Raw genomic sequence first — 283179 nt, 5'->3', positions numbered from 1 at the left:
TACGTATGTGTGGACACAGCACTCTGTATTTAGGAATGCGTGGGATTGGAGAGAGCAGGGAAGGTCACTGTTAAAATGTAAATGAGTTGAATGAATCAGCCGATCCAAATGTAGGCTGTGCGTTAAGTTATATAAAGGCCATGCTCCAACAAAAGAGGATATACCACAGTGTGGATCTCTTTGCTTTAGAGGTGACTGAGGTAGCTCATTGAGTTGTCAGGAGCTAATAAAATGGCCAGTAATAATTTTTCAAACACAAAAATACCACCTTTTCTTGTTTTACTGATCAATGCTTGATGAGCTGACAAGATCAATTTCCCTACAATAGACAGTAAAAGCTATATGTAAGAATAGCATAGATTTTGTCAATTAGTACTTACTGTGCATATTATTTTTGTTGTTTTTACAAGCATTAATACTGTATTCTTAACAGTGCCTCGCTGTAAAAGCTATGTAATGTACATTACTGTAGCTCTGCAATAGCTCGGAAATTTTGATAAAATACACAGATGTATTAAGAGAGCTGGATATGGTGCTGCCATTCAGCCTTGCTGCCAATTTGTCTCAGCAGAGACAGCAATGAAAGAAATCCCTTGTGGCCCAAAATGATTTTCCCCAAAGACCACCATTGTAAAAGAGATGTCTGTAATACTTTAGACGTCTGTCAAATGTTTTACAGGACACTTCAAAGTGTAAACAAGGTCAATTATTACTTTGTATTATACATTATTAATCCATGAAAGTTATATTTGTAAAACTTTCCCAGAGTCTAGAATAGCAGCAGGCAGTGCCAGCAGGAGAAACGGAACAACCAAAAGCTTGAAAACTGGCTTATGCCAGTGGTTCTCAAACTAGGGGTCAGGCCTCCCTGGAGGGTCATGGAGGCACAGCAAGGTGGAATAAACAGAGTTTGCTGATGGGATTATGCTTTCCTGAATCATTTCTTTTATTTTAATCGAATTCAACTTGGCTCCCTTTTTATGTGCTGCTTTCCCAATATTGTTAATGACTGATAAGAATTCAATCAGTTTACGTGTGGTGGGGGGGCATGAACTTTTTTCGGCTTCTGAATGACAGAAAATGTTTGAGAACTACTGGCTTATGCGCTCAGTTAGCAATTTTTATTCAATAAATGGGCACCATCTTGGAGTTCAGTATCCATTTCTCATATGTTCATAGTTAAATATTACAGTATGGTAAATTTGCAGTACTTCTTTGTAGCAGACCTAAAATTTATAGTTATGCATTTTAATAAATTTATGAGAATTGATACCCAATTATGAATTTTTAAGATTCATAAAATCAATGTTCCTCGTTAAGGGAACCACTGGAGTTGTTATAATCCTAGAGTCTCCGGACCTCTAGGTAGTTTTAATAATTATACAATGCAACACACACAGCTCTTGATTATATTACAGTGAATTTATTCTCTAACTAAGGTGATAAAAAGATGGTTGGATACAGGGAACATAAACATTTGCTGAACAATGAGCCTGGAGGTTCGATTGTGGGAAGCATTTGACTAATACGGCATAGAAGAGCTAATGAAAGTAAACTAATGCTATAATTTAGGAGTTAAAATGGACATCTGATCACAGAACATGTGTTGAGTCTTACTGCTTGTCGACAGCCTGCTTTTGGCCTGTTGCACGGGTCCCACGCTAGCTGCCCGATCCTGGCTTTTTGCTAGGGATTCTCCGGGGTTTTCCGTGTCTGATTGAAAACGCCTCCTCCGTCTGGCAATTCGGCTGTTTTCAGGTTTCCTTCGTTGTAGCTGGGGAGACCACGTGGCTTGGTCTGACCTGGGTGAAGTTGGCGCGACGAAAAAGGCTTAAAATGGAACTTGGTCATTCCTGAATTAGTCCAGTGTAACTTAACAGACTGATAACTTTAACAAACAAAAGAAATAAAGAAAATAAAAACAAACTGAGGGGCAGATCGATGTCGCGGCACTTCACATGTGTAGCTTCAAGCGAAACAAAAGGGCCTGTTTCGCTGGCCGACTGAGGGCGTTGCCTGGCACGGCACGCCGACGCGTGCCAAAGAGTCCAGGGAGCCGAGCAGAGAGGAAGAGAGCCAACAGCGAAGAGAAGAGAGCGAAGCGAGGTCGCGTGTCGCTCTTTTGTTGCCTGGGGCGTGGTTCCCCAGGGGGCGTCTCAGGTTTCCCAAGGGACTGCCTTTCTAAACTTAATGTCTAAAAAGAAATCTATTTGCACGTCTTATAATCAGATATTTTCCACAATCGAACCTCAATGGTTGAACGGTTGTACTGTTCTTGGCATTTGGTAACAGGAAACAATTGTCACATTATTGGTCAGGATATTTATACATTTAACGGCATTTCCGACGAGGGCATGTAATACTTATTTCGCCCACTTGGGGGAGCTCAGGTTACATGAGGAAAGCTTGGATTACATTAGATGAAGGAGTGTCTTGCTGAAAATAAAAACACTGCACAAGTAACTTTCTTTTCAGCACTAATATCAACAACGGATAGCAACAACCGTTAACATAACTACTCAAATAGAGGCAAACATAATCAGGTAACTAAAGATTTAATTAAACTTAATTAAATGCTTTGAGTCTTTTGAGACTGCAGTCCTTAGCCATTCAAAGTTCGGCTGTCCTGGATTGTGTCACACCTAGGTGAGACAAGGAGTATCCCTTTGATGTGGTAATAAAACAAAGAATAAGGTCAGTTGCCACGGAAACATGTGTGGGGGCCAGTTTTGATAGGCTGTTCAGGGAGATGCCAATGGCTGGTTCGTGTCCCTTTGTCAGTTTAACAGTCAGGCCCCGCGTTATCAGCTTCGGAATCAAAAAGGTGCCAGTTTTATGGTCGGGCTAGCACTTAGAGAAAGCAACTTTGACCCCTCCCCTTCTTCTCTGGGGAGGAGAAAGGAATTTAGAGTAGCTCCAAATTTATTCAATATAAAATGCACAAATCCACACCGTTGTTCACTACATCTTATAACAGTAATACTAATTTAAATTAGTTGAACTGAGATAATTTTACAGGAACACCTATCCTAAGTTCAAGTAGAAAGAAATGTTTAAAAGGCTCATTAATGTTAGGTGTGTTAAATTGTTGACGCTACAATTAGAAGGACTTCAGCTTGTTTTGTCTGTTTTTTCACATGGCTATCACAATTATTGCTCCCCTGCTATGTTTAAAATCAAATAACTTCATATTTTTGATTTTATCCCCCTCTTCAGTGAAGAAAGACATGTTCCTCTATGAATTGAAACTTATATGTTCTTGTGCTCATAAAAAAATGTTTTAAAGCCTTTAGATAATTGTGTTGCTACAGACAGTAAAATGCTAAATGTAAGAAAAATATTAATGTTGACATACAGTATATACTGTATAGTATACTACTGCTATATATAGTATTGAGGTTTTGTTGTTGGTTGTCTAAGAGGGCATAGTAACATGATTTGTATTGAGTAATGATGCTGTGAGTGTGTTTGTCTTTTTGTGTCTGTGTGTGTTTGTGATCAATGTGTTTGTGTATTATGAGTAGGGGAGCACATGAATGAGATCAGGCCTGAAGAATGGTCTTGATATGTGCCCTTACACCTATTAATTCTAATATAGGACAAATTGACTAGCATGAGGAGGTTATGATGAGCACAGGTTATTAATCACCAACACAGTCTCACTCCCTACTCGTCAAATGTCTGACGCATGGTCAAGGCCCTTTGTTGTCGCTTTTTAAAGACTTGGGTAGCCCTTTTGCATCAATTATTGACGTTTAGGGATCCACAGTCAAGTTAGCAACGCTTAGCAACAATAAATATGCAATATCCGGTTACACTTTCAAGATAAAACGTAACGTTTCGATACATTGCCATGTTGAAACGTGCATAATTAAAGTCGTGAAACGTTGCAGTTTCGTTAGGTTTAGGCACAGAAAGTACTTGGTTGGGTTTAGGCAACAAAACTACTTGGTTAAGGTTAGGAAAAGATCATGGTTTGGGTTAAAATAGCTATGTATGTCAATTAAGACTTAAGTTAACTAACGTTAATGTCAATTTACCTCACTCGCCTAAATAAAAACATTTAATGTTTTGTTTCGCACGGGACACAAACCCTGTTCTCCTGCTTCAAGGTCCGGGTTCTGGCCCTCTATCCACCCCAATCACCTCCTTACTTCGTCTTTTCTCTTAAATATCATACTTGCCTTTACCATCAAAAACTGACACAACAGGGCTTCCCTCAATACGTCGAACTATGACGTAAAAGGGATCCCTAGTGCGTCACAAACTGACGATTATGGCTCTTGACCAAGCGTCCATATGTGACGACTTGGGAGTGAGAACGGGTTGTAATCACAGGTTCCTGGTAAACATAAAGGTCACACAACATTGTGATGGACACAGATATGGAAATGTGTGTGTTTCATGTTTTTTCCCAGTAGGGACTTTAACCTGAATGCACACTAAATTGAGGTCCCCACAGGTAAAGACTGCTTTTTCATGGTTAAGCTGTGATTTTAAGTTTCAGGTGACAAATTAGTTAAGTAGTTGTGATGGTTAAGGTTAGGGTAAGGGGACTAGGGAATGCATTAATGAGATGTCCCCACGGTTGTGTTTTTTTGTGTGAGCTAAAAGCATGTTTGTTTTACTAGTGGCTCACTACCCCTCCCTACCGACATGAGCTACCACCATTGTATATACACCTGAACAGGCACATTTTCTCATTACAACTCATATATTAACCATGCATCTGAGAAAACAAGGACTTCTGCAGAAATAAAAGGAATGAAAAAAGTTATATTTTAAATCATAACTGTATCATACACTCCAAACAATGAATCATACAGTGAACAGATTGTAGATGACTTCGAAGGTCTTGCATGGTGTTCTAAAGCAGTTCATTCATTTATATTTAATTGTGCTCTCAACACAAAGTACATAAGATTGTTTCCAAAAGAATTGATTCAGAAAAGTATCAAATGATCATGACGATAAAGATTACGATATTTAAATTAAGGCTCACGCATTAATTAACGCCAACTTATTTTAGCACACGTTAAAGCAGTATTGAAGTTCACTGGTTCTGAATACACATACAGTCAAACCATGGGTCACAGGAGGGGTGGGATGTTGATCAGCCAGCAAATCACCCACCCAGACAAGCAGCGGAGGGAGGCTTCGGCAGACTATGCTGGATGCAGCGTGTGGGAGAAGTAGATAAACAACAGCAAGACAAGCGATCAAATGCCATAGCGAAGTGGATAGCTACACACTGCGTGCTGATTAGTAATGGGGAAGATATCGGACTTAGAAACGATCTTAAAATCACAACGTAGTCGCCTTGCCCTGCGGGGTCGCTCTGTGCTCCGGTGATCAGACAGGAGACAAGCGCTCTGCAAGTAAACGCTAGGCGCTCTATGGACAGTAAATGCTTCTGTGCGCTAAACAGCTGTAGCCTATTTAACTTAAGTTAAAATTATAGGCTACATAACCTTACCTGATTGGCCTACATCTAGTTTTGCTGGGATGCTCTGCCTTTCGAATTCCCTCCTGTTGATGTCCTATTTAGTGAACAGTAATAGATTCTGGAAACTCACAAACAGCGAGGATCTGTCTCCCTTCCAATGATCTGTGCTGTGCGTCGTGTATAAAAAGTTCAAGACAATTCAACTTTGGCAGCGAGCGAGCGTGTGCGCTAGGCGACTACTTCACCTCACTCTGACAGGGACACTTGTTACTGAACATAGACTGTTTATGCTGCTCCCTGAAAAAAGACAAATATTTCTGCTGGTACCTGTTCAGAAAAAAAAACAAGGAAACAGATTTATATATGTTAACCTGTTGCTCAGAAGGTGCCCGTTATGATGTTATGATCGTGGCTCTGGACTCTACCTTATTTTAACAATCTATAAAAGGTAATGCCCTAGCAAATAGCTTTGGTTTTATATTTGATTTGATTACATTAATGTTTAAGTTGAGATTTACAAGAAATATTTTATTGTTACTGTGTAAAGGGAATACTTGTCACATTCTGCCTGACGGCTATATTTAAGTTTAGCACTCTGTGAGTTTTTGGTCAGTTAAGTATCTGTTATATAGTCTGTTGGGTTTTGGTTTTCAATCCTGCCTGTCTGTGGTCTTGTATCCAGTCTTCTTGATGTGTTTGCGTTTAGATTTGGTCCTGTTGTTGTCTTATGTATTAGTTTCTGTACTATACTACTGTTCTGTCTGTTTGCTAGATGTCAATTTCTTTAATTAATCTCATTTTGATCATTCTGATTTAGTCTCTGTGTAGCCTTGTTTATTTTTTTATTCATCCGCATGTTTAAGTTTACTTAGTATCTGTCTTGTCTCTTATCTTAGTTCCTAGTCCTGTGCCTTAGTTCATGTCTTAGTGTTCACTTCTGGTCTGTGTACTTCTGTGTTGTTTTGCCCATGTCTGCTCTGAGGACTGTTTTAATCCCAGCTTCGGTCTGTTTTCCCTGTTGGTTGTAGTTATTGGTGATCTGTCTGCTTGTGTCTGTATTAGTTTGTTAATTTATATATGTTTAGTGTGCAGTAATTTGTGTTGTCTGTTCCCACCCAGTAATCTGCCTGCCTGCCAGTCTCTCTGTTTTCCCCTGCTGTCTCTCTGCCTGCCTGCCTGCCTGTTTCGTTAGTCCTGATCCCTGTCACCTGTGTTGCTCCTGCCATGCTCGTTAGTCCCTGTGTATAAATGTTTGGTGTTTCTGTTGATTCCCTGCCTGGTCATTGTAGCTGGTTTGTTGCTCTGTCTGTGTTGTGCCCTGCCTGTCCTGGATCTGTACCCTGTTGGATTACTGTGTTTAATTTGGACTCTTTGTTACGGCCGCCGCTGGCTGCCTTAGAGTAGTTGTGTTTTGGAGTTCTCTGAGCTGTATGCAAATCCCCACGGCAAGCACCTGTCGAGGATTGGTTCCCCTGGACCTGGAACCACCCACTTCCTGGTTGCTGTTTGCTGGCGTCTGATTGGTGTGGCCGAGGATCCTACCGAACCTGCCAACCAGAACTCACCAATCAACACCAGCTGGCCTACAAATAGTTTGTGTTCCTGCAGTTCGAGGCGACTGTGAGCCAGTGATCAGTTCGCCTTGTTGTTGGTTGTGTACCCCTGTGAATGTCTTGAGTGTTTAAATCTGATCTGTTTGTTGGTTGCCGGCTTAAGTGACTCTTGTCAGTAAAAACCTTTGTAAACTAGATTGTGAGTGGCACCCTTTAAGGGGGAAAATTGTTTGTTTGGTTACACTACATTCCTGTACAGCATGTAGGTACTGACCTCCTTTTGTTAAGTGTTTTTTTTTGTCAGTACCTACATAGCCTCCTTTTGTTGTGTGTTTTTTTTTTTTTTTGGAGACAACTCATTTAATTAAACTTCGACTCAACCTGATTTCAGTTGTCCTTACCACCTTAATTTAACCCAAATACCTTGTTACTGCCCTACCCTAACGAGCTGGGTTGTAACAAAAGTGGGGGCTCGTCCGGGATTTGAATAAAAATTGTGTATTTGGTAATTGTCGCTGGATACTGGAATCTGGACTGTCAAAGCTTAATTGATTGAGAGTTTGTTGAAGCTCCCTTTTTTGACTAGTAGGTAAGTGACTGTCTGCCTCGGGGAGTCCTGCTGGTTACTGAGCACGATGGCAGAAAAATTTGTAACACATCCTACTCTTGAACAAATACACAGATGTAGAAAGGATGATTTGGTAGAGATAGCGACTCACTTCAACATCCCCGTTATCAGGTCCATGCTTAAAAAAGAAATTAGGGAACGGGTGATTGGTGGATTGGAGGAACAAGGTGTGATTAGTATAGCAGAGCAGTTGGAGTCTGTGTCTCTCCCCAGTTCCTCAGCAGAAGCCGGGGGTGGCCCGAGTACTGAGACGCCCTCAGGCTCTGGGAAAGTCTACAAGGCAGGGGAGCGAGCTAAGACCCCGTTTACGCTGCCTAAGTATGACCCTTCCCCATCGAGCAGTACTGGCCATACTGAGGCCAGGTTAAAGGTCCGCCTGGCTCGGCTGCAGTTGGAAGCTCATGAGCGGGAGGCGCAAGCCCAGCTCCAGCTCCAGTTGGAAATGAGGAAGATTGAACTGCAAGCTGAGACTGAGAGGGCAGTGAGACTGAGACAGCTCGAGCTTGAGACTTCTGACACAGGACGGAGTGCTCCTAGAGGCTCAGGTATGTCACCACCTTCCACCACTTCCACCAGCTTCCCCAACGTAGCGTTTGATATCAGTAAGCATTTGGCTATGGTACCTGTATTTCGGGATAATGAAGTTGACTCCTATTTCAATGTATTTGAAAGGATTGCGGCTGCCTTACAATGGCCACGTGAAGTATGGACACTTCTGCTTCAGTGTAAAATGCATGGTAAAGCGCAGGATGCCATGGCCGCACTCCCCGTTAAAGATAGCTTAGATTACGAAATTGTTAAGACAGCTATCTTACATGCCTATGAACTTGTGCCTGAAGCGTACCGGCAGAAGTTTCGAGGTCACAAGAAAACCTCTACTCAGACCTATGTTGAGTTTGCCCGTGAGAAGGGAACTCTACTTGATAAATGGTGCACAACATGTAAGGTAAATGACGTCAATGCCTTGAGAGAACTGATCCTGCTAGAGGATTTCAAGAACTGTTTATCCGAGCGTATTGTTGTATACTTGAATGAACAGAAAGTGAGCACACTTTCTGCTGCTGCTGTCCTGGCAGATGAGTATGTGTTAACTCATAAGTCTGTTTTTCCTCCAGTCTCTGCTGTTTCGCATCTCCCTTCTCCTCCTAGACCATCAAAACCACGTGGGCTTAAAGAGGAACGGGAGTGCTATTACTGTCACCAAGTTGGCCATGTCATTGCAAATTGCTTGACACTAAAACGCAGAGAGCAGTCCTCACGCTCTGTTCAACCAAAAGGGGTAGGACTGATTAAAGCAGATCGTGGGGTGAACACTTACTTGTCTGACCAGAAAATTGATGACTGTTTTAAGCCATTCATGTTTGATGCCTTTGTGTCACTGACTGGAGAGTCAGCTGATAAACACCCAATATGTGCTTTGAGAGATACTGCATGTTCGCAATCTGTAATCCTTTCTTCAGTTTTGCCTTTCTCTGATAGCTCTGCCTGTCACTACAGTTCTGTCCTTAGGGGAGTTGAGATGGGTTACGTGCCACGACCAGTGCACCGCGTCCATATTCAGTCCTCCCTGGCTACTGGTTTCTTCCCAGTAGCGGTTTGTACTGAACTGCCAATCCCCGGTATCATGCTCCTGATGGGGAACGATATCGCGGGAGGTAAGGTAACTCCCACATTAGAAGTTCTGGATCGCCCTCAGTGTGATGGGATCCAGACCTCAGATCAGACCCCCCCGAATGTGTTTCCTGCATGCGCCGTAACTCGCGCACGCTCCCATGACATTAGCCCCGATGACTATGAAGCATCATTGCGTGACAGTTTGTTCCTGTCACTTTTTTCAGGTGACACAGAAAGCGAGAAAGAGGTTGAGAGCTCCGTATTACCAACCCAGGACGAGTCTGCTAATCAAAGGCCCCCGGCTGGCCCGGAACTGCCGTCCGCTGGAGAAGCGGCATTTCCAGTCAACCGAGCGCGCTTGAGCCAGATGCAGAAAGCAGACCCGACCCTAAAAGGGTGCTTTTCCAAGGTGGTGAGTAATGACAAAGCAAGGGGTGAGAAAGTAGCATATGTTATGGATGGTGAGATGCTGTTACGTAAATGGTCTTCCTTCGTAACTGGTGATTCTGACTGTGACTCTGTTTATCAGATAGTTGTTCCTGCCGGATGCCGCCAACAGGTGTTGTCAGTGGCACATGAGAGTAAGTGGGCAGGACATTTGGGCATAACCAAAACATACCAAGCCATCCTCCGTCATTTCTATTGGCCAGGTCTAAAGTCTGATGTTTCTAAACACTGCCGTGCGTGCCATGTGTGTCAGGTTGTCGGGAAACCTAATCAGACTGTCCCCCCCGCACCTTTAAATCCCATTCCTGTGATAGCAGAGCCCTTTGAGCGGGTGATTATTGACTGTGTTGGCCCTCTACCTCGAACTAAAAGTGGTAATCAGTACTTATTGACTATTATGTGCGCCGCCACTCGTTACCCAGAGGCTATTCCGCTCCGGTCGATAACCGCTACTGCCATAGTAAAAGTTTTACTGAAGTTCTTCTCTACATTTGGATTGCCGCGGGTGATCCAGACCGACCAGGGCTCTAATTTTAAGTCTGGTCTCTTCAGACAAGTACTCAAGAGTTTGAGTGTGCATCACATTGTGTCCTCGGCGTATCACCCCCAGTCGCAAGGAGCTTTAGAACGCTGGCATCAGACATTAAAGTCGATGCTCAGAAAATACTGTGTGGAGACAGAGAAACAGTGGGACGAGGGAGTTCCCTTTGTCCTATTTGCGGCTCGTGATGCTGTGCAGGAGTCTATTGGCTTTAGTCCTGCACAGCTTGTTTTGGCCATACACCCCGTGGGCCGCTTAAGTCGCTGCATGACCAGTTCCTGTCATGTGAGTCTTTGCCCAAAAAGCATGTGTTAGACTACGTTACCCAGTTCCAGGAGCGTCTGCAACGAGTCAACGCCCTCGCTAGAGCCACCCTCCGTGAGTCTCAATCAGCTATGAAGCGCTATTATGATCGTGCTGCCACATCCCGCAGGTTTGAGGTGGGAGATAAAGTTTTGGTGCTACTGCCCACCACCAGCTCAGTCTTCACAGCTAAATTCTCCGGTCCGTATGTCATTAAGGAGCGTCTTAGTGACACTGATTATGTGCTTTGTACCCCGGACAGAAGGCGCAAAACTAGAGTCTGTCACATAAACCTGTTAAAAGGCTACCAGTCCTGCGAGGACAAGGTTAGCCCTGATGGGCCCTCGGCAGCAAACCCATCAGAAGCTAAAGCCGCTGCCATCATTGTGACAGAGCCTGTGGGAACTCTCCACGGAGATGATCCACAAATGCGCGTCTCTTTACATCCGCCTGTCCGCCTCCCAAATTCAGAAATGCTTGCACACCTGCCATGTCATTTGCAGCATTTAACTACTGAACAGCAACATGATCTTGAAGGCCTCATCGGCCGGTACCATTGTCTATTTGGTGATATTCCAACCTGCACGTCTGTTTTACAACATGACATAGAGGTAAAAGATGCGCGCCCTATAAAACAACATGCTTACCGTGCCAATCAAACTAAACGTCACTTGATGAAACAGGAGGTAGAGTACCTCTTGCAAAATGGGCTAGCTTCCACTAGTTCCAGTCCGTGGAGTTCTCCGTGCTTACTAGAAGCTAAATCCGATGGCTCCCCTCGGTTCATCACAGATTTCCGCAAAGTAAATGCGGTTACTGTCAAAGACTCATACCCTCTCCCGCGCATGGAGGATTGTATTGATAACCTGGGCACCGCAAAATTCGTTAGCAAGTTAGACTTGCTGAAAGGTTATTGGCAGGTACCTTTAACGGACCGTGCCAGAGAAATCTCCGCATTCGTCACTCCCGACCATTTCTGTCAATACAACGTGATGGCGTTTGGAATGTGTAACGCGCCTGCAACATTCCAGAGGTTAGTTAACATTGTATTATCTGGTTTGCCAAACTGCAATGCGTACCTTGATGACTTAATCGTTTATGCAGACACCTGGGAGAAGCACATGTGCGTATTAGAGCAGGTTTTTGACCACCTGGCCTGCGCTAACCTGACTCTAAATTTGGCCAAATGCGAATTTGGAAAAGCCACGTCACCTATCTTGGACAGCAGGTTGGGCAGGGACAAGTGCGCCCTGTTGAGGCCAAGGTTGTTGCCATCAGGGACTGCCCTGTTCCCACGACCCGGAAGGCCCTGCGCCAGTTTCTGGGGATGGCTGGATACTACAGGAGGTACTGCCGCAACTTCTCCAGTATCGCCTCCCCACTCACAAGTTTACTCAGCACCAAGGTGGATTACGTTTGGACCCCAGAATGCCAGGTAGCATTTGATAGTGTAAAGACCTTGTTATGTCACACTCCTGTGCTCGCTGCCCCTGACTTTACTGCTCCCTTCAAGCTTGAGGTAGACGCCAGTGCAGTGGGCGCTGGTGCTGTCCTGTTACAGGAAGGGGAGGATGGTATTGACCATCCTGTTGCTTACTTTTCCCGCAAGTTCAACCGACACCAGATAAATTATTCCACCATTGAAAAGGAAGCCCTTGCTCTGTTGTTAGCACTACAGCACTTTGAGGTCTATGTTGGGTCTACTCCTCTGCCTGTTGTTGTGTTCACTGATCATAATCCCCTTGTTTTTCTGTCTCGCATGTTTAACCACAACCAGCGACTCATGCGATGGGCACTGGTGGTTCAGGACTTCAACCTCGACATCCGACATAAGAAGGGGTCTGAAAATGTGCTAGCTGATGCTTTGTCGAGACTGTAGAGATTAGTTAAGTTAGTAGATTTATTGCCAAGCCACGGGGGCTTGTAATTTAAGGGGGGGAGTGTTACGGCCGCCGCTGGCTGCCTTAGAGTAGTTGTGTTTTGGAGTTCTCTGAGCTGTATGCAAATCCCCACGGCAAGCACCTGTCGAGGATTGGTTCCCCTGGACCTGGAACCACCCACTTCCTGGTTGCTGTTTGCTGGCGTCTGATTGGTGTGGCCGAGGATCCTACCGAACCTGCCAACCAGAACTCACCAATCAACACCAGCTGGCCTACAAATAGTTTGTGTTCCTGCAGTTCGAGGCGACTGTGAGCCAGTGATCAGTTCGCCTTGTTGTTGGTTGTGTACCCCTGTGAATGTCTTGAGTGTTTAAATCTGATCTGTTTGTTGGTTGCCGGCTTAAGTGACTCTTGTCAGTAAAAACCTTTGTAAACTAGATTGTGAGTGGCACCCTTTAAGGGGGAAAATTGTTTGGTTACACTACATTCCTGTACAGCATGTAGGTACTGACCTCCTTTTGTTAAGTGTTTTTTTTTGTCAGTACCTACATAGCCTCCTTTTGTTGTGTTTTTTTTTTTTTGGAGACAACTCATTTAATTAAACTTCGACTCAACCTGATTTCAGTTGTCCTTACCACCTTAATTTAACCCAAATACCTTGTTACTGCCCTACCCTAACGAGCTGGGTTGTAACACTCTTTTATTTTTGGTTTACATCGTACTCAACCACTCTGCCAGTAAGTGTGCTCGCCTTTTGTTGCTTGAATAAACCCTTTTGAACTGTATCTGCTCCACTCTGTGTCCTGTATTTTGGTCCACCAACCCCTTCAACCACCACATCGTGACAATACTGCTGGTAAAAAACACCTAATTTGTTTAAAGTGTTTGCAAACCACATGTTATTGCACTTTTGTGCCAATATCAGTATATTTAAATTAAAAGTACACAATACACTACTTTAGAATTCATTATTCAATTCTGCAACAATGCGATTAATTGCAATTAAAAAATGTTATCGTTGTGCAGCACTAATTTTAATGAAACAAAAGGGGATTTATAAATGACATCAAATGATCTATGAATAGAACAATAAATACTGCATTAAATATATTTCAAAAAATTCTAAATCAATATGTCAATACACTTTACAAGATAAAAACATTTTGTTTAAGTTTGTTAATTTACCATTTAGTCAGCATATTTCTTTTTTGATTTACCAACTCCAGCTATTATTTACCACTCTCACTGACTAGAGCACTAAAATGCTCATAAAATCACTTCTCCTTAGCTTTTGTTCTATCAAACCTCTTCCCCCCCAGAACATTTTAGTCTCTCTTCTTCTCTGTGTTGGTCTTCATCTTTGTGTTTGACTTCTTGAAGCTGCACTAATCAATAAACATTTGAGGGCACAGTGATTCATGCTTAACTATTTATTTCTCTTTTAAATCCATCTGACTTCTTTTAAATTAAAGGCAGAATAGGACGCAATGAGAAATTACGATGAATGGCAAAAATGACACTGGTGCCTATATTACTGACTCCACTTGAAGCCGCATAAAAGATGTTTACTCTCATGTCTTTGTGATTCTCTACATTTCTGTTGATTTGTTGATCTCCTGCTGTGCCAGTAAGCAGAAGGCCTTCAGTGCCTCTGTAGAACAAATAACAATGTCTCTACAGGTGGCCAAACACAGCATGATTTAGTTTAATGACTGACTCAACTGTACTGCATTATATGCATTCACATGAACATGATTACGTACTTAGGCACACATACATGCAGTTGTATTGATCACCCGCCATTTCTTGTAGGCGTCTCAGGTTGGGAAAATCTCCACAATTACAATCATACAGTACTGGTAAACCCAACCCCTCCTTGTGCCTCAGCTGGAAGTAATGATGACTGTGAATTGTTTTTATCTTATTTTACCAATAAGGTGGTGTCAATCAGAGCCTCTATTACCCCCGTGGACTCTTACTCAGAGGTCCCTCACCAGCAACAACAGAGTTTTAACCAGTTTTATCCCATCGACTTGTCTGAGCTTTTAAAAACAGTATCACAAATGAGAGTGTCCTCCGGCCCACTTGATATAATACCTACAAAATTTTTACTGAAAGTAATAGATTCTGTTGGGCCCCATTTGATCTCTGTTTTCAACAGCTCCCTATCTACTGGTTGTGTCCCTGATTATTTTAAAACGGCTTGCGTGAACCCACTTTTAAAGAAACCTGGTTTAGATCCCTCCCTCCCACATAATTTTAGACCAATTTCAAAACTGCCTTTTATTGCAAAGATTCTAGAAAGAATTGTGTCCAAACAGCTGCTCACTGTACTGGAAAATAACAAATTATTTGAAAAGTTTCAGTCTGGTTTTAGGAAGTACCACAGCACTGAGACTGCCCTGCTTAAAGTCACCAATGACCTTTTAATGTCTGCTGATGAAGGCATGTGCTCAGTCCTGGTACTCCTGGACCTTAGCGCTGCTTTTGACACCATTGATCACAACATCATGTTAGACAGACTGAGGCACTGGGTGGGGATCTCTGGTACTGCTCTAGAATGGTTTTCATCCTACCTGTCAAATAGGAAGTTTTGCGTGTCTGTAAACAACTATGTCTCTTCATTCTGTCCAGTTAAATATGGTGTGCCTCAGGGGTCGGTCTTAGGACCCATTTTGTTTTCCTTGTATCTGCTTCCCCTTGGACATATTATCCATAAACATGGCATTTCTTTTCATATTTATGCTGATGACACACAAATATACTTGCCCGTCAGATCCACAGACCCTGGAATGCTGAGTTCACTTAACAACTGCCTTTGTGAAGTTAAAAAATGGATGTCAAATAATTTCCTCCAGCTGAACTCAGACAACAGAAATCCTGGTCATCGGGTCTCAGCAGATGGCAAATCAAATACTGCCATCTGCTGGTTCCCTAGTAAATCACATTAAGCCTGTGGCAAAGAACCTTGGTGTTTGGTTTGATAGTAATTTAAATTTCGAGCAGCACACCACAAAGCTTGTTCAATCGTGTTTTTATCAACTTAGAAATATAGCAAAAATTCGATCTATGTTAACTTTTAAGGACACCGAGACCATTTTACACGCCTTCATCTCATCACGCCTGGATTATTGCAACAGCCTTTTCACCTGTTTAACCCAAAAATCTATTGATCGACTCCAGACTGTCCAGAACTCAGCTGCCAGGCTTTTAACCAGAACAAAGAAATATGACCACATTACTCCTATTTTAGCTTAATTACACTGGCTCCCAGTATGTTTTAGAATTGACTTTAAAATTCTATTGATCACTTTTAAAGCTCTTCATGGCCTCTCGCCTTGTTATATTTCTGACCTTTTAGTCCCATACACACCAGCACGCACCTTGAGATCCTCGGGCAAAGGTCTGTTGTCTGTTCCAGAGTCTCGACTGAAAACTAAAGGGGACAGAGCGTTTTCTGTCAGGGCCCCGAGGCTCTGGAACAGCCTGCCCGAGGAAATCAGGTCGGCTGAGTCGGTGAACTCTTTTAAGTCCCTTCTTAAAACATACTTTTATAGGAGAGCTTTTCCCGATCTTATTTGACTTTATTTTATCCCTTTTATTTTATTGTATTTTACTAATTTTATATTAAATTTTCATGCTCTTATCTTTTTTGTATTATTCTTTAAACTTGTTAAAGCACTTTGTAACTTGTTTTTGAAAAGTGCTCTACAAATAAGGATTATTATTATTATTATTATTATTATTACTCTGTGAGCATATCCTGCCTAAGAAACACCATATGCAGATAGTGTGTGAATAATATTACCAGTAAACAACATTTAGTCTTACAAGTTATTACATCAGCCACGCACACACAGTACCAGATATGAGATTAGATGTCAGCTGTTTCCCTGTGAACATTCAGTACAGATTCTTAAGATCTTAAGAACAATACTACACATGCATAAATGCTAAATGTTTTTGTTGGTATTTTGTAACCTGGAAGAAAGGCACACATCATATACAGATGACACAAAAGAAGGAGTTGTTGCTATGAATGTACATATGTTCCCCACCTCACATAATTTTGATCCCCACACCCTTATCTCTATGCAATGCTCTTATTCTCTCAAATGTTCATCGCCCTCCCTGTTCTGAGTAAAATAACTTCAACAGCACAGGGTTTATTTTGTCCCTTGGTATTCTTGTGTTTATCCGTTTCTGGCTCCCCTCCTTTCCTCTCTCACTCTTCAAAGACTCTACTCTTGCATCGTACTCCACTTACACACATGCACACGCACAGATACCCTGCAATAGGTCTAGCCCCAGGGGGTCAGAACAAAGCAGACGCTGTTAATCTAACCTGTGGCGAGAAGTGAGGGGGAGTAGTGGTCATGCAGGGGTTTAGGGGTTTTGGGATGGATATCATTCAACTGGTTAAGATATGCTGCTGCTTCTGGGTCAACAGGACAACATGTAACAAAGTGGAGAATGAGCTTTTATGGTACCAAGGGGAATAATGCGACTGGAGCACACTGATGGATTTGAAGCCCTTTGAAGGAGACCTATTATACTGCATTTCCAGTCCTATATTGTTGTTCTGTGACTCCTGTATGGCAGCTTTGCATGATTCAAACTTAAAATAAATAATTTTCTATCTTATACTGGCTCTTCATTTAAGCCTTCCTTTCAGCCTCTGTCTGAAACAAGTTGAATATGCTCCTCTTTAAGGTCTCCCCTCTCAAAGCCCACTGTCTTCTGATTGACCAAGACCTGAAGCACGTGTACCAGGCTGTTGTTGCCGCTGAGCTGTACAGACAGACTGAGCGTTGCTGTGCGGACCATATGTGGAATACCATCTCCGTTTTGCTCCGTGTGTCGTAGAACGGAGTTGTTGGTAGAAAAAGCTGTTCAAAACAGAGTGTTCAGAACAGGAGGAAATCTGAGGTTTTGTCTCACAGGGATTTCTTTTAAATACTTGAACTTTATTATTTGAAGCTTTGGCCATGTTTAACATGAACATCCAACATTGTAACACTTTAGATAAGTCATAAAATATAGAAAAGCATAATAGTTCTCATTTAATTGTGCAAGCAGATCAATGTTTTGACACCACTGTGGCTTCATCAGACTCAAAATGGACAAATACATAAAGCAGACACATATATAGTCAACCTAGAATAGATAATTGTGATTGGATCATTTATGGATCATGAATTAAAAGCTATGACTTCATCTGTTTCATGAAACCACTGAATGCATTTATGAGAGGTTGAATGTTTAAAATAGTCAAGCTTTTGTTCTGAGATAAAGGGTCAAATATATTCGACTGCGTACACGTGAAGTGATAAACAGGTTATCAGACTCAATGTGCAATTGAATGCACATTTTAGTTCAGAGAAGACAACACCAGTTGTTTAATTGTTACTTTCCCCTAGGGATTCGCACCGGAAGTAATAAATAATGCAATCACTGATTCCTTTTGAATCTTTACTTTGGATTGTTAATATGCCTTAATCTAATCTTCTTGTGAAGATAGGGTAGACTCTCCATGAATACTCAGCACTCCTGAATATAATATTCACAGGCATCTCATTTAAACACTGTTTGATAAATGTTTAATTAAACCTCATATATGTGTGTGCTCTCCTGCCTGCTTTTCTCCCTCTACACCATTGACTGCACCTCAGGAGACCCATCTGTCAAACTCCTAAAGACGGGAGGTTGATCAGCTGGCTCTCTGGTGCGGTCAGAACAACCTTGAGCTTAACACGGTCAAAACTGTGGAGATGATCGTGAACTCCACTCTTCCCCCCATCACCATACTCAACAGCCCTGTGTCTGCTGTGGAATCCTTCAGGTTTCTGGGATCCACTATATCCCTGGACCTAAAGTGGGAGTCCAACACTGACACTGATCAAGAAGGCCCAGCAAAAGATGTACTTCCTGCGCCAGCTCAGGAAGCTCAACCTGCCGAAGGAGCTGCTGATCAACTTTTACACAGCCATCATTCAGTCTGTCCTCTGCTCATCCATCACTGTCTGGTTTGGATCTGCCACCAAAAAGGACAGGAGCAGACTACAACAGACAATCAGGTCTGCAGAAAAGATCATCAGTGCCAACCTGCCCTCCATTCAGGACTTAAACATTTCCAGAGTCAGTAAACAGCACTGCAGATCCATTTCACCCCAGACACAACCTGTTCCAACTTCTCCCCTCTGGTAGGCGCTACAGAGCCAAAACCAACAGACTCAGGAACAGATTTTAACCGTCTTTTTAACTTTTTAAAGCAGTGTGGAAAGTCTGTTTTTATCTCTGGTCCCATTCCCACAGTTGGTCGCGGTGCTGGCCGCTTCAGTAGACTCCTTGGCCTCCACGACTGGCTCCAGTCCGCCTGCAGGGCTCATCGTGTGTGTTATGTGGATAATTTTAATATATTCTGGCAAAGAATGTCTCTTTTTAAGATAGACGGACTTCACCCAAACAAACGGGGCTCAGAAATGTTAGCTGCGCACATACAGCATGTGGTGCGGTCCACACATGATTTATGTGAATGACTAATCATTCATGCAGCACACCTGGACACACCACCGCTCACTGAACAGATCTCTGGCTCACTGCCACTAACAACTGTCTCCACCTGCTGGCATGTAAAGCCGTCTGCTCCCAGCGTTGTTTCAAAGACTTCTATTCCTGTCATCATCACGCATAGACCAGTAAACCGAAATGTGCACATCCCACACAGAAATAATAGTAATCTCTTAAGGATTAGGACAACTGCACCAACTCCAGCACCCAGAACAAACTCATTTAAAATGGCTCTCTTCAATGTGAGATCACTTTCAAGTAAGACTTTTATCTTAAATGATTTTATCTTGTCTGCAAATCTAGATTTTATGTTTTTAACTGAATCCTGGTTGCAAATGAATGGCTATAGCCAGCTAGCTGAACTGTGTCCGCCTCTATATGAATGTTTTAGTCAACCGAGGGTTTCACTAACCAGTGGTCGTGGTGGTGGGCTAGTGAGCGTGTATAGGAAAAATTTAAAATGTCATCAAGTACTCTGTGATGAATTTAACTCCTTTGAAGTTCTCACTCTTAAAGTTGGAGGGCTGCAACCTATCATATTTGTTATAATTTATCGCCCCCCAAAACCGCCTGGAGGATTTTTATCAGAACTTCCTGAATTTTTATCTACTCTGGTTTTAAATTATGACAGAATTGTTCTTTGTGGCGATGTTAATATTCATGTTGATGACCCCACCAATGTTAATGCAACTAACTTTTTAAATAAACACTTCTTTTAACTTCAAACAACATGTCAAAGGGCAAACACATAACCGTGGTCATACACTGGACTTGGTTTTTACCCTGGGTGTCAGCATTTCCTCTGTGGAATTAGTGGACATGACCATATCTGACCACAGATGTATTGTTTTTAGCTGTGATTCGCCTGTTACTCATGCCGCCTCACCAAGCTCCGTGTGTTCTCGCATCTTTAATGAACAAAGTGTTTCAAAGTTTTGCGCATTCTTTCAGAGCCAAAGCCAACACCTGTCTGATTCCAACACCAACAATCTGGTCGATCACTTCAATCATATCTGCTTGTCGTCACTAAATATTACTGCTCCTCTAAAGGTTAGGCCTACGTCTAAAGCTAGTAAGCAACCCTGGATAAATGACAGCATTCGCAGCCTAAAAAGGGAATGCAGGAAAGCAGAGCGCAGATGGAAAAAATCCAGTCTCCAAGTCCATTACCTCAGTCTGAAGGATTTATTAATTAACTACAATAACATGGTTAAGGATGCGAGAACACACTATTTTTCTGAACTCATTACTACACATAAACACAATCCCAGGTTTCTATTTAAGACTGTGGATCAGCTGGTAAACCCAACCCCTCCTTGTGCCTCAGCTGGAAGTAATGATGACTGTGAATTGTTTTTATCTTATTTTACCAATAAGGTGGTGTCAATCAGAGCCTCTATTACCCCCACCCCCGTGGCCTCTTACTCAGAGGTTCCTCACCAGCAACAAGATAGTTTTAACCAGTTTTATCCCATCGACTTGTCTGAGCTTTTAAAAACAGTATCACAAATGAGAGTGTCCTCCAGCCCACTTGATGTAATACCTACAAAATTTTTACTGAAAGTAATAGATACTGTTGGGCCCCATTTGAACTCACATTTTCAACAGCTCCCTATCTACTGATTATTTTAAAACGGCTTGCGTGAACCCACTTTTAAAGAAACCTGGTTTAGATCCCTCCCTCCCACATAATTTTAGACCAATTTCAAAACTGCCTTTTATTGCAAAGATTCTAGAAAGAATTGTGTCCAAACAGCTGCTCACTGTGCTGGAAAATAACAAATTATTTGAAAAGTTTCAGTCTGGTTTTAGGAAGTACCACAGCACTGAGACTGCCCTGCTTAAAGTCACCAATGACCTTTTAATGTCTGCTGATGAAGGCATGTGCTCAGTCCTGGTACTCCTGGACCTTAGCGCTGCTTTTGACACCATTGATCACAACATCATGTTAGACAGACTGAGGCACTGGGTGGGGATCTCTGGTACTGCCCTAGAATGGTTTTCATCCTACCTGTCAAATAGGAAGTTTTGTGTGTCTGTAAATAACTATGCCTCCTCATTCTGTCCAGTTAAATATGGTGTGCCTCAGGGGTCGGTCTTAGGACCCATTTTGTTTTCCTTGTATCTGCTTCCCCTTGGACATATTATCCATAAACATGGCATTTCTTTTCATATTTATGCTGATGACACACAAATATACTTGCCCGTCACATCCACAGACCCTGGAATGCTGAGTTCACTTGACAACTGCCTTTGTGAAGTTAAAAAATGGATGTCAAATAATTTCCTCCAGCTGAACTCAGACAACAGAAATCCTGGTCATCGGGTCTCAGCAGATGGCAAATCAAATACTGCCATCTGCTGGTTCCCTAGTAAATCACATTAAGCCTGTGGCAAAGAACCTTGGTGTTTGGTTTGATAGTAATTTAAATTTCGAGCAGCACACCACAAAGCTTGTTCAATCATGTTTTTATCAACTTAGAAATATAGCAAAAATTTGATCTATGTTAACTTTTAAGGACACCGAGACCATTTTACACGCCTTCATCTCATCACGCCTGGATTATTGCAACAGCCTTTTCACCTGTTTAACCCAAAAATCTATTGATCGACTCCAGACTGTCCAGAACTCAGCTGCCAGGCTTTTAACCAGAACAAAGAAATATGACCACATTACTCCTATTTTAGCTTCATTACACTGGCTCCCAGTATGTTTTATGTTATTGATCACTTTTAAAGCTCTTCATGGCCTCTCGCCTTGTTATATTTCTGACCTTTTAGTCCCATACACACCAGCACGTACCTTGAGATCCTCGGGCAGAGGTCTGTTGTCTGTTCCAGAGTCTCGACTGAAAACTAAAGGGGACAGAGCGTTTGCTGTCAGGGCCCAGAGGCTCTGGAACAGCCTGTCTGAGGAAATCAGGTCGGCTGAGTCATTGAACTCTTTTAAGTCCCTTCTTAAAACATACTTTTATAGGAGAGCCTTTCCCGATCTTATTTGACTTTATTTTATCCCTTTTATTTTAGTGTATTTTACTAATTTTATATTAATTTTTCATGCTCTTATCTTGTTTGTTTTTTTGTATTATTCTTTACACTTGTTGAAGCACTTTGTAACTTGTTTTTGAAAAGTGCTCTACAAATAAAGATTATTATTATTCTCACAAGTCATCACTCAAGTCATGAACAGCTGACTTCTGCCTCACAGTGTCAGGAACAATTCCTGTGCAATAACCTGGTAACTCTGTCACTACTCAGCCACCTGTTTACTGATTACCACTTATTATTTATTCATCATTCTCTATTTCAGTTCTGTTGATACTGTTCATATTGTCATTTTGTATATTGTATATACTGTATACCAAATCTACCTACCTCAAGTACATAGCACCTGCACATAATACTTATTTATTCCAGCATCCTTTGCACTATGCTCTATCACACTGTGTCTATGTATGCATGTATGTGTACCTGTATATTTCATCCACCTCCGACTTGTACGTAATAAGGATAATAATTTTACTTTTGCACTCTGCTCATTGCACTATTGTCTCAATCTGTCTATATATATTGTTTTTGTTTATAGTGTGTATATATATGTTCTATAATGTAGCCTGTGTATGAGTTTATTATTGCATTATTGTTTTGTTCTTGTATAAGTAAGCAGAACGTGACCATTGTACAATCCTGACTCAAATAACACGTATGTGTACACATACCGGGAAAATAAAGCTGATTCTGATTCTATATGCAAGTTAAACCTGTAGTGTGTTGACAGAGTGTAAGTTTATGTTTGGTGTGGTTAAATATAAATGGATGATTTAAGTAAAAGCTTTGATATTGCTATCATTGCTGACTGGCTGCTGCAGATGAATAATTTCAAATTTTCAATAATTGTTGCAAGTGTACACACCATGCAACAAAGGTTACAAAATAACAACAGAATTTAAACATACTTTCGTTGAAATAATAACTTCTCTGTTCTGGGGTGTCAGTCTGTGTTTGTTTGTGAGAGTGTTGATAGTCAATGGGCGTCATGTTGCTCAGGGATCAATAGAAAAGGTTGAACGGTTCAGATGATCTTTTCCTACTACTGCATTAAGCAGGCCTCTCAACCGCTTTCATCTGAAAACACAAACAATGGCATTATCACCTATTATGGCTGTGATTAGTGTATAAACCTTATTTGAGTGAAGGAAAATAGGACATACAAGAAAACAGTGTGGCTAAGAAAACAAATGGCAGAGCAAGAGATAGAGAATTATAAAGAGCAGTGTATTGATGGCAACGCTGCCTGTATTATATTCTCCATAGAAATGCTTCACATCTTGATCCTGGTAGATATCACGATGATTCATCATCACTGGCTAGCCAGATTTGATATTATCCCATTACCACAAATGAAAAATGTATTGCATAACCCTGCACAAACAGATGGTGCATTTCAATAACCTACTGTACCTCAGATAAAACATACCTGCTATTTAAGTCTAGATAATGACACTCATCTTTAGTCAAGTGTTAATATTAAAAGCAGCATAGTGTTTTTTTCTGTCAAGTCCTGCTTTAAATTCCTCTAATGTATTAGGTCTTAGTAATGAATGCAGCATACTTCATATATTGTAACTGCTGAATGTTGTTTGTGTACTGTATATCTATTTGAGAGTGTAGGGAAAGTAACTGGGATTTGGTACAAAGCAGAGTGTATTTTATGTAACAGTGCGGAGTAGATCAGAGAGCAGAGCATGACCTATTTTTAGGGCTCTGTGGAGACAATGTTTCTATTCCATGCACTGGAAACCATGACTCCTGCTCTTCATAACCACTTTACAAGGCTTATGGTGCATTAGAAGGTTCAGCTGTGGAGAACTGACAAGTCACCACTCTTGTGGATAGTCAGTGGAGCTGCTATTAGATTGAATCCTATATGTGTAGTCAACCTGCCAGCACATACAGCATTCTGTATGACACTGTTATCATATAGGATGGTTTTCTGCAACGGTCTTCAGAAGTTCAAAATCACTTATGTGCAGTCTGTGAAGGTTCTTAGTCATCCAGGTCATAGTTATCCAATGAAGGTTGAGGTCAAGGACAACTGGACTTTGTAGAAGAAAAACTAGAAGACATTTCGTCACTTATCCAAGAGACTTCTTCAGTTCTGACTGACTGGTAGGGACACTCAGCTATTTAACCTCTGTGGAATCGTTAGCTAGGATCGTCAATACCACTGGTTCGTTAGTGCTCCTGGCTGTGGTAACGACAGTTGTCATGGTCATTAGAGCCACCCGTGGCCAAGTCTGATCAACCATCGTTGGCATCTGGTGCGTTCCATTTACCTCAGAAGTCGGAGGTCGCAGCTGGGAATGAAGTCGCACCCAAATTGATGGCGTTCCAGTTAACAAGTCGGAAAACCTCGCTCAGCCAGCCGTTGTTTAAAACTAGCCAGGTTAGATATTGATACGCCGGTTGATTAAAAAAACGCATTGTGCAGTCTTTACTCACACTGTAACAACACGACCACATACAGCTGTTGGACAGCACTTTGTGTACAAACATTTCTATGAGACACAAGTATACAGAAGTGTTAAGTCTAGTATAAACTAGAGCTTTGACTAACTGTTACCCCGACAGCCATCTTGGATCACAAAGTCGGGGTAGTGTGATTCTTCCGACTTCCAAAAGCGGGATTCCAACTTAAGGGGGCATTCCCTTTGAAATTTTGACCTTTGAACTCGGAAATTCCGTCTTCCCATGTCAAATGGAACGTACCAATCTTCACCTGAGGCCAAGAGGAAATGCTTGTTAAGTTTCCTGGGAAGTGATGAAAGGACAGCATTGTAAGTGGGGGATAAGTGGTGGCATAGACCCCCTCCTCTGTTCAGCGACGGCTTCTCAACCCGGGTGTAAATGGCTTCCTTGACACCTCTTTCAAACCATCAATCTTCTCTGTCTACATGGAAGAAGTGGAGGAAAAAGCCCTTGACTCCTTCAGAGGAACACTGGTACAGGTATGTGGATGACACTTGGGTCAAAATAAAAACCCAGGAAGTGCAAGCCTTCAAAGAACATATCAACTCGTGGAAAGTAACATCATGTTCACACAAGAAGATGTCCACAACAACAGTTTGAACACTTTTATGAGCATTTTTCATGAAGTTAGAAAAGGTCATGACTTATGATGCTGATAAAAACATTAACTTTGTTTGCCTCTTGTGGTCACTGTTACACTCTTTTAAGCCTTTTATTAAAAATAAACAGATAAATAATTTCCTCTGTTTGCACATGCAAAACCAGTGATGATATGATGAATATTCACATTGTACGATACTATGATTGTCATATCTTGTGCACTTTGTGTCTGTCAAGCTTAATAATTAAAAGCCTTGTTTACGGCCCTCAGTACACACATTTTGCCTGCATCTGAGTGCAGTTTTATAAATCACTTACAATTTCTTGCTGACAACAAGTAAAGCTATCTGTCCATCAGGAAACTCCTCTGCAAACTCACAGAGTAAATCACAGAGTTAAAGCAGAGCAGGTGAAGGATATCAGAGGAATAGCCAGAAAATATTAACCTTTCCTTCATAACCATAACAGCTCTTTCTACTGAACAACCTCCAGCTCTAGCTCAGCGATGGAATGACTGCTTGGTGTTGTGGTGTAAAAACAGGCTGAACAGCGGGGGCATGGCTGAGGGCATATTCAGTGTATTCAGTACATGTTCAAAGGACCATCTACTGCGCTGAAGGGCTGGACGAGGTCCTATACTATACAGATTGCTCCATGACATCATGAAGGGAGCCAAATTTAAAGGCTGTGTTTGCACACACATTTAATGAAAGACTGAGCAGGAGAAAAAGAGATAGGATGTTTTCTTTCTCTTAGTTTGGGGATCTTTAGACACACCGGGGGCACATATTTATATTTGAAAGACAAGAAAAAGTGCATTTTGCTGCACATTACAGAAAAGAAGGTCCACACGTGAAGAGTGATTGGGGTCCCCTGTTAGCTGCAACACAATGAAAAATGTTCCCTCTGAGATAACATGGAGTGGCATTCATACTCAAGCAAGAGGTAAGGACAGAAAAATAAAAGAAACATAACATAATTTGGTAGCACTTTATAATAACTACACACTAGAAAGCATTAGTTAAGCATTAGTAAATAAGGAATTCATCATTTATGAAGCATTATTCATACTTTAATACACATTAGTAAGTAATTCATAAACACAGTTATAAATGTTTTATTCTTTATTATCTACCCACTATGAAGCAGTTGTTCAGTATTAGAACATTTTTAATTCATCATTTATTAACCATTGTTCTTATGTTAATACACATTAGTAAGTCATTTATAAACATAATTATACATGTTGTATTCTTTATTAATAAGCTCATCTATAATATGCTTAATAATTGTATTTTCTTACGTCATATATGATTGGTTCACTATGAATGAAGTATTATTTTAATGACAAACCATTTATGTATGAGTTATTAATGGTTCATAAGATCATTTGGAAAGTTTAAGAAAATTATTACATAACTGCCTGTTTTTGATACTTTCCCGAGAAAGAATATAAACAATCTCAGCATAACTTGTAAATCTACCAGTGGCAAAGCCCAAAGGATGCTACTGAGACTACCAGAAAGATGCCCCAGCGAACTTTACTGGGTAAAAGCCTCACCATTACAGGCCTGGTACTGTTTCTCTGAACTCCTCATCAAAACTCCAAGATCTACGCTTCCAGAGATCTGCTGGGATGGGACCAGCAAAGGGTTGCTTGGATGGTCCGTTTAAAGACACCAATCTTACTCCCCCCCCAGTGCTTTGATATTGCTATCATTGCTATTTATTACAAAATGCCTTTCACCCATTCATTCACAAAAAAACACAACAACACGAGAGACTATTGCTGCATTAACTGTACAACTGTTGATATAAAATGAACCATCTACAACCCAACCCGTTCTCACTCCCAAGTCGTCACATATGGATCAATGGTCAAGACCCCTTGTTGTCACTTTATAACACACTTGGGAGCCCCTTAGCATCATAGTTCAACGTACTGGGGAAAGCCCTGTGGCACAGTTTTTGAATGCTAAAGACAGGTCTAGAATATTTAACACTACAGGTGCTGCATCAAAAAGTTGATTTATTTCAGTAATTCCAATCAAAAAGTGAAACTTGTATAATGTATACATTCATTCCACACAGACTGGTATATTTCAAGTGTTCATTCATTTTAATTTTGGTGATTATAACTGACAACTAATGAAAACCCCAAATTCAGTACCTCAGAAAATTAGAATATTGTGAAAAGGTTCAATATTGAAGACACCTGGTGCCACACTCTAATCAGCTAATTAACTCAAAACACCTGCAAAGGCCTTTAAATGGTCTCTCAGTCTAGTTCTGTAGGCTACACTATCATGGGGAATACTGCTGACTTGACAGCTGTCCAAAAGATGACCATTGACACCTTGCACAAGGAGGGCAAGACACAAAAGTTCATTGCTAAAGAGGCTGGCTGTTCACAGAGCTCTGTGTCCAAGCACATTAATAGAGAGGCGAAGGGAAGGAAAAGATGTGGTAGAAAAAGTGTACAAACAATAGGGATAACCGCACCCTGGAGAGGATTGTGAAACAAACCCCATTCAAAAATGTGGGGGAGATTCACAAAGAGTGGACTGCAGCTGGAGTCACTGCTTCAAGAACCACCACGCACAGACGTATGCAAGACATGGGTTTCAGCTGTCGCATTCCTTGTGTCAAGCCACTCTTGAACAAGACACAGCGTCAGAAGCGTCTCGTCTGGGCTAAAGACAAAAAGGACTGGACTGCTGCTAAGTGGTCCAAAGTTATGTTCTCTGATGAAAGTAAATTTTGCATTTCCTTTGGAGAAAAAAAAGTCTGGAGGAAGAGAGGAGAGGCACAGAATCCACGTTGCTGGAAGCCCAGTGTAAAGTTTCCACAGTCATTGATGGTTTGGGGTGCCATGTCATCTGCTGGTGTTGGTCCACTGTGTTTTCTGAGGTCCAAGGTCAACGCAGCCGTCTACCAGGAAGTTTTAGAGCACTTCATGCTTCCTGCTGCTGACCAACTTTATGGAGATGCAGATTTCATTTTCCAACAGGACTTGGCACCTGCACACAGTGCCAAAGCTACCAGTACCCGGTTTAAGAACCATGGTATCCCTGTTCTTAATTGGCCAGCAAACTGGCCTGACCTTAACCCTATAGAAAATCTATAGGGTATTGTGAAGAGGAAGATGCGATACGGCAGACCCAACAATGCAGAAGAGCTGAAGGCCACTATCAGAGCAACCTGGGCTCTCATAACACCTGAGCAGTGCCACAGACTGATCGACTCCATGCCACGCCGCATTGCTGCAGTAATTCAGGCAAAAGGGGCCCCAACTAAATATTGAGTGCTGTATAATGCTCATAGTTTTCAGTTGGCCAACATTTCTAAAAATCCCTATTTTGTATTGGTCTTGAGTAATATTCTAATTTTCGGAGATACTGAATTTGGGATTTTCATTAGTTGTCAGTTTTAATCATCACAATTAAATGAAATAAACATTTGAAATATATCAGTCTGTGTGTAATGAATGAATATAAAATCCAAGTTTCACTTTCTGAATGGAATTACTGCAATAAATCAACTTTTTGATGATATTCTAATTATATGACCAGCACCTGTAGTGTAGAACTTGAGCTAACTTACCAACCTAGGTTCTGAGAAGTAGTGTTGGGGTAAGAAATAGACTGAAACAATCCCCAGAATAAGAAGAGCTCTTTCATAAAAAAAATATAATTCTAAAAAGTGTCCAGTGTCTTTCAGTTATTTGTATCTCTACCTGGGCAGGATAATGAACGTGTGGTGGATCTTTCTTATCTGCCAGTGTCCTGTAATCTGATGTGTCAGTCCTGTTGAATGGGATCTGAAGCAGCTGGGTGCATCATCTCTGGGACTCGCTCGCCATCTGCATCTGGCGAAGAGTTGACCTCTAAGCTACAATCCAGGGTCTCAAAAACCAGTGTGCACGAACAGTGCAGAATAAATCAGATTAATCATCACAGTCAGTGTTCTTCAAATAAGATCTCATCCCGTTTGTCAAAACTCAATATCATCACCCTGTTGTCTCGGGACTCTTCTTAAGTTTTACATTGTTATAATGTTACCAAAGATTTATAACTTTACCAGGTAGCATTTAAGCAAGACATCACTACTATGAATTAATTAAATTTCTCCATCTCTTAACATTACATTACATTAAATTACAACCAAAAAAATACTGAACAGAGTTTACCCATTTTAGTCAAGGAAATGATCTTTAACACGTAATATCATAAATACTGTAAATAAAAATACCTCTGACGGTACTACATGTGCTTACACATCCAAAAGTATCTCCAGAGATTACTTTGAAACCACGACACAACAAAATACTCTTGAACAGTTCACGACATTGTGTTCACAACATCCTCCGACTCCTTTAACTTACAGTAATATCGTTTTAACCCACCCATTTAAGCTAGCATCACGCTGCACTTTTAACTCTCTACTGAAGGTTACAAACTTTACTCACCGGAGTTTCCAGGGGGGAAAAAACTCCTTCGGCAAATGACGGCATTCAAAAATCCAGAGTGATGGTGTCTTTACACTTAAGACCCGCTTCTGGGCCCGTGTGATCTCGTTTTTATTAGCCCACTTCTCTCTGTTCTTCCTTGGTGCGGGTGCTAAAGTGAGCGCACACGGCAGAGACTACTGGATGCGCCAAGGGTCAGAATAGCGCTGCTTTAAGGCCCGTATTTTTTATGTGGGCTACAGTCTATGGTAAGGAGGAGACATGGTTGAGAAGGGCGGCTTGACCAGAAACCATACTTTCACTTTTTTCCTGTGTTAAACACAAAGTCAATATTGAGTCTTTTTCTTCGGTTGCGTATGGAACGCAAGTAACGTTCTGTTTCAAAATGTTAGTCACTAGTTTTTTCACTAATTTTGAAAGCGTAACCGGACGTTGCATATTTATTGTTGCTAACTTGACAGCCGAGACGTCCAAAAAAGGTGTTAACCTTTTTATATACAACTTCTTAACCCAGGCCCTAATAAAGCTGAGACTTATGAAGCCTAACTGAGACTTTTACAATCTCATTTGTAATGTTTTGTATGGACAAGATAGTCCTTACTTTAGAGAGAAAATACTTAAATTATTTTATTAATTAAATAATTTCCTTAAATGTTCTATATGATCGTATGAACCATAGGCGCATATATATGGTTTTTCATTGGAATAACACTTTTTATCAAATACAATCATTAAGCACATCATTGATGATTTCTTTCAGAGAAACGGTACCAGGCCTGTAACGGTGAGGCTTTTACCCAGTAAAGTTAGCTGGGGCATCTTTCGGGTAGTCTCAGTAGCATCTTTTGGGCTTTGCCACTGGTAGATTTACGAGTTATGCTGAGATTCTTTATATATTTTCTCGGGAAAGTATCAAAAAACAGGCAGTTAACCTACGTCATAATTTTCCCAATGATCTTATGAACCATTAACAACTCATATATAAATGGTTTGTCATTAAAATAATACTTCATTTATAAATAGTGAACTGAGTATGAAAATACAATTATTAAGCACATTATAGATGAGCTTATTAATAAAGAATACAACATGTATTACTATGTTTATAAATGACTTACTAATGTGTATTAATGTAAGAACAATGGTTTATAAATGATGAATTAAAAATGTACTGATACTTAACAACTGCTTCATAGTGTGTAGATAATAAAGAATAAAAAATTTATAACTGTGTTTATGAATGACTTACTAATGTGTATTAAAGTATGAACAATGCTTTATAAATGATGAATTCCTTATTTACTAATGCTTAACTAATGCTTTATAGTGTGTAGTTATTATAAAGTGCTACCCATAATTTTACTATCATTATAATTGTGTTTAAAAATGTGCACTCTTAAAAAAGAACACAGCAAGTGTTGTCTAACCAAAACTAAAAACAAAATCGGACTTAACAAGAAAATCCTGACTTCCCGCTGTTGAGACATCATTTTCATTACCTGGAACACGCTGAATGTTGTGAATGTGTGAAGCTTAAATCTAGCATCACTAGCAACTAAAACCTGCTGTAGTGTTTTCATATTTTATATAGGCATCAACAGAGTTGCCACTGTTGCTTTAAACACACAGTATGTCATTTTCTGCTGATATGTGGTTTCTCACATCAAAACAATTACAAAACATAGTCTGATGACGTGAGTAGCATGGGATCATAAAAGTTGTTTTCTTCACCACCATTGCCTTCACTGCAGTCTGCTTCTCACAGTTAGGATTCCTTCAGTATTCATCATTCAGGAGGTTTGCAGCGAGAGATGAATTATCCGCAGAGATCTCCTTCTTTCCAAAACAAATGAACCAGAAGAATAAAAACGGCAGAAAGACTGAATAAAGCAGTAAAAAAATCAATGTTTCTCTGACGGTCGTTCGACGGACAAAGGACATCCCAGAGGGGCTGCAAGCTGAGCTTGCTGCTGACATTTGCTCTCAGTCACCAGGTCATAGTTATCCAGTGAGGGTTAAGTCAACGGCAACTGGACTTGGTTGAAGATACTTTCGCCTCTCATCCATTAGGCGAAACATCTTCAAGTATATTCAGTTGCCCTTGACTTAACCCTCCTCGGATAACTATGACCTTGTTGCCTGAAGATTAAAGATACTTGAAGACGTTTTGCCTCTCACCACATCTTCAAGTTCACGTCAGAACTGACAAGAAGCCTCTTGGATGAGAGGCGAAAGGTCTTCAAGTATCTTTAATCAAGTTCAGCTGCCCTTGATTTAACCCTCTTTGCTCTGATTCCGACATTCAGGAGGTTTTTACTGGGAGCCGAATTCTTCGCAGAGGTCTTCTCTTCAAATTTTATGACAGCTTCTGGCAGACATCCATATTGCTGACACATACTGTGTAAGTCTGGAATGATAGTTGGTAATGTAGGAATGTATGTGTGTTGTCTGAGTGAGTTTTCCTAAATACTGTACTGTCTGTCTCTAAGTGACCAGACATGTTACTTCATACACATGCTCAGCTCATCATGACAGAACATGTACTGCTTGTGTGTGTTTGGGGAGTTGATGTACAATATACTGTGGGTACCTCAGACCCATGTGTAACATGATAGAAATTTTTTTCATCTGATTTGTCAATGTTGTTCTTTTAATGGATGAGGCTTAATAATCCAATGAAGTTTGAGGTCAAGGGCAACTGGACTTGGTTGAAGATACTAGAAGACGTTTCGTCCCTCATCCAAGAGACTGGATGTGGATGTGGTGGGGCGTGTTACCAACCAAAGGGGCTAAGATGGTAGATATGTGTTTGGCAATGTTGTAGGTGACCGAGTTGATGCTGCTGATAATTGGCCTGAGTGGGGCTCCTTCTTTGTGTATTTTGGGTAGTCCATATATGCATGGAATTGCTTCTCCAGGATACAAACGGTAATACTGTTCCTAGGTGATGGAGTTTTCTTTCTGAAGTTGTTGTAGACATTTTATGGCCTTCTTCTTGTACCCGCTGGTTGGGTCCTGCTTCAGTGTCTCATATGTGTTTGTGTCCATTAGTAGTGTGTTGACTTTGTCCTGGTATTCCACTGCATTATGGACTACCGTGCATCTTCCTTTGTCCGCAGGTAAGATGGTGATGTTTTGATCCTTGCTTAGTGATGTCACAGCTCTCCTTTCTTGGTCTAGACTCAGCAGTTTATTTACATCTGAAGGATAAAGGACACTCGTTTGAGGATCACCAGGTGCACATTTTAGACAGAGAAGATGGATGGTTTTTAAAAAAGAGCTGTCAGGGAAGCCATTTACACCCGGGTTCAGAAGCTGTCGTTGAACAGAGGAGGGGGTCTACGCTACCACATATCCCCCACTTACAATGCTGTCCTTTCATCACTTCCCAGGAAAGTGAACAAGCATTTCCTCTTGGCCTCAGGTGAAGATGCCAACGATGGTCGTTAAGACATGGCCACGACCGTGATGACTGTCGTTGCCACAGCCAGGAGCACTAACGAGCCAGCGGTATCGACGATCCTAGCTAACAATCCCACAGAGGATAAATAGCTGAGTTTCCCTACCAGTCGGTCAGAACTTAAGAAGGTTCTTGGATGAGGGATGAAACTTCCTCTAGTATGTCCAACCAAGTCCAGTTGCCCTTGACCTCAACCTTCGTTGGATAACTATGACCTGGATGACTGAGAACCTTCACAGACATAAGGCTTAAAATATTCTACATTTTAATATTGTTAAATAATCTTGGATATAGCTTTTTCATCCGTGTAATAGACCTTCAAAAACGAAAATAGAAAATAGTCAACAAAAAAATAGTTTCAAACAGTTACTCCTGTTTGAGAAAAAAATTCCAAAAACTATAGCAACCAGCTGTTTTAGGAAATTACTCAGCCTTTAAAAAAAATTTAACTATATTTTTGTGAGCCATTTTTAAAGATTTACAGATTTACCAGAAATGATTGTGCTGAGAGAGACAAACAGGGAGAGAGAGAGAAACAAACTAATGCATTATTGGTTTTGGTCTGTTCATGGGATTTTGTTGACAGTGAGAAAAATATACAATAATGCCAGCATTATCTTTTAAATATTTTTTTTTTACAAAGGCACGTTAATGACATGTTTTCATTATACTATTTTGAGTTAAAGAGTTGAGAAAAATGAGCATGCATCTTATTCATTGTTTCTTTATATACTTTTGACGCTTTTTTATGTGACTCTATATTTTCTCTTCCTACCTCTCTCTTTTACCACCTCTCTATCTCTCTGCCTCTCTTCTTCTCCATCAATGGTTACATAAAACGGTGTGAAGCCTTGGCTGTGTAGGCTGCAGGGTGGAGGAGGGACTTGCCACTTTCTGAACTTTCATTCACTAAGGAGCTTCCAAGTTCAGCTGGCTTGCAAACCTCCTTAGCCAGCTCAATGTGTCAGAGTATAAGACTATTTATGAACCCACCTCCATCGCTCGGCACATTAACGTCCCAACACCCTCTGTTTCTTAAATATTATGGTCCCTCCGGAACTATAACATGCACATTTTGAAGTAATGGATACTCTGCAGTTTTGTTTAGTTTCAGCAAACTGAATTTGATGTCAGTTATGCAAGTGATAATACTTGACAAATTGGATGTTCCATGATTCTTATGGGTGACACAAAGGTCATCCATTACAATTATACATGTACATCTTGGACAGTATTATCTGGCTTGAACCATGGCCACTTGCCAACAAAATACCACATATAAAATGTTCATTTTATCATATAGGCTAACTAAATTTAATCACTTTTAAATGTTATATAATATTGTTCTTGAGCCTCAGAATTCCTGCCGCTTGCATTGCTAGGCAGCATCTAGCGAAACAGGCAGGAGTTTTACATTTTGTACAGAATAGTTACGCATCTTGCTACACAGTGTTATTAAAACAAACTTTCTAGTGAAGATAATGTTACCTAGCTCTCTCTCTCTCTCTCTCTCTCAAACACAAAGGCTTCTGCTCTCTGCCCTCCTTTAGCTATCTGTCACAGACACACAAGCATCTATTGCTTTCTCACTCTAAAATTGCCTACACATGCCTATTTTCTGTTCAGTTTTTGGTTGTATGACTTCTCTGGTCTTCTGTCCTTCTCTCTGCCGCTGTCACTCAGACTTTGCTTGGTTCTCAAATAACAATAGCTCTAAACTCTTTAGCTAGGCCTCACTGTTGCTGTCTTCACCCAAAATGCAATACTGGCACATTCATTTAGAACTGCAAACAAACACTTGTGAAAACATGTTTTTCTCAATAGTTACATATTCTCCCTTTAAAGCCTTGTGTTATGTATATGTATCTGCATGCTTAAAAAAACAAACAATGTTTTGTCAACAGACGCCACGCAGACATGAATAACTGATGGTTGAATGAGGGCAGCAGGTTCTGGTTTTAATTTACGTCAGTGTTGATCTTGGAGATGCTGTGCAGGCCATATGAAGACAGAGTGTCACTTCATAACATCGATAGATGGGATTAGTATCAGCACTTAACAAATGAAGAACATCCTTCATACTAATCTTTTGGCTGTCAGACATGAGCAAGCCAGGGGAGTCTCTTGCTCCCTCACTCCAGATCAGCTTACTACTAATGACACACCCACTCTCAAGCCTTCCATCCCTCCCTAATGAACACAACAATAACAGCATGACTAGCCAGACGTGTCTATTAAGGGCACATTTGTTGTAACTGTGAATAGAAGACCTTTCTTTGTGAGGTAGGAAAACACAAAGGAAGACCGAGTGACAAACAACTACATACGACTTTTTTAAGAAAGTCATTCACATGGTTAATTTTATGTTTTCACTTTCAGTAACTAATTACAAGCTTTTAGCTGCAGAGCAAATCAATCACAGCGTATCATGAGTCATCACACAAATTCATGCAAAATCATTCACAGCAAAATGATGAAGTGGCAAGCATCTAACACTCCTCTTTTTGTCACTCTAGGCTAATAGTGCTGCCCTTCTGTTCTTCTCTCTCTCTCCGTCTGTCTTATGACCTTCTATAACTTGCTGCCTTCTACTAGTACACCAGGTTATTTATTTGCATTTCTCCTTTGTGTGTGTTGTTATGGTCGGCTGATTGGCACTTTGTTCTCGCCTCTCCACCATGTGGATGTTCTCATTCCCTTTCCATGACTCAGCCGCTATCTGTGTCTTTGTTGTATTTGCCTGCTTATACTGAAGAAAGCCTGTTTTCATAAGAACTGATTAGATTCAGAGCTGCTTTTGTGTTGATGATGAGGATAAAGGTATGTTAGATAAATGCTGTAATTTAGTGCTCCTAAAAAACAAATTCTGTGCAATAAACAGTAATAGTGGTGCAGTGAAGAGGTTTCTCACTGTGAGTGTCAATGGGCACCAACCAGAGGACCCTGATTGTGTTTTGTCTGGCTCAACTGACTTTTTATTTTAACGGTCACGCACACATTGGGTGACAAAAACCTGGATGTTTGTATCACATGGGCAACATTTATCATTCCAAACAAACAGGGAAATGGCTGCAACACATGAAATGTGTCAGGATTATATAGCTGCTGAACAGTGACAAAGTGTCATTGAATGCTCTCCACTGTAATTACTGAAATTGTGGCTGACGGACAATGCGTCTTGGCTTGTCCCTTTCACCCATTAGCTCAAAATGAACCAGAAACCTTGATACAGGAGTTGTCACAGTGTCAGTAGATGTTCTAACAGCTGTCTTCATATACACTCCCAATAACACAGGGAAACTGCAGCTACAGATGTCTCCACAGTCAAGATTTTTTTGTCCTTTATTTCTAAATCTCAATATTGGCTTTCTAGAGTAGCTGAAAGGTTAGGCTTGAATGAATTTGATCAAGTTCTGTCTGACTTTAGCAATACTGGAAAAATGTCAGCCACTTTTGTTTGACGGGGACCACTTTATTGACACAGAAGTGGTGCCAGTGTAACTGGCTGCCCCTGAGAACGTACTGCACGGTCCTGACTCAAACCGGCGACCTCGCTTACGGGAGGCAGACACGCTGACGAGTAGGCTAAAACCCAGCGTCAGTCGGCAGTGCGTCTCTTAAGGTGTTGAGGAGTGAGGTTTACTCACTGCACAGCTTCGCTGGCTTCCGTCACACCAACACAGAAACCTCATCAAAAAACACACACAGTCATCCATCATAAACGTTTAAACTTAGCTCAACTTCAGCTTTCAGCTTTCATGCAAGGTTACATCATCTTGTAAGGTGCTTCATTAGCCAATCAAATGCATACACAACCCTGAAAGATTACCTCATAATATTATAAACCTGTGCAGCCTGTTTTGGGATATACTAAGCCTTCTGTCTCATGGAACTGTCACTCAAACTGGATTTCCTGAATGGTATTTCATTGCCTTACGGGAACCTGAAGCAACATGCCCTCACCAATGCAGACCCTTTTTATTGCATATATTGAATGTATACATTAATGTCATCAAGTAACCAAATAGAAAGTGAGTTGTGGTGGAGTAGGACACTTTATCTAGGGGTGGAAATTGTTAGAACTGAACAGCATAGAGTTGCACTATAAAGACATTAGATCCTAAATAAATATCAGCATTACCAATGATTACATTCAATATTAGAGTTATCAGACCTTGAGAGGTTAAAGCGGTCAAATATACCCCAGGATTTTACATAACAACAAACTGATTTTATGTCATGAACTCACTGTTAACTGTTAAGTATAGAGTGGGCCGATTTGACAGTCCATCCGAGAGCTGTGTGGGTCCTGCTGCTTTGTCACTGAGTTCTTAATGTTTTTCTGCTGTTCTCTGCTGTTACAGCAACCCTTCCCTTCCAGTAGGAGTATGTGTGACAAGTTTGTCCAAAACCCATTGTGAGACAACAAAGCTTGCCGGTCTGTCTGTCTTCTCTTCACAGCTGGAGGGACACAAATACAGACTTCACCTGCCTAAAAAGAACCACTCAAGCACAAGTAGACATTTTATTATTCAGCTTTTTTATCTCCTTGTACAAAAACTTATACTATAACAACTAACCATGGCAAAAGTAGGAATGATAGAGGTCTGAGATTTTATGTGAGGAAAAGGGTTTGCTCTCTGTGTGATTTCCATCTTCTTGCTAAATTATTCACAGTCTTCATGTTTATCCTTCTTGCAGTATGCAAAGTTTCACATTGGATTAAATTAGTAATAACATCAATGTATTTCGCCAGGCAAGTGAGAGCCCTTAAGACCAAAAGCTAAATGAATGAAAACATATTGTATAAAAATCTCAAGTTACATTATACATTATTATGTCCTTACATCAGCATCAACTGCTCATGCTACAGCATCAAAAAACACAGCCATGACAAAGGCAGAGAAAGAGGGAAAGATACACAAAGAGTAAAAGAGCGACTGTAGCACTCCTGCCTACGCCTCTGTTAGACAATTTAAGTGCAGATCTAGCCCGCCTCTACCACCTGTGGTAGGGCCTCTGATACAATGGAGCTTAAAACAATGAATAAATCATCTCTCCTGTACTTAAAAGCACCCCTTTTGTCCTTCAAACCATTGAAACATTTGCTGTTATTACTGTTTAATGTGACGGAGAGCAGTAGCGGGGGAGAGACCCAGTAGAAGGAAAAAGGCAGTAAGGATGTAGCTTTAGTCTTTTTTTCCCCCATTCGGACCAAATTGGGCTTGAAATGACAGGTAATTGAGCATATATGAGTAGCATATCAGAAGCCAGACCTTGTTCTGACTAGGGCAAAGGGTCATGGTTTTCGTGTTGCTTTGAGCCTGCAGCAGGTGAGCTAGGACATTTCTACACCATTAGATGGGACATTTCTCTCTCATGAATGATGGAATTGTTGTATGAAAACTGAAGACAGACAGATTCAGACATTTAGAAGCACACAATATGAGACAGCCTTTGTGTCTCTCAAAAGACAGGGTGTGAGACAGTTGGAGCAAAGTCCACTTTCAACCCTCTATGCCGTATGTAATAGTCTGTAATTGTTTTACACGCTGAGTGCCGACGTCCTGCAGGTTTCTCCGGGAATGAGATGGATTTTATTTCCATTTTCAGTTCTATGTGGATGAGTCCTGGCCTGCACTACTAATAAGCATATCCGCCACACTTTAAGAACTGGCTTAATTACTGATTCTTGGCTGACCTTGCTGTCTGAACTTTGCTTTAGAGCATCAATTGTGGCTCATCAATTTCTATGTTAATGAACACTAGAGGCGATAGGGAGGGACAGGGAGGAGACAATTGTTTTCAGACAAAGTTGATGTTCCAAGGAGGAGTTTCGTGATTAAAAGAATGTTGAGTAACCTTGTGTTAAAAGTGAGAGAGTTTAAAGACATGAGATAGCAAATGACTCCAAATGCTTTACTTTTATTACTGTATTTTTTGCATGCTGTTAGTCCTGCATGTATTGTGATAACTGTGTTAAAGTACTGTAAACCTCTACTCAAATAGAGGACAATTAAACACCAGCAAAGTTGAACTCTCGCCTGAGACTTACATCTTTAGTCCAAACAATAACTTACTGATCATTGACGTCCTCACTTATTTTCCATATTTCATCAGTTTTACCCTTGTACATTTTTATTTCTACTTTTCCTCTTTCAAACTACTTTGTGCAAGTAGACTAACTCTTGTGTTCACTTTTTCATTTTACTTTTTAAAAAATGGTAAAATTTGAACATTTGATACCTTTCTGCTCAAACAGAGTTGTAGCTTTTCACCAGCGAAAAGACTGTACTTAGGGAAGTGGATGCATCAGTAATAATATATGGTGTAAGATTCGAAGAAATTATTTATTGAGACTTATTGAGCTTTTCTACAGATGTCAAGTGTATCCATGCTGACCAAATATAAGCAGAGCACAGAATATTTTAAGTAAGCCATACATTTCCTTAAGCTGTGAGGAGCATAGCATGAGAAGTCCTCTCCTCTGAAGCTTTGGAACTCATTCTGATGTTTCAATGTACGCTCTCGGTAGAGCACTTGCAAGCAGCACTAAATGCGTCTCCTGAAACATATTTCAGCCTGCTCAAGTCAGACTCTGAGTTTTAATTCCGAGTCAGAGATATGCTTGGTGGAAAGAGCCTTTGATTAAAAGGATAGACCTCAACTGGGAATCATCAGGAATGCTCCCATGACAGCTCTGGATGCAAGCTCTTGATTGGCTGTTTGATGTATAATTCAGGTTAGATGGGAGACCTTAATGAGACTGACTAATGATGTTGACAAGTGTCTCAGCGTTGATGAAAAAGAGTAGCGCCTGCACACTCACTCCATACCTCAAGATCATTTAAATAGACGAAGTTTCCTTACAAATCGTATCATCGTCTAGTTCAAAATGATTAAAAATCTTTACCACACTCATATAACACTCATATACCAGCATATAAAATAAAATAAAAATTGCAAATGTATTTATGGTGTAGCTGCTTGTTGATAGTTTCCCATAGTCTTGACCATTTGTATAACATGTATTTATTTCAAAGCAACCATAGATATTATCATTAATCATTATTTTTATAATAATGTATAAAATGACAATTTGAAAACAGTGTGACAGTGTGAAAGGGGTTGCTTGTGGAGATGAACCTAAAGAGAATTATCACCCAAGTTTATAAATTTCTTCGGCCTTACACTGCTTTATAGCCTGTTGCAGCCGACTGTTTAGCTGTCAGTCTGTTTTGGTTCACTCTTACCGTTCTCAAGTGTTTTCAGCCACAGCAGGTAGCTGTTTTTAGCAATAAAGCTTTAACCCCTAATGTGCACTACTTCATGTAGCAAGTGCTCTACCTGTAGCTACTCTACAGCCCAGCAGGTAGGGCATTTAGCAGTTTTTGGGCCTGATATTTCGCTTAGGAGTTATTAGAGAGAAAATAGAGCTAAAAGGAGAGTGACTATTGTACTCACATTCATCAGGTGGCATTTGGAGTCATCTGTTATGTGTGTTGCTCCCTAACTGCTGGATGTGTATTGTTGGGCCTCACAGTCTGGTAGAACCAAGAATGGGCCTTGTGACATCCTACAGGCCTGACCCCGGCCTGTTGAATTCCCCAAAGCCTGGCCATGCGGCTTGTCTACACAAAGTGGATCAGAGAACAATGAAATGCCCAGATGGCCCCTAGTCAGTTAATTCACACCTACCTGTGAACTCTAACTTTAAAACTAAACCAAAGGTTTGTATTGGTTGAAGCTTTCAGGGGGCGGAGTAATCCCAGGAAGTACAGCCATTTTGTGACGTATACGCATGTTGTTTGTGTCCGGTACCACCCGCTGGACCATGACCGCTTTGTTCCTATTACTGTGTCAAGCCAAGGAACACGGTTGCTGAATGCAAGTTCACTACTGTCCCTCTCATTGATAAAGTTGTAGCTGAGTGTTTGCAACAGTAATTAGGATTTTTGGTGTTGGCTTCTGTTGTCTGAGAACAGATACAAGTTCACATTCTATCTAATCCAAAGCCAGCAACCGCTGCTGAATGAACGTTCACCGCTGGTGGCTGTAGGATAGACTGTGGTATATTGTATATAGCTTTCCTCTGTGCCTTTCTCTCCTCCTTCTGCTTACTAACCCCACATGCACACACCATGTGATCTCTGAAGCTAACGAGAGTGATTTTCCGCCATCTTGATCTTGAAAACGCATGGTTTGAACCGCCATCTTGATTCCAAAATCAGCTGGCCTCGAGCCCATTCTGAACCAGATCTGCGACCACCCATGTGGTCGGATCCACCGCCCTCTCTTAGTCTCTCCCCCTCCTTTGTCTCTCACTCACACACACACACACACACACACACACACACACACACACACACAGACATGCTTGCTGGTTTGTTGTATGATTTGTTTATTGGCTTTATTTCATTTTGCTTGGAATAGTTAATAGTGATTTACTTGCTAAAGGTGTTGATCATTGATCTATGCTTGAGTTGAATAAATCCTATTATAATTTTAAGAAGTCGTTGCCTGTGATTATTTGTGTATAATGTTGTAGTAAGTGTTGGTTGCCACGGCCAGTGTACGGACTCATCCTTCTCTGTTTGCCAGCTACAGGTGGACAAACCCTTTTTTAGACTGATGATACTACTTATATTTAGTTATTGGTCCCTGATTCCGTATTTATTAATTACACATAATAATTTTGAATATTACTGTAATAGTTTTATATATATTTCTAGAATATCTTTGATATTCAGCTAAGAACCAAACCTGACCATATGCTGAAAATCCCCAACAGTATATAAGCAACTGTTTGCTAACAAGATATATCAATGTTGTAAGGCTGACAACTTTTCAATTTAGTTTAGAGTGAGGTTGGTGCATTTTATGAGTTTGCCTTCTGTGACATTAACCACGGCCAGTTAAACTTTTTAAACATTAAACTTTTGAACTCTTAACGCATGTGGAGATGAAAAGCCATCTCAATTATGACTAAGTATGGTCAGCAAACTTGCATACTTTTCTTTGCATCACTTTATGGTGGAAATGTATTTTATGTAAAGGGGAACAAAATTTAGGAGGCAGTATAATAGCTTATATTGCAGTAAGGCTTTCAGGCATTCTGTATTGCTTTCAGATATGTTTTCTCCTCTAGATCAGATTTTCTCATTTAATACATCCCTGCTGAGTCAGCTCACATACAGGCATGATTTGGTTTTCCCTCCTTTTTTTGTGTCTTTTGTGTGGGGAAGTAACCTCTTTAAATGTGCATTTGACACCTCTTCACATCAGTGGTAAATTAATTCATTTTAATTCAGTTATAAATTCCTGGACTTTAATAGCTCCTCTGTTTCAGCAAGTGGCCACAAAAATCCATCATTGCAGGTTCAGTGTAAACTAAGAATATGATGGATATGTGCAATTTTATTTTACTATTGGAATTATTATTTACTTTGAGATGTTTATCACCTAGGGCATGTTTAAGTGCACCTATCAGCACACTGCCTGAGCTTTTTTAAACAATTTATTTTCTTTTTTCTTTTTTAAATTAACTTTTGGTTTGAAGTCAGGCTGTTTCACCTATGCCGTTTTCCACTGCACTTGCACCTATGCGTGTACCATTATGCTCCTCCTAAGTGTCTCAGCATTCCTACCACAGGCACTCACAAAAGCATCTTCATAGCAGAGTTTTCAGAGTTCTACTCACTGAGCTCTTTTCTCCTCTCCTCCTCGCTGTTTTGAAGAGATTTGGCTTTCACAGTGTTTTAGTTCTTGTGATAATTTTGTGGGTTGGAGTATGTTTGTTGGTGAACTGCAGAGGGAGAAAATCTAGTTCCCTGATGAAATATTTAGCAGTAGTCAGCATGTGGAAAGAAGCTAAGCTGTACAATGCCATGAATGTTACTCTACCTTCTCACAAACTCTCAGCGTAAAGAAAAAATACAACAAGGCAGTGAAAAAGTGCAGACTAATACAGTGATTATTCCTGCAAAGTCCTTTTACAAAACAAACATTTTTAGACATGAGAAGAAAAGGGAAGCGAGTTACTGACGTCAAAGAGGAAAATGTCATTTTATGCTCAAGTGTGTTGAACACCTGAAGCAGAAGGAAACACTACAAATGTTACATTAAAATATCAAGCATGTAGGCTGTGTTCCAAGACTTTCTGTGTCATAACTAAATCTCACCACAATGCCACAATAACTGTTACATGATAGGTGTTTTTAGATTGTGAACTTCCAGCTGTGGGTGGGACATTCATTCACATACAAGGAATTTGCTTTGGTAATTTGATGCAAAACAGAAAATATAATAGGTAAAAAAAAATTGAGAGATAAAGCACATACTGCAGGTACTGCATGTCATTAATGTCATTTGACACTACAACATCAGACAGCTGTACTGGATTGTCCAACTGTCCAGCGAAGGTCATGCCACTCTGATCAGGAAAGCTGTTTGCCAGTTGCCAATGAAAATGATCACAACATCAAGGGGATGAAAAGGCCAAAACGATAAAATAATCAAGAACAAGAAAATGTCTTCAACTATCCCAGAACCAATGAATTCCTTGTGTGGGTTAGTATTTCATGTTTTCATGGTCGCAGATGTAGTTGGCAATATCAGTATCAATTATTGATAGAGCAAATCAGGCATAAAGGTAAGGTTTTGAAAAAATAATTAACATTTTGGAAAGTAAACCTCTGAGGGACCCATAACAATAATCTGACTCTCATTCTGATGTATTGGTTTTATTTCTATTGTGTGCTCTGGCTGTCAGTGGTTTTGTGCTGGCACAGATGTGCATACCAGATGAGCAGGGGAAATGGCATCATCTCTACAATTACAGGAAGGTCAAGACCTGCTGTCACAGCAACCGCTTGGCATCCGTTTGGAAACTGCTTGGCACCCGGAACCTGCAGATTTTATAAACCTGCAATTAGGCAATGGGCATGTATCAGTCAGCACACTCTGTGAAACATCTGCTTGTCTGTGTGCCTGTGTGTGTGTGTTTGTCCATGCGTGTGTGTGCATGTATCACAGTAAGAGAGATTATAGGGAAGACAGACAAATGACGGATGAGGGACAGGGAATCATTTTGTTATCCTGAGATGCAAAATGGTTAGCTATGTCCTATTTGAAAATAATTAGTGCAAAAAAGTCATTCATAACTGATTTTGGTTGTGATTATTTTGCACCTCTTCTTGCCTATTCAAGATGTCCAGTTCCATTGTAGCCTATACTTTATAACTTTATAAGGTGATAATATGTCAGTATTGTTTTACAGTCTGCTACGCTGCCCTCAAGTGGGCAAAAAAGCAGTTAATACATGTTTAATGTCTGAAAAAAGGTTATTAAGTTATTAATAGATAAACTATAATGCCTTAGTATGAGCACCCACATAATGCATTTACCTACTTTTCATTGGGATCCAGTAGTGGATTTGAATGTATTGAATCGTACCACTTGTGGTGTGAAAAATGTCTTTATCCAGTTATAAAATGTTCAGGAAAACAAGGAATAGGCGGAGGGCTTTAATGTTAGAATCAATTTGACTACATCTAGCTACATCTGTGTCCCAATGACAATTCACATTATTTTTCTTATTTTCAATTTGGATCAAGGAATAGATTGTTTCTTTATCTGATTGCACTCTAATGCAAAGTCTATTTCTGCCTGCGCAACGTGGAAAGTGGGACATGATGCTAAAGCAAGATATTGCTCTTTAAAGCAAAGTTGGTAACTTTGTGGAATTATTGAGAGCTTTTTTATGGAGCTTTTAGTGTACTGTCAAAGAAGCTGCTGAGAGGAACCATTTAATAGAAGGAGACTGGACAATGCAGCACCAGAAAAAAAGAAGTGTGGGAGTAAGATGTGATGAGGTCCTGTGATCTCTCAGCAGTTTCTATGGCATCACTCGTGCACCGCACCATTTATCTACTGAATATTCAGCAGGCAGCAATATGTGAGTGAGAGTGTGAGTGAGTGAGTGAACAAGTGAGTGGGTGAGTGAGTGAGTGAGTGAGTGAGTGAGATTTTTTTAAAGGAGAATGAAGAGGAGGATTTATGTCATATCAGTCAGGCTCTATATTTTCTGCATGACGGATAACGGTCAGGTACCTACTCATACTGAAGAAAAAACTGTGGAGGCAGATACGTCTGTGACGAGTTTCCTGAGCTCTGGGCAAGTGTTGTTATACAAGACAGCCCTCTTCTTTCCAATCTAGTTTATAGACACCACAGATGCTGATGGGACTTGATAAAGAGGTGTTTTGTCCTCATTTTGACACACAAACACACAGGTGCGTCTGGCGTTCACTCATGCTATATGTCCTGGAGCTGTTTTATTTTTCTAGCCGTCTTTGTGGAACGTCATTACCATTGCTGTTATCTGAGAGTAATTTACTTATGGCTTAATGTGTTCTTAAATGATTGACATCCCAAATAGATATTCTGTGTCAGCTTCTGTTTTCATTTTATTTTAGTTTACTGGATTGACTCTGTTAAAACTGCTTTACAGCAGCTTTACTGCATTGCAGCATAACAACAGATCACGGTAAGACAACAAAATGCTATTAGAGAGTCAAGGAAAGCAAAAAAAAATCCTCAAAAGTCAAACTCAAAATGCCACACAGGGACATGTGGTTGGAGTGGCTGTTTTAGATGAATGAGTTATGATCAGCTGTTTCAGCTCTGTTCTTCCAATAAAAACTTTTATTCAATATACTATTTTTGTTATGTCTTATAAATATATATGTATTGTGTTTTTTATCCTTACAATTTCTTCTTCTATACTCCTTATGTTAGTCTGTTCATATTTACGAGGGTTTAGGTCAGAGCTGTGAGATTGTTTTGGTGTTTTTCTTTCATGCCGTTTTTCTCTTCTGCTTAAATGTGCATTCAAGGGCGGGAGAGGATCTCTGTTCTCCAAAACATAGAAACCTAGACTGTGTAAATGATTATGCATACCTTTAGTTGGGGCCAGACATTAGTGAATGTCCTGGGAGACAGAACCTCTGGCCCAGCTGATTAACGTTGTAGTACTTCTCTGTCATTCTCTTTTTATTAATAAATTCTTCAGAGACAATAGTTGGTTTTTATTCAATTATGTGCTTAATCCTTCACCCAAAAAATCCAACAGTAAGAGGTGTTTGCTTCCCAGAATCATTGTTGCTCTAGATCTGCACAACATGCTGTAGACAAGCAAATAGCAGACGTGAAAGGAGAGTTTGTTAGAGTTGTTTACACTTCTATTCGTTTACATTTCCTGTGATGGATAGGTAAGTCTGTGGCATCAAGTCATGTAGAGAGTGGAGGTTAGAAGAGGGGGAAATGATTTGGTTCAACATATAGAAGACGGCTGTCTCATTTACACACTGAGGTGAAAAATTACCTCCTGGAGTGAAAAGATGCTAGATGGTTTATCAAGAAAAATAATAATAATTTACTGTGTGAAATGCATTGCAAAAGTCTATAAATTTGGCTCCTGTAACATGGCCTTTGAATCTTGTAACTGTAATTGATTTGGAGTGGTGAATTTCAATTACGGAAATTTTTGAAACTGACTACCCTATGAACACTGTACAAATGCATACTTTGCTTAGTTTATGCTGGGTTGGGTCTTGTCCTGATTTTGGTACAATCCCTCAAATTTTCTATTATTGTTGGGCACTTTTATATCTTTATATCTTAACAACATGTTAAATCAGCCTCAAACAGACGATACACACACACAAAATAGAGAGAGAGAGAGAGAGAGAGAGAGAGAGAGAGAGAGAGGGTAGTACAGTGCTTATGTATTACTCAAGTGAATATGAAATCACTCTAGTTTTCACTATTTATTTCTCGTGTATGTGTGTGTGTTTGTGTGAGAGAGAGACATTTTTTTCAGGCAGCAATTACATAAATTAGTAGGATGTACGTGCCAACAATGGCTGTATCTCACCACTGATACTAAACCACCACTGGGGATGAATACAAGAACTGAATCATTCACTATTGTTTTTTGTACCTGCACACCTACACAGGTGTTCTATTATATCTGCCAGATTAAACATTTGCTCAGGTTGAATGCGGCCGAGCTATGCTGAGAATTATGTGAAGTCACTGGACTCAATGTACTGAAAAAAAAAGATAAAGGTGTAATTGGTCCAGCCCTAACAGGTGCTACGAAACTAATAGCAAGAACTAATTCAAGCACATACGCTCCCACACAGTTCTGAGAAGAGGTCTAATCAGCCAAAATATTTAAATCACCATGGGTGTGCAAGGCCTTTAAAGTCATCTCTTTAGTGTCAACATTTTAAATGTGTTGTTTATGATTTTATACTCTTAAAAGGAAGAAAAATGGAAATATCACAAATACAAATTTTTGTCAAAGCCAACTGGAGGGGCGTGCTTGTGTCAGTGTTTGATTGGCAGCAGCTGGCAGGCTGAGCCCTGGTACAGGTGTTGTGTCGAATTCTGTTCCCCTGTCACCGAGTACATGCCAATTCCCTTATTTGATCATCCGTCGCTTCTCGCTTAATCGTTTCCGGTCCGCTATCATGAAGGCTGTTCCAGTGCTTTGATTTCTGCTCTCAGGAGCAAGGTGGGATCTCTGAGGAGACATGAGCAAGGTTACAGGAGCCCAACCTTCATGGAAGTATTTTACTGTTCCAACACACCCCTTTATTGGAAATCTGTAAGTGATTGGACTGATCTGATGCTACATCACATCATCATTTCAGTTTTATACCAAAGCAGACAGACAAATTACAGAACCAAGAACCAAGTATAAATCTCAAATACTAAAGTTAAAATGTTCAGATTCACCTAGTTGAGAATAATTGATATGTTGTGTCTGTGGATTAATTCATTAGAAAGATTCTTCTCTTCCTGAAGTCCGCTGTAGTTCAACTTATCTGTACTCAGTCTAGATGCAGAGTAATTCAGGCTTTTAATAATTGTACAAATGTTTGTCGGTTTTTGTCAGCATCTCTAGTGTGCAAATAGGAAAAAAGAAATAAATGTATTAATCTTCCAGGGATGTGATTACTTTCCATGTTGACTGCAAGTGTATTTTAGTTTTTTACATACATATAATAGTACCACTAATACCACTCTGAGTCTGAATCTAATAGGGTCCTATGACTAGGAGCCCATTCTGCATAAACAGCACCATCTCTCTTAATTGCTTCAGGTCCTGTGATGGACTTCTAGCAGAATTACAGTCCCACCACTACTGCATTAAAATTGCCCCAAATATAAGCTGTTTTCCCTGTGTGTTCTTATAATTTTGCTGGGGAAGTCTATTGAGTGCACTTTGATAAACACCACAAACAACACTTTTACCAGGATCCTTTCATCAGTTGCTAACTGCATGATTCAAAGATTCAACAAACCTGATTTCCATATTGCTGTTGATGTCAATCGCCTCTGTGTTTTGCTTTATGCCACAAGACAAACTCATGAATCTCAAAGGAGGATGCCATTTAATAGGACCCCATCTGGATTTGCACTGAATCATTTGATTTGCACAGTCATTTAACATTAATGTGATTGTGAATTCAGACTTTATTACAAGCTCTCCTCTCATGAGCTGGGACATCAATGGTATGAGGGACTAATTAGGCCTATATTGAGGGTTCAATTTTAAGTCTATGTCCTCTGTCTTTTGCTCTCTCTCCCTTTTTTACTTCAAACCTTTCTTTCTTTTTGCTCTAGCTTTCTCACCCATATCCCCTTCTCTCTCTTCCAACAAAGGACCCTTTTTTGCACATCATGTTCTCTTCAGCGTGGAAGCTTTGAGTTGAGTTATAGGTGTGTGCTGGAATTTCTTTTCCCCTCATCCATTTTACTGCTCTATCGATGGAAATGACAAAGTGCAGGTGCAGCCGCGGCGTGTCTTAGAGCCAGCAAGGGACGGTCTGTGGTGCACTAGGACCGGGGAGAGATCCTCCTCGTCGTGTGCATTGCAACTACAGAGCGGAGCAGTGGAGGAAACCCCCATCGGATCTGGCCATTTATATACATACATTTCTTTTTCCCATCTCCACCGCGCCGCTGCTGAGTGGGGATCGCACCAACTAGTGAGTCTGAGATGGTGAAGAACCCAGGAGAGGATTAGTAATTGGGCACGATTTGCGTAAAAGTCAGCTGTTAGATTTTGGGAGGGGGAGACCATTTACCAGCTTCGCCCCCAATCGTTTTGATATACATTTTTTTATTGGTTGTAGTAGTGTTTTTTATTTTATTTCTACCCATCACACGCTTTATTTCAAGCGCGCAAAGTCACATCTGCGTAGGAGAGCGCTTGGCGCACTTCTCCCCCAAATGACAGAGACAAGATCTCCATTATTCTGTTTGGATTTAAACTGGACGACTGGCTGAATGGGTGACCTCGCCGAAACACAGACTACCACTGGCTTCTACCCATTTTATGGAAACGTGTTTTCTCTATTGACCTGGAGTTGTGATCTCCAAAGCCTTCCCCACTGACTGACAAACGGCGTCGTACCATTTTGGAATCGAGTTGAAGGTAGGCCAATTTTCCTCTTGGCTTGCCTGTACCAACCTTAACACGGCTTTTCTAAGCATTTGATAAAGTTCGCAGACCTCAATTTAACTGGTTCTTCTATTATTGCGCCAATGAATTGATCGCCTATGACTCTGAGCATCTGCCTGACAGTTGCAGCAGTTATTCCAGAAAAAACACGGTGGTGGAGATGGGATATTGGTCAGTTTTAAAAAGGTTCTGGGCCAGTCAAGCGCTTTACGGAGGAGAAGTTCAGCACCTGCCAGGGCTGCAGCAATGAGATGAAGTCGAATATAAATTATTATAGACTACAACATTCAGGAAAGCAATAGATAAATATTCAAACTAATGGCATGTGTCGCAATGTGAGAGGAAATCTCAGAGTCTCTCATTTAGTGGACTCAGTGCCCCTATTTTGTATATTTGGCTCACGATGTGTTTGCTCATGAGCTCAATAATGGAGATGCCGGAGAAGCCCTCTGCAGTGCAGTCTCACACACCGGCCCGCGGGCTCACTGGAGCTCACTAAGGAGAGGATTTAGATAAAGGTGTAAACGAAGCGGCAGCTTTCCCTGAAGATAGCCCACCAGTAAGCCTTATTATATGCACAACCCTGTCTTTATATGGAGGCTGCGGTGTGTACTATAGCATACAATTTTACAATAAAATAGACCCAAGTTTTTTAATGGTTGCGCCAAAAAAAACAACTCTTCCTGCTCTCTCTCTCTATCTCTACTCTCACTGTATGTGTGTGTTTGTGTGTCTAACGTGCCCGCACACACTCCCCCCCACACACTCCCAGTGATTGAGTTTGAAATGATTCTTTGTGCGTCACTGTAGTTGCAGAGTCTAAATTCGAGACACAGACTACATGAGATGCCAAAGCTCGCGCACACGCTGTAATTTTTTTTGTTGCCCAGACAAAACTTATCCATATTATTACGCTCATTTAAATGTATTGGAATGACAGCTCGATGCTTCATCGGCGTGCTTTCTAACATTCTTCGTTTTCTTGCCATTTCGACCTGGTGTATGAGTTTCCCATGAGGACAACAGCGCGGTCCCTTGGGTGGAACCGTGCGAATACCGACGCATTACAGAGGAATCTGAGCGATGATTGATGATGATCCTATTTCTGGAAGTGCACCTGAATCAGAAATGCCGGACCATTTTGAGCCTTAGTGGCAACCCTCATGAATTGTAAACCTTACTTAATATTATTTTTTTTTATGTTATGTTTGCTCGACCCTGCTGCAAGTCGTTTTGAAGAGAGATTGTTGGTGGTCTGTTGGTCAGTGGCTGTTGGGCTCATCTTGAACATGTGCTGTAAGTGAGCGCATGCTTGTGTCAAGGTAGGCTCTCTCTCCCCTCTCTGTCTCCCTATTTATCTCTCTATACACACACACGAGAGACAATTTAGGTTCTTGAAACACAATTAAATTCAACCAGTGCTGTCTCGCTGATTGCTTACTGGACTGCATTTTGAGAAAACACCAAGCCCGGCCCTATATACCGCAGACAGGGTTTCTTAGTTTGTCAGGCGACCTATATCTTACTTGTGCTGGCAGAGACGACATGCCAGAGGCCACTTGGAGGTGAGCCACATCTCCAATTCAAGTTGTTAAACAATAGGAACTCATGAAAGAATATGTCTGTGTGTCACTCTGGATTTCCGGGGTATTTTTATGAGCACAGGGCCTTGCATTAATGAATTCGTAAAGTCACTTCTGTCTGATGTTACAAAGTGCAGCAGATAAAACTGGCAGGCTGTCGTTGCTGCAAGCAGCGCCTCATCATAGAGAAGATGACAGGAACTGTCCGTGGTGCTGAAGCAGACAGCTCCTTTCTCAACTCTGGGCTGATTTTGTAAATTGAAATGTTCAGTGGCTGCAGTAACTGTCTTTGGCTTCCGTTACATTTCATGTTTAAATATTTGAGCAGCTACCGAGTCACATGCTTGTATGACACTCTGTGTTTGTCACAACATATAGCTTTAGAGTGCCTCATAAGAAAGCAGTCTTTGAAATGAGCTCTAACCGTTTTTACATTTGGAGAGGACTTTGAGAATACAAGCCACCTGTGTGACATTATGCTTCATACATATGACATCTTACCTATTTTAATGGACACATCAAGTAATTTTGCTTCACTGCTCATGGTATATTATATGACCTGTGCCTTGTGTTTTCTTTCAGTGTTGACCCTGCATTGCAGTGTTTGCTTTAAATGGCATCATCATGTGTACCGAGAGGCACTGAAATCCATTAACTGTTCATCATGAAGTGGTGCTTGGCTTGGCCATGTGAGAATTTTTTTTTGTACAAATGACATATATATACTATAGAAAAGCACTCCAACAACATTACAAACAGGAATTACTTGAGGGTCAGTTCTGTCTGCCAATGCTGCTTATACAATCTTTAGTCTGAAGGAAAGTATATCTTCTCATTCTTTAATGCTAGGAATAAATAGAAAATGCAATCACAGAATACTTTTTCTTTTCTTGTTTTGTGTAAAATGTACAAAACATGTGTTAAAATATACTTAAGTAATACACAGAACAGTGAAATGGCCATTTATATACTCGCAGTGGCATTTTATAAATGTTAGAGTAAAGTAAAACTGAGACTCAAAATTTGAATCCTGATGATTATGCATACTAAAAGCATTTCTTCTGCTACAGTTTCTATTTGGATTCCACTGGGTTAAACACCCATTTGGGCCTGCTGTAATGCACAGGGCGCACACCATGCCTGCTATAAACACAGTTGGGGAACCGATATACAGCCCAAGAGAAAATAAAATAACCCTAGGGGGAGTCATGATGTCTACTGTGCACCTAATAATTGACTGCATTGCTTTTCTGTGATCACCTTTGCTCAATATCTATTTATGTGCATCATGTGCGCGTATTTAGTGTATTTTAAAATATCTTTACATGATAACAGTGCATGATAACCCCGATCAGGTTCACTAATCTGCTCATTTCCCACATCAAGGCAATTTGTTTGTGTGTTAATGGTCATCTAGTAATAATGAAGAGCTGGTAGAGTGTATTCCTGGACTAGTCCTGTGCTGGTGATGAATGATGTGTGTGTTTCCCCCTAACGGTGATTGAATTAGGCCACCCCGCAGACCCATTGCTTTCCCAAGGAGCACACGAAGGCGATCCTGCAGGGAAGTGTATCAATAAGCGGGTGGATGGAGTGTAAGTGGTGGTGTTGCAGTGGGCAGACAGCCGGTGATGAGGAGGGGGAACACGCTTAGGGAGAGTATCACTGATCACACAGCAGATTGGGAGCCCTTGGTGCTAGCGTCTGTCGGTCCTTGCCATGGAGGAAGAGAGGGGTGGAGCCACACAGAGCTGACCCAGGACCACACACTGGCCCGGCTTCAGTTCCTCACAGAATCCAGCTCAGCTCAGCTGTGATTTCCTTTTTATTTTCTGGAATGTTTAACATCAACCTGGGTATGTGTACCACGAGCCGTTGCTATTCAGTTATTTGGTCATTTTAGTGGAGCTGTGATCAGGTGTTGAACGTGGTTGTCTCAGAACTAAGCATCCAGCAAGCGCTGTGCAGCGTTTTGATGGCTTTGTTTTGATGGCTGGTTGCTTTGACGTGGACCCCCATGAGGCCACTGGCAGCTGAGCTCCCACTGTGACAGATTGATATTTGTAATTTAAGAGAAGCTGTCACACAGCATCCTCCAGATGGAGGGTGCCGTGGAGGCATGCAGTCGATTAAACACGGTTTGTTTAGAAATAATCATTTTGATGTGGGAGCCGAGGATTCATTTGAGACATATTGACTCATGGGTTCAAAATGTTCAATTATTCACAGACGCATACAGTCACAAAATAATAATGCATAGATGTAGAATACAGTTTTGTCAGGGAATAGAAGCTTTTAGTCTGTCGTCTGATGAAAAAACTCAGATCACAGCAGAAGGGACAGGTCAGTGATTTGTGTCCCTGTTGCAGGAAAGGTTGACGATAGGTTGTGGTTGAGACCTTATTCATTAATTCAACCACACACACACACACACACACACACACACACACACACACACACACACACACACACACACACACTCACATAGTTTTCATCACTGAACTATTGGAATTGATATTTGGGGGAGGTCACGTTTTAAAAGACCATCTCCTCCTTGTCACATTGATTGACAATAAAGGAACAATAAACAGCGCAAAGAGAATACTGCTTGATTAACTGCACTTCAGAATAGCCAAACATGTGCAATAAATCAGGTTTCCATCTCACAAATTAGGACGATGGCATTTATATGCTGGTTTGAAGACCCTGAAGCTTGATCTCTTTAAGCATTTGTGCTTATGGGTCTAAATGATAGTCAAGCCCTGTGATGATACGAAGGTTAAGAGCACTAATATAATTTAGAGTTTCTTCTACTGTCAATACTGTAAACAGTGTTTGGAATGAGCAGGGTTATTAGGGGTGTAGATTAAGATGATCTAAACAATGTAATATTCCAGTGGTTGTCGTACAGCCGTCAGGTGTTACCTGTTAACCCAGGATGTTTTTTGCTTGTTAATTTTCCATGTATATCAGAAGCTATAAATTAAATGTAGTATAGGGCAGGGGTCCCCAACCATTTTTCGCATTATGTTCTTGCAGACTGGCCACTTGGGGATTTGAACACCTTAGGTTTTTTATATCCCCTACATTCTTGATTCCGCACAAGCTGATCAAGTACTAATGAACCTCTTTAGTTCAAAATGTATATCCAATTGTTTGAGTGACAGGGAGGGGCGAGGAAATATGCAGCTCAGACAGACCAATTTCAACTGCCTAAATAGCCCATAAAGTTATTTAAGTATTATTCTGTTTTTCCTTTTTTTGGCAAATCATAATATTTTCTTTAGTGTGGAAGCAAATGTTCTGTGGCACTGTACCAGTCCACAGCCTGGTGTTTGGGAACCACTTGTGTAGAGCACCGGGGTGATCCGCAAGATCCAGTTGAACATAAGTGAGTTGTGATACATTTCCTCCATTTTTTAATTTCCTACCTTATTTTTATTGCACGTAAGCCACTTGGAAACAGACACCTATTTCCAGGAAAAACACCTAAAATAAAATACCCAAAATTAACCATTAGGCCTAGATACATAATTCTACAAAAGATCTCCTTTGAATGGTCAGAAGCTAAGGAATGTGAATCATCTGTAAGTGAACCTATTTATTTTTCTATTAAAGAGTAAATGGAGATGCAATAAAGGAAAATATGTTCACTTTTATTGGGAGTTTTCTTCAAATCATTGTTTCTGTCCATACTACCACGTTCCAAATAACATAAGGCTTCCAATACATTGAAATATTGATAAAAACAGTGATTGTTGATCAAATTTCTATGAACTTGTCTTGAGCAGATAAATCGTTTGGTGTATTGGATGTCTGTGTAGTTACTACGAGTCGGCCACTAGACGACGATAAAGGCCATCTGTTCCAAAGCAGCACTTCTTCTCTCCTTCATTTTGACAAGAGAAACTAAACTTAACAGCTCAGGTATTGCACAATACCAAGATGGTGGCCCAGGCAATATTTTCACGCACAGAAAACAGCTCTTTTTGGACTGAAAACAGCGAAACTGGCAGAAGTCAGTCAGCGGTTATAACTGTATAGGTCTATTGGTGGGTTTATTGTTATTATTATCCGGCTAATAACTGTGGGACTGCGGTGTAGGAAGAGATGAGCGATATCTGGATGGCAGTAACTGCAGCCATGTACAGTGATTACAGATATAAGTTCATTTAGATGGTTGGTGTTTGATGTGTGTTTGGTGTGGATGTGACGTTCTAGCTGAGCCTCCTAGCTTCACAGAGGTGTGTAGCATGGATAGGGTGATGCAATAGTAGTTTCAGACATGATTTTCTCATTTGCATTTTGCGTGAAAATCATGTGCTGCCCCCGGTACTGGGGGCGTTGGTGATCAAGAGTGATGGTTTTTATACATTTGTCAGTATTGGTTGTGTTGGGACTATGGGTGCAAATTAGCGGTTTAGCTAAAACCTGCATATTTGCAATGATGTTGACCTGAAATATCATCTATATTAGTTTTTACAGACAAATCAGAGGGCAAAATTATGTGTGGACTTAACAGGTGAAGACATACTTGACAATGGATGCTTGTACTCACCGCCACTGATTTCTCTTTACTGATAACCTCACTGACGCTGACACTTTCTCAGGACATAGCAGAGATCCAACTCCACTGATACCTTTCTTATTCTTCTTTCATAGTCTATAGTCTGTCTCTCTGTCCGAATTTCCTACCCAGAGCACTTTCTCAGTAAACTTTACTGTACACTATACTTTTGCAGCTGTCGGTGTGGTCAACAAAATCAGGCCTGTCAAAGTCACTTTCAAGAGAATGTCCTTTTAATTCAGTCATTTGAAAGACTAAACTGTCAGCAGTTACAGTACTTAGACTAAAGTGGTGTTTAGCTGGGTCACTTTACCCACGGCTGAAACTCACCTTTATGTGTACACATTTATGCAGAGCTTTCATGCAAAAATGGCCAGTGAGGGTAGAGGTTGGAAGAGGAATATAAAAAGAGAGGAAAGTGGATAGTGACTAAAGAGAGGTGAAAAAAGTAAATTGAAAGAAGGTACTCAAGCTTGCTTTCATTTGCTCTATAGCGAGACATACTGAGCTCTTACTTGCTCCACTGGCTTTGAATCACTCTTTCCCAAATAACACAGAGAGTGAGACTTTGAAGGATGATAACACAAAGAAATTGGACTCCAAAACTGAAAATTGATTGAATGTATGTATATATGCATGCAAGTACTTCACTTTTATAACACTGGATGCTGCATTTTATCAATGCAATTTTTAATCCCAAATCATTGCATCCAAACAAGACTGTGCTCCCAACAAATTTGAGGTGTTTCAGCAAATGGCCAAAAACGACAATATGACAAACACTTGCCGAACAGTGGATCACTTAAAATATCTGAGGTAGAACATTCAAAACGATCAAATCTTGCATGAGTAAAATTAAGTAAAATCTTTTTTCAGTCCCTCAGTTATCCTAATAGAAAAATTAAGTGCTGATTCATTTTGATTCAAATTAATTGAATCAGACACTTACTGAACATTTATTGAATGTTTGTTAAATTATTATTGAGGAAAAATACAGGTGAAACTCGAAAAATTAGCATATCGTGCAAAAGTTCATTTATTTCAGTAATTCAACTTAAAAGGTGAAACTAAATATTATATAGACTCATTACATGCAAAGTGAGATATTTCAAGCCTTTATTTTTTATAATTTGATTATTATTGCGTGCAGCTTATGAAAACCCCAAATTCAAAATCTCAGAAAATTAGAATATTACATGAAATCAATAAAAAAAAAAAAAGCATTTTAAATACAGAAATGTCAGCCCTCTGAAAAGTATAATCATGCTTATGTACTTAGTACTTGGTTTGGGCCCCTTTTGCATGAATTACTGCCTCTGTGCAGCATGGCATGGATGCCATCAGCCTGTGGCACTGCTGAGGTGTTATGGAAGACCAAGATGCTTCAATAGCAGCCTTCAGCTCTTCTGCATTGTTTGGTCTCGTGTCTTTCATCTTTCTCTTGGCAATGCCCCATAGATTCTGTATGGGGTTCAGGTCAGGTGAGTTTGCTGGCCAATCAAGCACAGTAATCCCATGGTCATTGAACCAGGTTTTGGTACTTTTGGCAGTGTGGGGAGGTGCCAAGTCCTGCTGGAAAATGAAGTCAGCATCTCCATAAAGCTCGTCTGCTGAAGGAGGCATCAAGTGCTCTAAAATGTCCTGGTAGACGGCTACGCTTACTCTGGACTTAATAAAGCACAGTGGACCAACACCAGCAGATGACATGGCTCCCCAAACCAACACAGACTGTGGAAACGTCACACTGGACATCAAGCATCTTGGATTGTGTGCCTCTCCAGACTCTGGGACCTTGGTTTCCAAATGAGATGCAAAATTTGCTCTCATCAGAAAAGAGGACTTTGGACCACTGAGAAACAGACCAGTTCTTTTTATCTTTAGCCCAGGTAAGATGCTTCTGACGTTTGTTGTTCAGGAGCGGCTTGACAAGAGGAATACGACATTTGAAGCCCATGTCCAGGACCCGTCTGTGTGTCGTGGCTCTTGATGCAGTAACTCCAGCCTCAGTCCACTCCTTGTGAAGCTCCCCCACACATTTGAATGGCCTTTACCTGACAATCCTCTCCAGTCATCCCTGCTGCTTGTGCACCTTTTCTTCCACACTTTTCCCTTCCACTTAACTTTCTATTAATGTGCCTTGATTCAGCACTTTGAGAACATCCAACTTCTTTTGCAGTTACCTTTTGAGGCTTTCCCTCCTTGTGGAGGGTGTCAGTGATGGTTTTCAGGTCAGCAGTCTTCCCCATGATTGTCAATTCCACTGAACCAGACTGAGAGACCAATTAAAGGCTCAGGAACCCTTTGCAGGTGTTTTGGATTAATTAGCTGATTAGAGTGTGACACTTTGAGCCTACAATACTGAACCTTTTCACAATATTCTAATTTTCTGAGGGGTTTTCATAAGCTGTACGCCATAATCATTGAAATTATATCAAATAAAGGCTTGAAATATCTCACTTTGCATGTAATGAGTCTATATAATATTAGTTTCACCTTTTAAGTTGAATTACTGAAATAAATGAATTTTTGCACGATATGCTAATTTTTCGAGTGATAATCGTGATAATTATCATTATTGTTTTATGCTCAGCATTATAATGCAGTCCAAGTTGCAAGACTGTCTTCACCAGAAACATGGCATTAGTGGTCATTTGTTCAGACAGCCCAGAAACCTCAGTTACTTATTTCTTACAAAATATTTCTTTATTTGTGTTTTTTTAACCAAGTTCTACTCACTGGTTTGAGTGCGAAATCTCTTAGGGAGAAGGCTCTGGTAGGGTGGACATTGCTGCTCCTTCCAACAGACAATGTTGTTTTCTTTTAAACCTTTTGAACCATTTCCCTAACCTAACCTAAACTAACCATGGCTGTGCTCTTCCCTTAATCTTAACCAAATAGTTTTAGTTGCCTAAACCTAACCAAACTGACTCACAGTGTCAGGAACAATTGTTCCTGACTCACAGTGTAAGGAACAATTACTGTGAAATAACCCAGTAACTCTGCCTCTAATCAGCCACCTGTTTACTGGTTTCCACTTATTATTTACTTATTCACCATTCTCTGTTTCAGTGCTGTCATATTGTATATACTGTATACCAATACACCTACCTCAGGTCATAAGGTCATAGGTCTTATTTATATTTTCCAGCATCCTTTGCACTATGCTCCATCACACTGTGTACATGTGTACATGTATGCATGAATGTGTATGTGTACCTGTATATCATATCCACCTTCAACATGTACATAATGAGAATAATCGTTTACTCTTTAATCACTGCACTACTTGTCAATATGTCTATATTGTTTTGTTCATAGTGTGTATATTAGTGTTGTCTATACTGTAGTTTGTGTCTGATTTTATTTTATTATTATTTTATTATTGTGTTATGGTATTTTTGTATGAGTAAGCACATAATGAGCAATGTACAATCCTGAGTCAAATTCCTCGTATGTGTACACATACCTGTCAATAAAGCTGATTCTGATTCTGATTCAGAAACCTTCATCATAACAATGACTTTTTATGTTGTTGTGCTGTTATGGACACAGCATTCATGGGTCGTTTCAAAAGGCAATAACAAATAACTTGTTTTGTCTTTAAGTTTGGTTGGTAGGTGTTGGTTTTCAGGCCCATGGATTGGACAATGCTGATTATTTCTAACATGATTACTTTATTCATTTTATTCTTATTAGGTTTCTCTCCGTCCTCATGTTGCCATCAGCTTTGTCATAACACAGGGAAGGTAGACCACACCAGCCATAATGGAATCACTCTTCCAGCTGTCACTTTGAATTGGTTCTGGGAAAATCTTGCCAGTGTCCCATGGGCGAACGTGTAAGAGATAAGATATGAGCAGCTCCAACACATGTTCACATACAGTACACAGAAATGAAAAGAGTGCAGGAAAAGAGAGAAACCATAGCCTCTTTCTCCTTCGTCTTTCTCCATGACACATACACTTACACACACAAGATTAGTCTTGGCAGATTGACTTGTCTTACAGGATGAAATTGCATTTAAAGGTGTAATTTAATAATGTCTTTTTTTTTGTAGAATCCGTGCGGAAAGCGACTCACCTTTGTAGCGTACCTTGGAGATGTGGATGTTGAAAGACCTGGCAGTTACTTATAAGAAAGTTGTCAGAATTTTCAAGATTATATTTGCTTACAACGGCGAAATTGCAGTGATCTCTCGGTGGACTGGACCACAAAAAAAGAGAGAGAGAGAGAGAGAGGAAGACTTCATCTCAATTCTCTGTTCCTTGGCTTGTCAACTTGTCTCTGAAATCCACTCAGATGGCCCCGGCTCTGAGCTATAAAGAAGGAAAGACAAAAACTGAGACGAGGTCATGCGAGAATTGGCAAGGGAGAGAGAGAGACAGAGAAGCAGTAAGAGGCAAAGAGAGAACGAGAGATGTTTCTACTGTTTCCTAAAGCTAGAACACTCTGCCCTGTTATTTTGTCAGCTGCAGTGGTCTGTGTTATGGTGCAATGAGTCCCCAGGGAGTAGGAACTGCCATAAATATTGCACTGTTTTGAAAAGCCCACTCTGATGTGGGCTCGCATTGTGTACAGGATGCTGGCTATTAGTGCTATTGGTCAGTAATGAGTGGGTGCCGAGTCCCAGCCAACTGTTTAAAGCCTTTAAACACTCGCCCAGTCAAGTTCACAAAGAAGCACACGCATGGAAAGTACTTAGGAACAGCAGACGTTCTCCTCGTTAGTGGATAGTGGGACTACATACTTGTCCCAATACAAATAAATATTAAATAAATGAGAAAATCTCAATTCTTGGCTATAGAGTGCTCATAATACACAAGCACAAAGATAGAAGACTGCTTTTTAAGTACGTATTAGGGTGGATCTTCCCAAGAGTGTTAGAGCTGTGACATTGCTGTGTGTTTATCGAAGGTCAGTGACATCTATGTGTCTGTTCATCTGGCATATGCTTTTGTGTGTGTTTGCCTGTGCACACTGATCTGACACAGGCCCAGTCAGTCCTGTTCTTGGCTCCAACAGTGATCTGGCACTTCTCCTAGGCTTGCAGCCCCTGCCATGCCTCCCCCTCTACCGCTCCTGCTGCACCCCCCCCCCCTCCTCTTTTCTCCCTCCATCCACACACCAGTGCGATCAGCCTGTTCGGGCCTTGCAGGGTGTCAGAAAATTAGAGAATGAGAATTGACTTTCACCCAGGCTCTCCCAATATGACTCCTTATTCCTGGCTCTCTTTGCGCTGCTTTGCTATCATATGACAGTAATATGGCAGTATTATGTACCTAATTGTAATATGCCTCACAAAAGATGCTGAACACTGGCCCGTGAAGAGCTGTGGCTATTCACGGGCCAGGATAGCAATTGACAAAACCCTCTCCAAAGTCCTTTGACAAAACCTTGGATAACCTCACAGCTGGGATACACACACACACACACAAATACACAAACACACAGATTCACTGTCTTACAGATATTTTTCTGTTCACATAAATCCTGTGATAAGGTTCCATCTGAGATAACTGGACTGCTCCCTGCAGGGCCCTGTCTCCTCTCTGAGACCCACAGCAGCTGCACTGTAGAATGGATACAGCTATGGTTGGAGAACAATCAATGATACTGAGGGTGTGTGAGGTGCATGTGTGTATCCAGAATTTTTGAATCATCACCCAGTGGATACTAGGTATTAAATTTTAACAGCCACCCTATATTTACAAAAGCCAAGATAATTGCATTGAAATAAGCCAGAGTGTTTTGATCACAGCCTTATCAACATATAGCATTTATGTGTAAAACTAAAGAAACATATTTGCAGCACTAGAAATGTAATTTCACTTGTGTCAGTAAGTCTACGTGCTATTTAAACAGACACAATAAGTAAGATTCTTCTGCTTACATACATGTTTTCATTTCACACTTGCTTTGGCAATGTGTATATCTGTTTCCCATGCTAGTAAAGCCCAATTTGAATTGAATTGAATTGAACAAAGAAATTTTCTGTCTGACTTTGTTACATTATTGTAATAATCTTGCATTGATGTTGCATGCACATTAACAGCTTACCAATTAGAATGAATAATAACATAACAGTTTTTTACTTTCTACTATACCACTACTACTATACTACACTACTGCTGCTATATTCTTATGCTAAAGCTCAATAAATGCAAACATGATTGTGTGGATCAGTGTTTGAAATTAACACTATGCATAATTATACATTAAAAAACAAACACATCACATCCTCTGCCATTAGGCTAAATGTGCCTTTACATCATTTGTGCAAAGAAAGAAGGAATCTGTGGTTGTGTATTGTCTATTGCAATTGAGCTTTATATTGCACTGTGTCCTCAGTGGAACCTTCTTTGGAGATCAAGTTGGAATCCCATTATTTCACACTATGGAGTGTACACAAGGGTTAGGTTGAGACAAACAGGTGAGCGTGTCAAAGACACAGGAAACAGTTGAAGGTCACTGAGATGTGTTCACACACGGGAGAGCTGAAGTAAGAAGCAGTGGATGGGTGGTGTAAAAAGAGCAACAGATAAGGAAGCGAACACATGTTGAATAAAACATTCTGATTTCCCATCCATCCCCCCATCCCATTCCGCTCGTCCCCAGTGAGTGTGTGATACCATCCGCTCAATAAGACCTCATCAGTTTAATAGGGCTTTCATACACTTTCTGTTGCTCTCTTTGTGTGTGTGGGTTTGGGACTTTCGGGTTGGCTGTTGCTTTTGTTCGGCAACACCCACATGTTTCTCTCATTGGTCCAGTTGCTGGTGAAGCATATATATCTTTCTCTGCCAAAACTGATAGCATCTTGGACTCTCTGTTGGCAATGAATTAGACGAGCAGACTTTTCCAAATCACTGCAAGTCTGTGACAGGTTTACCCTCACTTTGGTAAGTTGCTGTGTGTTTTTGGTGTGCCTTTTAGTTTCTTTTTCTGGCATGAACAGGGTGAGTTATTGTTATTTGTTGGTCATGGATATGTTTCATCAGAATGATCATAAATTTTTGGTACATAAAGTTCCAGTCAGTTTCATGTTGATGTGCACATTTGAGGACATTATGAAAGCTCAGATAGGACAAGAGGCTGCGTCCAACCTCTGCTTCCTAATTCCTTGACTTTAAGTTTGTTTTTTCTCCTAAATTATACCTTCAATATTTAACATTCTCCTCATATCTGATTGGCAACTGTGTAGAATTTTGGAAAAATGTGAAATTCACTGTGCGGGTAGTACAATAATGTAATGTACAATATCTCCAGAGGTTATTCTGTTTGTGGATGTATATTTACCCTATATTAACTTGTACTTATTAAGGATTCATGAGGACTTCCATAATTAAGAGTGTTTCATTTAAATATTCACTCTTAAAAACAGGACAACAAAAATTTATAAATGTATTAGCCCATATGACATCAAATATCACTAAAGAAACACAGGTCACACAGTCAAGGCATGCAGGAAATGAGCAAATAAAGCATGATTTGCTTTTCCCTTGTGGTATCTTTCTTATCTTTTGTAACCTTTCTTTACCAACCCCCACCCCCTTCTTCTTTCCGCCACTTTCCTCTCCATTTCTTACAGTTCTCTCTTTTCCGGGTCCCTAGTCAAGCAAAGAATCGATTTTTAAACAGGCAAGACTCTGGGGACCGAGCAGGGAACTATTATTGGCTTCATTTAGGCTCCATTGCCACCAAGATGGCTCCTCTAGACAATAGGATAGACTCTGGTCATGGATACCAAAGCATAAATACACATTCCATCTGAAAACCCCTGTGGGCGTGAGAGGATGGACCGCAGTGCCTCTCCATACACCACTAATATAGGCACATCCAGCACATTTCAGAGCCGCAGGCTAGATAGGAGGGGAATATAGCAAATGTACGGGCTTTTCTCCATTATATTTACTGCATGCCACCTTTCACTTTTTCATAACCACCAGAGGTTTTTGTGCAGTCTGCAACATTTGGCAATGTATGGGATTGTGCTCCTCTATAGCAGCTATATGTCTGTCAGGCAGCTCAAGTATGCAAAGCCAATAACAGTCCTCTTTCTCATTCTAAGACTGAAAGGTTTCAGGAAAGCTTCTGCAATTCCAGCTATGGTTGATCCTAGGTAGGGACACATTATGTTGTGACCAAACTAAACTGATAAAGGTGAAAGATCTACTTCTGGATTGCGTTACACGGTCCCCAGAACCATGTTTCCCCCAAGGCTTACAGTTTGTTTCTTAATATGTATTCATGAAGAAAACATAATTCAAATTTAGAAATGTCTGTTACGTTGACATTATCCTTAAACAAATCTCGGAGTCTGGTAGCTAGCAAGTGTGTGGCATGAGAGGGAAAGCAATGTAATGCATATGCAGTAGGAGCACTGAGGTGCGGGAAGGATACAAGCATCCATAGTTTTAACCAAAACAACGTTTTGGACACAAATAGAAATGTTTCCTTATTAAGACCTTATTAAGTCTGAGTAGGATGTATTTGATTTCACAAAATAGCTTGGAGTTGAATCAAGACTGAGTTTGTTTCTGAGAGTGAACATATTTGACATGTAGACATGGATACATGTTGCCTACAACGTGCGCACAAGAAACAAAACACATTTAGAAAACTGTGTTGGCATTGCACTAAACACTTGGATGCCCTCTAACAGCAGCTGTCAATATCAGACTGCAATTTGGCAAATGAAGGGCATTATGTTCTGCACCTGATAAAATAAGAATTTATATAAACTAATCAATAACCATTTGGAGGTATTTTTATTTACTTAAGTTGATGAGTGGATACAGTTTAGCAAATCTACAACAGCATCCTGGCTCCGTTGCTGCTGCTGCAGCAAGCTGCTGCTTGGCTACATGATTCATTACAAAAGGACAGCTTGTTTTATGGTAAAAACTGACTTTAGTCATCCCACATATGTGTAGTGGGAGTGTGTTTTAGGCCAGTTAAAGACTAAAAAAGAGGTGGGGAGAGAGATAGGAATACATACATTGTATTGTCATCGAAGACGTGATTGCATGTGGTGTATACTATTACTGATAATAGTAATATTATTAGGGATGAAAATGAGAAAGCTTATTTGCATAGCATCTATCTTACATGGCACAAAATTTACCATGCTTTATCTAGTGACCGTTTAACCATATTCCAAGTTCCAAGGCCACTTACTCCACTGGGTATGTCTTGGCTTTTTTCTAAATTATCTGACTTTCTTGTGACTTAAACCAGTATTCTTACAAATGCAGAAGAGAGGGAAAACGTTAATACGGGGTTTATTTGAAGACTGGCTGGTTACATGCACAGCAGGTGATTCTAATCCAAACCAAAGCTACATCGCAGACTGGTCCATTACCGACTTTATGTGTGGATGTATGTATGTATGTATTTTGTATTCCACGCCACATTATTAGACATTTTATTGTACTTTTACGGTAACACTGTTGCAACATGGTTGCCAGAAAGTTTCCGCAATTACCCTTTTACAGTAATTATGTATAATTACATTATAACTATTGTACTTTAATTTTGAATCTAGCACACATGGAAAGAATAATACCGAATATATTATTACCTTAGCAGACTAAACTTATAATTCACTATTCAAATCATACATAATACTATTTTATGAACTTCAGCAATATTGAAACATAAATAATGTGTAATATAAACATAAACAAATATGCTTAATTGCCTCTTAAACTATAAGGATAAGGGTAACACTGACTTGAAGAACTCATCTGAATGCAGGAAAGAATGAAAATAAGATAATGTAAAAACCTTTTTACAAAGATTTATGTTTAGATAAATATTGTAAGAATAAATCAAATATTAATCTAAAAGATTGAAGTTTTGCACAACATACTGTACAAGTATGTGAAAGCTGTGCACACTTGAATGTGTTTATCAGCCTGGTTGTGCGCTTGTGTTTGACAGTGTTTTTGTGTGTCAGTGGTGGTCCGGCTGCCCCCAGTGGGGTTTGTACACTAAGTGGGTGAGGAGAGTGTTGGCCCCTGCTCTCTATCACAGGCAGTATTGACTGGAAGCATGAGAGCGTCTTCTGCAGCCAGTCATCCTTGGACAGCTGACAATGGGCCTGGGCACAGGGGAAATAGCTGAAAGCAATCAACAACCACAGGAGAAAAATGCTTCACTGCTGGTGGAATGTGTCTGAACTCAGACCTTACTCGCAAAACGCCCCTGTGCTTTTGACCGATCATGTGCAAATGGCTTTAGTTTGCCTCGAAGCTCCTGTAATTATGTACATGTTGTCACATTTTATGTGCTCAAATGTGCTCTTTAAGTGTATGTACAGTATGTGTGTGTGTCTATGTCGGGGAATAGGAGAACAGCAGGGTTTCGGATTGGCTCAGAATCGTGTGGTAATTAATCTCACTCAATGAAGATGTGCATGTTGGGACTGGGGCAGGGCATAGCTCACCGCACCTTGGTCGTTGACTATAACCACCTATGGCCAGCCTCTGGTGATTAACGGGGGCTGTCCATGGTCAAAAGCGGTCAAATGTGTTTTAATGAATGCTCACTCAGTCTACCAACCAAGTTTACTTTTTTTTCTGAGGCAGTGATTCACATTACTGCTGTAGAATAATACTCATGGGACCTGACTCACACTGTGACACATCTGGCAAACAGCAGAGCAAACACACGTGCGCACACAAACATGCCACATGGCACAGACGCAGGAACAGGTAGACATTCAGTCAGTATAGTTGCAGTGTGTTGTGCCATTTTCTAGCAATCCAAGCATGAATCCCTTTGACACAGTAACACACAGGGACACCTATGACACACTCACTTGTTGTGTGTGTCTGTATATGTGTGTGTGTGTGTGTGTGTGTGTGTGTGTGTGTGCAAATACTACCCTTCTTTGTCTGTCACTCTGGCTGCTCTGCATGTTGGTGCCGTATGTGATGTTGGCATAGCTAAAACTACATATATAGAAAGAATAGCCGTGAATGTGAGAGGCCTGCATGTGCACTCAAATTTACTTTCACATTTGAATTATTCTGACTTTCCCCTTTAATTGCTGTTTGACTCTAGCATTGAACTGGCACCACATTATCAGTCAGTTTATGCATCTCTCACAGCACAGCTTCAAAGATTATACTGTACAGTCAGTCACTGCTCAAGCATATAAATAATGTAAAAGAATCGAGGATGGTGTAGAGTACATATACCTTATACATATTCTCATCTCATGACACCAGGCAATGATGCAAATGCAGGAGAAGAGTATTTTTTTCACCTGCCCAATTCTCATTTAATATTCAGCAGTTATAACTCATGCAATATTGATCAACAACCACCACTACTGGTCTTGTAATGTGCATGTGAGAGAAAGGTTCACTCCTTCTCACTGTGTACATACAGCGGTACACTCTTCACCTCATTCTGTGACCTTGCTACAACTCAGCAGAGATGGCTGAAACACAACCCTCATGAACCTCATACTGAATAAACAGATCAGATCTTTATTTGTCCATAAAAGCACACAACTGTATAATCTATTTAGATAGTGAATGGGTAAGTCAGGTTTTTTTACATGCAGTACTAAATTAACTTGAACCAATTCATGCATCACGGTAAAAACACTAGATGGCATAGTGTATATTTTTAAGCCACGTGAAATAAACAAGCATCACAACTCCAAGGAAACAGTGAGATGTTTCAGGTGAATTTGTTTCGCATGCATATTTTTACTGTCTGCCTTTCAAGTCCTGTCAGGGCACAGTAGGAGTACTACTCTGTAGGACTAGTAACTATTATGAAGATGTAGTTTACCTAAGACCACAGCGCAGGCTGCCTTCAAATTGGATTAAATCCCTAAATCACATGATCAATCATCCACAGCTTGCTGTGCCAAGATGGCAGAGGTTTCCTTCTCTCTCTTAAGATGGCACAACTGCATACTGCAACAGCAACAGAGCTGGAAATGTGGTGGTGGTTTTAGGTTTTGCTTGTAATTTGCGAATCTGTGTGTCCTGTTCAGTCTCGAGAGATAAAGAATTAGAATATGAGAGTAACGCACACAGATCCACAGTTCACAGACATACACCACATGCACACAGGGAGTGTGCTTGCAACAAATAGTGTGAGGTGATAATTGAATTTGGGAAACATTAAGGGAAGATGGTAGAAGATACAGCTCTCCTGGGAGATACAGTCCCATAACAATGGCAACAGACAGTCAATTCGTCTGCTCCTTTGTCAGGGCAAGTCAGCAGGCAGTGCAGGGCTATGCCCCTCATTTTCTGGTAAAAAGCAGCAGGCAAACGGCATGTGTGCTACTGTGTGCATGCTTCATGCATCGCTGAAGCGTGGATATCACGCCATGCCTCTGTGTGCGCCTCCTCAAACACACCTGCTCCTGACGCCTCAGAGAAAAAAACTTGGCTGTGGTTAACCATACGAGCAATGCCAGAATGCTGCATTACAATAAGAAGATATATCTGTACTACTTCTTACTTCTGTACAGTACTTGTCTTATCCTCACCAACGTGTTTTTTATCAGTCAGGCAAGTGTGTGAGTTTTTGGGGAGATAGTTTCAAGGAGCAATGGCAGTTCAGCATCATGGTGTTATACAATAACACCATGATGCTGACAAGTGTCAGATGAGTCAATTGAATTTTGTCTTGTATAGTTGAAATAAACACTCACTAAACTTCTGGTTTCCAAAGCTACTTGGCTTTGAGGGGGAAATTAACTTCCGAGGTGACTAATATATTATTTAACCTCAGTGTATGCTCCCTCTGAGCATGACAAAATGATGAGAGAACCTTCAAGAGTGGAATGATGCAGGTTTAACTTCATGCTCCACTTACTGCAAAGATCTTAACAGTTATATTTTACAGGAATTATACTGAGACAGTTGAAAATGCTGCTTTACTAAGTCACTAGACTGATGTTTAATGGTTGTTACTTAATACTTTCTCCCAACTGTCCTTCATGAACCAGTTTCTTCTGGAGAGTACACTGAGAAGTCAGTCTGACCTGTGAGCCATTCTGGTTTTAACTCCTAGAGTTGCTGTTTTTAATGTTTTGTTTGTGGAGAGAATGCAGGGAATGACGGGGGAGTGGAGAGGAAGGAGAGGAGCGGAGATGAGGTGTGTTGGGTGTTTGTGGGGGTCTTGAGAGGCGCACAATGTCCCTCTCTGTGTGAGGATGGTTGGTTACTGATGTCATGGCTGGCAGGACCCAAAGTCCACTGAGCTTGTGAAGGTGTTGCATGATTGGGATTGGGACACAGAGAAGGGTCGCAACCATTGTTCTCCTGAATTAGGTTGTGACAGGGGCAGCTCTCTATCCTAGAGAGACAGAAACACAACCTGCCAATCATTCAGTTGTGTTAAGTAAATCAACATGTATCAGCAGCTTGAAATTATGAATTTGGCATTTTGCCTTCATTGGACAGCTTGGAGTGTAGATATAGACAGGAAATACAGTTAGGGACACTTGCAAAAATAGTATCCTGCCACCCAATTGAACCTGGGATGTTGTGGTTATACAGAATGGTGTGCATCTTAACCCTTAGGCCACTCCATGCCCCCAAATGAGGTGACCTTGATTCAAGTGGTGTGATTATCATTTAATATTGTCGTTTTTCAGAAGAAAACCCCCCTGACTAAACGACACAGAACTCAAATTTTCTGTCCCCACTGGCAGATTACTATCACATGCTTTAAGCAGAAAAATGCTTTAACACTGAATACTTTGTTAAGTGACATGTTATCATTAACAGTTTTGACATGCAAGCAATCGTTATCTTGAAGAGAGTGAAAGACAGCAAACTAGCTGAATATGAAGCATACGTTAGACATGTACAGTAACAGGTACAGTATGAGGGCTGGACTGTAGGGTTAAAGAATTTTACAAAGAACAGGAAATAAGCTTGTCCACCAGTGTTTTACAGTAAGTAGCAAATAAATGCGGCCACATTGGGGATTTTCTGTTTTTCTTTTTCTCTCTTCTGCTTGTGTGTGCATGATTACAGTTGCAATGAAATTCCCTTATGTTTCTTGACTTTTCAATTTTTTACTCTTGTCATGGTGTATTTGGTAGCTGCAAGTCCCTCCTTATGCTTCTCTTGTTAAATTTCTGAGAAAGTATTGCAGCAATGGCCGCAGGATGGGGGATACAATTACTATGATTGAAGACTCTGAAAATCTGAGCTAACCTCTAAAGAATTTGGACCTTTGAGAGTGTTTCTATTTGTGGATTTGCGTGTGCACATATCAATGAACTGACCATGGGGTTACAGCTGCAGCTAAAACACACAATTAGAACTGACCAGCTTATCAGCAAGTGTTTTTAAAGGCCTTTTAGCTGAACAAAGCCAATCCTTTAGCTGTGGCATTTGCCAGAATGTTATTGGCAGAGCGGTGTTTATCGACTGAACGTTGTTTCCTAGTAGAATGTGATCGAGTAAGAGAGAAAGGCTTCTTTTCACAGTGGGCCTTGCGAGTATCATGTAAACACAGAGAGAGGCTCCTTTCATTAGCTATGCTAATCTCAGCGCACGTGACGTGTCGCAGACTCCAGAGCCCCTCCTGGCTCTGGCTCTCTGCGTCGTTAGTTTCTGTCTCCAAAGGCCAGGATTCTCGTCTTCTCCTTTCCGGTCCACTGGGTTAATTTGCTGTGTGTTGTGTTCTCCTTTTCTTACACTTAGACTGACAGAAACTTGGATCTGGCTATTGGTGAATCTGCTCTCCTCCTCCAATCACCTTATTCTGTTTGGTTGTCTGGTCCTGCTGACGCAAACAACAGCTTTAGTAGAGTGAGAGTTTGCCGGTGCCACCTTTTGCCCCTCTGTTGCCGTGTGTGCTTTAAAATGATACAAGGCAATGGGTCTCTACCCAACTTTAAGAGGAATTTGACATTTTGTGAGGTATGCTTATTATATTACGACGAGCTAGGTGAGATGATTGGTACCACGTCACATATCAGTATTGTAAAGATGAACCTACTGACAATGGCCAACTAACTAAATACTGGAAACAGGGGGAAACAACTTGCCTGGCTTTGTACAAAGGAAACAAAATCAGCATACCAGCACCTCTAAAACACACAAATTAACATGTTATATAGTAAGTGTATTTCCCATAATGTTGAAGTTTTCAGTTATCATGGATTTTAAACTTTTATTAATTTCACTTTCTAATGTCTTTGTTTGTTTCCTGTTTTGTCTGCAAATCTTCTGTTACAGTTAGAGGATGGTTGAGTTTGAAGGGTATTGCCATTGGCCAGCACTGCAGGCTAATAAACTAATTTTTTCATGAGTGTGTTTTTTTTAATTTAACATCAAATTTATACAGCAGCACCAGATCTATTTCAGGAGCTGGCTATAAGAAGGTAATTACTTCATGTTAGATTATGTCATTTACTCAGAGAAGATGAGGAGAGAATGAGTCACCTCCATCAATTAATATGATATATGAGTTGATAAGGGATATGGGTGGGATATTTGCCACATCTATGAGAGTCACAAGGTGATAATTTGAAATTCCCTTCAAGGTCTCCCCTGTTTTTTAATGAAGTTGGCTATTAAAGTGGTATTTCATACACATGTAATTATTTCTTTATTGATTCGTCAGCATCTTAGGGAATGGTTTCTCATGACGTATATCCCTGCTATGATAACCCGTCTCAATTGCAATCATGAGACATAATCATTACGAGAAAGACCCCCCTGGGAAATGTGCAAAATGGGTTGACGTGAGTGTCCAAGTGTGTATCTGTGTGTAAATGTTTGTACAAAAGTGTGTGCACTTACTTGTTGTAGTATTTGGGCAGTTACACAACGTCCCTCCACACTAACACTTAAGTCTTATCTAGTAGCAACAAGGAGGTACTTGATCTCATGTGCAAGCAGTGACTGATAAATTTCTTTCTTTCTCTCTCTTGCCATTCCTCCTTCCCCCTGCTCATGTCTCTTCTGCTTCAGGCTGTGAGGACGGGGGGGAAGATGAGACCTCCCAGCCCTCTGCTGATCCTGCTGTACGTCACGCTGTCCAAGAGTGTAAAGGTGGTCTCTAAGAGAGGCTCAGGTATTTAACACCCTGTCCACCGCCTGTGCTTGCAGCCCCTGTATGTTAAGACTCTTTTTATGTATGTGTGTGAGTGTGCTCCAAGTGTTGTGTCTGTCTTTATGGTGGCCACCAACCATTGTCATCATGATTTGGAGGCTTTTTGTCATTTCATTTAAATGAGTAATTTTTGTGCTGTTGTTTTATGAACTTCTGTCTACAATAAATATAAATAGTCCGGACCTTAAAAGACAATAATTGACACTGTTGGATTGTGTTTAGCTGGTGAATAATCAGCAATATTTAATTATTTGTTATTGCTGACATTATGCCTAATAGTGTTTTCCCCATGATACTGCAGGCTTCAGGTGCTCCTAGAAAACACTACTGTCTCACTGGTGTGTGTGTCACATGCTTTAAAAATATTTTTCAAAAAGATGATAGGCAGGTAATTGCGAGGGATGACTCCCTTCCCACTTCTGTGAGAATGACTCCGACAGGAAAATGGGAACACTGTTGAGCAATTTAGATGTAAGTGCAGCTTTTATGCCTGCGTCTTAGGTGAAGAGCATGTGAATTAATGAAAAGGTATACATTGTACTTTTTAGAATTAGCTAGACCTTCCTCAATCTAGAGAGAGTGACAGCAACCAAATGATCCAATTGCTCAGTGACTGGGTCATGGAGGGTTACTGTGAAACTCATTTCAGCTCTAAATGCCAGCAAATTGAGCATCAATTGTGAACAAATCCAAAGGTCAAAAGAGAAAATGGAGAGTAAAAAGATTGAAGGTAGAAACTTTTCATGACAGGAATACATATAGGGATTCAGACAGTCAGTTAACACTCTGTGAAGACTAGCTGCCATTACTGAGAAAAAGTAAGTCACTCATCTAAGATAATATGTATTTTTTGTTTCCATAAAATCCATTGTTTGTATACAGGAATGTGTCTGGCTGTGTTTATACTGCAGACATGAGTGGGCATGTCTGAAGATTTAAGGACTGACCTTTAGCTTAAGGTTTTATATTGAAGGAAGCATGCTCACAGACACAAAGAGCAGAAGGGCAGCTTATCAATGAATAATGTGCTTCAATCAGCGAAGAAGATGGTCAGTGACACAGAATACAGACACACTTACTTGTACACCTACTGAACTGGAAAAAAAACACACCCTCAGGAAACAAACTAAAAAAAATAGAATATACTATCCTCATTATTGTGGCTGACTGTCCATGCAACGGTTTCAAGAAGTTAAACAGCTTAAGGCCTGGTCACACCAGGAAGTGGCACAGCAAAATTCATTCTTCATGAAAGTTGTTATTCTAGAAGCTTGGATAACGCATTTGCAGGGCTAGCTGGTTAAGTACTGCAGCTGTCCTGTAGCTTGAGTACGGTGTCAGGATTGTATGTCATTACACTCAATAAAGACATACTGAAGCGGGGAAAAAGCTCCAAACTAGCATGTACAATAGTTTTCACAGTTTATTCAAAAGACATATTTGAGTCTTGTTTCATAACTGTCTGCAAACCACTCTTTAGTGGAACTGCCCTGACAGAGGAGGTTAAATAAAACTGAATGGACGCTTTAGCTTCCTGACACGATAGCTTCCTTATTCCTTTTGGATATATAATATAATATATAATATGGCTGGCTGCCAATCAGACAAATTAGCATGTCAAAGTTCACCAAAGAAAAATTTGAATGGATATACTTCACCTCCGCAATTGAATCCACTGATGGTGCCAATTCCATTGGAAATAAGCGATTTTGCCATTTTTAATGCTACTGTGAGCAGGCCTCAATACTCTACTACTTGCTATATGTTATGTGTTTGACTTAATATATTACAAACCTTGGACTGCTAAGGTTAGACGCGAGCACTTGTATGTTGTAAGTCTATGTTGTTAAATCTCCCAAGTCTCTGGACATGAACAATATTTAAAGTTATTCTCCTTAAAATACTATACATATATATATATATATATATATATATATATATATATATATATTATATAATTTTATGGACATACACATCTGATGTTGCACTATAATTAGTTGTTTAAGACAATAATCATACCTGTAATTAGTTCAAATAAAAGGTTAGACACAAAGCCAAGCTCATGTCAGTGAAACCAGCCTATTAGCCTGATCAGGCCCTTAAGACTTGCAAGACTCGCCTTGCAAAGATCAATCAAGTATAATTGATCCAGCAATTTTGCAGTCTGAAAATTATTTTCCAACTAAATATATGAGGGCTTTGGTCATATAACTGTCATAACAAGGTTCCTGTCTTATGGTTATAGAATACAGTAACACAAAAAGAGACACGTTTCATGGAATTTAACTGGATTTCTGTTCAACTATTGAGATGTCCCTAATAGGTAATTGACTGCATTTGTGTGTCTCATTAGGTATTTGTATTGTAGAGTTGTGTCATTAGGGTTTATGTAGGAGTTTGAATCCATGTATGTATGGACATACCAAGGTATGTGGTTGCTTGTGTGTGATTGTGTGTTAAAATTGTCTGTGAAATTGTCTTAATTTATGTGCCTACACATGCACACAAACATGTAAGGTTGTACATTTTGATCCGTGGAGGATTTCTGTATAGATCAGAGACAGGGCATTTCAGATCAATCAAGTGGGTCCTCTGTGTCCTTTGGTCAAATATCGATATCAGTAAAGTCAATATTAAACTCTAACTGAAAGGTCAAAGGTTATGGAGTGTCACAGGGCAGCTTGGCTATTTAATCGCACTTTGAAAGGCTTCTGTGTCTGCCTCAGATTATAAATAGAGGCAGGTGGAAATCAGACATGCTCACAGTAAACATGTTATCTGGTAAATTGACACAGTCACTCGTTCTCTCTCTGAATTGTTTGTTTAAATCTTTGTTTGGAAAAAAAGTGTTAATTTCACTTGAGTTGTTTGCATGAAATCCTTTTGTCAATGTAGGCATTGCAGGTGTTGTGATTTCAGTATCTTATTTTGGATATTATTAAACTGTGTCGTTCTAAAACATGTCAAATTATTTTTTCTGCCTTACTCTATCCTTCTCGCCAGAACTAGTCTCTGAAAAAGTGAACAGGATGAAGGTTCAGTGTCTGTGTTAAAGACGAAATGTGGTGGTTAAGGAGATTAATTGGCTGATAAAGTCCCTGGTGAGTGATTGTTTTCTGGTTCAAAGGTTTGGGATATTTGTCTTCATGTGCTGGGGATGAAAGAGATGGAGCAGCTGGACTCTCATGACTGCTATTAAATTAATTTCAAATGACCACCTCTGGCTTCATACATGCACCTAGGTCAAAGTCATTTATAGGTAGTTGTTACTATTGTTGAGTCCAAACCAGACATTTTAATACAACTCAGAGAGAGGAAAAGAAAGTTTGAGACAAAGAAATAGACCTTTGTATGGATTACTGTTATAATGAATTGTTTGTGGGGCATTCCGCATCAGATGGGAATACTATTGTTTGTGTAGGGTTGCAGGAAGAGTAGGGAATTTGACTTGACAATCTTGAATCATTATGTGTGAGAGATTGGCTATGAGGCCTTGGTAAGCCCTCAAGAGAGACTGGATAAAGCAGCTTTTCAATAGATTTTCCCTACCAATGTCCAAGCGGCATTCCCAGAGTTTGTAGCACTCCAAAATCCTATAATGATTCAATGTGGAGTCTTCTTGGCCCTGTCTTACCTGCACTAATGAGTTTCCCAAAGGTGTGGAGGCTGTATGTGTTTCTTATTCCGCACCATGCTTGGCATTGCCCATTGTTTTAATGACCAGTCAGGCTCTGCAGAATTGGATATCAGTTGGGGTACATTTCTGTTGTTGGTTTGTGATTTTCTGTTGTGTGTGCACACACGTCTATAGGTGCATGTATGAGCAGTTCACACACAGGTCATGTTTGATCCACATCTTCTGCTCTGCTGCTGCAAATTAGTATTTTTTTTTCACCAAGCACTCTGCTCACTATGTCCTCTCACCTCGGTGTGATTGTGCAAGTGGGCTGGCCGTGGCCATGCTGACACTGCATGAGATTCACTCCCAGGGACTTTGCACAGGTCTCTGACAGGGACAAGTTGTCAGGGTGCATCCATCAGACTCCAATTGTCCTCGTTTTGGTCCGACCCAGCTCAGTCAGACCTGAGCAAGCCCATTCCAGTCTCTCTGCTGGAGATCAGCCCATAAAGACCCAGACTTTAATCAGTCAAGACAGGAGTCTTTAACCGGGGTCTCAGTCTGCCCGCAAACCCAATTACCAGTTTGCGGCAGGCTGTAAGTAGCACTGAAGAATGTTACATATGGGTAAGAACTTTCAGACAAAACCCAAAACCTAGATGTCTGCACACCTCAACACAATGCAGAGTCTAACATTGTTAAGAGCAAGACAGTGAGGGATCAAGAATAATACATAGAGTAAAAGGTGTTTATAAGTATTGCTGAAGGGATAAATTGATTAAATGAACAGAAAATGAACTGATGACATTCATGATGACACAGTCAGTCTTTCATTAAGTAAAATTGTTAATCATACTTGACAGTAAATTCTTTTTTGAGTCAATTGAATGATTTCTACTTAAATGGCTGCTCCAAGACAAAATACAACATTTAAAGACATCATTTTGGACTGTGGTAACTTCATATAAGCATCTCTCATTTATTAGCCAAGTAATTGACTGATTGAAAAACAAACAATGAACCTATCTATAATGAAAATACTGTAATAGCTTAACATTGTTTGCAGGTATACATATATAAAAAAGTGGTTGATGAAGGGAAATTAATTCTACACAGCACGATGGGAAACAGGACAATGGCCTGTCCCAACGAGTTGATGCTCATCAACCCACAATGACACATAGAAAACAATTGGATTTTGCCATTTAAATGATCCCAAAGGGGACGCAAAGCAAACTTTTACAGTGAGATCATTTCATCACCAGTTGTCTGTCCTGGTTAAAATCAGCTTCCAGCTCTGTGTCCTGTGTATGAATCTGGAGCAGGTCTAGAGTCACATTGAAAAGCTGAATTAGACATATGTGGATCCTGTCAAACACTTGTTGGTACTGCTCCACTGGTTTCAAAGTTTCAGCAGAGATCAAGAGAAATGATCACTGTGGAAAAGTGGGGATGAAGATATAGCTGGTCAGCCCAATATACCATGGCACCTCTTTAGATTTTGGCCTTGGTCAGACAACATTCCCTTCAGTCATTTCAAACACACATCATAAACTGGATCCCCTGCCTTGCACACTTTTTGTGTTGAGCGCTGACTGTCTTAAGGACAGAGGCCAGCCACAGCATTGCACATTGTGCCCAGTTATAAGTCAAAATGACATTATTCAAATGTACACCATTTGGAAAATAGAGACTCAGGACTTGGTCCAGGCTCTGAAAAGTGGCCACATGGATCTGACAAACCTGAAAGAAAGTATATATTGGACTGAGCTTTGGACATTCCACTGACAAGGTGAGTTATCCGAGCCCGTTCTCATCTCAGGTCGTCATATACTGAGGATTTGAGAAAGAGTGACAAAGCATAGGTATTTAGGGGTACCTTTAGCGTCTGTGTGAGACGAACCGGGTGCGTCTCCATGAGATGCTTCCAGAAGCGTCTCTATGAGACGCTCTGGGGCGTCCCGTACAGACCGGAAGTGCTAGCTAGCTAGCAACATTCGCGATAAAGGTGTTGACAGCCCCCCGAAGCCCCTACCCTTACCACAACCATCAGAAATGTTAGTACCTAAACCTGTCACTGAATGTATGCATGTTAGCCTCCCTTGTGTTGCTGCAATGTAGGAAATGGGGGCGTTTCATACGGACGCTGAAGGGTACATTTAGTGTAAAATCCTTACGCTTTGTCACGCTGTCTGAAAGCGTCAAGTTATGACGCATTGAGATGAGAATGTGTTGGTTATCCAGTGTTAAATCTAGTGGAATTAAACAAAAGCATAGCCTGATTAATTCAGATGGTGATCCACCTGAGGCATCAAATTATGACACTTTCAGTAGCCGCTTTCACACAGAGATCCCGCAATAAACGCGGAAAGAATGTCCGCCAATATGCCACATTCGCTCATTCATACTGAACAAAATAGTGCTGCATAATCCCGCCACCTTGTGTGCTTTCACAAAGCGACCCGGCTTTCCGGGCTACCTCCACTGAGTCTGCCTACTACAGTGGACATACGCTGCCTGAGCTTATCAGGTCAATTTTCTGAATGAATTATCCTGTGCAGACTCCCGTTCGTAAAACAACTGTAAACACTGTTAAAACAGACGAAAATATATAATTATAATCTTTATTTGTAGAGCACTTTTCAAAAACAAGTTACAAAGTGCTTCAACAAGTGCAAAGACAACAATACAAGCAAGAAAACATTGAAAAGACCAAAATATACATTTAAGATAAATATAAAATAAGTACAATAGAATAAAATAAAAGGGATAAAATAAAGTCAAATAAGATCAGGAAAGGCTCACCTATAAAAGTATGTTTTAAGAAGGGACTTAAAAGAGTTCACTGACTCAGCCGACCTGATTTCCTCGGGCAGGCTGTTCCAGAGCCTCGGGGCCCTGACAACAAACACTCTGTCCCCTTTAGTTTTCAGTCGAGACTCTGGAACAGACAACAGACCTCTGCCCGAGGATCTCAAGGTACGTGCTGATGCGTATGGGACTAAAAGGTCAGAAATATAACAAGGCGAGAGGCCATGAAGAGCTTTAAAAGTGATCAATAAAATTTTAAAGTCAATTCTAAAACACACTGGGAGCCAGTGTAATGAAGCTAAAATAGGAGTAATGAGGTCATATTTCTTTGTTCTGGTTAAAAGCCTGGCAGCTGAGTTCTGGACAGTCTGGAGTCGATCAATAGATTTTTGGGTTAAACAAGTGAAAAGGCTGTTGCAATAATCCAGGCGTGATGAGATGAAGGCGTGTAAAATGGTCTCGGTGTCCTTAAAAGTTAACATAGATCAAATTTTTGCTATATTTCTAAGTTGATAAAAACATGATTGAACAAGCTTTGTGGTGTGCTGCTCGAAATTTAAATTACTATCAAACCAGACACCAAGGTTCTTTGCAACAGGCTTAATGTGATTTACTAGGGAACCAGCAGATGGCAGTATTTGTTTTGCCATCTGCTGGGACCCGATGACCAGGATTTCTGTTTTGTCTGAGTTCAGCTGGAGGAAATTATTTGACATCCATTTTTAACTTCACAAAGGCAGTTTTTAAGTGAACTCAGCATTCCATGATCTGGGGATGTGACGGGCAAGTACATTTATGTCATCAGCATAAATATGAAAAGAAATACCATGTTTATGGATAATATGTCCAAGGGGAAGCAGATACAAGGAAAACAAAATGGGTCCTAAGACCGACCCCTGAGGCACACCATATTTAACTGGACAGAACGAAGAGACATAGTTGTTTACAGACACGCAAAACTTCCAATTTGACAGGTAGGATGAAAACCATTCTAGGGCAGTACCAGAGATCCCCACCCAGTGCCTCAGTCTGTCTAACATGATGTTGTGATCAATGGTGTCAAAAGCAGCGCTAAGGTCCAGGAGTACCAGGACTGAGCACATGCCTTCGTGAGCAGACATTAAAAGGTCATTGGTGACTTTAAGCAGGGCAGTCTCAGTGCTGTGGTACTTCCTGAAACCAGATTGAAACTTTTCAAATAATTTGTTATTTTCCAGTACAGTGAGCAGTTGTTTGGACACAATTATTTCTAGAATCTTTGCAATAAAAGGCAGTTTTGAAATTGGTCTAAAATTATGTGGGAGGGAGGGATCTAAACCAGGTTTCTTTAAAAGCGGGTTCACGCAAGCCGTTTTAAAATAATCAGGGACACAACCAGTAGATAGGGAGCTGTTAAAAACAGAGATCAAATGGGGCCCAACAGAATCCATTACTTTCAATAAAAACTTTGTAGGTATTACATCAAGTGGGCTGGAGGACACTCTGATTTGTGATACTGTTTTTAAAAGCTCAGACAAGTCGATGGGATAAAACTGCTTAAAACTCTCTTGTTGCTGGTGAGGGACCTCTGAGTAAGAGGCCATGGGGGTAATAGAGGCTCTGATTGACACCACCTTATTGGTAAAATAAGATAAAAACAATTTACAATTTAACAATTTAAAAGAAACTATTTAACTGCATAGCCTACTTAATCATAGTAGAAGCACAAAAAGCAAGCACTGATTAACAAATCAGCAAAATCTAAACATGTCAGCAAACTCAGACGGACAAAATGTTCTGATTCTGAAATGTTCACAGAGACCTGTGAAGAAGCACAAAAATTATACTTCCGGTGGACGATGAAGCCAGGCTGAGGACGTAATAAAACTGTGGCGCAGCCGGGCACAGTGGACTTTCAGAGTTAGACAGTTAAAAAAAGACCATGACTTATAACAATGGCGTTGAAATGTCACACCAGTTCCGGCATGCAGGCTGTGGCTTTTTAGACAGACATCGTTCCGCCTCTGTTACTAACAACATTCCCGGCTCAGAGGAGGATCAAATCGGACCCTTCTTTTCGGCTGGGTACCTTTCATACAGCGCAGCGAGCCAGCATATTGGCATAATAATCCAAGAAAAGTGGGCAGTGTGAAAGCGCCTAGTGTCACATTAGAATGTAGTGTGTCATGCAGTGTGCTTTGTGATACTGATAATATTTCAGTAATAGCCTTTAATTCTGCCTTGATGACTTTGTGGTCAGGGAAGGGAAATGGCTGGTTCAATACATGTACAAAAACTAATTTTAGGATTACCTCACCAACCAAATCCAAACACTTTTTAACAGAGTTATAACATCCACATTTCTGATATCTCACCTTAGAATTGTATAACGTTTGAGCTATGAGACAGTAGTGTGTTTTTTGCAAATCCTAATAATTCATGGGGATAGAAAGCTACATCATTTTGTGACTATGTTAGGCAACAAATGTTTTTACGATGGCTCACTATGCAGAGAGGGTGAGCACTGTGCTGGGACTTTCACTGCCTGCCCATCAATCAGTGTCACCTGGTCAAAGGTTAAGTGTAGTGTATCGTCATGAGATTGGTCCACAGTGTGTTTTTTTTTTCTTTTGCCCCAGACTCACTGCCTGAACATAAAAAGACAATAGCCCTGATCATGAATTGCTCACAGCTGTGACTCTGCGCCATCACAACGTCTGCTGCCTCTGCTGTCCCATATAGAGACCAAAAATAAAACGTTGCATGAACACTTTGTCCATTTATGCACCCCAAATGTCATGAGAGGGCTAGACAATACACATCACTAAACACATCCCGGCCTGCTGACCGGTCTGTTAGCTGGAATAATGGCTCTTAAACACAGCCTGCAGGGATGAGTGAACATGCTGCAGTGGAAAACAACACTCTGCACTCAGCTCAAATACAATGGGAGCCTTGATATTTCTTACACTTACTTTACAGTAAATATGTGGAGAATAGTAAAAGAATAGTCTCTCAGAAAAAAATACACAAAATGAAACACTAAAATAAATCTAACATATTCATGTTTTTTGAAAGGTTTGCTTACATCTGGAATGTTTATAGAAAACCTGCCTATTTACTTAATAATCAGTTGAAAAACCAAATGCTGATTTTTTTAAAATTTGCTCTTAAGCAATGTATGTAAATAAACCTTTTCACATGCTCAAAAAAACTATGGATTGGACCTTTAAAGAGTAACCATTGTTGTATACCTGTTGGTTTCAAAATAATTTTAGAAAGAAAGCGAATTGTAATTGTAAAAACAGATATGGGCTACAGAGAGCGGTACCAGCTGTGACTGCTGGTTTAATGTAGCGTAGCGTCCCAAAAGCCACTGCTGTCAGCTTGCTGTCTACATACTCGGATATGACAGGACATTGCTACCCAATGATCCCAGCAGAAGATGTCAGGAATGTGTGTGTGTGTGGGTGTGTGGGTGTGTGCGGTTGTGTATTCATCTGAAATATTCTCTGTGTGACTTGTGATATCCCAACCTTGGACTCTTGGAGCGGGGATAAAAATGATACAACCAATATTCTAGATGACTCTGCAAAGTCCCGCTCCAAATCCCTGATAAGAGCCTGTCATGGATAACTGTAAATCTGACATGGCCCCAAGGCAGTGTGGGGGATGAAGTCCATGGAGCTGATGCCTGAATAACCTCACGATAAGTGTGAGGACAGGAACACAAAATCCAGTCAGTCAGTCAGTAAGATAATTTATTTGTCAAGGCGCTCTCCTTTCATTTCACAAATCATAGCGGTGCAATTTCTCTGACACTTTAAAACTAAAATGTGCTTGACTATACGTTTTCTCTGTCAAGCAGATGGGCTAAATGACCTACACAAATAAGATGTAGTGAGACCTTGTTTCTACTTGTCATGCCTGTCTCATACCCCGAGGCTTCCTAGATGCTTGTGCAGGAAAGAGTGTAACAGTTTACTGAGAGATCAACTCTAACTTGACATGTCTAAAATGATGTTACCCATCCAAGAGTAGTTTCAGCCTCTGTCTTGTTTCTCTTTTTGCATCACCGTGCTAACCTAATTGCATTTGATGCTCATTAACAATGCTGTGCTCGTCCTGGGTGCCTGCTTTCTTGATGTGAGCCACTAAGCAGGAACATCTAACTAAGGATGTACTGATGATAAGTAGGGAATATGGCCAGCTGTATCAGCCCACAGGACATCAATAAGCAAGCATGTCGACTCTGGTATAAACATGTTTGTTATCCTGCAGTTTTTGCCGCTTTGATACACACACATTCACTTTTCATAAGAATGCATACATGCACACACAGTACATGTACAACAACACAACAGAGAAACAACCACAGGATGTACACTCACCTAAAGGATTATTAGGAACACCATACTAATACTGTGTTTGACCCCCTTTCACCTTCAGAACTGTCTTAATTCTACGTGGCATTGATTCAACAAGGTGCTGAAAGCATTCTTTAGAAATGTTGGCCCATATTGATAGGATAGCATCTTGCAGTTGATGGAGATTTGTTTGGATGCACATCCAGGGCACGAAGCTCCCGTTGCACCACATCCCAAAGATGCTCTATTGGGTTGAGATCTGGTGACTGTGGGGGCCATTTTAGTACAGTGAACTCATTGTCATGTTCAAGAAACCAATTTGAAATGATTCGAGCTTTGTGACATGGTGCATTATCCTGCTGGAAGTAGCCATCAGAGGATGGGTACATGGTGGCCATAAAGGGATGGACATGGTCAGAAACAATGCTCAGGTAGGCCGTGGCATTTAAACGATGCCCAATTGGCACTAAGGGGCCTAAAGTGTGCCAAGAAAACATCCCCCACACCATTACACCACCACCACCAGCCTGCACAGTGGTAACAAGGCATGATGGATCCATGTTCTCATTCTGTTTACTCTACCATCTGAATGTCTCAACAGAAATCGAGACTCATCAGACCAGGCAACATTTTTCCAGTCTTCAACTGTCCAATTTTGGTGAGCTCTTGCAAATCGTAGCCTCTTTTTCCTATTTGTAGTGGAGATGAGTGGTACCCGGTGGGGTCTTCTGCTGTTGTAGCCCATCCGCCTCAAGGTTGTGCGTGTTGTGGCTTCACAAATGCTTTGCTGCATACCTCGGTTGTAACGAGTGGTTATTTCAGTCAAAGTTGCTCTTCTATCAGCTTGAATCAGTCGGCCCATTCTCCTCTGACCTCTAGCATCAACAAGGCATTTTCGCCCACAGGACTGCCGCATACTGGATGTTTTTCCCTTTTCACACCATTCTTTGTAAACCCTAGAAATGGTTGTGCGTGAAAATCCCAGTAACTGAGCAGATTGTGAAATACTCAGACCGGCCTGTCTGGCACCAACAACCATGCCACGCTCAAAATTGCTTAAATCACCTTTCTTTCCCATTCTGACATTCAGTTTGGAGTTCAGGAGATTGTCTTGACCAGGACCACACCCCTAAATGCATTGAAGCAACTGCCATGTGATTGGTTGATTAGATAATTGCATTAATGAGAAACTGAACAGGTGTTCCTAATAATCCTTTAGGTGAGTGTATTGTATACTCTGGAAAATTTTGTTCATTCTTTCTCTTTGGCTCACAACACACACATATGCACTACGGAGAATGTCCTGGCCTGGTCAATACCTCTCTCTCTAAATGATGAGAAATGGCCTGCGCTGCAGTAACACTGTGCTGGGAGATTGATCACATGCAGACTACTGGAGATTAAATGGCTTTCTTGTGGAGAGCCAGACTGGATGGTGCATTGTGTAGATAGGAAGCCAGTTTTCTTTGCTCGTTCACAATGTGCTATAATGCATTGATTTGTATAGGAAGGTTGAGTGTGACTGCATCATTATTTTGCTTACTAGAGTAAAAAAAAAAAAAGAGTGTTGCGTAATATTACTTTTAAGTAAAGCAGAGACACATTAGACACAGCTGCCTCTATGAAAACAATAAAACACAGGCTTGTATAGATTACAGTAGCTACACCATGTTTCAACATATACCTAGTTAACTAGGTCAATGCTTAATAAATTGCCTCCACAATGTAAAGGCTGTCCTCTCTGCCACCATGCCAGCTTCCAGTAGTACACAACCACCTTCCAGAAAGTTGGAAAGAAACAGAAACACCTTTTCTTTTTTTTCTTCTCTGTGGCAACAAAAAGAACAGGAAAACTTTGTTGCCTGTTACCCCCAACACTGGTAAAGAACAAGGAAGTTGTTGATTGTATCATCTGTCAAAGACTGGACTTGTTATCATGTTGGTTTGTGCCTCTGTTGGAAGCCATTTCTGGAAATGTGGAGGGCAAGAGTTCATAAAAAATATATATCTTAGTGATACACACAGTAAGACAGTAAGATGGTAGGTAAATGGTTAAACCACATGACAAGTAAGTAGTTTTTATTATTGAAGACCATCATAGCGTGGGATATTACTCCCTCTGGATAATGTATACTCAGCGAGTACATGTATGTGTGTGAAATGGGGTGTGTATAGTTGTATGTGATTGGTGTGGTGTGTGGAGGATGGAGGCCGTATAGTGAACAGATGATTAGAGAGACGTGCGGTTTGATGTGTGTGTGCTGGTCTTTACTGATAATGAAGCAATTATGCTGGGGAATCATTCATGTTTGTGGCACAAGGAAAAATAATGTAATATTCAGCATATGCACTGGTGCAAGTGAGTGTGTGTGTGTGTGTGTGTGTGTGTGTGTGTGTGTGTGTGTGTGTGTGTGTCTAAGTGGTTTTATAAGTACTACAGAAATAGACTGCCATGTAATTAAATGCTGGTAAATGAGAACGAGTTGCACTAGATGCTTTTATTAACATCAAGGCAATTTGGCCCACATTAAATGGTTGTGATATAGCAGCAAGGTATGTGCTCTGTTTGTGAGTATGTGTTGTAATGTCTAATTTCCCAGAGAAGCCTTGAGTGTCCATTATATGTTGGCTCACGGATTATTATGAACATGTAATTCCTGTGCTGATTGGTGAATTTTTCCTGGTGAGTTTAAAATTCCCCAAGTTCCCAATTAGTGTTTTCTCTATTATTGGACACAACCAATGATGGAACAAGCATTCAGATTATTTGCTTAAGTAAGAGTAGAAATACAACAGTGTAGAATTACTTTGTTGTGAGTCCTGAATTCCAAGTGCTACTTCAGTAAAAACAGACAAGTTTTGTCCTCAAAATGTAATTAAAGTATGAAGTGTAAAACTAGGCATGCATGAAAAAACATCGTTACATTTCTTCTATATTATATATTTGGATTATTATTACTGGGCCATTAACATGTGAACAGCATTGTAACATTGTAGCTGGTCAGGTTGATTTTAATTGTAAAATGTCCCTTTCTTTAATCAATAAAGCATCGTATTTTATAAGCTGTTTGTAAGTAAAATCTGAAACTGCAAAGTAACTCTAAATGTAGTACAGTAAAAAGTACAATGTTGGAGTAGAAGTCTACAAGTTCTTAAAGATTGCACTTAAAGGTTCAGTGTGTAAGATTTAGTGGCATCTAGAGGCGAGGGTTGCGAATTGCAACCATCTGTCCAGTCTACCACTGCCCCCTACCCTTTTATAAAAGCGTAGGACAGCTACAGTGGCTCTCAAAAGCACAAAAGCACAAAGCACAAAAAGCACAAAAGGTGTCTCTTCTGAGAGAGCAGTGAGTGGCCAATCAAGGCTTCCACCAGATTATGATGCTTTGATAGTGGCAAAAAATATAAACAAATAAATTATTTGATAGTGATGCTGAAATAGATCTCAGTCATGACAGCAACAGTTACTCACATAATCACTTCCTCTTTAGTGGTTTTGCCATCAAAATAAAAGCGCGAGAAGCTTGTTTACTGTAATTCTGTATTTGGAGTTGAACTGAGCTTTTACTTTGAAAAATTCTGAATGACATTTACTAACACAGACCACGCCTACGAACATAGAAGATTGTTTGTTGCTTGTAATGGAGCCGAGATATATTGTATATATGAGGTGTGATGGATAAAGGGTTGAGGGGAAGACAGGTGAAGGATGAAGGGGAGGAGTCTGATCCGCGCCCATGGATGCATGAGTGAAGAGCAGACCGGTGTCTGCTGGCGAGAGGATGTGCGGGAACCGGTGGAGTCGAGACTCTGGGTGGGGGAGTGCGGAAAACGTGCGGAAACCCCCAAAAGAACTTCAGATGGAAAGGTGTGTGTGAGGTATACTGGTGAGGACCAGCGGCCAAGGATTTGATTATGTTGTTTGGGATTCCCTGCTTGGAGTCGGTGGAGGCAGCTCTGATGCGGAACAGATGCCCAAAGTAGAATTTGGCGGAGGTGTTGGTGAAACCAGAGGAGTGTGGCTACTTCCCTGTCTCTGTGACGAACAGAGGATCTTGGGGGAAAGAGTGGCTGGCTATTCTCGAGTCTACGTAGAGTCGTATTGGTTCGTACGGACTGAGGTAAGAATTGAGTCGGAAGAGGTAGATGGGTCGTGGTAGACCGGATTGGTTGGTTTCGCTGACATGAAGTGATGTAGTGTGTCTGCGGATTGTATGGGAATGTCGGGCCATATTGACGTGTAGACTCGGATGGTATTGGAGGCTGGAGGTGATGAACTCTGAGAAGCAAGAAGTTGAAAATGCCAGTAGGAACATGGATTCTAGGACTCCGTCCGTGTACAGAGTCAGATAACCTGATCTGAGTGAGAAAGAGAGTCAGCAATAGTGTTTTCGTGGCCTGGGATATGGGAGGCTCGGATGATGAATTGGTGCTGTGCTGAAAACCAAGGTGAGCCTGTGCATGAATTGAGTTATGTCTGGGCAATGGGACCGTCCTCTGTTAATTATGTCTACCATGCACTATGTCTGAGTATATTGTGATAGTTTTGTTGGACTGTTTAGGTCCCCCAAAGAATGACTGCGATAAGACTGGGTTTGTGTCGTAGATGGTAGGGGAAGGAGGGAGGGCTGAAAATTCAGGTGTCCAGTCTGCTGTGAACCAACTACCGCCGTAGTAGCCGCAGACAACAGAAGGGGCAGCGTCTGTGAAGAGCTGGATCACTTCTGGCTTGGTGACATGGTCATCATGGAAGAAGGAGATGCCCTTCCAGGATGAAAGGAAATGTAACCATGTTTAGGCTCCATTTGCATCTAGTTTGATGTGGTCATGGAGAGATAGGACGGAAGCGCCTATGGAAAGGAGATCTGACGGGAAGGACTGACCTTGTGGGATGATCCGGGTGATGTAGTTAAGTGGCCTAGTAGTGGTGGCCAGAAGGAAATTGGAAATTAGCAAGGAAATGCGGTGGATTTTCTTGAGGGCAAGGATGCCTGGAGTGACCCTGAGTCGAAGGTGATGCCCCGGAACTCCAGTGATGTGTTGGGGCCTTCTGTTTTCTCTGGGGAGAGAGGGACTCCGAGTTTGTGTAGTGCGGAAGTCGGGATGTTGAGGCCATTAGATGGTGGCATAGAGGGTGGCAAAAGTTGAGGAAGTCATCTAAGACGTGAATATATGTTCAATATATATTATTCAATATATATTAATTATTAATTAATTTAATTTAATTGTTATGTTTTATTATTGGGCTGTTCTTGCGCTCGAAGGTTAGACGAACTGCGAAGTAGTAGCGTCCTTCCAGAGAACTGCAAAAAGGTGCCAGTAGTCGGGGTGAATGGGAAACACTTGCTGCGCTGGTGATATCTGCCTTGGATGGCCAGGCTCCTAGCCCTGCGGTGCGGATCTCTTTCTTTCGGTGTGTTGCTCATGTGTTTGGCTGCAAGCAAATAATTTTTATTTGGGGAGTGATTGATGGTAGGGGAGCTATGAGAGGCTCTCTGCGGGAAACGGTTGGGTTTGGAAGTGTGGAGCTGGGGCGGGAGGCAGAGAGACTCGGCAATAAGCTTGGGGTCTAGGGTGCCCCAGTGTGTCCCTTGGTTGAACTGCTGCATGCGGCCGGCAGCTTGGGACAAAAAGGTAGATGTGTAGATTTATAGATGTGGAAACCGCTGCCGCCAAACTGCGAGGCCAGGTCTTAGATTGGGGAAAGGGAATCGTCCAGCTCTGACCTGTGGTCGGGGAAGACTGAACTTATGTTGTCAGGGTACGAAGAAAAAGGGGAGCAAAATTCTGCTGGTGTTAGTTCTTTGGATCTGGTAGGAAGTGGTTGCTTGAGTTTGATATGGCTGAGAACGGTTTGTAGTTCGCTTGGAATGAGCAGGTTATGTGAGGATGGATTAATTGGTGAAGCGAGTTTGATGTGGTTACCGGCGAGAATCTTTGCATGAAGAAGGTGACACTGGGGAAGGTCTGGCTGGGCCCGCAGGGCTCACCAGGGGTTTGAATAAGTGACTTATGTCAGGATGGATTAATCTGTGAAGCGGTGACACTGGGGATGGTCTATATGGGGAGGGGGAAGGGAGGGGGAAAAGTATCGACATGAGGAATAGTCTGGTCGATGGCGTTTCGTGGATCTCATGTGTAGGTGCGGTCTGGGCGGCTGCGGTAGCCGTTATCGGGGGTCTCATGTGTAGATGCAGTCTGGGTGGCTGTGGTTGCCGCCGGTATCGGGGAAGGAAGGACCGATGGTGCCAGAGGAGATGGGATAGGGAAAGTAGGAACAAGACCTCGAATTTCGAATTGTCGGAGATCGTAGGCTGAGATTGCCGAGGAATATGAGTAGTTGAAAGCACATGTCACCAAGCCAGAAGTGATCCAGCTCTTCATTTCAGACAAAGTTGTTTGGGAGAAGGCAAAGACTCCTGGATATCTGACGTTAGATACTCGTCGAACATGTTGCTGTCCGAAAGATTGAGAACGAGTTCTGAGTCCGACGTTGGAGGTAAGTGATTTCTTTTGTTTGTCATGCTCATGAGAAAGCTGGGTCAAGGGGAGGTGAACGGAAAAGGTGTGCTGAAGTACTTGGTGTGCGGAAATTGGATGAGTTCGAGGCGTGGCCTTAGTTCCCGAATCTAGTTTCCCGTGATTCCCCTAAATGTCCTCTGCCTGGAGATATTGGAGAATTGCTAAAGCGTCCGTAAGTTGATGGATGCAGATCAAACACCTAAACAAAAACAGTGCTGATCTGAGAAACATTCGCTGCAGAATCCATTTGTTGAAGAGAGAAAAAAAAAAAGGTGTCTTAAGGTGAGATTAAACCCTCAACTCTTGGTTGCGAGTCCTGCATCTTACCAAATGAGCTAACCTAATAACATCTTGATGTAAGTCAATATTATGAGTTATATTCTTGTCCACCATCTAATGGTTGAAAATATTGCTCCGATGCAAAACTTATTTACAGACCCCTGCAGTATATTATTACTACTACTTCCTCTTCTAACTTACATATTCAACATAGTGATGTGTCTGCACTGCCTGAATTCTACCAGAAGTAGAACAAGAAGAACGTAGTGACGAAACGCGCTCTTTAGCGCTGTTTATCTGTTTTCAGCTACTGTAGAAACATGACGATGCAACGTGGCGACGTGCATGGAAGGGGTTGCCCGTGGTTCTGTAGATATAAATGTCTCATTCTAAGGTAATAAAAGCATAACTGATAGTTATAGCTACTATGGCTATGTATTATGCCATTGCTAGACATTATAAAGATAAAAACCATGGTTTGGCTACTTCCCTTAAATTTATTGGCATTGAAAGATTGAGTCGTAATCAAGAGGGGGAAACCTGATTAACCAACTTTTAAGAGGGGAAGCTTTTTGGATTCATGAATTAAACACGATTGAACCTCATGGACTTAATGCGACTAGATTTTAGCTCATTCCTGTGATTATGTAATTCTTGTGACTCATGTATGTGTAATATATATATTTTTTTATGTTTATTGACTGTTTATACTGTTTGGATACTAATCACTTTTTTGCTGTTTGTATTATAATATTTTGCATAAGCTGTTGATTTTATAAATGCACAAGACAAATGACCTACACAGTGTCTATTTAGCACACCTGTGAGAGTTTTTGTAATTTCACTGTGTGAGCCTGAAGAAGCAAGGGGCAAAACGTGTTGCTCACAATAAATGCAGTAAAGTCAGATCAGTGTGCGGTAGCTTGTTTTTGATTTTTCACAACATAAAATATGTTTACTTATTGACTTGACTGAAGGATCCTTTTTGTTGGCACTTTGCAGATGGAGTTGTGTTTGATTGTTCTTTGACAGTGATTACATCAGATAGCTTTGGAAAACCCAGAGGTTACACAGTAGGCAGCACAACTACAAAGACCAGCATTCTAGAAACCCCTTCAGGCCATTAAATCTACAATTACCCACAGTCCCCTGCCATCTCCTTCTGTCAAAGTGATATGCACTCAGTTGCTGTTGCTAGACCTTTAGAAGTACAGAACTACAAGCGCTACATACAGAAATAAACACTCACACACGCATCCCCAGTGTTTGTGTGTATCTCTCTACCATCCCTCATTAAGCAAAAACTTACAAAAAAGTGAGCTCCATGCTGTGAATGTGGGGGAGGAATCTGAGTATGTCTTCAAATGCTAATGAGAGGAGCCTGCTTCAACAGACTGCTTTGTCTTCGTGTGTATTCATCTGAGTGTGTGTGTGTGTGTGTGTGTGTGTGTGTGTGTGTGTGTGTGTGTGTGTGTGTGTTAGCATGGTATTTATTTATTTTTTTTGCAAAGGTAGGGCAAAATCTAAGCACAGTTATTTTTACATATCATTAGTAGCCAGTGCAACCCCATCACCCTGACAACTACATCCCTTCCTTTCCCTTCTGCTTATCACCATAACAACTAATCTACCGTAAATAGTGCTGTCTCCCTGTCTGCCTCTGTCTCTTCCTTTCTCTGTGTATCTCCATCACTCGCTATTCCTTTTCGATCTTTTCTGCATTTCTCGCTTTTCTTTCCACTCCTCTTGTTGCCACAGCACCTTCCCCGTCCTTCACTGCCGCCGATATTCTTCCACTCCTGTTCAGTTGTTCTGTTTAGAGTTTATTTTTCTGTGCCACTGCAGATGTGGGTGGTTCTGGTGACTGCACAATAACCTTTCTACTGCTTCACGTTGTCAAGTGCCTGAGCTCAGATGGCAATCAATAAAAAAGGCAGCTATAACAAGTTATGCAGCAAACTCCCCGATCCTATATTGATTTTTTTTTACTTTTTTGCTTTTAAATAAAAAGAGCTTTAAAATGCATAGGACTTATTTGCACATACATATAGATATATACTTTGACTGTTATTTATATCTAACTTGGTGTAGGTATGTCTTTCGAAGATCAGGTCTTCTCCATGCCTTTGTGTTTGACCTAAATGTGTTATTGACGGTGAGCCTGGCCTGACAACTTGATTGGCCTACTACACTCCAGGATTAACTTGCCAGCCTGGCAAGCTTTTACAATCAAAGGTCAAGTCATTGGTCTGTTTGGTTGAGTAGCTCTGGGATTGACTTAACAGCCTGATGTGCTAATGCAGAGTTATCCCAAGGTTGAGCAGCATAGCAAGGACACCCATGCTGTTTTGTGGTCTACGTAGATCCACAATCTTAATAGAGGCACAGGACATTTATAAAGGTGACAGCAAACACTTTTCTTTGTTGAGAAAGTAGTCCTGAAACAAAAGCGAAACCTCTCTTTCAGTTAATTCATTTTGCATTTTAATTCTTTCCTCTGCCTCTATTGTTCTCCTTTGTCTCCCTCTCTCTCCCTCTCTCTCTCTCTCTCTCTCTTTTAATCACTGTTTGAAATCACTAATTATTCTGGTTTATTCTGTTTCCTTTCCCCACCCCCTCTCCTTTCCCTGACTCAATCTTTTCATCAGCAGTATATGAGAGGTCACCTTTGCTCTTTCCTTTCATTTTCTCTGAAAAGCTCAAGGGAAGCCCTCCTGGATCCCTTCTTACATAACCGCCTCCTCCACACTCTCATGTGTAAAAAGCAACACGAGTATTTGAGGCAGTGGGAATATTAACGTCATCAATGCTCATAAAATATTAGGTTTATCTCTCTAATGGACAGCCACTTCAGAGTGAGGCAAAAAGAAAGCCTGATTAATATCCCTTCAGATTACAGCCAGGGATAATTTCTTCGACATTGACTCATAGCCATTGGAAAAGCATGAGGAAACAAGAGAGAAAGACACATGAATGGTGTTTGGAGCATACCACTTGAAATAAAATTTGAAAGGATATTCTCTCAGGCTTTATTTGAAGGCATCTCCTACCACACATCCTGAATTCCTATAATGTCCCTTCTCTAGCTGGTTCCCATGCACACGCTTCAGTGGCTTGCTGTATGTGATGTTGTAGCCTGTGACGTTGGAACTCTTTTGAAGCTAAAAATGCCTATGCTCTCCTTCTCTCTCTCTCTCTCTCTCTCTCTCTCTCTCTGCCTTCATTAAGAGGTTGTCTTAAGCTACCCAGCTTAACGCTATTTACATTTTCATTATTCTACCGTTACCGGGAAGAAATGGCATGAAATCCAGCAGTGTTCAGGACATTAGACAAGCTTCATTCTCACAGCAAATGGATTTACATAAATAAGGAGGTTGATACATGGAAGCAGAGAGAAGGAGAAAGCAAAGAAAAGAGGAGATGAGGCAACAAAAGATGGGGGAAGAAGTGAAGGAGGAAAGGAGCGAGAACTTTTAAAATGGATCAAGAGGACAAGTTGCAGAGGCAGGAGGGGTGAGAGAGAGAGGGAGAGAGAGATGGGGGGATGCTGTTAGGTTCTCCAGCTGTATAAAGTGGGCTCTGAGGGACTGACAGAGGCCCTCTGATCCACTGCATGTGATCAATATAGCTCTGGGTTCCCTCATTACTGGAACAGACCTCATTGTGTTTACCATACACTGGACTAGTGGGATCAACCTCTGTCCATGTGTGTTTGTGCATAATGAGTTATCTCAGTTTTTTTCCCTTTTCTTTAGGATTTATTTGTCATTTCATGTTTACATCTTCTCTTAAGAATATTCATTGTTTCATGTCATGCAAATTTACTGTATTTACAGTATTGCAGACAACAACGTGCAGTATTAAATGTTTCGTTTGTAAAACATCAGAAAATTATGAAAAATGTATATCTCAGTTCCCCAGAGCTGAAGGTGATGTCTTCAAATATGTTATTTTGACCTTCAAACAGTCTAAATTTAATTCTAAAGACTTAAAGACATTTAATTTACAAAGAAAATCTGCATATCCTCACATTTAAGTTGTTTGAATCATCAATTATTTGGCATATTTGCTTTGACTTAAATTATTAATTAATACTCAAAGTAGTTGCTTTTTTATAAAAATGTTCTCTTGATTGATTAAAAGACTAATCATTGCAGCTCTAGGTTGAATTAAAGTTTGTTTCTTGATGTGTATTGCTTCTGTGGGTTCACCTAGAGTTGAGATGGGGACTTACTCATTCATTTTGTGAGCACTGTTACAGCTGTGTTTATTGACATTTGTATGTGCTTTTTTTGTAAACTAGTCATAAATGTGGCATTCAGGCTAATTTTGGTGTGTTTATGTGTGTTTCTTTCTGTCCAAGTCCCAGTAGTTCCTTCAGAATGCTAATGATAGATTAGCCTTTAGAGGCTTCCTCAAGCCTCACCGATTTTTCTCTGGCAGTCTCAGCCAATCACGGACAGCATTTCTCCCTTTCAACCCGCTCAGAGCACATTCCCAACCACTCTGACCTCAAGACCTTCTCTTCAAACCAGTAATAAAGACTGGACAATAAGAAGAAAGAGCTCAAGTTTCCCCTTTTTCTTCTCTCAGTTTCTTTTCATTTAGATTTTTTTCTAAGGAATTTTCTATTTAAATAAAATCTCTCTCTCACTTGTTGGTGTTGGTGTCACCCATGAGCCCAGAGCCCTCTCAGCAGTCCACAGTGAACTTGGAGCAGCAGTGGGAGGAAAATGTTCAAAAGAAGGAGAGACTCAGCGAGCACATCAGAAACAGCTCATTTCCTCAAAGACTACATATTGCTGTCACCCTGTAACAAGTGCAATATAGTGATGTTAGGAACAACTGTTAATTTAATGGCGAATGTAGAGGAGCATGTTATGTTCTCAGTTACTGATTCTCATTTTCTAGTCTTCTTTTTAAAATACAGTCATTACACAGGTAGCTTTGTGTATCTTTTTGAATAATAATAATAATAATTTTGTTCAAAATCTGGGGAGTGAGGACTAAATTATAATGATAATTGAATATTTCTATGATAACTTGAGGGCTTTCACTGAAAAATACACATCACCTAGTCTAATGAAAGGTAAACAGCATGAACACACAGACAGGAGGCAAACCATTGTGTGCACAAGAGTACACAGGCTCTGCATCCACTCTCCAAACTTTGCTGTTTGAGAACAGGGGTCAAAGTTCTCCCTCTTTATGCACTGGAAGATTGAGATGAGAGTTTGTGTGTTTATGCGAGGTCTGCGTACTGTGTATCTTCTCCAAAGCCAGTTTTAAAATCAGAGATTGCAAGCCTCTGTTTCCTGATTTTGTAACTAATGATGGCTGATAATTCTGTTTCAACCGTGGAATTTGATTTGCCCATCCCTGTTTTAGGTTTGATTTCGCCCCAAAACACACCAATCAAATTAACAGGGCAATTCAGTCCGTATCATAGCTCACTGTGAGAGTTGATCTTGATGTACTATACTATTTCATTAACAGGACATTTGCCTGATGTTGCCATCCATCATACAGCTGAAGGACTACCCCCTCCCCAGAACACACATGCTTTCATCAACCCCATCTAAAGCTCATCATTATAGTGTGTGTGAGAGAGAGAGATAATGGGTGTGAAAGTGGAGTACAATGTTGTAGGTGAAAGGATGAAGGACACCTCCTCTCCACATGTGCATGCCACCCCTCCCATCCCAAAAGAGCCCTCATATCCCTGATCATGTATTCAGTCCACTTCTGTGTCCCTCTCCATCCCCTGCTCTTGTAGGTTCATTCATCAATAATTGAACCCAGAGGTTTCAGCCAAATTAGCCGAATTATTTTGAAGTAGCTGAATGCCTGCTTTACACTAATGGGATGGTGCTTTCATGCAGATGTTTTATTGAAAAGGAGGAGGTTTTAATTCACTTTAAATTTTTGATAAGTAGTGTTATACTTGGATTATAGGCAAACCGATTTTCTTCTTCTAATGGATGGGAGAGCTGTTGGAACAATTTCACAACAAACATAAATTGCTCTGGAGCTTAAGTACATTTGCTCTTTCCCATAGAATGGGAAATTTCTATTTCAGAAAGACTGTAAAAGACAGTAATGACCATAATTGCCTGCCAAGGCTCATCCACATCAACAGCTCAATAAGCTACTGGTTGTATCTGCTTCCCTCTTCTGAATCGTGACATTCTCTTTTTCTTTCTACCTCTTTTCACCTCCGCGAATGAGGACATGTTTTCGGTGCCATTTGTTTGTTTGTTTGTCTCAGCAGGATTACAGGAAAAACTACTGGCCTGTTAATTTTGGAGCAGATCTGAATCACAGTCATAATTGGCATACAAAAAACTTAAAAAAGCCACCTGAAACAACACTATAGAAATAAATGCAGCAGATATGTAAGAAATAAACAGATTCATGCTGATTTTCCAACCAGCATGAAGTACAAACAAATGCACAACTGAGATAATGAGGTTTTAATATTTTTGGGAAATATATCTAGACATATAAAGTGGTTACGCTAACCATATCGCATGGCCTCCTGCCCTCTGATGTCCATTTTTACATCCATCACTGCTCTGTGTCTGTCATCCCTGGTGCATCATTGGCATGACTGAGCAAGGCACAGCTGTTACGGAGCTGGGCAGAGTCGGTATGGGCACTGGTCCAGGCTTGCCAGCAGCTGGATTAGCAGTGCAGCTATTAGCATCTGAACTCCTGTAATGTGACAATATGACAGGGATTATGCCATTTGAGGGTGAGTGGCAGGAGTTGACAAGAAAGAAAGAGGGCCAAGCTGGGAAGTGGGGTAAAATGCACAACTGGGAAACTGGCAGGTGGGAAGCTATGTGTACTGCAGGATTATTGGATGCTGAGTGGAGAAAAGGGGCGCTAAAAGAGTGAATGGCCTGAAGTTGCAGAGTGGACAGAAAAAGGAGAGATTAGGTGGGAGACAATACGGGCTTATGCATAACAGAAGAATCCTGAATTAATAAAAGAAAACAACTGAATTTGTGCACATGTAAGAAGAAAAGGTATTGTTGGGTAATGTTTTCACAAACCCCAGTAGAATCTTTTTTAAATACCTTCTTGGCAAAGGATGTATCGTGTATGTTTTACCAAACACAACCACAAAAAAGGAAGGAGATTTTATTGTATATTTACTAGTCACACTGTCAACTCTGTATTAAGGACAGATTAGGGCTACAAGTAACAATTATTTTCATAATCAAGTAATTTTTGGTGTATCAAACATCAAATGCCTGATCGCAAGTTCCTAGTACAGAAGTGAATGTTCGAACTGGACCATATTCTTCATATCACCACCTTTGCAGTGTCTCACGTCTGGACCTGGTGATGTCTAACCCTTTCTTAGCACAGATGTGCCTGTTCCCTGCAATAGGACTGGTTTTATGCTTTGTTGTTTGTTTTATCCATTCATCTTAGCTTAGCAAGTGCCTAGCAAGTAGTTTTTAAAAGCAGCTTGTTAATGCAGAAAATCATGTCTATCTAGCCTTTGTTATATATGGAAGATTTTATTGGACTTTAATATGTGTAACCCACAGAAAACAATCCACAAATGTGTACTATGATGCGCAAATATTTCATCATCACTCATCTACAAATGTGTATTTTTACATTTGTGTTGTGTAAAATCATATCCACAAAAAAACAGTGCAATTTGCAAATATGTACAGTTTACTCTGTACACACATATTTTAATTTCCCATACAAAGTGTTATTTACACATTTGTGGATCTATTTTTACACACAAAACCGTTTGCACATTTGCGGATAATTTCTTGTCAATTTGCAGGTCAGGTCACATTTGTGACTTCCTTTTTACGCATTTGTGGAATTTTATCCACTCTGTACCACAGACATCTGAAAACAGAGATCTGTAAATGTGAGAGCAGTTTATTACCTACACCAGCAGGTGGCGGTAGCAACCTTGCCTCTCATGAGTTGATCGGCAAATGTGCAAAAACTGTTTTGTGTTACAAATATTAAAGTAATAAAATCTTCCATAGTTATATAGCATCATTCAAACAAGCCTCAACTGCTTCATTTGAAAACTAATTTCAGCAATTACAGGTGAAGACATAAAACAGAAACAATGATTACTTAATGCAAACAATTAAAAGCGTAATACTTTGTAAATCTCAAAAAAACAAAAACAAATGGGGTGATACATATAAAACTCAAATGAAAGTTGTATATCAATATCATGATAACAAAACAAACTAATAAAATATTTAAAATGTTGTTAATCACCAAATAATCTAGTGAAATAAAACAGCACCATGGAAGCTATTTATGATTCACTGTAGAGCAATTTGCTTTCCAATGAAATAAAAAGTACTTTAACTTGATCTGAGTTTTGTAATTATTCAAATGCTAATTAAAAAAGTATTCAGGCAGGCTGTTCCATGTAAGGAGCATACATACTGAACGCTGCTTCTACTAACATCTTACCTTTGGTCCAGGGGTGACTAAAAGGTCAAGTTGTCAATACATATTAGTCATATGTACAATATATGCTATAAATGAGTGATTTCTATGCAGATATTGAATATACTCAAGAAAAAAATCAAGGTCACTATTAATTTTAATGATACCGGGAGAGAAACAGAGAAACTTGGAATCTGAATGAAAAAATTATGAGAGAGCAATTATATTGACTTTAACTACAGTCTATTATATACCTGGACAGAAAGAGGAGAGTCCTGTTTAACAGAGATAGAGAGTGAAGGTTTTGGAGAGGCAGTAATACTCTGGCTGATCCTGAGCCTCCACTGCCTCTTCGACATCATCACCCTTGAAGGGAGCCGATCACCACTTACCTCCCAGACAGAAATGGTCTCTAGTTGCTGTGGTAACCAAATCTGCCGTTGGCCTCCTTGACCTTGGTTAAGTGGCTCAGATGGACTTTGGACTTGAAATGCCCCACAAAGATGCAGCACTTTAAATAGTGTGTGATCAAACACGGACAGTTTTCCAGTAGGAGTTCCTAGCATAACTCAAGCAGAGAGAAGAGCCAAGGGACCCTTTATGCAGTTTTAGCTTACAGTTTCTGTCACCAAACACATCCTAGTATACGTACAGTAGTGCTGTTTCATTTGGTGTCTTTTGGCTGATAAAATAAGAAAATAGTAATTGAGGGGGAACAAATCCCAAACCTAGAGTACCAAACTTCATATTCATTTCATTGTTAAGTATTTTTGTTTCTGGTCAGTCTGAGTCTTTGTCTGTGCCTAATTGACTAAGTGGTTGCTCTGAAGCATTTAAAGAATGATTCACACAGGCCCTTAAGAGTTACCTGTGAGAAAACCATTGCTGATTAAATAAGGATCTGCCATTGGCAGCTAATCAGTTATTTTAGCCCCAGTGTATCTTGGGGCTAGTCATCTGTCCTTTACTGCTAATCCTCTCGAACTCTTCAACTGTAGAACCTGCCATTTTCTGTCTATATTTGAATTTTAAAATCTTTAATCACTGTGCTGGTCAATGTTTAGCTTGAGTGACGCAGGAGTTCTCTTTTTGTACATTATGTCTCATGTCTGAATAAGCACCTGAGTAGCTTTTATGTAAAAGTCACAACAGCAATGTTACTAGGTAAGACTGCAACATTTCAGTAATACTTTTAACAAGTCTGAACTGAATATCATCAGATTAAATATGGCGCTTTAGCAGTTTAGCAGTCCTATACCATTGTCGGACACAGGAGAATGAGAGATATCAACTTTTTTCTGTATGCATTCTTCTTCCTTCTCAAAACCTTGTGCCAACATTACCCACAATGCCACTGGGCCGCCAACAGTTGGTTTGCAGATTTGGGTGGGTTATGCTAGTGGTGGCTAACGTAGCCTCAAGCCATTTGTCTTATGCAGAGATCAGGAGCCATCTACAGAGGTCTGGTAAGCTCACTTATTTGTAACAACACACCCCCAGATTTATTTTCTTTTAAAACTTGTAGTCTTCAGCCCCAACTGATGCTGACTGAAATTATTTCACTTGTACTCCCCAAGAACTGTAAACAGACGTTGATGTGTGAAATCAGTGGATAGAGGAGAGACTCTAGTAATAACCAGATTAGCTTGTTTTTCAACTTTCATTCATGCCAGCTGCATGGTTAAAATTATGAAGATCCAGCAAAAATACAACATATTAGGAAATAGGGATCTTATCATGCTTGATTCTTGTGCAATATCGGATTCGAAATAGGCAGCAGATTTCTCTAATACATGATAAAGGGGATGATAAAAATGATAAGTGGATGTACTGAGAAGCAGGTTGAGTGCCCTCATGCTAACAGTGGAAATCAATTAAGGCTTCAACTACAAGATACGTTTTAAAATCCAACACTGATGCAGCCTGTGAGAGAACTGAGAACGCTCTTCTTTCTTCATGTAAACTAGCCCTTACCTTAACAGCTTGATGAAGCCGGCAATGTTTCATATAATATGTCTAAATGACTTGAGATGATACAAATCACATGTATGCATCTGTGTCAGGCCAAGTCCAAGCCCAAGATAACCACCTGCCCAATCATTCATCCATCTCGCCACTGACTTGCCCCCAGAGCAACCCCAGTAGGAGCTCGCAGCCGTTGGCCTGCTTCCCTGGTTCCCTCCAGGCTGAAGTGCTTGTCACAGGCAGAGCTGCATTTAGATACAATGCTCCATTACATCAATAATAGATAGGAGGATGAAGGAGGAAGGCCAAATACGATGGGACGGCTCACTCAACAGGAGATGACAAGTTGCAATGATGGGGAAAAGTGTGTGTGTTTGTTGCGCACATGTAAAGTGTGCAAGTGTGTGCTCAGGGTTGTACATGTTATACGACATAGATGTGCATGGTAGGACGACAAGCGAGTGAAGGTCTGTGGGATACTGAAGGATATTAGTGGGTTTCTGCTATCATGGCACCATTAAGGATCAGACTGACCCAGTTTCCACAGAGCCCATACATTTTAGATAATCCCTGAGGAAACCGGGTTTGCACAGTCTGCCTCCCCTGCATGATTTTACATTGTAGCATACAGCAGGTAGAGGCAGGGACACAAAATGAAGCACTTAAACGTACATGCTGAATCATGCACGGTTATGTTAAAGAGAGGATATTCATTTCCCTCCCTCTGCTAAACCACCTTCCTTTGCTCTTTCCTCCTCCTCCTCCTCCTCCTCCTCCTCCTTCTTCTCCTCCTCCTCCCTTTCCCTATTGCACCAGTTGAAGTGGTTATGTGGCTTTATGCAGCAGCCATTTAAATCATTACCTTTCCCACATTGATCCAGCCAGAAGGTAATTGGCTCAATCAAGAGAATTAAAAGCCCGGGTAAAATGGAATAATTCAGCTCACACATCAAAAGAGGTTTGGAAGATGAGAGAAAGAAGACAGGGGGAGGGGAATAAGAGGAATGCCGATATTAACACGGTGGATGAGAGTGGAAGTGAACACTGCGAGTAAAAGGGAGGGCAAAAAAGGAATAAAATTAGAATATTAGCACATGAATGTGATGGAAGTGTAGGCTGAGTGAAAGAAAAAATACGTAAAATCATACATACATTGTTTGTACGAGGTAAATACTAAAGCAAAGATGAATGGGAAGACAGCTGTTGTCTAGGCTTCACAAATGTTATGTCAGGACACATTTTCATCTTTGGTAATCACTAAACATCCCCCTGACTGTGTTTAACTTGCTGTCCCTGTCTCTTTTTGATTTAGTTTAGAAATACACTCAGACTCTTTGTTTACCCCAGAGCCATAATATTCTTTTAGTAATGACGTATCGAGCTGCATTTCTGTCTTCCTCTCAGAGTTCTTACTTACCATCTTTTGTCTGTTTGGAAGGCCAGCAGTACTGTATTTCCTGCAAGCTGCATTCTGGAGCTAGCTAGGTCTTGCCTTGGTTAATCCTTCAATTAGAGAACAGACAGTGGTGATTAGGGTGTTGCAGAGGCTTCAGGAGGCGATAATTTCACTGGTCTGGCAAGGAACATGGCATGATTTTGACAGAAATCATGATGAGTGTAGTGTAGAGATTTTATTTCTAAACTTTATTTTTTCAATTTGGTGCTTCTGCAGTTTTGTCCATCATTCTTATCAGTTATGGAAACACTGTACAAAAATAAACTGCCTGGTTTTGAAGTAATCCACAGTCTAGCCACCTTATCTGAGCAATTTTATTAGGGAATACACTCGTATTTATTACATTCATCCACTGTGATGTCAGACTGTGTGTACCTACAATTACAGTAAAGCCACTTTCAGATGAACTTCAGCCCTGAATGAAAAAACACAAACCCCTCATTCATTGGAATTGGGCCTCTTAACCAGTGCTGTGGGGCTGCCAGAGAGCTGTGACTATATAGTTTAGAGAATATTATAGATCCAAGACTAAACTGACAGAAGAGTGGGACTCACTTACAAAAACAGTCAGCTACTTTAGCACCATGGACAGCGTCATGACCAAGCCATGCTTTGGGCCATAGATTCTACTGTAACTTGCAAAAACCTCAGTCAGATAAAGGATCAATGAATCAGGCAGAGGGATCTAACATATTCAACTAAACAACCCCTCTGCCCCTGCACTTTCTCTGCTGCTCATTTGCTAACAAGGGGGATGGCATACCCCCTCAAATTGACTACTGGTTACAGTACATGTGTCTGATATCAGCAATGATGTTGTTCAGTAAAGCGTTACCCAAAACAAAATTTTCCTTTGCTGTTCATTGCTGTGTTGTGAGAGTGATGCTCTAGCATAAGTTTGTCATTCACAACCTTTTGTTACATATATTGAATTGAACATCCGATTTTCTTATTGTGATCAACAGCATTCAGGAGCACCAAACCTTGCAAATATGCAAGCTGCTCCTGTCATATTGTTATGTAAAGCCCTCAAGCCCATGGTAAAGCCTTATCATAACCATCCACCATTACCAGTCTGTGATGCTAATATGGTTGTATGGGTTGGCTGTATGCCTTGTAGACTTTCATACTTGCTTTGTGTGCATTTTTGTGTGTATGTGTACTGTATGTGAGTTGGATTTAAAGTACCAGTAGTTGCCGTATGACACACAGATGAGCAAACCTGACACAGGCATTACCCCCATCCTGATTAGGATGAGGGATGAATGCATATAGAGAAAACAAGAACAGGAGGCATGAAAGGATCACTCCATGACAATTAATGATGTCAATTCTTGTTGTGACATTTTGAAGAAAAAGGACCAGGAGGAGAGTTATGAGAAAATTGCAAAAAATTGCTTCTTTTAAATCGTGAGTATGTGTGTCTTTTAGTGCATGTGCGTGCGTTGGAATTTTTCACTATCAAGAGATAAGAGAGCCGAAATAAACGCTGCCCCTTCTTGATCCTTGCTTTCAAAGCTAAATAATTTAATTTATCGATGTAGCCGGTAAGGAAGATCAATGAAATACAACCGGGATGAAAAATGCTTAAGGATTAAAGACCAGATGTTTATTAGCATGAATGTCAGCATTGCTTTTTAATTACAGATGGAAAGTTAGAAGGGCAATTGTCCTTGTCCTAAGCTTTAGTTTTATACTTGCACTGTTGAGTAAATCTTTGTATTTGATGTCAGGTCATTTCAGTCCATGCGATAAAGCTGTGGTTTTGATGTGAATTTGGAAGTAGATGCAGAAATTGGAGTCCATTTTAACTAGGCAGATGCTTTTGTGTAATTCAGCTCCAGTTCCCCCAAGCATATCTGCAGTAGCCTCGCAGGAGTCTTCCTGTCAACTTAACTGCAGTCCCAGTTGTGTGTGCCAGCCTGTCAGTTTGCTGCCTCTTTCTCACCAGTAGTAGAGTCACATGAGCCCGGTCCCCCCGCTGCGTTCACCCTGGTTGCTGTGCACACTGCTACAGAAAAACTCCAGAGGAGATGTCTGCACCTTGAAAGCACCATCCAGCCGGGTTGAGAGAAGGAACACGGTAGATAGATGAATATCTAGCATGTACAAACAGCTGGTAATCCACACGGACTATGTGAGCCTTAATAAGCGAGTGAGTGTGTGGTATAAGGAGCTGATTGTAGTGTTAAACGTGGCATACACAGGCCTGTTTGTGGATGGGTTTTAATTGATGCTTGTAATTACCTTGTGACTAAATGCATCATCTTCATCAGAATGTTTGTTTTTCATTCAGGCCATTTGTGTAGTGTGTTGTAGTGTGTAAAGTGCACTCCCCTATTCTCTCATGCAAATGCACCCAATCATGTACACACACATATGGTGTCATCTCAATAACACAGCATTTTAATATCATGGAAATACAAAGGCAGGAAGGTTAGGATTTGTTAAGAAGATGACCAGCCAAGTCCAGGGCATTTTATTGGCATCCATGCTAAATATTTCATGCAGCACACACCATGCTCCTTCATCCACTTCTGAAGACACACCTACACTGCGCAAGCGCAAAAAGCATAAATGACAGCTTAGGACTTCTTTTATGCTTTCACCCAGCACTAACTTTACTAAGAAAGCAGATATCAGTATAGAGTTGTGTTCAAGCATGTCACTGGTAATGGCTCCTGAATTATGGACATGGTTCATACATCACCCTCATGTTCGCACTGTAGCATGCACCAATTTGCATATGAGATTAGTGAAAGCTGCTTGACCTCTAACCAAGGGCATGATGGGTGGTGGAAGGATGTGATGTGGGAGATGAAGCTCTAAAATACGAGTCAATTTCCTGTGGGGCTTATCAGAGCTGTTTGACTGGCGGGTGAGCAGCGAGCGGCCGTCAGTTGTCAGGATTTAAACTTAGGGAGGAAATGAGACACTGGGGTGTGCTCTGAATATCCTATAATGATCGGATAAGTGTGGGAGAGAGGGAAGAGAAAACCCACATACCAAAACACTTTATATCACTTTAGAAAGGAATGCATGCGTCAGTGGTATGGTTAGTATTTACAAATCATCTAAATAGAAGTGGAGGGCTAATCTGTAGTTCTTCCCAGCTGGAAGAGTATTAGTGCAAAGCTTTCCCTGGTGTGTTTTGAATAGATCCAGTACTTCAATGGCTGTGGTGGCTGCATCAGACTGTCTGGATGACAGACACATCTTCCTCCCTTCATTAATCTCCATTTAGTTCTGCACTGGAGAGGAGAGGGGAAGGGAGGGAGGGCAGCGAGGGGGCATTGGACAGGGGAAAAGGGGGAAGAGCAAGATTAAAGATATGACTGGCCATGAAATCGAAAAGGAGATGGAAGATGGGGGAAGAGGGAGAAAAGATGGAGAGAAAGAAGATGAGGAGAACCAGAAATTAATATTGAAAGGGAAGGTATAGTTGCCTAGAAGACGAGTGAGGAAAGTGAGAAAAAATAGAGAAAGGTGGGAGCACAGACAAGCTAAGGAATATAGGTATAAATTGAAGAAAAATTGAAGCAGGAGAGAACGTAAGGAGGAGGGGAAAGGGAGCCCGCTGTTTGATCTTTAACAGGATTATTTTTTCCTGCTTTCCTTTTATTTATTAGATTTTTCCTCATATTTATTCATATAAAAATGCTGGCTATGTGCCAGCAGAAAACCATATCGGAGTTCTGCGCTACACTGAGCCCACCCTGTGACTGTGCACCACCGATACACACACAGCCATACTGGGTAATCCTGAAGGGATTTCTGTGGACCTCTGCAGTAGGCTTGGACTCACGCCGGGATGCAGCAGACTAGAGTAGTTATGGACTCACTATGGACTACATATTTTAGTGCTTTGAGTTCTTTTGTTTTCACAGCTCAACCTTTAGGAAATTATGTTTGACTATGTGACCATCTGTTTGTTTGCTCTCTCTCCATATATGGTGAGAGATGCTGGTCCGGCATCCACTCTCTGCACTCTCCATCAGCCCATATTGAAAGACACAAAAAAAAACAATGCCAAGGCCAGCCTGTGCCCTTATGATTATTTTGATTCCCTTATTAAAACCGAGGGTTTGGGATTTGTCTGGTAGTTGGCCCGCGAGGTTGATGGAGCTTTTCAGGCTCCTGTTTGAGTGGGTTAAACCCTCATCTGAGTGGTAGGTGCTGGATCCGATAGTGGATATTGATTTGGCATTTGCTTTAGATCATACAAGTCTGGCTCTGTCGATTGTCAATAAGGCCATGATTGGAGGACAATACTTAATCTCTGTGGCCTGTAGCCCAAACAGGATTTAGTTATCTCTGTGTTTTTTCTGTTTGTTTGTGCTAGTTCTTCAAGCTGATGTTTTAGGATACATAGATCCCTTACTGATGTACTAATGCACAAATCCCATTTTTTATCAGATCATTTTTTTTAGCATGTCTGTGTGTGTCTATGTGTTTGTATGTGCATACGCTTAACCTCAAAACTCTCTCATGTGATATGTAGAAGGCCATTCCAGTCAATAAGCAGAAGCGAAAGGTTGCACCCAGTCCTCTGTAACAACTGTAACTGTATGGTTCAGAGATTCACTATGTTCTTCTTTTTTTGGATATGTAAACAGACCCACATCCATACATATAAATACACATATCTCTATGACCTATAGACCTATATGAGTCTGCTGGTGTACCGATGCAGAACGCAGATGGGTGATGAGTCGAAAACCAGGTGTGTGTGTGTGTGTGTGTGTGTGTGTGTGTGTGTTTGTGTGTGTGTGTGTTTGCGAGTGCATGTGCATGTGCCCTCCAACATGCATTGTCAAGCGTAGCCATTAGAGCAGTTTTGCCGATTGTCTAGTAGGGCGCTTAGGGCCAAAAAATGCAATTAGATTCTAGTATAAAATATTTATTTCCGCAACACCTACTGAGCACCAGAGAGGAGCCCACTGTTTGCTTAAATATGAAAATAGTATATAAAGTGCATGCCCAAGAGAGCAGCAGATACGATTTCTCGGTGTGGGCTTGTGCGCTGGCTCTGTGTATCTGTGGGCACAGATGAGTGCATGCACATAAATGTAAGGGCAGGGCATGCTAATAGATGACTACTGGTTTTATTACTTTCTCATATATTTGAATTGGTTGCTTTACATTGCACTTTAAATGTCTGAGGTCACATTATACAGGGCTACATATTGCAATACATATTTCAATATACTTGAAATTGATTTCACTTCTTCTATGAAATTGATTGTTGTGCACTATTGTAACAAAAGGATAGGTCTAATTATAGTTAACAAACTACACCCACTTACAAATGTGAAAGACATGAAATTATTATTGAATTTATTGATGTGCACTTTTATTTGATAACATTACACTGTATATTCAGTGGTGGACTATAACTAAGTAAGTAATTTTACTTAGTCCCATATTACAAGTATTATGTAGAATTTTCAGGTAAATAGACTTTACTTGAAGTTTTACATTGTATGCTACTTTGTACTCACTATACTTATATGTCACTGTATTTCAAGGGGGTTTTATTGTATTTTTTATTCCACTATGTTTATCTGAGAGCTTCATATTCAGATTTAACATAGTAGACCTATGATCAGTTTATTAGAAATGCTTTGATCCAGATTAAACTACTTGACAGTATATTATATGATTAAAACCAGCTTCAAATCTAGCAGCTGCAACATTTAAATGTTGTTTATATGTTTAGGAATCAATAAAAATAAAAGAGTAATATTATGTATGATGAAACAACACCCCCAAAAGTGTTGTACTGTGTAATACTTTTGATACTTTAACTACACTTTGTTATAACCAACTTTATTATAAAAACATAATCAAATGACAATGTAAAAACAATGTGACAATGTCAATGGGGTCACTTGTTGGGATGAATTAAAGAGAATTATTACCTGATTTTGCTTCTCCCTGTGGCTTTACGGAGCATTATTGTGAGTTCTGGCTCATTGTTTAATTGTCCGGCCCACAACTTTACTGTCTGGTTCTCTCTCACCGCTCTCACAGCATCATGTTCAACTACAGCGGGTAGCTGCTTTCACAGAAAAAGCTATAAAAACTCACCTGATGCTGCCTGCCCCGCTCCAAACAGCAGACAGACAAAGTTAGCATCTAGCTGGTGAACATAGTGGAGCAATTGGCAGCTAAAAAGCCTCAGGAGTTGGACCAAAAAACACAAGCTGAAAGAGAGTGAATATCAACTGCTGGATGTGTAAATGAGCAACTATTAGCTGATCAGCTCGCCATATCAAGTTCAAGAGGATGATATGTCAGTGTTTCGTTCAGAACTTAGTAGTCAAGTAGCCAAAAAATCTTTTATTGCACGTTTAAGTAAAATTTTAAATGCAGGACTTTTACTTGTGTTGAATATATTTTCCATTTTATTTTCCATTCTTGGAGGCCTATTTCTGCTTTTATTTAAGCAAAGGATCTGGATACTTCTTCCGCCACTGATTTTATTATTGTATATATATATATATATATATGTATGTATCTCATGGCCATGCCTACAGTTTAGCTCATCTTCACAAATTGAAGTTGGATCATCTCTGTTCAATTTCATGGCTTCATTGGCATGACAGCGTACAATACAACGTTGCCAAAGCATATTAACACAAACTTTACAATCATAAGGAGCTTTGTCTATGCCCAATTTTCCAGGATTATTACGTCAATATGCCGGTGTGAAAGGTACCGAGCCGAAAAGGGGAGTCCGATTTGATTTGGGGGGACTAACTCTGAAAGTCCACCGACTCCAGTTGCACCACAGTTTTGTTAGGTCCCCAGCCCGGTGTCAACGTCCACTGGAAGTGTCTCAGCATTGACATGTTGTTTATTTGTCATTTTTGTGCTTCTGCTACCTTCTCCACAGCTTTCCACAGGGAGCATTTCAGAATCTGAGAATTTTGCCTGCCTGATTTTTCTGACATGTTTAGATTTTGTTGATTTGGTAATGAGTGCTTGCTTTTGTGCTTCTACTATGATTAAGTAGGCTACGTAAGTAAATGGTTTCTTTTTTGTCTATTTTAACAGTGTTTCTTGTTGTTTCATGAATCTGCATTTTCTTTTGAAAATTGACCGGATGAGCTCGAGCAGCTGCAGTGTAGGTGGACTTAGTGGAGGTAGCCCGGAAAGCCGGAACTCTATGTGAAAGCACACGCGGTTGCAGGAATACGTCGCAATATTTTGTTCAGTATGAATGAACAAATACAGCATATTGGCTGACATTCTTTCCACGTTTATTGCGGGATCTCTGTGTGAAAGCGGCTATTGTAAACAAAATAAACAATTTTCAGTGATAAATATTCTCTTCAATGGACCTTTTTTTTCAGATAGGGTTAATCAGCATTGTGTGAACTCTTGGCAAGGGCTTTATACGTTTGTTTATATGTAAAAGCCCTGCACTCCAGCTTTAACTAATAAAATGCACTGAAGCTATATTTTCAGTGCTGAAATATTTACATTTCGAACGTCAGTACATCCATCTATTGACTCCAGCTTGACCTTTCTATTAACACAAAGGTCAATTTATGTTGGAATACTTGGACTTAAGTTCAGAAACCACATGAGGAATTTAGCATGTCAGCTTGGTGTACTCACTGTGTGTCCCAAGGAGCAGAGATTAATGGATTGTGGCTTTTACTCCTCTGAAGCTACCGTCCTCGTTGCTGTGTACTGAAAAAGGACCATACAGCAGCCTCTTCTCACCTCTGCAGTTTAGGCTGAAGTACTTACCAACGTTAGCGGATCAGCATGTGATCTTTTGTGCAGGACTCAGCGAAGTTCACAAACTGGTGCTAGATTTTGAAATATGTATGTAGTGCAGAGACAGGTGAACCCTGATCGTGGGAAGCTTGGAGGAGATAGAGTCAGCAAGCAGTAAACTCGTTCTACACTCTCACATGTGTCTGTGTTTTTGTGTAGGTGGATGAGTGGGTGGAGGCCAAATGTTAAGGAATGAGCAGTATAGATAGTAGTTGAACAATATGAGGAACCAAACTCTGGATAACATAGTTATATAGTTATTCTAATGATATTCACACAGGCCACAAGAGACGAACTTGGGTTCAGGCCTCTGAATATGATTTTGTGATTGATGTAAAAAAAAATTTAAAAATCCCAAGATAAGTGAGAATTAGCATGTCTCCCACTTATGTGTGTTGAGTCAAGGTGGGTGGTTAGAAAGAAATAGGCAAGCATGTATGTACAATACTTATATGCATGTGTGTATGTACAATATTCATGTATGTATTTCTGGCCTGCACTGGGAGGATTACTGTAGATTTACAAGGCCTGGTAACAATGAGCAGACCCACCCCAGGGACCCATACTCAATCACTATCACAATGAAACGTTGCTAATTCCTATTTAAAGCTGCCGCAAAGGCACTGCCCTCCCTGCTCTCCAGGCCAAGGGAGAGCAGGAATCTCAGAGACAGAGCAAGGAGGAATGTATGCTATGTTATTCAGTTTCATTTCTGTTGTCAAATGCATCTCTTAAGTCTCCATAAATCTCTCTTTTCCCATTGTTTCCTGGATGTTTATGAGGTAACTTCATGAGACTAATGTGTCTGCCACTGGAGAGCACTGCATGTTAGCATATGTGTCATTTGTCTTAGAAGTGCCCACCCAAAGGCCCTAGCCTCTCTAGCGCTGCTCCTTATTGGCCGCTGAATAATTCAGCAGTTTCAGACGTAAAGAGGATTGCTTTAATTCCTTGCTTGCAGGTTAATGTCGGGGATTTTGCTGTTGCATTAAACGCAGGCAGTAATTTATAATGTCAGCACAAGCATAGAAAATAAGTACATGATTGTGTGTTTAGTGTGTTGCATTCATGGATGAAGGTGGTGTTTCTGTACATTTATTTATTTATTCTCACTGTATGTTATTGTTGCATGTACTTATGGTAGATGTGCTCCAGTTTGGTGTTATGAAATACAGACAGTAATAATAATCTTTATTTGTAGAGCACTTTTCAAAAACAAGTTACAAAGTGCTTTAACAAGTGTAAAGACAATAATAGTAAGATTGAGTAGCAGAGTTGCAGTGTTGTGTTGTTGCTTTTGCAGGCTGCTGCTGCTTTCCCTCCTGGCTCCTGCTCAAGCACATTCATTTTGAGATGAGCTTTAATTGGACTCAGAATCAGGGACAGAAATCTCCGGCTACATAAATATTTCAGAAGAACGCATCGTACGAGTCTGCCTATCTGACTGATCTCTTTTGTTTTTCTCTTGCACTCTCCTGTCCCTGCACGTGCATGCAGGTGCACCAAAGCATGCACTTTCAGTGTGCACAGGCCCATGCAAGGTGTGCAGGTTTCTGAGAATTCCTTTGGCCATGAAGTGGGGTGAATTACTTACATCAAATCACTCAAGGAATCAATTTTACTACACTAGACACACTTGCAAGCAAAAGCTGACAAGAAAACACACATGGACATCTACAGTGTCTTTAAACTAGGGCGCTATTGTAATGGGGGTAATGATTTTTGCATTATTAATAAGCCAGGCTTCATACTCATCTTAATTGAAAGTGTTCTTTCATCTTCAGCACTCGTTTATCGGCTCCCTCAATACCAGTTGTGTAATAAATATACTGTATATAGAACATATACGCATATGATACTCACATACATAAATGGCACACATTAAACTCATGTGCACATGTTGTTCAAATCAACCTTTGTTTTTGACTCTCAGGACTTTTTGCTGGTGTTTTACTATCACTTGGTGTTCTCTTGTATCTGCTCTTAAACTAGCAAAGATAATGCCACTTATGTATGCAAATTAGAAAGCGTGGGGTTGAATGAGGGTCGGGGACATAGGGATGAGAGAGGTTGAGATTGAAAGGTGGGATTAAATGAGGCCTGAGTACTAGGGGGATGAACACTGGGATCAAATGAGGATCAATGATGGGTATAAGCCGGAAGATGTCATGGCAAGAAACCAAGGGAGTGAAACGGCGGGGGCATCATACTGTTGTCTGTGATTCCGGTAATGAAAGCGAGGGAGGTGAGGAAGCAGAAAGGGGTGTTTTGAGGGAGGGATGTGAGTAATAAAACTAAGTTATCACATCAATATCATACTGTGTGTTCTTTAACGAATGTTTGCGGATGTGTATGTTGCTAAATTGTGTTGTTGCCTATTAGAGAAGCGTCTGTGTTTTAACCCACTGCTAGCACCTGAAACAACAACAAAAGAGGGGAGGAGTGGAGAAAACTGAGAATTTAAGGAGATTGTGCGAGAAGGAATGGATGGGAAATGAGGGATGAAAGAGCAGAGAGGGGATGAGGTGAAATATGAGAAATCATTTCGGGACATGTACAGGCAGAACATCAGCGACAGTTCAGCAAAGTTAATGATATAAATAATAGTTTTTTATTGGCCTGTTCAACTTTGTGTTATCAGTCAGTAACCTGCATTGGTTGATGAGTGTGGACTGATGGATAGAGCTCACTCTCACATTGTATCAGTCCTTCATGGCAGTTTACTTTCTTTAGAGGGTATGCCGGTAATGACATTTGAATAGAACTCACTTGAGCACTGTGCGTGTGTGTGTGTGTGTGTGTGTGTGTGTGTGTTTATGATCATGGGCATAGTGCCTGGGTCTAAGCCTAGGGCAGTCTTGTCATTATCTTATCTGGCCCCGAGTGTCACTCTCACTGGAGATGTCTCTTCACTGACTGGGTAGATGGATGGGTCATTGCTTCCACCCATCTCCCACCCTCTCCTGCATTGTCAATTCTCCTGCTATCACCTTGATTTAGCATCACATTTATTATTCAACCATGGACATGATTTTATTCTTTTTTGTTGTTTTGTTTTGTTTTTAAGACACAGATGTCCTCTTCTACTGGGCTCTATTTGTTTTAGAGGTCAGAGTAAAGAAAAAAAACAAACCCAGCATGAAAAATATTAAATAATCCCCTTTTAATGTTTATTTTACTTTGCCTCCAATTACTCACCACACTATATGCCATGTTTTAAACATAAAATGACTCAAAAGCACACCAAGACATTGTTCTCTTCTGACAGCAGAGAAAAAAAGAATCAAATGTGGACATATGTATTTAGCTCTTAAGCAAAAGAGCAGAACATACAGAGAACATACAAACAGTATCACTGAGATGCTTAACGTCTCAGATGAATAAATCATCCCAATGCATTATGAAACATGGTAAATAAGGGGAAAAAATGCATATTGATGACCAAAGTATTATACCAGTTTTTCTACAACTAACTAACAGCCAAGTGAGGCCCTTGCATTCAACAATGAATATTGAATACTGTGGTCTGCATCAGAGCCCTGGATAGCTCCATAGACAGAGTCACAGTCGGGTACAAGTCTGTGTGAAGGGCTAATCTGCGGGGATCGGCACAGTTAACTATTAAGGGTGGTAGCCTCTTCTTAAGACCCATTTTCTCGAATGTGTGTCCCTGTCTGCAGTTAGATTGTGTATTTTGGAGTTTCCCTCTTCAGGCTGTAAGTTGTATGCCTGTTAATAGAGGTCATGAGAAATGCTCGTTCACAAACCCTGAGGATACAAAATCCAATGGCCCACTAAACTTTTGAAGAGATGGCTCAGTTTCAGAAGGTTTTCCAGGTTGGGGGGTGGGGCTAGAGTTTTTGCCTAGAGTGGCTGTGTCTGCTTGAATCTTTAACAGAATAGATTTATCAAGCTCAGATATAGATATTGGACAACAAAAACATATTGTGCAACATCCTAACAAAGTCATAGTCATAGTACATCCAGTCACACATAATGTGAGGCTGTCCTTCGAGGAAAAATGAGCGCATCAGTCATCAGTTTGCAATTGAATTTTCGATTACCATTTTTTTTAAAGGTCTGACCTGTCGATTCCGATTTTTGCTTATTTAAATTTTCTTTCTTTCTAAGAACTGTAATTGACAGCATACACAAACGTTTTTGTAACTTTTCTTTATTGGAAAATTCTTTATTAGGATCCCAATTAGCATTGGCTTTTCTGACTGCGGTTCGTTCAACTGTACATTATAAAACACTGACTATTAAATAACGTTAACATTTTCTCTTTACATTTTCTTTTTCCAGGACCTTCTCTCACTCAGACACATCTCAGAATAAAAAGTTCTCCAGGTTAGCTTGCTGGACAGAGCTTTCTGTACAAATAATATCTAACTGCAATATAACAGAGCTCAGTGTACATTACCCTATTTATAGAAGCCTATGTCATTGCTAATGTCACCATTTTGTTTCTACTTTTCTCCACGTTATTTTAGTATTTACTTATAAAATACAGTAATCTGCTCACCTTGCTTTTACCTTCAGACACATACACACATACACTTGTGTCTCTTTCTCTGTCCATCTCTCTCTCCCTTTATCTGTCTGCTCTTACTTTATTTGTCAGCAGTTTTACAAAGACGAGTCGCATTTTGATTCTTTTTTTTTTTCATTTCAACAGCAGCAGGTGAGATGCGTGTGGAGGAGGCTTGTTGTTAATTACCGATAAAGACCACCGTGGTAGCCAACTGAATGACGTCAGTACCAAAATATCCACCGTATCCGTATCCCTCTAATGTAATACAAGACAGCGTCTTTTTCTGTGTATTTCTCTGCAGGAGTCAAGCGTCCATGGTACTTATGATGTTGAGGTGGATCGAAAATATGTCTGACTTTAACATGGGAGACTGTTCGCTTCCTATTTCCAAACGACAGTCAACAACGTTGATTTCTTTAAACCATGGTGACAAAGGTCCCCTGATCTTAACCAAGTAGCCTAGTTATTTTAACCCAAACCAATGTCTTTCCTTTATCCTCACCAAGTTGTTTTTGTGTCTAAAAGAGCAGAAAGAAGTTATATTTTTGAAATAGCAATGTCATCCTGTTGATAGTGCCATGTGAGAAAAAGCTTATAGTCAGTCATTCTGGAGGGCATAGACCAATGACGTATTTTGTCATTAAATTTGTAGGACTTCCCCCACCATTTTCTGTCTAATACTGAATTCCCGCCGTACTGCGGTCCTTGTCACTGCTAACTTTACTGTGAGCCTGAGGGTGTGGAGAGCCATGTGCTTCTCCCAATACACATGTAGCCACCAGGTGCTGCTTTTTAACTGAAAGCCAACAGCTTCACCATGAAGGTTTTCTATCTAGATTTTGTATTTTATAAATGAAAGCAGACCTTAGGGAATTACTGTATTTGAAAGATTTGAAGTTTACAGAGACATCCGAAGCAGAATAGCCTCTGTAAGTTAATGAAAATAACATTAATCCACCCTATTCTAGCCTAGGTGTTTGGATTATCTGATTATTGAAAGCACATTTGCGTGTCTGTGAGTGGAATTTAATGCCCTTGTTTTGTCTCCTTCATTCTCCCTCCTCCTCTTTATTTTTGTGTCTCAGGCCGCAAGAGGGAAGAGGGAGAGGAACATGGGTGATAATGACTTGTCAAATTAGAAGCGATGGAACCTGCAGCGAGTGTAAACACAATTCGGAATGTTCAGATGACATTTTCCAAGCTGTATTTCTACTGGGGGAGATTAGCAGAGTGACAGCTCAGCCTGAATCTCATGGATCACAGCTGCACAATGGAGAGCAGCAGCACAAACACACACACACACACACACGCTCACACACATAAAGACAGAGAGAGGAGAAATTACGGGCATTTTAATGCTACACAGCAGCCTTGACACCTGCATAGGCAAACACAGATTTCCCCACAGAAAAACACACGCATACTCACACTTTGCATTTGGAGATCTTGTGAAATGCTTCACCTCCTTCGGGCCTTTCCTTCAAGTCATGGTCCAAGGGGCTTGGCTCAGCCAGTCAGGCTGTGTATAAATTCATGTCTATGTAGCCTGCCCACACCCCGTCAGCGTGATGGATGGTGTTCACACACAGCCTTGACTTTATAACTTATAGGGACTTTATTTGCATGTGTTCCCATTGCCAGTAAAACTGCACATGATGTAGGGGAGCCATAGACTTTTTAGTTGTTAAGATATTAGGGGCTCCTGTTTCTTAGTGTTCTATTTTACGCATGGCCGTCCTCCCCAGTACAGCAGCAGCCATGAACGGTGCTGCTCATTTCCCAACTTCGCCTATGAAATAAAGAGCCATTTACGAGGAACAATGCCCCGGCCACCACATCTCCCTCTATCCTGCCCCCACTATTGGAGAGATACTATTGAGAGTCCCGAGCGCATCAATTTGGGCCTCAAATGACTTTCCCCAGCTGGCCAAATCCTGACAAGCTTTCTGTTCTCCTTAAAAAGAGCCCTTTATCATCAAGAGAAAGGAAGAAAGGATGAGCAAGGGAAAGAGAAAGAGAGAGAGAGAGAGTAAAGTCAAAAAGCTAATGTCTCACTGACACCCTTTCTCACACAACAGGGGAAATTTCTTTTCTATAACGGGTTCTGGTTAATTTGAAGTCAATTGGAGAGTTATTAAAAGGATCTGAGTGAGCTGTGCTGAACTTGGTCAAGGTCAACAAACTCACCCTGGTTTCTATATGAAACAATAGAAACAGGACTGTCACCTTCAGGCAAACTTGAAAGTTTGGATGATTTGCCTATAAACTACTTTTAATGCTGCGCTGTATATGTACACTTATGGATTCCATCCTATTATACTTTTTGTAGTTATTTTAACCTTACATCCACTTGCCTGCAGTTTCCTTCTGAACACCTGCTTAGATTCTGTGGGGTAAATCTCATTGTTGAGGATTTGCTTGATTTTAGGTATTGTTTTTGGTTTATCTCTCAAAGCTTTATGTTACATTTGAAATTACTCTGCCAATATGTATGCAAATGTCAACATCTCCTGCCCGAAATTAGATTAACTTTATTTTCCTACTGTTCCTGTATCCTTTCTGTGGTCCTCAGGTGCAGGTTCAGTAGCTTAATGTAACCCTGTTGTGCATTACAGCAAAATATATAGTGCATGCATTGCAAATAATGTCAGGAACAAAAATATTAAAGCAGTATGCAGGCAAATGGAAGCTCTGATTTAATTCACATACAGTGGAATACAATGAGTGTGTCATACTGTTGTGGACACATACACACACAGGTAAGGCCATGATGTGTTTTCTAAGTAGAATTTAATGGGAATAATGGCCTCAATTTATAGGGAATGTGTAGGGAGTGATCAGCTATTCATTGTTTTTTTGAGTTATTTTTGCATTTGTGACATAATTACCAAGCACAAAAGAACAACAGCAACAATATAGAACAACAACTTGGAAAATGTAAAATAAAGGAAATAATAGAAAAAGATAGTGTAATGCAGTACAGGCAATGGAGTAAAACAGCTATTACAGCAGACATTAAGGAATTTCATTATCATACATTTACTCATTAGGTAAGGTTCCTAATAGCGGTTGCCATCTTAGTCAATTCTTGTACAGTGTTAGGGAAGGCCTTGTTAAAGCTTGCAGTGAATGACAGACAGTCAATGTTTGCATGTTTCTAAATGTTAAAATGAGAGATAAACCAATATGTGTGTGTGTATATATATATATATATATATATATATATATATATATATAGAGAGAGAGAGAGAGAGAGAGAGAGAGAGAGAGAGAGAGAGAGAGATCCAGAAAGGAAAATTCCAGAAAAGACAATCCTTCTCGATTAAGTGTGAAAGAGTTAACAAACAGTCTTATAATTTTAATTTTAATATAATGGATTTTGTAACGCCTAGTATTATTCCTTGTCTTACTTGTATTTAGGTTTTTTTCGTCCTCTAAGTTAGTGTATCTCAACGGGGGCATTCATACCTTCCCCCAGGGGGCGTTCCGAGGATGATGGTGCACTGGAAGCAATATTTTGGAAAGCGGGGCGCTGAGCTGCTTTTGGGGGGCGTTTGTTAGTTGGAAATTCTATGGTGAGTTTACACCAAAGATTTACAACAATATGAGTTTAAACTTTAACTACTTGCAAAAAAATGTTGGTCCTGGGTTCAATTCCCACTGTGAGACATCCACCATTGTGTCCGTGAGCAAGACACTTAACCCCTAGTTGCTCCAGAGGCGTGCGACCTCTGACATGTATAGCAATTGTAAGTCGCTTTGGATAAAAAGCGTCAGCTAAATGAGTAAATGTAATGGTCTGCAACATTAAAACCTGCCGATTTAGTCCACTGCGACTGGTGTATTTTTTCTCCGCCAGCTACTTGTGGCATAGCTACGTGCTGCCTTCACGGGAACGGTTAAGTGTCTTGCTCAGGGACACATTGGTGTCTCACAGTGGATTCGAACCCAGGTCTTTCACACCAAAGGCATGCGTATCCACTGCCCCATCACCACCCCATCTCATCCAGTTCTGTGTCTGTCAGATGGTCGAGGGGATACTTCCAGTGAATCAGCAACATAATGCAGTATAGGGCATGTTAAATATAATGAATTCTCTCTAAATAGGCTAATGACGTTAGTCTCGTAATATTATGACTTTTATTCTTTACATTCCCCCTTACTTTACTAGCACCCCCTCTCGTCCCTGTCTCTCTCTCTCTTGCTCACCCGTCCCTCTCTCTCTCGCTCTCTCGCTCTCTCTCCCTCATGAACAACACTGCAGAATTTGTCCAACACAACACTTGCAATGTGGGAGACCCAGCTTAAAAAAATTATTAGCCAGCATGTAAGGAGCCTAGCTCATAAGGAGAGCTAAGTTAATTATGGAATACAGCTGGGTTTTCGAGGCTAGCACACTGTATATAGCTGATACAGCTTGTAGTCAATATCGACTGCAAGCATTCCCTTTGGCTTGATGAAGTCTGTACGCTCCTAATTTTATGCATAGTGATAGAGAAAAGCATGATGTCGATATTTTAGAGACCCCCCCAAAATATTACAAATCATGCTTTTAGGGTAGCTCCCCCATAGTTTGCAGCCTGGATTTCCTGGAGAAAATTTTTAAAAGCAATATGTCTGAGAGCTTCACTACATTATATTATATTATATTTATATATTTGGAATTGTCACTTGCCAAATTAATTTTGTGTTTACCTTTATGTAATAAGACATTTCCACCATGAATTGGAACAGGTTTTCACCAGAATGCAGGAAATTAAGTCTTTAATGCTCAAAATCTTCTTGGGGGAGGACCACCATACCCCCCTACTTATTAAGTGCCCCACCCAAAAATACAGTCTCTGGCTTCACATAGTTTCTGGGAGGAACATTCACTTATTAGTTAAATATAAATATTTTTCACATGGCTTTTTTGTTACCTGGGAAAGTAATTAATATGTTGTTTGTCATTCAATTATGTGTTTTTTCCATGTTTTTAATAACAATAGTAACAACAACAATAAAAAAATAATAATGAACAATATTCAGGGCAAATAGCCAACATCTTTTTTGATGGGGGGCGGTAAGGGACCTGGATAATGGATAGGGGGGAGCTGGCCCAAAAAGGGTTAAGAACCACTGCTCTAAGTGTTAACCCTACAGTTCCCATATTTGGTGGCTTTGGGGGGATGTGAACAAGAAGTATAGTGTTGCCATGGAGTCAGTTAGCAACGCTGTGGGTCTGCAACTTGTGCCCCATTTCTTTAGCCTATGTTAGTTAGAAAAAGTAGAAAGTAGAAAACTTAAAAACAAAGTGATTCTCAGACAAGTTATGGAGTTATAAGGAGCAGCTTTTTTCATGATTTCTGCGCATATTTATGGATGTTTATCCACAACAGACATCAAAGGTAATTCTCAGGAAGGATGATTTACACATAATATAATCTAAAACTATGTGTAGCCTATTATGTGATATGACTCCAAGAAGGAGAAGGATTTTGATGCAATTTCAGATACCATAATTGTCTCCATGAGCTGTGTGTCAGAGCCGGTGCTGCAGCTGCTGACTGTGTTGTGAACAGACTAAATCAGTGGGCCAAACTACAATAACTAACCTCCCATTGTTTTTAGCACGTCCATTTCGCCTTACTCAATATCCTTTTATGTGAGTTATGATAAGAGATGCTACATAGAAAAATGAGCTGGAATCGACTAAGTTACAAGCAGGAGTCAAGGCAGTATTCTACAAACAAAATAACATGGCTGAAAAAGAAACAAATACAGGGTAAATTACTCAAAAACGTCTTTGAACAATCAGCAAAAGCAGCCAGATTCGGGCTACAATAGCCACGTTGGCTGTGAGTCTGACAGTGGCCTGTTCAGGTGCGTTTGTGTCAGAGCTGTATGGCAGCAGTCCTGGCAGACATGCTGCTTGTTTGCTTTGCATAATGCAGCCTTCACATCACATCCCATCACATTTTCACTTGTCTCTTACCCTCTCTGTTTTTTTCTCTTTGTCTGCTCTTCCAATCCTGTTTTATAATTATATACAGTATATGTATACTCCACACACTGGGTAAAGTTTAAACTTAGGTGACGCAGAAGCAGTGACAACGTTGATAGCTTGGTGCATTTTTGCAGTAGGGTCTAAAGATGGCCAGTTGTTTGGTCGAGCTGTCCAACATTTTTTCTCAGAGCAAGGTATCTCGTCAACTACTGACTGGATGGCATGAAATCAGCTTCTGAGATCCATGCTTCCCCAAAAGATTTCTCATACTGCTCAAGTTAGATGCTTTGAAAATATTTACAAGCAGCAGTAAGTGTACAGTATCCCCCCATGCAGCCCCAACTAACGATGCACTACAATAACAAGAAAACAAACAGGAATCCTAAGAAAGAATATAATGAATAGGTTCATTGCTGTCAAGGGGTTTTGTAAATTAATTAAAATAAAAGATATTTTGTTTTGACTGATTGTTTCTGTGTGATATTCTTTACAGTAGGAAAACATTCTCAATATCACTGATACAATAAAAGTATGGTAAAATATGCACTCATTAAAATATGTTGACATGTTATTTAAAGTTAAATCTATACTTAAAATACAACAGAGAAAGATAAAACAGAGAAAGAAAGACAGAGAGGAAGGTAGATGAAAGGCAGAGTACTATTCCATGTCTGTTTTTTGGATTGACAGCAAAGGTAGTTCACCACAATCTTTAGAGAGAAATTATCAGTATTGGTCCACATTTGCATATAAATGAACAATGGTGAACTGTCAGTGAGAGCAAATGACTTGAAGACAGAGAAATATGGAGTGACAGAGCACAGAGGGAGAGATTAAGAAGACAGATATCAAGTTACTTAGTGTAGTACAAGGACAAAAGAGGGAGACAGGGAACAAGAGAGTGTTAAATGCAAACATTAATACACAACTATGCTTCAGTGAAACATTTCATGTGTAATGTATACATCATTTATATTCTTAAAATATTGCAAAGATAATGTCAGTTGATGTACGTTCTGCCTTGAAACATTTCTAAATGATATTATTGTTAATATCAACTGAGATACATCACATGCAGAAAAGCTCTGGTATCATTGTAAATTCACATCAGTTCCCATTTAACCAGATCTTGGCCCCACTGGACCAACAGATGACCAACTATTCCCAACAAAGCCAGGCTACATTAACTGGGCTTGTTCTAGTGTTGTGGATCCCAGGGAACAAATATGGAATATACAGAAGCTTATTTTCCTTATCAGGTTGTAGTTTATTGAATATTGCAGCAAAATGGCATTTCCACTTCAAAGGTCTGGGTCTGAAACTGTTTTTACACACAATTCCATTTTTCAAATACTAATTTGTAAGTATTTACATGAATGGATCTGATATGGTGTCCTGTTCATAAGGCTCACTTTTGGCAATAATAACGATTATTTTCATGAGCTATATAACTTGTTTATGTAGCAACAAAAACTACAACTAACAGGACAGGACAAAAATAAATAGCACAATTGCTTTGTGTTAGTTCAGGCAGAGCACTGATTGCATTAACTGTCATCAACTGTTTTATTCATCCTTAAAAGTCATTTTCGTTTCTATCAACTGACTTGTAACACCCAATCACATTCATGCAGGTGTACAGTACAATAATTAACTTTCACTTCTTGCTATGTAGCACAAATAATAAGAAAATAAGAATTAAAGTGCATTTCCATCTGGTATTGTGATGCAAGGAGTTGTGTACATCAAGATTAAGAGTTAGTAGTGCTAAATCTCTAAATGTGTACCACTAAACAATAGCAGACGAGTGTGCACTCGCACACAACGAGATGATGTCATTAAAAAACTCAAACAATGGAAAACAATGTGGAAAACATGATGGAAAAATGGCTTTTTTCACTCAGACAGCACAGACAGGGACACAGAGTTGGACACTGTTAGCTAAAAAGAAAAAAAGACATCTACATCTACAGAGACAGCCACTGCAGGTTGAGACTCAGGTTCTGGTCAATTGTGCTGATCCTTTATTAACTAATCTTTGTATTTTTTGACTAATGCAAGAATGTTTTGTCGCACATAATCTACACTCTGTATATCCAACTATCCCATACTATATTATCTCAGTACAGAGGACTTTACTCAACTGTAATTTGCAGAAAGATCATGGGTGGTGTTTTTTTCTTATCCCCGGGCTTACTAGAGCAGTGAACCATTTACCATAGATTCTGCGTAACTACCTTGAGGGGTCAGCACAGCTCTCAACTCAGTACCCTCACTTGTCGAGCCAGAAAATCATAGGAATCTATAGTACGTAATTTGCCTTTGCCAAGAATACATTTGTTAATTTCCATAGTGGACAATGATGGTCATCTCTTTGCCTATTTAAGATAGTAATCTGTTTCATATGAAAATAAATTCTACAGTATAACAAATAAAGAAGGAATTATTCATTATTGTTCTAAAAATCAGTTAGAAACCATCAAATTGGTAATGGAGGAGGAAAAACATCACCGCCAAGCTAGAGCGAATGAGTCAGCTGAATAGGGAACTAGAGATGAAGTCATGTATGTGCAGTGGGTGTAAACTGAGGAGGAGAGAAAAAGAATGAGAGAGACAGAAAGTTATTAAGAGTCCTTATCCACATATAGATCATTGAATATCTTCCTGGCCTGCGAGAACCCTGCCGCCCACCCAACATCTGATAATCACACTTCATTAGGAGAGCAGGTAGTGATGAGAGAAGAGAGGGTGACTACCGAAGGCGACATGAGAGCGAGTGAGAGACATGTAAGGAGGGTAGCCAGGCACACTAGAGTGATATAATGTTGTGAAAAGATAATGGAAATTTGATTATGGGGGAAAAGAAAAGCAGGAGTTTGACTTAGATGACACTTTGCCCGCTCTGTGCTTGTGTGTGGGCTGGGTTGTTGTGAGTGTGCATTTGCTTGTTTGTGTTGCTCCATGAGTGTTTATGAATGAATGTGGGCAAATTTATTGTGGCTCAGGGGTCTGTATTTATTGCCTTGCCTTCAGTGTCACATGAAGACGGACAGGTCTGCCACAGTTCAGAATGTAATAAGGTTTCTCTGAGACACACACACACACACACACACACACACACACACACACAGAAACGTATCCTGTAGCTTGACATTCCCCCCTTGCTATTTCCTTGCACCTACCATACCTATGCCCTACACATCAAGTGATGTAGCAGTGTTCGGGCATCAGCTGCAGAGTAGCACTAGCCAGTAAAGGAATGCTGTAGCTTACAGTGCTGCAGTGAGATTCAGTGGAGCAAGGGCCAGTTTCCCTCAGCCATGTGGGAATGTGCCCATATGGAAACATCCTTTACACTATGGGCTTGTCTGAGAGTGGCTGAACAGAATCGCTACTAAAGGTGTGATGTCCCAGAGGTACAGGGCAGAGAAGGGAGAGATCCTGTATTTGTGTGTGTAGTTGATGTGTATGTGCTGTCAGCAGAAAGAGAGAGTGAGAGGTTAGGACTGCAGTATTCCTCTAGCAGGAAGCATTGATTTTCCGGCCCAGCGTGGGGATGTGGGAAATGTCAGCCTCTAATTGAGTTGATAAAACCGTTTTGAGTTTCAGACATAAATATGCCCCCCACCCCAAAGGCCACCACATTAGACAGCTCCCATTGGGAGGTCTGTAAGGAATGAAAGGTCTCCTTGTTGTGTGTTTACATGTGCATGCCCTTATGCATTGGGAGTTTTGTTTTTGTTTTCTGGACAGTTAACTTCTGCAAATCTGCATGGTGAAAGAAAATGGCCGGCACGCTGCCACTGACTAAAATGTTTTCTTTCATTGTGAATCTGGATACAAGCTCATTAGAATAAACAGTTCTGTTGTGGTAGGAAGGGCAGAAATGGAGAGTGTGAGAGAGAGGCAGAGGTCATATCCATTAGAGGTGTAGAGGGTGAATAAAGTAAAGGCTGAATGAAAACTCTGCTGTCCCTGCTGATTAGCAGATTTATATGCAGAGATGGCAGAGGACTTACCTGCTGCCTTCAATGGAAATTCACTCTAATGTCATAGTTGTGTGTGGTTTCTATGATATTATAAAGGGTAGGCAATGTTGTAGAACTAGAGACAGTTTTTATTCAGGCCATGGTTCGAATTACGGGATTACGTGGACTGGGGGGGTCTGACCCCCCTAATTAAGGCTTGGACCCCCCCAAAAGAGGCAGAAACAACAGCTCAGGGGGGTCTTTCTTACCTGTCATTGTAAATATTACAATATATTTCCCATACCCATTCCTTATATTCAAAAATCTTGAAGTAGGATTTCTGACACCCCTAAAATGGACCGTACCATTTCCTAATCTTGAAGTCAGTTGAACGTCTGTCTGCTCACATCACTCGCAGCTGCTCCAGTCCAGTCCACCACACGCTGGTGGAGACACTGCAGGTTAATATCAGCAGTTAGCTAACTTGCTTCTTTAATACACTTAACTTTCCTACCTTCAGAGTTTCGTAATTAGCATTTATTTTACTTTAAATGAGATATGTGATGTTAGCTAGCTGATAGCCCACCCTATCATTTCATTACCACTATATAATTTCATATTTTATGTAGATCTAGTTGTTAGCTAACACTGGTGTTTAAACATGATGAGCAGTGAAATAGAGGATTAGTTATTGTAGATACACCTTTTGATCTCAATATAGAGTTTATTATTTCATTTTAAGTATTTTGTGAGTCTTTCTACAATAAGCATGATATTTGTTTTCACTCTGGAATTCAGGAGTTAAAATCCAGGTGTGTTATTTCAAATGTGTTCAGTTTTATTTATATAGCGCCAAATCACAACAAAAGGCATCTCATTGCACTTTATATGTACAGCAGGTCTCTGTTTAATATTAGTTACAGAGACACAAAAATTCCCAATTTCCCAACAGTGTATGACAACTGCTTTATTGAACGCAGATAATTTCATTCACAGTCAACATGAGCAAGAGGAAAGGAGATATTTTCTAAAAAAAAAGTTTAAACTTAAAACTTGAAATGATAAAAAAATAGGAATCAGATATGATAATGCAGACTGTATTTTATGATAGTGTCTTTGGTTCCAGTTCAACATTGTGTGGGTCTGGTTTGAGCGGTCATGTGACCTCTGACTACAAAAGTTGTCATGTGGTATGGGGCACCCATGAACTGTTGTAATGAATTTGATTTATCATCATCTATAGACACACATTAGTTAAATAAGCAAGGATATTGTCAGGTTTGTAAGATTTTAGTTTACTGAAGCCTGCTCCTGCGCTGTTCTGGGTTTTCTTTTTGACCTGAGAAAAGAAAGTTGACCCCCCCTGTTGTCACTGTATAATTCGCACCCTGATTCAGGCCATGCTTATTACAGTCCTGCATTTTTTATTTTATTTTTTGCTTGTTTTTGAGCAATGTTTGAATAATTTAACCACACCAACCAAAGTATATATTGTGTTCTGTACTGAAATTGCCAATTAGTGTTAATGCTAACAGTTGTAAAATCAACTTTAAAGTTGAGTGCATTTGAACACATATGAGAGTGCATGTGTGCCTGTTTGCATCTATAGGGGCCCTGCACTCATTATTAGGAGTGATAATTAGACAGGGTTTCACACATTACGCCTTGCACACATACACAGTTTCTGTTTCTTTCACATTCATATGTGAGCACACACACATTTGTGGCTAAGCCTACTGGTAATTAACAGACATAATTAGGCAGACTACCATTCGTATAGGGAATGCACGCTCATGCAAACACACACGTACATGTACACACTCACACACACAAAGACACACATTACTTCCCTGGTAATTAAGAGTATTAATTACAAGCATAGCTGTCCCTGTGAGGCTTTGTATCACTCACAGACTGGCACGCAGCAGGGTTCTTATTACTTTATCTCACCACACCATCACCTCTCTCTCTCAGTTTCTCTGGTTACACATGCACACACATGTACTCCCTAATATACAGTTTCTAGATAAACAAATGGTAGCTAATTAGTCAGAGACTGATAGCTGGCCATAGGTTAACCTTTGTTACCTTGGGAATTGAGAGAGATCTGCTCACTAGAATTAGAACAGACTAGTGTGCCTGAGGGGCTGTGCCAGTGTCTTTGATTTTTGTCAAATGTACTTTAAGCTGCTGTGCCCTCTGCCTCAGCACTTTGTTATACTGCAGCAGCAGAAATATACATTTCACAAATTAGGCCGGGAGATACAGTTTCCATCTGTTTTGCACATGTTAGCTTGAGGTTTGTATCTCTAAAATGAGCCACTCTACTTTCACTGTAGTTTGCACACTAACCTAGGTTGACATGTAGGCCAAACTCCAGACAGGATAGAGTATCTTTAGAGAGTGGCTTGCAGTACGTAGAGAATGGAGCTAGCTAGCTGAGCTAGCCTGTTAGCTCAAGAGAAAAACTGTGAGACAAAGGGCCTAAGGAAAAATATCTTGTTATTAGACAAGGAACACTTTGTGCTTTTAAGAGCTCGAGGCATATTCCCAGTTAATGAACATGCCTTGCACTCTTTGGCACTGGAGCTGTGGCACACCCTCAGCACTTAGAGGAGCCAGACATCATTTATGGAGACCTTTTACAGTTCATTCCAAAATTTCACAGTGGTTGTGTGTTTGGATATTGCAGGATAGCATCAAAGCTGTCTCAGCAGAGGCCGAGGTGGCACACATGCCGCCAGCAGCATCAACTTAGGAGAGGAGAGGAGATGTGTCTATTGCATTGCACAGTGAAACTGCAATCCTCCAAATGCTCAAACACATTATGTAGCAAAAATACTTTGAAGTACATTAATATCCATGCACCCTCAGATAAAATTATTCTGTACACAGCTAAGTGTATCATTAATAAATAAGTATTGTTGTGGGGTGGTACATGACCTGGTAATCAATATCCTTCTCATTTGTTCTTGTAAAGTGACGTGATGATGATACAACATTGCTATATTGTTTTGCTGTAAATAAAATATTTCTATGTGATGTAATCACACTGCAACCAATTATGTATGTGTACATATTTATGATTTATTAATTAGTTTGCTCTCTCTGTGTCTGTTTCTCTGTAGTGGACGGCTGTACAGATTGGTCAGTGGACTACCTTAAGTACCGAGTGCTGCAGGGTGAGCCGGTGCGGCTGAAGTGCGCACTGTTCTATGGTTACATCCGGGCCAACTACAGCCAGGCACAGAGTGTGGGCCTCAGCCTCATGTGGTATCGCAGCTCTGGCCTGGGCCACAGCGACTTTGAGGAGCCCATCTCTTTCGACGGTATACGTATGAGCAAGGAGGAGGATGCCATCTGGTTCAGACCTGCTGACCTCCAGGATGCGGGACTCTACTCTTGCGTCTTACGGTAGGAGGGGATGGGGATAATCTATATTAAACTCCACTTTAACAAGTTATCTACTGGTCTTTGTGTTGTGCTGTAGTTTTTACTCTCCTGTTTTTCTCTAAAATATTCTCTAAGATATTTTGGGACTTAATTGCTTTCTTGCTGAGAGTCACATGTTCAGTTCAATTCAGTTCAGTTTAATTTATATAGTGCCAAATCACAACAGCTAAGCGATTAGCGTAGCTTAGCATAGAAGACTGGAAGCAGCTGGCCTAGCTCTCTCTAAAATCTTAAATGTTTAAAACACAATTTGTGGATTAAGCTGAAGTTACATGCTGTAACAAGCTGTTAACCCCTGCGTAGCTTAAGCTAAGCTTATTCCCTTTCGGTCTGGCTCTGTACTGTACTTGACTGAAAGACATGAGTAGTCTATAAATCATCTGCAGGATGCACTTTGTAATTGTAATTGATTTCTCTGACTGTATTCGTTCCTGAAACTTGAAACTGGTGTTTACTTTTAAATCAAATTAAATCATCAGATCCCAGGAGCACATTCATCTTTCTTAAACTGTAAGTTAATAATGAAATACTTATGACTAATGAGTAAGTAAGTAAAACTGTCAGTTTTCCATTATTTGAAAAACTCATTGATAAAGCTATCTTTGTGTTTTGTGCATTTGTGTGTTCGTATAGTGTGTGCGCGCGCACGCGTGCCTGTGTGAGAGAAGAGGAGTAAGCAGTGAAGGATAGGTTATGTGAAGTGGCGAGAGGTGAAACAGTGTATAGACAAAGAGAGATAACTGAATGCAAACACAAGCAAAAACACAAACACCCACACATACATACACCGTTACAGAGAGACTGTTTCCTAATAGAAGATGCATTATTATGTGGCAGTAAGTTATTAACCTTTACAGCTGAAGAACATCCCTCAATTAATGGCTCATTGCAGCTCTTCATTTCAGAGAGTTTTTAATAAACCCAGTTGAAGACCTCTTAAAGACCCAGAGAGGCTTGCAGGTTACATTGAGTGTGACAGGGTGGGGTGGGGGGGTGGTGTTTGTGTGCAATGATATTCCAGCCTATACTTAAATTCATTACTGCACTCTGTATTGTCATTGATTATTGACAATTTTGTCTAACAAGGCTTTGTTCCTATTCAAATGTGTTTGAAATTCAGAGCATACTGTAGTTCTGTAGAGCACTACGTTTTAAAAAGTGCCCCTAGCTCTGTGTTTCTCAGTCTACTCATGTTGAGCTGGGGAGATTTCAAACTTCTCAGATACCCTAAGCAAAAGACTGCAAGAGATTTGCCTTTGAGCTGAAATCAATTGTCTTTTTGTTCGGGAGTAAGCTTTTGAGTCACACATTTTAGAACTTATGACCCTGACCTATAAACACTCTCCTTTAAAACTCCCTTCAGGCAAAGAGAGGGAAAATATGCCATCGTCTTCGCCCCACTCAGATTTTATATATTGCAGCAGTAGTGATCTTAATTTATCCAAACCTCAGAGATCTAATTGACACCTAATATTATGACAACCGCAAATGACATTACTGGGGATGGACAAGTATAACACAACCATATGACAGTAGAGTTGAATCAACACCTCTGTTATGTATTATCATCAAAAATGATATATAAAATATCTATACAGTAAGGTTTGTAAAGACCATAATGAATTACTGGGTTGAAGAAGAATTTCATCATTAATACATGCAGTTAAAAACACATTACATGCCAATGGTACTGTATAACATTTTAGAATGAGCACACACAGTATGTATCATATTTCACAAATGTTATTTCAATGTAAATTAGTCCTGAGACCTAATGTAGTGGTTTCAGTTACCTCCACAAAAGTGTGTTTCATTTTGTCCTACATGATTTTCCTTTCTCTAAATCTGTTTACAGATTTTTTTGTTTTAACATTTGAATGGCAAAATGTCAGTCATTCAATTGCAATTATGATGCATTCAAGTGCTTCTCAAATGGTCCCAATACCACATTACAAATTACATGCGAGCAAAGCATTGAAATACAATACATGAATTAATAAAAAACGTTTACTTTCATCTCCCATGTTTCTGCGCAATATTATGTCAGCTCAGCAAGTCACGTACGAAAAATTTCCCTGACTTTCTGAGTTGTTCTTCCGACTCAAGTAAATTTTCCCAGTTGATTATTCCGACACCACAGGAATGCAGGATTAATGAAGTATATTCATTATCACATGTAATGCTTCACACCATACCACCAAGACTCAACAGTAAAATAAAATAACAAGTCCAACACAAGACAACTTGCTGCAGCACTTTAATGTTGATTAATGTAATATTCAAGCTCAAGTCACGTGAAAAATTAAAACATTTACCTGAGTGGTGTCCAGCAGCCTATGTTATCAGCCTTTAGCTGCTCAGACTTGTGGATTTCATGCAAGTCCTTAATATGTGAAATAATTGTTCTTGGATAAGGATTGGATCGGATGTGGATCGGATAATGGCTGTCATCCCGTTATCTTTAATTTTATTTAGAAATTGACCTTCCTTAATAAAGGTTATCCGTGTTTTTACTACATTAAGGAAAATGTGGTTATCTACAGTTTTGTCAAATAACCAGAGGTACTGCAGGAGCGAATGTGCACAGCCTGGAAAATGTAACTACATCCTAGGGCTGTGTGATACAAGATATTTTTGACCACAATGACGATTGGTCAGATAGAATGCTTTTGTTTCCTTGAGCCAGTATCAGAAATATGGCGGTCGTGATGGCACTGAGCTACTTAGAAGTGACGATGGCGCACACGATGCTATAATTATTTTATTTTATCGCAATTCAATCTGATCTTGATGTAAGCACCCTCAAATTAAAGCTGATAGTCAGTACTTTAAAACAATAGTCAATGTTTCATTTCAGATGAAGTGCGCATGAGTATACAACACAAAGCCAACACAACAAAATAATATGTCACTGCCCAAATACCTTCTGACAGCACTGTATATATGGCAGATTAGTTTCTAATAGCTCTAGGCGTGTTGTGTACTGGCCATAAATATAGGTAAATCCCTCTGTCTTGAGTTCAGCTTCTCACAAAAGCCATCCAGATGTTTTTCTCAGAAAGACACCAAAGTGTGTGTCGTTCAGTGCTGCATAATGTGTGCCTTTAGTGTGTGCATGTGTGTGAATAGATATCTTTGTCCTTCTCTGTCTGGAAATTTAAGTCTAATCGCCAGTTTTCATGTGAAAGTGACTTCATTTACATAGCAATCTCTATGTGCTTTCTTTTGCTCTCCCTGCCTTTTTTACTACCCCTCTTCCCTCTGCATGCCATCTCACCTAAGGTCTGTAACATCGATTCAGATCTGTCAATCATTTTCCTCTTTTCCAAGCTCTGTCTCTCTTTCACACACTCACACACAGTCCCTCTATGTTTATCCCTCTATTTTATAATAATTCTAGTTATGAACCTGTGTTCTGGAGTGGGCCAAACCATGTGTATTTCCATTTCCTTCCCATGATTATAATTTCCAACATGTGGGATAATGTGTAAAGAATTACAGCTAATGTGAGTCGCAGATTAATTTCCAAAGCATCTACACTAAAATAGAATGTGACAGACATGAAAGACACCACAGGACTGTGCCTCGACCCCCAGCTGTCCATCAATCAAGCACCACCACTGACACCTTCCCACAATGCCACAGGCTGCCTGCTGTGAATATTTAACATGTAGAGATGTCTCCTATTGGCTCTGACTTTAATGGCTAAGGTGCATGACTTTGAGAGGTATTTTCTGATCATGTGTGTGTGTGTGTGTGTGTGTGTGTGTGTGTGTGTGTGTGTGTGTGTGTGTGTGTTTGCATGGTCGTATTTGTTCTTTAAACAAGTATATTGTCCAAGTGGACCAAGCCTACAGCATCACATCCTCCCACTCTATTCCCTCCAGATAGGAGGCATTCAGTTGATAATGTTAGATTTCAGCAGGGCAACAGGGCATAACAATATCTTGCATGTTACGTTTTCGAGATGCCATTTTAGTCATCTTCTATGTTGCAGAAGTATACAGTATCTTTTTTTTTCATCCCAAGTAACTATTCTCCTTCTGTTCCTCTCATCGCTATCTCTACCCAGTCTTCCATGACTGCACACAGCCACATTTTTCTTTTAAGTGTGTGTGTCTGCATCTGCGTTTTATGGTCCCAGGGGGTCAGAGGTGTTTATACGAGCGAGGTGACTCCCTTATTGCCTCCATAACCTGAGTAGATCATATGAAACCCTGTTATTTACAGTGAATGGAAGCATCTGGCAAGCCGTAAATGTAATGTAATGAAATGAAATGAAAGCCCATATGGCTGTATGTACAACCTCCCATTCAACGGACAGAGTGACTGACTGAGTAAGATCACAGCCTGGCGGTGAAGGATGGAAACACTGACAGACATACATAAAAGTATGTGCAGCTTAGTTTAAATGGCTTGGTCAAGAATGCTTACCACTAATTAAGGAAAAGGTATGAAAAGTGAAGCCAATGCAGGAAGTGCCTTAAACCTACTTTTTTGTCATGGCCAGCAGGTGGCAACTCCACTGGTTGCAAACGTCCTATTGCGTTGGAGTCTTCTCACTTGATTTACTAGCTCAGTAAACACTTTCCTAATGAGTTTATGGTCTCAATCGCTAGTTTCAAGTCTTCATTTTGTAAATTATGTTACCATTTAGAGTAAAATAGGCAATAAAGTAGGTATGCTTTTGTGCGTGGCCACCTTGTAATTGACAACTACTCAAGCTAGGTCCACCCTCTTGTCTAAATATGGTCACCTCTGGTTCCAAAAACCCAAAACCACCAGCATCAACTTCTGCAAAAGCTCATGGTAAAGTGTCCAAAGTTCTTATTAAACCCCAATACTCACAGTATACACTCACTCCTGTCACCACATCACTCCTGTCCTAAAGAACCTCTACTGGCTCCCTGTCCCAGAACAGATTCAGTTGGACCACCTTCTCTTCTCTCCCAAAGCCCTGCATAACCAGGCCTTCTCCTGCCTCGCTCATCCTGCAGCCTCAGTTATTCGAATGCCAACCTCCTGCCCCCACCATTCAGTACCAAGAACTGGAACTGGGGTGACTTTCTCTATAAATCTCTCCCCAAAGACATCCATGATTTCACCTTGTAATATTCAAGAAGTCACCCAAAACTCACCAAACGGCTTTTAATTGTTGATTTAATTTCCTGAGCCTTTAATGTGTTTTATATCTCTAAGGTATTTTATTCAAATTACTTTGAGTATCTTGAAAGGTGCTCTATAAATAAAAATGTATTATTGTAAGGACTTTACTGTCCTGCACAGAGCCCTGGACTCATCGATGAAATTTGGGATAAATTGGAATGTAGACTGACTTATTACCCTACATCCTTTGACCAACCTCACTAATGCTCATGTGGCTGAATGTGAGCAAATCCATGCAGAAAGGTTCCAAAATCTTGTGGAAAGAAATCTCCAAAGAGTGGCAGCTGTTACAGCAGCAAAATGTGTCCACATACTTTTGTAGAGTACGTTTTGTAGGGAATACCCATTGTGTCAATAATGATGGGGTTTGAAAGGATGGCTTCGATGATGATGATTATGACTACTTCAATACCACAGTAAGAGAGAGGGACATTCCTCTCTGCAAGCAAGTGTGCATCAGAGGTGAAGTATGTTGATGGTTTCTAGGAGACGAGAGGGTATGTGTAGTGGGGACTAACTCCTTGTGATGACCAAGCAGCTTTCTCTTCCTTCATGTCATGAGGCCCCTCTCAGAGTTCGTCTCTTTTCTGATTAGCATTCCCCGGCCCGGCCGACTCCCCCCATAAATCCAATAGTGGTCGTGAGCGTGAGTCATTGACTCGGTAAAGCTGCTGAACACATCGTTATTGCTTACTCCACAAACATAGGGAAGGGGGAGGGAGTCAGAGGAGGGATAGAAAAGGATAAAAATAACTAAAAGGGTATCAAAGAGAGTAAACTTAAAATTCCACCTGTTTGAGTGTGTAGTAGTGTCAATTTTTTATAACGTAACATCAGTATTGCTAATGTAGCCGTATCACATATGATAAACACATGTTCTTACTGAACTCCGAGTATCAGACAAGTAAAGATTAATCTTAACCTTCATTTATTGTTGTTCTCTGCCCACAGGAACTCCACGTACTGCATGAAGGTGTCTATGTCTCTGACTGTGGCAGAGAATGACACAAACCTGTGCTTCAACTCCAATATGAGACGAACTGAGAAGGCTGAGCTCAGCAAGAGCAAAGACATCCTCTGTCCTGACATAGATGACTATGTTGAACCTGGCAAAGGGCCGGACATCATCTGGTACAAGGTGGATTGGCTCTCTGATCAAGCATGATAATATTTATTTTTATGGCTGTATGATTTGTGAATCATGTGTATACTTTCCTGAAGGTTCATTGATGTTGTGTATTGAATACAGTTATTCATTATGTGTTAGGGAAAAGTAATAAGGAGGCCGTCACTCTTTGTGATTATACAACCGAGAAGTATTATTGAATTGGTTTAAAAGCCTTGTTGGAAACGTGGTTCCAGATCACTTAGGCAGATTATGTATGGATGCATATGGTCATGATGAATTACATTAAGTGAGTTTGCACTGTGAGTGTCATCCAAAGATGTCAAGGACTGAGCAATGCTCAGGCCACAGAGATGGCTTTCATAATGAACACAAAACCTGTATGAGGAGAAAATTGTACGATTTCGCATTCTGCCCTGCGGAATGAGTGAATGTCCTCCAAATGCTCCATGCGCTCCTGATCTTTATTCAGCATGCACCTTCTCCTCTCTCACCTGGGTTCTTGCCTTTCCCAGGTCAGGCACTGCCTGCGGACAACAAAGTGCATCCCAAAGAAGGGCTCAGGCCAGACTAATCACAGGCAGATCAGCAGTAGATTAGCTGGCCGGGCTCGACCTCTAGGTTTTTCCAGAATTCAATTACGGTCTGGGTAATGACTGGGAGTGCTGGAACCCAGAGTTATTTGAACCACTGCAGAGCCACAGTGATTGAATTCGAAGGTTGCCGGGAGCAATGGTGGAATACAATCTGCCGAGCCATCGTTGTCCCTGCCAGAGTACCGAGGGGCTGGAGAGAGGATCATGTCATGGAGTCACTCACTGTGGCTGCTCACACATATACTCGCACACGCACACAGACGCAGCACAAACACACTTATTTTGCCAGCGGAGACTACTGTAAATAACATTCTCTGTCCTCTGTGGCTCTACTGAAATGGTGAATGGAGAATATTTAGTTCAGTGCAATAAATCTTGATCAGATAAATAGGATAATGGCGAAGCCTTATCATTTTACTGTATGGAGTTTTGTATGGAGCACAAAGCTAGGCAACCCTACCATGTCATCCACTTTCCTAACATTCAATGAAGTTTGAAAGCTTTTGTGTCCAGCTCTGCCCACTTGAAACCTAATGGATCTAGTTCATTATGAAGCAGAGTGAGGGTGTTGGATTTTATGTCAGGCTTGCCCATAACATTGAATTCCTTGCTTGGTGCAGTACACAGTACCTTTCCATCTGTCTACTGCCAGTCATTTTGTGTTTCACTTCTATTGTGATTTATTAATATCAGCCTTGCGTAGGAGTTTTAAGTTAACCTTCCTGTCCGTCTCTAATGTACAGGAGTGCCGTCCAAAGCAGTGGCGCGCCAGTATCATCCAGAAGAGAGACATTCTGTCTATACAGGAGGTAAAGGAAGATGACATTGGGAATTACACCTGTGAAGTCCAGTTTGGTGGCTTTGTGGTCAGGAGGACAACAGAACTCACAGTCACTGGTAAGTTTTCAGGAGAAACAAAAAAACATGAAAGAAATATGTTTTTGTGTGTGTGAAAGGGCTATTGTGGTCTTCTTTACAAACTCAACTGTTGTTGAATGTTGAAAGAATCATTAGAGTCAGTGGATGGTAACAAATACACACAGCACTGCAGCGATGTCCTGCTGCTGTGTTAATTGCTGGGGAAGGTTGAATGCTGTGGCTTGGCCTCTATCTCATCTTCTAACTCAGCACTTTCCAGCCAGCCAAGCAGTGTTGAAATATTTAAGGCTGTAGGCTAAACCCCTTCACACAGCGAGCTAAAGAGCTAGGGCCAAGGTCAGGAGATTTACAGTTCTCTTACTCTGCTCTCTGTGTTTCTATCCATCTCTCTCGCTCTCTTTCTCTCTCTCTCTCTCTTTCTCACTCTTTGCCTTGCACAGCTGCAAGGTGAGCACATGACAAATAATTAATTTGTTCTTTCTCAGTGTGAGTTGACTCCGGGGTGAGACCCGGGCATCGGGTGCTCTGAGCTTGTGTGTTCTGCCAGGTCAACTGCTCAGATTAGGGTTGATGAATAGGTCACATCCTCTTTTTTTGCCCCTCCCCTTTTCTTTCTCTTAAATCAGTCCAGATAGTCCCACCCATTGTATTCCAGTGTGTACATCAGATGCCAAATAGTATTTTGTGACCACTAGGGTCACATCATATGAATCAAACCCTAAATTGTGCCCTGTGATGCTGTTGCAAATGAAATTACCTTTAATTTGTAATAATCATATGGCACCAAACTGAAGTATTTTCAGAAATACTCACACATGCCTCCATTGCATCAGTTTGGTTCTGCTTAGGATTTGTGTGGTAAATCATTAAGATTAATGGATGAAATGGTGTAAGCTCAAAAAGGTGGACACCTTGATTTTCATTGGATTTACCCTTTGCTACAAGCCCAGTTGATTGGTCGCTGCATCATGTAGGGTGTGTGGTTATGTGTTTGGTTTTATATCTAACTCTAGACAACAATCTTGCCCAAGCTGCCATGCTGTTTGTTTGTGTTTCCAACTAGGCAATGTAGTAAAGGTCTATTACCGGATTCATCAACTCACTGAGCATCTTAGTGTGTTAGCATTTGTTAAGTATCTTGTTTTGTGTTTATTTGTATGGCTGGCCATTGCTCTTGTTTGATATGAGGGCGATAGCAGTGTGAGATATACAGGCTATTTGCTATCTAGCGAACAGGAAGATACATACCTCAACCTCAGCATGGTGTACTGTGCTGGATGAGGCTAAATTGTGATCCTGGAGATGTGGCTTCCAGATTGGCTGCTCTTGTGATTGATGGCCCAGCATTTTATCCCCAGTGGGGCTCAATAAATATAAGGCAGATAAGAGGAAGATACACTAGATTTCATTTTATTATGACATATACTCCAAGTGCTTAGTGTTTCCATGATTCAATGTGAAGTACCTACATTAGAAATTTCTCAGGATAGGCATAGGTAGAATATTACTATATGCAGTATGAGACAGAGATGCTCAGAAGTCTTTGAGTTAGAGTCAAAGTCAAGTCTCTGAGCAAGAGTCCAAGTCAAGTCTCAAGTCTTTGAGCTAGAGTCCAAGTCAAGTCTCTGAGCAAGAGTCCAAGTCAAGTCTCAAGTCTTTGAGCTAGAGTCCAAGTCAAGTCTCTCGTGGTTATTAAGAATGCTGTATCACCTGCTGCATTCAATCCAGGTTGTTAATAAAACTGCATGGCTATAAGGAATTCTGTAACTGTAACCTGTTTTTCATTTTCAGAGCACAAGCATGTAATGTGCAATGCAATTATTGACCACCACAAGTTTGGCAAGTAAACAAACGCTCATTCATCTTTTCATAACGAACGACAGTCGGAGTAAACCTCGAGTCGGTCGTAGCTGAAGCAAGAAGCAAGCTAACATTAGATGGCCAATGCTGAGCTAAACATGTTTACTCACCACAGGTTACTAACCTATTTGCGTTCAGCGCTTCTTTGTTTGGGTCTTGTTTTATGAAGTTTTAACGCCAAAGTTTATGATGAAAGGCGGAGCAGCTGTTTCCTAAAAATAAACATTGTTCACGAGTCCCGCACCTGGAGTCCGAGTCGAGTCTGAAGTCTTTTGAGGACGAGTCTCAAGTCGAGTCTGAAGTCACTGTGTGTGCAACTTAAGTCGCACTCGAGTCCGAGTCTCTAACTCGAGTCCCCATCTCTGGTATGAGATAATAGAAGGTCAATTAGACTAGTTTGGGTACTGTATCAGAGTGTAAAGGGTGACTTTGCCAAATATTGGGGAGCATGGCTAGTACCATAAGCGATACCTGGGATAATACATTTATTCATTTATTTTGTGATTTAGGTGATTTAGTTGTCTCTGTATTTTTTTTATATCTGACCTATTTGAGTGAATTCCATGTTGGCTATACTGTATGTACTTTGGCTTTATCCTTGTGTGTTTGTCAGCATGACCTCAATGTTTTATAATGACTATGGTCATAAAAACTTTATTGGGTTATAAATATACACAGTTCACATTAATGATACAGAGAGGAAGAAGGAGACAGTGGAAAGAGGGAGAGAAAGACGGAGAGGCAAAAAGAAAGCGACAGAAACTCTGGTCAAGTGAAGACAGCGCATTTAACTGCAATTTTCTTTCCATTTATGAGTCTAGCATGTTGCCTGTATGCAATGTGAAGTATTAATATCTAATAAACCTATGAACAAGTGTGATTTAGAGAGAATATAGAAAAGAAAAGTGATTTTACTCTTGATTTTTTCTCACTCTCACTTTCTCAAGTTTTCTTGCATAATGCTTGAAGGCACACATATGCTCCCATATAGAGCCACATAGAAACACCTACACACTGTCTAGGCATTCCACAATTATTTATTCTTCTTGTAGTACATTAAATAATTTACATGAGACACATTTTGAAAATGAAGACTGTCTTCGGTGTGACTGACCCAATGTCCCATATTTATTAGAAGACTTGCTACCAGCAGAAAACCATCAATGGCTTTTTTTATACAGCATTACAATAGGTTCATGTCTCAGTCACCAGTTCAGTGTCATCAGTTATGCTGATACTGCTGTAAAAATATGGCTTGCGCTATTACCACAGTATTTTGCCTTATTATGATAACAGAGGGGTACCGCTTAAAGCTGTAGTATCCTGGTAGAATTTGATTAGCTCACTCTGACCATAGGCTCATTTCCTTTTAATAAACCTACACCATCATCCCCTCAAGTGGGCGTGAGATTATCCACATTTTATCACATAGTTTTAAAACCGACATTGCCTGGACGGCAAGAATAAAAGCCCAAACTATGCCTGAGATCTGAGGGCTAATGTTGTAGTTTATTTGATAGGCCAAGAGGATGAAGGAGGTCATTAAGTTTAACTGATCTTAAATATAGCGCATCAGACACTGGCCTTTGCTTTGACCCTGCCTTGCTGCAAATTGTGTGTACGTGTGTGTGGTGTGTGTGTGTGTGTGTGTGTGTGTGTGTGTCTTTTGTTCTGACCCCGCTGCAATATGTAACGGCCTCCATTAGAAGCAGTAGAAGAGTCTTGTAATAGAGGTTAACTATGGGCATAAACACAGGCTCACCTAGATCAGGCCGATCAGGAGACCCTTAATCAAGCACTGATGCTCCTCAGGTTAATATAAATGTAAAAGAAACAGCAACCCCTTGCCTCATTTTATGTTCCCCCCAGTTTATGTAAGGGTGCATTTAAATGTCCTTATCTCATTCTGAGCATGTGCACACGGCGAAGTACTGCCTCTGCAGAATCGGTATATGTATTTAGAATAAAAACACAATTATCAACAGATGGAAAGATTTTGTTTTTTCTCTCCCCTCCATAGACCTTCACCTGGACCCCCCATCTGTAAAGAGAGTGCCTTTTTGTGTTCTCTTATAATGGCTTTCATACCAACAACAAGTTCACCATTTCCCAATTCCACTGGGGAATTCAGAGCGTGGTCAGATTAGTCTACTCTTGTGTTTACTCCTTTCTACTGTTGGAAACACCAGAAGCAATGCCTCAGCTAAAATGACCCAGCTATGATTAATTGATACATGCATGTACAATTCGGGCCACTCTATGGATGTACGAGTATGTATATGTGTATGTATGCCTGTCTGTGTGTTCATCTTCTTAAAGTTATTTATGCATACCTACGAATGTCTGGTATGATATGTCTGTTTTTTAATAGTACATCTGAATCATTTCAATTCATTTTTTATGGTTCTCCCAGGGCTCATACCATGGTAATGCTACAATAGTATACCAGATAAAAACCGTGTTCAGCTGATGTATGCAGCTCCCTCTGCGTTCTGTGGGAAGAAAAAATATTATACAGTGAGAGCGCAAAAGGATAAAGAGAACAAGGGAGTGAAAGTGACTGATAACAGCAAAGGAGAGAGAGGAGAAGAGATAGAAAGAATGAAAAAGATAGAGAGGTTGCTGCTCCTGTATCTTATCTGTATTCATTGCCAGTGTTTCCCAGCAGAAACAGTGTGTCCAGGACTATAAACAGACTATTATCCTAGTGTTTATCACAGCGCACATTACCGTTTGCCTCTGTCGGACTTACTGTAATGGAGTCGTTTGGTTTGATGGATGCCTCGGGCTTGGATTTCTATCTATTGCTCCCATTATACCTCTGTCTGCATCCCCTCACTGTAGAAATGTCTGTCTGCACATTCAGCATAGCCTGCAAGCATGGTGATTGAGGTTATGACCAATGTAAATGTACCATTTGGCACAGTGAATTGGAGATGTAGAGGGCAAGAGGAAATCGAGGGGAGGAGAGGAATCATCTAGTTTACATTACCTCTTGTACAATATCCACAGTGAGAGGGGAGGTGCTTGGGAAACTTGCTTTATGTACTGTGAATAAATATATATGTGTGAAAATATAATGTGACTACGTTGCAGGTGTTTTGTTTGTTTGCATGTGGTGTTTGTTTTAGTGCCTGCTCACTGTATCGGAACATATTTGGTCTGGATTTCACATCTTCAGCAGGCGCTGTTAAATTTAAGATTCATCCATCAGGGTTCACAGTAAACTGATTGTCCTTGCCTCTCTGGGCTGGATCTCACATTTGAGATAGGACAACATGCATACTATATGTGTGTGTGTGTGTGTGTGTGTGTGTGTGTGTGTGTGTGTGTGTGTGTTTGTGTGTGTAATGGGGAGCTGAGGTGTGGGGAGGTGATCCAGGACATCGTCTCATCGCAGTAAAAGGTTCCCTACAGTTCTTCTGCTATACGGTCACCTTCAGAAACATGAACACATCACAGCCTTATAAAATGTTACTGCCTGTGTGCACACATGTGAGCGGGACTTTGTGGCTGTCTCTTTGTGGCTGTCTCTTTGTGGCTGTCTCTTTGTGATTTTTTTTATTTTTTTATTTATTATGGCGATAGCTTGACTTTTAACCTGGCCAGATGGGCGTAATCTCATCACCACAGCGGATGTTGGAATGGTGGCAAAGGAAGGAGGCAGAAGCAGTCAGCAGAGACTCAAGAAAAGTGGACTGTGGCATCCACACCTCCTCCATCTGTTCTCCTTCCCTGTCTATTGGCTATATGTGGATAGATGGATGGAGAGGCAGCGATTAGCGCTGATATTATCCTGGAGAGCGGGGAGAAGAGAAACGAGCAGGGCAAGATAAGAGGTGTGGGGTGAGAAATGGGATGGGGTTGCTCTTGAGAGAAACCTTTTCCATTTCTCGGACTTTATGCTCGAGTCTAGCGTGAAGATATCGCGCCTGTGCTGGCCTGTCATGGTCACGCTAAACACTCAGCTTCAGCCACATGTCCTTGGGGAGAATATGATAAGATCACACCTGAGATAAGTGTTACTGCAGCAGTTGACTTTTCCTGACTCACCCTACTCACATTTATGCACCTGTGTACACACATAGTGTAAAAGCATTTAAGCTGTGTGAGATGTACAGTATAACCTATTGTCTGTCACAACCTACTGTTATCCATGTAGCAAGTCTGGTCTGAGAATTAGCAATGAGACATGTAGGTCTACACACTTTTAATGCCTGAGCAGTGTAGGGTGGGGCAGAATGGCTCATTAATTTAAGGTCAACTATCACTCTCATCATTAACTAATCTCTGGCTCTCTCTTTCTCAACCCTAACCTCTCTGCCCCCTCCCCCTTCTCTCAAGTGTTCTCCAGTTCACTTCATCACTATTCACCAGCTGTCCTCCTAGTCTCTAAGCAGGCCAGGGTTCACATTGTTTTAATTCAATTAAAATTGACATCAATCTGCATGTGACGAATGAAATTTACATCCCCTACAATTAATCTTGCCTGACCTACCCCACTCCACCCACACACGTACCCTCAGTCACTGGCTATTATCATTATGTAGGTCTATAGTGCTGGTGCCAGAGCAGCAGTGGTGAATTAAAATTAGAATTCTGTCTTTTGAAGCATTTTAAAGTGTAGGTAGCTGGAAATGCACATCTGGAAACTTTTGAGGCCAGTGAAGTGGTCTGCTTTGGATGAGATATTTAGCGGCTAAATATTTTTGAATAGCATTTAACACTATATATCATATCTATGTGGATCACACACAACTCTACATTTTATTATCTCCTGATAACAGGAGTACATTAGGCTGCTTGAAAGACATTAATCTCTGTATTAGATGAACTAGAAATTCTAGTGTTGGGTGCAAAGGCATAGAGGCAGCAGATATGTCCCTTACTACAACAGACCAAGTCAAAAAACTAAAAGTTATGATTGATGCCTGCATTTCTATTCACACCTCAACTCGTCGCTAAAATAGCCTTCTGCCATGTCAGCAACTGTTAGTCAGCAACTAACAGATTTTGCAGATCACTGGATGGCCATCTTCAAATTCTCAGAATTAATTTAAAGCATATAGCAATTTAAACTTCTTTTGACATTGTGCTCGTGTTGAATTTGAACTTGAAATTTTGAAATAAATTGTTTAAATCCCATTAATTAATTAATTTCTTAAATCCTCTATAAAAGTCTTTGAATATGCCTTTAATTTGTCCAGATAGGAACCCAAAACCACTTAATGTTATTACAGCTATTTTAAAAGTGTCTTTCTGTATTAAACAACAATTCACAGAAATAGGTTATTGGGCTGTTCTTTCTCTAAAATCAAAGTAATTTGGTGAGAGCAGGTGAACAGACCAGAACTCAAGAGAATCAAATTATTTTGCCGCTTTAAATCTACAGAATCTACAGTATCACATATGACTGGGCTTCTTTTGAAAACATTTTCATGAGTGCTGCCTTTGTGTCTCTGCTGAACACTGCATGTTCACCTCTCAATAGTGCAGCAGTACATCCAATGTGCTGAATAGAAAAACAAAGCTTTGTTGTCATGTATTGTATTGTCATGTATCCTGACGTAAATGGCGCATGTTGTGGGTATTTTGCTTTCAATCCTCTATATCTGTAGAGGACAAATCTAGGCTTTCTTTCTTTGTGTCTTCCTCTCTCTCTCCTCCTCTGTATGCAACTTATTATTAACCATTTACCTTACCATGCATGTTCAAGCTACTGCTGTAAATTTATCATTTTGCTTCCATTTTATGTTCATTTCCTGCTCTAAAACATGTGGTCCTTTTGAACTGGACACTGGGATGATGACGCACTTGAAATTTGAACTATAAAGCTATGTTAGTGTTAATCTAATTTTGAAGCACAGTAGCTGCAGTAACAATGGTGGGCTCCGTGTGTGGTTTAATTCCAACAACTTGCAGGGAAGTTTTGTGGGTGAGGTTTTGCTAATAGTAACTCCCCAAATATCCCTTTTAACGGGGGAAAAATTGAAGGTACCTCAGAAAGAGCAACAGAGGAGGGATCCCTCTCCCAGGATGGAAAGACATGCAATAGATGCCGTGTGTGCAGAATAGAATCACAACAGAAAAGTAAATAGTATATACAGTTGTGGTGACAAAGTGTAAATTGTTAAACATAAGTAAAGAGGAGAACTGAGGAGCTTCAGGTGTCGCCCACTAAGTAGGATCTGAGCCACAACAGCTCCTCTCCACCATAGAATCCTGGAAAGAGGACAGGCCACACAAACACAGAAGAGGACAACAGCATTCACACAGCGATAAGAAACAAACAAACACACAGTGGAAGAGAGAGCTATGATAAGATGCAAACCAGGGAGAGAGGGGTAGAAAGGGAGAGGCTGAATCTCCTGGGGGATGAAGATCCAGATCAACGACTGGATGAGGCTTAGACAACAAGGAGAGAGAGGTCCCAGGACGATGATCCAGCACAGAGAAGCAAGAGTGCAAGAGAAGAGAAGGCTGAGAAGGCTAGGGAGAGCGAGGGAGCGAGGGGTGGGGGCATGCACTGCTTTTAGGGCACATAAACAAAAACAGCAGAGGAGAAATACAGTCAATATCAAAAAGTTTGCAACATGTTAGTTGAATTCCTGTTGGCAGGATAAACATGGCCTATGAGTACTAATGGTAATAGATTCTTTCATAATAGTTTCACCTTGTTCAAAAATGAGTGCTTTTTATCTCATTCTCTACCTGCAACCTCCCTGTTATATGTTCACTAATAAAGCTACAATGCTATGTTGGCCATTTTGACACTGATCATGTTATGGCCTTTCTTACTCTGATCTCTCTGCTGTCCTTGTTCTCCATGCCAGCAGTCCAGTGGTAATTGGCCCTTTATATCCTGACTCACTTCTCCCTTCATACATCAGCCTTTCCTCTCCTCTTTTCCTCTCCTCCAACAGGCAGTTACCAGGTAACTTTGGGTTTTTAGTTGCTGTATCAACAGAATGAAATTTGCAGTTAGTTTTGTGTTATAATAAAAACGTCTCGGGTTACGTATGTAACCCTTGTTCCCCGAGAAGGGTAACGAGACACTGCGTCGGTGACGACACTATGGGAACGCTGGCCGGCGTGGCAGGGTTGAACTATGAATGAAACTACTCCAATCCTATTGGTGTTACTAGAACGGTAGTGTGTGACGGCGTAACCGGAGGGGGTATATAAGCACGCCGGCACATAGGACACATTAGCCCTATCTATGAAGCAAGGCACTCCAGGCGGGGTGAGGTGTGGCGGACCGACGCAGTGTCTCGTTCCCCTTCTCGGGGAACAAGGGTTACATACGTAACCCGAGACGTTCCCCTTCGAGGGAACTGCGTCGGTGACGACACTATGGGAACGAGATACCCACTTAGGCCGCGCCGAAACCCCACCTGCCCCCAGCGTGCAGAACCTGACAGCACGACTAGGAGGAGAGCGCACGGGTGCAGGGTGCAGAAGGAAGGTCCAGACTGTAAAACCGGATGAAAGTGTGAGGGGTGTGGCCCAGCCAGCCACGTCACACAAATCCTGGAGTGACGCCCCTGCGAGGAGGGCCCTAGAAGCCGCCATGCCTCAAGTAGAGTGCGCCCTTACGGCCATAGGTGAAGGCAAACCGCGCACCTGATAGGCCAGGGAAATAGTCTGAACGATCCAGTTGCTGATGGTGTGTTTAGAAGCGGGGAGCCCAGCCTTGGGGGACCCGAAACACACCAGCAACTGGTCTGCTTTCCTCCACCCGGAAGACCTCAGAGTGTAAATACTCAGTGCTCTGACAGGGCAGAGCAGATGAAGTCTCCCGTCCTCCGCCGTCACATGAGGTGGGGGATGAAACGCCTGCAGCACCGTGGACCCTGCCAATCTGGCCGGAACCTTAGGGACATAACCTGGACAAGGGTGCAGGATGGCCCTGACCCTCCCCGGGGCAAACTCCAGGCATCGGGGAGAAACCGAAAGTGCCTGGAGATCCCCCACCCTCCTCAGAGAGGTGATAGTGAGGAGAAAGGTCATCTTAAGGGTCAGGTGCTTGGCCTCAGCCGACTCCAGGGGTTTGAAGGGGGCCTCAGCCAGCGCTTCGAGAACCACTGCCAGGTCCCAGGTGGGAACCCTGGAACGAGTCACGGGTCTCATCCTCCGGGCTCCACGGAGGAAGCGCACGACCAGTGGAAGCCTCCCCAAGGGCCCATCACTCAGAGGGGCGTGGAATCCTGCAATGGCTGCCACATACACTTTGAGCGTGGACGGGGAGAGGCCAGCGGAGAAACGGTGCTGGAGGAACTCCAGTATCACAATTACTGAGCAGGTAACTGGGTCCACCGCCCGTTCTCTGCACCAGGTGGTGAACACATTCCACTTTAGGCCGTACATCCTTCTTGTGGACGGGGCTCTGTAGCTGAGCAGTGTCTCGACTGCTCCTGTCGTCAGGCCCGCCTCTAGGAACTGCACCCCCTCAGGGGCCAGACCCATAGCTGCCACAGGGCATGGTGCGGGTGAAAGATCCGGCCCTCTGCCTGGGCAAGCAGGTCTCTCCTCAGAGGGACCTGCCAGGGCGGGCCCTCGAGGAGCGATATTAAACCCGAGAACCACACTCGTGCCGGCCAAAACGGGGCTACTTGTAGTAGACTGATACCGTCCTGGCGGACCCGCTCCAATGCATACACAGACGCTGCCTCGGCCACGTCTGCACCATGGCATCCAGCCCTAGCGGGGCTGGGGGCGAGAAGGAGAACCTCGGGAAACAAACAAGTCCACGTCTATGGGGCCGAACTCTTCGCATAATAACTCCACCACCTCGGGGTGGAGTCTCCATTCCCCGGGCCTCAGCCCCTGTTTCTCGACAGCAGGTCTGCTCCTTGATTCTGGGTCCCAGGGATGTACATCGCTCTGAGGGACAGCAGTCTGTGCTGGGACCACAGGAGGATCTGATGTGCCAGTTTGCATAATGGGTGCGAGCGCAGACCCCCCTGGTGATTCAAATAGGCCACCACTGCCGTATTGTCGGTTCTGACAAGGATGTGGCGACCGCGGAGGGCGGGCAAAAAACACCCGCTCGTAACCCGTATCAGACGGAGCGGATTTCCCCTCGGGGAGGATCCCTTGGATTTTAGCCACCACTGCAAGGCTCTCACGTGCAGTAGCCCGGAAGGTATTATACTGGACGCTGCTTCCAGGAAACCCAACACCCTCTGAAAGTGTTTTACAGTGATGCCGCGGCCTAACTGCACTCCGGTCACTGTGGACAAAATGGACTTGATGCGTGCGGGAGACAGGTGGGCCCGCATCGTCGTTGAGTCCCACACCACCCCTAGGAACGTAGTCCGTTGGGTGGGTGTCAGTACGCTCTTCTTCGCGTTGAGCCGCAGCCCCAAACGCTGAAGGTGGGCGAGGACGACATCTCGATGCCGAACCGCTAACTCTCGAGAATGGGCCAGGACGAGCCAGTTGTCGATGTAGTTCAGTATGCGGATGCCCTCAAGCCTCAACGGAGCCAGAGCTGCATCCATGCATTTGGTGAACGTGCGGGGAGATAGTGCTAGGCTGAACGGAAGAACCCGATACTGGTAAGCCGTGCCCCCGAAGACGAACCTCAGGAACTTCCTGTGAGAGGGACGGATGGAGATGTGGAAATAAGAATAAACAAGTTCCGGCTGCCGCCCCTCGGGGTGGACAGATCGGTGAGGGCCTGCCGGTGGCTAGCGCGTCCCGAGCGCTGAAGCGGTGGGAGAAACAACGCCTGTTGCCGGAGCCACCATGAGAGAGGGGACCTCAGTCGGCCTCTCTCAGTGGAAGGGGGGCAGGGAGGGGGAGGAGGCGGGGGGTGGTGGAAGCCTCAGGACCTCTTCCCCCGGGCCCGCCGAGACTGAATGACGGTCCTCAGATCCGTCTTCCCGGGGGGCTGTGGGTGAGAGCGCCGTCTTGCGTCCCAGGTTGGTTGAGGGGGATCCCGCGAAGCGACGCTCTGCTTCTGGCTGCAGCGGTAGGTGCTGGACGAAGGCTGCGTCCGCCTTTCCTGAGCCGTCGCGGTCCTGGAGTCTGACCGGCAGGGGAGATATCGCTCAAACGCCTCTCCCTGAGTTTTGGCATGCTGGAACCTGTTGACGACAGCATCCACTGCTTCGCCAAACAGGCCAGTAGGCGAGAGGGGCGCATCCAGGAGAAAAGCCCTCTCCTTCCCCTGGATGCCCGAGAGGTTGAGCCACAGATGGCGCTCCGTAGCCATGGATCGGCCGATGGAACGGGCTGTTTCCTTGGTCACACGGAGAGCTAAGTCCGTCGCTCTACGGAGCTCAGTCAGGTCCTCCTCAGAGGGACCTCCCCCTACGTCACAGTCCCGAAGGAGATCAGCCTGGTATGCCTGCAAGACAGCCATCGTGTGCAGGCTGGCACCAGCTCGACCCGCTGCCATGTAGGCCTTGCCCACCAAATCGGACGTCATCCGACACGGCTTGGTGGGGAGCGCCGGCGTCCGGAGGGATGAGGTGAGGTTGGGAGAGAGGTAGCTAGCCAGCACCTCCTCCACTCATGGCATCGCTCCGTAGCCGTGCTGTCTGATCTCCGTCACGTTGCCGTAGTCCAGCCGGGAGGACGTAGACAGCCATGCAGAGAAGGGTTTGTTCCACGATTTTTTTTTTTAAATGGTAGGGGCAGGCGCGGGGGTGGTGCTCGGTGTTGCAGAAACCGCTCATCTAGTTTGCTGCCAACCGATGGCTGCTGCACCACCATGTGCAGCTTGGCCACAGCCCGCGTCACCACTTCTAACAACTCCTCGTATCCTGGCGAGGGCTGATGTCGTTCCGTTTCCCCGAAGTCATTCTCCATGCTAAGCACATCTAGCTCCTCAGAGCCAGATCGTGCAAGCCTCTCTGGACTCACCACTCGAGTGGGAGAAACCGAGAAACGGGCTCCCGATCATGGATGAGGATTCCGTGGACGAGGACCGGAAAAAGGCCTCAGCCGTTCCGGCACCCTCAGCGATCTCGCGTTGCGATCCCCAGGATCGGAGTCGCCGCGACGCCTCAGCAACCCCGGGGCCTGTGCCACGGGGGGAGTGCATCCGACCATCCTCTAGAAAAAGAGCAGCTCGAGACCTCAGCACCCTCAGGGGCAGGGCCTCGCAATGGTTGCAGGCAGCCCCCTCGAGAGCTGCCTGGGCGTGCGACATCCCCAGGCATGAGACGCACATCCCATGGGTATCACCTTCCGTGATGAAATGCTCACATGGAAAGACACACTGTCGGAATCGCTTCGACATGATCTGCTTCGTCTCGACTTCAGGTAGGATGATGTAGCTTCCAAACATAGCCAGAGTGCCTGCTGAATAGAAAGAAGCTAATGTGTCCTATGTGCCGGTGTGCTTATATACCCCCTCCAGTTACGCCGTCACACACTACCGTTCTAGTAACACCAATAGGATTGGAGTAGTTTCATTCATAGTTCAGCCCTGCCACGCCCAGAGGCGTTCCCATAGTGTCGTCACCGACGCATTTCGAGTTCCCTCGAAGGGGAACCATGGCATCTGCAGTGTGGTTCTCATGACAGGATATGGAAGGCTGAAGGTCAATTAGGGGGACCTTAATAATCCACAGAGCAATTGTGGACACACTATTCAGCAAGCCACGAAGAGTCAAAATGAATGAAGGGTTATAGTAGTATAGTAGGTATGTATGAGCATTTGTGTGCCTATCTGCATACAATTTTAGACGTGTTCAAGTGTAAGTATGCACTTAGAGTTTGTAAATGTGGTATGTTATGCAGAGTGTTTTCTGAAAGGAGTTAGAGAGTGTTTTTCCTGTTTCCTGTAACATAGCATAAACCCAACAAAACCACGTGACTATACATGAGGTAACGACAATTGATAATTATGACGAATGTCATCACAAGTGATCTGTCAGTTCAATTCAGCTTTATTGGCATGAGTGTCAAACAACAATATTGCCAAAGCTTAAAATATAATACAATTCATTTTATTCAGGTCATTAAATAAAAATAAACAAAACTGTAAACGTGTTTGTTAAAATAAAATAAAACAGTGTGTGTGTTTGTGTGTGTGTGTGTGTGTGTGTGTGTGTGTGTGTGTGTGTGTGTGTGTGTGTGCCATAGGTCAGTAGTATGTAGAAGTAACTTTATGTTTAGGATCAATAAAGAAACAACACTTTATTAATAAACAAAAACAAATAATCAGTATCAAATGAAAATAAAAATCAAGTATCAAATGTAAAATAAAATAAAAAAAAATAAAACAAATAAACCCACCATGTCTCTTACTCACACTTTTTCCTCGTGTCTCTGTTTCTCTGTATGCCCTTACGTGTAGCTGTTTTTCTCGCTGGAGTTGTGCACATTCAAAGGTTGATGCAACCTCTGCCCTTTTCTTGTCACTCAATATTTTAAATCATACATATAGTGTGCAGTCAAAGCCTGTCAGCCCCGGGGTGGAGACACAAAGAGATCTCTGTAAGACTGTCTGATGTAGAAGAGTAAGTGTCGCCATGTCTGTGTATACACACTACTGTCCTGTGAATGCATGTATGCATGTTTGTGTGCACACATAGGTGTATTTGCTATCCTGCCCACTCTCTTTGAGATGCACTGAATGGTATACAGTGTGTATGTCCTACATCATAGTTATTTTGGACCCAGTAGTGATGCCTCAGAGAATGTCAAAATGAGGGTTTTTTTTCAATTCCTTCCAGTGAGTCTGTGACTAAACGCCTTAACTGTCATTACCATTTTGTGTTGCCACCACTTTCCCTGGTACACAATGGAAATTATGTCTTTACAGCAGTAAAGCAGTACAGCATTGCTGCCTGCCTTGCTCTCTCATCTCTACTCCTCTGGCATCACAGTTAGAGAGGCTGTCCAGGAAGCCAGTGCCAGCATCCACAGTTAGCTTTCATTGTGTGTGTGTGTGTGTGTGTGTGTGTGTGTGTGTGTGTGTGTGTGTGTGTGTGTGTGTGTGTGTGTTGCCTGCTTGGCTCTATTGCCGCATATAGGTATAGGTGTATGGGGCCAGTTGCCACTTAGTCTAAGTCTTATCTTCTTCTCAGCTTCTCTCAACTAAAGACGAGCTGGTTTCTTTAAGTAGGTGGTGCACCAAAAAAATGGATGATATGATGCTAATATGTGCCAGCAGCACCCATATAGGTGTTTTCTTTGCTTTAGCAGTGATGACAAGGAGCCAAGCTACAGGTGGCCAGCAGATATGTGGGCTGATGGTGTGGGTGAGATCATGTTGCTCAGTGTCTCTGATTGCCACATTCACCTTACTGAGATTACACCCTCACATTTCAGTCTGGCTAGTCACATAAATAGATAAACAATAGGAAATGTCCTTTGTGACTCATTAGTTGTCTACATGACCACCTCTGCTCCTTGACGTGTCTACCTCAAGATCAGATTTCTACTGTACCCTAATCATATGTGTGAGGAACAAAGAGAAAGGTGCAAAATGTGCTTGGCTGGAAGAGGTTGAGTCAGCCTTTATTAGTGACTTGCCAGTTTGCTACAGAATGATGTGGGTGTCCAGCCTGTTCTCATGCTCAGGCATCATATAATAATATAATAATAATAATAATCTTTATTTGTAGAGCACTTTTCAAAAACAAGTTACAAAGTGCTTCAACAAGTGTAAAGACAATAATACCCCAAAAACAATAATACAAAAACAATACAAGATAAAAGCAAGAAAACATTGAAAAGACTAAAATACATGTTTAAGATAAATATAAAATAAGTAAAATAGAATAAAATAAAAGGGATAAAATAAAGTTAAATAAGATCGGGAAAGGCTCTCCTATAAAAGTATGTTTTAAGAAGGGACTTAAAAGAGTTCACTGACTCAGCCGACCTGATTTCCTCGGGCAGGCTGTTCCAGAGCCTCGGGGCCCTGACAGCAAACGCTCTGTCCCCTTTAGTTTTCAGACGAGACTCTGGAACAGACAACAGACCTCTGCCCCAGGATCTCAAGGTACGTGCTGGTGTGTATGGGACTAAAAGGTCAGAAATATAACAAGGCGAGAGGCCATGAAGACCTTTAAAGTCAAAGCTAAAACATACTGGGAGCCAGTGTAATGAAGCTAAAATAGGGGTAATGTGGTCATATTTCTTTGTTCTGGTTAAAAACCTGGCAGCTGAGTTCTGGACGTAAAACGTCAATTCTGCGAATATAGGAGACATCCCCAGGTTCATTTGTTTGAGACACATCCAGGCCTCGTGTATATGGCGCCCTGGGGTGACCGGAAACGCTAGTTGCGCTTCTAGTCGCTAAATAGCTAGCTTGCTAGTGAAGTTTGTGTTTAAGGCGTTGACAGTCCCCCGAGGCAACTTACCCTAACCATAACCGTCACAGAAGTTTGTGCCTAAACCCAAGTCAGTAAATATATGCATGGCGACTGGCTAACCCTACAGCTGTGCATATCAGCCTCACAGACGATGTGCTAGGAGGTAGGGTTAGCCCCTTTGTGCAATGCAATAGCAAACTGCAGTGTATCATACACACGCAAAAACGATGTTTTGCATTCAATAGCCACGGTTTTGTCAAAGTGTGTCTATATGACGCCTGAGATGAGAACGGGTTGGGGTGACAGGAGTGTCAAACTAGTTTTTCTCCTCCTGTATATGCTCACCTATTTCTCCTCTCCCTCGGCTTTGGTCTCCCTCATTCTGCTCTCCTCCACCTGTCTCCTGTCTCCCGTTTTCTCTCCTAACATCTTTTGTTGCCGCTCAAAAAAAATATGAAGTAGAGACAGGTAATTACCGTGGGCGAAGGCTCTGTTCTCTCTTTTTCTTTATATTCTCTCCCACAATCCCTTACCTTTCTCGCTCTCACCATATTACTCTCTCTACAGCTGTAGTTATTTTTAAATCCTCTTTAATTACCAATTTTAAAGAGAATAGAGAAACTACCAGGTATTGTAATTTCTCTTAGAATTCTAGACAATGGTGTAGACTAATTGTATCTCTCCTCTATGCCTACATGTTGGGTCCTAGTATAGGCCCAACCCTCACAGTGTGAGGGTTGGGTCTATTCCTGCAGCTGTTGTTTAGCAGTGCACTGGAGCAGGCTTTATGCTGATTAACTGCATCACATCTGATGGATTCCCAGCAACCTCTCAACCCTTCAATATAGCTCTGGGAGCCTTTCAGGGGGAAACACTTCCCTTTTTAATTAGGAGAGAATAGGAAATCTATTAGTGAATGCAGAGAAGGTTCAGCGTTGAATGAGGTATTGCAGAGTTCGGTTAGTGTTGAACTAACAGTCATCTTCTCTGCCATTACTGCATTCATAAGTAAACATCTCTGTCTACCAGAAGAAAAAAGAAAGTTGATAAAGGGTACTAAAATTTCTGGCCACCAATGGGCCTTTTTTCACAGCAGACATTTTGACTTGTAATAGTAGGAGAAGCACCATGTTACTTATAACACTAGCGATGGGTCCATTCAAGGTAAGTGTCTCGATAAGCAGTGACAGTGAGCCAGAATGCACAATACCAGGACCCTGAAACTGAGGCAGCTAAATGGGATTCACCCAACATTAATTTTGCCATTGTCAAAATGTCTTCTATAGGCCTTGAAAAAGCACTGCACTTCACCTGATAAAGTTGTCGTCGTTTTGTTACTCGACATTGACTTACTGCTGTGAGTTTGTCTTTTCAGCATCCCAAATTGAATGAATGCCAAATGTCCTTAATTACAGGTTCACTCAGATAGAACTGTAAAACCATGATTTGTAGTTTGACAGTCCTGGATCAGGGTGACCCTCCAGAAGGGTAACAATTTTCTGTATTTTCCTGACTGTTAAAAAAACAACACCAACAGTGCATTTCCACATTGTGGCACAAGATTAAATGAACATGGGCACTGTAGATTATTCGGAGTAAATTCGGAGTATGCTATACAGTGTCATAGCATAGTAAATACTCAGTGGCGGCAGAAAAGAGTCCCCAACCTATGCACTATTTATTGTTGTCTAAAGATTATCCAGTGGCCACCTGTGTTCTAAGAATAAAACATATCCTCTTTAAAAATTATATTTTGGACCCATGTTTAAAGATTTATTTATTTTGCAGAAACAAATGGGCTTGGGGCTGAGTTCTACAGACAAGATAGAGAAGTCAGACAGTATTGAAAAAGAGTAACGCATCGTTGGTTTGGGGATTTTTGTGGGATTTGTTGACAATAACAAAAACATAGAAAACAACAGCCTTTTCCTTTAATGGAAGTGTGGCGTTCCTACTGCACACAAAGACCTACAAACACTGTCATGTAATAAGAAAGCACTACAGACACATTCCATTCCTATATCCTAATACCCCCTCTGGTGCCCATGCAGAGTATTCTACAGTGTATGTTGTATAAGGCTCTATGATTTTGATAAATAAAAGAGCAGATCTTCTTCATAATCATGTTATATTTATGTTGAGGCACAAACAGAGCAGAGGGAGAAATCTTCAGTGCCCCAGCACTGCCCCTGGCCCAGCCACTCACTGCCTGCAAAGACATAACCCAGCTTCAGTGTTTGTTACTTTCACAGTAAAAAAAAATCTGTTTAATTTTTAATGTAGCGGCCAAACTTTTACTGGGAAATGTTTGTTGAATGATTAATTCAAAGAGTCTTGCTTGTAGAGAGGAATATTTGTTTAACAATCAGTTGTGGTTCATGTGAGGATGGCCTTATTACTGAAAATACACAGTGTTTTTCTTAACTTGATTGAATGGTTCTTAATGCAGAATGTGTATTTTTTTTACTACATAGTGACTCATTGAATTGAGGAAGCAGATGCAGACCGGCTCTCTCTTAGTGTCTCCCTAAATGCTTTGCTTTGCGATTCTACACACTCTTACACACGCCTTTTTCTCGTGGCATCTGGGAGGTCTCACTGGGATAACATGTTACATAATTAGCACCAAATTAACACTCAATTAGGCAACCCGTGTTGAGAGGGTGGGGACAGACTGTCTTCAGAGGCTTTAGATTTCACATCTGAGCCTCAAACACCACCTGGCCTACTGAGAACATACTGTATATCACTTGCATATAAACTTCTTCATTCCTTCGTGTTCATGTTGACAATATCCTGATAATTTAAGCTGAGTGTGTGCTTGGCTGCAATGTTCAGGAATCCTCAAAGGAAGGAATGATCAGGGTTGATGTTTTCCAATAAGATGTACTTTATGTTGTTTCAGCAAAAAGCTTTGATTTATAAATTGAGCCACTACAAAGCTGGGTAGTTTGTGATACTGCTTCTCTTGAGAGTAAAGTGATAAAGAAAAAGTGATAAAGTTTGGATAAAGTTCAACTTGAGTGTACTTTTGCTAAGATTCTTCTGTGTTATTAGGCCAAATATGAAGAAATAAGACAGTTTTCATATGAAAGCCACCAAGTTGTGTTTGAATATCAACTCTCCCATCTCTTTCTCTCTCCTCACTTCTCTAACTTCCTCTGTCTTGTCTGCTCCCTCTTTCTTTTGCACACATGCTTGCACACTCCAGCACACACACATTCACACCTCTGTTGGGGTGGGGTTCTTTATTTCATTAACAGCCGCTTGTACGCCAAAATTCATTATGCCAGCCTTCTGTTCTCGCGCACCCAAGCATGCCAGCTAACTTGCGGAACAAATTTCTCTCTCCCCCCTTCACCCTTCCTCCCTCACTCTCCTCCCCCACTCCTGCTAATAAGTATGTTTAGGATGTGATTCACCTGCATCAAAGGCTCCCTGGGAAGAGGCCCGCTTTGTATCGCTGGTCCATGATTAGTCATTACTGTCAAACCCTCAGTGTTTGCCTCTGCTGCGATGCTTTGAAGCCAAAAGGTAGTTGTATCCGAAATGCAAATAATGCGGATATCGCTACATTCTGTCATGTACCTTAGCTGTTAGAGAATGTGATGGTACAGTGCTGATGGTGCTTCTTTGTGAAACATAACTCTATGGAGTGATTGCATAGTATTTGTTGTTTTAGGATAGAACTGTGGGACCTCATACAGTAGGTCATTATTAATGAAGTGCATCATGTTTGCTGTGGAGCAGATGCTTTGTTGAATTAAAGGTAGGAAATAGTTGGTTTTGTTTTGTCTATGTTAATACAGTCCATACATTAAAAACATATTGTTCAGTGTGCACGCTCCTCTTGTCCATACAGAATGTGAAGTGATCCTTCAACTATATAGATTTTGCCATTTTAAATACATAAAATGCTTCCTTTGTTCCATCTGAATCTCAAGTGAATAGCGACCTCCAGAGAGACTGCCCTAAAGGACTGCCCACTGTACTCTTTTCTACATTTGCCAATGCCACCCACCCTGTTGCCATGGAAATTGATATGGTGGCACCTTGGGTTTGGCTGTGTTGTGACAAGTTATTCCGGGTGGAATAAAAAGAGGCTTTGTCTTGAAACAAAGCGGTGGCTTAGGAGGGCTTTCCAGCCCTTTGGGACTTGCCTTATTTATGAGACAGGAGTGAACACATTGCCTTAGAATAAACATGACTGCCACTCAGACCACAGTGCTTTTTCTTTCAACATGTTTGGGTGGAGGACTACATATCAGTATATTTCTTTTACTCCATTTGTGTGTTTTTTCACATACAACATCCCAGACATTCTGTAGTTAACTAGACTGAACTAAATGTTAGAGGAATGACACATCATTACATTTTTGGGTTTTCAGAATTAAAGTGATGGGGCCAAAGAAGACGTTACCATCACAGTAAAAGGCAAAACAAGGTGACACATACTACTTGGCCATATACATAGCTCTTCATACACACTTGGCTTCTCTTCTCTTTGCTTCTCTTCTTTCTACTTGCCATCCCATCCTGTGCTTCTATTCCTGATGTTACACTTTGCCTCTTTTACAAATATATTGCTTTACTTTTTTGTGGTCTGCGCAGCAACACTGGTATGCATGTTTCTATGTATACTGTGTGTATGCGAGCGGGTTTTAGAAGGTTGTAATTACTGGTTGATTTGTGGTCAGACAGGGTCAGACATCCCGCAGGGAACATGTCAGGCTTTTAAAGGCAGAGAAAGAGAGCCCGGCCCTGCACCCGTTTAACCTAGACCACCTCCAGGGATTTCAAAGCACTCAATCAGCTCCTCTACTTTTATTAGCTTAGGATTCAATGTAAAATACTGGCAGTGTGGCTGTTAGTCTAGTCCAGTGCATGTATGCACCTGTGAATACATACAGTATGTGTTATTTGCGTAAATCTATTAAATACTGTAGACAGTGGTTTTAAGGCATAATATTTAACATTTCTGCTTTTAAGTGTGTAAAAGCAACTAAACCTGTTTTATATTTTATTGGGTCGTGTACTGACATTATCCCAAGTGTTTCCAACAGTGTTCAAACCCAGAGAAATCTGTAATTGTATTCAAGCTTACAGTGCATTTCTTTTGGTTGCCTGTCAATGGCGTCATATCCCTTTCACCCCCTCTAGTTGCTAAATCTTCTGGGTAAACATGGGAAATGATACATCAGCAGGTGAGGAAGGAAGTCAGTGAACTAGCTAGTTAGCCACTCTATTGTTTACAATTTTTTGTATTACTCACTCTGTATGGAGCCCAATTATTTATTGCTGTGTGCTGCGGGTTCTGTGGCCGAAGCTGTCCACATAAGACTTTATGAAATTACCTCGCCTGTGAGCTCTGCCAGATAGATTTTCATCAGCAATGGTGGTTATGAAGACAACATCTCCCATGATCCCATGCTAATTCACAACATCATCGAAGTCTGTCTTTTGTTATTGTTTTGATTGCAGAAGAAATTACATACTGTACGTTTAAACCATAGACTGTATGAAATAAGTGAACGTAGTCATCGTGACATGATCTGTTGGTTGGTGGACTGCCATTTTGAAGCCTCAAGTTTGGCATTTTAGTCACCGTATTGGTTTTTTGCACGTGACCATATTTGGATGAGACTGTGGAGCTAGCTAGCTTGGTTAGCAAGGTACATTTGTAATTTACATTAACTGTGATTTTAACCAGGATGCTAATTTAGGCTACTGAAAAACAGGCTTAAAACAAACTGTACTTACCAAAGAAAATGAACAGCCAACACCTAGTAAGCTTTTTCAGTGGTGCGGGTTAAATTTACACAGTGCAGTGCAAAGGAGTCACTCTAGTCTAAATGGGAACAAAATTTACTAAATGAACGTCGTGCTGTATTGATGAAGACTTGAAACTAGCGACTGAGAACATACTCATACTCAACTCATTGGGAAAGTGTTTACTGAGGTAATAAATCAAATGAGAAGGAGGATCAATTTTGCCATTATTTCTCATGGAACCAAACTTCTTTTTGCAACCAGTGGAGTCGCCCCCTGCTGGCTGTTGGAAAGAATGAACCCTGGCACCTATTTCCAGGAAAAACGCCTAAAATAACATACCCAAAATAAATCAGTAATAACTCCTCAACCATTAGGCCTAGATACATAATTCTCTTCTCCTTTGAAAGGTCAGAAGCTAAGGTACATAAATCCATTGTACATTAACATATTTATTTTACCATTACAGACTACATGGAGATGAAATACAGAAAAAATATGATATTTTCATCCTTGCCTGGAAAAAAAGCTATATTTTAATGCAATAAACCATCAAAACTATCGTAAGGTAGATTATAATGCACTTGAATATCTTCTAATACACCTGGAATACAACTGTAACTGTAAATTTGATGAAAAGAAACTAATATACAACAGTTATTACACAATCTTTCAAAAATATGCCAGGCTAATGTCCATGTTTTGGCCATATTTACTGTTTAAATGTTCACTTTTATTGGGAGTTATCTTCAAAACATTATTTCTCTCCATTCAACCACATTCCAAATAACATAAAGCTTCCAAAACATTGAAATATTGATAAAAACAATATTTCTGTGACCAAAAGCACTCCCATGCTTTACAGGCCATAGCTTGAGAACAGAACATCCTACAGGGCTGCAGTGGACTCTTTTTGTTCGTCTCGACGAGACGAATCCGTACATATCCTGGATATCTGTGTAGCTCCTACGGGTCGCCAGCAGAGGCCGATAAAGACTGCCTTCGCCAAAGCAAACTCTTCTTCTGTACTTCAATCTGACGACAGAAATGAAACTTAGAGCTAAGGCGACCTCACCACCCCACCAGATGGTCTCTGTTGACACAAAGGGCCGCTGTTTTTGGACAGAAAACAGCTAGAACAGCGAAAATCGATTACGTCCCCTGTATCGGGTCAGTCCGTTTCCAGGTGGTTAAGGGACTTCCCCATTAGCTTCACATTTCAAACCCGGAGGTTCCAGCTTGGTTTAAAAGGAGAAGTGCAGCAAAGAAACCGGGGAGGAGCTATAAGGGTATGGTGTAAGGCTGAATTAAATTGGGATTCTGGTATTTAAAGTCATTTCCTTACAATGTTGATTACCCACATAGTTCGCCAAATATTTTTTGACAAATAGCTTAATTATGTGATCAAAGTTGCAAAAGTTGCTTAATTGTTAAAACGGGGTGGTGACTATATTAATTCCATAAGTCATATGTCATTCTCCAAGCTTGCACAGGCGCACTGTCATGCCTCGTTAAAAACTGTCACGCTGTCACGCCTCGTTAAGTCAGAGCAACAAACCGATAACATCGTTGTGAGCTAGCTAACCAATTTATCATGTAATTTACTTACAGTAGGAATGTCTGTCTGTGTCTGATTGTTGGTTTTTCTTTCTAGTTTAGTTTGCAAAGTTGTGATGGCGCATGGATAAGCCGCCTGTCTTTGATGTGAGAGACCCGCGTTCAATCCCCCACTGTGACACAGCCACCATTGTTGTAGCCACCAGAGTAAGACATTTAACCCCTAGTCGCTCCAGAGGTGTGCTTGTAAGTCGCTTTTGATAAAAGCGTCAGCTAAATGAATAAATGTAATTTAACTAAGGTGTAGTTAGCTAGCATAGTTATTGCAGAAAGTTAGCTAAAAGAGGATCTTCATTTTATTTTTGAGTTTACTCCTCTTGGTTTAGTGTGTTCATTTTCATTATGGCATCTGTGCGTTCGGTGTTGGAGGACAGATGACAGAAAATGCGTCGCACTTTCACCTGCCACCGTCTTATATACAGTTTGCAACATGCATTTCACTGACAGCCGTTTTACCAATGCATCGGCGGAGGCAATGGTATCAAAAGTCTTTACATACAGTTCAACAGAGTAATAGACCCCCCGCCCCGCGGTAAAGTAAGCGCACCATAAAACGTAGTGGGAGTTATCGTGTGCAGTGCGTGACAGGACCATCGATTGTATGATTGATAACAGCTGATATGTGCACATTAGTTTCTATCATGGGTAAGTAATAGCTACTCCTGCCAGACAGTAAAGTGTACTAAACTTTACAGTGTAGTGATGTTAACACAGCATATCCTTAGTGAACACTCCAGCCGGTCAGTTTTTGGTTGTCATGGTAATTGATTATGTCTGACTATTAACCACACCCCCATTCTCTGTTTGAGAAAGAACGGCAGTTAAAACTGGCTGGAGGGGAGCTTTAATGTAAATTCTCACCAAAATTTACTACATTTTCTAGGGACAAATGCCTGCAGGAACCAAGGCTTTATTAGCATGTATTCACCCACTGAAGCCACATGCACTGAAACAAAGTCAATAACTTCTCCAAACCTCATTAACTCTAACATGCCACTATCATAGCCAAATATTGTCATTACAGTACATAAGTACATGTTGAAATGGATCAACTTTTCATTGCAGTGGTGGCTTCTAATTATTTTTCATGTTAAAATGGCAGCTTACCTTTCAGCTGTGTGGCAAAATATTTTTTAGAATAAATGCACACAACCTGTGAATGCAAACATGCAGTGACTTGCAGTGACCTAATCCATCAGTGGGAATTTTACAGAAGCATTCAATAGAGCATGGAGTGTGTCAGTGCCAAATCTCTACCGCCTGCCGGATCCATTCTGCACATGCGCAAAAGTGGTCAGTCAAAGAAGAAATCTGCCAATTCAAAATGAATCAAGATAACAAAATGTTTTTTTAATAACTGGAGATTAAACTGTTCCCTATGATGTAATAGGAATATACTTAAGATATGAAAAACACAGAGGAGGCTAACCTCAGCTGTCAGCGCATCGGCCGTTAGGCTTCGGTTTAGGCACACACCCCTGTGATGGTTAGGGTACGGGTAAGGGGCTTTGGGAAGCTGTCAATGCCTTTTATACTAACATAGCTAGCTACCTACGAGCGCTACCAGTCTATACAGGGCGTCTCATACAGACACGCCCGGTGGCGTCTAATACGCACGCTGTTACCTTTTGCATCAAATACTATGATCAAACAATGCTTTGACAGCCTTTCTGAAAGCGTCAGTATTTGACGCCCTGAGATGAGAACAGACAACAACACACGAGTAAGACAGACAGGACCACTTTTGCGCATGTGTATTGAGTGCATTACTACCAATTTAAGTCCAAGAACAATAATCTTGTGCCTCAATCAAACTGAGAATGTTTTTAAAATCAAATTTCATTTATAGCAAGATTTTAAATCACAGGAAATATTGAACCCTAGTATGGGGGAATATGGGGATACATTTAATATCCATTCCCTTGCTCAGCTGTTTGACTTTTTATGGAAAAATTAAATATTTTAGTTATCCAAACACAACACCAAGAGAACACGGCTTTGACAATCAGCTCATCGGCTTGCTGCTAAGTGGCCCCTCCTATTGCTGGTTCAACAACCATGGTGTCATAATGAGAAATTAGGAGTCAGTGACACGAAGGACGTGCAGGAGGAAGTGATAGATTCAGCCCAGATGGTCACCAGCGCAGGCAGGACAGCAGGAGCTCTGTTAACACTTTTCGACACTACTGCCAACAGGCACACAGCAAAAAACTGTTACAATACTAACAATAAGCCCCATCACTTCTCACCGGGTGGTATTTATTTTGCCATGTGTCTCCTTATAATGCCATCAATGACAGAGATTCATTAATAATTAATTCTACATGTCTTTGGAAGATTTGTGCTTACGGGGGAATCGCAATCTGAACCTTTTGGCAGATGCTGTGGCAATCACAGCTGTGAAGTTCAGTTTGAACAATAGGGTTTTACTTTCCCCAATTGCCTACAGAACAAAACTTTCCTCACACATTTGCAGTTACAGTGTATGGGTGTGAAGAAAATGTGCGTCTTACACGTGTCCAAAGAATGGCTTGTGTCCATGCTTCTGTGTCAAGGAGTAGAGGAATACAGTGATGGAGGCCTTCCTGTTCACTCCAGGATCAGCAGAGTCTAATGGCTTCTCATCAATTCCTCCTGTCTAGGGAAGTGTGTGTCATGACTCCTGTAACTACTTCTGACAAGAGTGATGAAGCACTAGTTAAAGTTGTAAGATTCTGCAGGAGTTTGAAACCTTTAGATATAAATCTGTGTAGAGGGAGATGGACAGAGACAGCGAGTGAGCGGCAAACAGAGGAGGGGATGAGTGAAAAGACAAGACAGAGAGCGCCTGTGGTTTGGACCTGACAGATCGGAGAGAGTGGAGAGAGGGGTTGGTAGGGAGTGGGGTGGTGGGGGAGTTAATGATTTCCATCTGTCTTAGAAGGCTGGTAGAGAAGAGCATCGTTAGGCTTTTGGAATAAGGAGACGCAAACAAACACATGATTTGCAGATTTCACCCTGGCACTGTGTTATGTGACTGGCTTCATTTGTGTCAGCTGGTAAAACATAGCTTAGAGAGTTTACACCATTAGTTCTCTCATGCTAATGATTGCCGCTCCTTAATGAGGACAATGACAGTAGGTTTCCATACTGTATGTATGCCATAGTCTATTTTGGTATGTAGGTTTTTGTATGTGTGTGAATGTGTACAGTATCTATGTTAATGCTTGTTTGCATATTTAGTTTTGAGTGTTTTGAGTGTGCATCATGATTTCCGATGAGAGTTCTGAATCTCTAAATAGAATTTGTCACAGACAATAGTGGCACTTACATCAAGGGGAAGGAATGTGTGACCAGTGGCCACTTTTGCTGGAACAAAGTGTTTGTTTGTGTCTGGTTATGAGAATACTTTCTGTTCTGCTTTGCCTAGTTATGTTTTCTTGTTTTACTGGACATACTGTTTATGTCAAACAAGTGTTCCATATAAAATGAAAAAATGCATCATTGAGTCTACTGGGTTTTGGTTGCACGCAGATCCATGTGGAGAGCAAAATAAACACTTGGGGAACAATCGTGATCATAGCTAAAAGAAACCAATGTTGCCTGCTGGTTAGAAATGGGAAACAAGCCATGTACCCCCATCCATCCCAAGCTCCTCCCTATGCAGACTTTGTCATGGCTCACTAATGCTGGTGAGATTTACTCCTTAGGTATCGAAATGTGGTACATTGTGTGAGTGACAAGGCATTTTTTTGATACTCATTAGAATTGAAGCAATGCGGTATAAAGGTAGCAAAGTTTGGTACCCAGCCCTAGTCTCTGCAGATTCATCAGCTGCATCATTTCACCAGCTTCATCAGCCTATCAGCTTCAGCAGTTATCACCCACCACCACCACCAGTGTCTGGACTCCATGGGGGGATTTATCTAGCTGCCGCTCAGGGCAGACGTCCCTTGATTTAAAAAAATCTCCCCGTAGAGTCTAAGCGCTAAAGACTTTCTGTGAAGGCTTAATTATCACATATCATCTGTTAAAATAAACATTATCTTTACTTCATTCACTTGTCTCACCTGACTTCCTCTTTTTTCCCCGATGATAATTTCTACAGCCAGTAGTGGTTAGTTTTGTCACTTGAACATAAACATATGTAATTTTGTAACATTGGCTGAAATGAATGATGCTGTCATTCTTCTTTGAAGGACAGTCTCTTTAAGTCAGTTTTACTTAAGCAAGCATCTCTTGGCATGTAGGAGTTACTATATGAAGATGAGAATAAAGACAAATGTGTTATGTAAGAAACAGAGGCACAGCAAAATGACTATTGTGGCTTATTTTGGGATATTGCTCGGCTGCTGTAACTCAAGCAAGTTTTTGTGTGTTTTTCAGATAGAGGCCCATCTCTTTTAAACTGTGAGCTGATTGACAGGGTAAAAAGAAGCAAGTTGTTTCTCACTTCCTGCTCCTCTGCTATTTTACTTTTTATGGAAGGAGCCTATTGTCCGCCTGTCCTCATCAGCTGGTCTAACATCACTACCTGTTTTACCTGAGCAAGATCCATTTTGCATGTCTGCCCTATCAAAAAATAACCAACAGGCTGCCAATTAACAGTTACGCTACTCTGAGGGAAATACTGTGAGAAATGGATCTGCTGACAAACAATTATCACTGGTTGAATAATAATCCATTCTTTTTGTTCACTTGTTGAAGTGTTTGAAAATTTGATGTCTAAAACTGGTTTTTAATTATATTTTCAATGATTAGTCTGAAAAGTGGAATTCCTCCAGAAGGACAGCATTTCATTAAAGTATTAAATAAACACTTGCAAAGGTTGATGAAAAATATGAAATCTTATTTTACCACCATTACCAACATTTCAGTGACTGTCTAAGGAAAGATTAGCACTAGTGGTCTGCATAGCCCCAGGAACATGTTTTGAGTGGTGGGTACTATGCTCCCACCAGACCAATTAGCCCTCCAACCCCCATCATCCTTATACAACTGTGTTTGAACAACATACATGTGATTTCAATATGACGAACCTATAGCACAATAAATCATCAAATGAGTGCATTGTGGGACCCTCACAACATTGTAAATAAGATCTTGACAGCAACATATAATGTTATGACAGCCAAACTACATAACATTGTGAAAACAACCTACAGTAGTAAAGAAACCTTTTGTTGAAAACTGCTTTTAAACATTAGAACAGGTTCATTCTGGAGATTTAGAGAGGTTTAAATCCTAAATCCTGAATAGATCAAAATCGACAGTAGATAAAATACTATGGGACACTATAAATTGTTATTAGAAACCATAAATGAAAAGCTGTGACGCAGCTTGTAAATATATCGAAATGCTTTACTAATTGAATTAAATTTAGATCTTAAGCCTGACACATGGCAGAAATGCATTTTTAATTTCCCTATATTTAACCAGATAAAGGTCCTTTCAAGATTATAACCTGGCCAAGAGGGTAGCATAAATACCACAATAATTACAAATAACATAAACAGACTAAAACAACCTTGATGTCAATGAACCTGTTGCATTCACACACAACAAATCTTGCAACAACTAAAATATAACCTACCTTAACCACCCTCAGCACCCCTACCTCTCGCAAGTATGGGTGTCTAGAAATATGAATTACTCATTGCATACATACCTGTCCACAAACAGAAACTTTGGGACCATAAAATAGAGGTACAGTCCATAATCTGTCAGAAGCTATGCAGAATTCAAGCATATTATTTGTGTCCAATTCAGATGATAAGCATTGTGATAAGCATATTGCAATGACTCCCTCAGGTAGAGCTCATTTCTTCAGTTACTGCATTTTAACTCAAGGTTGACATTGACGTACTATCTTGCAAAGTGAACAATATAATTCAACTTTTTATGATAAAAATATATGTGCATATACATGTGAAGCAGTAAAGTTATTATATAGACACATTTTGTATGTTGTAACTGTGTGCATTCATCACTTATTCTACACAGATGAGAAGGAACAGTGGATTCTGTGAACTGCTGAGGTTGCTGTGGAGACGGGTCAAAGGGAGCTGATGGAGCAGATGGCAGTGAGGTGACCCTGCAGGCTACCTATCTGTTCCTCTGTTACTTCATGTAAATCTCAGCCCTATATGTGTCACATTGCCTACTGGCACTAACAGTGTGTTAAAACACCTGGACAGACCTGAAGCTGGTATACAGCATGGCAAAACAGACACACGCACCCTTCCAGTGGGATTATACACTGTGCGTACTGGTTGTAATGTGCCAGGACTGTGTTAATCCTGTCCCTCAGGTGTGTATTCACCTGCTTTGGCTCTCCCCTGCAGTTGACTGGGTCAGCCTTGTCCTCCTGCTCTGAGCGGGTAACAGAATGGACACCGTGCCACTAGGGCTTCCCTCTGAATAGCCCACAGAGATTGGCACTGATTAGAGAGCTAATCCTCTTTCATTGCCTACTGTAGGACTAGCTGCTGGACGTTTTGATGGCTAGTATCTGCCTTGTCTGAAAATGTTTTTGCATCGTCAAGTGTCACGTCTCCCTTGTCGAATACACCCCACCTATCTGGAGTCTATCTGCATAAGCTCCACACAGGTGTATCTGTTTGTACATTTCACTCTTTCATTTAACAGGAATAACTTCTTTATCACCACTCCACCACGGGTTTCTATTATCTGAGGCTGACAGGAAGGTGTGTGTTCTATGAGTGTGCGTTGTGCTCACACCTGTGGTTCACAATGGTGGGTTTGCTGGGTTTTCTAATGTCTTTGCTGTATGACTTTACAGTACATTCAAAAATCTGAATCTTGAAATTCACTTTACACGTCTGTGATGTTTTGGTGCCAAGCGCAGAGCATACTGCGCATGAGAGGTTCATTCAAATGAGGCAGCGCAAAGCCAGTTGATGGTATTTTGGTGGAAAATGTGTCTTAGACATTACACTGAGTATAGACGTCCCAGAACCATGTCTGCCTCTTTGGTGATTTTATCAATAACACCAAACAAGCAATTTTAATTAAACACTTCCCAGTCAGTAGACGCATTTAAATTGGCATAAAAAATTACAGTGAATGTTGTTAAAGCAGGAAATTCAGTCAGTCAGTCTGCATTTATCTAGAAATGACTGTAATGTGAGTGGTTCTTACAGTATCTGTTATCCACAGCTGCTTTATACTGTATGAAAATCTTCTACTTCAGTTCACTAATTCCCTGCAGCCATCTAAAGGCAGCAGAACAGATATGTCGATAAATCTGCAGCCTCCAATTTGAGAGGTGCTGCACCAGAGCGCAGTGCCATTACACACGGTGTCCACTGTGTTTACCTTCATTAAATCAGGTGCAAATAACACCAGGCTTCTACACAATAAAACCATACGCCTCTACACAAATGGGTCTGTCATAACTTTCACTGTTTATGCAAGAGACATCGGATTACTGGCGCTCATTAATCAAGTGCATCACAGCCTCCTTTCCAAAGAAAAATCATCTGTTCATGTTTAACTCTTGAAACGCACTACAGAGCAAGCACTGGTGTATCACATTTAATATGTGATGTGACCATTTACAATGTGAAATACATTACAGTTTTTCTTATTATTTTCTATCATCATTGTACAAATTGACTATTGTATTATCTATAGTGTTTGCATACAAAATGCAAGTATTTTGTAGAGTGCTCAACTCTGATGCATAGGGGAGACCATCAAACCTTGAGGACACCTCTGACTCTCTTCTCCCCGTGCCTAAGCATCCCTGCTTTCTGCTCACGATCCTGTAAACAACAGTCCCATAAAAATGCTCCTCGTTCATTTCAAACACTCTTCACATTCCTTGACTGCTTAATGGAACCTCTTACTGTGAATACAATGCAAGTTATTCTATCAACCTGTGTGAAGTATAATCCTTGTTGCGAGTCTGAAAAAATAAATTAAGACAGTCTTAACGAGGTTGCTTTGTAAGTAGAGAATAATACATTATAATACGCATTTGTTTTCACAGCCACTTGAAGCCTGACTAAAGAAAATGCTCTGGCTAATTGATGTTATGTTATCGTAAAGGGCCTGTTAAAGTTTGTTAGGAGAGGAGGCCTGTCTCCTGTATAAGGAGACCAGTAAGATTATTGGATTGAGCAGAGGCATTTGTAAGGGGCAAAGATCTGTGATTGCACACAAACGAACACAAGTATACACACCATGTACACCCACAGACCCATGAACACACACACCTCCTTAGAGGGCCGAATCGTGGTAAACCTCCAGCGATCAATAACATGTTTTATGTTCCCTTCCCTCTGTGTCTATGTCCCTATCTCTGTATCGCTCTTTTGCTTCATCTTTCACTTTCTCTAACAATTTCCTCCTCTTTTAGTCAAATGAATTTTTAATTGGTCTCCATTTAGTACTTATTAGGTAATGAATTGTTAAATGTAGTTCCCATTGGTTAGTTAACATGCTCTCCAAATGAGCAAGAAACTGAGAATCAGGCACTAGCTTTTAATTTCCTCTTTCTTCTTACTTTAAGATATGGATTATTGAGGACTCCCAGCTGGAATCCTACTTTGAACAGCTTGATCATTGTCATGTTTCATCATCAGATAGTCTCTTAGAGAGCTGCTTAGTCGGAAGAGCTCGACTGGCCACTTGGCCAAACGGGGCCAATTGTTCTCACTTTTCGTGATGATAGCCGTTTGACAGTGCAAATGACTATGATGCAGCAACCTGTCTAGCCATATTTGTGGGACAGAATGCACGTGCTTGTTGCTTTGAAGTATTTCAGCTTTGCCAGAGGCAGGTCTCTTAGAGAGCACAACAGTGGGGGAGCGTGATGTGGTTTAGGATGAATATAACTGCTTTTATTAGCTTCCTCTGGGTGACACCATCCAGGTCCCTGCTCTGCTTCTCTCATGAGGGAAATGGTTGGGTCTTGAATTGAATTCTGAATACTCTGAGGTGAATTTATAAGGGAATCATACAGGACAGTTATTGCACCATCAGGAATGTAATGAAACTGGCTCAAAGATGACGATTGTTGAGAGGAAGGTCACTGTTAATTTATGGTGATCTCCTGCACTACAATATAGGAGTCTGCCAGCCGTAGAGGAGAACCGAGACTTCTCTAGTCAAGCACAGCAGTCTTGGGAGACTCACAAGGACTTTGTGTTTCCTCAAGTCTCCATCCTTGCATTTCTTCGCTAGCTTGACTGCCTTTGTTGGTAAACATACTAAAAAACCTTTGGGAGTCAATTTTCTGAGACCAAAAAACAATGCGGGACTGTGTGGGTGTGCCTGTCCATGCATGAATGTGTGCATGAATGCCTGTTACTGTGACTGCCCATGTGCCATGTTCATTTGTATGCCTGTATTAGTAACTAAACACTCATATGCTGCATGTGCAAGTCATTTATAAATTTTATTTGTTCTTATTTTCACCTTTGTCACCAATTTTCCAAAAGCATATTTCTCTCTTGCAAATCCCCCACACCTAACCCCACAAACTGAATGACTAACAGAAAAAGCCAAGTGATCCAAGTATCTCAGCTCCATCCTTAATTCATTAATTTGCTGTTTCCCTACAGTCAGTCACCCAGAATAATCCATCTGGAAAGTCCAGTGAGCTTTTACGCCACCAAGCAGAAATGGGATTGTGGATGACTGATCACAAAGCTTATATCCACAGAGTCCCACTCTACACTACACACTAATGTATCCACATGTAGACCTGCACATGCACACACACACATACAAAGCTTGAGGTAGCCTCTCCTCAATAGCACTTAAAACCTACTTAGTGAAGCAGAGCATATTAGGCTTTGAAAACATCATAAACACCAACATAGCCATGCTTGCAATTACTTTGCATTACTTTACATTTTTCACACAATTAGGCATAAGCAGAGGCTCTGCCATTTTCCCTTCTATATATTACAAGTTCCTTAACTTTATACGTATAGCATACATCCCAAGTTAAAGGAATACCGACTAGCTGTCATGTGGTTGAAGAGTTTACTTTGTGTCACCTTCTGAAATGAATTCGCCCTGGTTTGCAGCAGAGCATGCTTAAAACTTAGACATCAATGTTTTTAAGGTGATTCATTGTTCCCAGAGCATTTAATTGCATGGCCGTGCCAGCCCGGCTTTTCCAGTCCTCTAAAGACACATATTCATACAGATATGACATACCTATACAGTAAGGCGTTTACACCATTTGTCCACTTTTAACCAGTCTTCAAACCAGCAACGCTGCATTTTCTGCAACATTAAATGTATACTTTAAAAGTGTCATCCATTTTGTTGAGAGCTGTGGTTCAGAAGGTTGTCCATTAATTGCAGCAATTGCTTGTGTTTTTCCCACCCCTTCCTGTCCACATGTTAGGGCGTGGGGCGGCTGTGGCTCAGGAGTAGAGCGGTCATGTTGAAGTGTCCTTGGGCAAGAAACTGAACCTCAAATTGCTCCCAGTGGCTGTGCCATCAGTGTGTGAATGTGTTTGAATGTTATTTCCTTCCTGATGTGTAGTTGGCTTAACCTTTCTGCCATTAGTGTCTGAATGCGTGTGAATGGGTGAATGTGATGTAGTGTAAAAGCCTTTTGGGTGGTTGCAAAGACTACTAGACTAGAAGGCACTATACAAATACATTTAAAGTGTCCTTTATCAAGATACTGAACACCAGCGCCTTGCATGTCCATCTCCATGTGAATGACGGTCAAATTATAAAGCAGTTTGCCCGTAAAGCTAGAAAAGCAATAAAAATAAAGTACAGTTCATTTACCATTTTCCAAATATGCAGGCACTGAATAATGTTTAGCGCCCAACCTGGAAGTGGTATAGACTTGCAATTAGAACTTTCAACCATCACATGAATACAGCATAAAAGTGTCACAACACAAATCCTACCAATATCTTTTCAAATGATCCTCCGGCCAAGAATTGATTTACATGTCTTTTGAGCAGAGAGACATACATAGGTGGAAATAAAACCTAATTCTAACCTTGCATTTAAAGCATATAATCACCAACAGTCTTTTTAGAAATAAGAGACATAAAACATCTATTTCTTTTCTCATGATGCTCTCACAACCTTTCATTAATATCACCAGATATATTTGCATGTTTAATTACCTGTTTATGTCTACTGTTGCTTATTTACAGACTTTGCCTGGTAATGTCAATCAGAGACTCTTTCCTTTATTAGGTGGTGCTCCCAATCCTCCACATTTTAAATGGTGCCCCCCGAACTATGATAATTGATGTATTTCCCATAAAGGAGTGGTAATTAAGATAATGAGATTTTCAGAAGCAAGTGTAGCATGCCAAAATGAGGGGGAGCATGTTTCTTGACTGGTTCACTTTAGCCATATACATTTTCCTGTTCTCTTCATTTCACCAGCTCTACTTTCCTTTTGCTGATGTCTGCCTCCTATCTGTGTTCCCCTTACCACATCTGCTTCCCTGTCTCTCTCCCATACACAGCTTGTCCTCATTTGTTTGCCCAGTGCATAATTAGCTATAGGATCACCCATTGTGTAATTATGTATTGCAGTTTGATATGTAATTAAAATTGTATCAGTATCCAGTGTAATTTGTGTTGTGTGATTGCCTATTAACAGTGCAAACAGTTGTGCCTAAAAGCCTGTGACCGCCCCTCTCATAGATGTCACTGTACTTCTCTGTCAGTATTTACATACCAGCAGGTGCTACATCTGAGCAAAGCTCTGTTCATATCAACACATAATGAACATTTTGGTCGACATCTCCTCACATGAACACTTCTTGAGTAATTAAAATATGTTAAATATGTTATACCGCAGCCTTAAACCAAGAACTTTACAAGACCATGCACTTTACTTCAAACAACACCACACACTTAACTGCACATCACTGTGCTGAGTGAGCAACATTGCATGGCTCCCAAATGCAGACACCAAAACAGAGTAGGGCTTTCAAACAGCTTGTTACAGCACCCTTATAACAAGACTACAGGCTTGTGAGGACACTCTAAGAAAACATCTTAATGAACACACCAGGCTACAAACTGTCCTGAATAAGCCACCTTTGCAAATTCACCACAAAATAATTAGATGTGCCTGAATGGTCTGCTGTTGGGAGTTGCTTCTGTTTTATTCAATAAAGGGGTTTCTGTCGTCATAGCTGGTTTGGGAAGTGCAGAATAAGTGTTTGCATCCTTAGTGCATATGATTATATGAGGTATGTAAGCTTGTTTTGTCTGTCTCTCTGTGTTTTCTGCTGCTGTGCGCATGGTCAAAGGTCATACCCTTCTTATCTAACCTACTGTAAAAATATAATGTATCGAGTTCTACAGTGGCCCGTAGGTTTCAGGTCTAATACAAAAGCCACAACATCAATACAAATGCCACAACACAATTCCAAAAGCCACAACATGAACAAAAAAGCCACAACACAAATACAAAAGCCACAACACGAACACAAAAGCCACAAAACAAATTCAAAAACCACAACGGAAATAAAAACGCCACAACACAAATACAAACGCCACAACACAAATACAAAAAGCCACAACGGAAGTGAACCACAACGGAAGTTGACAACGAAAGAGACGCTTAGTAAGAGTGGATTACTCTCTGTGGAATGCAGCTACATAGTAGTACAGCGCAGTGTAGCTGTCCTGCATTCAGGAGGTCTGGGTTCAAATTGTAGAAAGAACATTCTTCTTCAGGTGACTTTTTTTCCGCATAATAGTGTCTGCCAAATTAGTAAATGTAGGCCTACGTGGAAGAAGAACTTCTTACCCGTTTGATAAATAAGTAATACTTTGTTCTGGTCAAATAATATACAGCGGAATATTTGTGTGAATTAAACAGCTGTCTGTGCAGATTAGCTTCATGTCCCAGGATAGCCTATTTGCTGTGACATTACAGCGCCAATGGAAAAGTTTAAAATGACTGACAGACACCTTTCTAATCATGAAAGTAAACCGTTAAACAAAAACACTCAACATCAACATCAACACAATAAAGAAATCACCTGGAAAGTTAAAAGGACAGGTAGAGGTGGGATAAATCTGAGAAAATAATTAGTTTGAGTGTGGGTGGATGATTTGTGCGTACATGATTATTCAGATATTTTCAGAGCCAATTCGCGCATCACACCAATGTAGCTCATTTAATCGTGACAAAACAGTGCAAACAGCTGCTGACGTCAAATTATTAGGCTGTATAACATAAAGAGCATCTTTTGCATTCAGCACTAACCTGGTGTATTTTATGTTGTCATATTGTTACAATAGTTAGAAGTGTTCCTCCCTGTCAATTCATAGTTTTCAGTCACATGACATTCGCGGTAGGCTATCTGGAGACCAACACAGCGGCTCACGCCGCGACTCCCCCTTAGAGACGTCGCAAAAGCAGTTACATTTATTTGGATCACCTCTCAACTTAAGAAAAAGAAAGATATATATAATGTGACATCACGTGAAAACTATGAATAGGGGGTGCTGCAGCACCCTACGCACCCCTTTGTTTAAGTATAAAGTCATCTCTGTGGTAACCTAAGACTCCTTGCTTTTTGTTTAGCAAATAGAGTCTATTTTTGATGCTAATCTGCACAGACAGCTGTTTAATTCACACAAATATCCCGCTGTATATTATTTGACCAGAACAAAGTATTACTTATTTATCAAACAGGTAAAAAGTTCTTCTTCCACGTAGGCCTACATTTACTAATTTGGCAGACACTATTATGCCTAAAGAAGAATGTTCTTTCTACAATTTGAACCCAGACCTCCAGAATACAGCTACACTGCCACTGTACTACTGTGTAGCTGTGTTCTGTGGAGAGTAATCCACTATTAAGACGCACTACTATAAGCGTCTCTTTCGTTGTCAACTTCCGTTGTCAACTTCCGTTGTGGTTCACTTCTGTTGTGGCCTTTTGTATTTCCCTTGTGGCTTTTATAATCGTGTTGTGGCGTTTGTATTTCCGTTGTGGTTTTTTAATTTGTTTTGTGGCTTTTGTGTTCGTGTTGTGGCTTTTGTAATTGTGTTGTGGCGTTTGTATTTGTGTTGTGGCGTTTGTAATCGTGTTGTGTCTTTTGTGTTCATGTTGTGGCTTTTGTATTAGACCTGAAACCTACGGGCCACCATAGAGTTCCGACCATAAATAAATACATACACAGAGTTCTGCACTCCTTTTAATAGAGAAGAAGACATTCAAAAGTCTGCAGGTATATCAAACATGTAATACCATGTAATGCCAGAAGCCAAATGTGGGTTATCATGAGCTTAACATTGGTCCTAATGTTTCCTCATGACGTTATGCCACAGCAACAGAAAATGGTGTCATAGGTTTGAATGGCTCACTGTAAATGCCAAACTCAAACAAAGTGTTAAAATGAACAGAGAAAGAATGTGTACATGGCTTGGTGTTAGAGTTCATCATTGAAAGCTTTGACAAATCTTGCTAGCTAGCATTGGCAAAAACATTCTTGAGTTACTGACTTATGGTCACAACTCATTGTCATGGTAATTACATCGCACTCTTGGTGCTTGCTGGTCCAGATTGAATGCACGCACAGAGACCGCCAACACTCAAATACACACACATGATCTGGTCCAGATGAAGTTGCAGTTTGGTCTGGATCAAGAGCTTGGTCTGAACTTAAGCAGCCACGGGATACAACAAAGCTTGGTGTGCTATATGAAAACCTTACAGCACTCTGTTGAAGTGCTTTGGAACAATGACTGCAGCAGCTCAGTGGCCAGTGGTGTCAAACTGTGGCTGTTACAGGGCAACTACCAACGTTGAATATAAATGCAATGGTTGTTTATGTCTCTCTGAGTGGAAGTACCTTGTGATCAAGACAATGAACATGTAGACACAGCCCTTCCATTTCTCTCCCCTCATGTCACGTTTAGTTAAGTCATGTACTTACAAGATCCTCTTTCTGTTCTCTGAACCCCTCAACTCTAAAGAGCACAGTCTTTTTTGTGGAACACACAAACGCTTTCAACAGCAATAAAACTGGTGCATGTTTTGGCATTCCCCAGAGGAAGGACTTCAGCAGCAGGTCTGACATTCGCCGTATGGATGATTAGCATCATTAGAGCATCAGCTGCTCCCTCTCACTCAGACATACACACTCCATGATGGCTCTTCAAATACCTAACACTCAGATTAAATGGTGGCTTGTTCTTGGCAAAGCAGTGATTAATTTATGATTAGAAGTAGGTCAGATGAATGGAACCCAAGGTCTATAGACACCAGAGAGCTGTGTGTCTGCAAAGACACAGAGCAAGTTGGAAAGGTGATAGGAATTAGGTCAGACAGAAAGAGGTTGAGTAAATTTTAATTTTGAAAAGGTGGTAAAAGATTGGAGATCTCTGTAAGGCAGAGGAGGATGGAAAATAATATTTTGGACCAAGTGCAAGAAGGCCTTCAGGAACAAACCTTAAAATAGCTCAATCAAAAGTCCTCACTAGTTTGCCTGTATTGTTGGTTTGTCTTGAATCACACTGTATTTAAATTGTGTCCTTTCTCCATTTCAGCACCTTTGACCGACAAACCGCCAAAGATCCTGTTTCCCTCGGAAAACAAGATTAGCAACATGGAGCTGCAGCTAGGTAAGAGCATCATGGGATTTCCTCCAGCTGCAGTCAGTACTATCTGTGTCATTTCCAAATGACAGGAAATAGATGACTTTACAAATCCACTCTAACACACCTTCAGGCGCCGAACACAGATTGATGATGGCACTTTTATTTGCTAGAGAAACAGCAGAAGAAAAAAAACTCTTGTAAAAGTGTTTTCCATATTTGCAAATGGTGGGTGCTAATGTCCCTAAGGCTGTTTTGTCAACAATGAAGAGCCCATATGGTGCCAGGGTTCCATACGCTGGCTCGCCAAATGGAAAGGCGGCTGCTTTCACTCGTCGCTGTTTGTCTTCTTTGACGTGGGGTCATGATGGGCCTACCATGTGTGCATGCGAGTGTGAGTGAATATATGCGTGTGGTTGTGGTTGGGTGTTTTTTTTCTGTGACAGCATATTGCTTGAATTCTGGGCACAGTCGGCTGTCCACATGGTGCTTGTCGCTCCATGAATGGCTTACATGTCTGTCATGGTGAAGCCGATCGGACAAGACAAAGAAGGTGCAATGATTCAGTGAGAGGTTACCTTTTGTCTTTTGTCTATCTGATGCTGTTGGAATCCAGGTAGTTCATTTAAATGCCTCCACAGTTGGCTGATCAAGAGTGACGAATTGCTGCTGTTGATGAACTGACAAGCACAGCCTCACATGTCAGCATACTTACACCCGTGCATGAACAGGTTGCACAACGCTTCAGCTGTTTTTGTTTGTCTCAATCTTGATTTCACTGGGATTTTAACCTTTAAACCTTCTCGCAATTACTTAAAACCGATGTCAGTATTTTCTGCTTCGCTTTGTGTTTTCATGTTTTGTGGAGTGTGTGTTAAAAGATTAGTGCACTCACTATTGTACTTACATAAAATTGGGACTGTTGTGAGAGACAGTTTTAAGAAAGATTTGATGCAGCAGATGTTGACTTTTGGTCCCACTCAAAGTCCCAAAAGTCTACATTTCCCATAATGCAATTCAATGTTGTCTCTTTATTAAACCCATCATTTCTGGTAAATGTCCCCAGTTTGTAATGCAGTTTATCTCTAAGCGTAACCCAAGACATCACTAAGGTTATTATTTCAGATTTAACAAAACTCCTCTCAGAGCCAAGACATTATAAAACTGGCTTATTAGTGCTCCCCACGACAAGTGATCTTGACAAGCAGTGGCATTCCTCTCTAATGGTATGGTACACAAGGGTTTGGCATTGCCATGACAAAAAGATAGTCATAAGTGAAGCAGAGAGGAGAGAAAGTGAAAGTATGTGTGATGTCGTGCAGTGACCCCCCACTGGCTCCCTGCAGAGTGTCTAAAGCACAGAGACACAGAGGTAAATATTTTACAGCCAGGCCCAATTTTGTGTGCAGAAAAGTTGTCTCTCCCTCCAGACCAGAGTTTCTCTTTTATTTAGCTTTATTTATTTATTCTCCTCTTTCTTAATATTTGTTGAGTCATGCCCTAAGCAGCTTTATGGAGCAACGTGGCAGATTTATAGTAGCCAGAACGTGCAGAGAGCGAGGCCGGTCCCTTATGGCAAGTGGGAGATAGAGAGAGAAAGAGATGGGATCCAGAGGAGGCTAGTGCATGGGCAGTAAAATCAGAGCCATAAGCAGAGAGATAAATCTGCAACATTGCCGGGAAACACGGCCCCACTTTATCTCCTCTGCTGCAAACAGGTAAGGTCTCAGACAGTCGCCATCACGGCCAGCTTTAACACAACATACACACACACACACACGCTGACATAAATAAAATACAAATGTTACATAAACTCTCACAGAGGACATGCAGCAGGGATGTAGTGGAAAGTCAACGAGCAAGATGCAGAGGGGAGAAAACAAAAGTCCATGAAAAGGAATTAAATTAAAAATGAGAAACAAGAGTGGTCATAGAAGCAAAGGGTTGTCAGAGTGAAGAAAGGATTGGGTATGCTGGGAGAAAAAGATGATGAAAGGGAAATGGAGTCAGGGGCATGAGAGGGAGTTTGCTTGTATCAGGAGAGGGGCGTCTTGTCAGAGGGCCCCTTCTCCTGCTCTCCAAAGGTTTCCTTGTGCATGCGTGCGTGCGTGCGTGCATGCGTGCGTGCGTGCGTGCGTGCGTGCGTGCGTGCGTGTGTGTGTGCTGTGTGTGTCTACAAGGCTTCAGGGCTTCAGGAGTCATCAGGGATGGGTGTGAATACTGAAAGCAGGCCTGTTTTCTGTCTCAAATATTACTTTTACACATGACACTTTTCAATGTGGTTTTCAAAGGACACAAAATTAAGGTTGTGTAGGATGGTTTGAATTTTCATCAGTAGCTATCCAGTTTCTCTATTGCCAGATTTACTGCTGTCCCCCAGTGGTCATTTGGTGCAGTCCATACCCACTTCTCCAGAATGGGAGGATGATTCATTGTGGGGTTTGAATTTGTGAAAACACGTTAGGGTCCGTGAGAGGGAGCTACACAAAATTACACACACACACACACATACTTACAGTATGTGACATATTACACAAAGCTCCAAATTTAAAACACACACATACACCCACACACAGACTCACTGACTTAGTGTTGATTCCCTCGGGATGATTTGTCATGGATTCGCTGTCCCAGAGGATGGGGTGGAGGGATTCAACTCATGCTTACTCAGCAATACACTTTGAGCATCTCTCTTTCTCGCTAGCTCTCCCCCTTCGTCACATACACATACACACGCACGCACAGCAATTTGCACATGCCCCTGCACCACTTGGGGGGGGGGGGCACACACATGCGGTGCACTCCTCGGTAACTGTGTGATAATTGTAACTGATAGAGGATTTTACTGTCCCCCATAGCCAGCAGATGGGTGCACTCTAGTGGAAAAGCATTAGAATCAATTATTTCTCAGAGCGGGACCCAACAGCACAGAATGGTTGGCAGGAGGGAGATGACTCTTATGTCTACTTCACTTCAACATGGACTATGTTGAAGCACAAACACAGCCATGCACACTTAGATATGTACAATTTCATAAGCCAGTGGTAGCCATCTGTAATAGACTTATACTCAAAGCTGCTGACATTCCTGATTTTCCTGGTGTTTTTACAAGCTCACACAAACAGCCAGGCAGTGTGGCTGTCCCACTATGATCCCAATCTCTCCTCCCCAGTTACCTCCATCTTCTTTCCTCACGATTTGGAAACATCTGTGTGCTGACCAAGACAGGCAAACAGATTGGAATCCCTCCGATCAGTGGATTTGCTTGTGTAAGCAAAGTAAATCAATGCAGGGCTTTCATGTAGAGTTCAACTTCGGTAAACTTTGATACACAAACTTATACGCTGACTAATTGCAAACAGTCTGACATTAAAAGGAAAAGAAATCCAGAGGAACCTAAATTCAAGAAGATACATATAAGATCTGTCACACCAAGCAATTCTATATAACTCTTATATAAGTAATATTAGTAAAAACTGCTCAACAAAAAAAGATGCTGTATGGTTGTCATTCAGTCATCAACGGTACAAATACTATAATTCTGAACAGTCTTGAATAAAAATGGTTAATCAGCGAGATAGCCTGCTAACAGGCAAGTAGCAAGATTTGGCCAATACCAGCATGTTAACCAGCAGCTGCTAGCATGTTAACAGTTAGCCTGCCAGCCGCTTAGTTACCAAGTTCCCAGCACCATTTATTTCAATAACTATTGTTTTGACACAATCATAATACTGCTCCTTTCATCTACTATAACAGTTATAATATATATACAATATATCAGTTTAAGTTTCACATTAAAGGAGGGTATGCTCCTATTTTTCTGACAGGTTGCTATGACAACTGTATATAGTAATTTTTATCAAAAATGGCTTGTGCTTCCACCCAAATAGTTTTGTTTGCAAAGCTCCCCACATACCTTTACTAAAACCAGCTGTTTTCGAGTTTATTAATATATCCATTATACTGATAGGCTGATTATGCTTATGACAGCGATATTGTTACATAATAGCAATAGTAAAACAGTGAGGTGTACCAGAAATATCCAGAGGTAATTTTTTAAATACTGCCTTTGTAAAAACCTACTGTAGCTTTGACTTCATCATTTCATTTGAAGATATGTATTTGAAGCACACTCTTACACATAGTTTTCCTCCTCCCCTCCTCCTGATTCCTCATGCCTAACCCCTTATCGATGTTCTTGCTTCCCCCCTCTCTTTTTTCTATTGCTACATGCTCTTATACCTTATCTCTCTTCTCTCCTCACCGCCTCACACATTGACCTCAGCTTACTTGAAGTGATGAAGATTTGAGGATTTGCCATTGTGAAGTATGTGGAAGTGGTTAATACTCCATCTTCTCTTCTCTACTCTTCCCATCTCTTCTTCAAAACTTCAGTCTACAATACTGAAGACATTTTTGATATCGAACACCTAGCTGTGACACCAGACATGTCACCTTTCCACGGAGAAGGGTGAAATTGAAATTGACATTGCTCTGGGGAGTTACTAAAGGTCAATGCAGAGTCACTTCACTGAATTACTCTCTGTGTCTCTCTTGCTCTCTGTCTGTCTGTCTGTCTGTTACACTCTCTCACACACACACACACTTTTTCATTCTTTCACTTGAAAGCCACATCTCTCATTCCCTCTCACCTCAGTTCCTGTCGTGTTTCTTTTTACAGCCCAGACATGATTGGTGTATTTATATGTTTGAATGTGGGTGCGTGTGTGACGGCAGTGTCCATATAAAAATAGGAGATGTTGATGATAATGGTGTTAGCTATAATGGTGATGGAAATGATGGTAATCTTACAGAGATTCCGTGGAAAAGAAAACAGTATGTGGTCCAACTGCACTCTCAATATACAGTGAAATGGTCACTTTGCTCATTTAATGAGATTAATCTATCAGTATCAGTAGAGGATGTTTAATTAACGAAGTACATATATCTGTATCTTTACGGGGCACAAGGCACTTTCCCTGCGTCAATGTAGATATGTTATTTTTTGTGATAAATGATATATTTACATCCTAACACAGAGGGAAAAAATCAAAGAGAAAACCAGCCCTTAAAGGTCACACTGCAGATACAGGGGGGAAAAATGTTTATGTCGTCATTTAATTTGGTTTCAGTCCCACAGTGACCCAGCATTAAGTAACCCATGGTGACCAGTATGGTAACTAGTGTGTCAGCGAAACAAAGCTAAATGTTTAAGTGTGTGAACGGTCGTCATTAATCACTGAGTCTTGGGCTGAGAGCAGGAGTCTGTAGTATGATAAATGAACTAACAGTGCCTCTACACATGCCAACAGTAAAGGGAGAGGGAGGAAAGCAGGGAATAAGAAAATACACAAAGGCAGAGAGGGAAACAGCACCACATAGCAGGCAATAAAGTTAGACACAACGCCCCACTGTGCATCACATACAGCTGCTTGTTTATTGCTGCCTTGACATTAATCACCACAGCCAGTGAGGCAGGTAAGAAGATGCAAGAAAGGTGTGAACCTATTCTTGATTCATACCAGGCAATTTTTTTTCTCTCAGGTACCAGGCTGGCGTTGGACTGTCAGGCGCTGTCTTTGAGCAGCTGTAGTTTTAGCGCTGTGTCCAGCACCGTTGGTTTTAATAGACCTTATCAGTAGCCGTTCAGAAGTTCCAGCACATTGAATCAGCGTCACAGGCAGACGGTGAGAAAGAGTTTGTCTGACTGGCTGCTCAGCCCAGTGAATCAGTGATTTCATCCATTTAGTGTGGTTTCTCCTTAGATTTTTTTTATGTCTTCTACTTCTTCCACAGGCAGCACAGAAGAACAGTGCAGAGCAAAGCATAACTTTTACACTGACAGTGCCAATTTTTTTTCAGACATATTCTCAATTTGTCTGCAGTCTGCAGAGGATTTTTTTGGATTTGACTTGTGTTCCATTTAATTGAATCAAACTTTCTTGTATATTAACCAGAGTACTCACAGGTCCAGGAGGCAGGAAGAAAGTTTAATGAGGGTTTATTTGAAGGTTTAGATCACAGCAGTCTTTTTTCTACTTAGTAGCACCATGTTGTTCCTAAATTTTACTCATACTCAGAAAAAACTGCACCATCGCCTGTTGAATGTACCTGTATTCTAGCACTGAAAGACAAACTACTGACATGTCTTTTCTTGTCATGCATGTGCAGAATGTGCACGCATGTTGGCATGACTCTGTTCAGCAGTCATGTGTTTGTGCATGTGTCTTTGTGCGTGTGCCAGTATTTATAACACAATAATTTCCAGGCCGTACAGTTGTGTTAAATCAGTCAACGGTGAGAGTTTCTCCACCTTTTAAGCCAAGGGATGTCTTTAAAGAGAGAGGATTTAGGTAATGGTAGCTTTTAACTCGTCTGCCTCTGATGTTCAGGCTCTCTGACAGGTAATCAAAGAGAAGGAGCACCACACTCATCCCTGCATCACTCTGTATTTGATACAACAAGGGCAGACAGGAGGAAGAGGCAGACATAATGACCCATCTCCTTTTCAGAGGGTCTCTGCTTCCAGAAACTGCCCTTTCATCCCCTTCCTCCGGTCACTGCCATGTCTGTTTGGTCAAGGTGGCAATGACGAGGTCTGGGGATCATCACCTAAAAGGGTAACTTACAGACTACATACTGCAGGAAATGCAGTGAAAATTAAGTAATTGTCCGAATGGGCTGTAATGTACAGTAATAAGAAAAGATGGAGTAAGAAGTGAGAAAAGAAAGACAAGGATAAAGAGAGATGGAGGGAAAGGGGGGAGGGAGCTGGCACTGGAATGACATGCATGAACAGCAAAGCGAGCAGGGAAAAAGGCGGCTTTGCCATTCACTTTGAAGCTTGCTCCACTTCTGTCTGTCTTACGTAACAGAAAAATGAAGAAAAACAAGTGCCAAAAAAAAACTAGGCAGGGTGGAGAGAGAGGGGAAAAAAGGAGGCAAGACAGAACTTCCAAACTTCAGTTCTCTGATGTTTCCGGCAAGCGAGTGGTTGTATCTGGACGATGGAGTTAGTCACCGTGTCACGCCGAGCACTGGCATTGAATGAGGTGTAAAAGAGTTAGCAGAAATAGGGGGAGATCAGTCAGTGGTATGAAGGGAGACAAGAAAGGAGAGTTGAGAGAAGGCTGTTGGACAGAAAAAGATAAGGAGACAGAGGAGGGAGGATAAACAAAAAGGAGAGGAGAGGGACCACACACACACATATTTGAACACCAGAGAGCTATCTACAGTTCTGTCTTCTTCTCTTTCTCCATGTTACATAAGCCAATGTCTCCATCCTCACTGCTGACCAGTATTTAGAGACCAGCTGAGGCCCTTCACATATGTCTGTTCTTTATTAACCAAAGAAGACCCCCACCTAGAGTCCACAGCTTCATCCAGCAGCGAGGAGCACTGTTGCACTTTAGCTAACACCTCTGTTACAGTTGCCCTCTTTCTGCTGTACAGTTGCTTTTTTATGACAATCAATCTTCATGATGTCATCATCGCCCACGGCAGTGAAGGTTGCTATGGAGATCAGTAGATCTGCACCGAACTGCTGCCTTAGGGAGAGTGTATGCATGCTTACTTTAGTGCATGTGTTTGTGTGTGCGTCTTTCTGTGTGTGTCTGTGCACACAGTTCATCTTTAATTGCCATCTGCAATCTGCATCCTGAACACAGTCAGTAATTCGAGAGGCCCAGCGTGGGGTAAATAGCTGAGACTCATTTACAAGTGTGTTAATGGACTTTCTCTATCTTTGTCTTTCTTGTTTCCCTTTCTCTCTATCACTTACTTCCTCTTCCAGGCTTTCTATACCCCCCCACCTCCACTTCCACATAGCAGTCACACATTGTACAGTGAATCAAAATATACTGCAGAATAAAAGAAGCATTATATAAGTGGTTTGTGCATAATTTGCATAATTTTATGAATAAACACACTGTTTCAGGCAGATAATCATCTTCAATTTTGTCATTACCATAAATGTTGTTAGATTGACTATGATTGGCTGCTGCTGAAGAATAGAAGTTAACAGGGTCAGCCCTGGCCTTACGGGAAAGTATAGCCAGTTGAAATTATTTAGTTGACATCGGTTGTTATTCTTACCAATGTTCAGCAAAGTGCTTAGAATGAAAGGGAAATTGTGGTAAATTTGAAATGACAAACAGATAAACCCTCATTTCCTTTCGCTATTTTAGCATCTTCTTGCAATTTCTCCCTACTTTTCTCCTCTCCACTTCTTTCCTTCCTCCCTTAACTACACTCTTCAACCCCTGAAATGTGTTATTAGTATTAAACAATGGAAGAATAGGCATTTTAAGTACCAGCTTTACTTTCCGTAATAACTACCCGCCATGGTAATAATTACACCCTTTAAAACAAAAGAAAAAACCCTTCTTTGGTTACTAGGCAGTATGCGTGCAGCTAAGATTGTCTGTTTTATGTGTTTGTGTGTGGGTGCACACTTACTGTTGCATATACAGTATATAGTTGAGCAGATTGCAGACCCTTTCTCTTTATTTTCAACTTGTTTTTTTCCCACTTTACTGACAGCTTACACTTGTTTTATCAGGGCAAAAGACCAAAGCAAAAACCAAAATAACTTATTCACAGTGCATTTCCGTTGAGCGGAGAGGATTTCTTGGTCTGAATCAGTCAAATCAAGTGGGCATCGCTGTCCTGACAGAATGTATCTCCACCAGGACATATCCCTCCACTGCCATTCAGCTGAGAAACAAAGAAGGATTTCCAAAATAAAAAGACTAACTTTGGTAATGTATTTTGCACAGAATAAGAACTGTGGCTTTTGTCTGTTATCTTGCTAAGAGTGAAGTAAATACTGACCTGTATTTAATAAGGTCAGTATTGTTACTGATACTGATTCCCCAATTAACAGAAGTGAGTACTGTATTTAAATCCCAGTCTATCCTTAAACTCTGTCATCCCTGTGGGCTAATAACATTGGCCACATGTCACAATAACACATCCTTGCTGTCATTAATTACCACTTAACTGGCTAACTGGCTCATGTTGAGCCAACATTGATCTCAGTGAGTAGAGATGTATGCGAGATGAATAGTATGGATTGGTTTTGATAAAAGCCAGCTTAACCTTGGGGGTGGCAGATCAGAAAGCATCCATGAGACACATTTTTGGAACAGTTTGCATAGGTCATTTTAGATAGCACTAATATATAACTTATTCTGTTGTTTGACTATTAGAAGTTGTTGCCAGTTAAAATGGATTTGAAGGCATTCCTGCAGGCCTAATAGCGACCATGAGACATTGTCACACACTCCCTGGCCCATCATCTCTCCTCTCTTACTCTCACCTCAGGTTGTTGTCTATCTTGACTCAGATACTTTATTTTTACTTACTTTCTATAATTTATTTTCTGTTCTCCATCTTCTCAACTCCTTCACCTGTACTCTAATTTATAGTGCTATTTACCATTTAAGTATCACAATATAAGCAGGGCCCTTTTCTAATAAATTAAAAATTATAATGCGGTTGCAGATTAAGATATCCAGCAGTGTATAAAGTTGTTGAAATTAGCCCCACCTCAACCAGCTGCAACATTTATAATTAATAGTATTGACAATTATAATCCAGTGATATAATAAATATAATATTCTGAAAAGGCCATTCTGCATAATGACTATGTTACCAAAAGCATTATAATTGCCATTATTTTGTCACAGTCTAAGATGCAAAGAACGTTGTGGTCCGTTGTAAACTTTGTGCGACCAGCAACAAGCTTTGAACCACAAACAGTTCTACATGTAATTTATTGAAGCATCAGCTAAAGCACCATAGCAGTGAAAGTAATGTTGTAACGTAAAGAGTAACGTAACCAGTTATAATACCCAGTTATAAGTAAAGTACTTTTTTTTTTTTTTTTAAGGAGTAATAAATAAAACGTTACTTATTACAATTTCACTTGCCCAACGCTGTTGGTACATAACATCTTTTGGGGCTAATACATATGGACTTTTACTTAATTACTTCTTCCTCCACTGGTGGCCAGGCAGACAATAGCTAGCAAGCGTACAACTTCACTCTACTGACTTGATACTATATTAATCCCCTTTCTCTCCTTTTCTTTCTTTCTTTCCTTTCCTCAGCGGCTTTTCTAATCACATGCACTCCCTTATTAGAAATAACATGACCTTTTGTGTGTTGGCAGTTTCCTGTGTGACCTTTAAGGTTGAGGCAGACTGAGAACAGCTGTGGATTGAGTGGAGCATAATGTGGGGCTAAAGTGGACTCGATCGGACTTCAGCTGTAGAGGGCCATTAGAACTCTTTGTCCTCAGCTGGAAAATTAGAAAATTAGTCACCTTTACATGTGAGTTAGTGTAGCCAAGCATGCAAGGACTCCACTGACCTCATCTCTTGTTCTCTTCAATAGAACAGGCCCTCCAGATCTCGCCTTGTTTCACAAGTAATCTGTCACTTTCACTCTTTCGTGGTGTTCCTCCCCATCACATTCTTTGCCGCCCGTTGGTTTTGAGCTCCTGCCTGTATTTTCTCTCTCCATCTCCATCAACCTTTCAATTTATCTCTCCCCCTTTTGTGATTTTCATTACCAGAGTAAATATGTTAAGTTTGAGGTGTTTTTTCCCCACTGAAACCAAAGCGGTGAATGAGTAGTCCTATACATTCTTACAACTATCATCTGAGGCAAATGTAAAAAAGTTTATTTGAAGCACATCAGTGAAATTAACTTGTTTAGCACTTATTTACCTTCATGTTTCCTTTTGTCACTTTTCCATTGAGTATAAACAATAAACGGTATTGTATCCCCATTACACCTTACTTACTGGTGAGTGACAATTAAATTGAAAGTAATATTAGAGTAAGCATATCTCTAATATGCTTTATGGATGCAGTTAATGTTAAGATGCTTATTAGAGAAAGAAGTTTTTTACTGTATATATGTGCATCAACACTCTGCTGCATCAACACTTTGCAGTCTAATGTCTTTCCCTCCTCTTCTATGTGTGGTTGTTCAAGCATGCACTCATGTTATTTCCTACAGAACAACAGTATTCCCTTTTGGCTTTAACTCTATTTGTGAAACAAATAACTTTTCCATTACCCAGATTCCCCTTGCTCTGCCAGTAGCTTGCTTTTCACCTATGTGAATTAACACCATGGCACACACACACCTGTGAACACACGAGGAAGCAAACACATATGCGTGCAAATACACACACACTGTCATGCCTGATTAGAGATGTGCATGTAACACCTTAGGCCCCATCCACACTACTCCGTTTTAGAATTAAAACGAATACGATCTCCGTCCACACCAGTGTTTTAGCTGCGTTTTGGAGTTGATCTTCGTCTACATTAAAACGATTGAAAACACACATCTATTGGCTGTTCAGGCATACACATGAAGCAGATGGTCTCTTCCTGGTTACAGAAGATTTGGCGAAAGAAAAAATAAATATAGACGAAGAAGTCTTTTTTGCATGCACCAATAAGGAGCTGGGACTGTTAATTAACACAGGAGTGTGGCGGCGGAAAACAGACTGGGAGTTATTGGAAAGTAAATACAGCGTCATGCACAGTATAAGTGTAGGCAGATAAGTGTTATTTGCACGGTACTTAATATTTTATTAAAAATACCATGTCAAAAACCCGGTCAGTAGCAGCGTGTTTCTGCTTTGCATGACTTCTAAAGGCCCATTTATACTCCTGCGTAGGGTGTACGTGCGTAGCCTACGGCGTAGGCTACGCACATAGCCATGCATTTATACTTGTGCGTAGGTCTGTCCATCATTCTGCAATTACACCCCCAAACGCTAGTCAGCAGTAGCGCTACAGCATGAGCATGAGCGGCTGTTTTTGCCCGTCTTCACTAAAACTTTATTTTGCTGCAGCAGAAACATTCATTAAAAGATTCATTTTTGAAAGCAGTATTTATTTTATGTGTCTGTTAATTAGCAAATGCCTAAAACAACCTCAAGTTTAATTTAAAAGCTGATAGTCAAATAAGGCGCATTGTGTAATTTTGCAATTCATAACCCGAATCTTCGATTATTCGTTTCAATAATCGATAGATTAACCGACTATCAAAATAGTCGTTAGTTGCAGCCCTAATTGTATGTTTTGGGAAAGACACCTTTCCCACTTAAACACAAATGCACTGAAAAAACGTCCTGCCAGGTGATCATTAACAATCTATAAATAAATGCAAGCAATGTTCACAAATATATTTAGATATTTATTTTCAAAGGAAGCTTTTCAAAAGCAAATGTCAGGTTCAATTTGAGTTGTATTTATTTATAAAATAGTTTTATATTTGTTTAATTTGGTGGGTATATGATTGTGGATTAGAAAAATGCACCTAACAACACCATAAATTACTTAAAAATTGTCATACACATTTGTAAATCTTGTTTTTATTTGTAGATCATGAAATACACATTTGCCCCCCGTTTTGAGACTAATTTCTCTTCCTATGGCTACTTTTACTTTGCCTGCCAACCATGCTTACTTGACAGTCTCACCTCCAAACTCACACATTGTACCTTTGTCCTCACCGGATGATATGGTATCATAACAATTTTTGTCAGAGTCAAGTGTACATTTTGCAAAAACTGTGTATGTATGCATGCTACACAGTTTTGTACAGTTTTGTCTGTATGTATACAGTACTTCCACATGAACACATCCACACACGCAATGTCACAAAGTAAATACTTCCAAAATATAAAATTTTCATTGATTTTTGCAGTTTCTCTGGAGTGATGTGGTTGTCTTGGTGGGAATGATGCAGTGCAGTGGAGAAGTGCAGAATGGTAATGATATCCAACAGGAGAAGTTACAGCCATGCAGCGATAATCATTTCTACAGGATTAAGGCCTGACCCACATCAGCCCAGAATATTAGCATTCTGAGAGAGTACTGCGGCAAGATTCCACACAGACTAAATGCCTGCAGTTAATAGGATGGGAAAGAGGAAGGAAAGTAGGAGTGGGAGACAGAGTGAGTGGAAAAAGCAAAGACAGACTGAATAATGTGGGAAAGAAAGTCAGATTTTAGTATGTGTTAGTATTTGCTTGTTTGTTGTTTGTGTGGTTCCTGTCGTGCTTTGTAAGGTTAGCCCTCCTGCTAGCCTGTGTTTGAAGCTGCACGCTGTGGATTCATTTGCATCTTAACTCCTGCATTGAATGAGAGACATCTGTGAAATTTCCTGCACCGCAGTGACATGGGATGGCTGATATGAAACTTCAGAGGAATTTTATTTAAATTTTATGATTTTTTTTCTGCTTAAAGCCATTGGCATTTAAAGGGGCTATATGTAGTTTTCAGCGGCCACTAGCGGTGCGCTTTTTAGATCGCAACCAGGTGTGTGCTCAGATATAGCATTACAGTAATCATTTTATCAGCCAGATGTTGAACTAAGTTACATAAGTTTCAGCTCGCTGCATTGGACAGCATATCAAGTGTATTGCTTTTCTTGTGTTTGGGTGTGCGGTCTTTAGGGTGGACCAGTATCTCTCTTAGCGTGTTCTTGGGTTTAAAAAACACAGGGATGGGGTGTTTGTTTGTGTTGTTAGCTGTGGTGTTGTTGCTGTGCGTTCAGGAGAGCATGCATGCAGGTTACAGCCAAATGGATTTCCCGGCAAATCAGACCCGGAGCCTTTACATAGGAATAGGCTTACTGGCCGTAAGAGGTTTTATGTGAGGTTACAACCACTTCACATAGGCAATAAAAAGTGATTGATTTCATTAAAAAAAATCTAAATATATAGCCCCTTTAAATATGGATGTCTTACCACCAGTTTGAGGATCAAAGAGTTTTCTAGACAGTGCAGGATGAATCAAAGAATCACAATATACAAACAAGCAGAGGTTTAATGTTCTCCAAATTCCATAACAGTAGTGCCTCAATCCATTTTTATCTAACCAAGATCCTGCTTCATGGCATTTTACCTGTTTCTCTTCAATGATTGTTCTTTGATCTAGTCCCAGGTGTCTAAGACTAGGATGCCTCCAGTTGTCATTTGTGTGATAGAAGATTTGATACATCTTGTAGTAATTACAAAGTTTAACAAACAGCTTTTTAGTGGGCCTCTGCCTTGAATCACTCCGATTTACATTTGTGGTGGGTGTGAGCTAGCAGCAGATGGTTTGTTAGAAATAATGAAAACACTGAACCACTGGCCCACTCAAAGCTATTAAGGGAAAATGTTTTTTTTTCACGCAGGGTTTAATAGATTTGGCGATAATTCCTGTTGGTTATGAGAACATATAACTATCTGCTTTGCTAAAGTTTCAGAGATAGGACTTCACAAACAAACTTCACAACAGCATCCATGGGGTAATCAACATGAGCCTTAATTATGTCCTTTTAAGGTAAATAAAAGGTCAACCATGTACATGTTATTTTAATCCTATATTTCACGGGTCATATATTTTCATTATTTCTTGTACATGCTATTGTCCTTCTGGGTCTGCGTGAGTGTGCAGCAGCCCCAGATTCATAGTAATCTCCTAAAATCTCTAGATCATTGTTTGTCAACTTAACAAAGGCCATACCGGTAAAACAAAAACTTTAAGTTTACTCATTGTTTAAAAGCGGCAAGTCAAAACCAGGTAGGCAGGGGAAATTAGGCTAACTTAAGCTGAGTTCAAAAGACAGGCAAGGGGTCATATGAGGCAAAATGGCTAGCACGCTAAGACATGAGCACAGTAGACATTTCTGACTGGAAGTGGGCTGTTGTATATGCTACAGGGCTGATGGGGTAGTGGGAACAGGTCTGCAAGTGGGTGGCGGAGATCAGGTGATGGGGATGGCGGGAACACAGGAGTTAGTGGCAGGATTTGAAATGAGATTTAGTGCATGGCAGTGGAGAAGAGCAGACGAAGGAAAATGAAATTGGCTGAAATTGTGACAGCAGTGAAGTCTTTGCTAATGGTGACAGCTAAACATTAACCTTTGACAGCTGTTTCATATGAATGGGTCTTACGTGGGCTGATCGTGCATTCAGTAGACCTTCGTCAGACACACATCTCCTGCACCCTGCATGTGAACTGCAGGTTGGCTAATCTAAATAACTAATTTCTGGCCCTGCCTTCATTTTTTATTCATCTTCTATTTGGTTTGCACACCACTGTATACAAACAAAAGTGTGTGTACTCATGAATACTTTAGGTACTGTTGGCCATCCATCAAGCTGAAGTTAATCTGCATTGCAGTGGTCAAGTGTCAACATTCAATGTGACTGTTTTGGAGTGAGAAGAACTTCCTTTGTAAATCAGCTACTGCTTACTGTTTAAACACAATGAACTAAACTCAAGGAGCTGTCTCAGAACCTTGTCTCTGTTTTCCCTCTAATTAATACGAATCACAGTTCTTTTCAGCAATCTCCTATCCATAAAAGAATGTGTCACCTAAAGGCCTTCTGAGTGAATAATCTGTTTAATAATTCTTGTTTGGTCTGGGTGAAGCAGTGTTGGCAGTATTGTCTGCAGATGCTGAGTGAGGTCCTTGCTTTATACTCGTTGTCTGTTAACGAGATTAAACAACATATAGCGCACACATTACTCTTTCAGTGTTTTTTATGTAGAAGAGTAATAATTGCACTGTTTATCAGAAAGTGTTCTTCCTTGTTGAAACATCTAATAAAATTGGACAAATTTTTAATAAAGTTATATAAAATAATAAATATATTAAGTTATATAAAAGTTAGGTAGAAACTACAGTGCAGCCAGTTAGTTGTTGCCCGTTTCTGTTGCTTGATCCCTGAAACAAAATCAAAACACTTTGCTCAGCCACCACAACATAGCACACATTATGTGTTTGTTTTTCAACAGTCAACAGATTTCATCCTTACACAATTTGTTTGAGTGTCCTGTGTGACTGGCTTAAGGAGGCTTTGCTGTATTTTTTCTGTAGACAGGTAGTAGGAGCGTGTTTGGAGAATTTTAGGTGACCTGTTGGCAGACAGCGGAGGAGCTGAGTTCTACACACCTTGCAGCCATGCTAAAAGTTATGATCCTTCCCCAGATATTATATAATCTTAAGCACATTGAGAGAATAGTCAAATGTATTTGTATATGAAGGATCTCTTTCATCCAAGTAATTTCTGGGATAATTTCTAATTCTTAAATATTTTGGACATTCAGCAACAAAATAGCCACTTATTCTATTTCTCACTACACACAAAATTATGATTTTGTCTAGCCACAGTTTTGTATGGCAAACTCTTAAACTCAGTAGCAAGTCGGTGATCATAACACAGTTTGTATTTATTTAAGATTTGTCATTTGTTAATTTGAATTAAATATGACGCTAGTTTTCTTACTCCTCTCAAATCACTCAAGTCATTATTAGTCTGCACATCCTAAAGTTAACAACTTTAATTATGTGTCTGCTCAGCATGTTCACTATGAGCTTTGGTGCAGCGATTAACACAGACTGTTTGCTGCCTCTGCTCAATTTTGTTGAAGAAATAATTATTCAAATGTGACCTGAGCATATATTGTATATGCACATTTTGGCACACACACAAACGGACACACAGATGATCGCTGTCTGTGTATATTTTTGAGTGTATCTCAGGGCCACTTGTCTCTGAAATGAATTACCACGCTGCCTTACTGGTAATACCTGCCTCTTTATGGAATCAATTAGAGTCCACCATAAGGCACAGCTTCTGTTGTTACACAGAATAATCACTCCCACTATCTCTGAGCCCAACAAACCATGGATAAATCTAGGCTACTGTACAGTGTAGTGGTGGAATGGTCTTTATTCATCATTTCAATATTGCTCATAGTGATAAGTGAGTGGATGGATGTGTGTGTGTGTGTGTGTGTGTGTGTGTGTGTGTGTGTGAATGTGTGTGCGTGTGCGCGCGTGTGTGTGTGTGTGTGTGTGTATTTAGCATTTATCATCTCTGGAGATCCACGTAGCTCAGTTGCTATATGTAAATTGAGTAGATTAATTTGAGCTAGTTGGAAGCTAGTTGGAAGTCATGTCACTTATTTGTGAATGCAACCATTTCTGTCACCCTTTATCCACAGGCATAATCACATCAGAACATCCACAGACTCTTTCTATGTTCTCCAATGTCCATGGATGACAAATGTTCAGAAATCTATATGTATAAACAGTCTTTGAGGCTTCAATCATCAAATTTAGACATTTTATTCAGTATCAAAACCAATCCAGGTAATTGTTGTTTGAGCATATATTGTTGGAGCACAGGCAAGAATCTAGAAAAAAAACAGGGTTTAGGTGTAACCCACAGCTAACTCATTGAATTAAACAATATGGCAACCTTATATAAAGTATAACGGGAGCCATATCTCAAAATACCATGATATCAAGATGAAATAAGAAAATGTGAAATTTTAAAATGAGATTGTTTAGTTTAGTTTAGTTTTATCCTAGAACTATTGACCAGAAACTCAAATCTCCTTTATTCAGTCATGTAGATATTGTTATATTGTAATCTGTTAAAAAGTGGACATACAGGCAGAACTGCTTAATATTAATTGTCCTACAATTTATGTAGTACCACTGACATACCAACTGGTGTCTTTTTTGGAGGAACCTAACTTATCGTGAAAAAACAATATGGCATCCCTACCTAAGACATTTTTGTCTGCCATAAGGCTGTAAATAAAGGGAGTAATAACAGTTTTAAAAGGGTTAAAATCTGTGTTGACATAAAACTGATAATGTGTAACACCCAAGTCATTAATGAAGACTATGTTAATTACTCTGAAGGTGAGAAACCATTAAACAATGAAGCTATACAAATGAGTATAATTTATGAGTTTTATGCTGATGGAAAAGAGACTGCTTTGTAAACAAAGAGTTTATAGAAGACATGAAGGATGGCTGTCAATACATACACTTAACTACAGAGCTGGGGTCTCATTTATAAACGTTGTGTACCTACAAAACAGGGCCGGAAACGTGCGTACGCCACTTCCCAAGCAAAGGTTGTGATCTATAAAAAACAAACTTGACGGGAAAATGTGCGTCCCATAAGTAAACTCTGAACCATGCGTAGGCACATAAAGAGGAGAAATGACAAACGGCGACTCACATGGCAGAAGGATGAAACTGTTTGAAATTAACAGGCCTACTATTGTTACCTCTGAGTAATATAGGCTTAAAGCTAAATAATCATACACTCGTTTGATTGATTGTGCGCAATAAAAAAACATAATTAATAGTTTCATGTAGTGTTATCACATGTTTGTTTCCTTATCGAGCAAAACGCTGTGCACCAGCGTGTGGATGTGATGCGCTGCTTGTAAAAACACATTATGGAAAAATAACACTATTTTATGTAATTTACAACAAGTCACAGGCTATTTCTTTTAACTCATTGCCAGCCTCATTAACTGAGTGGAGTGTTTGTTTAGCCGAAATACACGTTTAAAGACAGGTGGAATGCATTTGGTTTACTCTCTTTTCAAACAGGGGGATCCAAATTAATACCTGGGTCATCCCGTCTTGCGTGTGTGTGTCCCCCTCCAGTCAGTGACGTCACTACTCAAGAGGCATGCCCTTTCCTGCAGATCGGTTATAAAGAGGTGGAACTCCGGTGCCCCATTTCCTCCAGTGTTGCATGAAAGTGCGTTTTTTACCCACCAAACAACATACTTCAGCTTCACCAAAAGGAACGTCAGTGTCACACTGAGTTAATCTTGTTTTGTAGCTTCTCTGTCGGAATTTGCCTCCTTTTCTTCATGTAGTCAGTACATATTAATATTAATGAGGGGTGTTTCACTGACCATTTATAGGCAACTATGGGCGTTTGAAGGGTCGGACATGGAGCTCCCTCACATGCGCCACATTTCAAGATGATTGTGATTTATAAAGGGAACTTGCTTCCAAGTGTGCATACGCACAGTTTTATAAGTCTGAATATTTTTTGGCATAGCCATTTTTGGCTTGAGGTTTCTACGCACAGTTTTATAAATGAGACCCCTGGTATTTAATCTACAACGAAGAGATGTCTGATTTACAGCCCCTGATGAAAGATATGAATACAGGACATGACATTAAGCTGTCTTTTTTGTGTATGCTTGTGTTGCACTGTGTGTACTTTACACAATGTCAGTTTAACAAAGTTGAAAATACACAGTTTTTACAAACGTGTGTAAACACCATGGACACATTCGATGTACTGCTTAGTTGGATGTTACATTAGAAGTACTGTATCTAGATTTATGAGAACATGTGACATCACTACAGTAACAGGGAACAGCAGAAGTTAAGGTTATGGTCAGAAGTGACAGAAACTGACAGAAACAGTCATCTTTGAGGTCTTTGAGAATCTGTGCAGTGCAGCTTGTTTAATCTCTTTTGGAGACAAGGAGCCACTGATTGATGCCAAACTCTCCCCCTGGTATGATGGAGCATACAGTATATATTCTGTAGGTACACATATGTGTGTACCTACAGAATATATACTGTATACACACACACCCAAATACACACACAAATCCTGTATACGTCACACACGCAAATACACACACAAATCAAACACAGCCTGCTTCTCACAGGAAATCATTGCAGTAATTAACGTCCTTGCGTGCTCCCTCGCTGCCACTCTGATTGGCTGAAAGTCATCCTAAGAAGCAGCTCTGCACAGTTCCCACAGGTATTTGCCAGAGTGAAATTATCCCAGTGCTTACCAAGTACCATGGGATATAATCAGCCTGTGTTAGTGTGAAAACATTTCTGTTTTCCCCAGCGCTCCTGTCCCAGTGTCTCCAGCCCACTCGGCAAAAGTCATTTGTCAGCCTTGATTTACATTTATCAACACGTAGGCCCTCTGCGGCTACAGCTCAATCTGCACTCCCACTCAAAAGTCCTGAATTTAGCGGACATGCTCTTGGTGGATTTGGAAGTTTGGGGACAGTTGGGTAAGGGGAGATGTGATGTTGAAGTGGTGGAGGGAAACAAGAACCAGAAATTGAAACAGGGGAGAAAAAGAGATGGCGAGGAGGGAGGGTAAGAGAGAAATGCGAAACAAGCAGAGACAGAGAAAGATGGGGAGGATGGGTAGCAAGGCCTATTTGTCTGTCCAGGCCTTAACTGAAAATAGCTGAAGTGTTGTGTTAAGATTTGAGGGTCAGGTTCTAAAACCAGTGGGTGAGAGTGAGGACAGAGTGCTAGCGGTGAGATAAGAGGTAGAGGTGTGGGAGGTGACGAGGGGTGGGATCCCTTTGTGTTATAGAAAGGATGTGGGTATAAGTGTGTGTGTGTGTGTGTGTGTGTGTGTGTGTGTGTGTGTGTGTGTGTGTGTGCGCGTGTGTGTGTTGGCATGTGTGTGGAGGGATGTGCAGTGAGAAGAACACAAAAATGTAGAGAAAAAAAATAGGACAAGTGGGGTTGGGTTGAGGCTTGGAAGATAAGCCAAAGCTTTGGTTGGAGGAAATAGCTCGATGAACACCCAGAAAAAGGTAGGTTGCAAAACGGAGGGGCGACATATCTAGAGGATAAAGAATAGATGTGTAGGGTCTGTGTCTTCAGGAAGTGAATATATGTGATATCATGCATGGGGAAAGGAGATGAAAGAGAAATAGTAAATGAATTCCTTAGATCTATTCTCAAGACAGTGTATAAGCATAAAGTCAGGGGTGAGTGTAAAGCTCCAGAGGGTGTGCAAAAAATAAAACCACAATTTGTGCATAAAATTATTACATTTAGGTAAGAATGGCATGAGCAAATCGTGTTACTATTGAAAGGCAAATTAGTGTGATGTATGTTCATGTTTTAAATTAAGCATGAATATATTGTAGTCCAAATTGGTTTGCATGGACCATATTTCTGTCAAAAAATCTCTCTTCTGTTGTGAATTCTGATAAAATATCAAAGTTACTTCCAGAGGGCATTTTGTTAAAAAAATAAAAAAAATCCAATCATGGAGCTTAAAAGTCATGTATGTGTGCTGGTAACAGTTGATGGAAGCTAAAGATTACTAGAAAACCGATAACAGAACCATACCACAATGTGTTGTTCCAAATTTCAACAATAAATGATGGTCTGACAGTTTTGTCGTTTTGTATACTTCAAGGAGTTTTGACCTCTTCTGGCTTCATCTCCACAGGAACAGCAGCTGAGGTTCATAGGTGTTGTAATATTTAGAGTCATCTGCTATGCAAAGATAACAAAAAGAACAACCATCTTGCTTTCTTTTGACAGAAGTAAGATGACACAAGTGTGTAAACGGGGTGCGATTAAGTCCACTGTGATACATGGGTTAATAGTGGATGTTCTGGGTTGGTGTGACCTGATCTAAGCTTTTGATTGAGTTAGTCTGGCCTCAGTTGGTAGTCTGGTCAGTGGGTCAGCGCCTGCAGCAAGGTCTCTCTTGGGTTGTTCGTTAAAGTGATGCTCCTCGTCAAGTGTTCAAATCACACCATTTAATTGAACTCCAGTCCCCTGGCCAGTATTCAATCATAGCTCACTCTCTCTTACGCTCTGCATGTCTGCATTTGTTTTTTTGCTGCAATGTTCACACTTTTCTTTTCCTCTCCACCTCTTTCTTTGCTTTTCTTTTACATTGTCATTTTCATCATTTCAGGTATTGACATACATTTTTTGATTTTCTAAATATTTTCTTGGCCAGTGGTGAATTTTTTCAGAGGGCAAAGTGCCCCAGTATCCTTGAGGCGCTTGAAAGGCAGCTTTTAGAAGGACGCCTGGGTGATGGACACTGTGTAATTGAGGAAAATTATATTCTCTTTGGTCTCATTTTGACCATAAAAGAAGATTTTGTGTGAACCCACAGTAGTGGGAAATGTGGTCCCCAAACCCCCTGAAATGAAAGAAACATAAAAATAGTAACGATGTGAAGCCTGACTGATAAGACATGAGCAAGAAAGACGTTTTGAATGAGAACAAGAGAACAAGGTCATTTCTAAATGTGTGAATTACAGTATTCCAGAGGGCATAAAGGTTAGAAAGGAAAGGGTTTGCAACATGGGTGAGCTGGGGTGCCATAGTACACAGCCGTACTGGAAATGGACAATGTTGGAGGAGAGGAGGTTTTGAGAGGTGGGGCACTGGCACGTGTTGCTGCATTGGTCCCTCAGTCACTAAGAAATTTCTAGAAAGATAAAGGATAGTTTATTTAGTTCATCTTTATATCATCACATAATCCCCCACAGTGCCTCTCATGGTATAATGAGCCTCTGTTTCCCGCTGCCTCGGACAGAGCACCTATTATGTCATCAAAAAGGGACAATTAGCAGACGAAAGGGGAGATGAAACCAAGGGCACCAACTACCTGTTCACGGAGGCCGTAATTTTTACCGGTAATTAAAGGCTGACATTTCCCTGATGGATCATCAGGGGCCATGGAACAAACGGGGAGAAGGAGCGACAGAGAGGAAAGGAAGCAGGATTCTCCTCTGTTAAAAGCTCTCAGGCTTGTAATGGTAATTAAGGGCTTGTCTCTGGAGAGGGGATGATATTAGAACAGAAGAGAGGCTGAGGTGGTGGAGGGTACCAGCCCCAGCACTTTCTTGTTCTTGTTGCCATTACTCATTCTTCTACTTATTCTGCCCAAATCCTCAAATCTGCTCTTTCACTGTACTTCCCACCCCTCAAGTTCCCCTACCTCATGCCGACTTTCACTTCTCCGCAATGCAGAGTAAAAAGTAATCAGTTCAGCCTATCGTCATTGTTCCACATCAGCTCACAGCTGTGCCACGAACAAAAAGCCACATCTTTACATACAGTAGGGTTTATTTGCAGCTGTTCTGTTCTATGTTTTAAGAAGCCGCTTGATAAAACGAGTATTTTCTGATTGTGTGCACCCAATTAGAGCCCACTTTGATTGCTGCTTGCCATTGGCACAAATCCACAGAGATCCTAATGTGGCACAGTACCTGTATTTTCTGTCCTGACAGAGCCTGCAGGGCTGCTCCTACCCAGCACAGTAGGCGTTGTCATGGTAACCAGCAGGCAGCTAAAGAAAAAGGAATGTTGACAGACAGACTTTCCTGAGTAAACACACCTGTCTGGCTACCGTTCTCAGGAGATCCCACCCACCCACATACACAATGAGAGATGAGTCTGGATGAAGAAGTGAGCATTTTTATCCGATATATTTAGTGACGGGGATTGGAATGAGAATTTCAAGAAATCTCTAGGGGATGTTGTTGATGCTGACTAGCTGTCGTCCACCGTCTTTTCTCAGTTTTTTTTCTCAATATCTGCCTCCCCTTCAACTCATTTCACTCTCTTGCCCTTGACTAGAGTGTGTGTATATTGGGAAAGTGTACCACTCTGTGATTTTGGGGTGAATCTGAGGCTGCATGTAGTTTACATAAGAGAGCATACAGAAAATGTATGTATTATCATATGCCACAACACACCAAATAAGGACAATTTGTCACGGTCCTTTTTTATTGTGTTCCATCCATTTTTAACCACACAGATGGATGCACCTCCCTTTGCTATATTAAGCATACACAGAGACACGCATGCACACACAGCATTGAAAGCAATCTCAAAATATACCACAAAGAGCCACTTAATCTAAATAGTTAGTTAGATAGTTTAAAAATATATCGTAATTTTTTTGTACAAAGCAAAGCCACACTTGTCCAGTTATTGCTTGTCTTGTTTGCTCCCTTCTCCTTCCTGTGTGCAGAAAAAGGATTACACAGTACCGGGTGCACCATTTTTATGCTTGTTTCACACCTTGTGGGGGAAGAATCATGACTGACAGGACTTGTATCAGATTCTCCTGCAGCGATATCCACATGAAATCTTCACAAACAAGATCTGTCTTTTTCTCACAGACACACACATACAGTACGTATGCACACACAAGCACTTTCTTTATTTTAATTAAAGCTTAAAATGCCCAAACTTTGAAATTGAAAGTCTGTAGAATAATGCTGTTTTGTGTGAAAGCCTTTCACTCAATCCACTTTTGGATTTAAGAAAATTCTCATTTGATAAACTCAAGATAAAGACTAGGTTGCTTTAACTTTGCTGCTCATCATACGTTGACATTTAAAGAATATGAGGTTTTCACCTGAAATACAACATAAAATATGCCAGCATAATCTGGTTTATGCTTATGCTTCCCAACCAAGTCTCAACCAAAGCAATAAGGATGCCAACTGGCTGCCATTGAGTAGTGATTATTAAATGATTTTTTATCTAGTAGACACAGAATGGCAAGGTGCAAACATACAGCAACACAAATATTCTATCAGCAAGCAGATGAGGTGCCTTTTTAAGTAGAATTTTTTATGTGGGGATAGTGAGAGCCCAGCCCACATGTTTTCACAAAGTGATGGGGCATGGTCTTATTTTGAAGCACAATGACCACACAATAACCGTTATCTGTAGTTACTAAGTGTGTTCCCCCGAAAGCTGAACATTAAAATATTGCTAAAAAAGACAAAAACATGACAACTGTATGACGTGATGAGGAGACTGTAACGATCTTCAAATGAATATATGAAACAAACAGAAATTGCATACTCACATTTTCCACATTGTTTTCATTTGTAATTAAGAATGCTCTTTAAAATGAAACCGTGCTTTTGTAAGACAAGATGGAAAAGGGGAGATGATGCATGCTGTTGTTTCCCTTGGTAACCTCATGCTTTTGGATGAGTCCACAGAGAGAAGACTGGTGAGAACAGACGGTGATGTTAATAGGAGGTTTTCTAATTCTAATAATTTCGCTGTCAATTGTGCAAACTTTTGACGTTCATGTATCCCCAGACTCTCCGCATCTCCTGTGTTTGATGGTGTGCAGAGATTAATGAGTTTAACTGGGATGATGTGGTTATTTTGCAGCAGTCTGGTGTTTTGTTGTGCATGATTTCATTACATCAATCCCAACTTATCATTGTACATAATGGTACTGTGTTTTGGTGCTTCTGCATAAATTGGTCATAAAATGTGATCTGATCTTCATCTAAGTCACAACAGTAGACAAATACAGTCTGCTTTAACTAATACCACACAAACAATTACATGTTTTCATGTTTTTACTGAATATACCGAATACACCTGTTCTCATACGTTTTCCTGCGACTGTATCTGTGATGAACAATTCCAAAAATTACATTTTAATGAAAACTAAATAGATACTTCAGATAACCCTTTCTGACCAAAACACCAACACCTCAACTTGCCTCTCCTCCCACCTGCACAGGGCAAAACAAATCAAGCAAATGAGTAAAGTGCACTTCAGGGTGAGGAAAACATCAACATTTGGTATCGCTTCTTGTGCCAGACTTCACCCTGCCTTGAAAATAGAGCACTGAGAGAACAATGGGCTGTGCTGAAGATCAGAGTGTGTTATGAAACATCAAACACACTCTGACTATGACTTATTCAAAAAGCACTCCAGATTGTTTCTTATTCTACAAATAAAACATGGTGGTGGCTGTCACACAAACACACAAACCAGCTCTGCTCAAAGCAGTGGCATGTGAAAGACAGGGGGTCTATTCAGTGGATTCTAGGAGAAAGAGATGAGACAGAAAAGACAGAAATGACATTGATGTGAAAGTGTGTGTCTGTTTGTTTATATGTTTGTATTATGCGCATGGTTTTGATTGTTTCTTTATTTTATTTTTTTTGCCTGTCTGTTCATTCATCTGCCCTTCTGTCTGCATATCTGTCAATCTCACTGTGTGCTCTGTGCATCTGTGCTGAATTTGGACAGCATCTGCAGAGTGTTTTCTGTGCAGGGTTTGTTTTCCTCTCCTCTGGCTTGGAAAGTGTTCCTCTGTCTGAATCTGAGTGCCAGCTCTGTGAAGCCAAATTATCCCAAATACTGTGAAATCAGCTAAGCATGCACCAAAGGTTGATACAAATCATCTTCATGACCCTGTGTAGCACATGCAATTTTATGGTTTCTCTAAATCTGATCACTGTTCTTGGTCTCTCACTCAGTTTCACTCAGTCAGGGTTTGCTTGTGTTACAAGCAATTTTGTTCCCGAATGTATTTTCTAATAGAGAGCTTCTTTTATGATTATTTTAAAAGGCATGACATAGTTTTCTGTTTATATCCTTATTCGACATGAATGCACTTATTGTAAGTGCATTCAGTACTTTTCCATTTGCGTCTGCCAAATGAACATAATGAACTATAATTGGTATCTACAATTGTGCTGGCTAGTAAAACTCAACAACTCGTTATTTTAAAGAGTCATTTAATTCCAGTCCGGAAAGCAGCTTTTCACTGCCCTTTTGGAGTACCTTTGACCAAACCCGACAGGGATGTCTCAGTGTGCTGACACAATGTGGAGTACACTGTGAAATCACTGCATCATGGTGAATATTTAAACCACTGATGATCAGCAAAAGCAAGGTTTGTACCTGCTGTTAGTTTTAAAAGAATAGTTCGTAGAGGATTTTGGCACTCTATACAACTTTACCTTCACTGCACATCCAGTTATAATTAGGTTCAAAAGTTATCCTTTCCAATTATACTGTTCACCTGGTATTCATCTTTAGCCTGTGTTGGAGTCATAATCAGTCTGTGTGGAAGTCTGACTCTAGGAGACGCCAGGCAGAAATAAAGAAAGGGTGGATCTTAAATCTCATTTCCATCAGGCGCTGTGACCAACTCTCAGCCGTGGGGACGATGTCAATCACTCAGATTACATGGATTTGTTCCACACCCACACATGCATGAGGGCAGAAATGACACACAAAGTTGTGCACACGAAAAGAAACACACACTCATGAAAACACTTAATCATGCTCTTGTGCTGTACAAGGCACACATTCAGTCAGCGGGAGATATTTTTCACACCAAATCTTGCCAAGTCTTGTAATGGTACATTTATTTGTGAACTTCAAAAAATGACACAGTGATGGGAAGACTGTTAGCATGTTAATCCACAGAGAGAGGGGCAAGGAGGTACATATGTGATGTAAATGTTAAACCAATATTGCTTGCTGTCTATAAATCTTATTCTGCGTAGGCTTGTGTTGTTAACAGTGTATTAAAGGCATATTGGAATATTCAGCTGATGTTATGCTTTCTTGTTGGTAAAGTGGACAGTATCTCTGCCTGTCACACAGAAGACTGGGGTTTGATTCCCCAATGGGGAAAAAGTGCTGGTTTTACTTGTAGCTCAGTCCATGGGCACACGGATGGCACTGCCGAGGTGTCCTTAAGCAAGGCACCAAACCCTAACTGCTCGGGTGTGAGTGGGGTTGTCACAATATATATTTTTACTCAAGATAAAAACATCATGGTGATAATAAAAATTATAAAACAAAATTATAACAGAACTATATCAGTTGAAACTCATCATTGATTATAATGCTTTTAACATTTAATTGGTAATTACGTGCTTCAAAACTTCCTTTTTATGAAAATGTGTCAGAAGAGAATAAAATATTTTAGGCTATTTTGACAATCAAATGATAGTTTAAAAGTAATTAACTTATAAAAATTACTTTTTGGCATATTTGGTGAAACTGTCACTATATCCTGACAGAAGCACATGAGACAGATAATCTGTGAATTTGCTCTAGGCTCCTCCTACTGCTCCTAATGCCATTTGTGTCAAGTCAAAAAAACGGATCAGAGCCAGGAGCAGTCTCTAATGCGATATCAATCAGTGCTCCTGAAGAGAGCATGCGCTCGTTGGTCAACCTCCTACCTCGCGCATGATCTCACGCAGTCAAGCTCAATATTTTCAGCGCATGGCTTATGAAGTTTTGCAAACACAATGGCTGAGAAACAACCACCAGCAATGAAAGAACTACCCATTCCTCCTTTGCCAACAACAACGTATAGTACAACACAAGTGTGTGAACATGGCTCTACACTGAGCTTCTGTCTCATTATGTTCAATGCCATGGCGCTTGTATCGATGAGTGGCAAAGAGACATGATGGCAAATGATGGGGAATAACAGTGGAGAAAATTACTGTTAGTTTCTACTCTAAAATATATATTTTCTCAGTTATCACATTGTGATATTTAAAATGTTTAACAGCTGCAACATCTTCAAAATAGCCAAACAGTTACATAGAAAATAAAATACTTCTGGAGGTAGTGTGTGTTAGCATTTACACTGGTGACACATTGAATGACTGTAGCTTTGTTATTTACTAAACAGGGTGACATTTTGATGTTCTGTTGTGCTTAACTGAATGGGACCAGTACGGTGCTGACTGCCTGGGTTGGGGAGTAACGGATTACATGTGATTTCTGTGATGTTTTTCTTTTGTTATAACACCTAAGATGGTCAAGGTTGGACCCTTAACTCCTCCACTAACACCTGCTCTCATCATTAAGACTGATTACTGTTTGCTGCCTGGTCTGAGGTCTGTCTGTGCACATTACTACCTCACCCATTTAAAAACAATAATGTCTTAGTAATAATTCACCCTCAAGATCAGTTAACGTCAACGCAGACACCATTCTTGTGAGGTACCAAGGGTTACAAACTGCTTTGAGAATAATAATAGATCATCATAGTAATGAGACTGCTGTGGGGTTTGACAGCAGGAGAGGAACTTAAAAAGCTGCTCCTCCTTCTCTGTAACTTGAGAGCGTGCGAATTACTCACCTCATTGTTCCAGTCCTGGTTAATAGTCTTCCTACCATCTGCTCAAACTTCAACTGGCTTGACATCATAGTAGTTTGCTGGCTCAGAGGCTAATGACATAGACATGCCAGGCTTTTATAAAACTGTATTCTCTCTATGCCTGGCTAATATTTGTACATCTTTTTCAACAGCCTTGCAAACAGCAGTTCAATTGCTCTTGACACTGCCAATTTAAACTGCAACTGTAGTCATATGCTGTATATATAACACCTGGAGAGAAAATGTGTTATTTCACCTGTACACTGGAAATAAAGGAAGGACTCTACAGGGAGGTGAATGTACATTTAATGTAGGCAGAGGATGTTATGTTACTGTGGATATTTTAATTCAGCAAGAAAAAATGTTAATCGCCATAGACAAACAATTATGAAAGACATGTCTATGGCATGTCTTAATAGTCAATAGAGCCATATATTATATTTGAGATTGCATGTGAATTTTTTACCTTTGAAACAGTAGTTGGCAAACCAGTCTCATCACAAGGCCCATTAGTAGCTGCTCTAAAGCTTTTAATCATGTCTCTTTTAAGGACTTCTTTTCTATGTTGGATAGTTGAGATTGAAATCCACTCCCCGTCATTTACTTTCATTCTTCTCAAGGATAAACTTTCAATCTGCATTTTTAAGCCAAAACAGACACAAAGTCCTTAAGGTGTGCAGAGAATGCAAGTTTGAACATCCACAAATAAGGGTGTTGAGCGATTTGGCTGAAAAATCTAATTGCAATTTTTCTGCCAGATATTCGATAAGATTTCGATTGAAGTTTTGCTAAAGTTCAATATTCAGTGCCAGTCTAATTTTCACTGAAGCCACATCAAGTAGCACAGAGCAGATGAACCAGGCAGAAAGTCAGACACTGAACGGCATAGAGAATCTGGTCGATTTTCAAAATAAAACACCCTTTGCAGACTCCTGATCGTACATCAACAATAAACACAGTTAAAACAGACCACAAAAACACAATTTAACTACGTAGATCACTTAACCAAAGTAGAAGCACAAAAATTAAGGACAACTGAACAAATAAGCAAAATCTGAAAAAGTCAGCAAAATGACAAATTAACAACCTGTTAACAACATGTAGGCTAAACGCTCCGCTGCTGAAACACTTCGGTGTGAGTTGACGCCGGACAAAACCGTGTCACAGCCGCTGTTTGTGTCTGTTTGGCTGGCGCCATTATCCCGCACGTTTCCTCTAGTTACATTTGTGTGTGAGTAGGACCATAACAGGAGGCGCATGGCGCTTGTGATTGGCGAGCAGATCTGTCACACAAGGATGACAACAAAATGAATTTGAAACTGCATTAAAATGGGTCAGATGCGCTGTATAATTATAACCTACATTTCAATCGCTGTCTTCACGATTAGCTAATCACGTTCTTTCAAATCGCAAAATGAAAACGATTAATCATTCAGCCCTACTACAAATCCATGACATCTGGGCAAACTCTATCTGCTGATGAAGATCTTGTGATATAATTGAAAGCTCCAGTTTTGTTTTGCCAAATAGAAAATAATAGCCTACTTTCTTTACCGGAGCCTGGGAAAGCTATTTTTATGTGTGACATAATCTAAGTGAAGTATTACAGCAGGCAAGGCAAGAGAAAGATTACATGGTAGGGGCCAATCTGAAATAGAATAAAACTTTTGTGGTGTATATGCTGGGGGGAACAACTGTCATAAGAACGAATGGCCACCATCTTGCAACACCATGTCCAGCTATTATACTGCATCCATGAATGGGATGCAATGTTGCAGGTATAACACCACCCGCTGGTGTTGAAATAGTGGAAGAAGTAACGAAGGTGGCTGTGAGAGCTTTTGAGGGAGTTTGGGGGACTGCTGCACTTGGATTAGAATGAGACAGCATGAGGCCTCCAACAATTTCCCGTGATTCCCAGGGAGCTCAGTGGAGACTTCCTCTCCAGGCAGCGGCTGCTGGCAGCATGACATTCCTAGTTAGCAATTGATCTGTGGGATAAACTAACAGCACGGGGGTGATTTATAAACACAGGGAAAGGGAAATGCTGTATTTGTCTCACACCCAGAGATACACAGTTGTACAGTATGTCATTTGCACAGGATGGTTACTTTGCATGTTTGCTACAAACAATTAAGTGTTACTATACAGTAAAATACTGCTGAACCAAAACCTGTGCGTGTGGGTGTGTAATCACACGCAGGAGGTTCCTATTTTGTAGGTACAGCGTGTATTCTTTGTAGAGCCTGGCTGTGCACAAATACCAAGCTGAGAGTGGCTGTTGAACTTTGGAAATGTCAGCCTCTGCTCCTGACAGACAGTACTATCAGTTCATTCCTGGGTGTTTTCCCATCCTCCTTCCCTGCATGCCTTAAAACTTTCCTTGTCCAGAAAGTGACCTACTGAAATCTTTTGAAGCTGTGTCTGGGTTGTGGGCCGGATAACCACAGAGGATACATGCCCTTAGTTCAAACATAAACAGTCATCAAAGATCATCACAAAAAGTGGAAACCCAAAATGTGATGCAATCCAGCAGAACAGTCTTGCAATGGATAAGAAGCATTTTGTTTTGACTATATCAGAGAGCTCCTTACTCAAACATGTGTGTTTGAGGCTGTAGTAAGGTACTATAATTGCCTTCTGTTCCCTGCACTAGACTTTGGGGAGCTGTCCATGGTGCTGTCACATGCTAAGCAGGATTAATGAATACATACCCCATACTAGTACAGTTTACCTTGCACTCCTGCACATAATTCCTGCTGTGAAACAGGGAAAAGTGTCTCCTTCACCTCCATCCCCATAACATCTTTCTCCCAGTGCTTCCCAAATCACATGCCCCGGAGCCAGAAACAGCATTGGCTCTCCCAAGAGGAGTGTTTCCCACCATACAGTTTACAGTATAAGCTGCATGATGAGCCTCCCTTCATCTGTGGACTGTTTACATGTTGCTGTGTGGTTCACTGAGAGGCAGCAGCATGTGATTGCTGCGCCCAAGGCCTTTTGAGAGTGACACTTCAGAGGAATGCAAAATAAACATGCGCATAGTAGATGCCAGCAATACTCTGTCTTTATGTTCACCAACTTAATACACACAGTTCATGTACATTAAAGGCATTTTGTACTTGATTAGTCTTACAGATAGGTCGCTGTCTAATTTCCTGTGAAGGACCAATGAAGTATACATCAATCTGTCTGTCTGTCTGTCTGTCTATGAGTGGTAGAAATGTGTCTCTTTATCACCTGGCACCACTACATGTAACCTTGGGTTTCCATTTTTCACTTTTTACCCCTAGTTCAGCAATGACTTGGAATGTTAAATATTTCTTAAATTGCACAAAAATACCACTAGCATCATTGAAATGGATTTTTATTGGTGTGTGAACTATCACCTTTTTCTTTCTTCTAAATATTCTCTGAACCAAAGAGATACTCCACCAATTTACTGAACAAAGACCCTATTGGCTTCTCACTGGCACCTCCTTACTTCTTCCACATATCAACTCTCAGCAAACTGAAGTTGTTGACTCCTGACCTTCCTTCATATCCAGCAGCAGCTCTAAATAAATGTTACTGTCAGCCTCTCACTTCCTTTTTCCTTCTTTTCTGTCATGGACACGCAGTCTCGAGGGGGGTTTTAGGAAGCTCTTGAGTGCCCTCATGTGTTCATTACTGTTTACTTGCTTTCAGAACAGTGTACTGTATGTGCGTGCTGGTGATATGAGCATATCAAAACATTTCCTGAGATTTTCTTGACTCTGTGTTAAAGGAAAGGCTGTCTGTTTTAATCACAGCTGCACATGCCACAAGGTTTGTTGGAGATTCCGTCTTCCATCTCATCAGCCTCAGCCACTTTTGACATGATTTTTGTGCATGAGAAGAATTGTGAATGCTCATGTCAGCAACAAAAGTGTGTTTCTGTTGATGACACTGACTTTCAAGGTGCAGACATGTTATGGTACAATATTCTTTGGGCCGTGCACGTGAAATGCACACCCTTGACAAGCCAGCAGGACAATCAAGCATAACAGCATGTCATCTCCTGTCTTTTCAGGAAGTGCTTTGAACCTGACTTGCCGCGCATTTTTTGGCTACAGCGGTGACGTCAGCCCACTCATCTACTGGATGAAGGGAGAGAAGTTCATAGAGGACTTGGACGAAGAGAGAGTCCAGGAAAGCGACATCAAGTAAGAAACACAGCTGGAGTTTCAATCTAGAGTAGCAGGCGTGGATAAATTCACTGGAAAATATTAAAGGACGATACCAATGGTTTTGCATGTTTTAGCCCATTAACTCCAAATTGCATACACTAAACCAGCAATTTTCTGGATATTTATTTGCTGCCTTCCAAGCAGCTGCTGGTTTCCATTTATTTTGCAATGATATGAACATCATGCACAGATTCGAAGAGTGTTTAAAATCAGTATTTATTAATTTTGTCACCTATATTTTTGTATTTAAATAACATTATTGTCTTATGGAAATGCACTTTCAAGTAGGTGGATAGGATAACTTACAATGTGCATTGATTCATTGTGCACTGTGACAATAGAATTCCATACATCACATACATAGCAAGATAATATCTATGTGAGTGAAGAGGAATACACATTCCTGTAATTCATCTGCAGGAGTAATACTACTCTTTCACTGCATTCCAAAATGCTTTCATCTTCACAAATTCTTTAAGTGCAAGCTCTTTTAACACACCCCATGTATATTGGCATCATTAAAAGCTTTTCTGAACATTGTTGCTTCAATATGGCTATATACTGTATCGTCACAACAATATTAGTGCCAGTGTATTGTATTGTACCTGAGTTTGATACTGATTCGTTGTCCCAAGCTTCATTGCATTTACCAGCTGTCGAAAAGTCCACAAGAAAAAAAGCAGCAAACCTGGACAGTGAGAAAAGAGAGCTATGCTGTTTTTGCTGTGTTTACGTTGTTTCTTGCATTAAAAAGTTTGATCAAGTCTCAAGTCAGGAATGTTGACGCATCCCTGAGTGCAACAACAAAAAGGGTTTTCAAACCAGTCCTTGTGAGCAGCTGCATTACCTGATCTGGCAAAAATGATGATTATCTAACACAAGCAAGTTTCAAGTGTAAATATTTTCATACTGAAATTAGCTTAAAATGGTAGCCGTTGCAGTTGTTATGTAAGGTACAGTACTGTCCTTTACGTTCTTGGCTTTCATCTGTCATGGCTGATGGTCTAATTATTTTACTTATTATATTACTTAATTGGCATGATGTTTTGATAAAAAAAAATACAAGGTACTTAAACAAGAAAGAAAAAATTGTATATGTAGTAATATTGTAATAAATGGTATTTTAAATGGGTAATTCATGTAACTTAAACTTAAACTTACCGTAAGTACTGCAGGGTTTAAGTTAGTTTCTTCTCTTAAAAGAAGTCTAGAGTTTCAACGAGAAATTTGGGAAGAATTCACTTTAATGTTATAGTTTTTTGGAGAGTATTAGAAAGTAGGTCTCTGCCTCCATTTAAGAATGTGCTAACCGTTAAACACATCTTTTTAAAAAAGCAGTTTATGTAACTTGCCCTCTCTTTCTTTCTCCTTTCAGTGTAACATTGTAAACTGTGCCCAACAAGCCTTACTTTCAGGGCTCTAAGACATTTCAAACAAGCCCATTTCCATGTCTCTCCCTCCTTGTGATGTAACACATTTAAACAAGTCCATTCCCTGGTCCATGTGCATGTTTCCCATTAGGGCTGTTTGGAGAGGCTGCAGCTCTGGGGAGACAGCCCTGTCAGATGGTTAACAACCACCATTTTTCACACGCCGCCACTATCGCTATCTCCCTCGCTGCACCCACCTATAGCAGCATGCAGATGGGCCACAGGGAGGAGGAGAAGAGAGGAAGAAGGAGGGATAGAGCAGACAGGGAAGAAGTGGAAAGAGTAAGAAATATGGTAGAAGTCACTTGGAAGGATAGTTTAGGGAGACACATCTGTGGTAGTGAGTTTTCTTGTGCACTGATATGAACTTGCAACAGAAACAAACCCCATTTTAACCACCAACGCTGCTCTCCTGCCTTTCTTTTTCTGTCTCTCTCTTCCTCCATTACTCCCTGACAACAGGATTCCCCCACTCACTGGCTAAGGGGTTATGTTGTCAATAATTCATACCGATATTTCATTCAGAGGATCAATAATGTATTTGATCGTTCTCTCTCTGTTGCTGATGATGCTACCAAACAGGGGTTTTTTTCCACATCCAGCCATTGCCTTGGTTTCACTTCCTATAAAGTCAGCCAGAGATATGGAACGGGCAACGACGGGAATAGGAGAAACTAAACATGAACAAATCAGTGCTTACCCTGCAGCCAAACTGTCTCCGTTTTAGATGATACAGTAGGCATGCTTCTAAGGGTTACCTCTCTTCTTCAGGCCAGCACCCACACACTTTTAGTTTTATTACTAATGCATCAGCAGCCAAACTTGAGCTCAGAAACAAGAACTCATACCTTGGGCTCAGAGTTTCTGCAGGCACTTATTTACCCAACTCTGAGCCTATTGATTTGTAGGAGTTAATTTCTATGGTAACCCAAGCCCATAAATTCTCATTTTGCCTGGGACAGGGCTATTGTTGTTATCATAGCATGGATGACTGGACATTAGCATTAGCATAGCATGCAGAGATTAATAAATTAGCCAAACAAATCTGGCTCAGCATAATAAAGAAGGTGATCGATATGTTATTGACCCGATTCAGTTGTTGTTTTGCAGGTGTGCGTTCAGTTGAATGCATAAAAGGCATGAATACGTTGGAAATAGATCACTAAATGAGCAAACACAGCGGTTTTGCTAATGAGGAAGGGACAGGTGCCTGCAGCAGCCATAGTTTCGAGAACATGTTCATGAAATCTGATTCACCAGTGTAGGAACATCATGCAGTAGATGTACTGTAGCTGTAAACAGTTCGGTATAGTTGAAATTCATCCCAGCTGTTTGTGTGTGTTTGTTATGAGCTCTCATTCATATGTATCTCTGTGCTTCACCTGGACCTTGTCCTCATCAACTCTATTTGAGGGTTCAGGTTGAACTGCGGCAGGCTTTATCCATCAGGCTGTATGGCAATGAGCTGCGTTGGCTCATATAGTGTGATAATGTGAAACCAGAGGCTTCAAAGTACCCACCACTCCCTGGAGAGACATGAATTATTCCCGTGCCTCCTTCTCCCAGCGCCCCACCCCATTGCACAACAAACTCAGCTGAAACTACAAATATCATCAGCGCTGCCTCTGCCTCTCCACGAAGAAGCCCATGATACACTTTCAATTACGGCCAAATCTTCCCAACAAGCTGTCCTCATGTGCAGTTTATCGGCTTGAAGGCAAGAGAGAAGAGAGATGCTTGAGAGTCATTATCCCCCTACATACTCAAACACACTCACACACACACACTCTCCTCTTTTCCTTCTCCCACTCCTCCTTCTCAACACATAGCCGTTATTTACACAGATGATACATGCCGGTACACACACACACTCTCATACACACAGGCAGAGAACTCTTTCTCATTTGCACTTTGTTTCCTCCAAAGTGTGATTTGTGCTGAAAGTGCTGTAAAAGTGGGGTAAGTAGTGTGTCTTAGGTATGAGGGAGCATTATGTCCCTATTCTCACTTCCATCAGACTCAACCAGCCCAGCGGGGGACACTCATTTACTTTGTGGAATATTACATTCTCTCCTTCTCTCCGTTACCATGGTAGCCGCTATAAAAAGATTTTCTTCTGATCGTCATTATTTGATTCCACCCCCCTGCATGCTCCAAGGAAGAGCCCTTATTGATTTTAATTTCTCATATGTTTTGAGTGCTGAGAAAGAAATTAACATACCATGAAGTACTTACAGTAACACAAAGGGGGCTTCGGGGAGGTGCAATTGTACAGAAAACACGCTGCTCACTCGCATTTTATGGTTTGACCCTTGTGAATTGTAACATAATATCTTCTGTTGTTGCTACACTCTGTATCATGACCCTTGAAGCCCCGTCACATAAAATACATGCTACTTGCCATTACATTTACTTGCACTAACTTATTAAATGGTCTTATACATTGATTGAGGAACTTGTTTAAACAGGGAAAGCTACTTCCCATCTGTTGTTTCCAAAACTGGTGCTGCAGAGAGGCATTGCGCAGAATTATTTGTTTATTTTTTTGTCTTGCAGGCTTGTCAAGGAGCATCTTGGTGAGCAGGAAGTGGCCATTTCCTTGACTATTGACTCCTTGGAGGAGGATGACCTGGGAAATTATTCCTGTTATGTGGAAAATGGTAACGGCCGTCGCCAAGCTACCATCCAGCTCCTCAGGCAGGGTAAAGACTCTTTGACATTTCCCACTGCAACCTTGAGGAGTATTAACCCCTTAACATCTAGTTTTTGAATTTTATTTCCCAGTAAGTGGCTTTAAGGCTGGAAAAATAATCTTTTTCCTCACTCTCTGACGCTATGTTATATATTCTGTATCGGCATTTTCCAAATCTTCATTAAAGCCGCATGATGAATGAAATATTCAAAGCATGGCTGCACCATTTCATCAAATAGAAATATTCTAGACATCTTGTGCCTCATTTTATACACATTTCCATAAACTTCAACCTGACATATTTGGCATCTTTGGGAACTCTAGGATCTCCACTAAAATTTGAAATAAAACTGCAAAGGATTTGCTGCTTCATTGAGGTTTAAAGGGTTACAGTTCCTCTAATCAATATTTCATAGTAATAATGGATTAAAAGACTGTGATGTGAAACGGGTCACTTGTTGTGGCAAAATCCAAAGAGTTCTATCACTGTAAATAGGCAACTGCTATCAACTTTACAATATCAGCTTAGTACTATATATTAATGTTGTGTTTACAGCTTGCCCCCAAGTGGCCACAAAATTAGATTTTGTAAGTTTAAAGCAGTCAGGTGTACACAACATAAACACATCTGTTTCTTTAATATCACTTCAGATATTGGAATATTCTTTTAAATGGATAAAGACGACTTCATATATCTCCCTTCATGCCCCCAGAGACCTCACAGCACTCTTTTTAACATCTTTTGTTTTTCCTTTCTTGTCCTTCCTTGTTTTTCTTTTTCAATCCATGCTTGTGTTAACAATCTCCATTTGGCCGTGTCGTTCCTTTCTACATGTGCTCCAGCAGCTGTGTAGCTATTTTGACTCTCTAGCATGACTTTTCTGAAGCTCTTTTCATGCACTGGTTGTCACCCTGCAAAGAGAGGTAATTTGATGGCTGTTTAAACAGCAAATTGGTTCAGCTTTTCCCAACAGGCCAATAAGTTTAGCATACAATTACATTTTAAGTCGTTATCTGTCTGTCTCCCCGCTTTAATCTCTGTCTTTGTGACCATCTTTTGTAGACAGCCCACTTCCATTTTAGAGGTCTTTGCAGACTTTAGACGCATTCATTTAACTCTCTCTGTCAAGCAGCATTTCCGGCGAGAGGGATGCTAAGAAATACTTCGAGTGAAGTTCTATCTATGTCTCCCACATTGTTCTGATGTTTCCCCTCCCAGAATGCATAAGCCCTACAGCAGGTCTGTGATTGTCTCAAGTCAGCCTGCCTAAGGAAATAGAAAGAGGAAAGGCAGATGGGAAGAAGTGACCAGTGAAACATAAACAACTTAGAGAGTGAGGATGATTGCTGTTAATTAGTTACAAAAATTGTATATTACAGAGCCAAAACAAAAGTGCTGTCTTTCTGAGATAGTATTTGTTGTTGTTCATGAAAGAAACGTGTGCTGACTGATACAATCTGTCTTTACACATTACAGCACTAATTCAGCATTTTGGGAAATACCTATATTCAATACCACTCTCATGTCTGTACTGCGAAAATGAAGCTATTGCCAGCAGGAAGTTAGCTTAGAATAATGTCTCGACTGACAGGCAACCAGCTAAGACTCCAGGAACTGAGGCATTGTGTCTGATCAAGCCAGCAGGTAACCCCACATAAAACACATTTTTACACTTTTGTTAAATAAGCGAAATATCACATGTACATTTGTGAGCTTTAGAGGTGCTGGTTGGTAGAAATGTTATCCCTGGACCAGTCAGCTGTTTCCCCCTGTTTCCAGTCACATTGCTAAGCTAGTTGTAGCTCCATTTTTGCATCCACCATTGTGTCCCTGAGCAAGACCCTTAACCCCTAGTTGCTCCAGAGGTGTGCGACCTCTGACATAAATAGCAATTGTAAGTCGCTTTGGATAAAAGCGTCACCTAAATGAATAAATGTAATGTCTCCGGTGCAATTTGAACATGTTTTGATTAAAGAAATAGTTTATAACTTTATAGTGATGCTTTCAAGACTTGTAAAGATATTTACCTTTGCAGTATACATAATATGTGATATTATAGAGGGTGCATTGTGGTTGCCATGGCACCTGTGCGGTATTTCATCCCATAATGAGAAATAAGGTGAACCTGTTCTAGCTGAGCCAACCAGGTAAATGCTTCTTTCTGCTTAGACAACATAACTCATCCTTCCCCAAGCTAGGTCTCTGGGGAGACGGAGAGGAGATAATAGAGAAGGGAAATGAATGGAGGGACAGAGGGAGAGATGGGGAAGAGGGGGAGAAGAGGTATGATGGAGAGGGGAGTAGGTAAGATGACTAAACTCAAGCCCCTTGTTTTGAAAATGCCTCCATCCATGTCCAGGTTGTCCCATTGTGTCCCACTGTCCCACTGTGGACGATAGCCAAAGTGCAGAGCTGGGTCACTGCTGCACTGCTCCAAAGAAATGAACCAAATTTCTCATCATCTTCTCTTTTTTCATGTGTCTCCCTTCTGTGCCCTCTCATTTTTCATAAGTCGTTATGAGCCCCATGTTCCTTTCCCCTGAAGATTGATGCTGCTTTGCTATGAGCTAAGCTCTGAAAATAATAATGATTGTCAAGACTTCTAGCAAATGTAAATGTGTCCTATAAGTGCCCATCCTTTGAGTTTACACAGGGAAACGATGACAAAAAAAATATTAGTCCAACATGCTGCAGTCAGTAACACTGTGTATTCACAATATGTATACATGTAGTTAAATCCATGATCATCTCAGCACTTTAAAATATATTTCTGGTCTGTGTGTCCTCAGCAGAGCTCATGTACACCGTGGAGCTGGCAGGAGGACTAGGAGCCATCCTGCTGCTACTCATCTTCCTCATCTCCCTTTATAAATGCTACAAGATAGAGCTGATGCTTTTCTATAGGAGGCACTTTGGCAGCGAAGATGTGGATGGAGGTAAAGACAGCACAAAGCATCACAAAGAAATACTCTCTCTGTTTCAGCCTGAAGCCCTTTAACCTCCATCTTGTTCTCACTTTTTTTCACCGGGCCTTGTTGATCCAAAATTCAATGTCAGGCGAGCATAGATGGCTGTTTATGTGCCTGTGTGGGTTTGTTCTCATGGATGTGAATATGTTCAGTTTGTTTACCAATGTGCGTAAGGTTTATGTGTGTGTGTGTGTGTGTGTGTGTGTGTGTGTGTGTGTGGTGTGTGTGTGTGTGTGTGTGTGTGTGTGTGTGTGTTCTGTCAGAGCCTCTATCCATAACAGAATCCCTGGTACATACAAATATCTTCTCCAGTTCTATCTCAGAGACAGCAGCCCATTTCCTCTCTCTTTCTCTCTCTCTCTCTCTCTCTCTCTCTCTCTCTCTCTCAACTGTTGGTGTAGAGGTGCACGTGATTGTGTGTGTACACTGCTGCAATGGCTGCATAGGGAAGTGAGGAGACAGATTTTCAATTTGTTGCCCATTTAAAAAGAGATCTGTCTCAATATATCATGGAATGATGCCCACCCTCCTCTGTTGAAGGCCAGATAGCGGCACATGGGGACTGGGCAGGCCCGAAGCTCCTTCCCCAAGCGACAAATAGGAGGCGTAAACAGCCTGAAATTGAAGAGCAACTTTTTGTTTTCTCTACAAAACATAGTTAACTTTTGCTTCAGTTAAGGGTTCATCTGTTAGTGTCCCAGTATCCTCCCATTTTGCTTTGTATTTTGACTGCTCTCTTTTTAAAAATTCTGGAAAGACTGAACTAATTTTTTAATCATTGGATTGTTTCTACAGTAGCATGAATTATCTATTACACACTGTTTTGTTGACTCAAACTTCCACATGATTAAGTCATACCGTCAGGGACCGCCAATACAAGAATTTCAAGTTTGCTAGGTGGTTAATTTGCATGGTTGGTTGCTAATTTGAAAGCGTTGTTTGATGTTTGGATCCTATCGAGTGCAGCCCTGGCCTTTCCAGTGAGTTTCAAAGCTGCATGTGCTCCTCAAAGCGTTTGTGAAAATGCCCCTCTTTCCTTTTTGGCTTACCCGCACTCTTCTACAGAGTATAATGAATAGGACTTACTGAACATGTCACCAGTACTGCTTTTTTCCCATCGTCTATTTTCTGTCTTTTCAGTTCTTCCAACTGTCTTCTGGGAAATCATTTCGAGGTGTGGAAGAGGGTTTTGCTTGAGTCTTGATTTGGGTATTTTTATATCTACCCAAATTAATTTCTCATATACACTATTTGGCAAAAGGTATTTGGACACACATGTCCAAGATGGTTTTCTGATATGGGTGTGGAAGAACGTGGCCAGCCTCAATCCCATCCAACACCTTGATGAACTGGAATGTATAAGCCAGGCCTTAACACCCAACATGACTGACTGACTTCACTAATGCCACTCTTGAGGCTGAATGGGAGCAAATCTCACAGAGGCGTAGAGACTGTTCTGGCAGCATTTTACAGAAGTGATTGAAATATCAATGGTGCTGTGTTTTGAATAAAAATTAACTTTGTAGTCGATACAGAAAAGTAAACTGATGCAGTCAAGTACAATAACAATCTTTTTTTTTACTGTAGCGTAAAGTCAGACTACACTATATTCACAGTAATGCAGCCTATTCAATAAAAACCAATGACGGTGATGATGAAAAGTCATTCTTATTCTACACTGAAGTGCTGACTTCTGATTTTTTTTTTGCTTATAGCTTGTATAATCTTTGAGGAAATGACAATTACATACTAGTGATTAAAATATAGTAATGAAATATATACAAAATGAATGTATTACAATGTTGCTTTGATAAACGAAATGTGTGATGTATTACCTAATTTGATTGACATTTTCATTTTTTGTGCTTTGTATATGAGATTTTGCACCCAAAATCTGGAGAATATAATTTTATGATTAGGGTTTTATACGTCAAACAGCTGAGAAAGTTGAGCCAAAGTAATTGCGAAATGCTGTAATGCCTGCATGCTGTTGGAATGAGATCTTCTTAATCAAATATGGGTGTAATGTTCAGGTGTTCACATGCATGTGTATACAAGTTTTTGATTGTGCCAAGAGGAGTTTAGGGACAACGTGCTTTCTGTGCTAAATGTCACCTTTTTCATGAGCTACTCCCTGTTGCTTCTCTCTCTTTTTCAGAAAACAAAGACTACGATGCGTACCTGTCCTACACCAAAGTGGACCCTGACCAGTGGAGTCAGGAGACCAGGGAAGAGGAACGCTTTGCCCTGGAGATCCTCCCTGATGTCCTGGAGAAACATTATGGCTACAAACTCTTCATCCCAGATCGAGACCTCATTCCAACAGGAAGTAAGCTCTGTGACTGTCTGTGTCATACATGCTTGCACACGTATGTCCACGTAATAAATTTTTGGAATGTGAGGGCATTTACAGTCACTCATATACTGTAGTTGTTGCAATGTTTGGCACATTTGTTACACGTCAGTCACTAGCAAGGACCACGCCACAACAATGTGAGTTTAAAGGCTTAATGAAACAAGGACGTACTTGTGTTGAGAATAAATGAATGGAGGTGAGGAAGAAGATGAACATGGAGGAGGAAGTTGTCCTTTTAGGTAAGTGTTGGGATCCATCTCAGTTGTTGAGTCACCTGAGTCGATTGCGAGCCCCCAAAAAAGTCAACAGATTTAAATTTAGCTGAGGTGCGCTTAACAGACATTATGATTGTTGTGAATGTATGAGCCATATGCCTGAAATGACCAGCGACTGAGGACTTGAATGGTTTGATCTGAAATGCTCAGTCTGGCTGCCGTGGAAGCTGCACCAATGTGGAAAGAATGACTGGAACAGTGTTCTGAAGATATGCAAGATATCCGGAGGACTCAGTGACAGTGGCTGTGAAGCCAGACTCCAGAGGCCATCATCCCTGTTTGGATGAGAAAGAGTGGGTCTTGAGGTGAGGTCTTGGTGACATACCTTGAGCAGATGTATTTGGTCAGCAACTCATGGAGGCTGAGATAGGAGTCTAGACGGATAATGTAGAAGCTCCCAGATTTTACTTCTTGGGAGAGTGAATATGAGAGAACCAGAGGTATAAATTCAGAGCACTGCAAGGAGTCAAAGATGGCCTGCAAGAGCATGGATTCTAGAGTTACAGTAGGTCCACCATGGGGGATGAGTAGCCTGAATGAAGAGAATGGATGCAGAGGCAGAGAAGGTCAGAAGTGAGTTACCAGCATTTTTCTGTGACAGCAGGTTCCGGTTTTCACAAGCTTTTTTTTGGCATGGAAACGCGAGAATGGGAGGTATAGGGACAATGGCTGCCACTAACTAGTTTGTTGAAAAGGCTGATAAGCAGTAACCTGGATGGCAGAGGTGCGCATTTGCAGAATGGAATGACTGTGGGTGATACAATTGTGGATGCAGATGATGCCTAGAGAGGGAAAGGGCAACTGTTATAAGGTATAATATGCCTGGAAACAATTCCATCCTGTTAGACGAGGCCGAGAGAGTGGCTAGGGCGAGGTTGTTAAGGATGGCTTCTTGCTAGGCATTCAGAATGTTTTCCAACTGTGGAGATAGTATTTAGATAGTGTTTAGAGATAGAATGTTGTGGCTGAAAACGGACTGGAATGAATGTCCGATTCTGGTGCCGAGAGAACAAGAAGTGGAAAATCAATCAGCGATGCTGAATGAACTGGTGTGGGGTAGATATTCATGTGCGTCTGCATATGAACTGCGTGATGGCTGGAGAACGAGATCGACCTTTGTCTGGGAATTACACAATTCTGCAAATAAGTGCGAAGCACGGTCTGTCATCAAGAAAACTAAGACCAGCAGGGGAGGATGGGTTAATCAGGTATAAGTAGGCTTGACAGTAGATTAGAGGTGTGGTTGAGGCGTGGCCCTGCTCCCAAACCTATGTTAACTAGTTAACTAGTTAACTTCATTATTTTTAAGTGTTTGTTGTGTGTAGTTTGTCTTCAGTTTTGCTTTTCACTGTCACTGTCTTGTGTTTCACTGTTTTGTGTTGTTTGGGCCGATTCAAGCAAGTGATGAGTGGATAATTATTTCAAATTTCCAAATAAAGGGCAAAGGAAAATACAATATTCAGTCAACAAGAATCTTTTTTCTTGTATACTCTCGCTCTGGATAAAAGATCATAGTATTTCATGCTGGCTCTTCTCATATTATGTACAACAGATATGGGAATTCAGTGTACAGTTTGTACCAGCAGCTGATATATTGAACAAATTTTTCATCCTTCCTGGTTTTCATCCATGTATTAATAAATCCGTGAAAATTCTGTCTGAACATATTCTCATGCGTGCTAACTCTGCTTAGTAGTCCGTATGTGCCAGTGGTACACAGTGTGCTCTAGTTAGTAGTGATGCTGTGTGTTTGTACTGTAGGCTTCATGTGGAACAGATAAAACGCAAACACGTCCTAGTTGGTCCACACAGAATTAAACATCAGTGGGAAATGTGTGAAGGCTCTGGGCCCTGCTGACTGAGCTGCCTCTTTCCTTTAATCAAAAGAAAATTGCCGCTAGCGTCAGTGCCAGGCAAATCATTGTAGATGAATGTCCAATCAGGGAAACATGGTATGTGATTAATCATATCTGAAATAAAAAGATGAGTGAGAGAAGATGCGGCCACTTTTACAACTGTGTTGAGCATGTTTCTGTGTCTGTACTGTGTTCTTCCTGTGACCTGAATGTTAAAATGTTTATGTTTAGGTCTCACCAATGAGCATTACCAGGATGACACACGACTCTTTGGAGGTACTCGCCCTCAGTCTTTTCCTCTTGTATCAGCTGCTGTCATGTACCTGCTCCTAGGAAGTTTCAAAGAGACGCTTAGAATGGCACTGTTCACAGTTCAATAGTCAGCAACTCAGCCTAATCCTATAGACTGTGCAGCTTTATCAATCACTGCCCCCCCCACCCCCCCTTATCTACAGCTATTTAGTGCTTAGCTTAGTCTGTGGGACTCCCCTCCAGAGTATTGATTACAATACACAGAATAATACTTACTGCAAAAGAACAAAATAAACATTTTCAACTGAACAAGCACAGCTTTTAGATATTTATCTACACACGTATATACAGTCAGTATGTCTTTCTCTACACACAATTAACTGCAGACTAAATGAGTGATATTATACTAAATACTGGAGGTGGACAGCAAAATAGCCACCTGTCATTGTCTTGTGTTTTGTGTCAGTATGTTCATCCATCATTGTTAAGTGTTATGTGGTTTTGTCCTCATCATTAAATCATATCTTTAGCTCAAAACAAACTGAATGTAGATTATTCAAAAATTCTGCCATTCTTATGTCTTATGCATGTTTGTTCTTTCCTTTCTTTACCTCTTGTTTCCTGAAGCCTACATAGAGGATGTGGCGCGTTGCGTGGACCAGAGCAAACGCCTCATTATAGTTATGACACCCAACTATGTCGTGCGGCGAGGCTGGAGCATCTTTGAACTGGAGACGCGGTTGCGCAACATGCTGGTGACTGGTGAGATCAAAGTCATCCTGATTGAGTGTGCCGAGTTGCGCGGCATCATGAACTACCAGGAGGTAGAGGCTCTCAAGCATACCATTAAAACCCTTACTGTCATCAAGTGGCGCGGCCCCAAGAGCAACAAGCTCAACTCCAAGTTCTGGAAGCAGCTGCAGTACGAGATGCCGTTCAGGCGTACAGAGCCCATGCTCACTCACGAGCCTGCGCTGGACGTCAGCGAGCAGGGCCCCTTTGGAGAGCTGCAGACCGTCTCTGCCATTTCCATGGCAGCAGCCACCTCCACTGCCATGGCCACCGCCCACCCAGAGCTGCGCTCCACGTTCCACAACACCTACCACACCACCATGAGGCAGAAACACTACTACCGCAGCTACGAGTATGACATACCCCCTGGAGGGACCCTACCACCTCTCTCCTCTCTGGGGAACCAGCACACCTACTGCAACATCCCACTTACACTGCTGAACGGACAGAGGCCTCCTGGGAAGAGCCGAGAGCACAGCCTGGAGGAGGCACATGCTAACAATGCCATGCTCCCTCTGCTGCCAAGAGAAACCAGCATTTCCAGCGTCATCTGGTAATGATGAACAGTCAGGGTCAGACATGGCAGGCTCAGTCTGGTTGCTCTTAGAAACACAGTTTATGGTCGTGATTATGGTGGATAAGTGTTTTGGATCCATTTGGTTCCAACTGGTATTTGGACACAGTTTCCCTTGTTTTTTTCAAGTGGACACCGCCTCTGAGGATGTTTTCTATGTGGAACTCAAGGATATATAATAAAGACACTGTTTTACCAACTAGTGAGATACGAACTCGCAAGAACTCCACATTAAAGGACCTACACACTATGGCAATTGTGCACACCCCTGCAGACACATACACACACAAATGTCCATACATACAAACAAAAGGAAAACAGGGTCTTGTACATATATTTCAATTTATTTGTAGCATCAGTGTTTTCCTGTTTTTTCCTTATTTGTTTTATTCAATTTAAAATGTTTGTTGCCTTCTCTACTGTAGGACTTTGCTTTAACTTGTTATACAGAGTTGTATATTTTTTATTGGTTTTTCTTTTTTGTTTGTTTTTTATTCTAATTTCAATATGCTTGTTTGGAAAGCCAGTATGTCATATACCTGCGCTGTTGTGTTTTTTGTTTGTTTGTTTGTTTGTTTTTAAATCCTTGTGTAGTTTAAGAAAACATTTTTTTACATTTTTGCAATTGCCTGGACATTTCAGGAGCTTCAAGGAGCTGAAACTTCTCTTTGTTTACCTGTAAAAGGTGTATCTAGTTTAAAAGTAAACTCTCTTTTAAAAAAATCATAGAATATGCAAAAAGAAGGAGGAACTGGCAAAAAAGTACCGTCCTGTGGGACCGAGAAGGAGGAGCAGTTGGGGGGCCGTGCTAGTCCTCTCCAATCAGATAGACCGATAGACTGGCAGATCTCTCTCTAAAGCTTCATATTTTCTATTGAAACAAACAGCCTTGCTGTTTTAGAGTGATAGTGAAATGCCTCACCTTAAAAATAAATCTGTAGATTATTTTAAAAAGAATTCTATTTTTATAACTGAAAAAAGTTTGCTTGAGAAGTCATACTTATTTGCATTTCATCTACCATAGAAAGGGGATTTGTGTATAAGTGTTATGCTGGTTTTGTACACTTGCAATGTGGTTCCTGGTTTGTCAAGAGGTGGCTTTTGAATCCCACATGAAAAAATATGTCCTCTACTCTTCTAGATTCAAAAGTAAAGCATTTTTAATGTTTTGGTTTTTAAAACATAATATTATTCCCATCCTGATAATTACTTTGGTTCATATGGATAGTTCATGTTTAAGGAAAGAAAAGAATACATTTGTGTTTTGAAAGACTTTTTAAATATATTTGAAGGTGTGATTTTTGAGTATGCATAGCAAATAGATATGTATTCTATATATAATATAGATATTTATATAAATATATAAACACAATTTTCACTTGGAAAGAAATGTCTATCTTTATAGAAACACAATCATTATCAGTTGCCCTTACTTTCTCACTGCACATTAAAAACATTGATTTCCTTTTGTGTCCAACTTTGACCATTTGTTGGCAGTAATTCACAGCATCTGCCTCACACACTGATGATGACACTCGTAAAAATCCCCACCTGCTTTTCTGATTATTTTTGTAAATAACTAACAATAACTAGCCCTACAATTTATTGGAGGATTAAAGGGTGGAAGTAACTAATTACATTTACTCATGTTACTGTAACACAGTCGGTTTTTGTTTACTTTTTTAAAACCGTTACAGGGTAAACAAAAGTCCTGATAAACTGCTGGGAAGGATACTGAAGGAGCCAAATCAGCAGCTGCAGCACGTTCACTAACTGAGTGTCAGAGCTGCAGTCGTAGCTGGACTGGTAATAGCAGTGAAAAGTACAAAAATGCGTTCAATACAATATTCTAAAATTAAGGATCACGTCATTATGGGGTGAAGTTGTGGTTAGCATTATTGTACATCGGCGTAATTAAACAAGGTTGCATCTACCTTAATTAATCACAGATTTAATGCATCATCCAGTCAGCACTTTACCCAAATCAAACACACCCATGATGTTGCTCCAATGGTGCACCTGGGTCTGGCTAAAGAAAACATGCTAAAATGCTCACATGGAGTGGATTCTCCACGAGTTTTGTGTTCACTTAAGAACTTTTACCTTCTGTGAGCTGTGTAAGTTTCTTCTGTGTGTGACAATAATCCCAGAAAACAGGTGCGACTCCAGTCTTTCAGCTCAAGTGTTAAAAACTTTGAGAAGGGCAGTGGGACAGAAAGGCCAGTGTGGACGGGAGAATAAATGAGCAGAAAATTTTAACCTAGAGCAGGCTTAGAAGGACTTTGCAGTACACAAAGCTCTCAGAAAGTCAGTCTGACAGGTGAGTACAATAATAAAACTCACTGATTGCTCTAACTCTCTACAGATGAGAGCATCAGCAACAGGTGTGGGTGTCTGCATGTGTAAAAACTGCAGTTTCTCATTTGCATATATAGGCTATGTGTGATTTTGGCTGCAGTCGCTGTGGAGTATGTTATTTATACATCTCTGTGGTGTCTCCTTTGGTGATGCTGTATTCTACTACTGATTCTAAATAGATGTCAGGATGTTTAATTGATGGTGGCTTAATAATACTTGTTGCACTCACCGAGGTGTCCATAGACTTTTACAAAGGCATGGAATTTATTGTCGGTCATTTTTGATTAATGATTTAGTCAAAAAACACATAATTGTCTGAGTTTCGTCATCTTTTCCAATTAATTTTACTGAGGCTATAGAAGGCGATTGTATATGTGTAATTGATAATCGGTTGTACGCTTAGGCTGCAAAGTGCCATATATAGAGTAGAAATTTATTGTTGGTTTGGACATGAGGACTCTGTGGCATGACGTTGTTCCACTAGAATATAGTTTTGCATATTTCTCTTCAGATAACCCAAAACAAACCTCTAAGGGAAGATTGTGAAAAATGCTTTGCAAACAATGAATCATGGGAGAAATATCCTATACAGTACCAAAAGGAGAGTAGGATGGAGCTAAATGCCCAGGCTATGTTTGGACTGTTAGTGTTCTTTATTTCCAATTATTCTCTTGCTTTCAAGAAACACATTACACAACACTAACAAACATTCTCATTTACAGCAGAATGTCAGTGCAGTGTGCAAATGAGAAAGGTCAACAATTAGCAGCATGTAATGATGGTGGTCGTGTTGATTTTAAAATATGCTGATATAAGGGTCTCTGAGGCCTTATAGTCTAGAACACTTACCATGCAATTGCCATTTCCTTGGTTTGATACTGGCTGAGGACTTTTGTTATGCGGGATGCAACTTGTTCTCTCACCATGTTCCTGTCTGTCTCTCCTGTCAGATAGAGATAGAGAAGATAAGCCTTTAAAAGAAAGTGCTGATATAAGAAACATTTTGGCTTAAAGCCAAGGAGGCTCATTTGATGCCTGACTTTTGCTTGACATAAACATAAACACAGTGTTGGTTGAGTGCTGCCAAACAGTGCCATCTCCTGGGGATTCACACTACCTACTAGGGGTGTTTGTGATTTAACACTGGTAAACAAAGAAACAGAAAGCAGATTTAGTGACTGTCAATCCCAGGAGAGAACTGAGAAAAAGAGAAACTGGGGCAGAAGGAAAACACAGGGACAGAGTTAAAGGCAGAGGAAGGGAGAAAGTGAGTGAAAGACTGAGTTTGCAGCCGTAAAAGACTGTGGACATGTTTGTTGGTGCCAGCGTGCACAAAAAGAGCCGTAAAGCTCAGATGGTTTCACATTATGCAAACACAGAAATAAAAACTGTTTTAACTGTGTGAATGAAAAAATAAATCAACCACAACCACTGGAATTTACTTTGGTTGTTTTTTTTATATTTTATTAAAAATGCCAACATTTGGAGGCATGCACACATGCAAGCGCACACAACATGCTGGTGGTGTGTCGAGATGGTGACTGTTGCACGTTGGCAACCTCCTGCCAGACAGCTGGGGTTTTATTAGCAGACACAGGATTAATAGACTCTGTTACCCAGAGCAATTAAGGACTTAATTGGAGAGAAAATAGGCCCCATCAAGAGGGAACATGTAGAGGAGATAGACAGAAATAAGCATATCATCAGAGTAAAGTCCACAGTGGCATATGTGCAAGGGTGGCTGTGTGTGTGTGTGTGTGTGTGTGTGTGTGTGTGCGTGTGTGTGTGTGTCATTTTTGTCTTTTTCTGCAATGCCTTATCAGACCACTGGGAGGTGTGTGTGAGAGTTATCAGTTTGTGGTGGCCCAGCTTATTATTGCCTTCAGCTCCTCTATTCCAGTGGCAAACCATTGTGATTGCATGCGGTTAGCTATTCTGTGCTGAATAGGCACTAACACAGAGGCAATGTCATTACTACTTCAAGGCACACTTGAAAACCCTATTGCTCTTGAAAACATATTTTCATTTTTTTGAGAGAACATAGACTGCTGTTTAAATTAAAAAATTAAAAACCCCAAATTAGTGGAAAATCCATTTGTATATTTCATTTTAATTTTGATTTTCTCTACCAAGCCGCAGATGCTCTACCATATAAGGCAACTAAACTTCAACCTGTGAAATACCTCCATCAGGCACAGATATGTGACAGGTGGTACTTTCAGTCTCATCAGTCCTTTTAACTCTTCATCAAAGTGCAGTTTGATAAAGCTGGGGCTTTCTGAAACCCTCCTGCTTTGTGACTTTTGAATAAGCTACCACCTCCCGCCCTGCACTCTCAGCCTCCTCTACTCACTGCTCACACAGTCAGTTTCCATTTGCTGTTCCACAGCCGCTGACAGCAGTGCGGCCAATTTTAAGGTCTGTCCAAGAACAAGAGGATCATTACACGGTCCAGTGGCTGTTTGACTGAGAGTATTCTTTCTCTACTTTTCTTCAAAGCACACAAGATGTATGTCTATCTCTGTCCGTCGTTTTCTAACCCATTTTCACTTCCCCTGCTTAATTCGGGTTAGGGTATAATCCAAAAATTTGCAGAGCGGGGCTTGTCTAAATGTAAAATAGTAACCTGCTTGCCAAATTATTTTGTCATAGTGGGCCAAAGCAAAGCCGCAGGGACTAAGCACAGGTACAGGCCATATGGCTTTAGAACAGTGACTAAGTAATATGGATGCTGGAAACGCAAATCTGGTGTCAAGGGACTCATTTGGTCATAAACGTATGTACTGTAACAGCGGGAAATCTTTGCCCCATTGTCCAAAGCAAACACTCACGTAGATCTATTAATTGACCCTAATGCTGTACAATGATGCCAAAAGCTTACAGTATCTGTCTTTCCCTTTATTTGCAGTTTCCAGATGTTTTTCCTCTGCAGGAGGACTTTTTCCCAGCGAGCCAGTCCTGAATCCTCCCTCTACTTTCTGCAGGGGTTATTTTACTCTGCATCCACAAAATTCCACACTGTAATCGCCAGAGTTGGAGGGACAGGTAGAACATTACCTGAGGCACTTTGTCTGTGTGTGGATGGGGAGGATGATGCATGAGCAAAACACAACTGCTGCATGCGGTATACTGTTGCACTCTGGTGGTCTAACATGGCATTTCACCAGCATTTAGAAGCCACAGTGCTGCTGTTAAACCCTCCACGCAAAGTGCGGTACTGGTCAGTGAGTAACTGAACCGTAGCCTTCCAAGACTCATCTTAATATACAGCTGACTTACTAAACCTTTATCAGTAACTTCTGTAAACAGTAGTTGACATGAATCAGTGTGACTTTTCAAATTAACATACGTCAGATCATCACACTGATTATCACTGCTTACACAGTGAGACATATTATCTCCTACATTGTATTCTGACTGATTTCACTCTTGCCCTAGTGAAAGGTTTTCTGTGTAAGTAATGTCAGAGCACACACAGGCACAACAATGATTAAAAAAAAAAAAAAAAACAAAACAAAAGCAGTTCAGAGAGTTTTTTTATTATAGAAAAATAGTTTATATAAAAACAAATAAGTTATGAACTCCAGCAGCTGCTTTGTTTTATTCCTCTAGCCTGTATGTTGCCCTCAACACACTCTCTTTCTTTCTCTCATTCTCTCACACACACACTCTTGCCTGCATTGGTCATTTCACAGTCCTTGCAGGTTTCCCACATACAGTAGTTGTAAACTCAGTCCCTAGTTTCCTCTTCATCTGCCCTCACCTCCTACCCAATAAGAGCCTGGAGCATCTCAGTCCTTCTGGTTGCTGAATCCACCTCAGTCCACTGTGGACCGTGACCTATTTCCCGTAGAACATTTCCATGAGCACCTCCTCGATGCTGACGGTCCCTATAACGGGTCTGAAGAAGAGTTGCGCAACCACCGGCGGGCTGATTGCCCTCAGCATGGACAGAGCTATGAGCAGTTTGGCGAACCGGGTCGTGTCCTCACGGTGGATCAGCCTGACGTGCTCGTTCAAAGCCTGGTGCGCCTCCCGGCGCAGAGACTGGATGTAGTGAAGACAGCGCAAACCTTCCACATCTGGGGCAAAGAGACGAGAGGCGGTGGGGGGAAGCAGAAGAGATGAAAGTGAGCTGAGTGGAAAGAAAATTTCAGTAGGGGTTCAACACAGACGTGATGCAAATACGATCCCAACGTCTAACCTCAAAATAACTTGACTTTATTAATTAGGATACGTAAATTACGACACGTTGCGTATCTCATTTAAAATGGACTGAACATGTGACTGTTAGAAAACATGTCTTTGGGGTAAATGCACAAAATGTTTCTTATTTATAAATATTAGGCCAGTCATTTCCATATTCACAAAACTTCACACACAACAATAGCTGAACAATAAGCGTATAATCAACCTGGCCTGAGTGATGCTTTGACAGCCTGTGCCACCAAAATAACTTTGAGGCACCGGTAGCCTATTAGAACTCTACCTACCTGGGTTGAACAGCACAGCTCCTTTCAGATATGCATACTCTTTCGTACTGATATCTACACTCCAGCACTTCTTCAGAAAGGCTTTAATTGCTTCAATATCCAGGACTGAGACGCCGGCTGCCCCCCTGCTCTGGCCGGCCAGCACCTCGCTCTGCCTGTCCGGTAAGCCCGTGAGGATGCGCTGCAGCATGCTCGGCTCCACGGTCTCCGTGGTCTCAAAGTCCACCCCGTCTTGAGCGAGTCCCAGCACAAGCAGAGGCGCCCAGCCGCTCCGGATCAACATCAGCTGGTCGTCCTCAGGCAGCTCACGAAAACAGGGGACGTTTTTTACGAACCGCAGTGTCTTCACAAGAACCGCCGAGGCGGCTTTGCACGTCACCTGCGGGGAGCGGAGGATACCGCGGCGCCGCGTCGAGCCGCAGGAACACGCCTGCTGCCGGAGCTCCTGGAGCGAGGCTGGGGCGGCGGTGGAGGAGGTCTTGTGGGACAAGTGTTGCAGTGTTTGCTGTTGTTGGGGATGTTGTTGCTCCTCGGTGGTTGCAAGGCTGTCACTCTTCAAAATGCTGTAGAGGATGCTGTTGCTGTTTCGGCCGCTGGCACCCCGACAGCGGCAGCCCTCCAGCGTGGCCATGGCCGCTCTACATGGGCCGGAGCTCAGCGCGTCCCGCTGTCTCTTTGAAGCGCCGAAGGTCAGTGACAGAGGGAGCGCTGTTTTCTTAGCCCCTGATAGCCCCGAGTGAAGGGCAGCACGTTTATATTAGCTCCCGTCTGTCCCCGCGCTTTGAGAGCTTGTTCAGACTCTCTGCATATTCCGCCTACCCATGCTCAGGCACCTCCTCTTTCTCCACCTCCTCTCTCTCTCTCTCTCTCTCTCTCTCTCACACACACACACACACACACACACACACACACACACTTATAAATATACACTTTTCAGGGCTCTCACAAATCCAAGACACACCACTGTAAAAACGACATTTTTGCAAGGAAGCAATTAAGACAATAATCTGAAGTTCTTCACACAGGATGTCTTTTGTTCACATGTGAAATGTTAATGGTTCAAATAAAAAACAAACTATGTGACTGCAACATCTCACCCTGTAGAATTATACCACATCAAAGGAACAAAAAGCAACTGTCAATAGGCCTGGTTAATGAAACAGTTTGTGAGAGAGTGAGAGAGAGACAGAAAGAAGGAAAAAAGAAGAGAGAGGAATCTGAGCCCAGTTCTATTCTCAGCATTACCTTGACTCTCTGGCAGTGCTGTTTATCAGACAGGAGTCGGTAAAAAATATAGGCCAGCGACGGATCTGAAGGCTTAATTATTTTAGGGACAATTTATATGATTTTCTATGAAAAAGAAGTAGGAAGAGCTGAGCTGTGAAGGCCAGCCTCCAACCTTGACTCGGACACACTGATATTGATTTAACCGTGAAAACAGGAGCTGGTGAATTATGATGTCATGACTCAATGCTCTCCTTGCCTCTGTCACTGAAGGAGGATGGGGAGCAGGTGGGTGGGAGGGGGGGCGCGGTTTGAAGGGAGGAGTGGAGGTCAGTGAATGAGAGACTGAGAAAGACAGGTTGGGATAAAGCAGATGAATTAGAGGTTTATCTTAATTGCTCCTAAGAGGGATCACAGGTTAGGGTTGGCTGCTACCAGAGATAGAGAGAAAAAAAAAAATCAGGGGAAATCAGAGGTGATTACAGAGGAATTTAACCTGGGGCAGAAGAAATGTGAGGAAAATGCAGATGTTTTGAGCATAGGTCCTGACTTACTATACATGTTGGGCATGTTCAGGCAGTTCTGGTTCTTTGGTGTGGCGAAAGGATGACATTAAGTGCAATGCCAAATACATGCAATAGCAGTAAGCAGGACCTCAGTGTCCCCTGCTCTGTTACACTGAAGGACACAGTTGTGAATGGAGGCAGGATGAAGGAAGTTTTGCGGTAGTGCTACGACATTTTTCAGAGGCCGAATGTCTTTGTATTGATTTGGCCGAGAGAGAAAACAGAGATTTTTCACATGTTTATATCAAGGATGCAGAGGGATAAACAGCCTTCACCCAGCCTGTCTCTTCTCCTGCTCAAGGCCCAGCTAGCGCAGGTTATAAAAATCCTTCCGTCTCAAGGAGAGATTACATTATGTCTTGTAGCAAAAGCACAGAGTTGAAAAGACAGCTACAGTACTCTGTCGCTCTTTGTCTTGCTCTCCCATCCTCCTTTTCATTCTGTTTTTATTCATCACATTCGTACAAGATGTACTTAAGTAGCCCTCCACTCCACCATGTTCCCAGAGAAGAGCAAATAAAATATGTCTTAAATATTTCTTTCATACATTTAACCCCAATGACCTCAAGCTCATGATGTCCAGCCAAGTATTGTTCAGACCAAGTGAGCTTTACAGTGCAGATCCAGATGTGTACAAAGATTATAGATAAGTCAGGCAGCATTTTTGGAGAAATGTGTATAAAATGATGCACATGGCGTCAAGGATATTTACATTTGATGAACGGAGAAGCCATAAAAAACAGGAAGACTTGTGTTTAAATATTACACCTGATACTGAATATACTGTATGTGATTGTGACGGAGTACCTTCACTACAGTTGAGTATGAACTCTGCCATACCATTGAGTCTGGCTCTTTGGCGTTGCTGTTAAGTCGCACGTTTTGTTACCCTGTAGACCTGGGTTCGAATGTAGAATCCAGGTGGGGTGAATCCTCTGTGTGTGTGTGTGTGTGTGAGGGAGCCCAGATGCGTGAAGTACTAGTGGGTGGGGGGACCTGGTGGTGGGAGAAGTCCGGTAAGGGCAATATGTGAGGGACATCTGTGTGAGTACCATAACTACAGTTGAGTATGACCACTGTACCAGTCTGGCTCTTTGGTGTTGTGGTCAAGTTGCATGTTTGGGTACAATGTAGACCCAGGTTCAAATCTGGGTGGGGTGACAGCTCTCTCCCTTCACTATAATGATATATTCTAAGTACGGTAAAAAAAATAATAAATAAAATGCACTACCTTTCAAATCAATGTTTTAAATGGGAAAACAAATTTAAACATTTTAGCACTATAATTAAATAACATCAGGCAAAACTGAAAGCTAAGAGAACCCATTCTAACCGACAAATTCATTGCATTTCTTCTGGCTGTTTCACAATAAAGCCATCCCGTGTTTCAACCGTTAAAGTCTTTCAATGTGATGCAGCAGTAGGAAATGTTCTGTTTGCATTAGCGGTAACTTAATACAGCTCTGACACGGTGAGGCTGCTATCAATGAGATAAAAGTGAGGTGGAACACATTGGTGCATCATTTTCTGAGCATCCCTCATGCAATCTGAATCTAGCACATTGCAAAGGCGAACTCCGCTACCAATAATAAAACTTAATATAAAAATGGAAAATCCAGGTTCCAGAAAAAAGAAAATCTCATTCAAAATCCTGCTGACATTTGTAACAACACTAAACTAAAAATCCAGCCTTGAAACAGAGCCTTCTTCAGAGTACGTCATGTGGCTCGTGTCATATGTCTAAATGTAGATAATGACAGTAGTTTTTGAAACACGTGTAATATTGTTAATTTAATAGTTCTGTTTTTTAGCTGCTTAATGAGCACAGCTTCCCATAAGCCCTAGATCTTTGTGAGCAAATTGTCACCACTCAACAAAAGCAGTCAAGCGGCCGCTGTTAGTTTAGAAATGTCTCAAGGGGAAATACAAGATTAAAACTGTGAGCAATACTTTTCTTTTGGCCTTAAATGTTTGACCTTAACATGAAAAGAAGTGCTGTATACTGGACTAATTGCAAAAAACAATTTGCTACCTAGACGCTATACCATCAAATCAGGTAGCCACAATCATGGTATCAGCTTCACAGGTCCAGTTTGTTCTTAGCTTTCTATGATATACAGCAGACTCTTTGCCTGGCTCAGTGCCTGCTGGTCCCAAGCCCAGTTTAAAAAGGCTGAGCATGGGGAGACCTTCTCACAGCCCCATCACGTAACTTTAAGGATGTGACAAACTTCCCACAAAACACAGTAACCTGTTTGTGTTTGTCTACAGTTAGTAAACCCTCATATTTCAGCATTACAAATATGAGTTACCCAAGACTCCTCTAACTCAACTCACTTCTACCAGGGACCTGCTCTGAAATATCAGGACACACAATCCCAAATAGGTTTACATGTTTTTAAACAATATTATTCATGTGTACGTGTGGGCACGCATACACATACACTGGTCTATCTGCACCTCTTCAATTAATTGCTCTGACACCCAGACAGTCAGAGTCAGACAGCATCAGCCACGCTGCAGCTTTGTGTCTAGTGCTGAAATTTAGAGCAAGGTCAGTACCAAAGACGTTATTTACTCAGACAAGGGGCATGGGAAAGTGAGAGCAGAGCACATGCAGGCATTAAAGTGGGAAGGAAAGACCAGGGTTTAGGTTTTCAGTGTTTGCTCATGGTAAGTTGGTTTCATAAAAACGTTTCAATTTAAAAAGACTGATATGCAGTTGCCTCAACTTCGCTCCTGACATCCACTAGAATTTCTCACAACTTCTCAGCTGAATTGACTGAAGGAAAAACGTTGTTGTAACTCTGTTTAATCATTACAGCTAATACTTTGAAACTCCCTGTAAGGGTGTGCCAATTGCTCAAGTAAATACACAAAATGTTTTCAATAAGAGAGAATTGTTATTTTATGTGCTTTCGCAGCAGTAATCATTTCCTGAATGCTGATCACAGAAATTAAATTTTGAGGTTGCTGTGACCCAAGAAGACAGCTCTTTGGCACATTCAACCAAGCCGGCCTTGAAACACAAGTGTGGAGAAAAACACAAGGTTTTTACCAAACACTTGGACTTAGACACCCACAGACACTCCAAGACAGGTCTCAGAAACTTAAGAGGACAACTTTGTATGATTCAAGGCTTTCCATTAAATGGCTCCCCTGGAAAAGTCTTGTACTGCATTGTTTGTTGATTTGCTGAGCGCTCTTCTGGCGGTTGCTATAGTGACTGCCTCCATTTTCTCTCTGTGGCTGCTCACATAAAGGGCTGTGTCCTTGTCTCCATAATAGTTACAAATTGAATACTGCACTTTCCAAGGACTCATGTCACCAACTTACAGCAGAGTGAAATTGTGTGTGTTTGTGTGTTGAAGAGGAAGAGAGAAGTTTGCTTTAGATGTGATGAATGTGAGGTAAAATATACAGGGTTTTTTTATACTTAGTCTCGATTTATTTTGTGAGTCAAACGATACAAAAGAGATAATATTAATGCAATTATATAAACAGCTCAAATGCTGAAACGAGTACGAAAAACAAAGTGCTTAAGGACACAGAAAAGATTAAGAGAAACAAACAACAAATAAACAGGAAAATAAAATTCCTGGAGGACATGAGGGCTGCCCAGTCAGTTCACGGCCAATTCATATTTTATCTAGAAATATTGAATCACACCAATCACAAGAGAAGGAATGTGAAGTAATGGTGGTTATAATAGAATTCATTTTCTTCACATGACCAAACAACAACTGCCACATTAGTGTAAAGTGTTCACTCAAGTCATATTAATCACACCTGATTTTCCCATTTTTGAGAAGCATGTGTCTTTTCAGTGTCAGAAGTGTTAGTCCATCTCTTGCCACTTTCAGTATTTTCATTGGATTTGTTGACAAGAAGAAAAACACAGACTATCACCAGACGTATCCTTTAAACCAGGCTGAAAAACAGTGTTTTGTTGCCTTTCTGGTTGAAAGTTTCAAGCCTGTTTCACCTTACTCTTTTGAACACGCCCAACAGTGATGTCACAGGGTCCTGGAGTGCACCTGTACATTACCACAGCAAACCGCAGTTAAACCACAGGAGATCAGAAAAAACAAGATTTCAAGAGGTGTTAAGTTACTCTCCAAGTTAGTGTTTAGGTGTTGGTGCAAGACAGTTAGAAAGTTTATCAAAATAATGTGTGCCAGTTACCGAGGAGTTTAGGAGAATCACAGAACCTATGGCGTGTCTAAGGAGTGTACAGATGATAACACCTTATCAACACTGGCCGCATAGTGAGGGCTGCACATCAGCAGCTTCAGTCCTCCATCAGCATCTACACACACTACATCAGCCTAAAAAGACACTCCAGCTAATGTTTATACAGGCCCAACCTGAGCCTGTAGAAATGCTGTCCATGCTCGCACCACGGCAGAAACCCAAAATACCTCTTAAAGACATGATAATAATTGAAATAGTTTATTACAAGCTAAAGCAAACTACATTTTGTACGCAATGTAGTGGAAATTATTATAAAAACAAAAAAAACACTGTAAGATCAAACTAAAATAAGGATAAAGATAACAAAATAGCTATTAAAATATACAGGGCCCGCTCCGTGTTGGACATTTTCTCCTCGGAATTCAGGAGTCGACTTGGGTCAGCACTCACACACTTAAGTGGAACATATGACTGCATTTTGTGCATATAATATGCCAAATATTATCAAAACGAATAAACAAAAAATATAAGATCAAATTATAAATAAGAATGTATAGGCTATAATTACAATCTGAAGTCCGAACTGTTTGGTTTTCAAGTAAACACACACTGCTAGATCTGTTAATTAACAACATTCCCTCATTGTGTTAATAGAAACTTCGATGATACCAGCTGGTCATTTATGATGAGAGGTGAGGGGGGGAGGGCATCAAAACCCCTGTTTAAAGATGGTCGTTGGCATCAGATTTAGAGTTTTATAGTGAGTTGTGTGTAGTAATCCCACAAATTAATATAAACAACTCTGTGACACACAGAACCTCTCTTTGAACAAACACAGCTTTGCTCATTGCTTACCTTAGCTGTGAACCTCTCCCTGAATGTGGATAAACAGCACACACTCACGTAACTAACACTTGTTATACCATGGGCCATAGTCTATTTGTCTCTCCTCTTGTAACAGCATACAAGGTCGGAGTATAAACACAAGGTCACCCTGTTTACAACAAACAAAGCAGCAGATATGAAAGCTTTTAGGCCAGGCACAAATGATTTTTATTACTGCCTACTGCTGGGTTGTGTTGCATGGCATTGTTTTGTGTTACTGCACATGGTGATGGATTAGTTTGTGTTTTTAACCCTGCATTTCATCTGTAATGAAATTTTTATCGGGTTCAGTGCATTCAAACCAGTGTCATGCATTCATTCTATACCCATGATCATGTTTGTGATACATGGTGGTAAGGTGGCATACGAGTAAAATCTACATATTTTGCAGATTTTAATAGCCTAAAAATGTAAATATTAGTTTAAACATTTACCATGGTCTCATTAGAAATCCCAGTAGCATTTATCTATCAATCTTAAGCTAAGGGAAAGGAAAACGACTCAGACAGAAACCAATATCGACTGTGGAAGAGAGGGACGTAGACAGCAGTCCCTTTGTTGCAACAACTGTCAACCCCAGTCTCTTTCCTTAGATTTTTCCAGCAGTATAACATCACACTATTACTAACTTGGCTACTTAGAGAGGACAGTACACTTGCTTGTCAGAAATGGATGGTTTTTGAACAAATGATGATTTGTGATTAATGAATGACTTTCAGGAATTGTAGACAAGAAAAGTCCAAGCTGCTGGACTCATTTGAAAAATACATTTATGAGAGATGCAAATATTGCTGCCATATTCTAATAATATTTTTTTAAAAGAAAGCAAACCGAAACAATTTAAACAAACAAATGGCCTGCATTTTGTAAACATATGTGTTGTAATTAAAAAAAGGGAGCTCTGTCTCAAGCCTTTAACTGAGTTGTGGCTGGATACAAGGAGTGATTAGCCACAGTGACATGCATCTGGGGCATGGTGCCCCTCAAACTGCAACTACTCTCCAACAGAACATGGGAGTCTTGAGTTCAGCCAGACCACTTGGCAACCAGCTGTCACCAAGAACCACTTGCGTGTTGATGCTATATTTCTCAGGTTTTCACATTCGTCTTCCTCATTTTATTGTACAGTGTGTTCACATGTACACCAATTAAACCAGGTAATCCATCTTAATTTATTCATTCATTTATTTAGCTGAAACTGATCTATAGGGAAAATCATATAGTTTGCCAAATAGTGTGGAGTCTGAAGAGGGTATCAATGGTTTGTATCATGTCTTGTACCCACAGATGACTCAGATGACCCCAGATCTGTGGTGGGTCATTTTCCCAGTATGGATCGCTATCATACCCATACAAACACAAATACAGATAAACACCACTACAACAAAATGAGGGAGTGAGCGGGAGGCAGTGCAGAGGCGGGACACTGCAGTTGTAATGTCCTTGTTGTGGATAAATTGTGTGTTGAACATATGCCACTGGGACGTGAGCTAATTAGCCAAGGTTGAGTGGGACCCGAGGGGGGTGAAGGAGGGTGGGTTAACATGTAAGGAGGAGGGAGGAGAAGAGGGAGAGGCTGCCAAGGTCAAACCCATGAGTGTGCATGTGCTACAATGGTCCCATAGTGTCACTGATAATGGGCTGATGGGCTCACTTCATTCAATCTCCCCTCTAGTTAAAGGGTGACTTCGATATTTCTCAAACTGGACCAGGGCGAAACAGGCCTAAATGATTAGTTTGTGTTATTGTGCCTTTGGTGATTATAACCCTTTAAAACACCAAAGTCACAAGATAACACAAACAAACCGATTTATATTATACTGTTTTTATCAATGGTGGATTTGAAGATACCAATGTAGTGAATGAGTCTGGTTAAACTCTTTAGTAAAAAGGTCTATCTCCATAGGGATCAATTCCACAATGTTGTCAGACACTTGTTATAACAATCTGAAACCTGTCTGTGGCAACAACAAGCACTTTATTGGACATAGTTTCAGGGGTGGCAATTGCCCACAAGGATTACCTTGCAGCCCTGTTTGTCTGCGCGCTAGCTCAATACTGGAAATTTTAAAACGATCTAGCCCCAGTTTGTCACATAGACACAAAACCATGGGAAAATAAGGTCCAGGTTAAAAAAGACCCTTTAAGACCTTTTTTGACTTTGGTAATCCACATCTTCATTGCAATTATCTCACTCTCCCTGTCTTAAGCTGATGATACACGGAGCAACTTTTAGAGCAATCGTGCAGGGCAACGTTGCCGTCAATTATAATGAGTAAAAATTACTACCGTAATCCCCTTCCCCCACCACTCCGCCACCAGCCCCGCACCGCCGCCATCCGTTCAAAACATAGTCGGACTTGCCACTAGCAAGATTGCCCAGCAGCATTACTCACAAAGTTGCCCCGTGTATCATCAGCTTTACCCCAGTAAGTTCCAAAGGATTTACTCAACAGTAGTGTCGTAAAAATACATTTAGACATGATGGCAATTAAAATGCAGATTGCCTCACCTGTCTCCTATATGCATATCCCATTTACCTGCCTTCATTCCTCTTTCCCTCTTTTGTCCTTACGATCTATGTCTGCTCTATTTATCTTATCCAAATATATGTCACAACATAAAATGTTATTCGTTTTTCATATGTATAGCCATTACGGAAAACACATGAAAGACACATCAGTGTGTGTGTATGTGATGTGATGCACGAAAAGGCTACAGGCTAGTGAATTATGAAATATTGTAGCTGTAGAGCAGTAATTTATGTCCCTCCTATCTCATTCTTTATTGGTCTCATAGTGACTACAGTATGAATATTTTTGCCTTACAGCATATCGAGGACAGGGTCATGTTTGCATAAGGAGGTAAATTACGACACCAATAACAGTGTCGGCGTGCCAGGGAGACGTGGGAGGAGGGGAGGATGAGGGAGCGAGTGGAAAACAGGGAAGGGCTCACACATGGACCAAGGTGAGGGAAAAAACATTGGCAGGTAAAACACAAATTTAAAATAAAAATCAAGGAAATAAAGTTTGACTGGTCTCTTTTCTTTGAGTGACAAAATGCAGTAAGATGACTAAGACTTTACGCACCTTGAGCAACAAGAAACATTTTCAGACTTCTGTAAGTGATTCACCGGTGAGTGTGAGTCATGCTGTCTGACTTTGCTTTGCTTCTGTGATACTTGTGTGATTAAAGATCGGTAAGGCCTTGAAAATGCTGTTTTCTGTTATCTTTTAATATGCCGACTTAAAAGTATTGAACTTTCTTCTCTTTTGAAGTGCTGTGAAAGTACTCATCCTCTGAAAACCTCACAAATCACTTTCAGACAATTCTTTTTGTGCAACTTTATACAGTACTTCTACTCCACTACATGTCAGAGGGCAGTCTGCATCTCTTTAGTTGCCTTTTATATGAAGCAATCAAAGATGAATTTTTGCTAAAACCATTGAATTTCAAACATTAATATATCTTTGCTATTTTGCTCCATATATGCATCTATTCTTATAAGTATTTCAATGTTTTGCAGCATGGAGAACTTCACTTACATGTGAGGGAGTTATTATTTCTCACTTGCATTGTGGTGCACAAACAAAAAAAATTTGATGATGAAGGCTCAACATTCGCATCAAAAGGTGAAGTCCTGTGCATATATTTTTTCAATTTTATTCAAAGCCATGAACCTTGAGTATTCCATGGAGGTATAGAGAACTCGAATGGTTTAATTTTTACACAGCTTCACTTTTACATGAGGAAGTGAACGACAAGAGTTTGGTGGGTGTGCAAATGTGCTAAAAAAAAACCTGGACTTTGAGGCAGTGTGATGTTCAGGTCAGCCCTTTATTTTCCCACAAGGAAAAAAATAATAAAAGGTTGCACATCATTTTCAGAAACCTATATCTCTGCCCTGTGGGGAGGATGGCAAATTCTTTAGATAGAGGATGGCCCATATTTGCTATGATGGATTCAGCTTTCTGCATGATTTGCAGACTAAAAATGTCTAACAGAGTGGGCTGTTGCTTACTACTAATTTTTAATTTGCTGTTGATTCCTGTCTTGCATATTTAAGTTAATCTATAAACAAATCATCAAGATGGTCAGGACTGATTCTGTAATGAATCTGTAAAATAACACCTGCAACTTCCTGTAAACATTAAAAACCTTATCCCACACAAAAATTCCAGATGTGGGTGTGAATAATTATTAACTTAAATTCATTCACAAAGATCTTGTAACAAAAGGGGGTGTACAGATAAAAACTAGACAATAATAAGATATAAAAGAACAAGTATGTCACAAACTCCAGAAAATAGGATCAGATGTCCTTATTTACTGTAGCTCTTTTTAGACTTAGTGTACTCACTGTCTGTTACTGATTGTTGATAACATGTGGATCCTTACGCGCTTATACAACAAAGAGATTGCACTTCAAACCTGAGCTTGTCATGTCCAACAGTGAGTCACAATAACCATATATGAGTTAAAATAGAAATGAAGGTAAATAACCCAATTAAGACAAAGCATCACAAGTGATCCAAAATGGGTACATTTTTAAGCCATGATTTTCAATGGGCAGAGATCAACAAATAAACATAGTGTTAAAAACACCATAAATACAGTACACACCTAACAGAGAAGAATAAACATGTGGATAAAAATCTGTTTTTCCAGCCAGTTGCTCTCCACAGTGACATGGGTACTGTGTGCTCTGATATATAGTCATGCATTACCACATTATTTTCCCCAGCTCTTTTGAGCGCCAGATCCTGCTGCCCCGCTGTCTCTCAAGGTCTCTCTCTGTCTGCTCTAGCCAAGGTCACTTGCGCCGCTGCAGGCTCCTTGCAACCTTGAGCGGCCAACTGACCGGGAAATGTGTGTTCTCCCGTTCCATCACCTACGTATCCCATGTCAATTAGCCAGCTACACAGCAGGGCTGACATTAAATGTTTCAGCATGCTGCCACTTGGACATTAAGTCTAGAGAATGTTATTGGTGGAAAAAAATCACATTCGCTCAAGGCCATGCAAGAAATTAAAAAATGTGCAGGTAAACTAATTAACGAGTCAAGATGACAATGTGTGTTTGCGTGCGTGTGTATCCATGTCTAATCAGGGAAAGAGCTCAAACGATTCTTAATCAATTATCAACAGGCCTTGAAAAATTGTGATAGAGGTTTTGCAATAACACTATATATGTGTATACATATAAATATAAGTAGACAGTATATGACTTTCCAATTAACAAGGCTCTATACTAAAAGCTTTTTAAATAAAGCCAAGCCACAGAGTGCTACAGAGCATTAAAGCCACAATAGTGAGAGTGTATCTGGGACCTTGGCTTTGATATGAAATCTCGTGGCCTTGCCTTTACCGCCCTCCATGTTAAAAGCTCTTTGTGACAAGGAAATTACTTTATGAACCTCTGAAAGACGCTCCAACAAAACCTCCCTGTTAGTTTCATCTCTAGGCCATGAGAGAAGTGCATTTTTTCCTCCATTTTTTAAATCACTGCACCTTCCCATTCGTTTAATCAGTCTTTGTCCCTGCCTCTTATTTCATTGCTTCTCCTTCACTCTTTGACTTTAGTTTCTTTTTTCTATCAGAGAAAAACTACTACTAATTACAGAAATAAAAAAATATATCTTATTTGCCCTTCTATTTATATTGTTTTTGTACCCAAGTAAACCACAGTTGAGATATTTGTCAATCTGTATAGGCAAATCATTTGCATAATTTGGTGAAGTTGAGGGTCTGTGAATAAATATTCACAACCTATGTTTGTAAGATACTGCAGTACATAGCTTTACCTTCAGTTCACAATTCTTAAAATCAGTTGGAACAAGAGGTCTGTTTTTCATTTTACCAAGGTCTGTGGAAATCAGTTTGTTTGAATGTGCTCACACTGTAGGGCTTGGCATTGGGTGAATCATATTTATGTGTGAGTGTGTTTTTGTTTAGGTCTGTAAGGATTCGTTTCCTTTAACATGTACCTGGAATGTTCAATCCGGATAGAAGCAGAAATACCAAACATGTGTCTCTGCGGCCTTGAGACTTCACAGGGCTCCGACTGCAGCGCTCAGCTCGGTAAACATAGTTTCCTCCTGTGGCTCTGTGTTTGGACAGGAAACAAGGAAGCTGATCAAACATTGGCTCACAAGGCCACGGTTGGACTGAGCTGGTATGGAGTTGTGGGTCTTTCAAAGCACGTTAAATAGGGGGAAATGTGAAAAAAATGTCACTTTAAGTGTGCAAATCCACAGGTTTGCAGCCCTGCTGAGTTTCTCATTTGTTAAACTGCAATATTTTCCCAAAATAAATCATGCAGTGCAGATAACCTGATCACAAGCTTGTATTTTGTTTACATAGTAGAGGAACCAGTATCACATACGCCAAATTTGTTGTTAGTGCCCGACTGCCTGCATGCTACAGATTTATAGCCCAGTCCTGATGACATCATAGATTAGCAGTAGCAGGGTGCAGATGGATAGATGTTGGGTAATGGAGGGGAACAGACAGTGAGGAAGAGTAGGAGGATTAAATCAAAAGGAGTAAAGGTGTGTGTCAAAGTCATTGGGGTTAATAAGTTGGGTGATGATGCTTCCCCCTTGTGACTGTTTATTAAACTGCAGACTTAGCAATAAGTAGCAATAATAATAATAATAATAATAATAATAATAATAATATAAAATAATAATAATAATAATAAAAATAATTGGTTCGATGCACAACAACAACTATTTGCGTTGGGCTTGTTTGTCAGCTGTATGGCCAACTCAACATGTCTCATACTTCGCTGAAAAGTCCATCCTCATTTCTGCACAGTGAAGGTCAAACATCCAAGTGAAGTAACAATTAGCAAAATACATTTTTGAGCTGTGAACCTCACAGCATGAGTTTATTCCGTTTAAATACACAAAAGTGGATTTAAGTATTAGTAGTAGTATCAAAAGTATTTTTTTAAGTAGTTTCTTAAATGACAGGGACACCATGTTCTTCTGTACAAAGAGACATGACGTGAAGAAATTATTAGACATGAAAAGTGTTAATCATTATTCAAAGATGTGGCCCTGGCCAGTAATACAAAAAGAAAGAACAAGATGTTGTTGATGATGTGCTGTTCTGTTAGAAATGAAGAAAAAAAGAACTGTTTGAATTTTCAGTTCCTATTTTTATTGTCCTTTTAGAAAGTGACAACAGCATATCACATGCGCATACTCTAACTGTTTTTATTACCATACCATAAGTATAGCACACTCTCCTGGTAATTGCTAATCACAACAGCTTATAAATTAAGAAAATTAATGAAATGCCGTCATCAGTTTCATCTTAATTGCCGGTGATTGAACTAAAACAAAAGGGAGAAGTGGTTGGTGAGACCGTTGACATTGGGGTTACTGTTCATTCTCTGTGAGCTGCTCCCTGGATGACTCATTCGAAAACTGCAGGAAGGGAGTGCTGATCTCACTTGACTGCATGTCACCAGCCACTCGCAGCAGGCAACTGAGGACCATGTCCTTAGCCATGCCAGCCTCCAAGTTCCCTTCCCGGCTCAGCTGCAAAGTGATCTGGTCTAGGCTTGTCAGGACTAGCTCTGAGCCCAGCAGAGGGCAAATTGGGCCCGGGTCAGAATCCGAACCAGGGCCCCGCTCTCTGGCCATGTTCTCCATCATGTATTGCTGGTACAAATCCAAGAGCTTCTGCTCAAGATAGTGATTTAGAAGAGAGTTGGAGAATGGACCTTCACGCCCCTGGAACAAAAAGCTCCGATCACGGCCACTCCCCATTCTCCAGCGATTTGAACCTCCCCTCGGTGGATGGGGAAGTCCACCCTGAGATGTCTTTCCTGGGGGAGAATCCTCCACAGCTGGAGGGACATCACAGGACTGGAGGAAGGGTCCAACAGCCTGTGCATCAGTACAGAGCCGGAGCTCACCATCATTGGCTGTAAGAGGCAGCACCTGGTCGCCTCCAATATGGAGGTCGCTGTAATTTTGGCAGATGCTCTGACAGAAGGAAGGAACCAAGAATGGGGAATCACCCCCTGAGTGAGCCTGAGCTGGGATCTCTATCTCTGAAGAGATCTGTCTGCCTGGCTGGACTCTGTGGAAATCCAAGGACTGCAGTGGAGAAATGTGCAACTCCAATGAAGCACTCCTGTTGTCTGCACAGTCTGTCTGCACGGGGGAATTATGATGAATGAGTAGAGCGTGTCTGGTGGAGCCTGCCATGAGGGTAGCAGGTGTTCTCGGCAGCCCATAAGCACTCTGGAGAGCCTTCTGAGGTGGGAGGGGTTCCAACAACTCCAATTCACCATAGGTCATGCTCAACAATCTGCCTTCACAAAGCATGGCTGCAACAAAGAGCACATACTCAGAAGCTGTGAGCCGAGTTATAAAAATACACAGCAGTATTCAACATGTGATACGATGCAACAACATAAATGTTTTAGTAATGTTTATTTTTATATAGAGAGAGAGAGACACATGCAGTATATACAGTTGAAGTCAAAAATTTACATACACTTCGGTTGAAGTCATTAAAACCTAATGTTTTAACCACTCCATAGATTTTATGTTAACAAACTATAGTTGTTACAGTAGTTTACAGACAAATTATTTCACTTATAATTCACTATATCATACTGAGATGTGCCCTTTATCCTAATACAAAAAACTTAAGTGATTTAAAAATTGATAAAATTACCAGAAAACTCAATGATAAACACCAGATCATCTATGACTTTATGAATGATCCCTCAATCCCTCTTCAAACACTCTTTAAACCGAGTCTAAACTTATCTAATTCATGATCCATTTTTATTTCTGTGTGTAACAAGGTCAACATATTGATCACCTGAACAGAAAAAGACATCTGTCCAAAGAAGGATTTACGAAAGGGCACCTTATCATGCATAAAGATAAATTATATTCCTACCTTCGACCACAATCAAAGTCTCTCAGTCGGCTTTCACCTGAGGGTGCACTGTGTCCTCCCACAGTCTTTATCACAGTAGAGAACTTCTTATAAACACTGCATTTTCTGCCGATATAGCCTACCAAAAATGTATACTGTAGATCTGCATGATTAACAGTGTGCATTCATGTGCGAGGTTTGTTTTATACCACCCCAAGAGGAAGTGGTATAAATTTCCCAATTCTGCAAACCTGTGCTGCAGCTGTGTAAATCCTGTATATATATTTCAACACATCATCTTGCAGACATCTTACAGACAGGCTGAACATATTCCCCTCAAGTTCTTACTTATGTAAATTCATCTACAGCCTTACTTAAGAAAGTACCTACCTCTGCATTACTTTGTCTCGTTGCCAGGAAGTGAAATGGCAGATGTTCTATTCTTAAAAACATAAAATAAGCTACAAAAAGAAACCACAGAAGTTTTGTTTCCTTGTAAAAGAAACAGGTGTGATTTTAAGCAGAAAAACAGCCATATTTAATATGGTAAAATATCAGGAAACAGAGAGTTTGACAAGTACCAATTCCTGTTTTCGTTTTCTGATAGGCCCTACCACAAATTCCTCAGTTACCTCTCTGTGAGGACAGTTAGGAGCTCCTAGCCTTGCTCCTCCTGTTATCTGTGCCCCTGCCAAAGCAGGAGTGTGACTTCATGCTCAGTTATGTAACCACAACTCATCATTTCCTCCTTGAAACTTAATGTTGAACTATCCAAGTAACTTTGTCTGAGACCTTGGGATATACTTTATTTTACCAGTTGTGAAATGTTATCTCTTTCACAGGAAAAACATGGAGAGATCTAAATCAGTTACCTGGTGAAACGTTCAGGCTATGTTTATGACCAGGATTCATCTGAGATGAAAGTACTTTGTATGCATATATGACTTGCTTCAGTTAAGACTCTTGAACTCAGACTTTCTCCACTTGCAGCAGGGAAGCCCAACAATAGAAGCGCATGAAACACGAGACAACATATTTTATTATTAATTAGGTGAAGAAACCTCGACATTAGTCAACATGAACTTTATAAGTTTGTTACACCATCCAGGTTATTCCGACAATTCAAATAGTACCTATTTTGATCTGTAGTTTTCATATAAAGACAGAAATTGGAACAGTTTAACCCATCCACAGCTTAGCTTAGTTTTCCTGTCCTGTCTAAAAAAGAATTTATTAACATTACAATTTAAAGCCCAGAGTTTGTTGGATTGCTGGCTGTTGTTGTCCACTAAGTCACGTATGAGTCAGGATATCTGACACAGGGCTGCTGCTCAGGAGTAACAGTAGCACAAAGTGTAGAGTTACCGACCCGTTGCTACAGCAATGTTGAGATCAGGTTAGGCAAGAGACTCAGTCCTGCTTTTGTGCCACAATAGAGTAGCTGTTTGGTAACTTCAGCACCCTGGACAGCAGTGAACAGCTCCAGTCAAGTTTTTGTTTGTTTTCAGAAATACTGGCTGGCCTGAAGAGACGAATATGGACAGAAGTTTCACAAACACTAAGGAATCTAAGGACAAGCCTGTAACCCTGAAAGACTCAGCTTAGAGGAATGTTCAGAAAGATTAATAACGTGTTCCGTCCTAACCATCATGGACACAGATCGCGTGATGGTGGTGGGTTACGGTGCGAACAGGACTACCACAATGCCTGCACCGTCAGGCTGGTACGCAGCACCTCCATGCTCGTGGTGGGAGAGAAAACTCAGGCAGCTGCAGGCTCAACTTTGAAACGAAGCAAAAGTACAGTGAGCATCGAGTCGACCTTGTACTATTATCAGAGACAAGAGGACAGGATATGGCTCTACTCTCACAATCAGAACTGCCTGGAGTACTTGGAGGCGCTGGTGGCTCTGAGACGACAATACACAAAGAGTGTGAGTAACTTGAAAAGTAATGATACCATGGCCACAGTGTCCTCCAAGAAGAAGCCCGCACCCCCGCCGCCTCCTACAAAGGAAGAACCGGTAAGCTTATATCATCTTTCCCAGAACACATGGCAGGCAATATCAAAGACAAATGTTCTCCCATTTAATAACCACAGATATCAAGAGCCAAACCGTCCGCCCCTCCAGCCCCCGACGAGGAGAACACTTTGCAGTTCTTTGATGCAGTCATCGCCAGCTGTGACAGTGAGCCAATGCGCAAACCATATCTGGATGATGGACATGCAGATGTCGACTTCATAGGTGAGTTTGAAATCTTCTTTATGGTGACAAAAGAAAGTAGATGGTAGAAAGTAGAATGCTGGAGAAACTAAGCAGATTTACTCAAGTGCTGTAAGTTTGTATGTGCAAAATATAAGATGATTTTATAAATATGATGTACTGATTTACTTAAAACAACCCAACAGAAGATAGCAAAAGTATTCCCGTCGTGACGAGCTACAACGTATAAAAATTGTAGCTTGCTTGTCAAGGCATTAATAATAATTAGCCAATGATATATTATATAAAACTCCTCCTTCAGAGGAACAGCAAAGAGCCACTGGTACACATATGTGGATGACAAAAGGGTCAAAATTAAAACCCAGGAAGTGCAAGCCTTTACAGAACACATTGACTCGGTGGACAGTAGCATCAAATTCACACAAGAGGATGTCAGCAACAACAGTTTCAGGCTTTCTTACACTGTGCCACACACATTGAAGAGTAACCAGGACCCCACACCACAGAGCTGATAACATACTAACAAATGCCCACAACCATGACTCAACAAAGACAAGCCAACTCCTCAGGTCATGACTCAGCGGTTTACTTACATCTAAAGGATAAGGGACACTCTTTTGAGAACAACGTTCATATTCTAGATAGGGAGGAAAGATTGTTTAAAAGAAGAGTGAAAGAAACCATTAACACCAGAGTAGAGAAACCACCTCTCAACGGGCAGAGGGGCTGAGGCGCCACCTATCCCCCACATACAACGCTGTCCTTTCATCCCTTCCATGGAGATTACACAAACATTCACATTTGGCCCCATGTGACAGGTTGTACAGACTTGGCCTAAGGTGCCTCCAACGACCATTACAACTGTTGTTGCAACATAAACTTGATAACAACCGCACAGAGGTTAAATAACTGGGACTCCCTGCCAGTTATTCAAAACTGAAGAAGCCTCTTGGGTGAGAGGCATCTTCGTCTTTGAGTATCTTCAACCAAGCAAAGTTGACATTGATTTGAACCTTTCTTGGATAATGGATCTGAATATTTCTTCCACCACTCAGGATAAGAGACGCATAGTAATTTAAATATATTTACTCAAAAACAGTGCCTGATTATGCTTAAAGCCCCTGCACACATCCATGGTACACCCACGCAGATGTCAGTGTGTACAAATTAAGCCTTATTGACATCTCTATCACTTTCTTATGAGTTCTGTTGCATCTGTCGAGATTAATTACACCTTTATCAAATTCATTAGAACATCATGATTGATGATATCATGTAATTCCTTGCAACTTGAGCAGAGGTCAAATCAACCGGAATTAAAATACTGTGGTGTCTTCCAAGCACAACATGCATTTTACTCCTTTGTCAGTTAAAAAAAAATTTACAATGCTATATATCAGGCTAAACATATACAGAAGTACTAGTAGTAGTTTGTGGCAGTATAGTAGTAAAATTGTAGCTCCACCTGGACCAGCAACAGCACTAAAGCGCTGTTTACAGGTTAATGTATCAATTATGTATAACACTCTGACAGTGTCTTTTTACTTGTGATGCATACATAGTTTTGCTGCAGTTAGCTTTACTTAAATGACTTATAATGGAATATTATAACATTGTTATACCACTACTTTTGCTTAAGTTAAATTTTGTTTTAAAAAGCAGACGTTTTGGCTTATCTTTGCAAGTAGAGCAAGTAAGAGTCAGTAAGCAAACATATGCCATAGCCATGAACTGAATGCAGCCACTGTTAGTCTTATTTACTACGCCTCAGCTTCTCCTGCTATGACATGTTATAATGTATGCTGTGAATGTCTATTGTTCTTCCACCACTGGTTAGAAGTCAGAGCCGAGTGCGGTTAAGGATTGGGAAGACCGAACATAATTTGTAAGATACTCATTTAGCTATTTAGCCCCTGCTCTTTTTGGGCCAGCTGATTATGGATATAGGGTCTTCAAGGGAGTTAAAGCTACCGGTCTCAAAATGACCTCCTGCCTTAACTCGGGTCCTCGCTCTCTGCTCTTCTCTCCCACAGTGGCCTCCAGCTCGGCTGAACACGACCTCCATTCTAACTGGGTCTTGCGCGTTCCTCGAGCTGCAGATGGCTCCAAGCAGACAGCGGTTCGTGACTGTGCCAATAAAAGCGTCCCGAAGAAGAAAATCCAGAGTGGGTCCACATGCAGCAGACTGCAGCTGCAGAGGAACCCGATCCATCTGCCCAAAGTGGTGGAGAGCGCATTCCAGACTCTGCGCTTCAAGCCCAAATTAAAAAAGTAGTGAAGCCTGACATTTGAAACCAGCAGCACTGCTGAGGTAGAACTCAACCTAGTTTGTATGGACAGACACGATGCTCTGAATTAAACAAGAGAAATGTTCAATATTGTGATGGGTATGGAATTGAACTGCAGAGAGACTGCCTTATTTCGATGTATCAATGCCAATGGTAAAATGCAACCAAGTCCTTCCCAGCAATAAGCTGAAAGGTAAACACACGCCTGCACGAATGCCTTTTTCATTTAAGAGCGAGGTTTAGGCTCAAGGGCTGAGTTGACTGAATACTTCAAAACCAGCTGAAGTTATTCTGCTCATCATTACCGAAGTTAAAATGGTCTCAATTTACCCAACTAAGAAAAACACATTTCCTGACTTTATGGTATCTAGCACTGCTGATATTTCAGGATTTATTTTCCTGGGCGCTGAGATATTTGTCACTGAAATTTCTGACACAAAGGGGGTGAATCTTTTTGTAGTGCTAACAGCATTGAAATTTAAATAAACCCTGAACTATCTGCATGCTTAGATACCACTGAGGGTAAGAAAAAACATCTTTGTTTAATTTAGACCATTTACTAAAGTCTAAAAATACTAAAAGCCCTTAATTCACAATGTACATAAGTATTATCAGCAGTTTGACTCATATGCAGAATGGCTTCCAAAGTGTTACATTATTGTATATTATATTCTGTTTTTATCACTACAAATACATGAAAGAGTATTTTAATGTTGTAGTTCATGAATGTGAAGCCAATTTTAGATACAGTATACTACTGTTTACATTAATAGTATAGTACTGCATCATATTAGTGTATTATGGGTTTTTTTGTAAAATTCATCTGAAAAGTAAGTAAGTTTAGTTGTTAAACACAGTAAAAAGTACAATATTTCCCTCTGAAATGTAGTGGAGTACAAGTATAAAGAAGGAGGGGAGTGACAAGACACTTGGCTCATGAGACAAGACATGACATTGGGTTCATGAGATTGAGACTAGGCAAGATTTTAACACAATTTTTTAGAAATCTTCAGTGCTGAATTATGTGAACATTTTGAGCATTAAATACTTTATTTCCTGCATTATGGTGAAAATGTTTTGGTTTATGTAAAGAGAAACACAACATTCAGGAGGCATGTCACAATTCCAAGTATTGAACTATAACAGAATATAATACAGTAAGGCTCTCAGGTATCCTGTATTGCTTTCAAGTATTATGTTTCTCCTGTAACATCATCCCTGCTGAGTGAGCTCACATGCAGGTATGATTTAATCTTCCTCCTCTTTAGAGTTGTTTGTGAAAGTAACCTCTTTAAATGTGACTGTGGCACCTTTTCACCTCTGTGACAAATTATTTCATTTTAATTCAGTTAGAAACTCCTGGGCTTTAATAGCTCCTGTGTTTCAGCAGGTTATCTCCCACATATCGGTGTTCTCTGACATGTCCAGAGAAAAAGTGGTGATATTACGAGACTAATACCATCACTTAATGAGAAATCATAATAATTTTAAGTCTACCTGCATTACGTTATTGCTCTGCTGGTAGTATCCCCTTCATACTGTTTGGAAAAGGACACTAACTGACTAACTTCTGTGATTACTATCAAAGTGTACGCCGGTGTCACATCAGCTGTGCGGAGTTGATTCAATCCCCAAGTCAAAATTATCAGTTATACATTTGTTTTTCACTGCATGAGAAAATTGATGTATGGCGTGAGAGCTTTGGTCAACTGCGTGAGTCTCGTGAGACAGCTTTTAGCCTGACGAGAGATCTCGTCACACCCCTACAGAGTGGCATGCAATACTCAAGTATTCAAATGTGTCCTTAAGTACAGTTCTGGAGTAATGCTCTTAGTTACATTGCACCACTGGTAAGCTGGCCCTTAAATCATATTGCAGCATGCTAATACTTATAGCAAAATACAAACAGTAATAGTAATGTTAGAAAAAATGATGCTAAATGACTTGCCATTATTCCTTTTCCCTCATGCTCATCTCAGTGAGTCACTATGTCTCATTCCCACCATTTAAAATGAAAATCATGTCAAATCCATTTTTTTTTCTTTATTACAAATGCGTCATACAAAACCAGTAACTATATACTCATTCATTTCTTTTCTGCTTTGCCCTTGGGGCTAAAGAAGGATGACATAGTCTTCATGCCAGTCTTGTCTACCTTAGCCAGACTTTTCTGAGCAGCAGTCATCTTCTTGGGCGGCTGAAATGGGGGGGGGGGGGAATCAATCAATGTCATCTCTCAACAACTTTACACAGACAGCAGGGAATTCATTGCATATCATGAACATCAATTCAAGCTGAGAGAAAAAACATGTTTGCACAAGGTAAGCCCCTTTGACCTGTGTGTATACGCTACAGACAAAGCGTATAGAAAGCGGTCAACAAACAAGAGCTACACTAACAATCACTCAAGGTGATGAAGAAAGAACACAGATTCCTCCAATAATTGTTTGGTCTATTCAGGCAGACTTCTCTGTATACACTCACTTTCCGCGCATAGTCTGCACTGTTGAATTTGGTGTAGTCCTCTCCGGCCTCCACCGGTTTGTCTGAAAGTTTCCGCTTCTGCCAAACGAGGAAGTAAGATATGCTTTTCATGACAAAGAGCAGCAAACGTTTTAGCACAGAAACACCACTACGAGCTAGGTCGACGTCACACAGTCACTGAAAAAGCCTCTTATAACCCATGTTAAAAACAAACAAGCACACCACCTGATCATATATATATGAAAATGCAACACTGTTAGAGTGAGGTGGAGGACTACAGCAAACATGCACGGTGATTTCGACAGCATGCAGAGAGAGAAGAGAATATGCTATGCCGAATTCATTCACTTCTAAGAGAGACACTAACATACTTTGGAAGGAGGTTCTGTCTCCTTTGGGCTTGTGAGTTCTGGTAACCTGTGAAGTAGAATAAGAGGCATACTGAATCTGCATCTCCACCATACCTTAACACAAACAATGATCATAACTTGCAAGTGTTGGATGTCTGAACTTACTGCAAGTGTCTGAAGAGGGCTTTGCTCAGGTCTTCACTGATATACTCTGATATCAGGCCATGGGCGTAACGCAGGTAGTCCTCTGTACCATAAAGATGAGACAATGACAGTGCCAGTTTTGCCAACTAGCAATATATTCCAACTTTATGTTTAATATAGTTTGAAGTTGGGGAAATGTTGTTTTAGGATTACACCCCACAGATATAAACGATGCAATATTACTGCCATCTATTGGTCAACATCCTCCCTGCTGAAGAAAAATGTGAATATAAAAAGAAAGGAAGATAAAAAAAAGAAACTTTGCGCATAACATGTTGCCTTTCATAGGAAGGTGAGACTGGAATTTAACAAGATGGGGTTTGTCCTAAACAGTGAGATGGTCTGAAGATGAACCAACTTACCCTCATGGTAGTCTGACTCTGACTTTACTCTGATGTATGTTGAGGATTTGACTCCTTCTCCCACAGAGATATTTCTCGCTTTGAGTGCGAGGACTGTCCTCTCTACCTACACCAACAAGTCAAAGAAAAACAAAAAAAAGCAGTTCAACTGTGTGAAACCAACAGTGCATTTTTACATGAACACACAGTTGTCTTGATATTTTTACAGTAAAAATAACTTGCACTGGACAAGCACACAATGACATTTTTGAATTTCATATAAAATAGTGATGATGAGAACTTTAGAGTACCTTTTTCTTCAACCAGTTCATTGTCTTCTCTGGACTGTAACGATGAAACTTCAGTTTTCCCACCTCTGTTAAGTATGAAATGCAGCATTTAAACAAAGCAATCAGCACCAAAGTTTAGATATATTGGCTTCAAAGTTAAATGTTACCTTTTTCCTCAGCAACGTGATGCAGGGAGGCCAGGGAGCGTGTGCAGCTCAGCAGCCTTGAACAAGCTGGGAATTCCTCATCCATAACAACTTGATCTACTGGCTGGAACTTCCCCTGAGAAGCAAATGACAGGGGGAAAAAATGTAAAACATATATTGTGACTTTAATGTGTGAGGTTTAAGTTAGAAAATTTAAATGACTAAATTCAAGTAATTTTTACAGCCATTCATATACTGCTATGGTTATATTAGAGACACAATATTGCTGTTCTAGTGTCAATTAATATGGTAAGATGGCCACCACTTTTATTTGTGATGAAGTCACAATTAATTTTAATTAATTAATTTAGTCAAATATTCTGGTACCAAACCCACAGTCTGCTGATAGTCCAGTAGTGAGTTAACACCTTCTGATGACTCTAAAACGAGTCTTACATCCATGTTGTATCTTGTTTATATGACTGAACACTTCCTGAAAAAGAACGTCCACTTCTTAGTGCCATTTCTTCATAGCATCTCCAGCTACAGTAGGTGCAGCCAGATACTCTATGTGAGCAGCACAGGTGAAAAGAATTAGCAACCTGGCAATTTGGCTTTGAGAAGAATCACAACGATGCAACCGTATAATGAAGACTGACGTTTTGAAATGTTGCTCCTCGTGGTTGTCAGTAAAGAAGCAGTTTCAACACATAAACCAGAATGTGTCATTTTAACATTTGTTTTGTGTGCGCTAAATGAACAAAATACAACAAAACAGGTTTGGAGTTGTAAGAAGTCTTATTTTATATCTTTATAATTGTTAAACGTTCTGCTTCACCACCTTCAATATTCGTAATAAGACAAATTACAGACATACTCGACCTATCAGTACAATCACTGCCCACAGCCTCTTCCAACCAGCTAACCAGTATAGCCGGACTGCAGCTCTGTGTCTACATCATGATGCTTGGTGCTCAAACACAGTCAAAGTTCATGTACAATGTTTCACCAGCTGTCGAGTTAAATGTAAAGATGCAGACCATATTATCAACTATGTTGCTGCTGCTGTTTACATACACTCCTATGAGATTAATTCATTATCAAGCTGAAGCCCTAAATATATCTAATTAACTGATCTTTTGGAAGTGTTAGTATATAAAATAGGCTTGATATGAAGTTTGTGCATATGTATATCAGACTCCAGTGGGAATCAAACCCATCACTCTGGAAGTTGTTGAGAGGCAAAACAAGACTGAATTACATCACAATGATCAGCATGAAAAAACATCGCTGGAACAAGAGGTGTGAGATCAACTCAGATTTCTGTTTCTTACCTCTCTGCCAGATTTAATCAAATAGGGCAAGATTAGATAGAGAGGATCCATTGGTGTTACAAAGAGCAGTCTCCCATCTGTTTAAAGAAAAGAAACACAAACACCTGAATAACACATCGACAAGACCATCAATTACAGCCTCTAAATAGTTAAATGCACAGAAACATCATCAACTTTACCACAAACCATTTAAACTTTTAAATCATTTAATCATCATTTTAAACACTGTTGTAAAGACGGGGCATATTATGTGAACCTGTTCAGTCACAAACTTTCGCGATGTTGTTTGTCTGTGCTTGGCGTATGCATGGACACCGTTCCTTTGGACAATATTTTTCAGTTTTTATGGCGAATGCAACAGCAGTTTCTGCACACGTGATCTGGCTTCTTTGGAGCTCTGCTGGTTGACCCAAGCTGCTATAAACTGTTTTAAATTCTACTAATTAGAGGTAATGTGAGCAACCTATTTAGCAGTGTTTTTATGATAATGATTAGGCTGCTTCAGAGTTTACGTTGTAATGAGGAATGAGACAAACCTCTCTGTACTGCCTGACCAACAAACCAAGAGTGGAAATCTTCTTCAAATGCTTTGACCTCAAACAGCTGTACATCATCACTACTCAGCATATACAGAGAAGCCGCATCTGCAGGATAATAAAAAAAAAAAAGAGGAACTGTGTTACTTTCACTACCACATCTGCAAACGTACTTCCCAAGAGACAGAATTAGACTGCAGTGAAAACTCAAAGCCAACATGCAGGCACTTCAGAAGTTTAATAGGGCAGCAACTAACAATTATTTTCATTAGTGATGAGCCTGTCAATTATTTTCTCAATTAATCGATTAGTTGTTGCAGAAAATTGTTGATCAAATGTTATTTTGTCCACAACACAACGATATTTAGTTTACTGTCATAGAGGAAAGAAAATAGTCACATTCGAGACTTCGAGCTGAAGTCAAAGAATTTGGAATTAGGACCCAAAGTAATTAATCCATTATCAAAATAGTTGGTGGTTAATTTAATACTTGACAACTAATTGATTAATCCACTAATTGTTGCAGTTTTAAAGTTTACTTGGCTTTGTCTTTTATGTGATGTTTTTTATTTATTTTAATCCACATGTTTGTTTGGTTGGGCAGGATGTAACAACTGTTTTCATTATTGATCTGCAACAATTTTGATTACTGATTAAAGTTGCCCTGTGGAGTTTCTTGTTAACAAAAAGTGATGTTTACATTCAGAGTTTAGTCACTAAAATGTATTGTGTGTCTCATCAAGGTCTAACAAATGTGCTGAATGATTTTCCTTCCTCATGAAACATCTGCACAGCAGCATTGTATAATGTCTTAAATCCAGCAGTTTACATCATCCACATTTACTTACTAGCAGTCTTTTTGGCATGTCACTGCTAGCTGTTGATTAATGGAATAGGGTGAAACCAATGGCAGGATTATGCATCACCTTTACCGGTGAGCCATCGCACAATTAAAGGTCATACACTTCACAGGGAGCCTTCAATTATTTAAGTCCTTTTATAAACAGAAATGCCAAAAAGTCCATGATTTTAAATGTAAGTATTTGCTGATTTTCATCATCTTCTATGACAGTAAACTTAATATCTTTTAGTTTTGGACTGTTGGTTGGGCAAGACAGTTAATCTGAAGATGTCACCTCGTGCTTCTGACAGTTGAAATACCTTGTTAAATTGTTAGTTGTAGCCTATGTTAGATGAATAACAATTTTTAAAAAAAGCTAGACCTGTAGAGGGATTCCTTAATCGCACAAAAGCTGGGTCACTCTCGTGTTTCTGTGTATCGACGACTGGTTCTGCGGACACCAAAACAAGAGTAAGGTCAATGATAACATCTCTGAGAAAACATCACTGTGTACTCTGTGGGTAAGTGACCGCTGCAAAGTTACAGCTGCATGACATCCTGAGAACGAACAAGCATTTATGACTAACTTAAGGTTGATATTGTTGGGTGAGCATCATTTTGACAAGCTAACTTAGTAGTAATGTGTCATTTCCTGTAATATAAAGTCAGAGGCATGCTAGTGTAATGGCAATACAATAACAATTCTACCACAAATGACAAAGTTATCAAGGTCTAATAACTCTGCTAAGAAACTAAGTTCACATAGCAAGCTAACGTTAGCTTGACATAACTGAATGTCTTGTGCTTAACCTACCTGCGGCAATGACAACCCAGCTGTCGTTGTGTACATTAGGCGTTCGCTTCTTTTTAGTAGCCATGATGTGTAATTCAGCTTTTCAGGGTTAACGTTAATTTTTGGCGACGTGTTTTGCCTATATATGTTATATTTGGGCTGAAAACAGCGTTGGCCTACTGGAGGTGATGCCTATTTTTTTTGCCTAACGACATGAGCTCAGAAAAGGCGCCTCTCTCTTTGTGCACTTCCTGCGTTTGACATATACGGGGGGAAACAAGACATGTATTAATGCGCTCTCAGCTTATTTCCATATTTTTTTGTAAACAAGCTACACCAAACAGATTTTCGAAACCAAAATAATATTCTGGTGTTGAAAAAAAGTAAAACAAACAAACAAACAAACAAACAAAAAGACACCGTGGTGGACTTTTTATTCACCCGGTTCACTGTTTTTAATGCAGTGGATCGTTCCGTGGTGACGTCACGCCAACGTGCAGTTTCTCAGTAAGGCCGCTAGAGGTCGCTCAAGAACTTTGAGAAGAAATACACCGTAAGGTTTGGGTTTGTCCGACACAGTTTGCCTCCCCGTCACTTGGCTGATATTTTCTGAAATATAGTTATGTCTTGACAGAGAGCCAAAAGGTCTCTACCCTCAGGTGCAGGATGTTTGGTGACCAGTTGTCCTTTAGCACACTGGCACACAACAGACTGGTGGATCCATCTGTCCTTAGGTAAGCGGAGGGCACCTCTCTCAGGAAATGACAGTGTGTGTCCCAGTTGGTTTTCAGTGAGTCACTTGTTTTTTTTCCCTTCTGCACTGTTCACATACATACTCAAACTGGGATCTGTATGATGCTTGTGTGTGTGTTTTTTTTTCCATCCTCTTTAGCTGTGTCATCAATTTGTTCAACTGTCCAGGGGTCCCTCTGATATTTGTTTATATAGCTTGAGCTGTTGATTTCTCACTCTCCTAAGACACCTATAGCACAGTCCATTAACAGATTTTTAATTAGCTTGTTTTGGTAATAAGGAAGGGAGGGCGTTGTGTGTGCTGTGTGACTGAGCTCACCTTTTTTCTGCCATTTCAGTTTTGTTATGTTTTGTATCACATTCTTTTCTCTCATTTTTTGTCCATTTAAAAATAATATTGCCTCGCAGGCCCATTTGCCCAGATTTGAGCCACACATGTTCTAAACACTGTCTCAACTCCTCCTTCAATTCAGTTAGATTTATGTTGCTGTAGTCAGTGGCAAAGAGAGCGTGGGTGAGATATTGTCTGTGAATTACTTGTTTTATGGGTCCCGGGAGTATCATACACAACAGTCTGTGCAGCTAAACAGAATATTCCATGAAAGCTTTCTTTCTTTTTGGGCTGCTTGAGGGAACGTCTATGTTTCTGACTGCCAGGGAGAACAACAGCGGCCTTTCTGATACACTGGACCACAGACAACCCCAGAGAGTCGAGTCCTCTGTCACCAGCACGCAGACAAGAACAAAGTAGGTCTAAATTTAGGTCCAGATATGGCTTCGTAGACTCGGAGTTCGAGACCCCTCTATTTTCTTCCAAACCCAAATCCTCCTACATCATACTTCCAACAAAGAGAATTTCAACACAACCAAAGCCATGTCTGTTCTTTCTATCTTCCCCTCAAGCTCTACTTCCTTCACCCCCTCTGTAATTCACTTTTGAGCTTGCTATTTCTTGTTAGAAATTATTCCAATAAACTTCTCTGTGGAGGTAGGAGTTTATTGCAGCCAGCAGGCTGTAGACAGTTGGTCACACTCTGCTGAGCACATTGAACAGCCCATCATGGTCCTATCTCTGTGGCCTCATTTGTGGTGGTCCAATGCAGGGTGACTGGTTACAGCTTACGTATCGACTCAGCCTCGAGCTGTCATGCCACCACCATGTGCTGTGCATTACCAAGGGAGTGTTTTTACCCACATCACCATCTATATTCAGGATTTATAGAGTGGAAAGAGCTGATTTTCGAGAGCATACATACTCACCACAGTGCATTTTGAACTGTCATGGCTGCCAAGAGAAGCAGGTTATAAATAGAAAGACAACATCACTCTGGTTGCCACTTTCGCTGTATAGATCCAGGCATAGGCTGTTATTTCACGCAGCTGTTAAAGCCGCATTAGCATTTTGAATTCCCCACAGAGGAAAACTCTTCAGCTCAAGTGGGTAATGTACACAGTGATACACATTGCTAATAGACATGCACACATATGTACACACACCAAAAAACAGATGTGGAGAGAATTCCCCTTGGCAGCAGAAGCCTTTGAGTCATCATCTGGGATTCCCTTCCTCTCACTTCCAAATATGGGTGGGATTGTGAGAGCGGGAGGCAGAATGTGGAAGGCAGAGTGGAACCCCCTCATGATGTCAGAGCTCTGGAGCAGTGAGCCTCACGCTGACTGGAAATTCACAGGAAGGCATGTCGGGAATGCAAGAATCACTGAAATGCTATTCCCACATGCATGTTTGTAAAGTCTGAGTTTTAGCACACATGCCTCATGTTCACCCACACACACTTACACACACACACCCACACTTAATTTTCTTTGCCAGTCCTCTCTCTGGGGAGATATTCCTTCCCGTCAACTCTTATTCCTTCTCCCCCCCCACCTACCCCACAGGATGGTGACTCCTTATTCCCAGCATCAGTTTCTCTATGTGAGGCCTCCGGTTGAATGTGGTATTTCCCCTCTCCCTAAGGACAGAGAATGACGTGGTTGCTTGAACATAAACTGTTGTGTGCCTGGAGTAAAAATTAGCATTGTGAAATATATATTTTAGATATTCTTTTGCTGCAGTACACTGTATTTTAAAGGGAACTAATTTAGTTTTTACTCCACTATATTTGTCTCAAGACTGCAGTTACTTTACAGAACACATGCAAAACATAAAATAAGCTCATAAGGCTTTACATTTGCACCAACTAACCATGGTTGGAGGCGGTTAGATGAGATGTGGGCCCCACTCCCTCACTTGTTGCCTTTAAGAACTTATCAAGTACCATCATTTACCTACCAGTACTCCTATACTTGAATACAACATGCCCCAGGATTACTGTGTGTCAATTCCGTTCTGGTAATTTTATTAAATGCAGATGTATTAAGAAATATGCATAATGTAAGCTTCATTGAAAGCTTCATTTTGACACATGGCCCCTCTTTAGGACTGCAGCAGTCACATTAAGTCCCTTATTATTTCAGCCTATATTGCGCTTCAGTACTACAGTGGGTACGGAAAGTATTCAGACCCCTTTAAATTTTTCACTCTTTGTTTCATTGCAGCCATTTTCCAAAAATCAAAAAAGTTCATTTTATTTCTCAGTAATGTACACTCAGCACCCCATCTTGACAGAAAAAAACAGAAATGTAGAAATTTTTGCAAATTTATTAAAAAAGAAAAACTGAAATATCACATGGTCATAAGTATTCAGACCCTTTGCTCAGTATTTAGTAGAAGCACCCTTTTGATCTAATACAGCCATGAGTCGTTTTGGGAAAGATGCAACAAGTTTTTCACATCTGGATTTGGGTATCCTCTGCCATTCCTCCTTGCAGATCCTCTCCAGTTCTGTCAGGTTGGATGGTAAACGTTGGTGGACAGCCATTTTCAGGTCTCTCCAGAGATGCTCAATTGGGTTTAAGTCAGGGCTCTGGCTGGGCCATTCAAGAACAGCCACGGAGTTGTTGTGAAGCCACTCCTTCGTTATTTTAGCGGTGTGCTTAGGGTCATTGTCTTGTTGGAAGGTAAACCTTCGGCCCAGTCTGAGGTCCAGAGCACTCTGGAAAAGGTTTTCGTCCAGGATATCCCTGTACTTGGCCGCATTCATCTTTCCCTCGATTGCAACCAGTCGTCCTGTCCCTGCAGCTGAAAAACACCCCCACAGCATGATGCTGCCACCACCATGCTTCACTGTTGAGACTGTATTGGACAGGTGATGAGCAGTGCCTGGTTTTCTCCACACATACCGCTTAGAATTAAGGCCAAAAAGTTCTATCTTGGTCTCATCAGACCAGAGGATCTTATTTATCACCATCTTGGAGTCCTTCAGGTGTTTTTTAGCAAACTCCATGCGGGCTTTCATGTGTCTTGCACTGAGGAGAGGCTTCCGTCGGGCCACTCTGCCATAAAGCCCCGACTGGTGGATTGCTGCAGTGATGGTTGACTTACTACAACTTTCTCCCATCTCCCGACTGCATCTCTGGAGCTCAGCCACAGTGACCTTTGGGTTCTTCTTTACCTCTCTCACCAAGGCTCTTCTCCCCGATAGCTCAGTTTGGCCGGACGGCCAGCTCTAGGAAGGGTTCTGGTCGTCCCAAACGTCTTCCATTTGAGGATTATGGAGGCCACTGTGCTCTTAGGAACCTTAAGTGCAGCAGAAATTTTTTTGTAACCTTGGCCAGATCTGTGCCTTGCCACAATTCTGTCTCTGAGCTCTTCAGGCAGTTCCTTTGACCTCATGATTCTCATTTGCTCTGACATGCACTGTGAGCTGTAAGGTCTTATATAGACAGGTGTGTGGCTTTCCTAATCAAGTCCAATCAGTATAATCAAACACAGCTGGACTCAAATGAAGGTGTAGAACCATCTCAAGGATGATCAGAAGAAATAGACAGCACCTGAGTTAAATATGAGTGTCACGGCAAAGGGTCTGAATACTTATGACCATGTGATATTTCAGTTTTTCTTTTTTAATAAATTTGCAAAAATTTCTACATTTCTGTTTTTTTCTGTCAAGATGGGGTGCTGAGTGTACATTACTGAGAAATAAAATGAACTTTTTTGATTTTTGGAAAATGGCTGCAATGAAACAAAGAGTGAAAAATTTAAAGGGGTCTGAATACTTTCCGTACCCACTGTACATTTCACTAAACATTTACAAATGATCAAATTACTACAAACAAATTGTCACACAGAAAGGGTCTGAGGTCCAGCGCAGTGCCTGATTTGCTTGGTCAGTAGTGCAGCCTTGGACCCAACCATCAACCCAGTCAAGTTAAAGCTGCCCTGTTGAGTTTTTGACCATAAAGTTGGAGCTAAAAATCCTTTTTACCCATTAGAAGAAGTCAAGATTGGGAAGATTACACTGATGATGGATTAAAAAACGACAGAGGCATTTGAAGAGCAGTTTTCCTACATGAAAAAACAACAACACAGAGTGATGCTGTTGTTTTGTGTATTCACAGTTGCGTGACTCTCATGTTTGAGTCAGATGTAATGATTGAAAATAGCGCCATAAAGCAATGTTTTGATGAGTGGGTTCCTGTTTTGTTTGCACACCACTGTGGATGCGAATCACACGATATACATTCCTGCCAACGGTTTCACACTATTCCACTGATTGTGGGTGATGATAATGTGCCAAGAAAAGTAGCACTGGGCCAGTAAATTGCAGGGACAAAGAAGACTAAAGGCTAGCAAACAACAAATCAAAATCTAATTTTTCAAAAGCATAAGCCTTGCAGAGTTTTTTTGAGATAGGATAATGCATGCAACAGATTTGTTAGACCTCTGTAATACACACAATACCTTTTGGTGAGAAACACTGAATGTTAACAAAACTTTGTTTATAAGAAAACTCCACGGGGTACCTTTAATTAATACACTGAAAGGAACATTGTACTACTAAGACTTCTTTAAGTTTATCCATGTAGTGCAAAAGCATTTTTTATTAGGTGCAGATTACATTGCACATTGGCATTTTCTAAAAAAAATAACTAATTAGTCATTTTGCAGAAAAATTAAAAGTTGTCAAATGTGATCATTTGATGCTATTTTTTCTGTTTTACATTAATATTTTATATTTTGGGTTTGGATTGTTGGTTGGGCAAAACAAGCATTATGAAGAAGTCATCTTGGCCTCAGAGAAGTTAAAGCAAACATTTCTTTCTTTTTTCAGACAGTTTAATAACTAGATAATTGGTTTATTCATAAAAGACATTATCCACAGATGTTTCTTATAGAGTTAGTTGCAGCCCAACATGGAGCACTGATATGTTGGTCCTGATAAAAATGTGAACTTCCAACCTGTGGGGGGGAGGGCTGTCTGTCCCAGAGACTTTCATCTACCCATCATCCCTGCCTGTCTCCGCTCTCCCCTTTCTTTCCCTCTCTTTACTCTGTCCCGCCGAGTAGATGTCCCACAATACACCATCCCCAACCCTAATTATTGTTTACTAGGATCAATCTCTCTCTCCCTGTCCCTCTCTCCATCTCTCTTTCTCCCTCCCTCTCTCTCAGTGTACCAGGGACCAGAGATGATGTGGTAATTACATCTGCCGACTGCTGGTCTGCCGCAGACGGCTCCGCAAGTCTCTCTGCTCAGAGAGAAATTAGAGACTGCTCAGCACATGTCCAAGGCTGTAATTAGAATAAGTACTCTGTGTATGAAATGTGTTTATTTGTTTATTTATGAGACCCCAGAATGCCAGGCCGCTTCTTTGTGCTTCCACTCTCTAAGACTGGGTCATGTCAGGGGATGTGCACCAGAACCCCTGTTGGAGAGAATGTAACTGTAGTGGTAGCTCTTCTTTTAAGCACCAGTGTATTTATTGGCGTAGCATGTGTGCCAGTTTGATATTGTTTTGGTGGGATTAGCATTTTTTTTTAAAGCTTCAAATAGTGTTGGTGGTATCAGCTGTTGTGCTGGTAAAATTTGTGATTTCAGAGGCTATAAAAATAAAATTGTCTTCACTCCACTGTAAGAAAATGTGGGCATAAGTGGATTCTGTTCCCATCACACTAACAAGAACAGAGGAAGAGGGTAGACATAAACATGCAGCTCAAAATATATTACTTTTTTCCAAATATGGTCCTTTTTTCCTTTGTCTTGTTTTCAGAACATCTCACACACTGAACAGAGACACATCTGCCATCTACACTTTCAGTACCTCTATAGTAGCGGCTTCCTCTAGCTACCAGTCCACTGAATCTCTTGGGCAGAGTGAAGACTCCTTCGCCTTCTTCTTCTTCTTCTTCTTCTTCTTCTTCATGATAGCAGCACGTTTCCCATTTCACTTTGAAGGGATCCAGTTTCATCCACAAAATAGTCTAGGGGACCCAGAGCTGCCGAGGGGCGCTTTCTCTACTCCCAGATTTATGAGCTGCGCAATGAGACAGTTGTCAACTCGAGCCATTAAAAGATTATCTGGATCTTTCACAGGCATACTGGGATAATTTGGGAGCTAAGTCATTATGCTCATTCCATATAAATCTACAAGGTGGAGGGTGACACACTGGGAAAAGAACAGCCCATTACACAGTGCATTCGTGTGCATGCATGTCTATGTTGCAGTATATGTGCTGTGACATGTCTGTGGTTGTTTCATATTTCCTCTTAAGACATATACATTCTCCAGTATTTAGAGAAAGTCTCAGCTTTTGAGGATCTCTTATGAAGGAAGCTGACTGATTTAACCATGATGTTTGGAGTGTTTATAAGCAGATTTCATCATTTTCATTTTGTTTTTTTAGCCCTCTCACTCACCATAATCTGAGAATCATTACTAGAACAGAAAAGCAGATGCTGGATGAGGGGACAGACAGGAAGGAAAACACAAAGGTGTTCGTGTTGAGGGAGGCAGAGTGACAGGTACCGGATGGCTGAGGGCCCGGCACGTAGCCTTTAACTTACCTCAGAAGATGGATTGATCCATGCTGCTTCATAAAATAACTAGTCAGTCTTTTAGTGAAATTGTTCCCATGATGGATCTACGCTTTTATGTCAGAACTGTCATTTTCCCACTAAACTAAAATGACTCTTCAGGATTTCATGTGCTCTGAAGGCCTCACATTAGAGTGGTGCTGAATTTTCTGACCAAATGCACATGTTCAATAAACACGTTGGCATTTTAAACCCAATCATTAAGTAATCCGTGAAATGGTTTATGTCAGCAAATATTTATATAGGGACATGAATGGATAGACAATATACCAGACCACTGACTTAATTATTTGTGACCAGAAAGAGCAAAATGTTATTAAACTTTTAATCTGGTTTTGGCAAATTTCCATGCTATAGGTAGTGACAATGCTTGCCAACACCATTATCTCAGAGTGTGAACAAGAACTTAAATTGTTTCCAATAAACCCCTCTAAACAGGACAATACCTCAACCAGATGCTTTCATCTCAATAGTAAAATTGGTAATTACCCTCCAGACTGGACCCCAGTCTCACAGTCTACATTTTGTCCTTGGCTTATCAGGGATAAGGGTCTTGGCATGAACTGGCCAAGTGTAATGTACTTACACTTGGCCAGACCGCAAATCTGGTGGTGTGATGTCATCACTATGAGACACTTGTGTGATATCATAATCATGAGGTAATGGCGGGAGGGGGTGTGTAAGTTTATGACTTTGGCACACACTCAGTTTACCGTCAGCCGACTGCAACAGGGTACTAATGAGAATGGATGGTCTGCCTCAAGCCGTCCATGTGTGCCTGTGTGAGAGAGCACATGTGTTCATACTATGATAAATTGATGGTTATTGGCTGAATGCAAATGACCTAGGCACACGCCAGAGGAGGACACACAAGGAAAGCATGTGAAGCAGAGGTCAGCAGGTTTTACATGAATCAGATTCAGACAATGTCTCATGTAGCAAAGATACAGACAAAACCACTCAGATGAGTATCTTTGTGAACTCAGTCGGTCAGAATGACCAAAGATTTCCATATGTACTCTTTGTGGTGTGAGCAATCACCACAATCTCACAGATAATCCATTGCCAAAATCCCTCTGTAAAGTTTGTGCCAGAGATTTACTGTATTTGCTGTCCTGGCTGCTAGTTAGTTTGGTAATAAAGCAGTCAAAGCTTCTTCTACTGTTGGATGCGTTGCTCATTCTGAATAAGACAAAGCAGAGAAAATAAAATATGAATATAAACTGTTTGTCTTGTTTGTCATACAATATGTTTGCACTCCATTTAAACAACTTTGTCCTTCTGTTTCTAATAGTGTGGTTTGTTATTTGTCTATCTTCAACCCTCCTGTGACCAGGAGTAGGGGATTTAACCATTTGTGTTGAACAGGGTTTGACCCATAAAATACAAGAAGGAGTAGCAGCAACTACAACTGCTTTTATTAAATGTTTCAAAGTATAGTAAAGAATAAAATATTACAATTGATAATGAAGAACTCTGTTAACAGCTGGTGGGTTTCTATGTAAAATACAGTGTATAACTAAACTAGGAGCTACTGGCCAGGGTGAGGGTTGCAGTACACCCAGAAGGGGGAAATTTAGGGGAAGACCCACTCAAAACCAATGCAAAGAATGATATTACACACACCATGATAGGAGTGATCTAGTCGCCGTACTGTGCCCCAGCTTGTGCAGATCCCACTGGATTAAGCGCTGGCCTATTGCAAAGAGAGAAGACACACATCAGGGTTTGGCAGATTGTAAGTATACACACACCACCAAATCTTAAAAAGAACCAAGAAGAAGCCTCTTTAAACCCAACCTTGGCCTAGGCAAAAGAGCAGTCAGCAGTGCAAGAACAGAACAGAGGAAAAACTGTGAAATCACTCTGACAAGAGCCACCAGGTTATCTTACCAAGTGTGTTCAACCGGCTCAACGCAGGGCAGGAACAGTCATTCATCTCTGCATAAAGAAACAGATGACTGAAGCAGAAACCATAACGTAATATATATCCAACTTTGTCATCAGTCACAAACAACCCTAGGAATGTGCTGGCAGTGAAAGGGAAGACCTGGCCCACAACATTAAAACAAGTCGGTCAAAGAAACATAGAGGGTATCTCCAGCACATTTTTAAAAAGTAGCTCAAACGAATACCTCAAATTAACTCTTACCATGTGCCCAAGGGATGAGGAACAGTATCTTTTCCAGCCCAACAATGACCCTGGTATATATTATATGTATAAGGGAGCGTAAATGAGCTACACCTGGTTCTTATTGGTGCCTTATCAGGTTTGAGGTGGTCTGATATTTAAGGTGGACCAAGTTTTTCTTATCGGAATTGAGGGTCTAAGCATAGAGACTGTCTTTTACGTTACAGACTGTAAAGCCTATTGAGAAAAAATTGTGATTTGGGGATTTGGAACAAATCTCACGGAAAAAAGTTGTCAAGCAAATTACATGTTAAAAAAAATTAATGTTGTTGGAAACCAAGGTAACGTAAGTTTTCTTAGGAAAAATTCTTGCTTGACTTGGCTTCTTTATCAGGAAGTCAAAGTGTTGGGTCAGCCAATACACAAAGCCATTTTCATTCATGACTCGAAGGATTGATATTTTTTTAATTCCATATAAAAAGCAATAATGAGTCATTTTTGTAATGAGAAATATATTGTGGTAACATATTGGTCTGCTTTTATAAATTTTCAAAGTAACAGGAAGATGCACTGAATTCCAATTCCTTTCCATATCTATTAGTAACATTCCTTGTGAAAAGGACTCTACCATGAAAATGAAGCACTATTGTGCACTGTAGAAGCCATAGCCGAAACGGCTGAGCATTTTTTTCCTAATGCACAATTGTGACATTAAAAACTGAATAAAAGTATTAATTTGGGTGTATGCACCATTTTGTGCTTTTTGCACTCTAACTTTGGTTGCAGTCCAACAGCTCTCTCTTCTTTTGTCTTTGGTTGAGTGAGCGATTTTGTCTTCTACTTCACATATATAGGTGACAAATGATCTTAGTTCAGAACCATTTAATGTGAAAATTAGTGCAGATATGGAGAAAAATTTACTGTGCACAAGCAGTAGGCTATATGGAGCACAAAAGAATGCACAGAGCACATCATAAATTCTCACATTAATACAATATTAAAGATAGAATCAATAATGACATGTAAGTATCAAAACCAGACCCTGTTTAATTAGTACCTCATTGACTTTTACAAAAACTAAATCCTGTGTTTTTGAAGGCAAATTAGATTATTAAATTGGTAACAAATTTTAAAACCGTTAGTTTTGACTACCTAATTGGCTGCTTAGTTTGACATTGCTCAATCTGCAACGGTGACCTGCTGTTTCATTGTCAATTACAGTGAGTTAGAAGTGAAAGCGTGACCTCACCCAAACGATCACATGTGCCAAAGTCACCCTGCAGAAATGACATCATGGATAATGATGTCATCCCAGGATTCCAGACCCTCTCCCATTCCCGCTTAAATGCTTTTAGGCTTGGCTGCACACACACACACGCTAAAGCTTGTGCATGTTTACGCGCTTGTGCTCACACAGACACAGATACACACACACACACATAAAATACCACTCAAGGAGCCTCACTGAGTCGTGATATAAACAAGACAAGCACACAACAGATGCGATAAGGATGTAATTTGGCCTCAGAACAAATAAAGCAAGAACTAGAAATGCCTAATAATAAGCTTGTAAAACTTCAGGTTTCTGAGAGAAGCCAGGCATCAGCTTCTCATAGTCTGTCATGCCAGGAAAAATGTTACTTTAAATCAGACTCTAAATGTGATCCTATTGAGCCTACTTTAAAACGCCCCAAAATAGTATTATAAGCCCCTGTGTTAATTTTCTGTGCATGTACAACATTCCTCTCACAATGTAAAAATAAAACAACTGGCAGTAAAACAGGACCTTCCGTCTGAGTGTGAACAGAGCCATGTGTGTCTTCTATGAGCAGGCGTTATGTGTGCCTCTGGTGTCTTAATATTAAAATGACTATATTATCTGGATTTATGTTGAACTTCTACATTGCTCAGACGACAATTTGTTGAAATTGTTATGCTTCTGTGCATTCATTTAGATAGGCTGAACTAAAATGTTGTGCAGCAGCAGTGGATTGCAATTAATCTAACTTGCTTCTCTCTCTCTGTCTCTCTCTCTCTCTCTCTCTCTCTCTCTCTCTCTCTCTCTCTCACTCTCTCTCAAACCCTTACACAGACTCCCCCACGGGCTCTGTGCCCAGTGCCTGACCTTAGTAAATACGTGGCTAATTTGAAGCATGTGGCGGCAAATTGGAAACACTGAGCTTTTAAAACTGTGGACTTTTCTTTTGCACATGCTAATTCCTCCCAGGAGATCCCATCAGATGAAATGACCCAAAACATGTCAATGTTAGGGCAACATTTGGGCCCACTGGGTGGATGGGAGTATTTGAAGGGTGGACAAAGAGCATCTGAAGGGCAGAGGAGTGAGTTAAAGAGGGTGTGTTTAAAAGGGGGGACTTCATTTAAGTCATCCCTTAATAAAACACCACTGTGGCTCTCCTCCCTCTTTTACTATCTCCCTCTTTATCTGTCACCTACTCACACACACTGAAACACACACCCACACACACACACCTCCCACGCACTGGTGGAAATTCTTAGTTCTCTACGTCCTCTTCAAGAGAGAGCTGCATGTAGGACAACAGGTGCACACAAGGCAGGAGTGCACATGCACTTCTGCATGTGTGTGTGTGTGTGTGTGTGTGTGTGCGTGCACTACAAGTCTTTTGAGAAGTGCAGAGAAACAGAGAGAGGGTGTGAGCTTTTGGCTGGGGTCCACATCTCACTCTGGTTTGACTCTGTCCCCAGCCCCCTCAACACTGCAAATTGTTGAAAATGTCCACCACACCTGGTCGTCAACTGAAGCTTTACAATCCTGTTTGACCTCCTGAGTCCTACTTGGCTTAAAATATTTCCTTTTATTTCTTACATATACAAATATAGGAGGAATGTTGACTTGCTCTACAATATTTATGAAAATAGGTCAGTCTGCATTGGATAGAGTTAAATTATGTCCACCTGTTTTCTGCATTTTTAGTGTCTCAAGAAGGACTGCCAACCCCAGTTGATGTCTGCACTGCAATTACAGTGTGTGCAAACACCACTAATTTTGATTGAGAGACAACACATCTTCTCAGTCACCTCATTTGTCTATGGGAACTGGACCATGTTATAACAAGACTAAGAGTCTGCACCCATGCTAGCAGCTCTGTCAGGCGAGCTAAATGAGCTTAATGTTAACATCACCCTGCATTAGTTAATTAGAAATTAACACAATGTGCAGCTGAGGTGGATGGGAATGTTACCCAACCAAAGTTTCTACACTTTAACATGATGTTCTAAAGCAAATTTTTTTGTCAGTCCATCTAAACGTTGTTGTTTACTTGTCAACCTCATTGTGGCACTAGAGCAAAAGTCAGGAGAACACCAAAGTCAGTAAGATATATGTCTTCTGGGTACAAAGGTTTATGGTAATCCATCAATTTGATGTTGAGATATTTCACAGGAAGAGTGAAAAGTTTGACCCGCTGGTGGCACTGGAGGAAAAGTCAGGGGACCAATAAAGTTTGTAATTTTTAACCTCTGGGAATCATGAATGTCTGTACAAAATCACATGGCAATCAAGCAAATAGTTGCTGAGATATTTCAGCCTGGACCATATGTGGTGTTCTGACCGACTGATACTGCCATCCCAAGAGCAATGCTGCTGGCTATATATTTAACCTATAATGCTACAAAAATATTTTTAAACGTAAAAATTGTACACTTAAGCTCTTGAAGTGGAATATTTTTGCAGAAAATACCCTCCCTTTATGCTTGGCTCAAAGATCAGGGCTCCAGTTTTCCAACAATCTGGTGGATCTCTATCTGACTTCGTGTCCAAGATGAGCTTCCTTGTTTGTCTAAATTTAGCACAGGTCCCCTCCGGAGACTGGAGCAGGTGGAGGTGACGGGGGCCCTGGCCTGTACTCATGGGACAGACGGGTGAACACCATGACCAAAGCCCCGGACCTATAGTTATAGAAGTGATAATGATATCCCCACCTCAGAACACACGCCTCTAAAAATGAGTCTGTTATTGCTTCAAATTAATGGTTAAAAATCTTCGTCATACTATGTTACAAGCCCAGGCTGAAAACAACAGATTTCCCTGACAGACTCTAAAACCACTTATCAAAACTCTTCAGCACCGCCACATGAAAACCTCCAACCATGCCTCAATATTTTGAGACGTGCAACGTGTAATTTGAGACCAGCTTTTGTGGGCACACAGTCTCCAAAGCTCACCATTGTCCCTTCTATAAAGGAAGAAGAAAAAATAACTGCTGCAACTTTACCTTTCCACTATCATGACTCCAATATCTACTACTACACATGATGTCTATCCCCACCGTTTCTCATTTCAGAAACTTGCTGATCCCCATATTGCTGGCCAATTCACCAGGATGACATCATTGGCTCAGACCGTGCCAACTGTGCTCAATAAAGCCCAGGCGTGTTTCAGTGTGGGAGTGCCTCTGCTGCACTGAGACTCGTATGAAAGATACAAGTGAGAAGATCTTTGTACTAAATTAGTCATGGCAAAAAATATGAGAGTATTGCTTGTCACTGCCATTCACCTAGTAATTGTAAAGAAAGTGAATCATTACAGCAACATCCTTTCCTACCTCAAGTAGATGTTAGTTTGCAAGGCTGAGCTCAGAAAGCTGAACTGCTGCACGGTGATGCCTTCTATTGCAAAACTGTCAGCTCTATTTTAAGCAATATAAAGTGTTAATTGGTAGGTTTTAGAGACGGTTGGTAGTTGGAGTCCTCCAAAGAACAATGACAGCATCAGTTGTTTAAGCAAGTGCCCCAAAATGACATAGGCCTACATTTATGTTCAAGTGACAAAGCACTGTAGCGGCCGTAGGAATTATGATGGATCATATCATAATTATTATGGTGGATGGATCAAGAAAATATCAGAATTAAAACACAGGAGACTGCTGTTTGTTTCCTGCTTCAAACTAGCAGTCCATGTTTCTTTTTTTGAAAGCGTGACCACGATGGTTCAAAAGCATTAGCCACATGTTTATCATTGTAACCATAATGACAAAAAGTCATTTTGTACCTAAACTTAACCAAACATTAACCATAGAGTTATCACATCACAAAGCACATTTTATTTTTCAACAGTGAATTGTAACAATTTAGAAAGATACAGAGACAAATGATGTTGTAACTGTCAACAGTGGTGTGAGATCACAAAATGCTTCTATGTGTCAGGACTTTCACCAAGGAGACTGAGAAGTTAAGTTACATAACATAAGTTAAGTTACTAACTTAACTCACCTAACTAACATGCGTTCTTATGCACACAGCAATGTTGTTTTATTTTGAAAGACCAAGCAAACGTTGCATATTTCTTATTGCTCACTTGACCGCGGAGCCTTGCAAGTGCAAAACCGATGCTTAGCCTATGTAGAGCGTCATAGTTTGAAGTGCAGGGGCCATGACCAAGCCGCTATATTTGACGAATTTGAAGTGAGAACATGTTGGTCATTCTACACGACGTGGACAAGCAACGTATTATGTCGTTTTCTTTGGTGGACTCGTTGCGTTGTTTGTATTCCTGCCGAGACTTGAAGAAGGAGATTGATCTAACTTTTATGCCTGTAGTATAAATATGAAATTAGGCCTATGGACAGCAGCTGGTTGGCATAGCTAAGCATCAAGACTGGAAACAGTTGAAAACAGCTCGACTGGCTGTGTCCAGGGGGAACAAAATCAGCCTACCAGCACCTCTAAAGCTCACTAGTTAACACTTCACATCCGATTTGTTTAATCCATGCAAAAGGCCATGTGTAAAAATGAGATGTTAAGGTTATGTGTGGGACTATTTCTTGGCTGGGAGCAGTGACTCCAGTCTTTGAGCTAAGGTAAGCTAACCATCTGCTGGCTAAAGCCTCAGCGTGCAGGCATGATGAGTATCGACCTTTTCTTCTAACTCTCAGCAGGAACACAAGGAAGAATATTTCTCAAAATGTCGAAATGTTCCTTTAAACGTATTTGTTTGTCAGAATTCTGCACCAGACTGTGAAGTCCTACATATATCGGTGTTAACAGCAGAAAATAGCGCCAAACAGAATTAAGTGTCTGTGGCACTCCTCTGTGTAGGCTACTTAATGACAGTGTATGTCTGGGATTTGTGTTGTTATGGGACAGTAATGTTGTGTAATTAAACTGACATGCACCTAAGAGTCCATCCTCTCCCTGAGTCTTCACCACACCTCTACTCCTCTGTCTCTGCCCTCACATCACACCACTACTACTCTAAAGACTAGCTTGCCTCTTTCTTTGTGTAAGTGTTCTGTCTTCCTGGCAGTCCGCGTCTATCTCCCTCATTCTCCTTGCCCTGCTCTTTCCGAGTACTTGTGCTAGCACGGCAGTTTGGCCAATGGTCTTGGTATAGCACCTTCCCTCTGAGGAAAGAAACAGAGGGAGGGCTGCAGGAGGAGGAGTGGGGGGGGGGCACACACACTCACACACATAGCACAAACACACATACACTGCATGGTGATGTCATCCACAATGACATCATCCCATGGAGGGGAGCCAAGGGACCTGATGGGTTAGCATCCTCCAGTGAGTTAAAGGGAGAGAGCAAGGAGACAGAGAGACAGACTAGTAAATAAAGAGAAGGAGAAAAAAAGAGGAATGGACAGGGTGAGAGAGACAATAACTGTGATCTTCTGAATTTTCATTCTTTGTTTTCTAAACGACTGCTTCTTGTTCTTTCAATCTTCACAGAGCCACGCATCTCTCTTGTAGGAATACTTCCTTCATCTCCATTTGCAGGTGTTACCATCCTGGGGGAAGTATGCATGAGTGCAGCTAAAGTGCAGCTAGAGTGCAAGTGAATCGATACCAGTGAGCTAATACAAACACACACATAAAGGCATCATACACACAACGATTATATCTGCCAGATATCACTCGCACAGACGCATGTGTATCGCAGTAGTACACATACAGTATATGAACATATGCTAAATGCATAACAACATATTTGCACATGGACATGGGCTCACAAATAAACATACTCCCGCACACATTGGGTTCTTCGTAGGGACACCTGTGTCTCTGCATGTTTCCATTGTTGTCCACTTGGCTGTGCTGTGCTCCACACTGTGCTCCCAGCGTGTCTGCCATCTGAAACCAGACACCTATGGACCAGTATCCTGCTGGAGTGATACACCTCCTCCTTCTCTGGTGCCCCTGCCGATGCTGTGGACATTCCACTTGAGACACAGTGATGTGTGCTTTGTAAAAAGCTTACATTACTATGTTTATTTGATAGCAAATTTATGATTATGCCCACTTTTCTTTGTAACAGGCCATATCTTTTAAACACTTTGATGAACTGCCAGTAACACCCAGTGTTTCATTTTAAGACAGTAGTATATTGATAGCTGAAATCTAGTGTTTCTAATACATAATGATTCAATCTTCCTTATCGCTCACTGCTGTCAGTGGCAAACTGACTCAACAGTATAAATAGAGAGGCATGTAGTGTGGGACAGAGAGGAGCAGGGATGAGAGATAGGAAGGGAATGAGGGAGAGCTCGTCGTGATGTGAGGGTGTGAGACCACACAATGGAGGAAAAATTTGGTCTGGGATAATCAAATAAAATAACCAGCAAAGATGAAGCTGTGAAATTCACTTTTTGCCCTTACCAGCATCTATTCTTGGCAGGGATATTACTCACAGCCAAGTATCAATAAACAACAGCATAAATGTGAGGCAAGAGCATGGGCTCCACAGATTTGATGGCCTTGTACTTTTTCAGCCTAATCAGGTCGCTCTTTTTAACTTAAAATGTTGGCTTTGTTGCAATAACTTGTGTTCAACATGAGAGATATACTTAGGACAGAGAAGAGGAAGCAGACAATTTTAGTGATTACTTCCTCTTTATGTCCCTTCACTTCGTGTTGTGTTTTGTTGGAATAAAAGCTTGAATGCTATGCCGTCCCTCAAAAATAAATTAAAAAATACAGCGCATATCATGCAGACTCTCTGATGAACACAATAAGTTAATAATTCACGACCGCAGCCATGCATTTACACACATACTGTGCATAACGTATAAACAACACTCACAACACACTCTCTCACACACATGCATAAGTATATTTTTGCTTGCGGGGTCAAAGTGTTCATCAAAATGTAAATGTTTACATAAATGAGGGTGAATTACACTACCATCCCACTCCACACACACTGCCTATTTTTGGTCTTATTGCGTGTACCTGTGCCCGGTCCAGTTACCATTCACTCTTTCCCCCCTTCCTTCTTTTCTCTGCAGTATTGGTATGGCAACATTGGCACAGGCACACTCCTACTCTCTTCCGATCTTAGTCATAGGCCTCACTCATGAGGCACCAGCTGAAGTCCTCCAACAGTTGATATCTTTGGTCACTTCCGTGTGTTTACTTTCCGCGCCTTTATCACTCTCGCACACACATGCAAATTGCGCCTGAGTCCAGCCCTTGAGCTGAGATTAAAGCAGAAACAGGATTCAATTTAATGTACAGTCTCCTCGTTTTATCCAGTTCTTCTGGTAGGTTAGGTCTGTATGCATCTGAGTAATGGTGAGCCTTTGTAGGTCAACAGAAAGAGAACATATACTGTTGTGATTAGCCATTGTATTCAGGTTTTCTGTGGAAAATATTTTTGTCTCAGGTTGCTAAGTTAACTGTTGATTCCCATTGTGCTGACAGACTGAGCTGGGTAGGACAAGGAACTTATCACAGGAACACTTGCTGTCCCTACAGAAACTGGCCCATACGCACTCTGTGAATGTGGGACACCTTTTGTGCATACAGTCATGTTGCATTGAGGGTCTATGTGTGTTTGCAACTTCCTGTCAGCTTGTGTCTGCTATCTACATCACATAACCACACACAAGATAACAAGCAAATGTTGACAACAGCAATTGACCCGTTCGCTTCTAGCCCAATAACGCAACATCTGTGCTTGGTTTAAATTCACTTCTGTGTTACAGTTATATATTTCTGATGCTTCCATCAACATCTGGAAAACTCAACTACATGACCTCTGTTTTAGCAGCTCTACGGGGGTTACATGTAAGTCTTTACTGATGGCTTTTAAGGCACAATGTGATACGGCCCTCAGTGACAACTTGAGGATTCTGTCAGAGCACTACTGGTTGTTCCAAGAAGGAGAGGAATAATAACAGTGTCTAATAACTGTTTCAATGTACATATAGTCATGTGAGTGTTGTTTAGAGACAGGCTTGAAAAACTGCAAAGCCTAAAGAGGAATCTTTCAAATTGTTTCTCAAAGCACACTTTTACAGAAAAGTATCTTAACTATATTGTTTTATGGCCTATTATATCTGTAACTATTTCTGACTGACTCCTTTTCTTTATTCTTACCTTTGGTTTACTAGTTGATTTTCTTTCATTACAGTGGTCTTTGTATACTTAATTTGTCCTTAATGCTAATTCAATCAACTTTGTCATACGACCTTTGCTTAAGCTTGACTGCTGTATATTACGGCAAAAACTGTGTAATTGACTGAGGGCTTTTGCACACCGAATGTTAGCTGCGACAGAGGAAAAAGAAGGGAAGAGAATGGGGAGACCTTTGATCTTAGTCAGGCAATTTGCCATTAAAAAGCACAATTGGAGGGGTCCAGTGAAAGACTCAATGTGCTCTCAACCCACTCCCAACTAAATGACCAACGGTTTATTTAAGAGGACAAATAGGTCAAACAGTCTCTAATTATCCCTCAATCGAAAGGCAAGGATTTTCTTCTCCTGTTTTTTTTCTCCTTTTCTTTCCTGTGTGTGTGAGAGAGCAGCATCGTTCCAACTCACCAACCAGCGGTCTCTGTTGACCTAGTTCTGCCCTGGACACAGGGTGCTTTAGAAGGGACAGGCCTCACCCACTGTCTCCTCTCTGGGCCCGTAGACACATAGTCCAGGACGTAAACGTAGTCCCTTCAGAGAAAACACATCCATAACCTCTCTGACACTTTATCCATCAGGTAAATTGAGTGAACATCATTGATCTTGGATGCGGGCCCCAGCTGACAAGGATACCATTGACAGAGTGACAGTGATTATGTTTGCCTGCTGGTAGTGCATTTTCATTCTGTAACATGAGTGAAAAGTATGGTTGTCACATGAACAGTGTTCTACAGTTGTCCAAACCTTTGAGATCTAATTGTCAAGTTTAATTTTTAAGAGAATCACTCCAGATGCAGGGCAGGAGTTTTACTTTGATTGATGACTAAATTTGAACTGAGGCTAATATAACAAACTGATTATTTAAGAAAAACATTTTAACTCAGTTTTTTCCCCCAAACGTCTGCATAACTAATAACCTAAAAACCTCTTTATGGTCTGAAAAAAAGCTGCTGAGAGAAGCTGAGATGATTTGTATCAGTGTGTCATGTGCGCGATTACACAAACACCACACAAACAAACACACGAACACAGACAGAGGCTACTGAGTTTTTCGTTTTGAGTCATATAGATTCCTCCCACACAATATGACCTTTCAGTTGCTCCTTATATTATAAATATCTAATACTAAGTAAAACAAAATGTGTGATGTTTTTAACCATCGTGCTCTAGCGTAATTGAATGCGCTCCTCATATTTGCGGGTTGAAAATACATCAGATAATCGATTATAAAATCGAATCATGAACTTTTTTTTTTAGAATCTACTGCTTCAAAGCGCAGAAGGGGGAGATCTGGTTTCAGTTTTATTTATTTTTGGTCTATTTTCCTGTTCTTTGTAACAGACACTCCAGACTGTAGACCTAGATTATTTGGCGTTTCGGGATATGCAGGTTATATTCTTTAATCCATCTCTCAAATTCATATTTTCATGATCGGCTATTAACTCCTGACTGCAACTGTGTGACACGTTTACAGACTCATAGAAAGGAGAGGTCAGCCCTGCTGCATGTGCAACCCAGAGTTAAGCAAAAAGTATTGAAGGTGTCTTTCATGCGCATTTGTCTTTTATTTTCAAAAGGTCAGCCGTCAAGTGTTAACGCAGGCAGACACACAGAGCACAAGCCTACACAAACTTTCTTGAGCACCGTGTGACTTTGTTTGGAAGAACATGGATGGTGGACAGAAATTATAAAATCGCTCAACTATTTTGGCGCACGCAGTCTTGTTCTTCATCAACGACCTTTAAGGGGAACCGCAGCCCATCAGATTATTGTGCCTGTTTACTGTATCTTCTTTGCATTCTGACTGTGCATCAGCCCACACATTGGGCAAATATTCAAATACTGCTGCATAACTGTGAGCATGGCACTCCCCAAAACACACACACACGTAAAGCGAGCAGGCGTCTGAACAATTCTTGTTACTTTTGTTCAGCTCTGTCAGCTGATCAAATATGCGCACAGAATACATGAGCCCAGAGGTATGTTATCAGTTATACCCAGTGAATATGAGTAATAATTAGGCCTAGCTAATGTAATTAGCAGTAAATCATATTATGTATGTAGGACTCTCTGGTTCATTCTGTTTGTTCAGCCCTCAAAGCTTCAAGTTTTAACTTAAATTTAAGTAGCCTATGTTAAAATCTGCTTATGGCAATTTAATATTCGAAAATTTAACCATAGTTTGGCGATATCGAATGGCGATCATTTATTAGGCTAATCAAGTCGCATTTTCATTAAAAGTTTCTGTTTCTTTCAAAGGAAAAATGAGCCATTTCATGCTTTTCCCCCTGTAATTATCCATAGACAAACCTGATACAATTTCAGTATCAATAATCAATTTTAATATTGAAGTGGCCAGGTGTACAATAAAGACTGCATATATTTTATTGCAATTTCAAAAAAACAAAAACAAATGGGTAAAACTAGAATATTTGGTGCTTGAGAAATTGTTGATTGAGTCTTGTTTTATTGTTTGGTTGCATTATCACTTTGCAGCACAAACAGTAAAGGCATTTGTTGCTCAGTCTTTACTGCAGATGACCTGTGGCACATGTGTGCACCTGCTGTTACAGGGATAAAGTATGAAACTAGCATAAATCTAAAGTTTTTTTCTGAACGTAACAAAATAAAGGTTTTAAACCTGAGGTTAAAAATATACTCACTTTTTCATGTAAGATGTAATGGCGCAGTGATTGTTTGACAATAAGGACGTTGTCAGTGAATTGTTTCCTCAGTAGACTACTTGTAAAAAAGTGACCCTTTGCTTCAGGCAGCACCTTTTCCTCTCTTCCTATCGACCATACAGGTTCGAACAGCTTGATGGCTGATTCACCTTTCCCTTTGTATAGGCCTACTTTGAAAAAGGAGATGGCACAATTGGTGCACGATTGTGTAAACTCTGCAAAGGTAATATTTTTATGCCACAAGTAGGATCTCCATTAAATCAACTTCCTATATGCCCTCAAAACTCAAAACAAAGAACCCCAAAATGTTTGATCAGACTTTGACACAATGGCAGATCAGAACTTCCCAATGAACGTATAGTGTATTGTACACATGTACATTAAGAGTTATGGCTCCAAGCGATGCGTAATTATACCTTCTCCCAAAATTTCACAAAGCTTCAAAATAGTTTTGTAAAGCCGTGATATAGCTATAGGCTACAGTAGGCCTGAGACTGCAGGCCTACTGTGTATATTGATATATCTGATGAGCTCGTTTTAAAAATCCTCTTGGTTCATTTGTTGTGATGAAGCTTTCGCACTCATCAGAGGTGCATTTCTTTCCCACAGTTGTCTTTTTTTCAATTAATCTACGAGCTTTGAAATGTACTTCCTCTTCGCAGAAATCTGAAGCCTTTTATTTCTATCGTGTCAAACATTTTGTCACAGCCTCTGGCGCTGAGAGGTCAACATTTTTTCAAGGACATCTGGGAGCTGAGGGCACTGGCAGACTTTCATTTGATATAGAAATGATCTAAGCGGTCCCCCGTTAAGCATATGCTGCCAGTCGTCGGGCTGGATGGAGAGGAGGGCGTCTTGATGGTGACTTCACTGACACCAACAACTTCCTGACGCAACGCTACTGTAACAGCGGCGGGAAAACAGGGAGCTCACCTTTTCATCCGATGAACCAACATGATCCTATTTCTGCATAGTAAGCCGTCTCAGCTCTCCCTCCCCTCGGTTCCAAGAACAGTGACGGGCTCGTTACATCAAAGAGTAGTGTGTGTTTATGCTTCAGTTTTCTGCAGCATGAGGGCAAGAAGCCTCATTCGTTACTCTACTTGTTGCGTTGCTTTACTTTGCCGTCAGAAAGCAGGACATCCAATTACATTGCCTGCTAGGGATGTCCAAATTGTCCTTCCATCTATTTTTGTTTGAAAAAAACCTGCTTCCGCCAACAGAAGGTAAACTTTTTGCCACATAAAATCAATAACAGAGAGCGAGCAACCTGCCAAGAAAAGGAATGGATGGATGGGATAATTAATCAACTTCAGTCCGGCGTTGAAGCAGAAGTAAAGGTGAATTCGTGTGATAGCGAGGATTTTTTGAGTTGAAAACTCTATATACTTCTACTCCTTGTTGGTGGTAACGCGTTACTGAGAATTTCGTTACCGCCCTTTACTGTCCGGGAAGTAGCAGAGTTTGAAGTCGAAGGCAGTGTAGGTTGCATGCGCTCTCGTTTTGAAGAATCTGACTCGATGAAGTAAACGACAGAAAGCCTATGCGCGCCACTGAAAGGAAAAGAAGGGTCCTGTTTAAGATTCAGAATCTGTAGTTCTGTAAAGCAATCCGTGGTACCGCGCCGGGGCTATGCAAATGTGCCCATTCCTCTACGCGCGCATGGGGCGCACCGACCTGTAGGCGAGTAGCCTGATCTCAGGCAGCCTATCGGACCCGGGCACCGTGTAGCTTGTCTATTTCACTTTGAAGGGATGCTGGTCGTCCCAGACACGTGAGCTGAGCAGATGAGACGAGTTTATCGCGGATTTGGATGAGGGGTTTTCTGTGCGTTAATGGCCAGGCGTACAAACTAGGCTGTGGTGCGCTCAGATGGGTTTTTTTCTCTCTCTCTCTCTCGCTCCCCCTCTCTCTCTCGCTCCCCCCCCCCCCCTCTCTCGGTCGCTCTCAGTATATCCACCGCTCCGCCTCCCCCTTTTCGCAACATTGACGCAACCAAAAATACTGGAACAAAAGAAACAACTTCCTTGAAGCTTTGCTGAAACTGCACTTAGTCGGAGAATGGAGGCTTGTTGTCAACTTGCCTGGATGGAAATGTCGAGGTGAGGGTGTCACCAGTGGCCGGCTGGCAGAGAGAGAGATGCAGTCGATGACTCCGAAAGGCATCCAGGCTATCTAGTAAGTGCCGTTAAACATTCAGTGGAGTAATTTCAACTTTTGCAGTGTGACACCTCGACTACTTGAGTTTGCCGTACGGTGTCAGTCAGTGCAAAAAATAAAGTCGTTTTGGTCGATTCTCTGCGACACGGGGCACAAACAAAGTAAAGTCCCTTTGAGGTAATGCTGTCGAATTTACGAGGTAGAATATAAGTTATAGGCCTGTATATTCATTGCGGGGGATGTCGGTGTGTATGCAGTTTTCCAAATGACAAGTATCTTTATCAACAATTTGACATTTTGACAAGGAGGCTAGAACTACACCGCTGTCAATCTAAAATACCGTGGTTGTGGGTTAGTGCATCTAACGTGAACGTGAAATCAGTTTATATGAGGTGAATGTGAACAAACACTATCCGAGCAGACATAAATGTATTGTGCATTGACAAGTCTACAACACAGGCTACCAGTTTATTGTTGTTATTCATGCAGCAGCCTTGAGCAGTCGCCGGTTGCATGGAGATCCTGGCGATCAACAAACACCGTCCACAATGGAGCAGCAGTGCGATAATTTTATGAAATGGACACGGTGTCATCGTTTTAGGTGATGTGTCAAACTTTGCGTTGAGGTTTGATCCGCAGTTTTGGGCGGACGATCACTGTGCTTTGTCGCGTCGGTGTTTTCGCTGCATGAACAAAGGACTGGATGGAGTAGTCGGCTCGGCACAGAGCGTCGGTGGAGAGCAGGCGGGCTGTTTACAATAATAACACGATCGCGGTGACGTCACGTGACTGACAGTGGCCTCGGCCAATGGTGGTGTCGCTTAGCCATCAGCAACACGCTATATTTGGAAAGTGGTTACATCATCGTGGTACAACAGGGGACCATGGAGGGAGGGACTTCCGCTTAGATTTTTCAATTTGTAGTTCAGAAACAGGACAATGAATAGGCCTACATTAGTTTTGTCTTTGGAATTTATAGTTTATAGTTTTAGAGCATGTCAACATTTCCAAAACATTTTCGTATAGCCAAGATGATGTTAGGTTTGCCTTAAACACAAGAAATCATAATCAGAAACAGATTTATTGCCAAGTAGGTTTACACATAGGCCAAAAGGACTTGGCTTTGGTATTTTGGTGCATAACAATTAACACAACAACACTTAAGACTGTGTCGTTACAATGCAGGCATGGTCAGACAAGCCATAATTTAATATAACCTCTAAAGTAGTGTCAGTGGAAAATGTATGCATCTGTCAATAGCGTGCTTCCAGTTTCAATGCTAAAAATACTTTGTTGTGGAACACTTAAGAGGCTGATGTTTAATTTACATTCACACATTCATAACATTTCTCCGCAACAGCCTACACTGTAAATGTTTACTGATGCCCTGCTTCCCCGCCTGAGACGGGCGTTCTATACCACAAGTATTGATACTGCGTCACCAGCAAGAGTTGATTTTAGCAGGAGTATGTCCTGTGGCCAGCAAAATGACAAATTTGGTCAATTATCTTATAGGCCTACCTGTTCATAAAAAATGCTTTCAACTTTTAAATTTGCAGGTAGACACTCTGCTTCAGCACTAAAAATTGTTCAAACACACCAGAGTTAATCACGAGAAAGCCAACTAAGCTGCACCCAAAGAGAAACAGACATTATTTTTACTGATAGATGCTGGTCAGAAAGCGTCTTGAGGTGGGTTGTAATCTTTGTGAGGAATTATTGCAATCACATGCAAGCTGCCTTGTGACAAGCTTCATTACTGCTTTATTATTATTATTTCGAGTAGTATTTTTAATAGTATATTGGACTATAATATAAGACTGTAGACTGTAATGTCTTTAATAGTCTAAATATTATGTTATGTAAGTATTTTACTTTTACTACAGTGTGCAGAGTGCATCTTTGTTTTTTTACACTTCAGTTTAGATGAAAATCCTCTCTTCTCCATAAAATTACTTTTCACATTTTTTTAATCATTGCAGAGTATTAGTATTAGGATCAGCGATACCTGCTCTGATATTACAAATTCAAAACCAAAATAAGGTATCGCCCATCACTACCTTACTATAAGAATGGAGTCATTTTCCACTCTGGCAACTAAGCATAAGGTCATTAAATACAAGTGGAGACAAGCAGCCAGGAGCTGTGGTTGTTAGTCTATCCCTAATGTAAATATTGGCCTAACGTTTAATGAATATTGCTCTTCGATTAGCTCAATGCACTTGAGAAAAATAAACAGTAATATCACTAGAAAACACATTTTTCCAGCAATATAAAATATTACAGTACCTAGAAGCTGTGCATCGACTTCACTACAGGGTGATATTAACCATAGAACTACAGTCCAGTGTGAAGAAACCTGTTTAGCAACGCCTAAAAGTTTTATCTATATTGTGTTATCTATATTGATTGTTATAGGTGACTAATCTAACACATGCAACTGTTTTCTTGGTTATCAATACAACAATACTGACAATGCTGTTTCATATAGGGCTATATACTGTCTTTCGAATGTGTATAAAAATGTGGCCTAGAGATTTAAATCTGAGTGTAAAATGTATCAATTACAGTGGAAATTGGTGTGTAATGTTTGCTCTTAAATTGTTTCTAAATAGAGACTTTGGGCAAGACTGAAAACTAATACTTATTCTAGATGTTATCTTAATGCTGATATTAATATAGTATAGGCATATGGGTGCTGTACACCAGTCATTAATGTAGTTAAAAAGGCTTTAGTTGTTTTAAATACTCTTGGACTAGAAAATGCTATGCCATTACCTAAAAACAGAATGGGTAGATTGTGCTAAATGTAAAGGATAAATGAGAAATTGAAATCAAAAGTTTATTTGACTCTCCTTTAGCCATTTGAATGTCACAATATAATTTTAGATTGATGCTACTGTTATTTATTTAGCATATAGTGTATTTGCGGATATTGAACAGTCTTCTGATGCTTTTTGATGCATTTCTTGTATGGTAATTGTTTATTGGTACACCTGTCTCTGGCTGTAACATGAATAAACATAAAATTCAGTATTTTGATTAAATTGCACACTAATCATTTGTTTATGTTATTTGCGTTCGGGTCTCAGCGGAAAGTCTTAATCCTGTGGTGAAGCTGCTGTTTATAACGTACTTGGTTTTATTTTTTGGCACAATCATCAAATTTAGAGATAAAGAATGTGGGCACAAAATATCCGCAATCACCAGTTTCATGGCAAAAAATATTGCCGTTAACATCAGCCTTCCAGAACGTATTCCTCGAGGCCTTTCTGTAACCCTGCATGCCTAGGATTAGATCTTGCTTGTGTTTAGCCTTCTCTGTAATCCCTCTCAGCAGTCTGCCTCAATAAAGAAAAAAATACTGAGGGGTGTGGACAATCATCAAGATAAAAAAAATTACTACTAGACCAGGAAGAGACATGAATAAAGTTTTGTTGGGTGATTCTGATCTTTCCTCAAAATAACAATAACATGTCTTTTGAATGGCAAACACCTCTCAGCTTGAAACACCCCAACCAGGGCACCTCTGTTGTTTTTCCAACCAACTTTTGATGAAACCACGGCCACTTACATATGACCAAAGCCTCTACGCCTGCATTCAAATGGGTCCCGCTAAATATGACAGCTACAGTAGCTTGGAAAAGCTAGCGAAATAAGGCACTGAATTTAATGAATTTATTGTTTATCAGACCACAAATGAGACAAGAATTAGCTAGCTAGCGTGCTATTTCCTAACTGTAGCCTGTGTTCAGTGGGTGCCTGGTATTGAGTAATGGAAAAAGGTTAATTCTATGAGTTTAACAGTTTGAGTCAAGCATAGAGGCTGCTTGATGTGTATTATTAGCTTAAGGTTTAAAAAAGTTATAACAGGCAAATGAGACTTCATGATAATAATAACTTTAGCCTAGATAGCTAGCTATGACAGGACGTTGCCTTCTTACTCGATTATAATCAGGTCAAAGGCCTTTAGTAGGCTAATGTTAACTTACTGACAGCAGAGCAACTGAAGGGACGTAATTCAGTATGCGCGTCAATCTTATCACTCATGGTTTTCAGGTTTTACAATGCTGTCAAAGTCATTTTACTGACTGGAGCGTTTAATCTATTCATATGAACTATTTACCCATCTTGTTCCTTTTAGCTGTCATGTTTTGTGGGACCCCGTGAGTACAATTTTCATGGGAATGCAGCCGTATTTAGGCTTTAGTCATACCGAAGCCTCATAGATGGTGTTAACTGTACAACAGAGTTCAAAAGCATAATTTGGGGAGAGATCAAGTTGCTCTTGAGAATCTTGTCAGTGACCGTTCAGTTTTGGCACAACTACACAACTGTTGCTGCTTCTACAGTGAAGTTTTTGCTGATTATTTTGCTATTTAGCATGTACCATTTTCATGGGAATTTTCATCTTGCCTTCTTTATCCTACTAGTACCCGCCCCCACCCGCTTCCTTGTTACCAAAGCAGCTAGCCGTGTTTTCCCCTTAATTTTCCCCTGTTTGTAATGTAATTTTAGACTACTCTATAAATTATACTCACTTAATTTGACTGCTATGTGTGGGAATATCTGTAGAATCATACAGAGACTAAATAAAAAGGGCTTCTTGTGCTGTAATATCTGAACTTGCTGGCCAAGCATGTGACAGTGTTTAGCAGGACCCTGACTATAAAAGTCTGTTTTATGCTTTTACTTTAAGCTTAGCTATTTATTTGTCAGGGGATTAGGTTACGGCAAAGTATGTTAGAAAGCAAAATAAACAACAAATGTAGATGTAAAAAAGTTCTTTGTGTGCGTGCATTTTTTATAGTGT

At 40.8% G+C, this 283179-nt stretch overlaps 5 protein-coding genes and 1 long non-coding RNA gene across 10 annotated transcripts; 2 read left to right on the top strand and 4 right to left on the bottom strand.

Annotated features, from left to right (window-relative positions):
• Positions 1 to 48965: 48965 nt before the first annotated feature.
• il1rapl1a (interleukin 1 receptor accessory protein-like 1a) lies at positions 48966 to 222459 on the top strand. 4 transcript variants are annotated; one of them, XM_038720888.1, is made up of 12 exons: positions 48966 to 49549; positions 71695 to 71797; positions 126690 to 126975; positions 133132 to 133318; positions 134646 to 134799; positions 173821 to 173895; positions 206488 to 206620; positions 210631 to 210776; positions 213560 to 213703; positions 215895 to 216065; positions 218455 to 218499; positions 219103 to 222459. In XM_038720888.1, exons 2-12 carry the CDS (start codon positions 71716 to 71718, stop codon positions 219822 to 219824), a joined length of 2145 nt encoding a protein of 714 aa, XP_038576816.1. In that variant the 5' UTR covers positions 48966 to 49549; positions 71695 to 71715; the 3' UTR covers positions 219825 to 222459. The 4 variants fall into 4 exon arrangements, with proteins under 4 accessions (XP_038576816.1, XP_038576815.1, XP_038576818.1 ...); XM_038720887.1 differs by having other exon boundaries at positions 48967 to 49549; positions 213557 to 213703; positions 219103 to 222458; XM_038720890.1 differs by lacking the exon at positions 218455 to 218499 and having other exon boundaries at positions 48967 to 49549.
• Positions 222460 to 225805: 3346 nt separating this feature from the next.
• nr0b1 (nuclear receptor subfamily 0, group B, member 1) lies at positions 225806 to 227461 on the bottom strand. The gene is made up of 2 exons (XM_038720891.1): positions 226693 to 227461; positions 225806 to 226281 (listed from the first exon to the last, which is right to left on the bottom strand). The coding sequence occupies exons 1-2, from the start codon at positions 227321 to 227323 to the stop codon at positions 226040 to 226042; spliced, it is 873 nt and encodes a 290-aa protein (XP_038576819.1). The 5' UTR covers positions 227324 to 227461; the 3' UTR covers positions 225806 to 226039.
• Positions 227462 to 240707: 13246 nt separating this feature from the next.
• On the bottom strand, positions 240708 to 246058 carry LOC119904310 (TLR adapter interacting with SLC15A4 on the lysosome). Its single transcript, XM_038720882.1, has 2 exons — positions 242495 to 246058; positions 240708 to 241910 (listed from the first exon to the last, which is right to left on the bottom strand). Exon 2 carries the CDS (start codon positions 241906 to 241908, stop codon positions 240952 to 240954), a length of 957 nt encoding a protein of 318 aa, XP_038576810.1. The 5' UTR covers positions 241909 to 241910; positions 242495 to 246058; the 3' UTR covers positions 240708 to 240951.
• Positions 244083 to 246972, top strand: LOC119904312 (uncharacterized protein C13orf42). Its single transcript, XM_038720886.1, has 3 exons — positions 244083 to 244496; positions 244574 to 244718; positions 246731 to 246972. Exons 1-3 carry the CDS (start codon positions 244083 to 244085, stop codon positions 246970 to 246972), a joined length of 801 nt encoding a protein of 266 aa, XP_038576814.1.
• Positions 246973 to 249012: 2040 nt separating this feature from the next.
• On the bottom strand, positions 249013 to 254552 carry rnaseh2b (ribonuclease H2, subunit B). Of its 2 annotated transcripts, XM_038720883.1 has the most exons (11): positions 254326 to 254551; positions 253894 to 253962; positions 252671 to 252778; positions 252135 to 252211; positions 250822 to 250936; positions 250676 to 250740; positions 250386 to 250491; positions 249985 to 250066; positions 249841 to 249886; positions 249470 to 249547; positions 249013 to 249182 (listed from the first exon to the last, which is right to left on the bottom strand). In XM_038720883.1, exons 1-11 carry the CDS (start codon positions 254387 to 254389, stop codon positions 249072 to 249074), a joined length of 921 nt encoding a protein of 306 aa, XP_038576811.1. In that variant the 5' UTR covers positions 254390 to 254551; the 3' UTR covers positions 249013 to 249071. The 2 variants fall into 2 exon arrangements, with proteins under 2 accessions (XP_038576811.1, XP_038576812.1); XM_038720884.1 differs by lacking the exon at positions 249470 to 249547 and having other exon boundaries at positions 254326 to 254552.
• Positions 254553 to 262303: 7751 nt separating this feature from the next.
• On the bottom strand, positions 262304 to 264234 carry LOC119904309. Its single transcript, XR_005444684.1, has 4 exons — positions 264148 to 264234; positions 263889 to 263936; positions 263622 to 263691; positions 262304 to 263177 (listed from the first exon to the last, which is right to left on the bottom strand). It is a non-coding gene; the product is annotated as an uncharacterized LOC119904309 (long non-coding RNA).
• Between the last annotated feature and the right edge of the window lie 18945 nt (positions 264235 to 283179).

The sequence above is a fragment of the Micropterus salmoides genome, unplaced genomic scaffold (genome assembly GCF_014851395.1).
Source record: "Micropterus salmoides isolate LMB-PRFRI ecotype aquatic unplaced genomic scaffold, ASM1485139v1 Ms_hic_scaffold_15, whole genome shotgun sequence".
NCBI lineage: Eukaryota > Metazoa > Chordata > Actinopteri > Centrarchiformes > Centrarchidae > Micropterus > Micropterus salmoides.
This window is presented reverse-complemented; position numbering and strand designations above follow the sequence as displayed.

Excerpts from the sequence above, each read along its gene's own strand:
- il1rapl1a (XM_038720887.1), top strand. The coding sequence starts at position 71,716 with ATGAGACCTCCCAGCCCTCTGCTGATCCTGCTGTACGTCACGCTGTCC. Across the intron at positions 133,319-134,645 it reads CGGACATCATCTGGTACAAG|GAGTGCCGTCCAAAGCAGTG; the intron begins GTGGATTGGCTC and ends TCTAATGTACAG. Across the intron at positions 216,066-218,454 it reads AGACCTCATTCCAACAGGAA|GTCTCACCAATGAGCATTAC; the intron begins GTAAGCTCTGTG and ends GTTTATGTTTAG.
- nr0b1 (XM_038720891.1), bottom strand. The coding sequence starts at position 227,323 with ATGGCCACGCTGGAGGGCTGCCGCTGTCGGGGTGCCAGCGGCCGAAAC. Across the intron at positions 226,282-226,692 it reads AGCTGTGCTGTTCAACCCAG|ATGTGGAAGGTTTGCGCTGT; the intron begins GTAGGTAGAGTT and ends TCTTTGCCCCAG.
- LOC119904310 (XM_038720882.1), bottom strand. The coding sequence starts at position 241,908 with ATGCTTTGTGAAGGCAGATTGTTGAGCATGACCTATGGTGAATTGGAG.
- LOC119904312 (XM_038720886.1), top strand. The coding sequence starts at position 244,083 with ATGTTCAGAAAGATTAATAACGTGTTCCGTCCTAACCATCATGGACAC. Across the intron at positions 244,497-244,573 it reads CTCCTACAAAGGAAGAACCG|ATATCAAGAGCCAAACCGTC; the intron begins GTAAGCTTATAT and ends TAATAACCACAG. Across the intron at positions 244,719-246,730 it reads TGCAGATGTCGACTTCATAG|TGGCCTCCAGCTCGGCTGAA; the intron begins GTGAGTTTGAAA and ends TCTCTCCCACAG.
- rnaseh2b (XM_038720883.1), bottom strand. The coding sequence starts at position 254,389 with ATGGCTACTAAAAAGAAGCGAACGCCTAATGTACACAACGACAGCTGG. Across the intron at positions 252,212-252,670 it reads TGGTCAGGCAGTACAGAGAG|ATGGGAGACTGCTCTTTGTA; the intron begins GTTTGTCTCATT and ends TTCTTTAAACAG. Across the intron at positions 250,067-250,385 it reads AGAGTCAGACTACCATGAGG|AGGACTACCTGCGTTACGCC; the intron begins GTAAGTTGGTTC and ends TTTATGGTACAG.